The 206,377-nt window shown below is 41.1% G+C and overlaps 4 protein-coding genes across 7 annotated transcripts; 2 read left to right on the forward strand and 2 right to left on the reverse strand.

The window, feature by feature from the left end:
* Positions 1–18,434: 18,434 nt before the first annotated feature.
* On the reverse strand, positions 18,435–27,718 carry PNN (pinin, desmosome associated protein). Its single transcript, XM_084791377.1, has 9 exons — positions 27,540–27,718; positions 26,794–26,865; positions 26,170–26,238; positions 25,768–25,840; positions 25,573–25,667; positions 25,366–25,441; positions 21,945–22,100; positions 21,730–21,868; positions 18,435–20,857 (listed from the first exon to the last, which is right to left on the reverse strand). Exons 1-9 carry the CDS (start codon positions 27,650–27,652, stop codon positions 19,470–19,472), a joined length of 2,181 nt encoding a protein of 726 aa, XP_084647503.1. The 5' UTR covers positions 27,653–27,718; the 3' UTR covers positions 18,435–19,469.
* Positions 27,719–35,673: 7,955 nt separating this feature from the next.
* Positions 35,674–48,696, forward strand: TRAPPC6B (trafficking protein particle complex subunit 6B). The gene is made up of 6 exons (XM_084792717.1): positions 35,674–35,991; positions 40,168–40,235; positions 41,507–41,624; positions 43,200–43,283; positions 47,380–47,473; positions 48,126–48,696. The coding sequence occupies exons 1-6, from the start codon at positions 35,911–35,913 to the stop codon at positions 48,155–48,157; spliced, it is 477 nt and encodes a 158-aa protein (XP_084648843.1). The 5' UTR covers positions 35,674–35,910; the 3' UTR covers positions 48,158–48,696.
* A 13,306-nt stretch (positions 48,697–62,002) lies between these two features.
* GEMIN2 (gem nuclear organelle associated protein 2) lies at positions 62,003–78,620 on the reverse strand. The gene is made up of 10 exons (XM_084792734.1): positions 78,361–78,620; positions 77,917–78,001; positions 75,357–75,446; positions 75,074–75,133; positions 71,152–71,265; positions 69,432–69,476; positions 68,070–68,138; positions 65,611–65,721; positions 63,673–63,731; positions 62,003–62,484 (listed from the first exon to the last, which is right to left on the reverse strand). Exons 1-10 carry the CDS (start codon positions 78,495–78,497, stop codon positions 62,445–62,447), a joined length of 810 nt encoding a protein of 269 aa, XP_084648860.1. The 5' UTR covers positions 78,498–78,620; the 3' UTR covers positions 62,003–62,444.
* A 1,404-nt stretch (positions 78,621–80,024) lies between these two features.
* Positions 80,025–137,060, forward strand: SEC23A (SEC23 homolog A, COPII coat complex component). 4 transcript variants are annotated; one of them, XM_084792731.1, is made up of 20 exons: positions 80,025–80,216; positions 84,027–84,272; positions 86,631–86,688; positions 87,194–87,280; positions 90,479–90,715; positions 96,749–96,828; positions 97,750–97,894; positions 100,619–100,777; positions 101,717–101,832; positions 103,569–103,692; positions 106,218–106,298; positions 107,089–107,178; positions 109,672–109,778; positions 114,882–115,035; positions 118,646–118,723; positions 120,278–120,439; positions 123,195–123,281; positions 124,686–124,841; positions 126,842–126,907; positions 135,723–137,060. In XM_084792731.1, exons 2-20 carry the CDS (start codon positions 84,052–84,054, stop codon positions 135,810–135,812), a joined length of 2,298 nt encoding a protein of 765 aa, XP_084648857.1. In that variant the 5' UTR covers positions 80,025–80,216; positions 84,027–84,051; the 3' UTR covers positions 135,813–137,060. The 4 variants fall into 4 exon arrangements, with proteins under 4 accessions (XP_084648857.1, XP_084648858.1, XP_084648856.1 ...); XM_084792732.1 differs by having other exon boundaries at positions 84,031–84,272; XM_084792730.1 differs by having other exon boundaries at positions 80,025–80,208.
* Positions 137,061–206,377: the final 69,317 nt, after the last annotated feature.

The raw sequence follows: 206,377 nt of genomic DNA on the forward strand, positions 1-206,377 counted from the left end.
CAATATTGGGAAACTTTGTTTAAAGGACTAGATCTGAAGGTCCACTGGTCCCAAAGCAGCACACTCCACTCCTAGTGTCAGACAAAAATAAGAAATATCCATCACTCAGGCAAGCTAAAGTAAAGGATCTTTGCTTTCAAAGTTCTAAAAGAACAGAAGTACGTTGCCTGCTGGTTTATTTATCAGTGGAAAGTCTGTGCTCTCCAAGATAAGATTTATTCCCAAAAGAATCTGATGGACCTGGGCAGCAGTGGCAGACACCTTTAATCTCAGCACTCAGAAGGCAGAGGCAGAAGGATTACTGTGAGTTCAAGGCCAGCCTGGTCCACAAAGGGAGTCCAAGACAGTCAAAGCTACACAGAGAAAATCTGCCCACACACACATCACACACCACACACACATATATACACACACAGTGTAGTTTCTTGAATTCCTTCATGAGTCTGCAATATTATTGTTGGTGGAAAAAAAAGATCTTTTTTTTTTTTTTGGTTTTTTGAGACAGGGTTTCTCTGTGTAGCCTTGATTGACACTCACTTTGTAGACCAGGCTGGCCTCGAACTCACAGCGATCCACTTGCCTCTGCCTTCCTAGTACTGGGATTAAAGGCATGCGCCACCACTGTCCGGCATGTGTTGATGAAATTTAAATAAAACCCAGCTCTTTGGGGCCAGGTGTGGTCGCACAAGACTGTAATCTCAGCACTCTGGGGAGGCAAGATCTCTGTGAATTCCAACTCCACTTGTACAGAGAAAGTTCCAGATCATCAGGGGGAGACTCTGTCAGAGAGAGAGTGTGTTAACTCTCCATCTTCAAGAAGTTGTCTGCACAATTTATTTTATCAAGCTCAATATTAGAAGCTTAAGAGGTGGCTCATCAGCACTTGGGAGGCAGAGGCAGGTGGATCGCTGTGAGTTCAAGGTCAGCCTGGTCTACAAAGAGAGTCCAAGACAGCCAAGGCAACACAGAGAAAACCCTGTCTCAAAAAAACAAAAACAAAACAAGAGGTGGCTCATCTGTAAAGAGCATTTACTGCTCTTCCAGAGGACCCAAGTTGAGTTCCAGTATCTACAGGGACCCATCACTTTGGCTTCGGAGAGCACCTACCCCTCATGTGAACAAATCTACACATAGACACATAATTAAAAATAACAAAATAGCTGGGCATGGTGGCTCACACCTTTAGTCCCAGGACTTGGGAGGTAGATGGGTCTCTGTGCGTTCAAGGCCAGTTTGGTCTACAAAGTGAGTCCAGGACAGCCAGTACTGTTACACAGAGAAAGCCTGTCTCAAACAAACACAAAAGAAGAAGAAGGAGGAGGAGGAGAGCATACTCATGAATGTGTGGTGGTTCCAGGACAGCGAGGGCTATGCAGAGGAACCTTGTCTCCAAAAAAGGCCGAAACAAAAATAAATCAATGAAATAAAAATAAAATCTTAAAAATTAAAAACCAGGACTGGAGAGATGGCTCAGAGGTTAAGAGCACTGACTGTTTCCCAGAGGTCCTAAGTTCAATTCCCACCAACCATATGGTGGCTCAGAACCATCTATAATGAGTTCTGGTGCATATATGTGGGTAGAATACTGTATAAGTAATAAATGATCTTTTTAAAAAACAATAATAAATGATGAACACTTCAAAATTTTGTTTAAGTATCATTGCTGCTTATATTCAATGCTAAAGACCTCATAGATTAAATTCAGAATTAATGCTATTCTAAATTAGCATAAAATGGGTAGGTAAGATGGCTCAGTGAGTGAGATGCTTGTCCTGCAAATCTGATGAGCTGAGTTTAATACCCTGAGCCCATGTGTAGGTGAAAGAAAAGAACTGACTCCACAAAGTTTGACTTCAACACATGTGCTATGACATGTGTATACACTATGCACACACATCATGAAAGTACATGTGCAGACTTGTATGACCACCAGGCCCTAACAATCAGAGTTGATCCCCAGGTCCCACAAGGGAGAAGGAAAGAATCAACTCTGGTAAATTGTCTCTGACCTATTGCACTCACACATACACACACAATAGATAGATAGGTAGGTAGGTAGATGGATGGATACATAGATACATGGATGGATAGATAGATAGATAGATAGATAGATAGATAGATAGATAGATAAAAGTCAGATAGATACATGGCTCAGGGGTTAAACTCTAAAGACCTGAATTCAATCCCTGGAACTCACATAGAGTTCAAGCTGTCCTCCGACTTCCATATGCACTCCTTAGCTCCAGGGTATGCACACACACACACACACACACACACACACACACACACACACGAAATGAAGGCAACTAGTAAAATTTAATTTTAATATTCCAAGTAAAGCTGGGTAGTGGTGACACACGCCTTTAGTCCCAGCGCACTGGGGAAGCAGAGGCAGGCCAGTTTGAGGCCAGCCTGGTCTACAGAGAGAGTTCCAGGATGGCCAGAGCCACACAGAGAAACTGTCTCAAACAAATAAACAAACATAAAATTTAAAACCTAAGTAAAACAAGAGCAGTAAGAGCCCAGCAAAGTTTAGATTTGTCTATTGATGTAAGCAGAGGAACACTTGAGAGAGAGAAGGGTCTCCTCACCACGGACACCCACTCTTGCCTCTTACGGCACTTGGTGATCTCATTTTCTGTTCAGATCATGATTTTTAAAAAGCAGAAAAAGGTGAACTGATGTTGATTACTGATATCCAACAGAGCATAAAGAAGACTGCTATAAATAACAGCGACATCAACTTAGACATTACCTAACCCTTGACACAGTGTGTGAATCAAATGTACCTGCATTCACTCACAAAGCCGACATGAAGGAAGATGCCATGGTTACAGAGCGCAGCCACTGAAAGTAAGAGAAGTTGCTGTACAAAACTGACAACTGAATCATCAGCCACACGTCACATCCCACGGCTAAAGTCTCAACTCGCCTGTAATCCCAGCCCTTGTGAGGCAGAGGCAGGTGGATCTCTGTGAGTTCGAGGCCAGCTTGGTCTACAAAGGGAGTCTAGGACAGCCAGGATTGTTACACAGAGAAACCGGGTCTCGAAAACAAAACAAACAAGAACGTAGGAGCATGCTCACAAGCGTCTGGTTTTTATTGTGTGGTTGTTTTATTGCCAATCCTTGCCTCATTTCTTAACATCTCAAATATCCTAAAGGGAAAACATTTCCTTGAACTACCTGCCTGTCACTCTGGCAACTTATAAGTTCAGTCAGAAGCTCCTCAGGATTATCAGAACTGAATAAACCAGTAGGGTTTTACCAAGAACAGAGCTTCTGTATAAAGTCTCCATGGTAGATAGGCTCGTGGAAAGAGAGAAAGTCTTGAACATCCAAGAGTTAAGCTGGTGTGGAAGACTTGGAGAGCGCTGCGATCCTTTGGTCCAGGTAGGACGGTCTGCAGCTTCCCCAAGTCAGCTGACAGCCTCCAGGAGGCTAAGTCAAGGTCGGCCTTCCCTGTGGTGAGTTGGTGAGTGGGTCGCCTTACACAAGATTAATCCTCCTGGCTGTTCTAGTGCACCTAGGGAATAAAGGCCAGTGGCACTCTTCACCAGTGCTTCCTGGTGACTCAGCCACTGCAGTTTGACTTCTGTGCTTTTCTGCTTTCTTCCCCTTTCCTTTTAAGGACTCGAATGCCTTAAGCCCTAAATTCCATCTCCTTTCAGAAGACACAACTCCGGAAGCAATGAGACACAGACAAAAAACAAAAAACAAACAAACAAAAAAAGACCACAGTAAACATACATGTTTTACTGTATGTGCTGGTGACTCTATGACTTCCTTGTGTGTGTGTGTGGCGTTGCTGAAGTCCACAGTGTAATTCTACTCACCTTTTTATGCTTCCTGGCTATCAATAGGAGTTTTACCAGGAAATGAATGGATATCCAGATCTAAGGGCTGGTACATGGTAATGACAGGTCACAAAGGTATGGATAGGGCGAAAGGGAAGCGACAGGAATGCAACATCCTCAGGCAGGAAGGAACTGCGGCTTGCTTGGGGAGAGCTACCCAAAAGGAGCTTGAAGCCTTCGGGAAAGGAGCTCAGGCAGGAGAGCCTCTGGCTTCACTGCCTTCTGCTGTCCTGACAGTGGTTCCTGTTGACCAAAGCCAGCAGATGCACGTGAAGAAGGGAAGCCTTTGAGGCGACTGGAGATGTCTGCGTTCTGGAGGAGCAAAGCGCAATGACAGACTGAAGCATGGATTAGGATGAAACGCAAGCACGTCATGATTCCTTCACTACGTACTGTCCAGACCCAACACAGCCTTGAATTGAATTGAATTGTAGCTAGTTTTTTGTTTTGTTGTTGTTGTTTGTGTGGGTTTTTTTTTTCTTTCTTTGAGACAGGGTTTCTCTGTGGGTATGCATGTGGGTGTGGTGTGGGTATGCACAAATTTGTGTACGAGTGAGTGTGTGTGTGTGTGTGTGTGTGTGTGTGTGTGTGTGTGTTTTGAGGCAATCGCTCACTACTGGGAGTAGGACTACTGATTAGCCTCGGCTGGCTGTCCATTAAATCCATGGATCTTCTTGTCTCTGAGTCTCCAGCACTAGGGTTGCAAGCACATGCTGCCATCCAGGCTTTTTTTTCTTTTCTTAACCATTGGCATCAGAGCTAGTGCTCACACTTATACAGCAAGTGCTTTACTGACTGAGCTACGTCAGCGTCAGCTATTCACAGCTTCTGTATGAAAAAGAAAATAAAAGAAGTCATCCCTTAGTATTTATATCCCAGATTACATATTTTTAGTTTGTAAAATTTACTAGTTTATGTGTATGGGTGTTTTGCAAGCATGCGGGGGCGGCGTACATGCAAGCAACTTGTATGCGTCTGGTGCCCATTGAGGCTAGATCAGGATGTCAGATCCCCTGGAACTGAAGGTACGAACAGTTGAAAGTTGTCGTGAAGGTGCTGGAAATTAAACCTAGATCCACTGGAAGAGCAACACTGCTCTTTTCTACTGAATCATCTCTCCAGGCCTTAAATCTTATTTATTTACATATTGATGTATTTATTTATTATGTGTTTTGTTTGCCTGCATTGTATGTCTGTAAAACACCTGTGTGCCTGGTGCCCTTGGAGACCAAAAGAGGCCATCAGATTCCCTGGAACTCTCCAGGGGAGGTAGGAATGAGTTGCCATACCTGGTGTCACTATTAGCATCTACTGCCCCTCGCATGGCAGGGGCAGGGGCAGATGCCTGACACCCACTGGCCGACTAGCGGGGGGGTGGGGGGGCAGAGGGGGGCGGAGATGCAGGCCCAGCAAGTGCTTTCCCAGGGGTCAGCACTCACAACTTCACAGACAGTTCTGCCATTGCTACCTGACCACTGGGCATCCCCCCCAGAATAAATAGCGTCTCAGACAGTCATGGTGGAGCGAGAAGTCAAGCCAACTTTACTTGTGAATTAGGGATTTATAAACCTTGGCCAGAGAGGGTGAATGCATCTGATTCGCTAAGGCTCATCAGGGTGCCAGGACACGTCATCTACATACAGTGATACGGTGCCTCAGTAACACAGAGCCTTTATCACAAGAAGACAGAACTTAATTATCCGGCACTGAGGTATAACTAAAGACCATTTGTTGGAGGCTAAGGTGTCAGCATGGGGTTGGGGTATTTCCTGGAATTCCCTGTGCTTGTTATCAGGAAAGGTCAGGCCTGTATTTTCCTTTAGGACTATAGACACCCCTTACAAACTCTGGATTCATCAGATCAGCTGAGGTCAGGGCCCCGATGAGGAAGGGAGTTCATTCTTCATAGCCAAAGTGTGGCTCCAGCTATCCGGAGAAGGTCAGACTTCTACCTTAACCAATAGAGTCCTACACTAGGGCCAAGCCACACCACAACTAGAAACAGGTTTTTTCCAGTAAACAAAACCATCCCCGGGTTCACAGTGTGATCAAATATCCTGTAACACACTCTACCAACTGAGCTACAAGCAGGAATATGATTTCTAAAAGTTTATCATATGGGGGCTAGAGCAATGGCTCAGCAGTTTAGCACTAGCAGAGGACCTGGGTTTCACTCTTAGCACCCACATGCAGTTCACAACTGTTTGTAACTCCAGGTCTGAGGGTCTAATAACCTCTTCTGGCCTCTGTGGGGGGCCAGGAACTCACTTGGTACACATATGTACGTGCAGCCAGACACTTATATACATAAAGTAACACAGACACTTGAGAATCAGAAGTTCAAGGTCAAGGGGGCTACATGAGACCCTAACTCAAACAAATGCTTTAAGTGTTTTTTAATTTAATATTTTTATTTTATGTGCATTGGTGTGAGGTATGATGGTGTTGGGTCCCCTGGAACTAAGTTACAGACAGTTTTGGGCTGCCATGTGAGTGCTGGGAACTGAGCCACGTCCCGTGGAAAAGCAAACCAGTGCTCTTAACCACTAAGCCATCTCTCCAGCCTGCTTTAAGTGTCTTAAATTTTTATTTTGAAATAATTTTATATTATGTCCAAAATTTCAAATATATTTTCGGTATACTTCATCTATCCTCCCCTAATGGTAGTCTTTTATAACCATTGTATAGTTATCAGAGATAAAGCTAAATCTATATTATAACGTATTACCTAAACTACATACTGTATTATTAATTACTAAATTTAAAAAATAATGTCCCTTTTTTTGTTCAAGAATTGAACTTGCCTGTAATTCCAAAACTTGGGATGCTGAGGCAGGAGAATCATGAGTTCTAAGCTAGCCAAGGATACATGGTGAAACTCACAGAGATGCACCTGCCTCTGCCTCCAGAGTGCTGGGATTAAAGGTGTGTGCCATTGCACCCAGTGTCCTCCTGGAGGATTTTCAAGGAACTCACCAGCAGATTCTCCAATGGTAAGAAATCCAGATCATTAGCTTCTTGATATTTACCTATTTGCTCTCCACTGTACGAACAATGGCCTGCTCTCTTTTCTGCAATATCTAATGGCATCTTTACAAAATGACTTCGGTCAGCACCTTACTTCTCCACCCTGGCTGAATGGTTATGCTGGACAAATGAAATATATTTGGGGCTGGAGAGATGGCTCAGCGGTTAAGAGAACTGACTGCTCTTCCAAAGGACCTAGGTTCAACTCCCAGCACCCACATGGCAGTTCACAACTGTCTGTAACTCAAAGATCTGACACCCTCACACAGACATACATGCAGGCACAACATCAATGCACATAAAATAAAAATAAATAAAAATTTTAAAAAATGAGACATATTTGAATTTCCTTATCACAACTTACATTCCTCCTTGAACTCCTCTGCTGTCTTAGTTGATGTGTAGACAGTAAAATTAATTTGTTGTGGTGTAAGTATGTGGTTCCATGAATTTTGATGAATAGATAGCTGTATATCCACTGTATATAGCCTGTATATACCACTATTCCACACACACACACCAGTCCCAAGTTAAGTTAAAACTAAGATCTAAAAAAAAAGAACACAAATTTTTTTTTTGTTTTGTTTGTTTCTCTATGTAGCTTTGGCTGACCTGGACTCACTTTGTAGACAAGGCTGGCCTCGAACTCACAATGATCCTCCTGCCTCTGCCTCTCTGAGTGCTGGGATCAAAGGCGTGCACCACCATGCATAGATTATAGTAAATTCTTTTTTTTTTTTTTTTTTTTTTTTTTTGGTTTTTCAAGACAGGGGTTCTCTGTGTATCCTTGGCTGTCCTGGATTCCCTTTATAGACCAGGCTGGCCTCGAACTCACAGCGATCCGCCTACCTCTGCCTCCTGAGTGCTGGGATTAAAGGCGTGCGCCACCACTGCCAGGCTATAGTAAATTCTTAACTTTGCCTAATCTGTTCACAAGGTATGCAAATCCTTTAGCAGAATTGAAAGATACTTAAAACAAGCTCATTGAAAGCAAAATGAGTATGTCTTGGTCTCTTAATCTTTGCAAGATTAAACCGCAATAAAAATTACCTTTGAACTAGTTCAAAGTTGATAATGCTCCAGCAGATATCCTTTGACACTTTTTAAAAAGGTGAATCCCATAAGTCTGACACAGCGAACAAAACGGACTATGAACTAAAAGTCATTTGTTAGACTCAAAATGTTTAATCAAAATACATTTACAAACCTAATTGCTTAAATGTGTCATTTCTTCAAAAATAACTTTCATAACCCACTCTACTCCCAAAGCACTACCAGACAGTGTACCTGCTTTTCTGTCCTAGCCCTTCAGCTAGCTTGTCTCCTAAGGAAGCAGTGGCAGGAAGTGGCAGTGGGAAGAGGAAGCAGCTAGGTACATGCCAGGTACCTGTGTTTCCTACTTCCGGGAAGTATGAAGCAGGAGTTTTGGTTGAGGTGCAGAATAGCAAGACTTCAACCTCTTAAAAAGAGATACAATAGAAGGAGACTCCAGCGTCTTTGGGAACAGAAGGTACTGGAATTAATGATCCAGTAGAGGGGGCCCTTACTCAAATACCCAAGCCTGTATCTACAAGGTAACACTAGCCAGCTGTGTTACTACATACAAGCCTAGTTTTTGGTTTTTAAGATTTATTTCCATTATTTTTCAGTGTGTGTGTGTGTGTGTGTGTGTGTGTGTGTGTGTGTGTGTGTGTAGGGTGGGGCTGGGGAAGTATGAGCACATGAACGCATGTACCTACAGAGGCCAGAGGAACTGCATCCTACTAAAGCTGGAGTTCAAGGTGGTTGTGAGCTGCCTGAGAACCGAACTCGGCTTTTCTTCCAGAACACTACTTCCTCTTAACCCTGAGCCATCTCTCCAGCACCATACAAGCCTACATATTAAAAAACAAATAAACAAAACAAACAAACCACCTGGATGTGGGGCATATGCCCCCAGCTACTCATCTCAGCTAGGAGGATGAGGCAGGAGAAAGCAAGTTCCAGCCCAACTTGAGATACACAGCAAGACACCATCTTGAAAATCAAAGCCAAACAGGGCTGGAGAGATAGCTCAGTAGTTAAGAGCACTGACTGTTCTTCCAAAGGACCTGGGTTCAGTTCCCAGCACCCACATTGCAGCTCACAACTGTCTGTAATTCCAAGATCCAACACCAGCTATTTATGCAGACAAAACACCAAAGTACATAAAGAAAACCAGAACAAAGCAAAACAGCTGCAGTTAGCCAGGCGTGGGGGTGCATACTTGCAGTCCCAGCATGTTAGGTGGAGGCAAAAAGACCAGGGGATCAAGGCCATCCTCCGCAACATAATGAGTTCAAGGAAAGTTTAGGTTACAGAGCTGTTGCAAATTAAAAATGAAAACTAAAGATACACAAATAAAATGTAAAAAGCTTCATTAATAAAATTAGCCTTGGTCTGGGGCTGGAGAGATGGCTCAGTGGTTAAGAGCACTGCCTGCTCTTCCAAAGGACCCAAGTTCAATTCCCAGCACCCACATGGCAACTCAAAACTGTCTGTAACTTCAAGATTTGACATCCTCACATAAACGCACATAAATTAAAATTAAATAAAAATGTTTTTAAAAAATTAGCCTTGGTCTATAATTAAAATCTTGTAATTAGGACTGGAGAGATGGCTCAGAGGTTAAGAACACTGACTGTTCTTCCAGAGATCTTGAGTTCAAATCCTAGCAACCACATGGTGGCTTACAACCATCTATAATGTGATCTAACGCCCTCTTCTGGCCTACAAGTGAACATGCAGGCAGTACACTGTATACTTAATAAATTAATTAATTAATCAGTTAAAATCTTGTAATTACAGACTAAATTAAAATTACAGGAGAATTTAAAATTATATTCCCATAAAATTATAGGAAAATTGCACTGTGTTGATTATTTTCTGTTGCTATAATAAAACACCATGATTAAGACAATTTACAAAAGAGTTTATTTTGTCTTACAGCAGCAGATAGAAAGAGTCCATCATGGTGGGAAGGCATGACAGCACATGGCAGGCAGGGCGCCAGGAACAGGAAATTGAGAGAGAGAAAACTGGAACTAGTCGAGGTTTCTTATTCTCACACCCAGCCTCCAGTGCCATACTTCCTCTAACAAGGCCATGTGATTGGGTTCTGCAGTGTCTGTGGCAAAAGGGCATGCATTCTCAGACTGCAATAGAGAGACGGGCTTCACTCAGGTGAAGATGGAATGAGCCGGAAAATGAGAAGCCAGAAGATTAAAGCAGACTGCTGAGTTAGTTTGAGGCCAAGCAGAGCCAGGACGAGAGAGAAGCCAGATTAAATAAGTCAGCTGGGTGAAGAGTTTGAGCCAGAACATCTGTGTGGAATCAGCCAGCCCGGAGCTCAGAAAGAAGAAGAAAGGGTGAGCTTGGTAAGCAGTAAGTCTCAGAGTCAGAAAACGTTTTAGGCCTAGGTTAGATTGTATGGAGGCTAGAAGCTTCCAAGACTAGGGCTAGGTTAGCAGAAGAAGGCAGTAACCCTCCCAGACAACAATTGAGACAGGTGAATAAAAGTTACTTTTACAGAGGCAGACAGATGTCTGAGTCCCAGGAAATCCAGGGCTACACAGAGGAACCCTGTCTTGAAAAACAAACAAAACAAAACTACATTACATAAAATAAATAAATGAACATTACAGTGTAATCTTGTTCAAATTGGTTGCCACTCTGAATAAAAGGTCATAATCCTAGATAAAGTCTAGAACACCCTGTTCCACACTGTCCACTCAGGGCTGACTCAGATGCTGTCACTCTTAGTGGAGTTAAAGGCTGAGAGATTCTTAGGAAAGCTGAAGAGTTCAAAAGGTTAAATGACCAAAGAGGAAATTATCTTGCAACTCTACCCTAAAAAAACAAGTCAAAAAGAACTAAAGGCAACATGCTTGACATCTAGAAAAAGTAATTTTGCATTTGCTCCAGGACATAGAATTATCAAAGCATAAAGTTTTAACTTTGCTGGCAAGATGACCCCATGGATAAAAAGAGCAAGCCTAATGACCTGAGTTGAATCCCCAGGGTCAGATGCTTAAAAGAAGAGGACCAATTCCCAAAACTTGTCCTCAGACCTTCACACATGCTCTGTAACACACATGCTCAATAAATAAAAGTTTAAAAATAAGGTAGAGAATGATATAGGGAGACACCCAAAGTCAACCTCTTACCCTCATACATGTGCATACGTCACATACAAATGTACATGTGCATGTGTGCACACACACACACATTAAAATCTGTCCTCAGCTACATAGTGAGTTTGAGGCCAGCCTGGGATTCTCAAAAAGAAAAACTGAAGTGGGACCGTGTCTGCATGTATGTATTTGCACTTCATGCATGACTACTGTCACCGAGGGCAGAAGAAGGCATCAGATCCCCTGGAACTAGAGTTTTACAGGTAGTTTTTGAACCCTCCCTCCCCCATCAGTATGAGAACAGAATCCAAGGTCCTCTGCAAGAGCAGCAAGCACTCCTAACCACTCGGCTTTCTCTCCAGCCCCCAAAATTGTTTTCTTATTTATACTAGACTGATGGATATGAAGTGCGCACAAACCAGGTAACCTTTGGCTAAACCATCTAGAATCTGAGGCATCCAGGTTTCTAGACCCATGACAGAATAGGCTTGGGAACTACACTTAAAGATCATGCCTATGGAGGCTGGAGAGATGCCTCAGAAGTTAAGAGCACTGTTTGTTCTTCCAGAGGTTCTGAGTTCAATTCCCAGCAACCACATGGTGGCTCACAACCATCTATAATGAGATCTAATGCCCCCTTCTGGCAGAGCACTCATATATGTAAAATAATTAAATTACAAAAAAAAGATCTTGCCTATGGACCTCTGTGAGTTTGAGTCCAGTCTGTTTACATAGCAAGTTTCAGGACAGTCAGGCTACATAGAGATCCTCTGTCAACAAAACAAAATAAACAAAAAGACCATACCTTGAAGTGGTTTGTTTGACTCCTGGAGTTGAAAGGCCGAGACCAGAGTAACCACTGTTGTAGTTCCAGTCAAAAAGTTAGACAGACTTATTCAAGTCAGCTTAACATTATCAATGGTCCAACCACAAAAGGCAATTTTCTTGTCTTTCTGGAGAATGTCCTTATGGCTAGGAAAAAGCTGCAAAAGACTACTACTCTGGGGACAAAAGGAAAACAGAAAGAAGCTTCCTAATCTCTGGAAAGACCTTTACATTGTGTCTACATATAAGTAAATAAATTAAGCATGCAATGAAAGTGGAAAAACTTTTTTTTTTTTTGAGACAGGGTTTCTCTGTGTAGCCCTGGCTGTCCTGGACTCATTTTGTAGATCAGTCTGGCTTCGAACTCACAGTGATCTGCCTGCCTCTGCCTCCCAAGTGCTGGGAATAAAGGTGTGTGCCACCACGTCTGGCTCAAAAGTAGAAAACGTTTATCCATAAGATCAAACACATGCAAACTCTCTGGGGAACTCAATAACACTGCACAACCCGAATAAAGAAAATCTTCAAAGATTTCACGAGGACTATAGGTGACAGGATAAATGAATAACAGAATCTCTTTCTGTTTCAATTGGTGTAAAATTCTAAAGATGTTAATTATTGCTAATCAAATTTTAAAAGTTTTTTAAAAATTAAAGTTGCTTGAACAACTAAAATTAACAGTGGGGAGATGATGGCACATGCTTTTGGGAGGCAGAATCAGGTGTATCTCTGAATTCAAGGGCAGCTGGCCTATAGAGTGAGTTCAAGGACAATCAGGATGACACAGAGAAATCCTGTCTGGAAAAACAAAAATTAATAAATTTAATATACATCTTTTGGGTTCTTGGCAAATTATTCTAAAGTTTGCATTAAAACTAAATATAAGGGGGGTGGGGTGGAGAAATGACTCAGTGGCTAAGAACACTGTCTGCACTTCCAGAGGTCCTGAGTTCAATTCCCAGAAACCACATGGTGGCTCACAACCACCTGTAACATGATCTGATGCCCTCTTCTGGCCTGCAGTGTGCATGCAGGTAGAGCACTGTATGCATAAAATAAACAAATCTTTAAAAAAAAACTAAATATAAGGGATGGAGAAGTGGCCTAGCAGTTAAGAATGCATACTGCTTTCACAGAGGATGGGAGTTCAATCTCAGTACTCACGTTAGGTGACTAATTATCAACTATAACTTCCAGTTGCATAGGGATCTGACACCTCTGGTCTCCTTGGGTGTTTTCATTCACGTGTACTTAAGCACATTCAAACACATAATTAAAAATAAAGCTAAACATGTTGGACTAAGGGTTTAGCTTAGTTGTGGAAGGCTTGCTTAATATGCAGAGCACTATACACATGCGTGCACACACACACACACACTAAAAGAAATCCACATCTCTAGCTATCTGGTCTTTAAGAAGTGTGTGTGTGTGTGTGTGTGTGTGTGTGTGTGTGTGTGTGTGTGTGTGTGTATAACATGTATGTGTGACTCATGTGTGAGTGTAGGTGTCCCTGTGCCATGTGTGGAAGTCAGAGGACAAGTTTTAGGCATCAGTTCTCTCCTTGAACGTTGTTGAGGGGTTCTCTTGCTGTTTCCACTGAGATGCCCTCAGCCTTTCTGGTGATTCTTCTGTCTCCTCGTCTAATTCAATGTAGGAGCACAGGGATATAGCTGCACACCATAGCCTCTGGTATGTTTCCCTCACATGAGGACATGAGTTCAGGAGGTTTTAGGTTGACAGCCTAATTCAGGTTGTCAGGTAAGTGTGGCAATTGCTTTCATCCACTGAGTGGTTTTGGCAGCCCAACTAATTGATTTTTAACAAAAACACTAAGCTCTCACATTGGGGGAAAAAGGTTTTCAATACCACTGTGAATGGTGGATATCTATATATGGAGTAATGAAATTAGACCCTACCTCTTACCTTATAGGAAAATGAACTCAAGCTGGGCATGGTGGTCCATGCTTTTAATCTAGTATTCTGGAGGCAGAGCTAGGCTAAGCTCTGTGAATTCAAAGCCAGCCTAGTCAACATGAGTTTCACACTAGCCTGGAACTCACAGTGAGGTATTATCCTCAATACACACACACACACCAAAACAACAACAAAATCAAACAAAACTCTTGCCGGGCATGGTGGTGCATGCCTGTAGTACCAGCATCTGAGAGGCAGAGGCAGGAGGATCATTGTGAGTCCAAGGCCAGCCCTCTACAAAGTGAGTCCAGGACAGCCAAGATAACAGAGAAACCCTGTCTCAAAAAACTTTTTTAAAAAAGTTCTCTAGGGTTCTACATAGCATAGTAGAGCAACTGTGGTTGACAACTAATTGTGTATTTCAAATGGTAGTAGAAAAGAGCTTGAATGTTCCCTACATAAATAAATAATAAATATTTACGATAGTTGATGTACTAACCACCCTGAACTGCACTTCTGACCCTTCTGCCTCTAATTCTGTGTTTTGGCATTACAAACGTGTACAATCATGGCCAGTTCTACATAGTATGGGGCTCAAACCCAGTGTTTATACACACTAGGCAAGCCCTCTACCAACAGAGTGACATCCCCAAGCTCTACATAAAAATAAAGGTTTATTTTTTTAAATGATATGTAAATATGTGTACAGACATGTGCACATCAGTGCAGGTGCACACAAAGCCCAGCGTTAGGGGCAGTTGTAAACCGTGGTGTTGACATGTATACTGGGAATCAAACTTGATTCTCTGGAAGAGCAGTATACACTCTTAACTGTATAGCCATCGCTCCAGGCCCCTGTAAGATCTTTTTAATGGGTCTCTTCTACACCTCAAAAACTAAAGTTAACAAACCCCAGTCTTGGAAGGATATGAGGAGAAATCAATTTCCTTTACATTTGGTAGGAATATATATTTGTGTAAGTTTCCAATTTGCCTCAATTGTCTCTAGATTCATCAAATTTAGGTATATTTTGAAAAAGATATTTTATACTAGACTATGATATATACAATGGTATTACTTATAACCAAACAATTGCAAACAAGCTAGTCTGACCCCTACTCTGATCTACCCAATGGACAGCACTTCCTGTCTACTCAGAAAATTAATTTTATTCCTTCTCAAGTCTCTGTTGGGATTGAAGACTAGATAGTTTAGTTATACAATTAAGCTTAGTTGTTTAAGGGTTAAGATGTTTTTAGGCCTAGTTAGATGTTTTAAGTTGATAATGACGAGATATGATTGAGATAGGTTTACATTCAGAATTTTAGAGGGACCTGGGTGTTAAGCCACGTTTCTACCTCCCCATGATGGCCGCACCTAGCTAAAAGGCACACTGAAAAGTATGGCCTCTGTATGGACTGCATTTGCCCACCTAGAGCTTAGGGCTGTCTACTAACAGGAAAGGGGTTTCAAAGTCTCTTATTTTCCATCACAGTCCAGTGTAAAACTCCAGCCATCAAAGGTAACAGATGTATGGGCTGGGGGCTGGAGTTCACTGGGATTGATCCCAGGCATTGTGAAAGGAAGAGGGAGGAGGGAGAGGAGGGCCATTCTTATGCTTATGTGCTTGGCATAGTGGATGTCGGAAAGATAGTGTCACGCTATTTTTCTTAAAAATGTATGTTGAATATGCACATTGTGTATGCTTTAAATTATAAATAATAAAACATCTAATAAAAGCAAATAGACAAAAAATTAAAATATCAGGCTAGAGAAGTGGCTCAGAGTTTAAGAGCACTGGTTGCTCTTCCAGAGGTCGAGTTCAATTCCCAGCAACCACATGGTAGCTCATAACCATCTATAATGACACTGTGTATGTACTAAATAAATCTTTTATTTATTTATCTTTTAAAAAGCTAGAATATCCAGAAATTAGAGCTTTAAAAAATTCTTTTAGGCTGGGTGTGGTAGCATATACCTTTTATCCTAGTACTTGGGAGGCAGAGATAAGCATATCTCTGTAAGTTCTAAGCCAACCAGAGTTAAATGGTAAGGTTTTTATTGAAGGTTTATTTATTTTATGTATGAGTACAGTGCCTTTATGCATACCAGAAGAGGGCATCAGATAATATTACAGATGGTTGTGAGCCAGCATGTGGTTGCTGGGAGTTGAACTCAGGATCTCCAAAAGAGCAGTCAGTGCTCTTAACCACTAAGCCATCTCTCCAGCCCTCCCCCCCCCCACCCCTTTTTCCCCAAGATACGGTTTCTCTGTGTTGCTTAGGCTGTCCTAGATTCGCTGTGTAGACCAGGCTCATCTTGAACTCATAAAGATATGCCTACCTCTGCCTCCCAGGTGCTAGGATTAAGGGCATACACCACCACGCCAGATTTAAGATACTTGTTTTTAATCCCAGCACTTGGGAGGCAGAGGCAGGTGGATCGCTGTAAGTTCAAAGCCAGCCTGGTCTACAAAACAAGTCCAAAGCAAGGACAGCCAAGGCTACACAGAGAAACCCTGTCTCAAAAAACCAAAAAATAAAACAAAACAAAAATAATCAAAACCCAAGGGGGGTGTGGTGGCACACACCTGTAATCCCAGCACTCTGGGAGGCAGAGGCAGGCTGTGAATTTGAGGCCATCCTGGTCTACAAAGCAAGTCCAAGACAGCCAAGGCTACACAGAGAAACCCTGCCTCAAAAAACCAACCCAACAAACACACACACACACAAAAAAACCCAAAAGCCAAAACCAAGCCAGGCGGAAGTGGCACACGCCTTTACTCCAAGTACTGGGGCACGCAGATCTGAGTTGAGGCAAGCCTGGTCTACAGAGTGAGCTGTAGGACAGTCTTGAAACACTGTCTTGAAAAAACAAACAAAACCAACAAACAGGGCTGAGCTTGGTGGTGCACACCTTTAATCCCAGCACTCGGGAGGCAGTGGCAGGCAACTCAACGTGAGTTCAAGGCCAGCCTGGTCTACACAGTGAGTCCACGACAGCCAAGGCTACAGAGAACCGTGTCTTAAAAAAAAAATCCAAAAAACAAACCAAAAATGAACAAATAAAAAACCCAAACCAAAACAACAAAAACTATAAAGGCAGAGTGGCACAGGTCTGTAGTCCCTCTACTCGGGTGATGGACACAGAAGGATTAGGACTTCCAGGTTACTCTCGACTCCACACTGAATCCCAAAGTCAGATTGGGTTGTGTAAGAACCTGTCTTGAGGCAACCCCAGCCTCTTATAAAGAAAAAAAGTGTAGTTTCAAATTTTCATAAGAATAAAGTGTAACTGTGAAGAATCTTTGGCTAAGTCTGATACTTTTGGTTGACAAAGACAAGCTAAGGAAATAAGGAACGTGACCTTAAGACATTCTAAAATCGTAGATTTTTAGACTTCCAAAAACTTTTGTGTTTGACGCCTCACAGTGGTGGAGGCACAGGAAGATGGATCACTGAGTTTGAGGCCAGCCTGGTCTACACAGCCGGTTCCAGGACAGCCAGGACTACACCGAGAAACTGTCTCCAAAAGTAAAACAAATTTGTGTTTTGAGTGTGTGGACACAGGTGTCTTTTCTTAAGAGATCCGCCTGCCTCTGCCTCCCAAGTGCTGGGATTAAAGGTGCGCACCACCACCGATGCCTGTACACAAGGTGTTTTGGGGAAGACCAGAAGAGGATGTCAGATACCTTAGAGGTAGAGTACAGTGATAAATTGCCTGGCATGGGTGCTGGAAAATTAACTCGGCTTCTTTGGAAAAGCCATCTTTCTAGCCGCTAAAGTGATGGATCTCAGTATACTCAAAATATAGATGAGGAAATGCAATTGATTCTGGGTTGGGTGGACAGGGAAATAAGGAACTTACAAGGAGGCTTTAGTTATTTAATTTTCTAGGTCACCTGACCTACAGAGAATAAAGTGATGACCCGATCATCACATGCTTTGCACTTTGTAACACAAGGGCAGCTTTGAACATACTACAGGGATATTAGCCCATGAGGACAGTGAAAGCAAGTAAGCTTGGTGTGTGGCTCACTGTGAAGGACTGCTCTAGGAGACTCTTAAGTTCTGGTCCTCTCACTCCAGGGGATCCATGGCTTCTGGCTTCCGTGGGCCCTGAACCTACACAAACATACTCTAAAATGTCATTGAGTACTCACTCCTTCCTTGAATGCCCCCCAATGCCCATTCTCAACTTCCCCTAATAAATCTGAGTGCTTTAAAGCAGGGGAGGGGCAGGCTATTTCTTTCTCCTCAGCCATCTTAAATCTAGTTATTCCTTCACCAATCTGTTCCTTTGCAAAGCACAAAGCCGTAACATTTTGCCAAGAGTACAGATTGTTGGTTAAGCCTGTCTTGGTATGAACAGGCTTATGGCTATAGGTGGTTCTGTAGTTTGACATTTGTTTGACCCAAGAGAAGGATTTTAAAAGAGGATTCTTTTCACATTTACTTTAACACATGGGTTGTATAGACACAAACTAAATGAAGATGTTTGTTCATTTTTCACTCAAACCATTTACTTGTAGATGTCATAGTGAATATTTAAAATCAAGCTAAAGCTACAATATTAAAATATAAACTCAACGCAAAACATTGCCATTTAAATGGTCTCATATGCACCAAGAATGTTAATACAAGTACTACTCTTAAACAGTCACAAGTCTAAGCCACATTTATTTGCACATATATAGTAATGGGCAACAGATACTGCAAGTCCATACAAATTTAAGAACAACAAAGTTAATAATCACTTGGTACACTTGTGTGTTATATTGTTTACATATTCAAGTTTAGATGAACTTCCTTCATTGTGTAAACTTTCATACAATACTTCCTTAAACGAAAATTCTTTAAAACACAGATTGGCAAGTTTCAGTTATAGCCAACAGAAAAGACCAGACCACAAATTCAAAAACCAAGTTTAGAAGATACTTTTACCCCCCACCACCCAGGAGGTGATAACTATAACAGATTATTCACTATGTTGTTATCACACAAGCAGCTGTGAGGACAAGAGAACGATGTTCTATAATCATCAAATGACAACCAAATCATACTGTTTAAGTTATCTACCAACTGAACTGGCTTAAATGAAAAACAGGAAAATGCTTAGACTAAGAACTGTATGTTAGGAATTAAATGTTTTTAAAGCTATAAAAAAAACCTGGTAACTCAAAACAACTGTTTTTAGGCAAATCAAAGTGATGAAACCTTCAAAAACATCCTAATCATGTTCAGTATCTTGTGACAAAAACTGAAAATGATATAAAGATATTTATTATACAAGTGCCAACAAGGACATCCCAAAAAAATGAAAGATGCACATTTATTTCTACAAAAGCAATGTATGATACAGAACATAAAGGAACAATTTAAAGATTTACCTATTAAAATATACAGCTTCTGACTAAAGAGTAATAGGGTATTTAAAAAAGATGACAAAGGATGTTAATCTTTTTTATTATTATTATTTTTACATATTTTGGAACCTCACATAATTTTGATAAATAACTCTTACAAAATTATGCAAAAAGTACAAGAATGTCTGGTAAACAAACAGTCTGTATTTTCCAAAAAGAATTTTTACAACATGCAATTCTTAAGGCAGCATCCTCCTTACAAGGTAATCCTTTTACTCATCAAGAAATCTTCTGCTGCAAAGAATAGGCTAAGGAAGCCTGGTTTCTTCCATTAACGCCTTTTGTCTTTCCTGTCTGATTTTCGGTCTCTTTCACTTCTTGAAGATCTCTTGCCTGATCGACTACTCTCTGATATAGACCTTTTTCTGTCAGATCGGGAATTCTTATCCTTTGATCCTTTTGCATCTCTACTACTACCACCTTTTGAAGATTTGTGACTTCTTTCTAGTCCTGAAGTGTCCCTTCGCTTCCGGTCCATGCTCCTTCTGTGCTTTCTATCTCGGTTATGTCCTCGGCCCCTACTCCGACTCCTACTCTCACTGCTACTGCTAGTGCTGCTGCTGCTGTCTCTGCTGCTGCTCCCACTTGTGCTGGAGCTGCTGCTGGAACTGCTTCGACTACTACTACTGCCACTGCTGGTGCTGCTCCCGCTGCTGCTACTGGTAGAGCTGCTACTGGAACTACTGCTGCTGCTGCTGCGACTTCTACTCTTGCTTGTCTTATTTCTTGCTCGACCTCTGCTTCTGCTCCTAGTCTTATTTTTGCTTTTGCTTTCTGAATGTACTGTCAAGACTGGCTCTACAGGCACCTCAGGGAGTTTTATAGACTCTACAGGAAAATCCTTCTGCTCAGGTAGTAGATTCCCTTGCTCCTGAACAACCTGAGGTGGAGGCTGCGAAACAGCTAATGGCAATGTCTCAGGCTGAGAGAGAGGCTGGGACTGGAGTACAGGTTGGGGCTGCGAGTGGGACTGAGAATGGGGCTGGCCCTGGGGCAGGGCCTGAGGTGGGGGCTGAGGCTGAGACATAGGCTCAGGTTGGGGCTCAGGTTCTTTATCTTCTTTTTCCTCCTTTTCCTCAGACTCCTTTTCCACTTCCAGAGAATTAATATTCTCTTTTCCAGGAGAAAGAGATTTACACTCTTTATCTGGCTCAACATCAAATTCCATCTCTGGCTCCAGTTCTTTGCTAGTTTCATTTTCTGAAGGTTCTATACTTTCAACTTGATTAGTTTCCATTACTTCCTGCTCAGCAATAACATTTTTGACACTTTCAACCATCTCTAACACATCCATAACTTCTTCTGGCTGACTATCCTGTTGCTTCTCACTTTCTCTTACCTCAGTTTCCTCCTCCATCTTAGCCTCCATTTCCTGCTTTTGTTCCTCCTCCTCCTGCTCTTTCTCTGCATCACTATGAACTACACCTGCTTCTTTCTCCTCTTCCTCTCCTGCCTCCTCTATTTCTACGTCATTGTGCTGATTACCTGTCTCCTCCAACTCTTCCTCTCGCTGAGCCACCTTACCCTCTTCTTGTTCCGCCTTCTGTTCTTCATTACGCACCACTTGATGTTCTTTTTCCTTCATTGATTGTCTTCTAGGCCTAGCCTCCATTTTATTTATTTGTTCTGCAAATTCGATGCGTCTACCTTCAAATAAAGCTAAACAATAAAAATTTACATGTAAAAAACTTACAACAGTTAAGAGAATTCAAAATATCAATTTTATACCAGGACAAAAATTGTCACTGTCACTAATCATCTTTTTGTACCTCTAGGCTGTTTTTTTTTTTTGGAGGGGGGGCGGCTGTGCAAGGAGGTAGTATTGGGAACTGAACAGAGGGTCTTAATGCAAATATCCATAGGTCACCTACATAACAAGGAATTATAATCATATAAACCGGGACATCTACAGGGACACCTTTGCCACTGAACTTTATGCTAGATGAAGGTTAGCAAAAAATCTCTTTGAAGCAGAACCACTGTTATAGTTAACTTTTCTGTTCCTAGGAACAACAAAATGCCCAATCACCAGCCTACCAGTGTCTAGCCCTTCATGTGAACTTAAGTTTATTCTGCCTTATTTCTTTAGCGCTCATCTGTGTCTACTAAGATTATAAAACACAAAGTAATCTTACAGTATTTATACATATAATGATCACCTATGAGTTTCAGGTTAAACTCAATTCTGCAGAAAATGCTCCTGGACCTTGACGCTATTATCAATTTCAGAATATCATTAACAACAGCAACAACCCAAGAATGGAATATTAATTTTTCTTCTAGGGGCCTGGAGAGATGGCTCAATAGTTAGGAGCACTGACTGCTCTTGAAGAGGTTCTGAGTTTGAGTCCCAGCAATCACATGGTGGCTCACAACCATCTATACTGGGATTTGATGTCCTCTACTGGCATGCAGGCATACATGCAGATAGAGCACTCATACATAAAACAAATAAATAAATCTTTTAGAAAATAATTTCTAAAAAAATGGGTAATATAAATGTGCCACTTTACCAGGACTTCTATACTTACCATTCATTTTTCTCTGGGACTCTTCTATTAGCTTTTGGGTAGCTGGACACATTCTTCCAGGAATATAGAACAAATGGGGCTTTGTCTTGGTTCTTATATACTTAATTATCTTGGCATTATGCTCATTCCATTCTTCTTGCTAAGGAAATGGTAAAAAGATCAGTGTTCTGTAAACAAGAAGGATTATCTAATTGAGGATTTACAACACTGCTTACCAGCTGTGCAAGCTCAACCTTCTGCTCCAGAAGCCGCAGTTCTGTCTGTTTAGCACGTCTCTCTTCGAAGAGTTCTCTTCTCTCGTTTTCAACCTGCTTTCTCTCTTCTTCAGCCTGAACTTCAAGTTTTTGTTCAATTTCTTGGCGTCTCTTTTGCTAAAAATAAGCAGTCTGCTTTAGTATGTAAGCGAAAGATAACAAAAGTTTATTTAGTTTTAATTCAATTATAGTAAAAGCACATATCTTGATTACCTGAAAGTTAAATTTTCCTAAGCAAATTTACTTATACACTTTTAACTGTGTCACTTTCGGGTATTAGGAATTTGAACTTTGTATTTAGGTAGGATTGACTGCATTTTAAAGTTACTAGCCATAGCATTCCACTGCATCATAAAAATTTACTTAGAACTCAACCTAAGTCTGCTAGATGGTTCCCTGGATAAATGCACTTGCTGAGCTCCAGGAATCCTCTGTCTCCTACTACCAGCACTGGGAATACAAGTGCTCACCACTACTTCTCTAGTTTCATGGGTTCTAGGGATCTCTCATGTTTGCATGGTAGGCATTTGACCAAAAGTGGTATATGAGGATCTTCTGTGAAAGAAATAGCTTGTGTACTGTATCCATCAATAATGAATCTGGTGGCATATAGCTTAGGCAGGAAATGGGAGGTAGAACACCCAGCAGGCAGGATTCTGGGATAGAGCCAGACGTGGGGAAATTTAGCTGGCAAGCTGTGAAGAGGACAAACGCACAGTAAATGAGCCCAGGTAACCAGCCACGTGGCAGAATTTAAATTAGTAAAAAGTAGTTATTTTAAGTTATGAGCTAATAAGAGAAGAAACCAGCTATATGGCCTAGGTATTTGTAAAATAATATTTAATGAATCTCATGAATCATTATTCTTGGAGGTTGGGGAAGGGAAGAAAAAAACTCCTTCAACAATCTTAATCTTTCCAAATAACAAGATGTGATGGAAGTTCAGTATTTTTTTAAAAAATAGACTCTCATGTGGCTCAGTCTGGTCTCCGACTATGTAGACCAAGTAGGCTCCATCAGCCTCTAGCTCCTAAACACTATTGATGAGCAACAACTAGCTTTTCAGAGTCTTGCTAGGTAGTCCAGGTTAGCCTCAGGTACAACACTCCTGAAATTAAATACATTCACTACCACATCCTATAAAAGTCCTAATTTAAGAAGTAATTAGTTGTATTTTCCTGTCTGTATTAAACCCTTTCTTCAAATATGAGATACACATTAGAGGTAGCTCAGTAGTTTGGAGTACATACTGCTCTATCATGAGACCAGAATTTAAATCTAATAAACATGTCAGCCCAAGTTATCAAATGCGTGTCCATGTTTCCTTCTCTGGATATGTAATAAGACTCAATTACAACCCTTAACATCTGTATCTCTAGTATGTGAGTAGGAGGCAGGAAGACCAATTGCTCAAGGTCATCTCAGCTACAAATAGTAGTCAAGTCCAGGCTGGCTTACATGGGACCCTAATGAAAAACAAAACAAAAACAGAACCAAATCCTTAAATTAGTTGCAAAACCCCAACCCTGTTGTTTGAAGGAAAATCTGAGACCCAGAGCCAATAAGCAGGCTTAACGGGTAAAGGTGAATACCAACAAATACCAATAACTTGAGTTCGATCCCCAAATTCATTTTGGAGGTAGACTCAACTCCCAAAAGCTGTTTTTTGACCTCACTAAATAGACATGTCCCTACCACATAAGTAAATGTAAATATAAAAAGATAGCCGCAAAACTTAATACCTAAGTAATTAGGATTTGCCTAAGACTACAAAATGAGACTGTTATAGCATAGTCCAGAACCCATGTTCTCAATATTTACAGATTCAGGCTCTTTATAACAATACAAAGAACATCAAAATGATTTTTTAAAGCCAGATAAAAACGATTTCTGAAGGTTTTAAGTGTTTCCTTAGATTTTACTTTGTATTACTGTGGTCTTTAAAGAAAATTTCTTCTTTTTTAGGGGTAATAGTGGGAGGGGCAGGGCTGTACTGGGAATTGAACATCGGGCCTTAAGCATTCCAAGCATGGACTCTATCAACTGAACAACTCTTCCCCAGACAAGAACTTTTTCCCCAAGATATTTAAAGATTTATTTATTCTTATTTTATGTGTGTTAGTATTTTGCCCGCATGCACAGATATGTGTACCAAGTGCATGCCTGGTGTGATAGATCCCTACAACTAAAATTACAGACAGCTGTGTAAAATTAGAGCTGCCATATGGGTGCTGGAATTGAACCAGTGTCCTCTAGAGGAGCAGGCCATGTTCTTAACCACTGAGCCATCTCTCTAGCCTGAGACAAGAATTTTTGAGACCGATTCCTATCATGAATATATATTTTTAAATTTATTTATTACATATACAGTGTTTCACCTGCATGTATGCCCACACTCCAGAAGTGGGCACCAGATTTCAGTATAAATGGTTATGAGCCACCATGTGGTTGCTGGGAATTGAACTCAGGACCTTTGGAAGAGGAGCCAGTGCTCGTAACCTCTGAGCCATCTCTCCAGCCCCTTACTATAAATCTTTAAAGAGCCTTTAAACTGGAAAAGGTGTTACAGACCCATAATTTCAGCATATCACTGATATCTATGCATTAAGAGTTCAAGACCAGGGGCAGGTGAAATAGATTAGTAGATATAACTGAATTTCAATCCTCTCGGGCCACATTCAAGTTTCTCTCTTATCTCTATAAAACAACATGGAACACATGTGCCTACATACATACATTATGTAGCTTGGGCTACGTAAGACAATGTCTTAAAAAAAAAAGAACCCCACAGTTTAGAGAGATGGCTCAGTGGTTTAAAAAACACCAAATGTTCTTCGAGAGGACCTGTGTTTGATTCCCAGCACTAACAGAGCAGCTCACAGCTCAGTGACTCTAGCCTCAGGGGACTCTAACACACTCTTTTGGCCGCCACAGCACTGTACACAGAGGGAACAGACATACATATGGGCAACACACACATAAATTAAAGGGAAAAAACTATGAAAAAGCCAGGTTCGGTAGCCCACATCTTGAATCCAGCACACAGGAAGCAGAGGCAGGCAGATCTCTAGAGTCTGAGGCTAGCCTGGTTTACACAGTAAAACTCCCATCTCAAAAACTCAAAGGTGGCTGGGCAGCGGAGGCACAGGCCTTTAATCCCAGCACTTGCAAGGCGGAGGCAAGAGAATGAAGAGCTCAAGGCCGCCTTGCCTACATGGTGAGCACCAGCTCATTCAGAGCATCGCCAAAGCCCTCATCAGAGAGCCAAGGAGAACCTCACACGCTTTTTTTTGTTTGTTTGTTTTAAAGAAACAGTCCCCTTTTTGGTAATAATTATATGAGGCAGAAATAAATGAATAAATAAATAAAATTGTACAAATACCCGTTCAGTAGCAACAGTAGATTCTTGTTTAAATTTTTGAAGGGTGCCCATCAACAAGCCAAATATTCGTCGGTTCCTAAGAAAGAGAAATAGGAAATCAACATTTACATGACCTACATCAAGCTCAATATTTTCTAAGAGATCCTATAAGCATTTGACTCTGCAACTTATCTTAATACTCTATCATCTGACAGGTAGTGCAGATACCTTTGCTTTCCCTTTTCATCCATGTTTTGATCCTGGATAAGGTCTCTACGCGTGCGCTCCTTGGAGGTAGCTACAACTGAAGATTGCAGTGCTGGCTGGAAGAGAAGTGGGTATCATGACTTCCTGCGCTTGGGTAACACGCTCTTCAAAACACACTCAGAATTGTGCTTATCCTCTAGTATTTAATTTCCGTACCTTTTTAACATCATCGTCTTCTGGATCACTTTCCTGGCGTGATTCTCTTCTTGTCCGACGCTCTCCACCCAGCCTGTCACCAGAAAAATAACTTAAATGATCACTGCAGAATCAAAGGCAAACAAGTATCCTAGGACGAATCTCGACATGCCACATTCTGAGTTTACCATTTCTCATCAGTGAAAACTAAAACCAAACTCTGCTTTCTTATCACACCCAAACATTTCGCAGTGTTTTTCAAAGTACAAAACAGAAAGTGTTATTACTTCTTCCAATCTTACTGATTTTTTAAAAAGATGCTGGCTAGCCCAGTTGAAATAAATCTTAATATGAGACAGATACCTGTAGTGTCCCAGAAAACAAGGCACACACTGATGCTTCAGAAAGCCTTTGAACACATACCTACTGACTGCCCCTTCCAGGTCTCTCTGTTTGGCTGGGGGTCCTCCTCCACTATCTGAGAATCCACGCCTGCAGTTGAAAAACATCCAATATAGGCTTGAGAAACATTAGATAAGTTGGTATTTCCAGGTGGTGAAAGAATTTGGTTGATTTCATTAAAAACAAAACAAAAAACTTCCAGGCCAGGCAGTGGTGGTACATGCCTTTAATCCCAGCACTTGGGAGGCAGAGGCAGGCGGACCACCGTGAGTTTGAGGCCAGCCTGGTCCACAAAGTGAGTCCAGGACAGCCAAGGCTACACAGAGAAACTCTGTCTTGAAAAATCAACCAACCAAACAAACAAACAAACCAAATTCCAATTAAGCAAGCACCCACAGGAAAAAGTTGCCTCCTTCCCTTACTGGGAACAACACCCCCATCAGTTATATTCTCAGGCCTTTACAGTACTTAAAAACACAATTAAGTGTATATGAAATTGTTCTAATCAAAATTCTCCAAACTCTACTTCTGCAATACATTTATTAGAAACATAGAAGATCATTTAACGATCATGTTTGGTTCAAAATGACAACTCTTTCAAGTTTACAAATTTTAGCGTTAGTTAACATCTAATAAAGATCTTACCTTAGCAATAAACTACCACGTCCTCTACCTCCACCAGGACCAGAAAGGGCCAGCAATCTGGCTTGGATGGGCCTATAAAAGATTCATAATCAGTGCAAAAGTCCTATGTAGACATATGCAAGGCCATCATCATGTACTTCCACAAGTGTGGTGGTAATACCCTAAGGAATAACGACCACAAATAAGTCTCAATTGATGGTTTCAGAGCCACTTTTTTGAAACGAGAAGTTACATTACTCTTCCTTGCTTGCCCAAGACCAGTATTACGGGTATACAGGAAATATTATTTATCTCGAGACCGCTACAGATTAATAGGGCTGGATCAGCTCCTATCTACCAACCCCAAGGGAGGGAGGGGACACCTAGGCCAGCAGGGAAAGAGGCGACCACTCATTTCGCCCTCGGGTCTCCGTGCTGGCCTAGGTGCGGGGCCCCCTGGGGTGGAAAGGGGCTTTTGTAGCGCAGTTCCGGGCCCGCAGCGCCAAGGGCGGGAAGCCGTGGTCTCGGCCTTCCCACCGGCGCGGAAACCATGCCGCGCAGTTAGCTTCGCTCTCCTTCCGCAAGCACTCGCGCCCAGAGCCCGAGGGCGCAGGCATGGCGTCTCCCGCCTAACCGATAAGCGGGTTCCGCCGCCACTTGGGGAAAAAGGCCCCTTGACCCCATCCATCCAGCCCACAACCGGCTGGCTGCCCTCTCGCTCCGACCCGAGCGCCTCGCAAACCTCACGGCTTCCGTCCCACTCTTACCTCACATCATTCGGGTCCCGCCCGGTGAGCTTGCGGATATTCTCATCCACGTTCTTGAGGCTCTCTTTGGCCTTTTCTAGCTGCTCTTGCAAAGTTCTCACGGCGACCGCCATCTTCTCTCTGCAGCAGGCTTCTCCGCTGCTCTCCAGGCCGCGAGTGCCCCGCCGCGCACGCCGCTGGACGCGAAAAGACTGACAGCCGGCCCCAGCCAATCACCGCAGGCTTTAGTTTAGCCCCGCCCCCTCAACCACTCAGGGACCGGAAGGGGATGAATCTTGCGCCTCCGTGACTCCGGGCCAATGAGAAGCCGGCAGGTCACTAGCCCCTCCCCCTCGCCACCTGCGGTGGCTGCGTTCCGACGCTTGCGCAGAGCGGAGTGGGATTAAGTCGGTGTGGTAGACCTAAACCCGCGGGCCTGTAAAGGGAGCCGCTTAAACTTGCTGTGTCGCTCACTTCCTAGTTTGTTTTTTTTTTAAACACAAACATCCGCGGTTCCCTCTTTCCTTCCTCGAGGGATTTAATTAGGGAAGGGCATTGCAATTTATGGTTGTTGCGCATGCCCAGAGTGCAGGGAGGCATAGGCTGCCTTCCGTAAAGCAAAGAGCCAGCACGAGTCTTTATCCTAACAGCTAATAATTGTTGTGGACACTGAGAATCGCTTTGCATGCCTTAGTCGTTAAAAACCGGAAACTTGAGCGGAGCATGGTGGCGCATGCCTTTCCCCCCTCCCCCCAGACAGGGTCTCTGTGTTAGCCTTGACTGGCCTGGACTTGCTGTGTAGACCAGGCTGGCCTCGAACTCATAGTGATCCCCTGCCTCTGCCTCCCGAGTGCTGGGATTAAAGGCATGCACCACCACGCCCAGCTTTTGGGCCATCTTAGTCTTATAAGCCATTTTTAAAAAATGAAGTAGAGTTGAACTTTAATAAAGATATTTTAATACAAAATTTAAGCACCGGGATTAAAGCCGGGCGTGGTGGCATATGCCTTTAATCCCAGCACTCTGGAGGCAGGGGCATGCAGATCACTGTGAGTTCCAGGCCCCTGGTATACAAAGTAAGTCCAGGACAGCCAAGGTTACACACACAAATTCTATCTCGAAAAACAAACAAACCTAGAAATTTGGATAAGATGGATTATTAATGAAAAGGAAATTGAGGCTGCTTGACTCTGAGCAAAGCTGTCTCATCACCTGGCCTAGAGCCTTCTGGTTTAATAGTGAGTCTGGGGAACTGGACAATATTTTGCTGTGTGTGTTTTACAGATTCCACTTTGCCATCTATGCACTGCCAATATAGGAACTGTTTTTGTTCTTGAAATACAGGTACATGTGGTAGTTTAGAAAAAGTTACACAGACACAGAGGTCAAATCCTTAGAGGATTGCTCCCTGAAAGGGAATGAGTTTTAGTTTTGTTTTTAGTAACAGTGATTTGGTGTTAACCTGTACGTTATTTGTGTGGAGGCTCATAACTGGATAGGGGAGGAAGAATTTCGCTAACTTATCAAATAGGAAATGTTACAACACCTGTCATCTAGAAAATGACTATCAAGACAGCAAGAGCTACACAGAGACAGAAACCATGTCTCAAACAAAACCAAAAATAAATAAATAAATAAGGAAGGAAGGAACGAAGGAAAGAAAAGAAAAGAAAAAAAAAAGCCAAGCAGTGATACTTGCCTTTAATCTTAGCATTTGGGAGGCATAGGCAGGCGGATCTCTATGAGTTTGAGACCAGCCTGGACTACAGAGAGTTCCAGGACAGCCAGACCTACACAGTGAAACCCTGTCTCAAAATATTCCCTCCCTCCAAAGAAACAACGAAGAGAAGAAAGATCTTTTAAGGAGCTTGAGGGGAAAGTGTGAATATATTGATAGAAGTAAATTATATAGCATATTAGCAGGAAGTGCTTTGGAAAACAAAGATTAGGTAAGAGGTAATAAAGTCTGAAAAGTATTTAATTGTAAGCATGGTTTCACTGAGTTATTTGTTTATATAACTGAAGCCTGGATCATTTAAGTTTTATTATTCTTCTGTGTGTATGGGTATTTTGCCCTTATGTATGTCTTTGCACTACATACACGCACGATGCCCTCAGGGACCAGAAGTGAGAGCTGGAACTGGAGTTACCGGTGAGATAAGCTGTTGCAGGATATTTGATCTTATTGTGAACCCCAGTTGTGTGAACTGTAAAAACCTGTTTCTAATTATGGTATGGCTGTCTTTGATCTTAGACCTTTCTGTTTACTGTAAACAAGTACTAGTAGTGTGGCTCACTACTTTAAAGCACGTACCTTTAATCTAAGAGCTTTCTGTAGACAGGATTGAATAAAGTTAACCCTAGGTCAAGAGACAGAGCAAGCAACCAGACTGACAGAAAGTGAACATGGGAAAATTAAGACCTTTAGGAAGGGCTATTTCTTTCTGGGACTTGAGTGGAGTAGGAAGGAGATGTGAGCTGTGAAGAAATGGCTTTTTCCTTCTAGGACATCTGCTGACTGAGTGTGTGTGTGTGTGTGTGTGTGTGTGTGTGTGTGTGTGTTGTGTAATATGTGACCTAAGGGGTAATAGTGTAATATAAGAACCTGTGTTTGAGCCAGGCTTGGTGGTGCACACCTTTAATCCCAGCACTCAGGAGGCAGAGGCAGGCTGATTGCTGTGAGTTCGAGGCCAGCCTGGTCTACAAAATGAGTCCAGGACAGTCAAGGATGCACAGAGACCCTGTCTCAAAAAAGAAAAGAAAAGAAAAGAAAAAATTCCCAATTCCCTTTAATCCCAGCACTTGGGAGGCAGAGGCAGCTGGATCTCTGTGAGTTCGAGGCCAGCCTGGTCTACAAAGTGAGTTCAGGACAGCCAAAGCTACACAGAGAAACCCTGTCTCAAAAAACAAAAACAAAACAAACAAACAACAAAAAAAAAGAACTTGTGTTTACCAAAGGCCAGCTATCAGGCAAAATTATTTTGTTTGCAAAATGCAGACAACAAAACATTGTGGCTAGTAAATTCATTATTCTATAATTTATTTAACTTTTAAAAATATTTATTCATTTGTAATTTACTTTCAGTGTATATATATAAACACATGAGGAGGTCAGAGAACAATTTTCCAAAGTCAGTTTTCTTCTTCACCATATGGAATCTGGAGATGGAACTGAGGTTGTCAGTCTTGGTGGCAGGTGCCTTGCCTTTCCCTCAGTCATCTAATCAGCCAAATAAACATTGTGGGAAAATACAAAATGTGTCCATGTTTCTAGCATACTGTGCTTGTTCATTTAATGATCTTACTAGAACCCTACTTAGTGTTAGGCCTGGTGGAGCACTCCTATAATACCAGCACTTGAGGGTTTGAGAAATGGCTCTTTTTGTTTGTCTTTTTTTTTTTTTTTTTTTTTTTTTTTTTTTTGGAGACAGGATCTCTATCTGTAGCCTTGGCTGTCCTAGACTCCCTTTGTAAACCAGGCTGGCCTCAAACTCACAGTGATCCACCTGCCTCTGCCTCCCAAGTGCTGGGATTACAAACAGACACATCCTACCAAGATCACCTTTGGTTGCTGTTCTTGGAAAGGACGCACTTCCTGGTTCCCAGCAACCAAGTTAGGTGATTCACAGCTATCTGTAACTCCAGCTTTAAGGGGCCCTACACCTTGTGGTGGCCTTGCTAACATTTACACTTATGTGCATATGTGTGTGCTTATGCATACACACGTACACACTCCGCACAAAATTAGTAATAAAATAAATTTATGGCATTGGAGAAATAGCCCAATGATTAAAAGTATTGGCTGAACACACGTTGGGGCATGCCTGTAATCCCAGCACTCTGGGAGGCAGAGGCAGGAAGATCTCTGTGAATTTGAGGCCAGCCTGGTCTACAAACTGAGTCCAAGACAGGCAAGGCTACACAGAGACACTCAATCTAAAAAAAAAAAAGTATTTGTTGTTCTTCCAGAGGACCTGGGTGGGATTCCTAGCACCCACATGGCAGCTCACAACCATCAGTAGCTCCACTTCTAAGGAATCTGATAACCTCTTCTGATTTCCATGGGCACGAGACAAACAAATGGTGCATGCAGGTAAAACACCCACGCACATAAAATAAATAATTAAAAAGTATTTTTTTAAAGCTTAGGAAAATCCCTCAGGCTGCTCTGGATGAGAGTGGAGCTATGCCTTGCATCTGGCCCCTTCACTGCTAAAGGTCTCTACTTTTGCTTCCCAAGGTCTGTGATCACAGGCCTATAGCATCATGTGTGGCTTTCAGGTGAAACTTGTAAGTTTGATTTATATGATGAATGACATAAATGAATTTAGATATTAGGAGTGACTTATTAGAAAAGCAAGCAAACCTATGTAGTGGTAAGTTATTTTTATAAAATGGTGTTTGTTTCTTTAGCGTATTCCTTTACCTGGCTATCACAAAATAATTGAGATTCTTTTAGATTTGTTTATAAGGCCTTACAACACAATCAGAGCAGTTTAAGTCTATTCTTAACCCTCTATGTTATTTTGTCTTACTCCCAGCAAACATCTCAGCGATACTTGTGCTGTGTAGCTTTCCTCGGCTCTAGCTCCTTCTTCCTCACCTTCCTCCTTCCCCCTTCAATCCCCTATTTCCCTAACTTTTCTCCCCTGGCTGGCAGGAAGTCCAGCCCTGTTCTCTCCCCTGCTTGTGGATTGGCTGTCAGCTACTTTATTGACATTTTAGGGGGACAACTGGGGAGCAGAGTTTACACAATATTTAGACAGAAGATCAAAAGTGAAGCCACAAAATAACCTTATTCCTATAGTGCAGTTGTTGGAAGTAACAATGATCCTCAGAGAGATGTGCTTAGACAGATTTCAGGGGAAAAAACCTCTTTTTTGTTTTTGTTTTTCTTTTTGTTTTTTAAGACAGGGTCTCTCTGTGTAGCCTTGACTGTCCTGGACTCACTTTTTAGACCAGGCTGGCCTCAAACTCTCAGCAATCTGCCTGCCTCTGCCTCCTTAGTGCTGGGATTAAAGGTGTACCTGGCCTATATTACAACTCTTAACCATAGCAAAATTATAGTTCTACAGTAGCAACAAAAACAACTTCATGGTTGGAGGTCACCACAGCATGAGGAACTACATTAAAGGGTTGCTGTAGAGGGGAAGGGTCTCTGAGCTTAGCAGGTTAGTGATAGTACTAAATAGGGTGTAAAGTCATGACTCAGATTGCCTAGGGCTGGGCATCAGCTAGCTAGTCCTACTGTGCAGCTCTTCTGGGGGACTTCTACAAGCTTACTAGACAGAAGATAAGGTAAGGCTGACCCCTCTACTGAGGCAGCATCGGTGATCCAACGTTAGTGACACATGTCAAGAACATCTGAAGGAAAGGGTTATTTTGGCTCACTGCTGGAGAGCACCATCCATCACGGGAGGGAAGGCATGTTGGCAGGATCCTACGATGCCTGGTCACATTGCGGCCACACTCAGGAAGCAGAGAGAAAGTAATGCTCAGCTCACCTTTTCTCTTCTATTCAATTTAGAACCTCAGCCCTTACAGTGGTGTAACCCCCATTTAGAGTAGATCTCCCCCCACCTCAATTCCCCCAACCAAGAGACCCACAGAAAAATCCAGAGGTTTGTGCCCTAAGCAGTACTAGAAGCTGTCTAGTATGGACCAGTCATCTGAAATTCCTGTGAAAGGATGTAATATCAGGTTGTTGCAACCAATTTGAGAAAACTAACATTAATAGGCGATACAATGCAATAAGTGGAAGAAAAACCTATTTCATAAGTTACCAAGAAAGCAGCTAAAACCACTCGGCTGGCAGAGAAGTGTCGCTCGTCGTTCTAGGGAACCCAGTGTGGAAGAAACGCCTGAAGCCAGGAGGACGACACTAATTTAAGCTGGCTAAAGGGCCTGCGCCTCCAAAACAAAAACGAGAGGCAGAGGCAGAGGCAGATGGATCGCTGTGAGTTCGAGGCCAGCCTGGTCTACAAAGAAGTACAGGACAGTCAGGGCTACACAGAGAAACCCGTCTCGAAAAACCAAAAACCAACCATCCACCCAAACAAACAAAAACAAAACCGAGACTAATCAGTCTTAGCGACACCAACATATGTGCTTAGCATGCAGGAGGCTACACCCCCACACAGAGATCAATGTCAGGTGCAGTGGTGTACCTCTGTAATTCTACAGTTAAGGAGAAGGAGGCAGGAAGACCAGGAACTCAGGACCAGCCATGGCAACATGTGACCCTGTATCAAGCAAAACCAAGTAAATTTCTTTTGTTTTATTTTCTTAGACGGAGTTTCTCTGTGTATCCATGGCTGGCCTGAAACTCTTTTTGTAGACCAGGCTAGCCTCGAACTCATAGAGATCTGCCTGGCTCTGCTGGGATTAAAGATGTGTGCCACCACTCCTGGCTGTAAAAAATTTAAGAATCTTAAAAAGTTTAATATGATTAAGCATGCATTTTTTTACCTGTAAGAATTGTTCTAGCATAGATCCTTAGGAATGTCATTTCAGTGACCCCTATAAAATCTTTTGCACTGCCCCTCCCCCCTTGCTTTTTTGAGACAGGGTTTTTCTATGTAGCCATGGCTGTCATGGAACTAGTTCCATTGACCAGGCTGACCTGGAACTCAGAGATCTAGCTACCTCTGCCTCCCATGTGGCAGCACCACCTGGTGTCTTTAGCACTATTAGACCTTTGATTACATTTTCCCATTTAAGTGTATTTTTGTGGAGTTTTGTTCTTACAACACCCCTACTTGTCCCTTGAATCCAACTCGCAAACCTCTTCTAAGCTAAGATGGCTTTTAGGGTGTTTTTGTTTTTGTTTTTGTTTTTATTATTCTACATTTAATTCACTGTATCTAATATCCGCAGTCTGAGGAGAGTTTAGAAGGAGGTTTGCTGGTGCAAGCCTTTAACTCCAGCACTTACAGGCTGGAGGAGCCCAAAGTTTGAGATTAGATTGAGTTACATAGAGACACTCTTCTGGTACCCCAAATTCATTTATTCTTCTTGCTTGGTAGAGAAGGTCTCACATCCCAAAACACTCAAATGTGTCGTAAACCATGAAGCTGGGCTTGACAGCTCCTGTTCCTCTTGCCTCTATCTCCAGAGTGTTAAGATTACAGGTGTGTCATTACACCCAGTAATCATTTATGCTTTTTCTTTTCTTTCTTTCTTTTTTCGTTTCCTTTTTTTTTTTTTTTAATTTGTTTTGTTTTTGTTTTTTGAGACAGGGGTTCTCTGTGTACCCTTGGCTGTCCTGGACTCTCTTTGTAGGCCAGACTGACCTCGAACTCACAGTGATCCACCTGCTGGGAGTGATCTCGAGTGGGGCTGGGGTGGGGGGCGGAATAAAGGCCTGCGCCCCCACGCCCGGCTGTACTTTTTCATGTTAAAGAAAAAAGATTACTTAAGAAATATTTTAGCAGTGTGTGTGTGTGTGTGTGTGTGTGTGTGTGTGTGTGCGCGCGCGCCGCGTGCTCAAGGACACAGGTGACTATAGCATAAAGGTCCTCCTTGGAGCAGGAGCCATAGGCAATCCTGAGGTACACAATGTGGGTGCTGGGAATCAAATTTGAGTTCTTAACCACTGAGCCACCTCCCCAGCCCCTAAATTTTTATAATTAGCACTGATATGGCAGAAGCAGATTCCCTCCCTCCCCCCAGCTTTACAATACTGCCTTAATGTTTTTGTTTTTGTTTTTGTTTTTTTTTCGAGACAGGGTTCTCTCTGTGTAGCCCAGGAACTCGCTCTGTTGACAAGGCTGGCTTCGAACTCAAGGATCCGTCTGCCTCTGTTCCCAGTTCCCAGGGGCTGGGACTAAAGGCGTGTGTCACCACCTCCCGGCAAAAAAAGAAAAAGAAAAAAAAAATTGACAAGAAGTCTCCTGTAGTTTGTGCTGGTCTCCAACTCACGTCAATCCTCCTCCCTCAGCCCCCGGTGTGCTAGGATTACAGGCATGAATCAGCACGCCCGACTTCCACAGCAGACCCTTGGGTCTTTACCGTCCAGTCCTTTGCCCTTAGACTCTGCCTCATCCTAGAGCAAAAAGCCTTTCTCCGATCTATGCACTGGGACCTGCAGGCTGCAGCTCCGTTAAGCACCAGCCCATCAAGTCCGGCAAACACCGGAAGTTGCGCTTCCCAAAGCGGAAGTTGCTCACGCCCTATGCCCGGCAATACAATCTTGGTGGGGTGTGGAGCTGTCATAGGGTCTCGTGGATCCAGTGGCGGCGGCCCTTGGGGAGGGGCGCGGTCCACAGCGGCCTTAGCACCCGGGTAGGCCGCTGCGCACGGGGTGCGGCGCGGGCCACCGGCGCGGGCTAACGGGAGCCGCGAGTCCCGCACTAATTGGAAGCCGGCTCGGCGCTGGAGGGATCGGCGGGAAATGGCGGACGAGGCGTTGTTTTTGCTTCTCCATAACGAGATGGTGTCCGGAGTATACAAGTCCGCCGAGCAAGGGGAAGTGGTGAGTGTGGCCACGCACCCTGAGGTCCTGCGGTGACAATTGCTCTTGTTCCTTTCTGGCCCCAGGGCCATTGACGCCCCGTAGGTTAGAGCGAACTGGTCCACCTCGAGTCACCCCAAAGTATATAATCTATGTGTCAGCTGTCCCCTCCGAGATTTAATCTTACATTCATTTCTGCTTTGTGGTCTCTTCGGTGTGTTCGTGTCCGTATGTTCCTTTGAGCGCATGCCACCGAATTTTATAATTGACCTTACTAAGATTTAACTCAGAGACGAACTGCAGAGCTGATTTTGTCATTCCTGCTTAATTTTCCTGCTGCTCCCAGCACTTCTAGAGGCCCACAACGGACTGTCCTAGCGAGACTCCTCTCCCACTTTTCTCGTCTCTTGGTTCAGGATACCACTCCATACAAGTCCAGGGCCAAAGCCTGATGAGCTTTGGAGTTAAAGCATATAAAACGGCAAGATTTTTAAGCAATAATTATGAAGCGGCTTGATTACTTTAAAAAAAAATTCTTTTTCCGAGACGGGGTTTCTCTGTGTGTATTCCAGGTTGCCCTGGAATTCGCTTTGTAGACCAGGCTGGCCTCGAACTTACAGAGATCTGCCTGCCTCTGCCTCCCCAGTGTTGGGATTAAAGGCGGTTACCACCACCACTCGACTATTTAAAGTATTTAGTATTCATTATGTCAGCTGGTTTTAGGAGTTTGATGTTAATAATGAATGACACAGTGGCCCCATCCTTCTGGAGGCTACATCAAATGTGGAAGTTCTTACTCCCTCGTGATGCTTTTAGAAAAAAACATTTAATAAGCATTCCTAGCAGGGCTGGATCCTTTAGGTAAACAAGATTAAACCCTTCCCTCACACACTTAAGGAATAGCATTTAATGACTAAAGTGTTGGGAGGTAATAAGGCATATAATCAGAGTTTTGTCGATATTTAGAAATGAGACAGTCTGAAGTCCTGGTCAACTCAGATTCCCCCCACCCCCACCCTTTTTGTTTTGTTTTGTTTGTTTTTTGAGACAGGGTTTCTCTGTGTAGCCTTGACTGTCCTGGACTCGCTTTGTAGACCAGGTTGCCCTCGAACTCACAGCAATCCACCTGCCTCTGCCACTCGAATGCTGGGATTAAAGGTGTGCACCACCATGCCTCCCCCCCCCCCTTTTTTTTTTTAAAGACAGGGTCTCACTCTTTAGCCCTGGTTTGCCTGGAATGCAACATGTTGACAGGCTAGACAGGAACACACAGAGATCCAAGAGGTCTGCCTCCCAGGTGCTGAGAGTAAAGGTGTGCCTGGCCGGAGCCTCTTCTCTAATCCTATTAACAAAGAGGGCTAGAAGTTAGGGAAGGAGAGCATCCTACTTAAAGTCATGGAATTATGAAAGAATGCTAACTTTGATTTTGATATAGGGTCTTACTGTGTAGCTCTGTCTGGCCTGGAACTTGCTATGTAGACCAGTCTGGTTTAATCTGGTTCAAACTCACAACAGAGGTTTGCCTCTGCCTCCCATCTTTCTCAGCCAAAGACTTAAAATGAGGGAATAGTGTGGTCTATTCTCCTGTTAGGAAGATAGCTCAGTACCTGGGCTAGGCAGACATTGTTGTAGAGAGAAGATGTATTATTGCAGGAGATGAGCCAGGTCTGAATGAAGACAGGGACAGTGAGAGCAGAGAAAGTATGTAAAAGGTAGGGATGTAGGCTCTGTTGGGAGGTTGAAGTGGTCCCCTGTAGATTAAGCATGTGGGTTGGATGGTGGTGCTGCTAATGAGAAAGGGGATAAAGAGAAGAGATATGGAGGCTATTGAGTCATATACAAGCAGGTTCAATTTTAAGAAAAGGTGCTGTCAGATTGAAAACTATAAGAAAGATGGGCATGACACATTTCAAAATACCATTAGGAAGAAGATTGAAAATGAGGCTCCCCCCACCCCCTCTTTTGAGACAGGGTCTTACTCGCAGCTCTGGCTAACCTGCAGCTTCAATGTAGACCAGGGTAGCCTCGAACTCTGCCTCCCAAAGGCTGGGATTAAAAGTCTGTGACATCACACCTGGCCATCAAAAGTTTTAAATTTGCTTTGTGTGTGTGAGTGTTTTACCTGCATGTATATCTGTACAACCCATGCGTGCCTAATGCTCACAGAGACCCGATGAGGGCTTCTTATTCCCGGGAACTGGAGGTATAGACACTTGTGAGCTGCCGGGTGGGTGCTGGGAGCTGGACTCAGGTCCTCTGGAAAAGCAGTCAGTGCTCGGAATTGTCTAGCATCTCCGGGGCCTGCTCTAATTCTGTTTCTCCTTAGGCCCATCTACAATAAATTCCCCCCATCAGGATTACAAAAATGTTCTCTATATTATCATCAGTGTTTGTTATTTGCCTGAAGCTGGCCTTACATTTAATCTCCCCCAACTCAAAACAATAGTAATGCATTACTTTATCTTTTATCATGAAGTCTCACTCTTTTTCTTAATCTTCCCACCTTTTGTTCACTCTCTGTGGGTTACCCTAAAATAATACAAACATAGCTGATCTACTCACAACAGATCCTTATAAATATTTTTAAAGATACCCAAAAGTTTTGAATTGTTTACCTGCCACAGTGTATTTATAATTGGGAGGAAACTGAACATAGAGTTGAGGTCACTATGTAATCCTGGCTGGCTTGAACTCCTTATATAGGCCAGGCTGGCCTTGAATTCTCAGAGATCTGCCTGCCTTGGGACTGCTGGGATTGAAGGCATGCACCACCATGCAATTTGGGATTAAAAATAATAATAAAGTTACTTTCTGAGGTGGCTTTTCCACTCCAGTGGTCTCTGTGACTTGGAAGTTTGATGTTCCCGGGCCAGAGGGTGCCACAGGTGATGGTGCAGCCATCTTCTTCACTTTCATCTTCAGACACCTGCAAAGTAGAGCCCAGATTCAGCCTTGGCTGTGTGAGCGAGTCAATGTGCAGATGGAGTGCTGCTGTCGCCTTTGATGAGCGCAGAGACTTCCAGAGTGAGGAAAGCAGCGGGGTCTGATGATACTAAGAGGAGATAGTGTCACTCGGCCACAAAGTGTTTTCAACAGACATGGTCAAGGAGTCCAGTGGTTGAGAACGGGATACTTTAAGTGACCTTTGTGGGTTCTTCTCTTTCCCACTCTTTGTACACCCTGGCCCCCATCCCTGTTACAGCCCTATCATTAGATAGGAGTGAAAGAAGGGGGTGGGGGGGTACGGGTGGTGGTGGTGGTGGTGGTGGTGGTAGAAATCACTGAATCTATTTTTTTTTCTTCTTATTTCTTCTTTGAGCATGACTACTAACAAACTACCACCAACTTCCCTGAAAGACCAAAACCCAGCAACCCTGCCTCTTGGGGCCCTAGCATGTATGTACCCTCTGAGAAGTTCCCAGAATTTCAGAAACTATGCAGCTGGGAAAACCAAGCCTCTGCTAGAGCACAAGGCAAATCATAGCCAGCTGCTGCAGACAGTCTAAAGCAGCCCCGCAGCCCCACATGTGGGATTAAAATGAAAGCACACTCGTATAATTCTGTGTTTTTTAAAGAAACCAAATTTTCAGCATTCTCACCGCAGGGTAGTGTCTTTTAAAGGCTATTGGGAGCACAGTCTAAAACACTTGCATGTACTGTTTTGGTGAGCTTGTTTTTCTTATTTAAAAAAAAAAAAAGTTACACCTAAATAAACCTTTCCTTTAAATTTTTTTTATTTTATTTTGCGTGTATGGATATTGTCTGTATGAAGTGATTTTATTTCTGGTCCCTGAGCAGGCCAGAAAGATGAGGTATGCCACTGTGTGCATGTGAGGTGAGAGGAGAGTCAGTTCTCTACTGTGTCCTGTGGGCTCCAGGAATCAGCTCAGGTTTTAGTCTTGGTCTTTTTTTGCAAGTGGTATACAGAAAAGGTACTGATTTTTAAAGTGTATTTATTTAGTTGTGTGCTTGAGTGTGCATGTCATAGTGCACACGTACGGTTGGAGAACAACCTCCTGAGTCATTTCTCTCCTCCCAGCATGGGTCCTGTGGATTACGTCATCAGGCTTGGTAGCAAGTACCTTTACCTGCTGTGCCATCTTGCTGGCCTCTGATATATATTTTACTGTTTTAAAGTACAGATATCTTATAATTCTAAGAGTATTCAAAACCATTTTTTGTTATATTTTTTAATAGGAAAATGGACGGTGTATTACTAAGCTGGAAAACATGGGGTTTCGAGTGGGACAAGGATTGATAGAAAGGTGAGCAGTGTGGATTTGAAAATGTTCTTCAGGTAGGTTCTGACCACAGAGGGTTCATTGCAAACCTTTCACAAACCTGGAGAGAGTTGAGTTTGATTTCCATTTTTTTTTCCCAGCCTAATTTCCAATTTTTATTTCTTTTCTGTTCTAGTTGATAGATTGAAAATTACTTTTAAGGGGCTGCTGGTATGTCAGTAGTAGAGCATTGCTTAGCTTCATGAGGCCCTGGGTTCCATCCCAGAACAAAAAAATCTCATTAGACCTGAAGCTCGTTTAATTCTGTTATTTGAGTCTTAGTGTTTTTGTTTATGGACATGGCCTTGCTCTGTAACCCAGACTGGCTGCAGATGTATCTCTTCCTCCTGTCAGCCCTCTGAGTACGGGGATTATAACCATTCTCGACTGTGCCCCATTTCAAGTGTTGTGTTTTTATAAGTGAGGAAGACCTATTTTACATAAATGATTTTTTCCTATGCAAACATGAATATATTCAGATACCTAATTTACATTCTCATGGCATTTTCTGCTTGTGGCTTAGTAGGTTTTAAAAATCTGAATGGAATTTTATTTAAATTGGCCTTAAAGTCTCTTTATGGATCGCTTTTTTTATTGGCGTTTTAAGACCGGGTTTCTCTGTATAGCCCTGGCTGTCCTGGAACACATTCTATAAACCAGGCTGGCCTCCAACTCAAGAGACCTGCCTGCCTCTGTTCCCTGAGTGCTGGGTTTAAAGGCATGCGCCACCCGCTCCTGGCTGCATTACTTCTTTTTTGTATCCTTTCTGAATATCTAAATAGTTGAATTTAGATTAGATTAGATTTTATATAATAATATTCCAATCCTGTTTACTTTTTTTGTTTTATTTGTTTTGAGTCTCATACTGTAGTCCAACCTGGAACTCATGTAGCCCAAGTTGGCCTCAAACCTGTGGACATCTTGCCTCAGTGTTCAACGTGTTTGGATTATAGGCACAAACCATGCTTAGCTGGGTTGTTTTTGTTTTGTTGTTGTTGTTATTCAATTGTAACTGGAAGGATGGCTAGTGTCTGATAGGCTCTTGAACTCCATAATTATATAACAGAATGTAAATACACTGAGTTGAGATTTACTTTGCTTGGTGTTTATCACTGTATGACTATCAATAAATTTTTAGTGCTAGTAACATTTAGAGAGTAGTTAATAATTTGCTCCTCTTGGAAGAGTAAGAAACATAGTTCCCCTTTGTTTTCTTTAGACAAATATGTTGTATTACTTCTAGTTGGTCTTCTTAGGTTTACGAAAGATACTGCAAGATTCAAGGACGAATTAGACATCATGAAGTTCATATGTAAAGACTTTTGGACTACAGTATTCAAGAAACAAATTGACAATCTAAGGACAAATCATCAGGTATGTAGATAAATCTTTTTGTTGTTGTTGTTTCTAAGACCTAGTTTTTTAAAAGTCACTTAGTGTGAATGTCCTTTGTGCCAGTGACACTTACCGATTCCTGTGTGTGATTAGTGAATACAGAGGCTTGCGTGGTAGAGAACAGCTTTTGGGAGTTGCTTCTCCTACCACAGCTCAGATTGTGAGGCTGGTGCACAGTGCTTTTACATCTGAGCTAGCCTTGTTGGCTCTTCATTGATTTATTTAAATTAAGTTATTTTGAGGATTCATTTTTATGTATATACCTGCATACATAAAAACACATTGTGCATTCAGTGGCCAGAACAGGCTGTTAAATCCTTGCATCTGGGGTTACAAAAGGTTGTGAGCCTCAGTATACATGCTAGGCAGTGAGCCCAGCAAGGGCAGCAACTGGCCTTATTAGCTAAGCCATCTCTCTCTCCAGCCCCCTAGAACCTATTTGTTTTTTATAAACTTCATGGCTTTTTAAATGTTATTGATAAGTCAATCTTTTTCTCTGGTATGGTAAAGTGTAAGCGAATAAGGAGAAAGCAACAGTTATTAGTAACTATAGTTGTTTCTCTCTGCTAATTATACAAAGCTGTGTTAGAATTTAAAATGAAGCATATGGGGGCTAGAAAGATGGCTCAGTGGTGAAGTGCATGTGTTGGTCTTCTAGAGGACATGAGTTTGGATCCCAGCACCAACCACAGGTGTCTTACAGCCTCCTGGAACTGCAACTCCAGGACTCAATGTGTCTGGCTTCTTAGGGAATCCATGTGCATGTACACACACATACATGTAAACACAAAATTAAAAATAAACTAACCTTCAGGCATTGGACAAAGAGACAAGTCACTTGTAGTGGTGTTCTTATAGCCAGATACTATTCGAGGGACTTTCTGCATTCAAGTTGGCAGGAAGGTCATTCATGGCAGGGATTCAGTGAAAAGTGCTAGGAAAGAGATGAGTCTGTGGGTTAGGCCTGAGTAACTCACTGACTACAAGTTTGTGCCGTGACTGGGCCTATGAATAGAGGTGACAAAGCAGGATCCTTTTTAGCACTGCTGAAGGGTTCCTGGGCACAGCGCTTCATTCCACTGAACCGAAAAGTTAAGATGGGTCTTCTTTTCTAAACCGTATTTCCCAATAAAACTCTCAGAACTGGGGGGACAATCTTTAGAATGTCGCATATGTCCGGCACTCACAATTGCCCAGAATTCCAGCTCCAGGGAATTTGACCCCTTGTCTCATCTCAGTGAGCAGCTACACTGATGTGCACATTCCCATGTAGAGACCCACAGACACAATTTTTAAAAAGTAAATCTTAAAAAAGAATTTGCTTGAGTGTGCAGTGGTTGGCTTGTGTTCTGTTATTCATCTGCCCACTCATCCATTCATCCATCCATTCATCCATTCAGACAGACAGACAGACAGCGAGACAGGGCTGTAACCCAGGCTGCTGACTTGGTGATGGAATCATAGACATGGGAAACTACCCCTGCCTAGGGGAAGGTAATCCTAAGGACTACAGAATGCGCTGACTTTGACACTGTTTTTGTATTTTGGAAACAGGGCATATATGTACTTCAGGACAACAAATTTCGGCTACTCACTCAGCTGTCTGCAGGAAAACAGTATTTAGAACATGCATCAAAGGTATTCAGTGGGATTTGGTTTTGTACTGGAAAACAAATAGAATGATAGGGGAAACTAAAGTCAGTCACAACAGGTTCAAATTACACACAGTAATTTCAGCAACTCACTGAGAAGCCTATACTTTGTTTTGTTTTGTTTTGGTTTGGTTTTTCGAGACAGGGTTTCTCTGTGTAGCCCTTCGCTGTCCTGGACTCACTCTGTAGACCAGGCTGGCCTCCAACTCACAGGGATCCACCTGTCTCTGCCTCCCAAGTGCTGGGATTAAAGGCGTGCGCTACCACCGCCCGGCCATGCCCATGTTCTTAAGTAATCCTCTTTTCTTTTTAAATTTCTCTTTAGATCTCTTTCTTTTTTTTTTTCCCTAGTCTTTTTGTTATATTATTTTGTATATACAAGTATTGTGCTTCCTTACACGTTGTGCATCATATGTGTGCCTGCTGTGTGAGGGAGGGTGTTTCCATGTGGGTGCTGAGAATCTAATTCAGGTCCTTTGCAAGAATAACAACTGCGCTGGGCATGGTGGCACACTCCTTTAGTCTCAGCACTCAGGAGGCAGAGGCAGGTGGATCTCTGTGAGTTCGAGGCCAGCCTGGTCTACAAAGTGAGTCCAGGTCAGCGAAGGCTACACAAAGAGACCCTGTCTCAAAAAAAAAAAAAAAAAAAAAAAGAATAACAACTGCACTTAACCATTTAGCCGACTCTTCAGCCACTGCTTTTTCAGTAACCCTCATGTTAAAAACCCAATTAAAAATGCTTTTTATTACGCTGTTTCATTAAGTAGTAAACTCATTTACAGTTTTTGTTTAAGCTGTTTTCTATACAACAGGAGGCATGTTGTCTATCAGCTCTGTGTACCTGAGTAGGGGGGCAGAGACCAGTTAGAGAAAGACTACTTCTAAGTTCCAGTAAGTGTAGACGTACTACAGGCTCTTTAACATGATGTGCTTATCTCAGTAAAGACACTCAGACACACAGGCACAGCTTTGCAGAACAGTTATCTCACAGTGTATCAGCTCCTTTGGTAGCCTAAAATGCTTAAGAAATATAATCGTCATTTGTTTTAAGAGTTTGTTTTACAGTAAATATATCTTTGTTTCTAGGCTTTGTATGGGTTTTACCTTTAATCTCACAAAGTCATCAATGAATAAACAGATGGACTAAAGAAAACAAATAGAGCCGGGCATGGTGCCTCCCAGGACTTGGGAGGCAGAGGCAGGCAGGTTGCTGTGAGTTCAAGGCCAGCCTAGTCTACAAAGCGAGTCCAGGACAGCTGAGGCTTCACAGAGAAACCTTATCTCAACACCTGCCCCCTCCCCCCCAAAAAAAGGGGGCGGTTCTTTTGGAGGGGAAGCAGGGTCTTACTATGTAGCCCGGCTAGTCTGAATTTGCTGTGTGCACCAGGCCTGGAACTTAAAGAGATCTTTTGTCTCTCCCTCCTGAGTGCTAGAATTAAAGGCCTGTGTCACCAGGCCTGGCAGAATAGCTAATTTTAATAGAAGTGTTCCTTCTAAATCATTAAAATATCTGGGCAAGTATAATTTGCTGTTCATCTGTAAATACTGTAAATACTTGTTCATACCTCAATTTCTTATTGATTTTTAAGAAATTACCATACAAAGTAATAGGTTTCATGATTCGCTTTTCATGTACACTTTGGTCTCGTTGGTGCTCCTCCTGCACTGCCTTTCCCTACTTGTCTGCTGTGCCCCGTGTACTGACCTCCTACTCCTTCTTGTTTTGTTTGTTTGTTTCTTGTTGGTTTCTCTGTGTTACCCTAGCAGTCCTAGAACTTGCTTTATAGACCAGGCTGGCCTCAAACTCACAGCAATCCACCAGCCTCTGGCTCCTGAATTAAAGGTGTGTGCCACCACATGCCTGGCTAATAGCCTACCCTCTGCCTTTATGTCACATGCATTATATTGCCCTCTTTCCCTGCCATATCTGAAATTTCTTGGAAATACAGTGTAGTTATGATGTTTTTATGGTTAAAATACATTTCATTATTTTTCTTTTTTGTTTGTTTGCTTTTATTGTTGTTGGTTTTGTTTTATTTTGTTTTGTTTGAGATAGTGTTTCTCTGTGTAGCTGGATTCTAACTCATAGTGAGCCATCTGCCTCTGCTTCCCTGAGCGCTGGGATTAAAGGCATGCACTGCCAAACTGGCTTATTCTTTTTCTTTTTCTTTCTTTCTTTTTTTTTCCTCCAAGACATGGTCTCTCTGTGTTAGCCTTAGCTGTCCTGGACTCACTTTGTAGACCAGACTGGCCTTCCAACTCACAGCGATCTATCTGCCTCTGCCTCTGCCTCTGCCTTCCAAGTGCTGGGATTAAAGGCATGCGTCACCACGCCCAGCTATTTTTCTTTTTATTAATCACATTCTGCTATTTTTAGTTCTCACTTAACTTTTGGGCATCTTAGTTTCTTCAGTTTTGAAGAATAAGTTAAAGATTTTTGCTAGGGGATAGACATGATGGCTCATACCTTTAATCCCAGCACTAGGGAGGCAGAGGCAGGTGGATTGCTATGAGTTCAAGGCCAGCCTGGCCTACAAAGTGAGTCCAGGACAGCCAGGGCTAGACAGAGAAACCCTGTCTTGAAACATTAAAAAAAAAAAAGATTTTTGCTAGGGGACTGGATTGAGTGCTCAGCAGTTAAGAGCATTTACCATATAGTCCAGGCTAATTTCCAGCTTGTAGTGATTTTCTTGCTTGAGTCTCTCAAGTGCTAGGATTACAGGCAAGCACCACCTTCTTAGCTGGGCTGTAAGTCTTAAACAAGGTGAGATGTTTGGCTGTAGGAAGCTGGCTATGGCAGCACATGCTTGGAATCCCAGTGCCTGGGAGACATGTATAGGAGGACGTAGTAAGTTTGAGGCCTGCCTGAGCTACAGGAGACCCTGTCTCAAAAGGTGAAAAAGGAAGCAGAGGGATCTTTGATTAGTCAGCAGCATCGATAGGAGGACTGAAAAACTAGGCAAGAAATTCAGGAGTCCAAGGTGACTAGAAAAAGAACTAGTTAAGTGTTATACTCCAAAGGTTGGGTTATATCCCTGTGCACAGCGTAGAGAAGAGTTATAAGCCATCTCTGTTGTTTCTTGAACTAAACTAACCTATTTCTCTGCATTTTTTTATTACACTAGATTTAGAGTCTTCTTCTGGTCAGGCTTAAGTCATTTGTTCATGTGCTTTCCTTATAATTAGGTTTAACTCTAACAGTTCCTTCACAAGACCTGTGCTATTCCTTTCTTTTTAATAGAGGTTCTGTGCTGTGGGGACTCCTTATATGTTGCTTAGGTTGCTCTCCAGTTCTTGCCTCAAGAACTGATCCTCCTGCCCTAGCCTGAGTAGTTGATAGTACAGGGGTGAACCACATTACCTTTTCCCATAGTGCCCCTACTGTTTTTTGGTTTATTTTTGTTTTTGTTTTTTCTTCTCAGTTTTTAAAAAAAGAGATTTATTTATTTATTTATTTATTTATTTATTTATTTATTTATTATGTATATAGTACTGTGCCTGCACGCCGGAAGGCACCAGATCTCATTATAGGTGGTTGTGAGCCACCATGTGGGTGCTGGGAAATGAACGCAGGACCTTTGGAAGGACAGCCAGTGCTCTTAACCTCTGAGCCATCTCTCCAGTCCTTCTCAGTTTTTTGAGACAGGGTTTTTTTGTGAAGCCTTTGTTGTCCTGGTCTTACTTTATAGACCAGGTTGGTCTTGAACTCACAGTGATCCACCTGCTTCTGCCTCCTGAGTTCTGGGATTAAAGGTGTGCACCACCACACACCCGGCTCTCCTTTTTGTTTTTTGAGACAGGGTTTCACTATCTCTGGCTGCTTAAAACTCACTATGGAGACCAGTCTGGCCCTGAACTCACAGAGACCCTCCTGCCTCCCGAGTGCTGGGATTACAGGCGAGCTTCACAGCTCCTGTTTTGTTTCCCTTGCCTTTTCTTCCTGCTCTCCTTGCCATCCTCTTTTTCACTTTTCCTTTTAAATACAGCAATGATTTATTGAAACCATAGCTCAAATCAACTCCATTTTTATCAGTAAATTTATTGTTTTAGTAAATTCTTACAATTTTTTTTTTCCTTTTTAGTATCTAGCGTTTACATGTGGCTTAATCAGAGGTGGCTTGTCAAATTTGGGAATAAAAAGCATTGTAACAGCTGAAGTATCTTCAATGCCTGCCTGTAAGTTTAACTTATTTATCTTACATATATTTTAAGTCATTTTCCAGGTCTTTTTTCTTTTAAACTTAGAGGTAACTAAAAATGTTGAAACTTTCACTTCAGGTTCATTTATTTCATATTTATTTTGGTAATATGTATTATCTTTTCATTCAGGCTCCTAATCAAGAATAAAGTTTAGTTGAATTTCACTGTATTACTTTTCTGTCCACTGATAAATTAGTAATGAAATACTCAGAATCACCAGGCACGGTGACTCACTCCTTCAATCCAGCACTCAGGAAGCAGAGGCAGCCCATATCTGTGAGTTCAAAGCTTACCTGGTCTGTCTACATAGTGAGCTTCAAGCCAAAGCTACATAATGAGGCCTTGTCTCATAACAGAGAGAGAGAGAGAGAGTGAAAGAGGGAGAGGGAGAGAGGAGAGAGAGAGAAAGGAGACAGAGACAGAGAGACAGACCCAGGATATAGGAAAGTCACCTCTTCATCAACCAGATAATTATGCAATGGAACAGCCTTTATTGAATATCTGAAGGACTGCAAAGACCTTTGACATAGCAAGTTCCTTGAGGGAAACCAGCTCTTGACTGGAGATGAGAATGTTGTTCTCCTGATGCTGGAGAACCAAAGGCTGACTGTTCTGTTGTCTTGTTCAGGCAAATTTCAGGTGATGATACAGAAGCTGTAGAGTGCAGTGAAACCCAGAGAGAGTGCTCCTGCATGGAGCACTGCAAGGCCTGATTTCACCTCATCGCTGGATGTCTGTGCCAGAGCAAAGATGTCATCTCACCAGAGTCACATAGACCAAGTGAAAGCAGATAAATGTCCTTCTACCACAACATAAGCTAACTGAACTGTTCAAAGTGATTTCAGTGAACCATGTGATTTCAAACACCAAGATGCAAGGCTCTGTATTTTAAACATCTTTATTTCCTTAGTGTGATTGAACCATAGATTGAGAAGTGAAACTCAGGGTGTGTTGAATTGCTGTATAAAAAAATGTGCATCAGTCAGAATAGTTTGTGTTCAAATGCCCAAAATTTGTTAAAGTATAAATCTGTTTTAGTTATTTAAAAAAAAAACAAAACACCACTATGCTAAATTAAGCTTAATTTTTATTGTATTGCTTATAATTTATTTTCTAGAGAATTTGTATGCTTATATAAGGATTTCATTTATACATTGTATATATGTGTATATATAAATACATGTTACTGTCTAAATTGCTTGAAAGTTTAATTTTATTTTAATAGATTTTAGTCCTTGAAACCTCTGTTGATTTAATCAAAGTGAAATATAGATTAGGTTAAATGTGAATTGGTAACTCTAGCACCAAAGAATATTAGGTGGGCTGGGAAGTAATTTTTTTTTCCAAGACAGGGTTTCTCTGTGTAACCTTGGCTGTCCTGGACTCACTTTGTAGAGCAGGCTGGCCTTGAACTCACAGTGATCTGCCTGCCTCTACCTCCTGAGTGCTGGGATTAAAGGCGTGCGCCACCATACCCGGGTTTGTACTTCATTTTTTTTTGAGAACTGTTTGCTCATTTCTTTTTCATTGTGTGTTTTAATTGTAGCCAAAAGGAAACTCCTCTTTTAGTAGAAACGTGTAAGTTAAGTTAGTCAAGAGAAAATAAGGAAAATTGAATATCCTTTTTCTTGAACTTATGGCAAACTTAAAAGGTTTACATATAAAAATAAAATACTACAGAAAATATAAGATTATTTTTATGATCTTTAGGTAAAGGCTTTTCCAAAACAGAAGTAGACAAATGGTAAAGAAAAGTAGCAAACAAGCTAAACATCTATATTGGTTAGGTTTCCATTGCTGTGATAAAAATTAAGAGCAAGAACAGCTTGGGCAGGAAAGGGTTTATCTGGCTTAAATATCTCCAGCTGTGGTCCACTGAGGGAAGTCAAGTCAGGGCCCTGAAGGCAGGAGCTAACAGAAGCCACAGAGGAGTGATGTTGACTGCCTTGCTTCTCATGGCTTGCTTAGCCTGCTTTCTTACACATCCCAGAATCCCCTGCCTGAGGGTTGCACACAGTGGGTTGGACCCACTCACATTAGTCATTAATCAAGAAAACACCCCACAGACTTCCTTACAAACCAATCTTAAAGAGGCATTTTCTCAGCTGAAGTTCACTCTTCCTACATGACTCTAGCTACATCTCTTCTACAAATGCTAGGAAAATGATACCTAAATGCAAAGGAGTGAAATTAGATTGTTACATTAATACTGTACATAGCAGTCACCTAAGATGCACCAAAGACTTAAACATAAAAACTGAAAAACTGGTCTTACAATGTGGTTCACTTGATAGGACACTTCCCTAGTATTCATGAAGCTCTAAATTCTGTCAGCAGGAATGTATAAATGCCATGGTGGCTGTGTACACACAATCCCAGCACTCAGGACATGGAGGCAGAGGAATTAGAAATTCGGGATCATACCCAGCTATATAAGAGTTCCCGGGCTGGAGAGATGGCTCAGAGGTTAAGAGCACTGCCTGTTCTTCCAAAGGTCCTGAGTTCAAGTCCCAGCAACCACATGGTGGCTTATAACTATCTATAATGAGATCTGGTGCCCTCTTCTGGCCTGCAGGCAGAATATAGTATACATAATAAATAAGTAAATCTTTAAAAAAAAAAAAAAGTTCCTTAGCCTGGTGGTGGTGGTGGTGGTGGTGGTGGTGGTGGTGGTGCTGGTAGTGGTTGGTTAGCCTTTAATCCCAGAACTCTGGGCTCTGGAGGCAGAAGCAGGCAGATCTCTGTGCGTTTGAGGCCAGCTTGGTCTACAGAGTGAGTTCCAGGACAGCCAGGGCCACACAAAGAAACCCTGTCTCGAAAAGGAAAAAAAAAAAAGAGAGAAAAGAAAAGAAGAAGAAGAAGAAGAAGAAGAAGAAGAAGAAGAAGAAGAAGAAGAAGAAGAAGAAGAAGAAGAAGAAGAAGAAGAAAAGGTCCCATTAAGCTTGGGCTACATTTTTCAAACAAAGCAACAAAATTACCCTAAAAATTCCTGGAAAAGAATAAGAAAAGCATAAAATTGGTCATGGCGATAATTCTTGGCTATCACATTCTAAGCACAGGCACAGGAGTAAAAGATAAACAGAGCTACATCACCCTGGAGAAGCTGCATGGCCAGGGCCTTGGAGATAAGTAGGTACGCAGCTGAATAGATGGAAAGAAAATATTGCTAATATCTAAAGATACATAAAGAGCTTCTACTACTGGCCACTGGTAAGTTGCTCTGTGTCCATGTGTGTGGGAACAACCCTAACTCAACTCAGTGGGTAATTTAAAAAGACATATAAGTAAGCGGGTGGTGTTGAGAAGGGTCCTGAAGAGCGGCAGAGGAGGAGAAGAGAGGAACGTGGGATGAATATGATCAAAATAAATGATATATACTCATCAAAAGTTTTCTTTTTCTTAAAAAGAGCTCCTGTAGGACTGGAGAGATGTGGTTAAGAACACTGGCTACTCTTCCAGAGGCCCTGGGTTCAACTCTCAGCACCCCCATGGCAGTTCACACCTGCCTGTAACTCCAGTTCCAAGGGATCTGACGACCTCACACAGACACCAGTGCAGCAAAACACCAATGTACATTAAAACAAAAAAACAAAAAAAACCAAAATTGGAAAGAAAAGCTTCTACAACTCAGTAGCAGAAACTAGCCTGATTGAAAATGACTGTGACTATATAACATTTCTCCAAAGAAGGAGCACAGGCCGGGCATGGTGGTGCACACCTTTAATCCCAGCACTCAAGAGGCAGAGGCAGGTGGATCTCTGTGAGTTTGAGGCCAGCCTGGTCTACAGAGCAAATCCAGGACAGCTGAGACCACAGAGAAATCTGTCTCAAAATAAATAAATAAATAAGAAAAAAAAAGTACAAATGCTCAGCATTGCATAAGAAAATGCAAACAAAACCATAAAATATTACTTTACATTGCTTAGGATGGCAATATGGTTTGATTGATCCATGTGTGAGTGAGTGTGTGAGTGTGTGTGTGTGTGTGTGTGTGTGTGTGTGTGTGTGTGTGTGAAACAAATGTTGCTGACAATGTAAACATACTAGTTTCCTTGATCCCTTGTGTACTGTTAGCATGTAATTTAGTATAACCAGCTGCTATGGAAAATAAAAAGGGAAAAATTACAAGCATTATTGTTTTTATTTTTTACAAGCATTATTTTCATTTTCACTAAGCAGCTGGCATAGGTCGTCCTTTTGCTGTACTCACTCAGATGCATATTTTGAATAGATGAGTTTGTTTGGTTTTGGTTTTTTGGGTTAGGGTTTCTCTTTGTAGCCCAGGCTGTCCTGGAACTTTGTAGCCCAGGCTGTCCTGGAACTCCTCTCTTTGTAGACCGGGCTGGCCTCAAACTCAGAGATTTGGCTGCCTCTGCCTCCTGAATGCTGGGATTAAAAGCGTGCGCCACCATACCTGGCACCCAAGAAGTTTTTGGTGGTGGCAGAAAATGGGGTTCAGTTATCTGCAGAGTGTTAACAGCCCAGTGCAGGCCTCAGAGACTTTGACCCTGTGTTAAAGATCTTACACACACACACACACACACACACACACACACACACACACACACACACACACACACACACGTGATCCTAGGTACTATGAAGTAATATCTCACGATTTTGTTTGCATTTTCCTATGTAATGTTGAGTAGTCCAGTGGTGAGCATGTTTTCCTGTTCATTTGGTCATTTATATTCCTAATGTCTATGCAGCCCCAGCTGTTTTCAGTCCGGCTATTTTCTGCTATGGAGTTGTGAGAGGTGGGCTTCCTCAGTCCTTGGCTGCTGCTGGCGTCACAGCTTACAGGTAGGCCTAGGTAACGGCAGTCCTAGCCCTTCCTTAAGAGCTGCGAGTGTGAAGTCTCTTGTGCGGGCCTAGAAGTCAAGACTCCTTAGCCTGTGAATTATATATATGTTAGCATGTGTGGCCCCGGTTCTCACACCATGACCTTAATTATTCCAATTCTGGTGATCAAGGCCTGCGGTTTCTCTCTTCTGGCTCTCTCTACTCCTTTTTTAGACTCACCTCTTCACTTGACAAAAGCACTTTAAGAGAGGAAGGGTTTGTTTGGCTTATAACCCAGGGTCTCACGCCTGGGAAGTCAAGGAGGCAGGGGCTTGAAGCAGGTGTATCCACAGTCAGGAAGCAGAGAGCTGAACACACTCCATCTCAGAGAGCCTAGAATCCGCAAGTGGGCATGAGTCCTGTCCACTGTTGAATCTTTCTACATCAGTCAAACCATCACAGACCTCACAGACTAACTTTAATCTGGTTAGTTTTCCACAGTGTGCTGGGCGGCCTTTCTCAGGGAAGACTCCAGATCTTATTAAATTGGCAATCAATGCTCTCCATGACTCCCTCAGTCGGCTGTGTTTTTTTTTTTCTTTTTCTTTTTGAGACAGAGTCTCACATAGCCCAAGCTGACCTCAGACTTACTGTGTAGTTGATGTAGTTGGGGAGCCTTCAATTTCTGACCATCCTACCCCCAAAGGCTGGGCTTAAAAGCATGGACCACCAAGCCCAGTTTTACATGATGTTGGATTAAACCCTTCGCTCATGTTAGCCAAAGATTCTGCCAACTGAGCTACACCCCCAATTCCTGCTTCTTTCCTTCTTAGGGAGGTCTACTCAGCCTGCACTACAGAAAATAGGTCAGAAGTGACAACTCAAGAAAAACGTTTTCTTGATCACAATAGTGCAAGTACTAGAGGAGGCAGGCAGGAGTCTCCAGTTGATGTACTAAGTGAGCCAGCCCAACCTATCTAGCCGGAGAAAGGTGTGTTTGGACCAGTCATAGCCATGGAAGCTGTGTTGGGCTCATTTACTGCCTTGTGTCTTTCATACTAATTCATGGCCATGGGGGGCTGTGTTTGTACCAATTAAAGCCTTGCATTTTTAAGCATCAGTGACAGTAGTCTTTTGCTAGACCACTGGGAAAGTGCTTCCTCTCTCGCCTAGGTTATGTAGACAACTAAAAGTCACGGAGACTTGTGCAGTGGAAAAGTCTCATGTAAATTGTTTCACTGAGGCTTTGCTTTTAGGAGCAGGGGCAATCACCTATAATTGTAGTGTAGTATGTTTTTGAAAATAATTTTGTTTTGTTTTGTTTTTGTTATTTTTCCCAAACAGGGTTTCTCTGTGTTGCCCTGGCTGTCCTAGACTCACTTTGTAAACTAGGCTGGTCTCGAACTCACAGAGATCAGCCTGCCTCTGCCTCCCGAGTGCTGGTACTTTACATTTCTTTCTTTCTTTTTTTTTTTTAAGATTTGTTTATTATTTACACAGTATTTTGCCCACACATGTGCCTGCCCACAACAAGAAGGCACCAAATCTCATTACAGGTGGTTGTGAGCTACCATGTGGTTTCTGGGAATTGAACTCAGGACCTTTGGAAGAGCAGACGGTGCTCTTAACCTCTAAGCCATCTCTTCAGCCACCTACTTTACATTTCTTAAGGCACCTGAGGAAGCAGGACCGGCTACATGGGTGGTCTGACAGTCCTTTGCTCAGGACACCTGGAGTGGTAAGGTAGAATCTAATAGACCTTGAACATTCCCAGTTCTTGTAATGAGGTTTAGGCTATTACTCAGAACACTGACACTAGCCTTGGCCCTGAGTTTAATTCTTAAAACTATAGAAACTCCATACTTTGCACCCATTGCAGGTGTGAAAGGTGGATCACCTTGGTATTTCCCTTGAGTATAATGCAGTCCTTCTGTATGCAAGTTCACTTAGTAGGTGCATTTGCAATGGTTCAGGACTTCATTGACATCCTGCTAGCCATCTCTGGACACTGGAGTATTTTACAATAACTCCCCTGCTGCTAGGATAAATGGCATTTATCCAAAACAATGGAAATTAAGGTCTTCCCCAAAGTGATCACTGCCATGTTCGCTACATTTGTCACAATAGCCAAGAGCCATAGGAATGAGGGCATAAGGAAAATACAGCATATGGGTACGAAATACTAATCAGCCTCTAAGAAAGGAAATCCTGGGATGTGGATATAGCAGGGTTGGTAGAGTGTTTGCATAGTATGCATTAGGGTCAGGTTTGACCCCAGAACCACATAAACTGGACATGAAGGTGCATATCATTCCAGCGCTTGGGAGGTAGAGGCAGGAGGATCAACAGTTCAAGTCTGTCCACCTGTACGTAGCAGAGACTAACTGTAGTTGATGTGGGATTTGAAACCAGCCTGTTCTGTTTGTACACACACACACACACACACACACACACACACACACACACACACACACACACGGTTGTACTTCAGCTTGGATGAACTTTGCAAATGTATGCTAAATAAATAAGACAGTCACTATTTCTATTAAGATCCCAGCCACATCGCTAGTGAAGTTGCTTGTTTGTTTTGCTGTTGCTGTTTTGTGGTTTTTTTTGTTTTTGTTTTTTGCTTTGTTTTTGAGACAGGGGTTCTCTGCCAGGCTGAACTCATGGAGATCCACCTGCCTCTGTCTCCAGGCACTGGGATTACAGGCGAGCGCCGCCCCTGCCTGGCTGACAATGAAGGTTAATCATCAAAATCTCCAGTCAACGTGACAACCTGACACATTACTTTAAATAATAAAATTTGACAAATTTTAGGGTGATTATCCTAAAGTCTCATTTTCATCTGATAATATAAAATGTACTTAATCCATTTCTACAAAATGCCCAAAATTTTAGTGGTGTCATAATTGTTCCAAAGGTCAAAGCTAATCTTCTGAGATTCAAGGCAATCTCTTATGAACCTCTATAAAACACTAGTTACATTAAAGAGGCCTAGGTAAATAAGTCTAGCTGACTTTATGACAGGCTTCAGTTTCTAATTAGCTTGGAGCAGGCCTGAGCCTCTATTCTTCAGAAATTACTGGGAATACTAGAGGTAATGGGCAGCCAATGGTCCTAGCCACCTAGCCTGAGGAAGATAAGGTTTCTCAAGGTTAGTTTACTGCTGGTCTAGAAACCTCTTATCTTATGATTAACTCATGACTGACCACTGACTAAATAAAGTTGCCCACATCTTTCCAGTCTGCCAACGCTTTTTCAGTTTGAATGCTCCAATCATATTAAAGGTAGCCAACCCCTCCCTTAGAAGTTCCCTGAATGCCTTTAAAAAGAGCTTGCAAGCTCACCTTGGGACCACCATTTTGTCTAATCCCAGCATGCTATACTTCTGCAGAAATAAAGGCCCCCTGCTTTTGCGTACGGCTTCAGACTCTTGATGGTCTTTGAGGATCAAGTGAACTGGGCATAACAACATGTGTAACATAGCACAATGTAAATATTCCTATTCCAAAAGGGAAGGATAGTGACAAAAACCAGGAGAAATGAGACCAAAGCAAGACCAGAATCCAGCAGGGCAAACATCACATCCTCTACCTCCATGTTAAGTGCCTGGGGAACCATGGATGCTCCAAAGAGCTTGGATAGCCTTGCTTCTCCAGCTCTGATACCTGCAACATATTCTAACTTCTTCCAGGCTGGCTCCACTCCATCCCTGCAGCCTTCCTCAGTTGATGTCCTATGGTCCTGGCATCTCTAGCATCCTTTAGTCTCCACTGCTACTTAGTCCTCACTTTCATGTGCTGGAGGATGGTCCTGTCACACATTGCTTAGCCTCAGCCTGGAACCTTATAAGTAGCTATTGTTACACGCCTGTAATCCTAGCATTCAGGAGGTGGAGGCAAAGCAGGAAGATCGTTAATCTGCCTGGAATACATAATTAGAATCTGCTTCAAAAACAACAAACCCTAAAACAATCCAGGCATGGAGGCACATGCCTGGATCCCAGCACTCAGGAGGACCAGAAGTTGAAAGTCATTCTCAGCTGCATAAGTTTGAGGCCAGCCTGTGATACACATGAGATACTGTCTCAAAAGATTAAAAACAAAACATAATAAATGCGGGTTTTGAAGCTCGGTGTGGTGTCGCATGCCTTTAATCCCAGCATTCAGGATGCAGAAGTGTGAAGATGCTAAAAGTTTGAGGCTAATATTGGCTACATATCTTGCTGGCTAGATTCATGTCATCCTGACACAAACTATACTCACCAGAAAGGAGGAAACCTCAATAGGGAAAATGTCACCTAAGAATGGGCTGTAAACAGAGAAGCCTGTAACACATTTACTTAATTAGTGATCATGGGTGGGACACCCCTGAACTGGTGGCTCTGGGTTCTGTAAGAAAGGGCTCTGAGCAAGCCATTAAGCAGCACTCCTCCATGGCCTCTGTATCAGCTTCTGCCTGAGGTTTCTGCTCTGTTTGAGCTTCTCCTCTGATTTCCTTTGATGATGAACTGTGATGTGATATGGAAGCATAAGTTAATTAATCCTTTCCTCCTCAAGTTGCTTTTGGTCATGGTGTTTCACCAAAGCAATGGTAGCCTTAACTAAGATAGAAATTGGTACCAGGAGTGGGGTATTGCGGTGACAGTCCTGACAATGACATATTTGGGAGGGTTGTGTGTCACGACCCCTCCAGTGGAGTCTGTGTGACAAATGTTACTGCACAGCCCAAGGCGATGACCCCTGCCCAGGGAGAGCCTTCTGGAATGGGTCTGATGTTCCTGCCAGGAGTAATTGATTGCAGCCTTTTTTACTCATTGTGTTGGAATATTTGTCTTTGTTTTTTCTCCTAACCTACTCTCATATCAGAACTTTTCAAACATAACTATGTTGCTATGAAATGCCCTAATTTGGGACTGTAGCCAAGGGCCATTCAGGCCTGGAGTTTACCACCAAGTTCTGCTCCACTTGTTAAAGGAAACATGGCTAAGAATTAATCATCAGTTAATCATTTATATTATGACAGACAATAAAGTGTTTAAAAAAGCTCCAGATAGTGATGCTCAGATTTAAAAAAAAAAAAAACCTAAGAAAAAACTGTCTCGACACACGGATGTTTGGCATAATGAGAGAACATTGACCTTTGATAAGGAGGACTCATGCATACTGATACCAAGCTAATGACTTAAGAATGGTGACTTAAGATTGATGATAACATTATTATTTTACATCCTGTATTTTGAACTGTGTATGCCTGATTGCTTCACTGACTTCCTTGAATGAAAAAAATGTAACCACAAAAACGTTCATTTCAAAAAATATGTATAAAAATCTAGCCTGCTTGCCTACAAAATACACTCAAATCAAACTCCCTGTGTTTGACTCTGTCTGTCACTCACCTATCTTTGTCCACCAACACTTAAGAGAACTCCCGTTCCCAGGGACCTATACCTGACTGAGACACTCTGTGACAGTTGTGGAAGGACTTTGGAACTCTGGGGATAGAATTGAAAACTCAATGCTTGGCGAACTGTTTTGTAAGTGCTTGGAAGATAAGCATTTTGAGATAAATTTAAATGATGGAGACCTTGCTTATGAAGTTCCAGAAGGAACTGTGTAACCTTGGCTGTCCTAGACTCACTTTATAGACCAGGCTGGCCTTGAACTCACAGCGATCTACTTGCCTCTGCCTCCCGAGTGCTGAGATTAAAGGCTTGTGCCACTACGCCCGACTTCTAAAGTGAAACCTTTCGCTTTGCTGGAATACTTGATGCTGGTTAGCTAGAGCTGAGAAATTAGCAGTGATTAGGAAGAGACCAGCATTAGTGAAGTGAAACTGGAAAGTGTTTCATCAGTGAGCACACAGAAGCTATGTTCCTGAGGTGGCCAACATTGTACCTCACACTGGCAGCCAAATTTGGTAGTATAAGATCACCCAGATCACCTAGGTGATACTGTTTTTTCTTTTTTAAAGATTTCTTTATTAATTTTGTGTATCTGCATGTACACCTGCATGCCAGAAGAGGGCATCAGATCACACCATAGATGGTTGTGAGCTACCATGTGGTTGCTGGGAATTGAACTCAGGACCTCTGGAAGAGCAGACAGTGCTCTTAACCACTGAGCTGTCTCTCCAACCCATGATATTGATTTTGGATACAAGAAAGGAAAGGTTGTGGCTTAACAGTGATGCGTTTGTGTGTCAAGTTGACAAGAGAATAGTTGTACTGGCTAAAGGCACAGAGGGAAATCCTTTCTTCAAAAGCCAAAACATCACACACACACACACACACATTGGAAAAAATCATGTTTGATAGAAAGTTTCATGAAAATGCTTGAGGAAGGGACATATCATAAGGATTAGTGAATATCTGCAGTCATAAGGACATATACGCTGTGCTTGAACTCAGCAGTCCATTCTTCTTTTTTTTATTTTATTTTATCTTTTTACAAAGCTAAGCTAAGAAAGTAAGGATATAAAAAGTATGTACAAGGGTATTCACTAGCTGCTTAAGTATTTGGTGGCAGTTGATTAAATGATTATACAAAGAAACTGCAGATTTTTAAAAAGAAGATGAAATGGATTGAATGAATACATGTAAATTGGTATTGTAACAATGCAGGGCTGGAGAGATGGCTTATGGTGTATCTTAGTTTTTCCTATTGTGACAAAACAACATAACCATAGCAATTTATAAAAGAGAGCATTCGCCGGACGTGGTGGTGCACGCCTTTAATCTCAGCACTCGGGAGGTAGAGGCAGGAGGATCGCTCTGAGTTCGAGGCCAGCCTGGTCTACAAAGTGAGTCTAGGATAGCCAAGGCTACACAGAGAAACCCTGTCTCAACAATAACAACAACAACAAAAAAAAAAAAAAAAAAAAAGAAAGAAAGAAAAGAAAAAAAAGAAAGCATTCTATTGGTGTTATGCTTTCCGAGAGTTAGAGTTCGTGACGGTGGAGTTAAGGCATAGTAACAGGTGGCTGAAGCAGCCACTGACTGCTTACATCTCATGAGCAGGAGGTGAGAACAAACTGAGAATGCCTTTGAAACCTCAATGCCTGCCCCCAGGCAGTGACAGCTTTCCTCCAACAAGGCCACACCCCTAGCCCTTCTCAAACAGTCCCACTAACTGGGGACCAAGTACTCAATCATAGGAGCTCTTGGAGGCTACTCTTACTCATACCATAACAGCTTAACTCACTTCACCAAGCCTTGGGATCTAATCCTTGGCACTTACATGGTGGAGAGAATCAACTTCCATAAGTTGTTCTCTGACCTCCATACATATGTATAGACAGACAAGACACACACACACACACACACACACACACACACACACACACGTGTAACAAGTGTTACAGAATACTGCAGTATATAAGTATACATATGAATATTTAATATATCAATGCTCTAGGTATGAAAGTTACAATTAAATTGTAGAGTGTTCTCCAAAGCACTTAACACTTAGTCTTTCTATTTCCTGAGTGTCTCAGTCAGTGTTCTGTTGCTGCGATGACACACTATGATCACGGCACCATATAAAGGTAAGCATTTAATTGGGGCTGGCTTACAGTTTCTTACTAAAGACGTTTGGTACATTCTCATCAGGGCGGGAAGGAGCATTAACGCATGCGGGCACACACGGTGCTAGAGAGGGAGCTCAGAGTTCTACATCTGAATTCACAGGCAGCAGGGAGAGAGGAACCTCAAAGCCCACCCCTAGTGACACACATCCCCAGCAAGGCCACACTCACTCCATCACGTCCTGATGCTTCTCCCTAAGCATTCCTATGGCCTTTTTTTTTCTTTTGGTTTTTTGTGAGTTTCCCTGTCTAGCCTTGGCTGTCCTGGATACGCTTTGTAGAGCAGGCTGGCCTCAAACTCAGAGATACACCTGCCTCTGCCTCCCCAAGTGCTGGGATTACAGGCATGCACCACTAACCACAAACCACTACAGTGGGTTATTAATCACCTTGACAATAAATGCATTTCTGTTTTTCTGGGAAGCTGGGAGATAGGTGAAGGGTGGGGACAGTTCAAGAGTCCAGAGGAAACCAACTGTGTTACTGTACAAAGGCCTTGTGTTGAAAATATCCTTAAAAACATAAATAAATGGTCATTCACTTCTGTTCATAATCCTCTAGCTAAACTAGGTATGGTGGCTCCAAATTAAATCATTATAGAAATGGTTTCTCAATGCTGTTCACAATCTGTGGGACCATAATGGCCCAGAGTTACAGAGGAAAGGTTGAGGAAGCTTCAGCCGCCGCCTCCCCCCGCTCCATATCTCAAAACATGAAGACAGCAGGAGTTGGCTACCTCTTCCATCCCAACCTGGTGCCACAAAGCTGGCTCCTCCTCCATCAAGAATTTATTACCATTACAGTTATCAGGCTTTACTGTTTGACTTTATAAGGTGTTCCCTGGCTGGGGGCTGTGGCACACGCCTGTAATCCTAGCACTCTGGGAGACAGAGGCAGGTGGATCACTGCGAATTTGAGGCTATCCTGGTCTACAAAGTGAGTCCAGGATAACCAAGGCTACACAGAGAAACCCTGTCTCCAAAAACCAAACCAACCCAATGAAAGTGCTTCCTCCTCATCTCCTTAGCATTTGAATATGCAGATGAAGCACCACCCAACACCAGTAAGTCAAACCACAGCCACACAAATCTCACCCCAAAGACCCTGGCCACCTCCCCAAGGGCATTAATACCTTTCCCCTACCACCCACAATAAATCAAACTAGTTCTCCAAAGCTGTGTTCTTTACCTGCGCACTCACCTGCCCGCAGCTAAGCTTCCTCCTTCCTGTCCAGCTCAGGGAATGAGGCCTGCCTACCCTGAATCATCTGGCTACACTAGGTATGGTAGCTCACAGACTATTACAGTATTTGGGAAACTGAGGCATGGATTCACGAGTTTGAGGCTAGCTTGGGCTACAGAGGGAGTTCCAGGCCAGGCCAGGGAGTAACATTTTATCTTAGCAACAATAAATCCTTTACTTGGCTAGTAGAGATGGAACTGCATTAAGGTAATATTCTTACACTTCTTAGCCACAGCATAAGCAAAACTGCTTTTTAAATGTTTTCCACTCAGGGATTTTACTGTGAGTAGCATATATGACTTTATGTTCAGCTACTGGCTGTGGACATTGAAAGAAACAAAAGCACATAGTAACTGGCATTTCATCTATACTGTTTCATCAGATCTCAGCACATCCTCCTCTCCCAAACAAATCAGCAAAACAATGTGAGGCTTTAAGGCCACTTGTGGTACATGTTCTTGTTTTTAGATGTTCATTTAAAGATTGGCTTATTTTTAATGTATAGAGGTGTTTTGCCTTTATGTACACAACCTGCAGGCCAGCAGAGGGTGTCAGATGCTCTGGAACTGATGTCTTAGATGGTTGTCAGTTGTTATGCAGGTGCTGGGAACTGAACCCAAATCCTCTGCAACAGCAGGACGTGCTCTTAACTGCTACTCCATCTCTAGTCCCTTGTTTTTTTGAGGTAGAGTCTTATTATGTATCCCATACTGGCCTAGAACCATCGAATGCTTGGATTACATGTGTATACCATCATGTACAGCTTATAAGGACATCACTGAAAATTATTTGCTAGAAGTTTTGATAGTAATTAAACTAAAACTAATGAGTTTAAACACGAACATCTGATTAGTTTTGTTGAGTATGAACAGATCTGCCATTTCATCTGTATGAATTGCAACTCTAAGGAAATCCACATTTTTTATTTTGTTCAAGAGTCAAATGAAATTTGAGTAGCCAAAATACATTTCAACAAAAATATGTATGTAAACAAACAATGAAACAGCACCAGGGACCTATATAAAACTTCATCAGTTTTTATGCAAGCTGCTTAAGTAATAAGTCACACTTGATCTGTTTTCAATGCACACAACTGAAGAAAAGTTTTCCAACTGTTCATCAGATACTATTGGGCTTTTCTGCAGATATTTCAGACACTCAAACCAATCAAGTCTATATTTTAAATATCAACGTGAGCTGCAGATTAAGATGAAGCCCTTCAGATGATGCTGAAGAAGTAAGAGATGCTCTCTGTCCTCAGGTTGGCATTACGCTTCCTCAGACTTAGGCTGCCTTCACAGAACTATCTCCCATGCCCAGGACATAAGCTCTATCAAGATGGCTCATCAGCTAAATCCCGCTGGTCAAAATACCTAGAAAAAAGGGAATTGGGAATTCAGTGTATGCATACAAATCAGGTACATCACTGCCTGTAGCAGGAAGAGAGCACAACTCAATAAAGACAATAAAGTGCAGCACATCTACCCATGCGAAACCACCCACTCAATTAAAAAAGGGGGGGGGGCACTGAGTTCTTCAGTAAAGCTGCCTAGGTTTGGACCTTATCTCTATCATACACTACCCCTGTGATATTAAAAAAGTAGGAGTTACTTTCTGCCACAGTTTATCTTATCTTTAAACTGATGGTATAGGCTTAAAAGAGCTCTGATTATGATATACCAAGAAAGCTGCTTGGTATAAAGTACCTAGTAAAATTAAAATTAAGTACAATAAACAACATAGTTATTATAGATCAGTATGTGTGTTATTTTCTTTGGGTATCTTTTTAAAAATATATTTTATTAATTTATTCATATTACATCTCAGTTGTTAGTCTATCCCTTGTATCCCATTCCTCCCTCCCTATTTTCCCCTTACTCCCCTCCCCTATGACTGTTCCTGAGGGGGACTTCCTCCCCCTGAATATGCTCATAGGGTATCAAGTCTCTTCTTGGTAACCTGCTATCCTTCTTCTGAGTGCCACCAGGCCTCCTTATCCAGGGGACGTGGTCAAATATGGGGCACCAGAGTTCGTGTGAAAGTCAGTCCCCAGTCTCTACTCAACAGTGGAGAATGTCCTGTCCATTGGCTAGATCTGGGTAGGGGTTTGAAGTTTACTGCACGTATTGTCCTTGGCTGGTACCATAGTTTGAGCAGGATCCCTCAAAAGGTATCTTGTTTGGGGGCAGGAAGAATGACTTCAGGGTATTTAGTTAAGCATATTATGCAGCTTTAGAAAGGCACTAGCAAAAACAAGACAATCAAGCAAACAAACAAAACCAAACCCCCAATAACAAATCACTGATCAATGAATAAAACCATGTCCACGAAGAGGCCTAAAATAAAAGCAGCCTTTTGTTTAGGTTTAGAATATAGTTTCAAATAAACTCAGGTGGGATCCTGACACAAAGAATGGTGATACAGCTCAGCTGGTAGACCCTTTGCATGGCATGTACAAACACTAGATAAAAATATACAGCTACTGAGGATAAACAAAGCATTAAACATGGTCTACCTTCTACTCATAACAAACAAGCAGGAAGTCAGGTTTCCTAATTTACCTGCTAACTAAGCAGATGAGCAAATTTAAAGCAGGAACTCTTTCATCGTCTTTACTGCCCTGAAAAACAGAAAAAGAGCAGTCTTTTCCTCTACACGGTTTTCATAGTAAATTTCCTTTTAAGATGAAAAATGTGAAACTTTTATCAGATGACAGTCATCATCACATCGGAACAGCCCACCAAGATGCTGGTGTTTTGACTCATGTCTTAGATACCAGAGACTGAGGGACAGAGGCAGGTGGATCTCTGTAAGTTTGAGCCTTATCCCCAAAATGAGCAGACACACACACAAAAAAACCCTCAGGTATTCCCTGAAAACACTGGACATTTACTTATTTAAGTAGGAGACAAGGTTTCACTTTTTACTCTGGTGGCCTTTAGCTCCCTATGTAGACTGGACTGACCTAACAGAGATCTGCCTGCTTGGCCTCCTGCGTGCTGGGGTGAAAGGCATGTGCCACCACACCTGGTCTTTTCTTTATAAAATTAAAATATAAATACTTTATTTTCCATGTTCCTGAATGTCTTCCTTCCAATCCTTTCCATGTCATCCAATCTAGCCCTCTCTCAAATTCATGTCCTCTTTTTCTTTAATTGTTGTTTTACACCCCTGCTCCCACTGCCCCCAAATATATAATCTCCTTAGTTCATATACTGTTACTTGTATGCACATGATTTCAGGGCTGACCACTTGGTGTTGGGTAACCAATTTGGGGGACTCTTGCTACCAGCATTTATTAGTTACTTATAAGAGGCCCCTAGTTTTATTCTGAGGCAAGGTTTCAAACAGCCCAGCCGGGCCTCAAAATTCCTATGCAGTCCCCAGGCTGTCCTTGATGCTCCTGCCTCTGCCTCCCCAGTGCTGACAGACTTGGGCTCCCACACTTGAAATATGCTGTGTTTAGAACCCCGGGCTTCGTGCATGCCAGGTGAGTACTGTAATCAGCAGGCTTCAGCCCTAGTTACGAGCTGTTATTTGTAAGTTACATTTCTATTTAGTAGTATGTGTGTTACTTCACAAGGGATCAAATTCAGGTCATCAGCCCAAGATCATTATTTAAAGATGCTGTTCAGAAGGACTGATAATTTTTGCTGTTTACAAGGGTTTTAGTTTTATGGGTTCTACAACACAAGGCCATATAAAGTGAGTGTGACACTTCCCCTCTTGAACTTCAGGCAGGGACTGCTCTTGACATACCCCCACTAGGTGATCCTCCCTACTACTCTATGCTGTGGTTGGAAGGTAGAACAGACGGGTAGGGCCTTTGAGCTTGGACTTTGTGCTCCCCAAACTGAACTAAAATCAGTGTCTTTGCAGGCTGGGCAGAGGGCTTGCCCAGCCCACCGAGGTCCTGATCCAGCCAACTCCCTCATGCTTATGAACAGCAGCGCCAGGGAGTCTGTGGCAGCACCACAGACTAAGACAAAGATGGACGACATAAGCATCAGAACTAATGACTGGGATCTAGTCATGTTACATCTTGTCTGGAACGTCAGTTTACTAGAGGGGAAAAATTTCATTGATCTACACCTCCCCCCATTTTATTATTATTATTTTTTGAGATAGGGACTTACTATGTAGCTGTGGCTAGCCTTACAGAGATGCCTCTGCCTTCAAATTGCTGGAATTAAAGGCGCATGCCACATGCTTGGCCTCCCTCCACCTTCTTTAGAGAGTGTCTGTTATACAGCCCAGGCTGGACTTGAACTGTAATACTCTCTTTTCTACCTCGTAAGAGCTGGGATTATAGTCATTTGTCATCATTTCTGGTTTTATGTTATTTAATGTACTATACTTGAGACTTTTTTGTTTCTGTGGCTTCTTTAATCCCAACTAATAACACATTCCGCATTTTTCTAATTTCACATATCACTGGAAGCTTCTTTCCATCATCTATAGAGTAGAGTTAGAATCTGAAATAGTACAGTGTAACTCACCACCAGGAGCCTCACTTCAGAGCATCTTCTGGCAAGCTGTCGAATTAGTGAGTGAGCCTCAGGTAATAAAGGCTTTTCAAGACAAGCCAACAAAGCATAAAACCATCTTCCCTAAGTAAAAATTTAAGAAGTAATAAGTAGACAAATAATGACACACCCATTTAACTTACTTTTCTAAATGCCCAGAGCTGTCACCTGCTTACATGTTATGAACAAATCAAGGGATGCTGGAGGGGCAAATGCTAGTTCTTCTTTCTCCTCACCACAGACCTAGGCTACCAGATACTTCAAAATAGTTCCTGATTCCCAGCGAACTCATTTCTTTTTTTGGTTCTTCGAGACAGGCTTTCTCTGTGTAACAGCCCTGGCTGTCCTGGACTTGCTTTGTAGACCAGGCTGGCCTTGAACTCACAGAGATCCTCCTGCCTCTGTCCTGAGTGCTGGGATTAAAGGTGTGCGCTACCATGCCCTGGCTTGTGAACTCATTTCTGATATTTGCACTACAGTTGAGCCCCACTCCCTACCCCTCTGTTTTGAGACAAGGTCTCACTGTGTAGCCCTTGCTGGCCTGGAACTCACAGAAATCTACTTGTTTCTTCCTCATGAATGGCAAGACTAAGGGGGTGTACAGCATGCCTTGTCCTAAGGTTCTCAATTGTATGCAAAGGTCTTTTTTTTTTAGGGGCAAGGCAAAATTATGTTTCTCTGGCTGGCCTCCAGCTCAGAGATGTTTGTCTCTGGTTCTAGAGTACTGTGAGTAAAGGTCTATCAAGGGCATAAACAAAACTCTTAACTGCTAGGTTTGATGGGCCTATAGTGCTAGGCACTTGGGAGGTTGAGACAGGAGGATTAAGTTCAAGGCCAACCTGACCAACGTTATGAGACTGTCTCAAAATGAACAGTACAATGAGGGTTGAGGGTACAGCTCACTGTAAAGCACTTGCCTAGCATGTAGAAGGCTGAGGCCCAATCCTCAGTACTTAAAACAAAATCTTAAGATGTATATAAAACTGGTGTTCTTCATAGACAACAAAATAGCAGTCGGGCTTTCTCCACCCAACGCTCACGACATTGGCAGTTGTGCTTCACTGCTCCCATCTCACAGCCAGGCAGCCTGGGAACCAGGACCCTAACGCTGTGAGCCCAAATGAAAATCCCTTGCCTTAGGGGGAAAAAAAAGCCACACTGCTTTGGGGACTCATGTAGCTATATTCTTGAAATGATATTTTGATAATAAACAAAGGTAATAACAGTTTACATAGAAAAAACATTGAGAACATTAAGGAAATAGAAAAAAAAATCTTTAGTCTTGTCATCCAGATAAAATTTTAGATTTTTGAAATGTCTGATATTCAGGCTATTATAATACATAGAATGATTAAAACTATGTGAAAGACGGGTCTGATCCTAGAAATTAGTAGTAGTGATTTTAATGTATATTATCTCATCAAAGATATATTGTTACAAATTGTTTTTTATTGAGATAGGGCCTTCTCTGTAGTCCAGGCTGGCCTTGAACTCTGGTGATCTGCCTGCCTCTGCCTACCCAATAAATAGTAAGATATAGGTATGTGCTACTACGCCTAACTGAAGATTTAAAAGAGTGACTTGGAGAAGATCACACCCAGGTTCCTGGTGTGCCTTAATTTTCTTTAGAGTTTTCCCCTCTTAATCCCTGCTTTTTAATTTGTTGTTGTTGTTTTTCAAGACAGGGTTTCTCTGTGTAGTCTTGGCTGCCTTGGACTCACTTTGTAGACCAGGCTGGCCTCGAACTCACAGTGATCTGCCTGCCTCTGCCTCCGAGTGCTGGGATTAAAGGCATGCATCATCACACCCGGCTTTAATCTCTGTGCTTAAACTTTGTATTAAAATATCTTTATTAAAGTCCAACTCTACTTCATTAAAAAAAAAAAAAGGCTTATAAGATGAAAAAGGCCCAAGTGTAGATCTAGTGTTAACGTATTGAGTTCTACCTTTGAAGGACTGTGTGATTGTAAAGTCTACTAACCCCACTTGTGTTTTAACTTTATTACCTGCAGAATGGGGCTGGCAGCTCACAAACTCTTAAAGAGCTAATGAAGAATTGTATAAAATGGCCTTAGAATAATGCATGCAATGTAGTGCTTTCTACTATTGTTCAAAATTTGTTTTGACTTTTGAGACAAGGCCTTATTCCGTAGCCTAGGATGACCTACATGTCACTACGTAGCTAATGCTGCTCCCCAACTCTTAAATTGGCCTCCCAAGTACTGCAATTTATAGGTAGGTGCCACTGTACTCCCAATCTCTATGACTTCGCAATAAGGAAAATATAATGATTTATCTTCTGGTATAAGGTATTTATAAACAAGATCTGGATATAGGCATACACATATATAAGTATAAAAAGTGCAGTCACACTTCAGTATAAGTAAACATAGCTTTGCCTGTATAAAGAAAAGAAAAAGATGCAATACTACCAATTCTGGAGTAAAATCTCTTTCTCCAAACCAATTACTCAGATATTCCAAGACACTAGTAACTGTTGCCTAAAAAGAGAGAGAGAGAGAGAGAGGGAAGAAACAGTGACATCAGAGATAAAAGACTAACAAGTTCAACATGAGTTCTACTAATTGTGGTTAGAAGCAGCTCTGAGGGCTAAAATGACTGTGCTTAATGAGTAATTTCATTAGATGGCTCACACCTAGCAACTGGCTTTTTGTTTTGTTTCTTTTTTTTGGTTTTTGTAGACAGGGTATCTCTGTGTAGCCTTGGCTATTCTGGACTCACTTTGTAGACCAGGCTGGCCTCCAACTCACAACGATCCGCCTGCCTCTGCCTCCGTTTCTGGACACAGGGTTTCACTCTGTAGCTCTGGCCAGCCTGGATTCACAATGTGGAATAGGCTGGCCTTGAACTTGTGGCCATCCTCCTGCCTCTGCCCTGAGTTCTACCTCTCATAAGCATGAGATCATATGCCTGGCTAGAAAGTCTTTTAAGAGCAATATTTTTATACTCTCAAGTATCAACTTAGGCTTTAAACCTCAGGCTTAAAAACTAGTTTGTAACTAATGAAAAATTTCAAATATTCCCACAAAAAGAACCTTCAGTTTACTTACCAACTCAAAGTAAGTTGAAAACCAAATCTAAAGAGAAACAAACTTAGCTAGAAAAGAATGTTTTAAAGCTATACAGATGAAATTATCAGTACTTGAGAATATTACTTAAACATTAACTGGGTACTATAATGGACTAGCTATAATGACCAGCTTCTTTCCTTCCTGAGTCAGCCTCTCTCTACAGATCCCTGCTGTCCTGAAGCTTGATACGTAGAGCAGGATGACTCCAAACTCGCAGAGACCCACTTGCCTCTGCTGCTTGAGTGCTGGAATTAAAGACATGTGCTGCCTGGCTTCATTTGCTTGACAATAAAAAGTCTCTATTCCTAAAAGACCAAAGAATGAAATCCCATTTGTTTTTCCCTTTTGGTCCAAATTATTTCAATCTTCATGGACTATGCTGAGGCGGGCCCTTTACAATTAGTGTCTTGCCTTAAGTATTACATTTTGGACGCACTTATTATTTATAACTGAAATGAACGCAATGAGTATGTTAGCACCATGTCAGGAACACAAGCTCCACCTGTCATCGGTCCTTCTACTTGATGACATTGCTCAGCTTAAAACACAGTCATTAACATTAGTTTCCCACACGGAGAAGTAATCATATTCACTGTAGGGCCTAGGACAAGGCCCTGCATACTGGACATACTGAGTAAATAGATTCAAACCCTTTCATATACACTGCAAGCAAAAGACTATGTATTATATGATGACATTTACCTGATTCATTCTGCTTACAATACTAAGCAAGGGAGGGAAACCAATCTGAAAGGAAAGAAGAGAGACTGAGAGTGACTGGATGATAACACAAGTACGGCTTGTTGTTGTCATTTACCTCTGCTACTTCAAACTGGTACATTTCTTGCTCAACAAGAGGAAATTCCAAGGGCTGGGGTCTAACTCTGTGATAGAGCACTTGGTGAGCACAGAGTGAAAGACACTGGACTTAAATCTCAGGACTGTAGGGGAAAGGAAAAACAAACAAACACACGAGAAAAGAAAAAGTGGCTGGAGAGATGGCTCAGTGGTTAAGAGCATTGGCTGCTCTTCCAGAGGTCCTGAGTTCAATTCCCAGCAACCACATGGTAGCACACACCCATCTATAATGGGACATGATGACCTCGTCTGCATGTATGTATACATGCAGATAAAAGGACTCATGTACATAAAATAAATAAACTTAAAAAAAATTCCTGGGAGCTGAAGAGATGGCTCAGCAGATAAGAGTATTGACTGTTCTTCCAGAGGTCCTGAGCTCAATTTCCAGCTACCTCATGGTGGCTCACAATCATCTATACTGGAATTTGATGCCCTCTTCTGGCATGCTGGTACATAAAAATAAATAAATAGAAAAGAAAAAAAATCCTAATTGGTCCAGGTACGCTGGTATACACCTTTACTTCCCACTCAGGAGACAGAGGCAGGAGGATCTCTGTGGGTTTGAGGACATTCTGGCTCCAGGCCAGCCAGGGATACACAGCGAGTTCCCCCATCCCCCATCTGGAAAAAAACAATAAGCCAACAAAACACAAAACAAAATCAAGAGTTTTCTAATTATTGTTGCCCTTTGTTTCTTACTGTTTTCAACTTAGTATTTAATCTATACCCAACCATTAAAAACAAACAAAACCACCAAAACCCCAGCAACTCTTGAGCCGGTCACATCTATACTCTAGGGTGTGTATTGTATTTCTGAGTGCTTCTTTCTCCACCAGCCTTTGTGCTTTGAATTCATATTAAACTATCTGTGTTAATCCCCAACTCTGCTTCACAAAAACCCAAATCAAGTCAAACAAAACACAGCAAGCCCTGAACCCTAGGTAGACAGGACAACATGTACTCGCAGTCCTAGCTACACAAATGATTCAGGCATGAAGAAGGCGATGTCAAGGCCAGCCTCGGCAATCAGGCCCTGTCCCAAAATAAAACAAACAAAAACTCAATAATAGAATATCTTTTAACTCATAAAATTATTATATAACTAACACACACAAGAGAAACGAGCCTAGTAAATTATTTTAGAAATTGGACTGACACTTTCTAAGTTTAAACAGCCCACGAACTAAGAGAGAGGCTGGTAAGTAACCATTTTCTACATACAATCAGACAGTAGTAATCTTTGCCAGCCACATACTGTCTTAGGTCATACGGGAGGGTTTGTTTTTTCTTTTTATTTTCCTTTTTTCTTTTTTTTGAGACAGGTTTTTCTGCTTAGACCAGACTGTTTTAAAACTCAGAGATCTACCTGCCCCCACCTCCCAAGAGCTGGGATTCAACTTTGTTTTTAACAACCAATGAAAAAAGAGCAAGTGACTCTTAGATAAGAGGTGTAAAAAAACAAGTCTGAAGAATTTGTTCTGAATGTAGTGGAAGCTGTGAAGGATAAACCGAATATACTAATCAATGTGACACTTCTGCATTTATCTCTATCATTACCTACTTGTACATAATCAATCCCAGGACTTTCATTTGCAGATGGTCCAATAGTCCCTTCAGTGCACAGCCTTTCACCCAGACAAAATTTTTTCCAGCCTTCTTCATCTTCAGATTTTGGCTGAAAGAAAGAAAATTAACTCATTTCTATTTATTTATGCTTAAAGATGTCACTGAAAGGTACTTCAAATCCAAGAAGTAAACAAGTACAAATTTTGGCTTTTGCCCCCCTTTTCTTTCTTTTTGTTTTTTGAGACAGGGTTTCTCTTATAGTCCTGGACTTGCTTTGTATATTAGGCTGGCCTCAACTCAGAGATCTGCCTGCCTCTGCCTCCCTGAGTGCTAAGATTAAAGGAGTGTTGCCACCTAACCCGGCTTTGGATTATTTTCTTTAAAAAAAAGTGAAGGTTCCCTATATCCTGCCTACCTCAACACAAAGACATGGTAGTTAAGAACATAATTGTGAAGCCAGGCAGTGGTGGCGCGCACGCCTTTAATCCCAGCACTCGGGAGGCAGAGGCAGGCGGATCGCTGTGAGTTCAAGGCCAGCCTGGCCTACAAAGTTAGTCCAGGACAGGCAAGGCTACACAGAGAAACCCTGTCTCGAAAAACCAAAAAAAAAAAAAAAAAAAAAAAAAAAAAAAGAACATAATTGTGTATGCACTCCAAATTCCTACACTGGGGCCCTAACTGCCAGAACTGTAGGCTGTGACTGCCTTTGGAGACATGACCTCTAAAACTGTAAGAGTGGACCCTAATCAAACTTGATGGCCTGTTTTCCAAAATCAGAAACCATTTCCATTATTCAGCTGCATGTGTACACATCCGAGAACAAGCTGAGGCAGTCGGCTCTCTCCTTCCACTACATGGGACATGAAGGTCAAACTCAGGTCACCAGGCTTGCAGGCAATGACCTGTGAAGCAGGAAGTATGTTCCCTGCATGACATGGTTATCCTATCAAGAAATCCCAATAAGCCCCTTTTTAGTATTTTTAGATACTGAAAATGTACTTATATTCTAAAAATAGAAACAATCTAGAAGAATCCTTAAAAGCCTGTAGAGGGTACACAATTATAGAGGAATGTTAATTCAGAACAAGACTGTTCGGGCAAGAGATCACATCCAAAGTCCTTTTAGGTATGTGTGATCCACCTGGGATACAATCACCCAGGAGAGAGGCAAACAGATCTGAGTTCAAGGACAGCCCACGATAGAGCAAGTATCAATAAAGAAAAGCATAGGTCCAGGCGTGATGATACGTGCCTTTAATCCTAAACAAAGGTAAAGTTAGTTTGTGGAAGCATCCATGTTTGAAAGTGATGTCTAATTGAGTATCAGAAAAAGGTGACAAATTAGAGAAGATATGACAGACTAGGATACGCCCAACTCTTACAAATAGAGAGGAACGGGAAGCTACTTAAGAGGCAGTTTATACCAGGACAGGAATAGAGAGATGGGTTGCAGAGAGAGAACTCAGGTGAGACTGGAACGAGCCAGAAACGGAGAGGAAGTGAGAAGATTAGAGCAGACTGCTGAGTTAGTCTGAGGCCAAGCAGAGCAGACAGACTAAATAAATCAGCTGGGAGAAGAGTTTGAGCCAGAACAGCTGTGTTGAACCATGCAGTCCAGAGCTCAGAAAGAACAAGTAAGGGTGACCTTATTAAGCAGGTCTCAGAGACTGAAAGCATTCTAGGCCTTGGTTAGATTGTACGAAGGCTAGAGGCTTTCAGGACTATGCCTAGGTTAGCAGAAGGAGGCAGTAAACCTCCCAGACAACAACTGAGCCAAGAGAATAAAAGTTGCTTTTATACATAATCACCTTTTGTCAACCTAAATGAAAAACATAGAGAGATGCCCACATGGCTACATTCAAAGCTTTCAATACCAACATTCAGGAGGTAGAGGCTTGAGAATTTCAAATTTAAGGCTAGGATGAGCTACATAGTATATCTTGTTTTAAGAAACCAAGGGCCAAGCTGGGCGTGGTGGTGCATGCCTATAATCCCAGCACTTGGGAGGCAGAGGCAGGTGGATTACTGTCCAGCCTGGTCTACAAAGTGAGTCCAGGACAGCCAAAGCCACACAGAGAAACCCTGTCTCAAAAAACCAAAAGTAACCAAGGGCCACCAGGTGTGGTGAAGAACACCTTTAATCCTTTAATCTCAGCACTTGGGAGCCAGAGGCAGGTGGATATCTTGTGAATTCGAGGCTAGCCAGGGATTATTACACAAAAAACCCAAAACCAAGCTAAACCAAAAGTCTCAAGGACCAGGGGTAAGAACTACATAGCATGTGAGGCCCTGAGCCCAGTCTCTAGCACTGCACGGACAACCAAACCAAACCAAACCAAACCACTTCACAGAGATTACACAAAATACATACACTCTAGGAAACTATAAGAGTACTTAAAGACACTGACCAGAGCAAACATTTTGAAAAGGTCAGTCTGGGGTGAACAGATAGCAGCTGGGCAGATGTCCTTGTAGAAGTATTTTTCTTGGGTGGGGTCTCTATGTGCCTGTGTTTAATCCCAGAACTAGGGAAGCAGAGGCAGCTGAATTTCTGAATTTAAGGCCAGCATGGTCTATAGAACAAGTTCCAGGTTAGCCAGGGCTACACAGAGGAAAAAAAAAAAAAGCTATCAGCGCCCCCTGCGCCCCCTGCGGCACTTCTGTGGCTTTGCTTGTCTTTTGGAGACAAGATTAACCTATAGCCTAGACTAGCCTTTTTTTTTTTTTAAAGATTTATTTATTATTATGTATACAGCGTTCTATCTGCATGCACACCTGCAGGCCAGAAGAGAGCGTCAGATCACATTAGAGCTGGTTGTGAATCACCATGTGGTTGCTGAGGATTGAACTCATGACCTCTAGAAGAGCAGTCAGTGCTCTTAACAGTTGAGCCATCTCTCCAGCCCCTAGGCTGACCTTTAATTTACCATGTGGCTCATGCTGGCCTCAAATTCATGATCCTCCTTCCTGCTTCAGCCTCCCTAGGATTAGAGGAGAGTCCACTACTCCTGACTTAGAAGTGCTGCTGTGTAAGGTGGTAGTGGTCTTACTGTAAGATTGAAGTTTAACAATCTTTTATGGCAATTATTAGGCAACAATCCATGGCACCAGCCAAGGACAATACGTGCAATAAACTTCAAACCTCTATCCTGATCTAGCCAACGGACAGGACATTCTCCACAGTTGAGTGGAGAGTGGGGTCTGACTTTCACACGAACTCTGGTGCTCTATATTTGACCACGTCCCCTGGAGGGGGAGACCTGGTGGCGCTCAGAGGAAGGATAGCAGGCTACCAAGAAGAGACTTGATACCCTATGAGCATATACAGGGGGAGGAAGTCCCCCTCAGGAACAGTCATAGGGGAGGGGAGTAAGGGGAAAGTGGGAGGGAGGAACGGGAGGAAACAAGGGATGAGCTAACAACTGAGATGTAATATGAATAAATTAATAAAATATGAAAAAAAGAACAGTCCTAACTTCTCATCCTCACTTAATTATTTTGTTAAAATTGATACAACATTAATACTCTATTTTGATCCTGACAACTTTCACATACCCTAAATCTCTCAAGAAAAGGTGAACTAAAACAGTCACAGGCCAGGCTTGGTGGAGCATGCCTTTAATCCCAGCACTCCAGAGGTAGTAGCAGGCAGATCCCTGTGTCTGAGGCTAGCCTGGTTTGCATAATGAGTTTCATAGCAGCTGCACTACTATAGCGATACCCTAAAAACAAAACCAAACAAAACCCCAAGAGGACATAAACTGGTTCAGGCTACTACTTATAACAACTGATATACTTACATGAAGGATGTATATGAAGGAAAATAAAAATAATATGAACTAAGCAATTAATTCTTTAAAGACTAGAATATGGATTATTTTGCACAGGTGTATACAATGTACAAGAAACTCACATACCATTGTCACATTACTATCCAACTGCTGTGATTTCCAGTGATTTCTATGCTTGTTCACACTCTAAAGGAAGAAAAATTAATAATTGTCAGATGAAAAGTTAAAGATATGATTTTATACAAAATTGTAAACATGCCCACATTTAGAAAATACATACTAATATGTCTAATGAGTAGAATAATTTGGTAACTGATTCATAAATATTTGTGTATTTATAATTTTTCCAATTAGTCGAAGAACAGAAATACATCTGAAGGACGTTAACTTGATTAAAAGGGACACTTGCCTGCCGGACAGTTGAAAAATGTGCCACTTGTTGCTGCTGCCACTGAAGTGTTGGGGAATAACCTTCTGGGGCAGGCTGGCATCCTGAAAGCTGGAAATCAGTTCACAAATGTTAGTCAGTGTTAATGTTGTGACTAGAATCTTATGCCTCTGCAGAATAAGAGTAAATCCAAGATGAGGAGTAAATACATTTCAGGGAATAAGATTACATACATACATATATGTACCCTTTGTTAGAGCAGAAAGGCAGGCAGTTCTCTTTACAATCTATGAACTAGTTAATAAAAGAAACCCTTTGTCATTTTAGTAAGGAAAGTATGGACTTAACAGTCATGGGTGAAGCTTTCTATGAAATCTAAATGCTACGAACCTGAAGGATACCTTTCCCCCCTCCCTTTCAGACAAGGTGTCTCTGTTTAGCCTTGGCTGTCTGGAACCTAATCAGTAAAGCAGGCTGGCATCAAACTCAAGAGATATAGCTGCTGCTGCTTCCCCAGTGCTGGCTGAGATTAAAGGTGTGTGCCACCACCACCCGGCTGAAAGATATAACTTAATTTTCTTTTTCTTTTCTTTTTAAAAAATGATTTATTTATTATTTATAAAGTATTCAGCCTGTATGTGAGGCAGAAGGCCAGAAGAAGCACCAGATCACATTATAGATGGTTGTGAGCCACCATGTGGTTGCTGGGAATTGAACTCAGGTCCTCTGCAAGAGCAGCCAGTGCTCTTAGCCTCTGAGCCATCTCTGCAGCGCAATTTCATTTCTCTATAATAGTGAAGAGAAACAAAAAAGAGATATACCCTAAATAGAGACTTTTGGGACAGTCAAAATGTACCCAATAACTTAAAGGCACTTGATTTGAAATGGTTTATTTGTTTTATTTTACCTTTTGGGGGTGGGGGTGGGGATCGGCATGGTGATGGCATTGTAACCCCAGGGTTCTCAAACAATGTGGTCAAATACTCTACATGCCTAGCCTTACTTTTATTTTCCAAAACAGCCACAGTTAACAAATGATCAGTACTGCCTTCTAATAAAACTCAGTGAGGTAGATTTAAAAACAAACAAAAAACAATGAAACTATGTGCCACCAAGTAAAAACTTGTGAAGTCATATAAAACCGTATAGTGCCTCAATTAAAGTGTCTGAATTATAAGCGTTAAAGGAATTACTTCAAACATAAAAATATTATTAAGGGCTCCCCTCGGCAGCACATATACTAAAATTGGAACGATACAGAGAAGATCAGCATGGTCCCTGCGCAAGGATGGCACACAAATTTGTGAAGTGTTCTATACTTTTATTTGAATAATACATATTCTTAACGCACTCAAAAAATATTATTAAAAACCTTCAAAAACTAAACAAAAACCTGACCTCAGGTTAAATCCGACTTTCCTTGGGAGATTCCCGCGGCCCCTTCTCTTTTCTGAGATAGGGTTCCCTGGTGTGGCCTTGGCTGTCTTAGAAATCACTATGTAGACTTTGCAAGCCTTGAACTTGAATCTGCCAGCCTCTGCTTCACTGGTGTTGATATTAAAGCCATGTACTACCACAACTGGATAACTGAAAAGTTTTGTTCATTTTATGTGTACAAGTGTTTTGTCTGCATGTCTGTCTATGCATCATGTGCATGCCTGGTACCTGAGGAAGTGAAAAGAGGGCATCAGATCCACTGGAACTAGAGATGGGTATGAGCCGCTGTGTGGGTGCTGGGCACTGAACTTAAATACTCTGAAGGAACAGCTAGTGCCGAGCCATCTCTCCAGCTCTGTTGTTTTTATTTATTGGCTGATGATGTGATTATTTGCTTATCTTTTGTGTCCTTCAGGAGACTAATACTATACAAGCACAGTGAGCTTTCTCTCTCTCCTTTTTGAGTCTTATATATTCCAGGCTAGCCTGGAGCCTTTTTGGTAGTTGAGAATGACCTGGATTTCCCGACCATTGTCTCTACCTCTAAGCACTAGGATTAAAAGAGCACTTACCAACATGTCTGGTCTGTAGGGACCTTTTCTCTAGAACCCTCTGTTGTATTTTTTTGTGCCCAGCACAACCTAACTGCTTAATAAAAAGTGTGCCGGATAAGCAAATAAATGAAGACCAGAGTGTACCCAGAAAGGATGGAGAAGTGCTAAGGCATTTGTGTTTCCATCCTGAGAAGATGAAATCAGGTCAAATTGAGGAAGTGCACCATGTACCAGTTTGATATTAACTCTGAAGGTATAGCTAGAAAAATTTTCTTTAGGTACTTATAAAAGTCAGCATTAATAAGGAACTGAAGTACTTTTTTTTTTTGCCGGGGGGGGGGGGGGGGAGGGTATCTTTTAAATGACACACACACATTTTTGAGAGGGTCTTGTTGCAGGTTCGCCTGATACTCACTGTTTCCAGGCTGGCCTCCAAATCAAAATGCTCCTGAGTTAGCCTCCAACTGGTTACTGTATACACCATAACTGATATTCTTGTTATGAGAGGGAAAGCTTTACTCGTTTGTGTGTGTGTGTGTGTGTGTGTGTGTGTGTGGTTAGAACAGTCCCAGTTGGTTAGTAAAACTCACAGAAACATTCACACTTTGCTTCCTTTTCAACTTCTTTGGGTCAATTTGGGCTACCACAACATCTGGACACTGCGCCGCTTCGATCCTACAAGTAAACAATACATGTATGACATTTATTTTTGCGCTTTGCCCGCGTGTTGTACAGTAGACGCACTTTACTTCATTATAAAATGGGAAACAAAATTCGGACTCCCAATTAAAGAACTAAACGCCTGATTATCTGGATGAATAACAAGACATTTAAGAGCACACGTCTTGACATGCAACCCAACTCAAAGACACTTGCCAACGGTACGGTGTAATGAAATAAAGGGATCTTAAACTTCCCGGATCCCCCGATAGGAACCCAAACTCTAGCACACAGGGGGGTCAGGCGCGGCATCGGGGCTCTACCCAGGGGCACCCCAGACAAGCAGACCACTCGCACAGGCCAAAGCCACTCACTGCACCCTCCTCAGGTATTCCTGAGGCGTCCTGGGGGGAACCGAGGGGTCGAACCCTTCCGTCAGGTCACAGGGCTCCACAGGTAACAACCGTGGCATCAACTCTTCTACCGCAGACTCGGCGGGAACCCACGCCATGGTGTAAAACCCCGCCAATCCCTACGAGCGCCGGCGTCCCCGGAAGGCACGGCGCAGGCGCCTAAGCGACCTCCGGCGGCGCGCACTGGCCACGGGCTTTAAGGGGGCGGAGCCGCACCGCAGCAAACCTGCTGGTTGCATCAAGCTTATGGCTCCGGTGGTGGAATGAAGAGCGCGAGTGTAATTCCTGGCAGAAATGGTTCCTAAAGCGTTTCTAGTCCTTTTATTTTTATTACCTAACTCCATTTAATCTTCTAAAGCTTGGATAGAGGGCAGGGACTGAGGGTGAACTTTATAATCTTTAAGAATGTTTTCTAAATTAATGAACAATATTGCTCTAATGACCGTTTTTAGAGTCCTAAAGTCTTCAACCACTGGCAAATACATTCATCTAAATCTTACAACACTCTGAAGAGGGTGGTCTCTTTCGGGTTTCGCGCGGAAGAAAAATGACAGAGTGGATGGATGGAGAAATTATTATTTTAACCTTTCCGGATAGCATTATAGTATGTAGTTGAGGCTATTCTGGAACTCTTTTGGTTGCTCAAGTTGCCCTCAAATCCTCCGGCTTGAGCTTCTGAGTATTGGGATTATAGTGTAAATCAAATATCACACCTGGATAATTTCTAGGTTTTTGAGCGGTTTCTTCTGTAGCCCATAAGGGTCTAGGTTGGCAATGTAACTTAAGCTGGCTGCCTTTTTTTTTTTTTTTAACGTTGACTATTGGGATTGCAGGCAGGAGCCGCCACCACCAACCTAGCGAGATACTTAAAAGATTTAAAATTACTATTTTGCGTTCGCTTGTGTTTGGTTGCGTGCTTGTCATAGCAGGTGCGGAGGAGGTCAGAGTACGGCTTCTGGGAGTCGGTTCTCTCCTTCCGCAAGCTAGTTTACCGTCTGAGCCTTTTCCTCGGCTCTTGACACAGTGACGAAAACTCAAAATGAGAAGAACCCGAGTATCTATTGCTAGTGGAGACTTCAAATTTTGTTGGCCAGTGCTTTGTTGACTTTCTTCACTTGAACACACGGATAAAGTCTGTCAGGAAAAAAAAAACCTTCAAAAGCTTTTTACATCTACTAGAAAACAGAAAACAGATCATTCAAACAAAACGGTAGACGCAGAAGCTCCATCTGGTGGTTAACATAAATTTTTTTTCTTCTGGTTGCTAACAATGTCCCGGTCGGGTATTTTAGCCTTAATCCGAAGCCTTAACTCCTGACCCCCGTCGCTTCGCAGCAGTCCCAGTCTTCCATGTCCCTTCTTTTTTATTATCCCGGTTAAATCCCTCTCGCCACCCGCCCGCCCGTTGCCTCCTGCTCTTCCCGCCCCTTCCGGAATTGCCTCCGCCCTCTGCCTCTGCCTGGGGCGGGACTTCTCCCTCGCTCGACCCACCCTCTTCTTTATTACTCCCGTTTCATTCCTTTCGCCACTCACCACGCCCATTAACTCCTGCGCGGCCCGCCCCTTCCGGGGCTGTCCCCGCCTTCTGACGCCTGCTCGCCCCGCCCCTCCGGTGTTCGCACCTCCTCTCCTCCTCCCCTTTGACGTGGCAGAGGCGGCACCAGCCATGTTGTCCAGGCCGAGGCCCTCCCGGAGGCCGGGGGCGGGGCGGGGCCGCCCCTGATTGCGGTGCCACGGCTGCTCCAGGGCTGCAGAGGGAGATTGACTTTGCAAGGCGGAGGCTGCGTCCGGCGTGGAGCTCCCAGGAAGGTACTGGGGTAAGGGCTGGTGTCTCGGCCGCCTTCTGAGCTCCACCACCCGGGTGCGAAGCTGGCGCTGGGAGGCGGGCAGCGGGCCCAGCGTCTTAGGACGGTGTTGGCTCTGTCCTCGCTGTGCCCTAGCCTGATCGTCGTGGCGCGCCGGAGGCTGTGGCCCAGCGCCGGTGTCGCCGGGAGCGCCCTCATCTCCAGCCCTCCTGGATTAGGTGGAAGGGTGGGAGCGGGGTGGAGAACGGAGCTCTGAGCCTCTGGCCCTGCACCCACCCCTACCTACCGAATGACACGCGTTCCCATCCCTGCCCAGGGCCCCGGTGCCCTGGGGCCCTTGGGTCGGTTTCTTGACTGCTCAGGAGTGCCCTAGACTTTGAGCCCGGGTGACTGCATCACCCGTAATTTGGCCTTGGGCCTTATAAAGGTTAAGATGAAAAATACCTTGGGCCCTGATTACTAATGATTAGTTTTCAGGACCGAGCAATAGCGTGCACTCTGGCATTCATTCTGTCCGTACACCTTTATTTACTGTTTGTGGGAAAGGAAGGTAACTAAGAGTAGGAAATCCATAGGTAGACTGAGTGGAGATGTTTAATTCATCTTCACACCTAAACTTCTGTCAGGTTTTAACACAATCCCAGCCCAAGCCACGATTAAAGAAATTTACATATAAATGAATATTAAATCATCCTTCTTTCTAGTATCGTCAAAATTCCATCGTTTTCAGTTGTTTTATAGACTTATAGTATCATTGCCTGAAATTTCTCATGTAACTGATGTGAAAATTGAAGGCCAGAGAAGTTTATTGCCCAAGAGCATAACATTTGTTTCTCAGTCCATTTCATTGAAACATTTAAAACTGGGGCTGGGAAGATGGCTCAGAAGTTAAGAGCGCTGATTGCTCTTCGAGATGAATGCACACACAAACACACTCACGTGCGCACACACAGAGTGGATTACTACTGGCTTACAACCATTTTTAACACACATATAGTGGCTCATTACTGGCTTATAACCATCTATGACACACACACACACACACACACACACACACGCAGAGGCTCTCTACTGGCTTAAAATCATCTGTAACTCCATCTCTAGTGGGTCCATGCCCCCCTCTTCTGGCTTCCATAGCACTGCACACATGTTGTGTATGGACATGCATTCAGGCAAAACAACTATATACAAAAATGAAATAAAAATATATATAAAAGAAAATTTACAACTGAAGAGTAGAGAGGTACAATGGTAACAAATAAGTAAGGAACTTAAATTTATTTAGAGTTTGTATATTTTTCAAGTAGGAATGCATAAGCAGTTTAAAATTGGGATAGAGTAAAGTAGTTCGTAGGGAAAGCCTTTCAAGATAGTGTGGGAAAATATTTGCTGTGCTACATTAAAGTGACAGGATGCTTTGATTTTATCAGGAGAAAGTATTTAAATAGTTCCCACAGCTACAAATTATGGAAAACAGTGGCTATTTCTTTAGAATGGCCTTGTATCTTAACGTCACTTTTTAATAAGATGGGTTTCTTAAATCTGCATTCTAACAATATTCCAGGATATGTGCGTGCGTGTGTCTGTCTGTCTGTCTGTCTGTCTGTGTGTCACTGTGGCTGGCCTGGAACTGACACGAGATCCACCTGCCTCTGCTTCCGAGTACTAGGATTAAAGGTGTGCGCCAACATGCCTGTCTGGTTTTATATTCTAGGCTAATGTTAATATTAGGTAATAGGGTGCTTGCCAAATAATGTCATTACATTAAGCTTGTGAAAGGACTTTTGAGCTGGGGTTTGTGATTTTATTTGAGCTGTTAGTACTTTTGAAAGTGAGATAAGGAAGTGTGGTACATGACCATGTAGCTGGACAAAGCAAGACCAGGTGCAGCTTGCTTCAAAAGATTGCTGCAATGTGGGAATGCTAAGAGACACAGTGGATCTCAGTGGATCTCAGTGAGTGAATATGGTTTAGAGCAGAGAGGTTGAGAGAAAAAAACTGAGGAAGAGGGAAATTGTCCTCAAATGTCACTCAGGTGCCACTTCGTATGTCCTAATAAAATACAAGGATGTGGAATAGAATCCAGTTCACAGGCTGCGGAGTTGCTCAGCCACTAAGAGCACTGGCTGCTCTTCCAGAGCACTAGGGTTTTCCCAGCACCCACGTGGCAGTTCATAACAGTCTGTAACTCCAGTTCCAGGGAATCTGATACCCTCACACAGGCAAAACATGCAAGCAAAACAACCGATACACATAAAATAAGGTAAATAAATCATTTAAAGAGGGATTCTAGATATAACATGCTTAAAAAAAAAACAGTGTCTAGTCCACAACCTAAACCTGACTTGCTTATGTGTGTCTTTTAATCTTTCTCATTGAGTGAGAATGAAGGCAGCAGTTCTCAGGATCTCCTTACACTTGTAAACATTATTGAGGATCCAAAGAAAAACATGTTTATTTTATATTCCTAAAAGAAAAAAAAAAAGATAGTTTATGAAGTCTGCATTCAAACAGAGGAGGGAGAGGGGAAGCAAAAGATGTTTTATGATTATCTTATGACCTCTGCTCCCTTTCTCCTCTCACGTTATTTTTAGTTTTGTTCCTTTGAGACAGGGTTTCTGTCAACCTGTAACCCAGGTAATAGCAATCCTCCTGTCTCTGCCCCCCCTAGTGCTGGGCTTATAAGCATTTACCACCATGCCTTTCTCTGCTAGTTATAACAGATGGGCTTGTTACTTCTCTTCCCAAGGGCAGAGCTTAGCAAACAGCCCAGCAACACATGGAAAGCCATTCAAGCCGTCAGTGTGGGATGGCTCACTGAGTTAATCCTAGATACGACAGTATCTACAACTCTACCTAGCTTGGTCTTACATGCATCTTTACTGACTAGAAACTCGGTTTCTCAGTTTTGGCAGAAATCCCAGATCAGGATGCTATATTGGGTGTCTGGTGAAGGGCTGCTTGATGGTGCACATGTGGCACTCTGTCGTTTATTCTCAAACGGCAGAAAAGACAGCAGGGTTTTTCGAGTCTTTTTAAAATAAGGCCACAAATCCTGTTCATTTAAAATCAGGTTCTTTTCATACCATCTTTCTTAGCAATTTTAATATCAACTTATAGGTCCCTGATTTTCTTTTTTTCCCCCTTCGAGACAGGGTTTCTCTGTGTAGCCTTGGCTGTCCTGGACTCACTTTGTAGACCAGGCTGGCCTCAAACTCACAGCCATCCTCCTGCCTCTGCCTCCTGAGTGCTGGGAAAGGTGTGCACTACCACTGCCTGGCTTGATTTTCTATTTTTTAAAACTTAATTGAAAAATACTTTGTGTTATGTGTGTGGGTGTTTTGTGAGTGGATGTCTGTGCACCACTTGTGTGCCTGTTACCCTCAGGTGTGCACCACTTGTGTGCCTGTTGCCCTCAGGTGTGCACCACTTATGTGCCTGTTGCCCTCAGGTGTGCACCACTTGTGTGCCTGTTGCCCTCAGGTGTGCACCACTTGTGTGCCTGTTGCCCTCAGGTGTGCACCACTTGTGTGCCTGTTGCCCTCAGGTGTGCACCACTTGTGTGCCTGTTGCCCTCAGGTGTGCACCACTTGTGTGCCTGTTGCCCTCAGGTGTGCACCACTTGTGTGCCTGTTGCCCTCAGGTGTCAGAGCATGCCAGATCCTGGAGTGATACAGTGTGGGTGTAAGCTGCCATGTAGGCACTAGGAACTGAACCCAACAGCCAGCCTCTATCTACTGAGCCAAAGGTGGGAAAACATACATACTTTGAATTTCTTCTGAGGCTTTTGGATTTTTAAATATCGTTTCATTTATGTTTCAGACAGAAATAAGAATCAAGCTCTACAATGACAACCTATTTGGAGTTTATCCAACAAAATGAAGAACGGGATGGGGTCCGCTTCAGCTGGAATGTTTGGCCATCTAGTCGGCTGGAAGCTACAAGAATGGTTGTCCCAGTGGCAGCCCTGTTTACGCCTCTGAAGGAGAGACCTGACTTACCGCCCATTCAGTATGAGCCTGTCCTGTGCAGCAGGACGACCTGCCGCGCAGTTTTGAATCCTTTATGGTAACTAAAATGCATGGAAAAAACTTACCTGGTATACCGTTCCGAACTGGAATTTGTGCTGGAGGTCTAGCCCTACTGATAGAGTGCTTACCCACCACACACAGGGCCCCCGGGTCCAGCCCCCAGCTTCACATAAGCCAGCGCACACCTGTGATCTCAGCACTCAGAAAGTGGAGGCAGGGGACTCAGAAGTTCACGATTATCTGCAGCGACATAGCCAGTTCAAAGTCAACTTGGGCTACATGAGATCATCTCAACAAAAAGAAAAGGAAAATAAATAGTTTCTTGTTTATTTATATAAGAATTCCATTTTCTTTCTTTCTTTCTTTCTTTTTTTTTTAATCTGTTTAGAGTTTAGGCAAAGAAATCCAAAGAACTTAAATTTTAGTACTCTAGTACAGTGAACTGGTAATATGAAGAGACCAGATATAAATGTCATTGTAAAAACTAGTATATCTATTGAAGGGTACTGACCAATGGTATTGGCTATGTATGAACGTACCTTATAACTTGGAAAAGTCCTAGTTGAGTTGGTGTAATATTCAAAGGTGCATATATATCTATGTTTACATATACATACACACATATACATACACACACATACATACATATATATATATATTTTAAAATTTATTTATTTATTGTATATGAGTGCTTTATCTGCAGAAGAGGGTGTCAGATCATATTATATAGATGGTTGTGAGCCACCATGTGGTTGCTGGGAATTGAACTCAGGACCTTTGGAAGAGCAGGCGGTGCTCTTAACCACTGAGCCATCTCTCCAGCCCTACATATATATATTTTTTGAGACACAGTTTCTCTGTGTAGCCCTTGGCTGGCATGGAACTCACTCTGTAGACCTAGCTGGCCTCAAACTCAGAGATTCACCTGCCTTTGCCTTCCGAGTGCTGGGATTAACGGTGTGTGCCACCACTGCTCAGTCAAAAGGTGCTATGAATTCTTTTTTTCTCCCTGAGACATGTTTCTCTGTGTAGTGTTGGCTGTCGTAGATGTGCTTTGTAGACCAGGCTGGCCTTGAATTTATAGCAGTCCTCTTGCCTCTGCCTCCGTGGGTGCTGGGATTAAAGGTATGTGCCACCACGCCCAGCTGGCGCTATTATTTCTAAGGGAAAATCTCAGAAAACAAAACTTGTCTTTTTTCTACCTCTTCTCCAGTCTAATCTGCTAGCAGATGTAGTCAGTTCTACGCCCAGAGCATTATGGATTCTTTGTCTTTTACTTGGTGCTTGCTAGTGCCTAGCTTAGTCTGTCTTTCTGATAGATGTAACACCTACCATCTTTTCTCATTCTGAGCCTGGAGCATAGCAACTTTACTTCCAGCCAGGAACTTTGCTAATGTTGTTCCTTCTCCATGCATCCCTCTGCCTCCAGTTGTCACTGGCGGCTTCTCCTTCAGGCTGCTCTTTCAGTTTTGCAGGCTCTCCTTTGTTTTTATTTGACATTATCTTTGTTGTTGAGATTCATGTTTTTTGAAGCAATCTCTCTGTGTATCCCTGGCTGGCCTGGAACGTGCTGTGTGGACAGACTAGCTTTGAATTTGCTGAAGTTCCCCTGCTTCGGTCTCTTAAGTATTGGGATTGCAAATGTGTACCACTGCACCTAGCCAAGATGGCTCTGCTCTAAAGGAGCTGTTCCAAACACATCCTCTAGAAATCTCTCTTTGTTTTCTTTATCTATTTAATTAAAAAAAAAAGTTGTATGTGTGCGTTGATGTGTGGTGCTATGTGTGTAGAGGTTAGAGAACAAGCTTGGGAGTTGGCTGTCTCATATTGATCCTAGGTTGGTAGGCTTTCTTGGAAAGCACTTTGACCCAGTAAGCCATCTTGCTGGGCCTTTAATCTTTATTATTGCCACTTAAATAGTATTTGCAGCTGGGTGTGGTAGTAAAGACCTGTAATTCTAAGGATGTGAGGGGCTGTTTGCCTACACATTTTAGCAAGATCTTGTACCCCTCAAAAACCCAACCCATTCTCAGGGTACAATTTAGTTAGTGGTAAATGTTTGCCTCGTGTATGAGGCTCTGGGTTCAACCCCTCATGCCCCCAATAAAACCCAAATCACTTTGATCATCAATTTTAATCCATCCATGCTTTTGAGTGAAATTAGTTTTATTTGGGCTGTAGAGATGGCTCAGAGGTTAAGAGCACTGTCTGTTCTTCCAAAGGTCCTCAGTTCAATTCCCAGCACCCACATGGTGGCTCACAATCATCTATATACTGTATACACTATATACATAATAAATAAATATTTAAAAAAAGAAATTAATTTTATTTAAATTAAGACCGTTGTAAAATTGAACTGAAACATTTCCTAACTAACTGTCTTTTCTTATAACAGTCAAGTGGATTATCGAGCAAAACTCTGGGCTTGCAACTTTTGTTACCAAAGGAATCAGGTAAGAACCACGCTTACAGATGTTAATGTAGTAGTGCTTGTCATACAGGGAAATGCTTACTGAAAAAAGGATAGAATAATTATATCAAAACATTTTTCTTTTCATTACATTTGTTGGTTGCATGTGATGGGTGTGCACATGCTGTGGTGAGCATATGGAAGCCAGGGGCACCGTGAGGGATTTGCTTCTCTCCTTAGAATCTATGGGCCACAGGGATCCTCCGCAGGTAGTCAGGGTTGGAAGCAAGTGCCCTTATCCACTGAGTCATCTCACCAGCCTGAAGAGAGACTAGACTGGTCTACATAGTGAGTTCCAGGATAGCCACGGCTGCACAGAAAGACCGTGTCTCAAAACCCAAAAACCAAAACTAAACCAAACCAGCTTCCTCACCCCCACCCCCTACCAGTCAGAAAATTTAAATGATAAGGAAATAATTTTGAGTTTAAGACTGTATTTCTGTTTCTGGCAAATAATTTGGTAATGTATTTTGTTTTTCTGTTTGTAGTTTCCACCTACGTATGCTGGGATATCTGAATTGAACCAGCCGGCCGAGCTTTTACCCCAGTTTTCAAGCATTGAATATGTAGTTCTGGTAAGAGCGGAAGAGTAGGTATTTAAGAAAGCTATAAGTAGGGCTTTTGTCACACTAATTATGGAAGTTAAGATGACTTTAAGGGCATGACTGCAAATTGAACTGAGCATTTCAAAGCTAAGAACTAAGTCAACTTGATGAAGGTAATTTCTGACTGGAATTATTTGATGACTGGTCAGATCCTGGGTAGGATGGTGTGACGTGATCGGTAAGCAAAAGAGTACAAGCTTTGTTTTATAATTGGGAGTTCTCTTGTCATATACTTAGTCAGTAAAGTGCTAAAGTCGGCTGATGTGTCCCTGAATTTATGAACGAACATGTTGTTGCATTAGGAAAATAATTTATCTTCCTTGTGTGAACAGCTTTACATAGGTACTTTTAGATTTAATTGTGGAGAGTGAGCATGTTAGGTTGTGGGAGGAGAGGAGCAGGAGAGCAAGGTCACCTTGGTCTGTAAGTTCAAGGCTCACCTGGGCCTTATGAGACTTTGTTTCAAAACAACAAACATTTAAGAAATGTAGAAATTTTATTTTATTTATTTATTTTATTAATTTTTTATTAATTTATTCTTGTTACATCTCAATGGTTATCCCATCCCTTGTATCCTCCCATTCTTCCCTCCCTCCCACTTTCCCCTTACTTCCCTCCCCTATGACTGTTCCTGAGGGGGATTACCTCCCCCTCTATATGCTCATAGGGTATCAAGTCTCTTTTTGGTAACCTGCTGTCCTTCCTCTGAGTGCCACCAGGTCTTCCCCTCCAGGGGACATGGTCAAATATGAGGCACCAGAGTTCGTGTGAAAGTCATACCCCACTCTCCACTCAATTTTAAAAATATGAATATATATTTGAGACAGTGTCTGTCTCTGAAGCCTTGCAGTTTCCTGTGTAGAGCAGGCTGCCTCTGCCTGTCTCCTGAGTGCTGGGATTAAAGGTGTGTGCCATAATGCCTGGCCAATATAAAATAACTGAGTGTGGTATAGGTGCAGAATTATGATTCACTTGAATCAGTCACTACATTTGTCAAACCTGCTAGTTTTTGATTTTCAGAAAAGTCTTCCCAGTCTTAGATAATTATTTTATAAACATCTCATTATTATTTTTTAGTTAAAAAATTATTTAACTATAACTGTGCTAGGCTGGCTCAGTGGTTAAGAGTACTTGCTGCTTTTGCAGAGGACCTGGGTTCAGTTTCCAGTGCTTGTGTCATCTTGTTCAAAACTGTCTGTATTTGCAGCTGTATTCGGATGCTCTTTCTGGACTTGAGGGCATTTGCATTTATACTTACACACACACACACACACACACACACACACACACACACATGCATACATAGTTAAAAGTGGAAAAACCCAAACAAACCAAAGAATAAAAAAAAAATTACTATACCTACAGAAATAGTCTTGTTAATAGAATGCTAATTAACTTTTTTATACAGTTTTGACCCAAAACTCAGTACATGGTTTATGATTTTAAAAAATATATTATCTTGATTACTTTTTATCTAGTACTCCACTTTGTTATTAAACCAGGCATATCTTGAAATTATCATTCTAAGTGATCCCACCCTGAGTAACGGAGACTAAAGGCATACCCATACTTGGCCTGAAACTTTGTAATTGCTAAATATTATTTGAAAAGTACTTAAAAACAGTAATAACATTATTATTGTTGTTGTTGTGAGACTCATGTGTGTCAGGCTGGCCTCAAGTTTCCTATGTAGATGAAAATGACCTTTAACCCTTCTTGGTCTTCCTGCCTCTGTCTCCCCAGTGCTGGGGTCACAGGTGTGCGTTAGCACACTCAGTTTGAAAAGTAATAAAGAAATTAAACCACATGTAACTAAATGGAAAATCAAAGTCTATTCTTTCTCTCTTTCTCTCTGTGTGTGCATGCGTGTGTGCGTGCATATGTTTCGAGACAGGATCTTGCTGGATAGCCCTGGCTGGCCTGGAACTTACAGAGATCTGCCTGACTCTGACCTCTCAAGTGCTAGGATTTAAGGTGTGTGTTATCACACCAAGCTAAATATATACACATAAATGCATGCACATATATATATATTTATATTTATACATATGTATGTATATATTGTGGTTTTTGAGGCAGGGTCTTGCTGTGAATCCATGCTGGCCTTGGAATTTATGTTGATCTTCCTGATTGCCTTTCGAGTTTTGGCATCAAAAGTGTGCATTACCATGCCCAGCTATATATGTGTTTCTAATTTTAATTTTCCTTCACAATTTTTACCCCCGAGACAGGGTTTCTCTGTGAAGCTTTGGCTGTGCTGGATTTGTTTTGTACACTAGGCTGGCCTTGGACTCACAGTGATCCACCTGTTTCTACCTCCCAGAGTGCTGGGAATACAGGCGTGCACCACCATGCCTGGCTCTCCTTCACAACATTTTAAATTTAAATGTTATTATATGTGGGCTGGAAAGATGGCTCAGTGGTTAAGGGCACTGACTTCTCCAGAGGTCATGAGTTCAATTCCCAGCAACCACATGGTGCCTCACAACCATCCACAATAAGATCTGGTGCCCTCTTCTGGCATGCAGGTGTATGTGCAGGCATAATACTCTATCCATAATAAATAAGTAAATATTTTTTTAAAAATGTTATTGTGTGTGTGTGTGTGTGTGTGTGTGTGTGTGTGTGTGTATGTGAGTGTTTGGATACCATAGTGTGTGTTTGCAATTTTCAGAAGTGTGGGTCCTGGGGATGAGCTCAGGTCAGCAGGCTTGTGCCACAGTGCTTTTATTGCTGAGATGCCTCGTAAGCCCTTTAAACTTAAATTTTCACTCAGTGCTGTGTGTTGGATCTCTTTCCAGGATCACACATGTAACATGTTTCATTTCTATATGGCTTTATTAGAATTCCATTGTATGGTCTGGAGAGATGGCTCAGAGGTTAAGTGCACTGAAGTGCTGTTCTTCCAGAGGTCCTGAGTTCAATTCCCAGCAACCACATAGTGGCGCATAACCATCTATAATGAGATCTGGTGCCCTCTTCTAGTGGGCTGGCACACATGCAGGAAACACATTGTATGCATAATAAATCTTTAAAAAATTTTATTGTATATACACATTGATATCTCAGTTTGCATTTTTAATTAGTTCCTGATTGAGTGTCTTGAATATTGTGCTAAAATGTTATTATCTTTTTAAATGCTTTCCTTTCTGCATTTTCTTTTTAAAGCGTGGCCCCCAGATGCCTTTGATCTTTCTCTATGTGGTTGACACTTGCATAGAAGATGAAGATTTACAAGCTCTGAAGGAATCCATGCAGATGTCACTGAGTCTTTTGCCACCTACAGCTTTGGTTGGACTGATTACTTTTGGGAGAATGGTGCAGGTCCATGAGCTTGGATGTGAAGGCATTTCAAAAAGTTATGTATTCAGAGGAACAAAAGATCTGTCTGCCAAACAGCTGCAGGTGAGGAAGAACAGGAGTGTTCTGTACTATATATATTAGTACTTTCTAGATGCATGTATTTTTTAAAAAAATGTGATGAATCAATTTTATTATAATTGCATTATGGCAAGGCTCTAACTTTAGTGTTGTCATCAGTTTTGTTTCTTGTACAATTTATCTGTCGTACAAATTGAAGACTTTCTACTTTTCATAGTGTTCCTTGGATATCTCTCCATGACCACACATATAACCTGTTTCATTCCTGTGGTGGCTTTATTAGAGTTTCCTTCTATGTACTTACTTGGTTTCACTGTGTACATTGTTTAGATAGTGACTGTGTGTGCAGGTGCATGTGGAGGCCTTAGGACAACCTGAGGCATTGTTATTCATTAGGTACCCTCTAGTTTTTTCTTTTGTTTATTTTTTGAAACAGATTCTCTTATTGGCCTGGAGCCTGATGTTTAGGCTAGGCTGGACGCTTCAAGCCTCAGGCATCCACCCACCAGCCTCTACCACTCGAGTAGTGGATTAGAGGTTTGCACTACTACACCAAGATTTTGTTTGTTTGTTTGTTTGTTTTTGAGACAGGGTTTCTCTTGTAGTCCTGGCTGTCTTGACTCACTTTGTAGACCAAACTGGCCTCAAACTCACAGAGATCTGCCTGCCTCTGCCTCTCCAGTGCTGGCATTAAAGGGATGTGCCACCACATCCAGCCTACACCCAGACTTAAAAAAACATTTTAATTTATTATAATTTATTCAGATTAAATTAGGAATGTTATCCCCCTTGCTTGTATCTTCCTGTTCCCAGCCTCTTTCCCTCTTCTGCCCTAGTCCCCTCCCCTAGACCTCTGACAGAAGAGGACCTCCTCCCCCACCATATAACCACAGTCTATCAGGTCTCATCCAGATAGCCTGCTTCCTCTTCCTCTGTGTGCTGCCAGGCCTCCCCATGAAGGGGAAGTGGTCAAATCCAAGGCACCAGAGTTCATGTCAGAGACGGTCTCTGCTCTCCCACAACCATGGAGAATGTGCTGTCCATTGGCTAGATCTGAACAGGGTGTCTAGGTGTACTGCATGCATTCTCTTTGGTTGGTGCATCAGGTTGTGCAGAGTCCTCTGGGTCCAGATCCACCAGCCTTGATGGTCTCCTTGTGGGGCTCCTGAACTCTCTGGGTCCTTCTATCCCCCCATTCTTCTATACCACACTCAATGCTCCACCCAGAGTCCAGCAGTGAGTCCCAGCATCTGTCCTGATCCCCCGCTGGGTAGAGTCTCTCAGAGGACATCTATGTTGGGCTAATATCCACTTATAAGTGAGAGTATATGCCATGCGTGTCTTTCAGGGTCTGGGTTACCTCACTCAGGATGATCATTTCTAGTTCTATCCATTTGCCTGCAAATTTCAATATTTCCTTGTTTCTAGTAGCTGAGTAGTATTCCATGGTGTAAATGTACCTCCCTACATTCGACAAAAGGCTAATATCCAAAATATATAAAGAACTCAAGAAATTAAACACCACCAAACCAAATAATTCATTTGAAAAATGGGGTACAGATCTAAACAAAGAATTCTCAACAGAAGAATATTGAATGGCTGAGAAACACTTAATGCTCAACATCCTTAGTCATCAGGAGAAGGCAAATCAAAACGACTCTGAGATTCCATCTTACACTCATCAGAGGGGCTAAGATAAAAAACTCAAGTGATAGCACATGCTGGTGAGGATGTGGAGAAAGGGGAATACTTTCTGGTTGGAGTGCAAACTTGTACAACCACTTCAGAAGTCCATCTGGCACTTTCTCAGAAAATTGGGAATAAGGCTAACTCAAGACCCAGCTATTCCACTCCTTGGCATATACCCTAAAGGTGCTCTACCATACAACAAGGACATTTGCTCAACTATGTTCATAGCAGCTTTATTTGTAATAGCCAGAATCTGGAAATAACCCAGATGCCCCTCAACAGAAGAATGGGTAAAGAAACTGTGGTACATTTACACCCAGACTTTTTTAATGCATTGTGGAATTGAACCCAGTTCTTGATGCTTTTGAGGCAAACACTCTACTGACTACAGCCCAAGACTATCTACTTTTAATTGTATCTTTAAAATGTGAGGTGACAGGCTGGTGGTGGTGGTGCACGCCTTTAATCCCAGAACTTGGGAGGCAGAGGCAGGTGAATCACTGTGAGTTCGAGGCCAGGCTGGTCTATAAAGTGAGTCCAGGACAGCCAAGGCTACACAGAGAAACCCTGTCTCGAAAAACCAGCAAAACAAAACAGAACAAAACAAAACAAAAAAATTTGAAGTGACAAGCTGGGCATGGTGGTGTACACCTATAATCTCAGCACTTGGAGATGCAGAGGCAGGTGGATCTCTGTGAGTTCAAGGCCAGCCTGGTCTAGAAAACAAGTCCAGGACTGCCAGGGCTACACACAGAAACCTTGTCTCGAAAAGAAACAAAAAAAAAAAATTTTTTTTTCCTGAAATGACTGAAGGTATTTTGCTGGTCTGTATCTCAGCCTGCTGTGTGCAGGGCACAGGTTTGTGTCACCATGCTTGCCTCTGAAGTTTGTACTTTTTATTTACTTATTTTTTGAAGTTTGTACTTTTTATGGGCTTGTCAAAGATAAGGAAAGAGACAGTTTGGGAATTTGCTAAAGATACCTTGAGAAACGATTGAGTGTATATGCATAGAAGGGAAGGAGACTAAAGAGGATGAGTGAAAGCAAGAGATGAGTAAAGTGATGCCTCAGAAGACGTGGTGGGATTCTGTTTGGAGGGCAGGAGGCAGAGACTCTGGAAAGGAAGCTTGTTTGTTTTCATGAAGCAGGAGATGTAGGTACAGGTTGAATATTCCTTATCCAAAATACTTAGAAACAGAAGTGTTGGGGGTTTTGGAAGTTTTGGAACTCCTTGTAGACCAGGTTTGTCTTCAGTTCATAGAGATTCATCTGCTTCTGCCTCATGAGTGTTAGGTTTGATACGTGTATGGGAAGATGGTACACATTCTGAGAAATGTGTCATTAGGCAGTTGCATCATGCTGCGAACACAGAGTATGTGTATCAACTAAGAGGCTATGGCATGAGAGATGATGTAATCTTAGGGTCCACCACTGTGTGGCCCATTAGTGACTGAGATGCCATCATTATGTGTCATGGCACTGTACATAAAGAGATATTTTGGGAGTGACACCCAAGTATAAGCTAAAATAATTTATGTTTAATGTATATATGCTTATAGACATAAGCCGAATGTAGCTTCATGGGATGTGTTTAGTACAGCTGTGCTTTGACTGTACTGTGTCATGTGAAGTCATGTGAAGGATTTTCCATGTGGCATTCTGATGATACTTAGGAACTTGGAGGTTTTCTAACATTTCAGGGTTTGAAGTTTTGGATTAAGCATATATCTTGTGATGTCAGGATGGTCATGAGAATAAGCATGCCTTTAAATGTTTGCTTAAAAACACATTTGTTTATTTTGTATGTGCATGTGTGAAGGTCAGAGGCCAATTTGCAAATGTCTGTCTTCTTCCATCATGTGGGTCCTGGGGATTGAACTCATGTTTTCATGCTTTGTAGCAAGAACCTTTTCCCACTGTGCCATCTCCCTGGCCCTAAATAATTTGCTTTCCTTAATAGTAAATTATAATTTTTTTTTTTTTTTTTTGGTTTTTTGAGACAGGGTTTCTCTGTGTAGCCTTGGCTGTCCTGGACTCACTTTGTAGACCAGGCTGGCCTCGAACTCGTAAATTATAATTTTTTTAGTGTGGTTTAATTCTCAATGTTGGAGGACCTTTCACTTAAGTTATATAATGCAAATGTGGTGTTAAGAACAGGCAAATGACAGCCAAGGAAAAAATAGGCAGTAAAAACCTTGAACCCCTACCCGGACTAGCCGATGGACATTCTCCACTGTTGAGTGGAGAAGAAGATCTAACTCTCACACAAACTCTGGTGCCCCATATTTGATCATGTCCCTTGGATGGAGATGCCTGGTGGCACTCAGAGGAAAGATAATAGGTCACCAAGGAGAGACTTGATACCGTATGAGCATATTCAGGGGGAGGAGATCCCCCTCAGACACAGACATAGGGGAGGGGAGTAGGGGGGGGAAGTGGGAGGAAGGGAGGGATGGGAGGATACATGGGATGGGCTAACAACTGAGATGTAATATGTATAAATTAATAAAAATGTATTAAAAAAAAAAAAAAAAAAAAAAAAAAAAAAAAAAGAACAGGCAAATGATTGTCAATACAAGAAAATGTTCTTTTCATAAAACATTTTTGTCTTCTTTCTGTGTGCAGCTGGCTAAAAAGAATCTGGCCTTTCTGCACAAATAGTCTGCGAATCCAGTTTTAAACTCTTCTAGTTGGTTAATCGAGGATTTTTCTTTATGATCATATTCAATATAGTATAAACCCTTAGAAGGTTTTGTAGTAAAGTCTGGATTAAAATCCTATGTTATTTACCAGTTATGTATCCTCGGACAAATTTTATTATTGTCTTTGTGTTTTTTCTTCCACCTTTAAAAAAATTACATTTAAAAATTTTTTGTCTGTCTGTCTGTCCAACTACTGTGTGTACGTGCCACGATGCACAAGTTGAGATCAAAGGACAGCTTGTGGGACTTGGTTCTCTCTTCCATGTGGCATCCAGGTCCTGGGAATTGAACTTAGGTTGTCATATTTGACAGCAAGCACCTTTACCTGCCTAGTCATCTCTTTCCCCTTTTTGAAATAGTATCTTTTTATATATCCCAGACTGGCTTTAAACCTTTAATTCTCCTGTCTCAGCCTCCTGAGTAGTCCATGCACCAATATGCTTAGTAATTTTCATTATTACCTTTTGTGGGAATAGTGTTTCTAAAGAGTTTAGCTCAGGAATTGGTGCATAGTGAGAAGTTGTTGCCTCTGATGACAGTACAGGAATGCTGCAGGACCAGGTCAGTCAGATATGTAGACTTCCTGGTTGTTAAATACTTTTGCTATCATACTTTGTGACTAAGCGTTTCTAGATTAAGAGAATTGGAGTAAAGAAACATTTTTATGTCTAGAGGAGGATTATGTACATGAATGAAACTAAAAACAAAACTGGTAGTTTGGTAAGGCGTTTAGTTTGAAAATCATGAATTACTTTATATTTCCAATGTGATTCTATGCATTGTTCTTTTGTTTTTGTTGTTATTATTATTATTATTTATTATTATTTTTTTGTTTTTCGAGACAGGGTTTTACTGTGTAGCCTTGGCTGTCCTGGACTCACTTTGTAGACCAGGCTGGCCACAAACTCACAGCAGTCCTCCTGCCTCTGCCTTCCAAGTGCTGGTATTCAAGGCGTGGGCCACCACACCCAGCTATGCATGGTTTTAAAAAAAAAAAGATTTTTTATTTAAAAAAGTGTGTGTGTGTCCGTGAGTGTTCGTGTGTGTATGAGCACAGGTGTCTGCAGAGGTAGAAGAGAGCATTGCATTCCCTAGAACTGGGGTTGTAAGTGGTTGGGTGGCGACACAGGTGCTGGATTAAACCCTGTTCTTCTGCAAAAGCTGCAGGGCTCTTAACTGCTGAGCCATCTCTGGTCCTGTGTGTGCTTCTTTGTTATGCTGCACTTACAAGGTTATGCTACTTTGTTATATAACTTATGGTTTTACACTACTTTATTAGATAACTTTATTTCTTTCTTCTGGATTTTAACTACCATGAGAGCAGAAAATATTTTTTAAACCACTATATTCTTTCTGCAAAGTAGGTATTTAAGATAACAGTTGCTGAAAGTGATGAATGCATTTAAGCTAAGAAGAAAGACATTTCAGTTGATTGTTAGCCTGTTTTGACTGCATTCAGTAAGTTAACATCCTTCTCACTCCATCGTACCTAGTACTCTGCTCTCTTCTGGCGAATTGCTACTGAGGGAGTCCAGTCTCCACAGCTAGATTGTTTGCCTTCTGGGGAAAGAGACCTTAAGCTTATTTTGTATTTCTAATTTGTAGCACTGTCATCATTAAGAAGTTGATAAATATTGTAGAAGTAAATGACATCATCTCTTTACAGGAAATGCTGGGACTTGCTAAAGTACCTGTTACTCAAGCCACACGTGGTCCTCAGGTACAGCAGCCACCTCCTTCCAATAGGTAATTAATGTAGCAAACAAATTCTATAATTTAAGCAGGCACTTGAAAGAGATCATGCCCTCTTCTTGATCAAAGGCATTAGGCGATACTGTAATATTTAGTGTTGTTAGGGATATAAGTAGGTCACAGTAGTATATGGTTCTTAAAACCAAGCTATAGCTTTTTGAGGCAGTTTCTTTTTTTCTGAAATGATTCACCTTTTATTATGATGTTAGGAGTTTAGTTTTGATATGTTTTCATTTCTAAGTTCATAAAATCTTTATGTGGTTTGAGGGCAACTATGCAAAAATCAGGCTTCAAAAGCTTTCAACTTCGTCTTTACTGGTAGCTTTTTCTTTAACCTTTTAGCCAGAGGTGCTATTATTAAAATTAAGTTGACTGATGTATTTTTATAATATTAGAACTTTAAAATAAATTGATAGCTGGTAACAGCGCAGCAATATTATTGAGAGTGATAAACAGACTGTAACATGGGGCCTAATAATAGCAACCCCCTTTTTTCTGGGGACGTAGTCTTATGTAGCCAGGCTGGACTTAGACTCAGTATACAGCTGGTGATGACTTGGGCCTCTTGCTCCTCCTTTTTAGCGCTGGGATTACAGGCATGTGCCACCATGCCTGACTCATTCCTGTCTCCTTCCTCCTCTTGTCGCCTCTCTTCTCCGTGCCCCCATAGAGCATATTTGTGTGTGTGTTGCTGGGGATCCAGCCTAGGGTCTCATACCTGCTAGCTTAGACCTCTACTGACTGAGCTACATCGCCAGTAGCCGTCTGTTTTCAGACGCACTCAGTGCATTCTGCTGCAAATAGAAAACTGTGAGCTGTTGGTTTGCTGTGTATCAGATATTTCTCTCTCTCTTTTTTTTTAACTTTTAAAATATCACAGTTGTAAATGGCTTTTTGCTTACTGTTGTTTTGCAGATTCTTACAGCCAGTACAGAAAATAGACATGAATCTCACAGATCTTCTGGGAGAACTTCAGCGAGACCCATGGCCTGTACCACAAGGAAAGAGACCCTTGCGCTCCTCAGGAGTCGCACTCTCTATAGCTGTAGGACTACTTGAGGTAGTAATGATGACTATTTAATTTTGAAATGTAAGAGTCTGGGTGTTTGTGTGCGGAATAGGAAAGATGTGAGCAAATCACCATGGTGATGGTTGCTGTGAGTGTTCTTTTATCTTTCTGTCTTCCTTTCTTTTTATCTTTTTCTGTCTCCAAACCCCTTGAACACTCATTCCACCCCTTCCTTCTGCCTTGCCCAGACTTTGGCATTTTTTATTAACCAATCAACTTTAAGTGGGTTTACCCAACAGAGACAGGTATACGTGAGAATATGCTCATCTGGGCAGCACCCAGATCTTTTTTTGTTTGTTTGTTTTTTTGTTCATTTTTTATTTAATTTATTCATATTACATCTCAATTGTTATCCCCTCCCTTGTATCCTCCCATTCCTCCCTCCCTCCCACTTTCTCCCTACTCCCCTCCCCTATGACTGTGACTGAGGGGACCTCCTCCCCCTGTGTATGCTCATAGGGTATCAAGTCTTCTTGGTAGCACCCAAATCCTGAAGGCTAGTAATTAGCACCAGACCAAACCCCACCACTGACTAGACTTCTAGACCTTACATACCCTCATGTTTCTCATAATTTCCTTTTTTGTTCCTGTTTCTGGACTTGTTTCCTCAGTTGAATGTTTTTTCCTCTAACTCACTTCTCAGACATGTTTTTTTCAGCCTCTCCATTCTTTTAAAGTTTTTTTTTTTAATTATTTGAATCCCAGGTATTTGGATTGTTCCTGTGTTTACTGTGATACCAACCATAACACGCTCGTCTATATTTCTCAGCCCACAGTTACCATGCCAACGCCCTCTGGGAGCTGACATGGTTTCTGTTTCTGAATGCTGTCTTTCCCCTTTGCTGCTATTTGTATGGTTTGACTCCAAATACAGAGGTACATACATAGACAAACACATGTATCATATATTAATACACACATGTACATGGATTTGTAATTTTAAGGTTTTCCTTTAAATTTTGTTTTCATTCCAGTGCAGTGCAGTCCAGTCCAGTCTGACTGAATTCCTCAGCATTTTTTGTGTGCCAATATCACTCTTTTTTTTTTTTTAAAGATTTATTATTATATATACAGTGTTCTGCCTTCTTGGAAACACCTGCACTCTAGAAGAGGGCACCAGATCTCATTATAGATGGTTGTGAGCCACCATGTGGTTGCTGGGAATTGAACTCAGGACCTCTGGAAGAGCAGTCAGTTCTCTTAACCTCTGAGCCATCTCTCCAGCCTGTAATAGCACTCCTTTTTTCGTTTCCATTTTATTTACTTATTTGAAGTTGTGTGTGGTACTGGGGTTTACCCTGGGCCTTGAGATTGCTGGAAAAGTGCTTCCCTTTGAACTTTGCTTATAGCTTTGTTTCCCTCTTTTTAAAGTGATACCCTTTTCCTATTTCACAGGCATCATGTGATGAATGGAAAGTAGATTGGAGTACTCAACCCATCAGCTTCAACTAGAAATAAAAATAATGCTTATTATGTTTTATACTTATTTTATTTTTAAAATATTTTTTATTTTTATATATACATTTATATTATTACACATATGTACAATAAATTACAGCAAGAAGAACCAGAAACAATTGGGAAATATATTAATATTCCATTCATAGTGTTTTGGCTATTTGTATTTGGCAGCCTTGAAGAAAACATCTTTCCTATCTTGATTTGTCTAAAATTCTGAATATAAATCAATATCTATCATATCTTTTCATTATCAACTTAGCCCCTAAACAACTAAGCTTAATTGTAAAACTAAACTATCTGGTCTTCAACCCCATCAGAGACTTGAGAAGGAATAAAATTAATTACCTGAGTATACAGGGAGTACAGGTTAGAAGTTTCTCAAATGAGAAGATGACAGAGACAGTTTGCTGACTGAGCACTTTCTATAACATTGGAGCATCATCTTCAGCCTTCTGGCCCAATATATCTACCTGACAGACATATTTGTGAGGGAGGAACTGTTGAGGACTTGTTTACATAGTAAAGATGGCCATCTTACCAAAAGCAATCTACAGATTCAATGCAATTCCCATCAAAATACCTACACAATTCTTTACCAACCCTGAGAGATCAATTCTCAACTTCATATGGAGAAACAAAAAAACCAGATTAGCTAAAACAATCTTAAAACAATAAAAGATCTTCTGGAGGAGTCTCCATCCCGGATCTCAAGCTGTACTGCTTATTTTATTCTTAAACACAGCATTCTCATAGCCAAGGCTGTGCTCAAACTTGCCATGAAGCCAAAGTTGACTCTGAACTTCTGCCACTTCCCAAGTGCTGGGATTACAGGCATGAAGAACAGGTCTGGTTTTATGTGGTCCTGAGGCTCCAACCTAGGGCTCTGTGAATACGAGGCAAGCATTCTAGCAACTGTGATGCTCCCCATTTCCCTGCCATATTAAAAAATTTAAATACAGAAAACTAGGATAAAACTCAGACGACTTTTCTGTTACCTGCTCTTCCACTATAAAGCAGGAAATGTAACCTTGGTTATGGAGTGTAAGTTTAGAGATTGCTCTAAAGCTAAGAATGCAGTACTGCTTAGAATTTAAAAAGAAATCTGCCCAAATGTCTTGTTTTTAGCATTTAATTCCTTCTTATCAAGTACATGTTGCTTTCTAGGAACAGCACATTAAAATGCAATATCAGAAATGTGCATACCGGCTTCTCGTTATCCTTTACACCTTTGAATGAGTTCCCTTTCTCCAATAGTGTACTTTCCCCAACACTGGTGCTCGCATCATGATGTTCATTGGTGGCCCTGCTACCCAGGGGCCTGGCATGGTGGTTGGAGATGAGTTAAAGACGCCTATAAGATCCTGGCACGACATTGAAAAGGACAATGCCAAGTATGTTAAAAAGGGAACTAAGGTAAGTTTTTAAGTTCATGTTTTCTTGTCAGTTGTTATCTTTTTTTGTGTGTTTTCAAGACAGGGTTTCTCTGTGTAGCCCTGGCTATCTATCCTGGACTAGCATTGTAGACCAGGCTGGCCTTGAACTGGGATTAAAGGTGTGCACTACCACTGCCCGCTATGAATTGTTTTCTATTTGCGTAGCTTCACATTTTTGGGGAGTGTTTTGCAAAAGTATCTGATGGTAATTCTTGAATTTTAGTATTGTTTTTGCTTCTTGGTGCCCTTGCTGTTATGAATATTTTTTTAGCTCAGGATTTTAGTTTAATTTTGCTGTACTGGTAGTTTTTGGTAGTCATTGTTAATATTTTTAGGAGTAATTCATGTCATAATTTTTGACACTGAGTGCTTTTTGTCTACTAATTAGTTTCTTTTTGAGCTTGGAAATTTTATTTTATTGTTAAAGCTGCAAAAAATTATTTTTATCTTTGGTTTTATTTTATTTTTTCTATTCAGATGTGTTTGTTACTTGACTGTGGATTTAGCTAGGAGAAAGAGTTCTGTTTTGTTCCCTTATGTTTGTATTGAAGAAGAGAATGTTTTGTATACAACTAGTTTTACTTCACTTAGGGACAGGTCTTAAAGTAGTGGCTTTTAAATCAAAGAATGTTACAGTATCAGACTTTATTTATTTATTTACCTATTTAATTTATAGACAATCTTTCTTTATAGTGCAAGCCATTGTCCTCCTGCTGGGACTCTAGATGCTGGTCATGTCTGATGGAAGTCAGATTTCTAGTAGTCATTTTTTCAGTTTTATAACACTATCGGAAATTAAATGAGACCAGCTCATATGTAAATTTGATGAATGTTTTTTTACATTTTTTGATTTGTTAATGGTAAAAAGATTTATAGGATGGTTAGGTTATATATTTGATTTAATTGAAATCTTTTGTAGCATTTTGAAGCGTTGGCTAATCGAGCTGCTACAACTGGCCATGTTATTGATATCTACGCATGTGCATTAGACCAGACAGGACTGCTGGAGATGAAGTGCTGCCCTAACCTCACTGGGTATGTATGTGCATGTCTAACAATGACTGCTTCCAAATACGAGGCAACACCGACAGCTTAGACGTAAAACTCTGTCTTACAGCTTTACGGTAACATTTGCTGACAGCTTTGCTGTGTCTTCTTTGGAGAGCTTGTTACATTTTTTTTTTTCTAAAAAGCAGGATTATAAAGGCACAAGTTATTTTGAAAAAGTTTATTTGAAAAAGTGATTTAATTTATAACTATTGAGATGTAATATGAATGAATTAATAAAAAAATTAAAAAAAGAAAAAGTTACTTAATTGTTTTAGTAGTGTATTGAGATAGCATACCATGAAATTTATCCATTTAAAATATGTGATAAGGTCTTAATATGTTCACAAGTTATATGACCATTATTGTGATTGAATTTAGAACGGTTGCCTGACCGTGGAGACACTCTGCCTGTTCCCTGCCAATCTCCATCCCTCTCTCTCTTCACACCCCATCCCCCTGCCCAGCATTACTACTTGCCACCTCTGGATGTTTCAAATAAGTGGAGAAATAGTTTTGCCATTGATTTCTTTTAAAAAATGTCTATATGTATGAATGATTTGCCTACATGCATGTACTGCTTACATGCACTATGCGCATGCCTGGTATCCAAGGAGGTTAGAGCAGCGAGTTGGATCCTCTGGAACTGGAAATACAGATGTCTTTGAGCCACTTTGTGGGTGCATGGAACTGAACTGGGGTCCTCTGCAAAAGAAACAAATGCTCTTGACCATTGAGCCATCTTTCCAGCCCCCATGGACTTCTTTTATTCAGCTTGCTTTTAAGTTTATGTACATTTAGGATGTTGTGTGAGTATTTCTTTCTTTCCTTTTTTTTCTTTTTCTTATTTTGGTTTTTTGAGACAGGGTTTCTCTGTGTGTAGCCTTGGCTGTCCTATACTCACTTTGTAGACCAGGCTGGCCTCGAACTCACAGTGAGAGTATTTCTTTTAATTGCTGAATAAAAGTGAAGTAGAGGTTCAGCTTCATTCACTAGATATATACTATGGCAACGTAAACAACTAGGAGCTCAGTAGGGAGGGTAGAATAGCAGGTAAAGGCCGTGGTCAGTTGTGCCAAACATTGCAGATACAAAATAATGCAGGGTAGAGATTAAGCAATTCAGCATTGCAAAAGTCATTGAAAACCTTACTACAAACAATGAAAGGTGACCTAGAGTGAGTTAGAAAGACAACAGAAAGCGAGACTTGGAAGCAGCTGATATGGGCAAGAGCTTCTTAGATCTTAACTTGTGCAAATAACTTGGGTTTCTTGTTAGGACCACCCTTTGAGAAGTAGTACAGACAACTGTGGCAGGTACTTACTTTGGAAAGGAGCAGTCTGTAATGGATTATCAAGTATATTGTAGCATGAATAAACTTAGAGGATGTGTATGAAAGGAGAAAATGTGGGCTGGGTAGACAGCTCAGTGGGTAACGGCTCTGATGGCATGCCCCGAGTTGGAAGTGTGGCCCACACGGTGGAAGGAGATAACTGATATCTGAAGGTTGTGCTTACACCTCCATATGAACAGTGTGCCGTGTGCACACACACACACTAAGTGAATATATATACTAAAATTATTAACAGAAATAACATTAAGAACATTTGATTTGTGGAATGTCTTTACTATTTGTTCATAGTCTAAGTAATTTATTTTTTTCTAGTAACACACTAGCCCAATTAATTGTGCTGCATATGTTGTGTTTGCCTTTTTCTGTGCAGAGGGTACATGGTGATGGGTGATTCTTTCAACACTTCCTTATTCAAGCAAACTTTTCAAAGAGTCTTCACCAAAGATGTACATGGACAGTTTAAAATGGGCTTTGGTGGCACATTAGAAATAAAGGTAAGAATCCAGATGTGACATGTGTGATATGTTTATCAAGTGAGTACCTTAGCCAAATTTAGATGTGATTTAAAAATTATGCTTATTTTGGAACCTTGAGTTAGAGATTTTGTTTTCTAGAAAGAGGTGTTGTCATTAAATGTACATGAGTCTAAGATTAAAGGCATGCATCAGCATGCCCATCATATGTTAGATTTATATAATGGTGGAAATTATCTAAACTGAGAGGAAATTATTTTTTAGTTTTGTGGTTAGTGTTGGTTTTACAATTACATCATAAATTTCAAATTTTGACTCAAAGTACTTTGAAGACTTTGTGCGAATTACATGTATATTTTAAAACCATTGATTGTGAATTTTTATTAAAGATTTCTTTCTGACATTATATTGAATGCTTACTGTGTAGCCAGCATGATGGTAGGAAATTGTAGAGATGTGAATAGATCTCTAAGGTCTTGTTACAGGGAAACTTTGCTTTGAGAGAGAGATTAAACTAATGTATATGGTTGAGTGAAGTACCAGTAGAAAACAAAGATAAGCCGGGCAGTGATGGCGCACGACTTTAATCCCAGCACTCGGAGGCAGATCTTTGTGAGTTCGAGGCCAGCCTGTTCTACAAAGAGAGTCTAGGACAGCCAAGGTTGTTACACAGAGAAACCCTGTCTCGAAAAACCAAAAAAGAAAAGAAAACAGTGCTGTAGTAACGGTAAAAGGGAATGGAGAGCTGGCATGGTGGCTCACGCTTTTAATCCCAGTGCTCAGGTGGCAGGGGAGGGTGGTTCTCTGAGTTCTGGGCCCGCTTGGTCTACAAGGTGAGTTCCAGGACAGCCAGGGCTACACAGAGAAATCCTGTCTTGAAACAAAACAAAACAAAACAAAACAAAAAAAAAAAAAAAAAAGAAAAAAGAAAAAAAAAAAAGAGAGAGAAAAGTGAGTATATCCAGGACCCCTTTTATGCCACAGGAGTGCTGCTTATAGTTTTTTTCCCCCCAGAAAGATGAAAGGAAAGTGATTTTTATTCAGGAGCCCAGTGTGAGGAGAGTAGGGAGGTGAGCAGCGATATGAAATGCTTGAGAAAGAGGCCTCTGAGAGTGGATGGCTTGTGTTGAAATAAAAGAATCATAGTATTAATTATGTGAGATGCTTATAGATTGGAGATACATATATTTGTCATTTGTAGGTTAAGGAAGAACCACATTTCACTGTAATCTGGCTGGCTTGGAACTTGCTATGTATGCCAGGTTGGCCTCAAATTCATAGAGATTGCACCTGACTCTGCCTCCTAATAGTAGAATTCATGGCATATGCCACAATGTCTAGCAAAGTAGCTTTTTTATTTTTTATTTTTAGTGCTGTGAACGGAACCTAAGGGCCTTTTCAGTGCTAAGTTTGTGCTCTGTCACTGAACTACCAACCACCCTTTTCTAATTTTCTACTTGCAAGACAATATGATAGCTTAAATTTGAGCTTAAATAGCTCCTAACTGCCTGAAATTTTAGTTTACAGTCATCTGATGCCCTGTTCATACCTCCATGGGCACTAGGTATGTATTTGGTGTATAGGTTATATATGCAGGCAAAACATTCCCCCACATAAAAAAAATAACGTAAAAGAGAGAGAGATCAGTCTTGAAGACAGAATTCTGTGGAGAAACAATAGATTAAGATTAGGGTTTTGATATATGCAGTTTTTGAATTTGGGCATGGCGTGACTTTGAAATCAGGGTCAGATTCTCAAACAGAGATCTATGCCTGGTGGAAATAGGAGATGAGAGTTAAGAAAGGGCTTAGTGGTTAATTTTTTTTAATGTTAGCATATTTTTTCTTTTTTAAAGAATTATTTATTTATTTCATGTATTTTGAGTGCTCTATTTGCATGTATACCTGCATGCCAGAAGAGGGCATCAGATCACATGAATGGTTGTGAGCCACCATGTGCTTGCTGGGAATTGAACTCGATCTCTGGAAGAGCAGACAACGCTCTTAACTGCTGAGCCAACCTCAATCTTAGCATATTTTCATTGCCTTGTTTTTGAGACAGGATTTTTCTATGTAGCCCTGGCTGTCCTGGAACTTGCTATGTAGACTAGTCTGGCCTCAACCTTACATAGATATGCTTGCTTTTGGCTCAAGATGCTGGAACTAAAGGTGTCTTCCACTACACCTGGCTCTTAATGGACTTTTGAATTTTAAATATGGATGAACGTCTTATATTTTAAAACACTTAGCTAATTTAACACTTTAAACACTGAATTTAGCTAAAATTTTTATTATATTTGTGTGTGTGTGTGTGTGTGTGTGTGTGTGTGTGTGTGTGTGCGCGCGCGCATTATGTATGTACTATAATGCTCATATGGAGGTCTGAGGACAACTTAGAGGAGTAAGTTCTTTCCTCCTCCCATATAGTTCCTGGGACTCAAACTCAGGTGGTCAAGCTTGGTGGCAAATACCTCTGTCCACTCAGCCATCTTGTCAGCTCTGATTTTATCTTTGAGGGAAACAAATGTATCATGTTCTTATTTGCAGACCTCAAGGGAAATAAAGATTTCAGGAGCTATTGGACCCTGTGTGTCTCTTAACTCTAAAGGACCTTGCGTGTCTGAAAATGTAAGTAATGTTTATTTTAAAATATATAGTTAATTTATAGGTTAGCACAAAGACAGAGCCGTCACCGAAGCCTCTGAGTTTTCTGTTAAGTTGTGGTTGACTTCCCATCGGTACACTTCCATATGTACTTGTTCTTTTCACATACACTGTCACCAATGCTCTATTTTATCCCGTGCTTTTAAAATCATAAATTATCATGATTTGGAAATTGTTAGGTTTCTGAAAGTCAAAATTAATTCCAAGTGGATTTTGTCACCAGAATTAGCAACAGAACAACCAAGTCAAAGAGACTGAAGTTTCAACTCCTTTCTTTTCTCTGCCTGTGAGAGACTATAATGTGTTCCAGAATTACAGTCAGGCAAAATTACAGCTTCCAGAAACGACAAAGCTACAGAATCAATTTATATGCCATTTATAGAGTAAAGACCTGTGTCTAAATTTTCTCTCATTTGGAATGCATATAGTTCTGATGTGGAGGGCTTATTCATATATGCATGTATATAGGGTCCCTTACACAGATAGGAGAGTTGGGTGGAAAGGCAATGCTACTGGTTGATCCTTCACTAAATAATGCTTCAAAGGACTTGTATCCTTTAGGTTGACTTAGCAAACCTTTTGATAATCTTAATGTCTTACCACGTGTTAAAAATTTTTTAAGCTTTTAACATTTATTGAATACATTTGAAAGCTGTGTATTTTTTCTTACTGGAGGCTTATCTCTGTTTTTCTTCTTATACATTAATAAATAATGTTCTTTAGTTTTCAAGCACCCTGTTTTTTATTTCTCCAGGAGATTGGAACAGGTGGCACTTGTCAGTGGAAGATATGCGGACTCAGCCCCACTACAACCTTAGCCATATATTTTGAAGTTGTTAATCAGGTATGACTGTCTACATTTAAAACAAGATGTTTTTGTTTTTGTTTCTGTATTTTGAAACAGGGTATATATAGATCTGGTTGTCTGGAACTCACTATGTAGATGAGGCTGGCCTTGAACTCACAGAGATCTGCATGTCTCTGCCTCCCAAATGCTAGGATTAAAGGTGTGCACCACCATGCCTGGCTGACTGTTTGCATTTTAATACTGGAAGGTATACAAATACTTAGACACTGAGTCTCTGGAATGAATTGCAGGATTTATTTTCTCGTTCTGTGAGCCATGTCTGTCCATTGGTTATTTTGATGGGTTGGCAGTGAATCTATAGATTGCGTTGGATAGTGTGGACATTTTAACAATACTGATTTTTTTCCTCTCCATGAACAAAGATATCTTTCCATTTGTTTATATCTTTGTTTAATTTCTTTCATCTTTGTTTGGAATTTTCATAGTTTTTTTATTTTTTATTTTTTATTTTGCTTTGCTTTGTTTTGTTTGTTGCCATTTATATAGTAAAGACCTGTGTTTAAATTTTCTCTCATTTGGAATGCATATAGTTCTGATGTGGAGGGCCTATTCATATATGCATGTATATAGGGTCCCTTACACAGATAGGAGAGTTGGGTGGAAAAGTAATGCTACTGGTTGATCCTTCATTGTGAACGGGATTGTGCCCCCACTCCTTTTCTTTGTCAGCAGTCTTTGAACCCAAGTCTTTACTCTTGTTAGGTAGATGTTACACCACTGAGCTATACATGCCTAGCCCTTGATTTCCATTTCAGAGAATTTGGTGTAGGTGTTAACAGTGTTATTGTTTTTCTTTTTCTTTTTTAACTAGACAGAGTCTTACGGTAGCTAGGCTGCCTTGAGTTCCTGTGCAGGTGGTGATGGCTCTGAACCTCGCAAATGCTAGGTTACAGGTGTGTGCCATCATGCCTGTTTTTTTTTTTTTTTTAAATAATTATTTTAAAATTATGTGTATTTTGGAGCTAAAGTTAACAGGTGGTTGTAAGCCATCTAGTGTGGGTTCTGGGAGTTAAACTTGAGTCCTCTGAAAGAGCAGTATTCAGTTTTAAGTGTTGTCTTCTCTCCAGCTCCTCCCTCCCTGACTTTAAACATAAGTTTAGTGGTTGAGTGTGTAGTGATTTCTATATGAGAGAGAGGCGTTGCTGTTTTGCAGTAACAATTTGACTTCCTCTGTTTCATTTTGATGCTTCTTTTCCTTTCTCTTTTTTCTTTAGTTCAGGGTTTCTCTGTGTAGCCCTGGCTGTCCTGGAACTCTCTTTGTAGTCCAGGCTGGCCTTGAGTTTACAGAGACCCACCTGCCTCTGTCTTCTGAATGCTGGGATTAAAGGCTACCATGCCTTTAATTTACCATGCCTGGCCTGCTTCTTTTTCTCTTGCCTGAATTTGTGGCTACAACTTTTGGTAGTGCAATATTTAGTGAAAATGGTTAAAATGGGAATTCTTATTTGGTTCTAGATGTTAAAAGTTTTCAGTTTTTCCCACTTGGTGTGATGCATACCTTTGTTAGATTGAGGTAGATTCCTTCTATTCCTAATACATTTAGCATTCTTATCAATAAGGAGTGCTGAATTTATCAAATGCCTTTTCTGTATTTAGGTGACATCATATGCCTTTTGTTTTCATTTTAGTGTTTTGGTATTATCTTATCATTTATTTGCATCATTTGCACATGTTGAGTCAACCCATAGGAAGAATCCCAAAATGAAAAGATTAATATTAGCTCTTTGTTATCACTCTACTTGGCAGTGTGAACCTGGGAGAGCAGGGGCCTAAAATGGAGGCAATAACCAACTTTATTCAGAACATCAGATAGTTTAGTCTGAGGTTAAGAAGAGTCACCCAAGCAAAGTGTCAGTCACAAGGACAAGCTGCTTATAGCAAAACATGTTTCTCCATAGAGGCATATAAATAATAGCCAGCTGTAATGAATAATCTAAAGTGAATTCACTCCTATCTGCTTACCTGGGAGGGGCACGAACATACATTCTAAGAATAATTCATGTGGTAGGGGAACAGATTACAGCGCTCTTGTTTACTTGGAGTTTTCTCATAAGGTTTCAGAAATTTCCTGACACAGCTTTGTTCATAGACTGTGTTCTGATGGTTCTTTAAATATTTACTGGGCTCTGTAGTGAAGGCATCTGACACTGGTCTTTTCTTTATTTTATTTTCTTATTTGTTTTCTGTGTATGAATGTTTTGCCTGCATGTGTGCATGTGCACCACACGTGTGCCTGGTGCCTGCAGAGGTCAGAAGAGAGCATTAGATGGTTGAAGGTTGTGAGCTACCGTGTGGGTGCTGGAAACTGAACCTGAGTCCTCTGGAAGAGCAGCCAGTGCTCTTAACTGCTAAGCCATCTCTCCATCCCCTGGATTTTCCCTTGCTTAGTGCTAGAGAATATGTAATTTTTGATACTGTGACATTACCATAGTAGATTTTCCTTAGTTCTTCCTTCTTTGTTTTATGCAGCATAATGCTCCAATTCCTCAAGGAGGACGAGGTGCAGTCCAGTTTGTGACCCAGTATCAGCACTCAAGTGGGCAGAGACGCATCCGAGTGACCACAATTGCTAGGAAGTAAGTGGTTTTTTTTTTTATTAGAGATGTAGTTTGTATATCAAATCTATTTTAGGTCATACTTTCAAGCTGGGTTTCTGTTTTGAGTAACATGACTAGAAAATAAACATTTGTTATTAAGGGCATTTCTTTCAAACTTAGCTTATTTTATAGGATAGTCAGTAATAAGTATAATAGCTGTTTTTAAAAAGTACTCCTAAGGGTTGGGGAGATAACCCAGTGGTAAAATGCTTGCCTTGCAAGCATGGCGCTGAGATTGATCCCCAGAACTCATGGGGGCTGAAAGCTGGATGTGGAATCACGTGTAATCCCAGCTGGGGGGGGGGGAGGGTGGAGACAGAAGACTCCTGCGTTCACTCTCTAGCTAGCCTAGCCTATTTGGTGAACTCCAGACCAGTGAGAAATCCTGTCACAAAACCCATGGTGCCTGGCATCTGAAAAAGACACCTGAGGTTGTTTCTGGCCTCCATATTCATATGTGCAAATGTGTAATGATGAATGCACATAAAAGTACTCCTGAGTCACACACTTAAAAATGTATTTATTATGACCAGGTAAGAGGGCACATACTTGTAGTCCCAGCACTTGGGAGGTGGGGTAGGAAGATCAGGCAATCTAGATCATTCTCAGGGAGTTTGAGGTCAGCCTGGCATATATAAAACTGTCTCAAGAAAACAAACAAAAGGCTGGAGGGATGGATCAGTGGGTAAGAGCATTTTGCTGTTACAGAAGACCTGAATTCAGCTTCCAGCACCCATGTAGCTAACAATTGTCTATAACTCTGGCCTCAGAGAATCTATTGCCCTTTTCTGACCTCTTCAGGCACCCACCCACATGTATATTACACAGACATATTCACATATGCACTGCTGAATAAAAATTAATAACAACAACCAAAATAAATAAATAAACAGTTTTATTTACCTTATCCCCATTGGGAGACTCAAACATCATATTTAGTAGTCACTAGTATATACACATATGTATGTATACATACACTTTTACACATGTATACGCATATATTAAATATGTGATATACACTTAATAACAGTGCTATGATTAATGACATTTCTTTTCAGTCCATAACTATAATTTTCCATGTGTTATTAATGCTTTAATTCATTTATCATATCATCATGCAGCTTCTGCTTTGTGGACTGGGTGCTGTTAGGGGCTTGGTCCACTGTGATGATGTGCTGTAGATTATTCTGCAAACTGTGTTGAAGGGCCAGTTGTGGTTTTTCTTCCAATCCTTTTGAGTGAATGCTGAGTTGCTATGAAAACAAAAATTTTAAGAGGCCACTTAAAGCACAAGTTCTTATTTTTAAAAATAACTTATTTTTAGTTTATGTACATTGGTATTTTGACTGCATGTATGTCTGTGTTAGAGTGTTGGATCCTCTGGAACAGGAGTTACATACAGTTGTGAGCTGCCATGTGGGTGCTGGGAATTAGACCTTGGTCCTCTCGAAGAACAGCCAGTACTCTTAACCACTGAGCCATTTCTCCAGCCCCAAGTTCTTATTATTTATTACTTTTATTTTATCTTATTATTTTTTATTATATTTGTCAGACATAAAATTATCCAGCATACACAGAAATACACATGAGGTTACTTGTTAACATTGTTCCATTATTGAACTATTTTATTTTCAGGAGAATGATACTTTTGTAGTTCAACTTAAAGCAGCTAACTTGCATACTTCTCTAAGGTGGAAAGTCCTGATTTAAACAGCTTTATTATTCTTGGAGTTTATTTTAGAAATTAAAATTTAAATATTAAGCTATAAACACTATTAGAAATACTAAATGTTAAAATTAAAATAACTTCTACAGTTAGTGCCCTCCTTTGCCATTTTTTTTCTGTTTCTTAACTAATATTTCAGTAGACTGAGATAATTTATTCTCATATACTATTTGAGAAACAGTTTTAAATTATTGAATGAAAGAAAATTAAAAGTAGAGGAAGGGGCTTGTCTTAGTCAGTATTCTATTGCTGTGACAAAACACCATGACAACGGCAACTCTTGTAAAGGAAGACATTTAATTGGAACTGACTTAGAGTTTCAGAGTCTTAGTCCACTGTCAGCATGGCAGGGCGTAGGCAGCCATGCTGGGAACATGGCAGCAAGTAGGCAGCCATGCTGCTGGAAAAGTAGCTGAGCGTTCTACATCCAGATCCACAGGCAACAGGAAGTGAAAGCCACTGGGATTCTCTTGGGCTTTTGAAATCCGAGAGCCCACCCCAGTGACATACTTTTCCCAACAAAGCCCCATCTCCTTCACCAAGGCCACACTTCCTAATCCCTCTCTAGTAGTGAACCTCCCTGATGACCAAGCATTCAGATGTATGAGCCCATGGGGGTCCTACTTATTCATACCACCACAGGGCTGGAGTCATGACCAGCATTTAAGAGCTCCTGCTACTTTTGCAGAGAGCTAGTGTTTGGTTACTAGTACTCAGGTTGGATGGCTCACAGCCACATGGAACGCCAGCTCCAGGGAACCTAACACCTGGTTCTGGCCACTGTAGACCTCTGTACTCATGTATGCATACATAATACATATATACATACATACAAACATGCGCACAAATAAAATAAAAATTTTAAATGCAGAAAATTAAATATATCACTATAAAATAAATTACATGTAAAGTAACATGTAATGTATAGACTAGGGGATAGGTCAGTGGATACAATCCTTGCCCATGTATGAGTTTGAGCACCAGAACCCATGTAAAAATGCTAGCAGTGGTCCTGTATTTGTAATCCCAGGATGGGGGAAGCACAGACAGGAGTATCCCTATGGCTTGCTAGCTAGACAGTCTAGCCTAGTTTGTGAACAAACAGATACTGTCTCAAAGAAGATGCATGGGTTCCTGAGGATGGTATCTGGGGCTGTCTTCTGGCCTCCATGGGCATGTACTCCATCCACATGGTCATGCACAGGCATATAACTCACACACAAGAAGTACACATCTTGCTTAGGGTGAGAGTATTTGCAAGTAGGATCAGCAGAAGTATTAAAACAAAAACAAAAATTATATCTTTAAAACATTGCAAATAAAAACAAATACTGGTTGTACCCAGAAAAAGTTTTACTGGATTAAGTTTATAAAACATGTGACCTTACTTGGGAAGCAGAAGCATGTGGATCTGTTTCTGTGAGTTCTAGGCCAGCTAGGTCTACACAGTTCTCTATTATTCATAATAATAATCACTCTCCCCAGACTGAAACTCTCATTTTAACTCTTTTTTTTAAAAACGTTTTCCCCTGTATGTACATATGTGTGTGTCATGGGTACACTCATCCATGTGTAGTTATGTGGAAGCTTGAGATCAGCATCAAGTTTCATTTTCTCTCACCATCATCGTCCTTAAGACAGAAAGTCTCTTACTGAACCTGGAGCTCACTCTTCGCTCTAAGGCTGGTGGCCATCAGGCTGCTGTCATCTGTCTGCCTGTCTGCGTTCCCAGCTGTTCCCAGCTCTAGGTTACAGGCACGCCACTGCAACATTGCTTTTTACATGGGTGCTGGGCACTGGGACTCAGCTCCTTCTTTTTCTTCTTCCTTCCCTTTCTTTCTTTCTTTCTTTCTTTCTTTCTTTCTTTCTTTCTTTCTTTCTTTCTTTCTTTCTTTCTTTCTTTCTTTCTTGTTTTAAAGGCAAGGTTTCTCTGGCCTTGAATGCAGATCTGTCTGCCTCTGTATTCTGAGTGCTGGGATTAAAGGCCTGTACCACCACTGCCTGGGCCTGGTGGGACTCAGATTCTTATGATTACATAGAAACACTTTATCCACTGAGCTGTAGCCAGTTCATTAGCATATGCTCTTTGTTTCCATAACTATGACCTAACATAGACTTTGGCCATGTCCTTCTTCCTGTTTCCTTTCTTGTCCTCCCTTTCCCCACCCCATTCACGTCTGTGATAGCTCTGCTTTCACTGTGTCATTCCTCACTCCTCTAAATTCCATGTATGGAAGGAAATATGATGCTTGTCTTTATGGGATTGACTTATGTTGGTTATCATGATAGCTCTCCAGTTCAATCTATTTCCTGATCTAAGATCACACTTTCTCTCCCTCCTTTTTTCCCATTTCCTATGTAGCTCAGGCTGGTCTGGAATTTGCATGATTCTCCCTCTTCGAGGTTTTTTTTTTCCTCTATGTGGCTCTGACTTTACTGGAATTCACTATGTAAGATAAGTTAAAGATTAATGGCATAAGCCGGGTGTGGTGGCACACTCCTTTAATCCCAGCACTTGAGAAGCAGAGGCAGGCACATAAGCTGGCTTTGTCCTGGGCTTGTAGACCTTCACCAGAATACTCAGCATGGCATTTTCTTTGTCCGTCCATTCATTAATGGATGCTTAAGTTGATTATGTAACTTGAGTATTGAGAACACATAATAACCATAGATGTGTAGTTATATCTCCTCAAAAGCTGGCTTTGACTCTTTGAGAGTGGTATAGGTAGATCTATGTTACTGCTCGTGAGTATAGCTTTTTTTATTTATCTGTAGTGTGTGTGTATTTGTGAACTCCTGAATTCTTGGGAATGATGTCACCATAAAGATTTCTCTATTATACACACATTCACATTTTGTTTCTATATCATTTACACTTTCTATTTTATTAAATAGAATTATTAAATGTGTTATCTCTGTGTGCACATGTGGAGGTCACTGTATGCACATGGAGGGCTGAGGACAACTCTGAGGAGTCTGTTTTCTCCTGCCACATTGTGGGATCTGGTACTTGAACTCATGTTATAGGTCATTGTGTTAGTGTGTCTACCTGCTGAGCCATCCCGTTGACCTATACACTATTATTTTTACTCATAAAGATCTTGTTTTCTTAAAGAATGTTTGGAGATTTTCCTTTGGAGTTATTTTAGAAAATATTTGGTTTGGTTTTGATTTTAGGGAAATCAATGTAATAAACAGCTATTTTGTGATATTTTACTAATGCTAGTTAATCTGTGTTGTATTAGACTTTTGAACTACTGAGATGTGTTGTGCATTCTCTAAGTATAGCTCTGTGTGGTAGCCAACTGTGGTATTATGTAATTCAGCTGTATTTCTGTGCTTTCTTATTTCTTTAGCTGGGCAGATGCTCAAACTCAAATCCAAAACATTGCTGCATCTTTTGACCAGGAGGCAGCTGCCATTCTCATGGCCCGGCTGGCAATCTACAGAGCAGAAACAGAGGAAGGGCCAGATGTGCTTAGATGGTTGGACAGACAACTCATTCGACTGGTAAGAAGCAGACGTTGTGTACCTTGTTAGCTGTGGCTTGTAGTAAATATCCTTTAAAGAACTTACAGCAGGTGGGAAGAGCTCTATGAGGAACTCATTCCGAGTTCCAAGCTAGCGATAAATAGCAGCATTCCACTCACTTCCAGTAAATTAGATGCCCCTTTCCTTGAAAGTGAGTGGCAAATATGCAACCTAATATTTTGGCTAGTATGAAGTTAGTGTGGAAATTAATTTTATATTATAATTCTAGGAGTTTTGCTTTTGTTTTGAGACAGGGTCTCTAGGTAGCGTTGGCTGGTCTGGAACTTGATATTACTGCTTTGTGTGTCTGTATGTTTAGTTTTCACTCTGGCACTTATTTTCTGTTTCAATTTCAGTGGAGTGTAACAGTGTAGCCTAAGCTGGCCTTATATGTATTCTCAAATCCTAAGATTATAGTCAGTCTTAGTTCTTTTTAAAAAAATTCTTCTTATTTATAGACACTTGCTTATTCATTTCAGTTTTCCTTTGTATTTATTTTTCACCTACACCATGATGGAATGGTTTTCTTTCTTCCTTTTTGATATTTAGTTTTTAAAAAATTTTCTTTTTAAAAAAATGTTTATTTTTATTATGTATACAGTACTCCAGCTGCATGTATACCTGCAGGCCGGAAGAGGACATCAGATCACATTATAGATGGCTGTGAGACACCAAGTGGTTGCTGGGAATTGAATCCAGGACCTCTGGAGGAGCAGTCAGTGCTCTTAACCTTTGAGCTGTCTCTCTAGCCCTAAAAATTTTCTTTTGATTGATTTCACTGCATAAAAACTCCTGTGGAAAGGGCTTTGTTTTTCTTTCAATTTCAGTGTTAGAGAGTAAGTTACCAATGATTCATCATTCATTTCAACATTTTCTGTCATCTTTCTTTGATGAGAGACAATTGCTATCACATCAGGAGAACATCAGATGCCCTGTAGATGGAGTTACAGAGTGTTGCGAGCCACCATGTAGGTGCCAGGAATTGGACTCTGGGTCCTGTGGAACAGCAGCCAGTGCTCTTAACCACTGAGCCATCTCTCCAGCCCCTACTCTTAAACAGTTTGTAACATTTTATTTTTACTTTGTAAACTCTGTCTTGTACTTTTCATTCACTCTTCAATTTAAATACCTTGTTGAGAACTCTCTATTAAGCTACCAAATGCTAGAGAGGTGTCTCTAACTTATCTGTCAGGAGTCGTCAGTAAACTAACTTGTTTATTTAGAGTTAGCTACTTTTGTAGTACTGTCTAGATTTCTCCCTTTTTAGAGCACCCCCTTTCTCCCAACACCTCTTTGTAAAGAAAGCAGAGTTGTGATATTAAATGTTTCTATTTTTTTTCTCCCTGAGACAGGGTTTCTCTGTTATTTTGGCTGTCTTGGACTCACTTTGTAGACCATGTTGGCCACGAGCTCACAGCGATCTGCCTGCCTCTGCCTCTAGAGTGCTGGGATTAAATGCGTGCACCACCGCGCCTGGCTAAATCTGTGTTTTAAAATGAGCTTTAACCTCATTATAGGCCACCACTGATGGACACTGTCAATACAAATGCTGGATAAATATTTGCGTATCTTACCCGAGCTACCTTAAAACAATAGAATAATCTTTTTGTAGCCAAAAAGTTTTCTTGATATCACTATCAATAGAAGATTGATATACAATCCTGAACTTCTGACCCAGATAAAGAAATTATTTTCAGTTTATTGGACAGACCTCTTAGTATCATGTGGCATGTGGTAAATGCTTTGACTCAATGCTCTATTTTATTTTATTTTATTTTGTTTTGTTTTTTGGTTTTTTTGAGACAGGGTTTCTCTGTGTAGCCTTGGCTGTTCTGGACTTACTTTGTAGACCAGGCTGGCCTCGAGCTCACAGAGATCTGCCTGCTTCTGCCTCCCTGAAGTGCTGGGATTACAGGCGTGTGCCACCACGTGCATTTCAGTGCTCTATTTTAAATGGGACTTTCTGAAAACCTTTCTTGTGTTGGTGATCATACTGAAGGCCTTATTCAGGTAGCATGCTGACTCTAGCACTGTGCTCTAAAATAGGAATATTTCTGTTTCCTAGGTTGCATTTTTGTCCTAGATTTTACTAACTGTAATTTTACATGTTGGTGTAAAATTCTGGGATATTGTCAACCATGTGAGCTTTCCTTTTGTGGATAATAAGTTGTGCTATGAAATAGCTTGCTTCCTGAGCCTTTCATAAAAAATGACAGTCTTAATAGTGCTCTATTGTTTAGAGGTTCTAACGCTCAAGTGTGCAGTGACTGTGAGTTGAGGTAAAGTGCTTGTTCCATCTTGCTGGAGCCTTTGCAGTCATAGCCTGTCACATATGACACTAAAATTTTATAGTATGTTTAGGCTATCAACATGCATAAAACCCCCTGAGCATCTTCTATTGAAAAAAGAAAGATGTTTTTCTTTGTCCTTTGCTGCACAAAAGATTCATGATTTTTTTTAGAGTTCTTAGCAGGGTTAGACTTCTCTTCTATCTCACATATCAACTTCACAAACTGCTCTAGTTGTCTGATATATTTTTAAAAAGAGAAACACTAATAAAATTCATAAGGGCCTGGTGAATAATGAAATGAGACAATTGCAGTAGGCACAACATTACAGTTTCCTCACCATGTATAGCCAGCTGTTAGCCACACACTGAACAGCTCACAACATGCACACAGCAGCTGAGCCAGAGGACAGGTTATTGGTGGAGTCACATTAAGAGGCGACTAGTGGAGGCAATTTGGGAGAAAAGCTGATACAATCAAAACACTATTCTACTTTTTGTAAAACATCTGTTGCCTGTTTTTTGGGCCTTAGTATGATTTCCAAAACTGAGAATTGCATTATATAAATATTAGTCACATTTCCTTCATTACAACACGGGGTTTATTTTGGATCATTGTTTTACTAGAGTTTTTGGTTTATGATCCTTGGCTTGTTGCTTTAGGCCTGTGGTGATGCTGCAGTGAGAAAGAGAGGCTGATTCTACAGTTTTTTTTTTTTCAAGGCATGCCCCAGGGATCAAAATACCATTGGTGATTTGAGCTGGTGACCAAGCCTCCAACACATGGGTCTGTGGGGCAGAGACTTTTTGTTTAACAAAGTGAGGATGATGGCTAAGGTTCTGGACCGTTGTAGTAAGAGCTCGTAATTGTGCAAGGCAGCTGGATGCTTCTTGCCATGTTCTTAGACATGGCTTGCTTCTCTGTTGTTTGTGCACATGACTGCATCTTATTCTAGTTTCTGCTTCTGTAAATCTTTTTCTTTGCTAGGCATTTTGCTTTGTTTTTGTTTTTGTTTTGGCATTTTCAGTATAGCAAACTTTGTGCCAGCAGCTTATTTTTATAGCTGCTATGGTGTGTTGATGGTGCATCTTTCTGTCCTTGGGTAGATACTGCAGTATCTTTTCAAATAATTAAAAAAATTTTTTTATTGTAATCACTCTTGCTAAGTCAATTCACAGTATTTCAACTTTACCTTATGTTGAAACTCTGTCTCCTAAAAAGTAGCAACTTTTTATAAATAAATTATTTATGGGCAGAATTATTATAACAGAAACAAATTGATAATGTTTTATTTTATTTAGTGTCAGAAATTTGGAGAGTATCACAAAGATGATCCAAATTCCTTCCGATTTTCAGAAACATTTTCCCTTTATCCACAGGTAAGTAGGTCAAAGAACATGTTCTTTTCTCTTTTTGCCAACAGCCCTGAGTTTCATCTTTTTTGTTGTTTGTCTTTTGGGTTTTCTTTCCTTTGGTTTTTAAAGGTAGGGTCTCTCTATATAGCCTTGGCTGTCCTGGACTGCTTTGTAGACCAGCCTGCCCTCGAACTCAGTGATCTGCCTGCCTCTGCCTCCCGAGTGCTAGGACGGATTAAAGGTATGCACCATGACGCCTGGGTTGTTGTTTGTCTTTTAATAATTACATATGAACATATTTTATTGGATTATTCTCTTAGGTAAATTTTGGGATAACTCAGAAGTGAATTTTATGCTTGTGGTCAATGAAAAAATATATTATCCCTGTATGGGCCTTACAAATAGTTATTATTTATGGTGCTTGAAGACTTAACTGTGGGTGCAAGCAAGGCTAACCCCCAATAGCTTGCCATCTGAGGTAAGAGACTCTAATTACAATGATAATAAACTGCATGAAGCATTTTTCCCAATGAGATAATGGCATGTTATCATCACCTTCGGACAATTTTATGCCCTACTAGGTAAGATATGTGAGCTTAACTTGCCTCACAGCACCTTTACCATCTGTGTTTGTCTGTCAGTCTGCTGTTTTTCTTTTTTGTTTTGTTTTTCTCCAGTCTTTGAGACAGGGTCTTGTTATGAGGCCAGGATTAGTTTTGAACTTGTCATTCTCTTGTCTTAGTCTTCCCAAGTGTGGGGATTATTCACTTGTACCTTCAGTACTTCAGTGAAATTCGTTTTTGCCTCTAAAAGCTTTGTCCTGAAACTTCAATTTCTTTCTCCTTTTTAATTTTTTTCTATTTTAATTTTTTTAAATATAGGGTGTCTCTGTGAAACAGAGCCCTGGCTGTTCTGAAACTCACTCTGTTGACCATGCTGGCCTCAAACTCACAGAGATCCCCCTGCCTCTGCCTCTTGAGAGCTGGTTTAAAGGTGTGCGGCATCACTGCCTGGCCCGTTGGCCCATTTTTGTTTTTTTTTTGAGCCGAGGTCTGAAGCCTCCCTGTGCAGCTTGTTATTGGAGCAGCCAGGCTTCACGCTTGCCTGGCAAGCTTGCGTAACTGCAGAGCAGCCTCACCAGCCCAGACGGAGCTCATGAAAACATGATAGACTTTCTTGCGATATAAAAATACTTTAGAATATTCTCTTAAAGAATGACTACTTATTTATTTTTTTATTTTATATGTCTGTGTGTATGCCTGTATAATTTTATGTGCACCATGTGTGTGCAAGTGCCTACAGAAGCTAGGGCTTCTGATATCCTGAAATTAAGTTACAGGGAGTTGTGAACCCCACGGCAGGTTCTGGTAACTGAAAACCCCTTAACTCTGGGTCCATAAGTAAATTCACTTAACTGCTGAGTCGTCTCTGTAGTCCTACTTTAGTGTACTATTAACAGAACCTATGTTTTCATGTTGCTAGCGTGACAGAATAATGTCAGCAAATGTTTTGGTGTTAGAGAACTGCTCTTGCCATACTAAAATCAGTAAAAGCTATCTCACCTGTTTTATCTTGTAGTTTATGTTTCATTTAAGAAGATCTCCCTTCTTGCAAGTTTTTAACAACAGTCCTGATGAGAGTTCATATTATCGTCACCATTTCATGCGTCAGGATCTGACTCAGTCTCTCATCATGATTCAGCCCATTCTGTATGCCTATTCTTTCAGCGGGCCCCCGGAGGTAAGCGGGCAAGGAAGAAGAGCTGATTGCCTGGTTACTGTGATGTGTGGCATTGAGAGAGTGAAAGCAACTGTTGTTTTGAAACAGTTGGAATTTGTTAAATTACTCTCTCAAATACTCATTTTAAAACGCTTATGCATTCCCTACGAAGTAGGTGGTGTGGTAGGTTATATCATTAAATAATACAAAACCATTAGAATGATACAGAAATTCATAGAAGATACTCTTGGATGATTGTGTTTCGTGTTTGCTTGATAAAGCTACCAAGGTTTATGTTTTGTCTTTGTCTTTAGCAGGGCTTGGAAATGATCATGGTTCTGGGGGAGATGGCTAACTTATAGCTCAGTCTGTCAGTCTGTCAAAATTAAGTCTCTTGTTTTTACATATCTCATTTTCCTTTGGTTCTTTGAAAACAGAGATACAATTGATAAAGCCACCCTCTGGGCTATTTTAGAAAACTTTTTCACACACTTTGACCTGTTATCAAATAAAGTTGTCCATTTTACCATTTAAAACTATATAATGGCTGTATTTGGAAATAGTACTTTTTAACTGGATGTTTATGAGAGAGAGAGAGAGAGCTATTGATCAGTTTTACTTCAGGTCTTTTAAAATAGTAGATGAAATGATGCTGCCGTTTGATACTTTTGGTTGTTGTTGTCTTTTTGAGATGAGATTTCTCTGTGTAGCCCTGGCTGTCTTGGAACTCACTGTGTAGATCAGGCTGGCCTCAGACTCACAGAGATGCTCCTGTTCCTGCCTCCTGAGTACTAGGATTAAAAGCATTTGCCACCATGCCTGGCCTGCTACTATATTCTTTTTAGGAAGTAATTTCTTGGACGTTTAGCTCCTTTGATCTGGAAAGTAAATTTTATAATAGCTTTGTGACTTCTGAGTAGCATCTATAAGTTGTAGACACCTGAGAATTGTAGACTAGCTTAGAAAAGAACGGGAGTCCTTCATTTTGAGCCCCTGTCTTTGTCCGATCCCAGCCATGCTGTAGCTGCATCTGCCTAAGGCTTTGCTTTTAGAGTTCTCATTCTCTCCATTTTTTCCTCCTATTTGTGCCATTCTCATCAACATAGTAACTTTTAATAGTGCTCATCTTTAAAAGAAAATCATTAAAAACACTGTTTCCTTTATTTTCTCTGATTATCACTTAATTTCTCTGTTTCCTGACACAATTGAACTCAAACTTATTTGTTGTCCATACTTAAGTTTTTAAAAAATTTGAAGTTTTTGTGTGCCTGCATTTATTTCTGTGCACCATGTGCATGCTTGGTGTCTGGTGTCTGAGAGGCTAGAAGAGGGTTCTAGATCCCCTGGAAATAGAGTTAGACACAGTCACCATGTAGCTGCTGTGCCATTTCTTCAGCCCCATACTTGAAAAAATATTTTTATTTTTATATATTGTGTATGTATGTGTGTCAGTATATGCACATGCATGTGGCTGGTCATGGAGGATGGGGAGGCTGTTTTGTCGCCTGTAGCCAGAATTACCTGGAGTTGTGAGCTGCTTGGTGTGAATTCTGGGTACTGAACTCGCCTCTGGAGGAACAGCGAGTACTGTTAACCACTGCGAGTCTCTCTCCACCATTGTCTATACGTTTGACCTCACAGTCTCTTCTCAACTTATATGAGGCAGTTTTTTTCCTTGACATTATGTTATAATATACTTATCAACATCACCCATGTTGGACAGCATCCTTCAGCAAACTCTCAACAACATTTCTCTGGAGAAGGCTTTTCCCTTCAAAACCTTTTGCTCTGGGGTTCTGGTACCTATTATTCCTTCCCAGTTTTCTTTCTGCCCACAAAGAACTTTTTAGTCTCATTTTCCTAGTTTCCTCTTTTAGACTTCTAAATCTTAGGTCCTTAAAAAAAGATTAACAAATTAGTCTTTTGTTTGTTTGTTTGTTTTGGGTTTTCGAGACAGGGTTTCTCTATGATAGCTTTGGCTGTCCTGGACTTACTTTGTAGATCAGGCTGGTCTCGAACTCACATTTGTTTGTTTGAGAAAGGATCTTACTCTGTAGCCCAGGCTGGTCTGAAACTCAATGAATTTCCTGCCTCAGCCTCCCAAGTGCTGAGATTAAGGCGTAAGCCTCTCCTTTGGCAAGTGCTCAGGCTTGGCTTTCCTTCTCTTCAGTTTTTCTAAATGATGGAGCTAACCCTATAGCTTTGGTTGTCATCTTCGTGCATGTGTTACTCAAATTGATAATCAATTTAAGGAGCTTCATTTCATATTCAGAGCTGTTTTCTCAAATACCTCAAATTTCTTATATCCCAGGCCTTTTATTTATCTCTCCCTCAGTATGACTGTCATCAGGCTTAGGAGCCATCTTTGATTTCTCCTTCAATCTTTAAAACTTTTTTTTGAGATAGTCTCTGTAGATAGCCTTGGCTGTCCTGGAATGTGCTGTGTAGCCCAGGCTGGCCTGGAACTCACAGACTCACCTGCGTCTGCCTCCCCAGTGCTGGGATAACAGTTGTGTACTGTCATGCCTGGTACATTGACTTTTTAAAATTACGTCAGTGTTACAGAGTCCTTAGAAAATTAAAATACATTGAGAGTTTGCAATGTGAGGAAATATTTTGTAAATTTAAAATTTAAGAAATAAGATGAAGGGGAGTAGGAGCTACAAAAGCATGCTTTGTTAGGTAATGCTATAATATATAATACTCCTAGCAAATTTAAAACAAAAATTTAAAAAATGTAGATGATAACCATATCCCTATTATTGCTTCATTTCAGCCAGTTCTTCTAGATAGCAGCAGCATTCTTGCAGACCGCATTCTTCTCATGGACACATTTTTCCAGATTTTGATATATCACGGTGAGGTAAGATGATAGATTTAAATCTATGTATGTGAAATATTTTCATTCTGGGTAAAAAGTTTTCCCTGTATAATAGGTGGCTCATATTTAGTCTATGAAAAGTTTTGATTTATATTTTTATAAAATGTAGTTTTAGTACAATTTTTATAAAATATATTTTATAAAATACTTGATTGTCTAATCCAAAAACTAAAAATTCAACATACTTCAAAATCCAAACATTTTTGAGTACTAAAATATTACAAATAGAAAATCCTATTTTTCATGTTCAAAGTTATTAAGTTTTTGAATAAAATTGCTTTTGTTTGTTTGTTTATTTATTTATTTTTTAAAGATTTGTTTATTTTGGTATGCACTGTTTTGCCTACATTATATGTACACTTGCATGCCAGAAGAGGGCACCAGATCTCTTTATAGATGGTTGTGAGCCACCATGTGATTGCTGGGAATTGAACTCAGGACCTTTGGAAGTGCAGCCAATGTGTTTAACCTCTGAGCCATGTTCTTTTGTTTTAGTTTTTGAAGTCATACTTTGTAGCCCTGGTTGGTCTGGGACTTGGCAAGTTGGCCAGGCTGGCCTCAGGCTTGTGTGATCCTCTTGCCTCAGCTTCTTCAGTGCTGTGATCACAGGCATGGCCATCTCACTCAGCCTGTCTTTCCTTTCTTTAAACTTGTTTTTACATTGGACTTCTTCCTTTCTCCTTCCTTCCTTCCCTCATTCATTCTTTAATCGATTGGGGCTTACTTGTAGTATACATTGGCTTTTAAGTCACCCCACCTCAGCTTTCTGAGCAGCTGAGATTACAGACGCATTTAATGCACCTAGTTTTGTTTTTTCTTATTTATTTATTTATTTATTTTGTTTTTTTGAGACAGGGTTTCTCTGTGTAGCCTTGGCTGTCCTGGACTTGCTTTGTAGATCCACCTGCCTCTGCCTCCCGAGTGCTGGGATTAAAGGCGTGCGCCATCATGCCTGGCTTGTTTTTACTTTTAAATTGGAGAAAAAATATGCTTATTTTGCATTTAATAATATATTTTTTTACTTATATTTTCTCTATGGAAAAAAATACTTGTTATTTTAAAAGTTGAGTAAGTGGGAGTATTTTCTTATTTTGTCTTTTCTGAAGATAATGTCATTTGAAGAAAAGTCTACTCAAGAATTTTAGATCACGCCGGGTGTGGTGGCGCACGCCTTTAATCCCAGCACTCTGGAGGCAGAGGCAGGCGGATCGCTGTGAGTTTGAGGCTAGCCTGGTCTACAAAGCCAGTCCAGGACAGCCAAGGCTACACAGAGAAACCCTGTCTCAAAAAACAAAAAACAAAAAAACAAAACAAACAAACAAAAAAAAAGAATTTTAGATCACAAAGAAATTTAACATAAATTCCTTGAATTCTTTTTAAAATTAGACTATAGCACAGTGGCGGAAGTCTGGATACCAAGACATGCCAGAATATGAAAACTTCCGGCACCTTCTGCAAGCCCCAGTAGATGATGCGCAAGAGATTCTTCATTCCAGATTTCCAATGCCGAGATACATTGACACTGAGCACGGTGGCAGCCAGGTGAGGAGCATCCCTGTGCTGTGTGTGGGGCTACAGTGAGGCCCCTGCTTGTGTCTGATTGTAACACGGGCAGTTTGCCACCAAAGCCAAGGGCAAGGGCAGGAGGCAGGAGGGGAAGGCAGTGGTACTTGCTTTTGGCACTGCTTTGAGAACAAAGCATACAGCTATTGCCTAGTTGCCTAAACAGCCAATCTTCTCTAGTTCTGTTTCCATCATAGCTCCTGTAACCTCCATGATGCCGCCTGCCCAGACAGTGTGCCAGCTCTAGGTTAGCAAAAATATAAGAACGGCTTGGAAAATAATTTAGTGTGCTTTTCTTAAAGCTGTTTACTGATAAGGCCTATGAATATGAAGTTTTTAAAACTTGTTTCAGTTTTGTAGAAAGTAACTTGTCAGGTTAAAGAAAACATTATAGAATTAAAAAGAGCTTTATGGTTGTTAGAACTCATAGGAGTGACTAGATCTGTGTATGCACATACATGGTCAGGTTAGAGTTGCTTAGCACACATTCTTGCACTAGTCAGAGCTATAACAGTTTTCTATGTGTTGCTACATATTTTTCTTACTCCATAAATAAAGCTGGGTGTAGTTTGTTTACTGTTGTGTTCCTAGTGTGTAGACAGTGGCAATTTATTAGTTTTATTGTATTTATAATAAGAGCTATCATGTATTGAGATTTTGTAAGCATTTTCTGTGCCTCTTTCATTTGAGCTGCATGCTAATTCTATTATTGTTCTTTACTTTTTATGTAATAGAATTAAGACTTAAGTTATTTGTGTCAAGGAAGCACATTAAATGATGGAAATAGGGTTTATTTTCTTTTTCTTTTCTTGTTCTTGTTCTTCTTTTAAGAAATAGTATCTTACTGTGTAGCTGAGGCTGACCTTGAACATTCCTTCTGCCTCAGCCTCCTGCATACTGAGATTACATTTGTAAGCCTGCTGACCTAACTGGGGGTTAGTGATTGAATTCTGGCCTTCTTATTCTAGGACTAGTGCAGAAAAAGATTTTTGTATGATTCTAAATTTCAAAAGATCAGATTACTTATGTTCTTCTAGAATGAATTAATTTTTTTGATGAATTCACTCATCAATTTTTAAAAAAAAATTATTTATTTATTTTATGTATATGAGTATACTATCTTCATGCACACCAGAAGAGTGCATCAGATCTCATTATAGATGATTGTGAGACACCATGTGGTTGCTGGGAGTTGAACTCAGGACCTCTGGAAGAGGTCTTAATCTCAGTGCTCTTAACCTCTGAGCCATCTCTCCAGCCCTGTCAGTATCTTAATGTGTATAATTATTTTCCTTATTTAATTGCTTACTGATTGATTGATTGATTGATTAGCTGTAGTAGAGGATGGATAAAATGTTGCCTAAGTCATCACCTGTGGCTTAAGAAGTTTGAGGTTTATTAAAGTAAAATAATGTAGATTTTCATTTTGTTTTGTATCATTTTGTGAGGCTTTAGACTTCTGTTGTTTCAGACTAGTTAGTAAAAACTATTTTCATACTCATTTTAAAGTAAGTTTTATGTTTATAATTTTAAAAATTTGTAAACGTTTTTATTTCACGTGTTTGAGTATTTTGCCTGCATTTATGTCTGTATACCACATTCATACTGTGCTGAAAAAAGTCAGGAGAGGGAGTGTGAGCCACCATGTGTGCTGGAATCCAACCCAGATACCCTGCAAGAGCAGCTGGAGCCATCTGTCTAGTCCTGTACACACAACTTTCATATGCTGAGTTTGGGATTCAGTGGTTTTTTTATGAACGTTATAAATATGTAATGTTGAAAGAGTACATTACTTATACTATGGCATTTTAAAATATAATCTTTGTAAGTGTTACATTTTAACTAGTTTACCAATGTATTCACTTAAGTTGGTATTAGATAGTATATTGTATGTAGCCTATCTTGCTAAGTCTTTTTTTGATCAGTACGATTATTTATCTCTACATTTATTTATTTACTTATTTGTTTTTGCTTTTAAGGCACGTTTCCTCCTTTCGAAAGTCAACCCTTCACAGACTCATAATAACATGTATGCCTGGGGGCAGGTAAGTGTGAATAGCAGTATTGGAAATCATTTCTCTTTTTGTTCTTAGTTAAGTAAAAGCTACATTTTTCCTGTATATTTAATGATGGTTTCTGTGGGAAAGTATAAGGGAAGAGTAGAAAATATAATTAGTAATTGGCACTACCTTGGAAAACAAAAACATGATTCTGTCACATAGAATCTCTTCAGATTCCCAGTTTAGCATTAATACACTTGAGGCAAGGAGCAATAAAGTGTATGAGCTAGGCATAGGATGATTCAAGTGTAATGTCAGGCTGTAAGCCATAAAAGGTCACAGGAGTCCAGGAGAGCCCAGGGATTACAGTTAAGGAGAGGCAAGAAGCTGGAAGTTACTATCACTATATTCAAATTGGTTTAAGTCCTACCTCTTGATGGTTGTAAGTTGTCAACATTTATGGAATATTCAGTCTGCATGGCCTCTGTGCTGGCACTTCAGGGTGTGATGTCAGTCTCCCACACCTTTAGAGAACTTATGGTCTAATGCTATAGATAAGCTACACCAGTGATGTACAAGACAGAATATGCCGAGGGTGACTGCAGAGAGCTGTAACGGATTGGAGGGGTGGAAAAGGAAGTGGTGCATGGTGGGACAGGAGAGAGTGTATGAGGAGGAAGAAGCTCAGTGAAAAGACTGCTCAGCTTAAGGAAGGCTTTTATTTCTGTAGGTGAAGATGGCACGAGCAGGGAATTCCAGGTAGAAAGTACAAGCTGAGATGACAGGGTGTACAAAGAGATGAGCTGTAGGACTGAAAACTGGAATGCCTGGGTAAAGACTGAGCAGTTGTCTTTACTTGGGGGTTGCTGAATGCTGTTGGACAGAGGAGCAAATTTGAATCTTAGACATGTGCAGGTTCAAGCTCTGTTAACTGAGGTAAGGCAAGTGAAGGGAGTGAAGGCAAGATGACATAGAGAATAGAGTCAGGAGGTACTTCAAAAGTAGACTTTATGGACTTTAGTGGAAGTTGCAGGAAATGACTTTACGCCAGGTCAGGCCAGCAGCGTGCACAGATGAATCCTGACTGCGTCCTGCATTAGATGGGATAGCTATAACGAACATGAGTGGGGTGTCTTGTGAAATTTGGGCATAGACAGTCAGATAGCTAGTACAATACCTTGAGTGCGAGTTTAGTGTTGGGGTTATGTGGAGTTTGCCATTAATTTTAGAAGATACACATACTGGCAAAATGTCTTGGCATCTTCACACTTGCAGAAATGATTCAGCAGAAAGAAGAAAAAGGAAAAAGAAGAAACATAAAGCTAGCATGGCTCAGTGTTAGCCAGTGAATTTGTGTGCCATGTGTGGCTGCTTATTGCGTTTCCTTCCCAACTATTTTAAAAATAATTGATTGAGGAGCAAGATAAGTTGGGGGTTTGAGCCAAGCCAACATCGCCCAGAGAACTTTTGCCAATAAGTGGAAAAATGGAAGGAAAGTACTACTTTGATATTGATGTTGTAGAGTGGTGCCCATTGATTAGCTTTGGGCATGGGATGGGAAGATCAATAAGCAATAACTGTTCAGAGAAGAACTCAGGGCCGTAGCCTGTGCCTGGTGCTAAGAGCCTCTCACTGCAGCAACTGCTCTAGTGAGCCCTCTCCGGTAAGCCCTACCAAACACAGTCTCCCTTCCTTCCGAAACTTTAAAAATCACACGAGCACATCTCTTTGGTCTTTCATCTTCGGCACATCTTTATAGAACAGTGCTAAAACTTGCCCATGGCTTCTTTGGGTGGCTGCATCCATTCTATGGCTTCAGATGTCACCTTTAGTTTGGCTTCAAAGTGAGCTATAGACTTGAACTTCCTGTAGACATTTCACAGACAGAACTAGTCTCTTCATTTCCAAGACTCAAAGCTCGTCATTTACAACTTCTCCTTCCCATTTCTGATTACTCACATCTGTTTTGTCTATTTCATTTACCATTCCCTCTCCACCATGCCATTGACCAAAGCCAGGCCCTCTTGCTACTGTCACAGACTGTTGGAATTCCTTGCTAACTGATCTCAAGACTTCAGCTATCCCCATTTCCAGACTCAGATTAGTCTTCTAACTTAGTGGCCTGAATGTCAGCTCCAAAATCAACATGCTTGGCTAAATTACATATAGTATCAATTATTCTCCGTGTTGTTACTGAGGGTCCTTACTGCTCTATTCAAATATCTCTTTTGTGGTTAGCTAGCATTTGGACCGTTTAGCTAAATTAGGTTTCTCATTCTGCTTTGACCACACTGAACATGTTTCCCTCTCTGTGGTTTTGTTTCATTCACTTTGGGAACACCCTTATCACCCTACAAAGCTGCTGCCATTCCACTGAATCCGTGAAATGGCTGTGTGACAGGATTGTTGTATTATCCTTGAGTATGGTAGATCTATGGAGGTGGTGTGCAATTAGGGAGGTTTTTATTGTTGTTTTAGGCTTTCTGATATAGACATATCAAATCCAAGGTTGAAAAGTCATGAAAGATGGGGAGATATTTATAGTAAGGAAAGGCGCTTCATCTTAGGAATGTGGAAAAGACATGGCTGTATATGACAGAACTCATGACTAAGCGTGCAATACACCATCGGTACCATCCTTCACCCTTGTCCGTTTTGCTGGGGAACAAGAAACCAAGTGTAACGCTAAGAAATGTAGTTTTAGATGCAGAATATACCACCAACCTGCCATTCTACCATTCTTAGTTTTGAGAACTGAGTTTTGGTTTTAGTTTTGGATCCCAAAGGAAGGGAAACGTAGATATAGTTAAGCAAAACAAACAACCCAACAACAACAACAACAAAACAAAATAAAACTAAGAGGTTAGGAAAATAACATCAATAACTAGTTCAAAGAAGTAAGTAATAACTAGCATGGAGAAAGGGAGGTGAAAAGAGACTTTAAAATAATAGTACTTTGGGGCTGGAGAAATGGCTAAGCCAGTAAGAAATGGCTAAGCCTAGACCTCTTGTGGAGGACTAGGGTGTGAGTCCCAGCAACCTACATGGCTTCACAGTCATTTGTACTTCTAGTTCCAAGGGATTTAATGCCCCCTCTTCTAGACTCTGTGGTCACTTCATGCATGTAGTGCACATATATACATGCACATACATTCATACACATAAAATAAAAATATACTTATAGAAATAGTATTTGTAATGGATTGAATATCAAGAGCCCTTAAGGGCCTCTTGGAGCAGTCTGACAACCTGAGTTCAATCTCCAGATTCTGCCAAATGGCAGTAGAGAGCCAACTCACAAGAGTTGTGCTCTGTGGCCCTCACTCCCACCTGTGTGTCACACACTCCCCGGCCCCAACTTTCCTCCTTCTGCTTCTTCTTGTTTTTTGTTTTTTTGTTTTTTTGTTTTTTTTTTTGAGATAGGGGTTCTCTGTCTAGCCCTGGCTGTCCTGGACTCTTGTAGACCAGGCTGGCCTTGAACTCACAGAGATCCACTTGCCTCTGCCTCCCTGAGTGCTGGGATTAAAAGCATGTGCCACCACACCTGTATTCTTTTTTTCTTTTCATTTCCTTTTCTTTTTTTTCTTGTCTTTTTTTTTTTAAGTAAATCTTACTTTGTGGCCCAGCTAGGACTTGAAATTATGATAATTTTCCTTCATCCTCCTGAGTGCTGGGACTACAATTATGTGCTGCCACACCTGCCCCTATAGTCTTTCTTGACATGTGAATTTTTTTTTTAAAGCATTTATTTAATGTGGGTTTGCACCACTGTGCAAAGTGAATGTGAAGTCAGAGGACAGCTTGCCAGAGTTGATTCTCTCCTTCTAGGTATGGGTCCCAGGAATGGAATTTAGCCTTGGGGAAAATACCTTTACCCACTCTGGTGGTTTGAAGAGGAATAGCCCCATAGACTCATGTGTTTGAATGTTTGACTCATAAGGAATGACACTATTAGGAGCTATGGCCTTATTGGAGTAGGTGTGGACTTGTTGGAGGAAGTGTGGCACTGTGGAGGTGTCTTTGAGGTCTCATATATGCTCAAGTCAGACTTGTGTGATACAGTCTCCTCCTGCCTGCAGATCAAGATGTAAAACTCTCAGCTCCTCTAGCACCATGTCTGGATTAAGGATATGAGAAATGTTTTGGATGGTGTCTATGCTTCTGAAAAAAGGGAAAGACTGATGAATAATCAAATTACAGAAACAAGGTTCTGGCTTATAAGGCAAACCTGTGGGAAGAAAAAAAACTTATAATGATGACTTGTAATAATGAAAAAAAGGAACAACACATGTACACATGCATGCACCCACATACAAACACACACAAGCATACTCACACAAGTACTCACAGAAGCACAATTCCTGTGGTAAGTATTATCCATGGAATGGCCTGAAGAGGGCATCACTGCAGCACTTTTATGCAGTGCTTTATATCCTAAGTGGTGTAAAGCTTGAGCCTAGCTGTCTAATTCTGGGTGTATTTTGTTTTAGTTTTTCAATTTTATTTATTATTATTGGAATGTATGCAATGTATGTATGTGTATGTGCACACATGCCACAGTACACATTTAGAGGTCAGAGGACAACATTGAAGTTAGCTCTCTAGTTTCACCTTTATGTTTATGCAAGGGATTGAACTCAGGTCTCCAGGCTTGCATGGCAAACATCTTTATCTGCTGAGCTCCTGGATATATTTTATTTTTGTTTCTTTTATTGAAAATAGATTTTTTTTTCTCACATAATATATCCTGTTTGTGTTTTCCCTCCCTCTGCTCCTCCCAGTTCCTTCCCATGTCCCTTCCCATCTAGGGTCATTCCTTTTCTGTCTCTCATTAGAAGAAAACAAACAGGCTTCTGTTGTTTTTAAACAAAATCCCAAACATTCAGTTTTGCCAATACAGACTCAGCAGCCTGACGCTGGGGTGAAAACCTGCTCAGAGAAGCAGAGAAAGCACCCAGCTGACTTTCCTACTCAGCCAACATCCCAGAAGGAAAAGCCCTTTCTCCTCCATACATAGCAGATATAGGTCTGGGATTGGATGTGTTGAGGTGGAAACTAAGTAAAATGGAAAAAAAAAAAGTCTAGTTACAGGAAAGACTACAAGCAAGAGGCACTAGGTTGTTGTTGGTGTTATCTGTGCTCGCCTGAATAAATGATGAGTGTAGAATGAGAAAAAATATTTGAATGTTCACAATAATGATACCCAAACCTGTAATAGTGAAACGTGCTTGATACTCACCCCGCTTTATGCTACCTACGTCCTCCTTGCAGTACTGGTGGGTGCAGAAACAGACACAGAGTTGGTGGTCTCTGAGGGACACAGTAAAATTTCATTGCCAATTGATTGGCTTATCAAAGAGTTTTCTGAGTGTAGCTTTTATTAAAATTGATATTAGAGATTTTCCTTCACTCCTGTTAATTACTTAAAACCTACAAAAATTAATTAAAATGACTAGAAAATTTGATAAGCATATGCTATTTAAAAATAACATAAGCTGGGCACTGTATGTACACCTTTAATTCCAGCACTTAAGAGGCAGAAGTAGGAAAATCTCTGTGAGTTGGAGACCAGCCTGATGTATATGGAGAGAAGTAGAGCCAGACAGAGAGGGAGGAAGGGAAAAGAAGGAAAGATGAAAGGAAGTGAAAAAGGAAAGGAAAAAGAGGGAAAGGAAGGAAGAAAAGATAGGAGTTTGCTTCCTTCTAGCTAGCATTTCTGTTAAAAATGCCAGAGCGAAGGGAGTCTAGAGAATAAGCTATTGTAACAAAAAGAGATGATGATGATGGTGATGGTGATTTTGTGTGTGTGTGTGTGTGTGTGTGTGTGTGTGTGTGTGTGTGTGTGAGAGAGAGAGAGAGAGAGAGAGAGAGAGAGAGAGAGAGAGAGAGAGAGAGTGAGTGTACAACAGGAGGATGATGAGGGAAGAAGAGGGTGTTGGATCCCCTGGAACTGGCACTGGACTTGTGTGATTGTCCCCTGCCATGTGGGTGCTGAAAACCAAACCTGATCTTCTGCTACAGCAACAAGTTCCCTTGATTGCTGACCTGTCTGTGCAAATCCCAGCTGTTTTCTTATCTTTTGTTTCTCTTTCTTTCTTCTTTTCTTTTTCTGTTTTTAGATTTTTTTTTTCAAGACAGGGTTTCTGTGTAGCCTTGGCTGTCCTGGCTGTACTTTGTAGACCAGATTAGCCTTGAACTCACAGAGATCCACCTGCTTCTGCCTCCTTGAGTGCTGGGATTACAGACATGCTCTACTATGCTTGGCTACTGTTTTTCTTTTTAATTATTATAAGTTGTTTAAGTTAGCATACATGGTGATAGGTTTCTTTATGGTGCCTTCTTAGTTTTTATTTTTTTAATTTAATCTTACTTATATCCTTTTTTGAAGACAGAGTCTGCATAACTCTGGCTGTCTCAGAATTTTCTATATAGACCACACTGCCTTTGAACTCACAGAGATTGACATACCTTTGCCTCTTGAGAACTGGAATTAAAGATATGTGCCACTACACCTGGCAGGATTTGAGTTTTAATTACCTATATAGGCTCGTGTCTGTATGTATCTGTGCAGTGCTTGTGAAGGCCAGAAGGTGGCAACAGATTCACTGGGGTGAGGTTGCAGGCAATTGTGTGCTACCTGGTAAGGGTCCTTCCTGGTGTCTAACTCCGGTCCTCTGCAAAAGTTGTAAGCTGCCTGAACAGTTGGTGCCATCCCTCCAGCCTTCATTATACTTTATTCTAATTTGTCTCCCTGTTCTTCTGCCTTTTTCAGTCTCTCATGTCCCATTCCCTTTTATTGCCCTAAGTACCTTGTAGAAAAATATTATTAATATTTATATTGATTAATATGATTACTAATATAGCAGTTATTATTTAACATGCTATTATAAAAATAAAAGACTCAGACATCTGTCAGATTTTTAATAACCCTAAAGCACTGTGACTGGGCAGATAGATCTTTTTTGTGAATATTTCTTTTTTATTTTTTAATAATATTTTTTATATGTACATTTATATTATTATACATAAGATTAAAATAAACTACATATAGCAAGAACTATGAAACAATCAAGAATTATATTAATATTACATCCATAATATTTTGGCTTTTTGTATTTGGCAACCTTGAAGAAACATTTTCCTATCTTGGTGAGTCTAAAATTCAGAATGTCAATCAATATCTATCATATCTCATTTCCGTTAATTTAAAACATCTATCTACACCTAAAAACATCTTAACGCCTAAACAACTAAGCTTAATTGTGAAACTAAACTAAGTAAACAGAAAGTGCAAGTTAGCAGCTTCTAAAGTGAAAAAATAACAGTTTGCTGCTTGAACAGTCACCCAACACTCTCTATAACGTTGGAGCATCATCTTCAGCCGTCTGGCCCAGTACATCTGACAAACTTATTTGTGAGGCAGGAAATACTGAGGACTTGCTTACCCTGTCTTTAGGCAGAATTCTGTCATGGTGGAAACAAGGACATTTTCACTGGGCAGATCTTAACCCCCTAAGCTACTTTGTTGTCTTCCAGCCGCACATCCCATCCAAAATCCCCACAAATACTTGCACATGTTTCCGTTTGGGCTGCTTTTCTCCATCGTGGCAGACCTCAGAGCATGCTCTTCCTGGCCATATGCTTCTAGTCCACGCTAACCCATGATGACCGCTCCTCCTCCTTCCTTCCTCCCACCTCTCCTCCTGGTCCTTCTGCGACATCCTCAGAAGCCCACATCCTAGCTCCACTATCTCTCTTTTGCCAAGCCCAGGTGTAGGCTCTTTATTTGCCAATCAAGGACAATTTGGGACGCAAACTTTACACCACACCAATTTGTATAGGTGAGGATGTGCTTGGAAGGAACTTGGGAACAAACAATTAATTAACCTTTGAATATGTAGAAGCCCCAGATCAAGCCCAGCAGTGCCCCCTTCTGTTTTTATGTCAGACGTATCCCATTGCAGTACTCTCATTCATTGAAATTACTTCTTCCTCTCTCATAGTCTCCTTCCTAGACTTACCTCACACATTTTTATGTATGTGTGAACCAGTGAAGACGTACATACATTGTCTTTGAAAATGGAAATACATACACACACATTCTCTCAAGTCTAGATTCAGCCTATAAGAGAAAATGTGTTCCTTTTTTTTTTTTGAGTCTGGCTTACTATTTTTCTTAGTAATGATTCCAAGTTCCATCCATTTTCCTGTAAGTTCCATGATTTCTTTGTATCTGAGTAGTGTTCCACTGAGCATGTGTTCCACATTTTCCGTATCTGTTCATAAGCTCATAGAAATCTTGGCTAGTTTGTAGTCTAGCTATTGGGAATACTTAGCAACGAATGTGAGTGTGCTCGCATCTCTGTGGCAGGACTTAGACCCTTAGGTAAGTGCTCAAAAGTGGGACAGCTGGGTCATGGCAGCTGTGGTTTTACTTTGTTGTTTGTATGACTTTCTAATATTTTCATTGTTGCACACCTAAGCGGAAATATTAAACAGTGGTTTTGAAGAGCATCTATAGTGATTTCCATGGTGGCTACACAAGTTTCCATCAGCAGTGATGCCACCTCCTTTCCTGCATCCTCACCAGGTCAGGCCACTCTTGGTCTTTGTGGGTACTTGCCCCATCCTGGGATAGTTGGTTTATTTTCCAGCAGAAGATTAATGTTTTGGGAGTAGCCCCTGTACCGCAGACAGGCCTGTTAATCCTAGGGATTTGCATGAGCTTTCCTCTCAGCAAGCAGGGTCCGTATAGTAGCCATCACTCTGCTTAACATGGTTTCCTTGTCTGTTTTAGAGACCTGCATGCACGTTTTCACTACCACCTGTGTTCTAATCACGACTCCTTCTCTTCCTGCAGGAGTCCGGAGCACCCATTCTCACAGACGACGTCAGTTTACAAGTGTTTATGGATCATTTGAAGAAACTTGCTGTGTCAAGTGCTGCTTGACATGCCAGATGTGTCAGACGCTCAAGGAGGATTACTACTTCAGTTTCTTTTGCTTTTTTCATTTATCTGTAGAAACAGCAGAGATCTTTCTCAAACCTTTTTGTGTCAGCATGGTTTGAGGTGACATATGGAAAAATGTTGATGATTATAGATTAAGCTGAAATATAATGAGAGCAACAAGAACAAGTTTGTTTTGTTTGGTACAGTATTATAATTGGTTTTATAAATTCAGTCTGTATGATTTAATTATGATTAAAGAGTTAGAATGGTTTGCTTTGTATTGCAGATCCCACTTACTTGTATACTGCAGACAGATCCGAAGTGGCACTGGGAATCCTCACTGACCTTTTAGGGAGTATTTAATAAGAGCCAGAAAGAACAAATCAGTCTTGTTGATATATGAATAGTTTGCTTTTTTAGTTAAGTAATTTTTCTGTTTTTTAGCATATATGTATACCCTATTCTATACTTTGTTAAAATGGATTTGTTTTATTTAGGAATTATTTGACTTTATAGTAGTAATTTTTATGAAGGTAATTTAATGTTTTTGGTTATTTGCAAAAATTATTTAGTGCTAAAAGTTTTGAGTGAGGTAACAACCCTACAGCTGACATTAAATGTGAAATTCCCACACAGTACCCAACTCATGTTACTAATTAGAGTAATTTTTTAAAGGAAGCTAGAAAAATAAGACATTCATAGTGATTAAAGGAATTATTTGCAGTAAAAAGACTGTTAAAACTATTAACCATATTTTGTTTTTGTCAGATCATTTTATTGTTGCCCTTAGGTAAAATTTCCATTGCATTCTTCAGTATTTTAACACTACTTTAGGAGTTTCCATTTCACTTTTTGTTTCTGTTTCCTTGTGAAATGTATTATTTTGTGGTTCTTACTGAAACAGTATTATGCAATGTTTAATTATGTCATATGGAAATAGTTCTATTTGATTTATTGATTAGTATCATTCACTTTACCTTTTAAAGTTTACTTGTAGAAAAGTTTACATTGTTAAAGCAGATAAATTTGACAATGAAATTTATGTATCAAGTGCTGCAGATGCAAGGTGGTGCTCTGATAGTTTCTAGTCAGGACAGTGGTGACTGTATACTTGCATGAACACAATCAGACGATGGCAAAACAGACAATTGTAATTGTTATACTCAATTTAAATAAATTGCTTTGTTTGTTTTATTTGAATTGAACTGTGCTAGGCCAAAATGCCAATAAAATATACTTTTCTCTGTTTTCTTAGTTATTTTAAAATCTAGTAAAGCCTGGGTAGCTTAAAACAAAATTACAGCTCTTTAGTTTTATTCATTTATTTATTTTGAGTCAAGGCCTCACTGTTTAACTCTGGCTGTCCTGGAACTCACTATGTGGACCAAGCTGGCCTCAAACCCAGAGATCCACCTGCCTCTGTATCCCTAATGCTGGGATTAAAGACATGCACCACTATGCTGGGCCTAAATATTTAATTGATTGATACACAATTGTACAAATTTATGAGTACAATGTGGTAATGTATAGTAATGATCAGATTATCTTAATTGGCATTTTCATTTCTTCTAAACAGTATCTCTTTGTGTTTGAAGCTTTCAGACTTTTAAAATTCTTATGAAAATATGCAATAAATTGTTGTAAACTGTCATCACTCAGCGGTGGTAAAGAACACTGGAGCTTTGTTCAGTTATATTTTGGTACCTGTTGTATGACCTTCCTCTCTATCCTTTCTTCCTGGTCTTCAATGACTACTATGCTATTTTAATATGAAAGCAAGTGTGTGTGTGTGTGTGTGTGTGATACACATGTGATACATATGTGAATTCTGGTGCATGAGTGCCATGGTGCACCTATAGGAGTCTGAGAATGACTTGCAAGTCAGTTTTCACCTTGTACTTTGAGGCAGTCTCTCTAGTTTCTGCCATGCGCCTACTCCAGGTAGTTGGCTGTAGCACCCTTTTAAAATCTATTTCATTTGGGTTTCTTAATGCCTCTATCTCCCTTCCTCCCCCAACCCCCAGGTAGGAGAGAAAGAAGGCTAGAAGCCACAGGGCATGTGGGTCTCCTTAGAACTTAGTTCAGGCTAGTTAGGGGCATCAGGTTCTTTGGGGCAGTGCCAATCTCAGCCATCAGAATATTCAGCAGCCTTCTTTCTTCTCCAACCTTCTCCTCCAAGTCTTTCTTTCTCTGTCTCTATATTTCTGTGTCTCTGTCTCCTGTTCTGTTTCTTTGTCTCTGTCTCTCTCTCTCTCTGAGTGTCCCTGGAAGCATCCTTCTTTCTCTGGGCTCTGGTATTTTATACCCTCTCTGAGTCCTCAGAATTCCACTAACTGCAGCTGGCAAAGATCACACCCCTCTTTGAGCTGCACGAAGCAGTTATCAGCTGTAGGCAAACTAAAACATCTCCAAGGGGCATATGGCAGAAGAGGGAAGGAGGGTGGGAATGGAAAGATAAGAGGGAAGGGATAACAATCGGGATGTAATATAAATAAATTATAATAAAGAAAATATTCAAAAAAGCATCTCCCTATCCCACACTTGGGATTAAAACAAAAACTTGTTTACATAACATAACTGAGGTTTTAAAAAAATTGTTTATGCAGCAAGTTTATTTCTGCAGAGGAGGTGTCTTATGTTTACATCCAGGAAGAAGCAGAAAGGAACTCCTGCCTGTCCCCCCTCCCAAGTCAGAACTGAGTCCCTGAGTCCTCAGCAGCAGTATGTTGTGTTTCAACCATCTTTACTGGAGACCAAAGATGATGGGGTCATGGTGAGTAAAACTAGTCACCAGTTGTTGAAAGTTACCCAAGTGTCAAAGGTGTCCATGACAGATTTTCAGGGCCAGGAGACCTGCTGTTTGAAGGTTAAGGGCTGATTGTAGGTGAGCAAGAGATGCTTGGTACTTGGGCAGCTGGTGTGACATCCTTTGCTACCTGCTGCTTGCCTGAAAGGAACCAGCATTTTGACAGCACCCCCTTAGGGATAAGTTCTCCAAACAGGCTGCACAGATAACCCCTGCATGGCCCGAGCCCCTGCACCTCTCCAACGTCCTGAAAATGTTACCGTGCACCCACTTCACCTTGCCTTTAGCCCTAAGCTCTCGAAGTTCCATGATCAGACTGGTCGGTCATGCGATGGCAGAAAACTACTTGGATGTCAGGCTGAGAAGGTGCCTCCAAACAGTGGACAGTTTCTGGTGGGCTCCGTAGATCTAAGACTTGAGTCTAGAAATTAGCGAGATTTTAAAGAAACCTACATGGGCCTTCAAGGCATCACTTGCCCTGGGGTTCCTGGAGCAACCACCACCTCCTTACATAACTGAGTTTTTAAAAAAACCCAAACTTCTACTACAGTTGGCCTTTGAGTCTCCAGGTGATTTTTCTGTCTCCACTTGGCATCTCGGTAGGGATGCTGTGGTTGCAGATATGTGCTACTGCATCCAGCTTTTTACTTCGGTTGTGGAGATTGAATGCAACTTGTTGGCCTTTGCATCAAGAGCTTTTATTCACTGAGACATCCTGATGGCCAAGAATGCTGTTTCTGAAACACAAGTTAGACTATGCAATTTCCCTTTGCACCTACAAGGTCCAAACATTTCAGCTGAGTCACCTTATATAATGTACATTATACCCCATCCCTTACCCTTGGAAATGGTGCAAAAGACACAGTTGAAAAACTAGTGTGGAGTTGAGTGTCACATATGTATGTGTATATATATATATATATATATATATATATATATATATATATATATATATACACACACATACATACATACATACATACACACCCTTTAATTAGAGATAGTTATACATAGGTACACAGTGTGATTTAGTATGTGCATGTAACATGCAATTGTCAGGGTTATCAGCATTTCTCATCTCATTTATTAACTTTTGAGCTCCCATCGTTTAGTTATTACAAAATAATTCATAGATGGTTATTTTAAACCATAGTTGCCTAGAATCTAGAACTTTCATCCATAATGTTTGCAACAAGTAACTTCCTGTAATCATTGTTCTCTTCCATTTTAGATTAACTTTACATTTTTTTGTTTGCTTGTTTTTTGAGACAGGGTTTTTCTATGTAGCCCTGGCTGTCCTGAAACTTGCTCTGTAGACTAGGCTAGTCTTTAGCTCAGAGATTTGTGATACTCTGCTCCCCAAATGCTGGGGTTAAAGGCATGTTCTACCACACCCATCTAACTCTAAGTTTTCACATATGAAAGAGCATGTATTTTTTCTATTTGGTTTGTTTAACATAATCTCCAGTTCTACACATTTTTTTTTGCCACAAATATCAAGATTTCAAACTTCTTATGGTTCAACAGAACTCTGTATATGCATATGTGTGTATGTTGGTTGTTGGTTTTTTGAGACAGGTTTCTCTGTAGCCTTGGCTGTCCTGGACTCACTTTGTAGAGCAGGCTGGCCTTGAACTCAGAGACCCACCTGCCTCTGCCTCTGCCTCCCAAGTGCTGGGATTACAGGTGTGAGCCACTGTGTCCTGGCACAGCAATGAGAAAAGAAGCTAATGTAAACATATGCAAAAAGGGAAGGATAACAAAGGTAGACCCAAACCTGGAAATACACCTTTCCAAACCAGAAGAGGAAAATAGGGATTAATGTGATTTTTAAAAAAAATCAAAATGAAGAAAGAATAACAAAGGAAAAGTGTGGCAAATAAAAATAAACAAAAACCCAAAAGCAGACTTTAGTGTGTTTTTTGAAAATGCAAAAGGTAACTTTGGGTCTGCCACAGTGGTGAGTATAGTATTATAGCTGCTCTTTGCTTAGTTTCGTGCCAATATCATCTTCTACAGATTTTACTCTGGCCTTGTTCACTGTTGAAGAACACCTTTGTCAATTTCAAAGGTTTTTAACTCCTCTAGTCTAATACAAATTAAGCAAGACACCATGTTGCTGAGTGCCGTTGGGCAGCTTATGAGTAGGATTCCAGTACTGCATACTCAAGTGAGCACTGGTCAGGATTTTACAATCTTTAGGTCTCTTTAACAAAACCAACACATTCCTAAGGGCGATGACTGTCCTATGAAGCCACCTGGCACTTTCTAATATTGTCTACTATGGAACGTAGAGCAGCCAGTTGAGCTGTTGGCTAGTTTGAAAAACTGTTTTGAATCAGTCTGTCAGAGACCCACTGCTCATAGGACTGGCCAACCCTTTCCTAACCAACACAATACTAAAATTATTGCTAGTTGTTGAAGGAGATGATAGAAAAATAAAAATTTAAAGACAGGAAGAATGAGTTGAATTTTAAAAATTAGATGATTAAAACAGGAACAAAAGATAACAAAAACTGCTCTTGTCAAGATGGTCAGTATGGCCTGTTTTTAATCTGTTATTTGCTCTCTGTAAACGTGTCATGACCAAGGCAGAATGATATGAGATGTTTGGAAGTAAACAAACAAAAGGCAACATCTGCTCAACTGAAAGCAAGCTGTTATGGTTGTACTGGTGATACAAAGTGACATAAAACATTATATAGGATGAAGCAATCACTATCCAACTGTTAATGTATGATGTTAGGGGAAAATAGGAAAATCAAAGAAAGCATAGTAAGTCATAATGTAAAAAGGAAACATGAGAGCCGGGCCTGATGGTCTGTGTGTGCTGGGAACTGAACCTATGCCCTCTGCAAGAGCAGTGAATATTCCTACCTGCTGAGCCATCTCCCCAGCCCCACAATTGTTCTCTGAAATGTGTTCAGCTGCCCTTTAGGGCCACATCGATACACTGCTCCTGTGTGTGTGTTTAACCTGTTTTGGGAAACACATGTTGTAAGATAAATTGTCATAGAGGTTAGAACCAAATTTGGGGCTGGAGAGATGGGTCAGTGGTTAAGAACACTGGCTGTTCTTCCAGAGATCCTGAGTTCGGTTCCCAGCAACCACATGGTGGCTCACAACCATCTGTAATGGAATCCGAGTTTCTCTTATGGTGTGCATGAAAAACAGAGCACTCGTATGCATAAAATAAACACATCTTTAAAAAGAATAACAAATCTGGAGATTAATTATGAATAAAAATTACCTATGGGTAAAAATGTCACTCTAAAATGACACATCAACTAAGAACCTCCAAAAGGGAGGGAATCACATTTCACTTGGCTTAGAGCCCTTTCTTCAAGGCAATTTAAAACTAGCTTAATCTCCAGAGATTTATAAATTAATCTTCATGAAATACTGATAGGTTAAATGTTTGGAAACATTTGTGAAGAGGTGAAAATTCAACAGACACAAGACCCAACTCACTGCTGCTTCTGATTGAACGTGCACAGGAACTGTGTGTGTGTGTGTGTGTGTGTGTGTGTGTGTGTGTGTGTGTGTGTGTGTGTGTGGTGTGCTCTCACGTGCTCGCTTGTGCTGATAAAATAATGTCATTTGTGCTGTTGGAGAGTTTTCAAATTTAGGAGCACCAAGGAGGTATCAGTGACGACCCTGAGGGGGTCTAATGTGGTGTGGCTGTGTCAGGACTGTCACGGGAAGACAGACAGTGGGGTAAAATGCATTTTGGAATCCTTAGACTCAGATTTGGGGACCACATACATGGAACTGATAGCTTCAGTTATGGAACTAGATGAGACGGCCCTTCTTTAATTATTTATTAGGAACTAACAAGGTGTGTGGGGAGCAAAGTGTCAGACGCAGTCTTCCTCCTTTAGGCACGGATTATGGTGTCACACATGGTCTCTTATGATGTTTAATTCTAAAACTATTTTTAATGAGAACATTAAGCCTACTGATTTATCAAATATGTATTATTCGGCAAGGAAGTATTTCTATTAAAAAAGCTATCAAGTTGCTGAAATATTAATGGTAGTACTATATCATTTAACTGAAGAGAATGTTTTCATTGAATCCTGGGTTATAATACCTAGAATTATGTTCTGTATTTTAATAGGGCTGTGGAGAGAATAAGATCCTGAGTAATACATTGGGAAATGGCTCAATTAATAGTTGTTCTTAATTGAGAAAGAGCTCATTTTATAGGGACATGTAGAAGAATGCCAATGCACAGTATGAAATGCTCCTACTTAGGTATGCTTAGGATTGGCTAGTTAACTGTTACATGGTGCGTAGACATGACTGTACCTGGAACTGAAAGATAAACTTCTCTGTGAACTCACCAGAGCCTTTTGCTTTACGTTCTCCATGCAGCACTCTTCTCATTTAAAAGGGGCCATTTCAATTACGCTTAGCTACTGAGTGCCACGCAAATGCCTGACATGCTCACTGTAAAGGACTCTGGGATTAGTTCCCGTTTGGAGTCTATAGTCCAGCATGGCTTCTGGGAGCTACTGTTTTATTACGGTGGGTTCTTTGGCAAGAAAGGCAAGCACAGTTACAGTGCTTACTCAGTTTCTATGGTGACAGCTACACCTGCTTCTCCATTGGAACCCTTTGGATCTCCATCTCTATCATTAGTTGTCTGCAACACTGAAGAATCTTCCTTAATCTGTGGAAGGAGACCAAGTACGGGACTGGAAAATCTTCACCCTTCTGCAAGCTCTTCCACAAAGTAGCAGCTTTGGGGAGTGACGCACTCCCTCCCTCCTTCCCTCCCTCTCTCCCTTCTTTCCTTCCTTTCTTCTTTTCCTTCCTTTGCTCCTTCCTTTCTTCCTTCCCTTTCTTTTTTTTTTCTTTTATTTAATTAATTTATTCAGATTACAACTCAGTTGTTATCCCATCACTTGTGTCCTCCCGGTTCCTCCCTCTCTCTCCCTCCCTCCCACTTTCACTCTACAGGGTCTCATTATATAGCCTTGGCTGGTTTGGAGCTCACCATGTGGACCAGGCTGGCTTCGAATGTATAAAGCTTCTGCCTCCCAAGTGCTGGGACTGAATGAGGTGTGCCACCATGGCCAAGCTGATGCATTTCTTATCGTTAAATTTAATAAACTGGTGACTGTCAAATAGGGGTATGTTAAAAAATACATATATAATAAAACTTGTTAATAAATAATTATCTATCCAGAGTAAAATATCCTAATCCTCAGCAGAGAAATGACACCCGTCAGTGACTGTGTTCACTTCCTCTCATTTGCTGCTCCGCTGAGCTAAGCAAACAGTATCAGTCTCGTCTTTAAGCCGACAGATATGATCCAGTTTTCTATATCACCCAATCCTTAGACTGGCTGCTGATCTATGAAATGGTTTGGTGGTGTGGGAGAGTTTTCATCTGAGGATACTGGTGGCTACTGAGCAGTTAGTTATATTGTAGGAAGCATGAATAGGAAAATCCAGGCGGCCCCAGGCATGCTGCAGCGAGAGGAAAGGCGGGCAGTCAGAGGAGAAACACCATCTAGAAGCAGCGACCTGGTGGTGGGACATTGAGGTGAAGTCCACCAGTGGCAGCTGCAGCAAAGTGGTTCCCAGACTGTGCTACATCTTGAAGCTGTGGCCTCCTCCTACCATTGCTCCTAAGTGTGCTCAGCTGTTGAAATAACTACTCATTATTTGAGATAAACTTACCCATGGAACAGAGGTCCTGGTGACTAATGACTTATCCTCTGGCCTGACTGCACTGGAGTGAATAGAAATTCAGTATTCCCCAACAAAGTCACAAATGAAATATCATGGCAATACTGGGACAGAGTTCCAGGAGATGCCATCCTGTATCTCATCTGTCTGCGTAGAAAAGATACATTTCACCCAGTTGTGGTGTCTTATTTAATGATATCCAGCAGAATTAATATTTACAATTCTGAATACAGCAGGAATTTAAAGTTTTAAAAGTTACTTTTCTTTACTTATTTGTTTGCACATCTAGGTGTAGAGCTCAGAGGACAACTTGAGGAGTCAGTTCTTTCCTTCTACCATGTGGGTTGCAGGGACCCAGGAGCTTAGGTCACCAACCAGGCTTGTGGCAAGCACCTTTACCGCTGCGTCATCTCCCTTTCAACAACAGGCCTTCGTCAGTGGTGGAAAACACAGGTGCAGGTAATTATGGAACGTGAACTTTTTTTTGAGACAGGGTCTCACTGTGTATCCTTGATTGGCCTGCAACTTGCTGTATACTAAGCTTGACTTGAATTTAAAGAGATCCGCCTGCCTCTGCCTTCTGAGTGCTGGGGTTGAAGGCGAACACCACCATACCTGACCCTGAAAGGTGTGTGTGGTAGACTGAGACTTTAACCCAGGTCTTTATTCATGCTAAGCACACACTACCACTGAACTATATACTACCAGGTCCTATCAAAACAATCTACTTTGTTTTTGTCTCCAACTGCCCCTATAAGATTGCTTAGTATGGGAGTGTCTCACCTACAATCATGCTGTGAAGGATTTCAGGCTGGTGATTTTTGCATCACTTCAAAATCACTCAGTTACAAATCTCCCCAGGTAACAATGGCTTCACCTCATCCTGTGCTGGGTTAAGAAATCATTTCATAGCCAGGCATGGTGGCACACGCTTTAATTGAGCACTCAGAGAGTCAGAGGCAGGTAGATCACTGTGAGTTGGAGGCCAGCCTTGTCCACAGTGAGTCCAGGACAGCCAAGGTTACACAGAGAAATTCTATCTCTGACTTGCCCCCCACCTCGCCAAACAAAACAAAACAAAACAAAACAAAAAAGAAAAAAAAAGAAAAAAAATTTATCCATGTTTCCATGTGATAGTTTAGTTCACACCTCATATAGGATATATTATCTTGACGTGAGTTCAAGCCATTTGCTATATATTTATGCACCAAAAGAATATAAATAATATGCAGAAAATTCTCATCATTCTGAATCCTAAGGAGTTCTTAAAACAGCTTGTCTTGGGAGTGGCTCTATTCTGTACATTCTTTATTTAGCTCATGGAAATTTTTATTGAGACACATCCACTCAACCCTTGCCCCATAATGATTTCTTTTGAACCTATGACTTTTTAAGACTATTTTTATTCTTAGACACAGATTTTGCTTGCAAACTGCATACCCTGAAATCTTATGAGCTGATTTTTTCTAAAGATAGACACATAATAAGTGTGTGTGTGTGTGTGTGTGTGTGTGTGTGTGTGTGTGTGTGTGTATTTCCTCATTCAGATGTACAATGGCAAGAATTGAGTATCAACCAATTCTAATGAAAATCTGAGCTTTGGCCGTGATAAGAGCACTTGTCACATGAGTACAAGGACCCAGGTTAATTCTGGCTTTCAGCGCTCAGGAGGCAGAGACAGGGAATCCATTGAACAAGCTAGTTAGACCAGGAGGATTGGCAGCCTACACGTTCAGCAGGAGCTGCTGCCTCCTTATACAAGGTGGACAGTGCCCAACTAAGACACCTGTTGTCAAGCTTGAGCCTCCACACGCAGGGAGACCTGAACACACATGTGCAGACCCACATGTGCAAAAATGCACACAAGACACATGTAACAAATAAATAGAAAACCTGTGTTTGTCTCCGAGCTGCTGGGTAAGAGCCCCCGTCTGCTCCTAGTGAAAATGACGACGAGGTTAAACATCCCGTGACCTGTCATGTTTTGAGGGTTTCTGCCCACTGGCTTTGTTTGGTGGTGGGGTACCATTTGTAGACCGGGGCTGTGGGAAAGAAAGCTATTTAGTGAGGAGAGTCCCTCCTTGCTTGGGGTTTACATTATCATATGACACTGTTCTGCCTTGCACAACACCAGTAAATGTCAGCCCAGAGATGCTACCATTCAGTCACCTTCTGTGCAGTGTATGTAGGTGACGCGAGTGCTGATAAACCAGAGGTGACGTGACTTACAGAGCAGTGCCCTGTGCTAAAAATATCAGTTGCTGATGATTCGAGAAAGTTAGAAATAGCAATAACCTACCAGCCATGTATCTGCAGGGAGAGAGGTATGCAGTCTTTAATCATTTGTCCTCCCCAAAACTCTCTGGGAAGAAAATCATGATCTCATTTCAAATAATCAGTGGAAGATTTTTTTTCCCCCTTGTGCGCTAGGTGACTAGGTGACAAAATTAAAGTTTTTGTCCTATATTTCCAAATCTTGTGATTTCACAAAATTAGTGATGCAGGTTTATTTCCAGCCAAGTATTCTTCACTGCTCGATTTTCGAGGGGTCGGGGAGCAAGCTCATCAAGAGATGCAGACTGTTCCGTGCTTTTTGTTTTCTTGGGAGCTGCATCAGTATAATTCTCTGCGTCGTGTCATCCACCGACTTGGAGAATTGCTCCCGTAGCTCTTTTTTCTTTCAAACAAATTTTTCTTATGTATTTAAAATACTTTGCTTTAATGCTAGGGTGACCCCCTCTCCCAGGTCTCTGGCAAATCCCAGAGATGCCCTCCACCTCTGATTTCCGTTCTCTCAGCAGGCCCTCTCTCTCCCACTCTTGCTCCCATAGCTTTTGGGCGGAATAAACATTTAAATTCACAATCGCTTTTTATGAATAATTCAGCAGACTGGAGATGCAATTGCTAAATAAATGAAATAAGAAAAGATACACTGAAAACAAACCGGAAAACACTTCAGAATTCTATGTCCTTTAACCGGCAAAGGCAGCTTGGCTGCACTAGCACTTTTGGCCCACCAGGCGGCAGTAGCTACCACACAACAGGAAATTCTGGACTCCTTTCTGTACTTTAAATTTTGCATTTTTTTTCTAATTTTTTTTGGTGGTTTTCCCCCAACCAACATTCATGTTTTGCTAATCTTTGAAAGCTATTATCATTTTCCATCTGAAATAATTGGACCCTAAAAGTAAAATACAGTTTGCTGAATGAGTACGTAATGGGAAAACACTTTAGTTCCCCATCGTAAGTGAAAAGCTTTCAAAGTCTGTGTTCCCAAAGGAAAATGGTAAGTACATGAAACCTTTAATTTTCTCTGTGACTCAATTTATTTAAAAGTGGCGATTGTGAGCCCACAGCAAATGGATGCCTGTGTGGCGGTGAAGGTCGTGTCGTCTTTGCATCTCCAGATGTGACCGTAAGTTTGACCTACAGTCTCATATAATGTTTAACATGTTGGCTACATTTCTACTTTCTTTACGACCTGAATATAGACAAGGTATGAGGGTACACCTAATTCAGCAACAGTCAGCCACAGGAAGGACTTCATGCCAGAGACTCACATTTAGTGGGCGATTTTTAAATTTTTATTTTTAAATAAAGTTTATTAATTTATTCATATTACATCTCAATTGTTATCCCATCCCTTGTATCCTCCCATTCCTCCTTCCCTCCTGCTTTCCCCTTACTCCCCTCCCCTATGTCTGTGACTGAGGGGGCCCTCCTCCCCCTGTATATGCTCATAGAGTATCAAGTCTCTTCTTGGTAGCCTGTTATCCTTCCTCTGAGTGCCACCAGGCCTCCCCATCCATGGGGATGTTTTTTATAGTTCAAAGCTCCTCCTGGTCAGTTCCCAGGCTCGCGACAGTCACTTAGCATGCGGGTGGAGGGCTTCTGGGCAGGTATGCAGCTTTGGTAAATGTTGGGAAGAGTGAGAAGCTCCGCTCTGTCTAATCAGCAGTTTCTGAGTATTGGCTGGATCCAGTTTGGATAACAGTTTATATAGAAAAATTTAAAAAGGATTTGGTGTTCCCCTCGCTCCTCTAGGAGTCCTGTCTAGTTAGAAGGTGCTCTCCTCAGTCTCCAGGACCCCTGCTACTAGTCTCACCCCCATGTCCTCCCAGAAGCCTATGCTGTCGTAGGTCTCCAGTTTGCCACAGAGATGTCCCCGCCCATGGTTTCTCTTCTCTCTGCAGGCCCTCTGTTCTCCCGCCCCTGCTCTCCTCCTGCCTATAAGGATAAAGATATCCCGCAGGGATAAAGATAGAGCAGAGATTGAGGCGATGTCCAGCCAATGCCTGGCTCCACCTTAGCACCCCAACCCCAATCCCCACCATGGGAGAGAGCCAACAATACTCTGCTGTGCTTGCAGACGGGAGCCTAACATGGCTGTCCTCTGAAAGGCTCCACTCAGCAGTGGATCAAGACAGATGCTGAGACTCACAGCCAAACTTTGGGTGAAGCATAGGGAATCTGGTGGAAAAGTGGGGGATGGGGGAGAAGGATAGAAGGACCGGGAGGGGACAGGATCTCCAGAGGAAGACCAACAGAGCCAACTAACCAGGGCCCAGAGGGGCTTGCTGAGATTGAAGCACCAATCGAGGACCATGCAAGGACTGCACCTAGGCCCCCTCCACAGATGTAGTTGAAGGGCAGCTTGGGCTATGTGTGGGTCTGTTAGTAAGGCAGCAGGGGGCTGTCTCTGACAGGGACTCTGTTGCCAGCTTTTTAATCACTTCCCCCTGGTGGGGCTGCCTTGCCAGGCCACAGGGGAAGAGAATGTGCTCAGTCGTCATATGACTTGATGTGCTGGGGTGCATTGGTGGAGGGGGAGTCCACTTTTCTGAGGAGTAGGAGAGGGGAGAGAGGGGGAAGAAGGAGGGAAGGTGGGGCCTGGAGGGGAGGAGGGAGAGGGCTACGATCAGGATGTGAAGTGAATAAAATAGATAAATAAATAAGTAACATTAAGAAACAAAAATAAAAAGGACTTATTTCATTAATTATATGCATGTGTGTGCATTATATATCTATGTATTTATACCTGAGTACCAGTCCCCACAGAGGCTGGCAGCATCAGATCCACCAGAGTTCGCATCACAGGCAATTGTGAGCCATCCTATGCGCTGTAATATTAGACCACTGCCTGGCCTGTAATAAATGCCCTGTAAATGCTATCTGTCCTTACGGTCACAGGAAGCCTTGTTCTGAGTGTTTATTGTGTGTGAGTTACACCACATCGTCACCTGCCTTTTAAAGAGAAGGAAATAAAGGCTTAAGAATCTTAAGAACAGTTTCATGACTGGTAAACAGCAATGTCCACGGATTACACCGTGGACAAGAGATTCACACAGATGCACCACAGAGGGCAAACTGATAATGCCTTTAGCAGTGACTGACAACAAGAGCACTCACCACGCACAGAGAGCGTGTGCTCTGTGTGCTAAGGACTGCCTAGAGATAGGCACCATAGACCTGGGCTGTCAACAGGGTGTTTGCCTGGGAACACAAGCCCTTCCCCTCCCTTTCCCCTGACAGTAACCAAAATTTCTCCTGCTTGTGTTGGTCTGCACTGGCATTGGGTCCTCTGGAGCTTCTGCCCAGAAGGCACTTGTCCTTGGTCTCTGGCTGGCTGCCTTTGCCTGACTGTCACCCTATATTCTAGGGTCTTTCTCTTAATGACATCGCACGGGGCATCAGTACAGATGTCCTGGTGACCAGGTCCCCTGTGTCCTTTAGCTAGCTGTGGGCCTTCATAACTTTCCTGATACATCCCCTCTGGGTACTATCTGTATGCTGCGTTTCAATTTTCTGGTAGCGTCTGCATTTTCTCTGTTATGTCTAGAGGGTGCAATCTATCCACAGGCAATTGGAGCCTCGGGCTCTTACAATCTTTTCTCCCTTTGTTCTGTGATTTTTCTGGGGCTTTGGGTGTAGGGGTTGAACTGTCGATGTAACAGTTGGAGTTGGACATCCCACCAGTTTTGATCAGTTGTGGCTCTCTGCAACAGTCTCTATATGTTGCAAAAAGAAGCTTCTTTGATGTGGTACCCTTGACAGGTACCCTTATGTGGACATCTTGATAGATATTTAGGAAACAGAAATTATGTAGTTTAGGAAACTGGCAGAAGTGTGTTCTCTTGAGCCTAGGTCTTCTCCAGCTGTGGGTTGCTGGCTAGGTCTACAGTAACAAGTATGAATTCCTTCCTGTCGAGTGGGCCTTAAGTCAAACTAGACAGCAGTTGGTTACCCCCAGGATAAAAGTACTGCCTTTTTTTTTAAATTTTTTTTTTTTTACCATTGACTCACTCATCCTTAGAAACATTTGTTGTTTTTACATTTGTTTAGTTTGTGTGCCTCTGTGTATAGGTGTATACACATGTAGAGATCAGGTGACAGCTTTTGGGGGTTGGTGCTTTCCTTATGTCATGCAGGTTTCAGGGTTCAAACTCAGGTGACACTTAGGTCACCAGGTTTGGTGGCAAATGCCTTTCCTTACTGAGCTGTCTTGCTGGCCCTGCCTTCTCAGTGAGGTTTCCTGACCTCCATCTTTTCATAGCTCCCCACATAGAATCAATATTATGACCTATTTGTCTCCCATTGTGTCTGTCTTTCCTGTGAAAATACACACTGTTTCTATTAAGAACAACCATGCTTACTCCTAACCCTTGAAGTATTAGACCTCTGTGTAGCCTTGGCTTCCCTGGACCAGCTTTGTAAACCAGGCTGGCCTCTTAATTCACAGAAATCCGCCTGCCTCTGCCTCCCCCAGTGCTGGGATTACAGGCCCTTTGCCACCAGCCTGGCTGATGATTAAATTTTTGAATGAGTGGAGTTAATAAATTAAAAGTGAATAGTGCTATAGGTATTGCTTTGGGAAAGATGACAGCCATACCTTTTCATGAAGCCCCGTGAGCAGGCACAAACAGGACTCCCAGGTCCTGAGTGGACATGAAAGCACAGCCCTAGAACTAACACAGTGATCCAAGTTAGTTTGTGGAGTTCCTGCTGGTTTCCAGCTTTTAGTGTGTTTGGGGATAAAAAGCCAGGAAGCCCTTCATTCTGTTCTCCCCTGACCCTGGTGGACAGAGTTGCCACAGTGAAATACAAGAGAAGTCATAGAGAACCACCTGCTCCCACATGGTGCCTCCTAGGCAGACACCTTTTGCACTTTATTTGCTGCTTTTGGAGAGAAACTTTGAAATTTTTTAATCTCTTGTCTTACCTCTCCTCAGATCTGAAGCAGTTTTCTGGGGGACAAGGTTTGTGCATTCAACTATACCCAGGCGGTGGTAGCTCGAGTTTTGTAGAGTAATTGGGAAGATGTGTATGATAATATGTATTTTATATATTATATACATATGTATATGCATGTATATATTATAAAACATATTATATACACATATGTATATTTGTAAAAATCTTCAAATGTTTCAATGTTTATTTATTTATTTACTTATTTGTTTTATTTGAGATAAAGGGTTTCTAGTAGATTGCCCTAAACCCATGGCATATAGGCAACATTAATTGTATTCAGTGGATTATTTAAAAAAGAAGACACGAAGTTGAAGTATGTGAGGGAAGCCAGACGAGGTGGAGGAAGCGGTGAGGGTGGGCATGTCCTGAAAATGTTGTATGTGTGCATGAAATTATTTAAAAATTGGTTTCTTCAGAAAGCTATCCTTTGGGGATTATTTATCAGCTTTAATATTTCTGGCTTTTTTTTTACTGCCCTTCTTTCATTAGTTTCTCCCTCATGTTTACCCTTACCCTTGCTCTGTTGCTTGTTTTTACAGGTGCTCAGTTAGTTAATTTTGAAACTTTATGGCTACTGTTTAGAGTGTGGATTTTTCTTTCAGTGCCTCATTGATAACATACTCTTTTATAAGTCATACTTTCATTTTGTTATCTCTAAATCATTTCTAATGCTAGTTTTATTTCTTTCTAAAATAAATGGCTAGGAGATTTTGAGAGATAATGCTTTGTTTGAAGGGTGCATCATGTGATTTGTGCCTGGTAATTACCATTAGATTGGCCTTATTAGGCATTTGTTTTTTTAAGCAGCATTGTCATGGCTTATATTTTGCATACTTGATTTGTCAAAATGGAGGTGGTGCCAGTCTCTTCCTGCTGCTGGCTTCCTGGAAATGTATGCTGACACTTGAAAACACTTCTAGTATGTATCTGAGAGCAACTCTGGCCAGCACTTACATTTATGACTATTAATATCATTCCGAGGAACACGTTACCAATACTGTACAGTGATCCTGCTTGCTCATGTAATTTCTCAGCATTACATGTCCTTCATTTGATGCTTGTAATTCCACTTCTTTGTCCCCGTCCTTCTTATATTTTCCTTTTGGTTTCCTTTTCTCTTATTCATGTCACTTTGTATTCTATGGCTTTCTTTAGAACAGCAGTTTTGCATTCAGTCTGAAGCCCTTTGACTTTTGCATGGTTAGTCTCTCTTGTTTCATGTTTTGTTTTCATATTTCTTTACATTTCCATTGTTTTGAAATACAGATCTTATTTTCTTTTGCTTTCATCTTTATTTAGTGTCTCTCTCTCTCTCTCTCTCTCTCACACACACAAACGTCATTATACTTTGTTGTCATTATACTTTGTTACCATATGTCTCCTTCTCTCTATGTTTTAGTTTTCCAGAGCATCCTTCACTTATATTTCTGTAATTGTTGAGATGTAAAAGGGACATCATTGATTACCTTACTTGAGAGGATTGGTTTACTTTCCAATCTCTAATTTCTCACTGTTTTTTTCCCCCACCCAATTTTTGTTAACATAGTCTGGGTTTTAAGACACAGCTCAATGTAAAAAAAAAAAAAAAAAAAAAAAAAAAAAGGAAAATATAGCCATAACATTTGATATTGCTTTGTTAAACTGCTTTCTTCATATTAAGCTTGTCTTATCACTCAGTTATTTGTGGCCAGTTTGGTCTCACACACATAATTTACATTTATATTTATTTATTCATTTAGGCACACCGACACAGGCTTCATAGCACATGTGGAGGTCAACTTTCAGAATTCAATTTTATCCTTCTACTATGTGGATTTTGGGGATAAAGAGATTGAATTCAAGGCTGGGTATGGTGGTACATGCCTTTAATCTCAGCACTATAGAGGCAGAGGCAGGTGGATCCCCGTGAGTTCAAGACCAACCTGGTCTACAAAAGGAGTCCAGGACAGCCAAGGATACACAGAGAAACCCTGTCTCTAAAAAACTAAGAGGAGAGAGAGAGAGAGAGAGAGAGAGAGAGAGAGAGAGAGAGAGAGAGAGAGATATCTCATCAGGCTTGGTGTCAAATGCTCTTGACCAATAAACCATCTCAATGGTCCCTTGTTACATTTTTTTTCCGTAGACACTTTTATACAAATATAGAAGGAGCTCTTTTGGGGGGTTTTAACTTGATTTGGATGTTATAACATCTTCAGTTAGTAAAGAGAGAAACCTGAAGGCAAGTGTGTATCTTAAAATATGTTTAAAGTAAATTTACTAAGCTACAGTAGTATGTTGCTTAGTGATGGAGCAGTGTTCTATAAAATACATTGTTATGTGACTCTGTAGTTGCAGAAACGTTGAATTTTAATCCAGCAACATGGATTAAATCTAGCAACTCTGGTTGGAATACAAACATACCTTTAATCTCAGTACAGAGAGGCAAGCAGATCTCTGAGTTCAAGGACAGCCTGATATAGAGCAAGTTTTTTTTTAAAAAAATAGTTTTATACTTTATTTTCCATGGAGCTAGTTTACATCTACAATTCTGGCCTGATCTGTGCTGACTCCAGGGTGCAGGGTTTCAGGTCTGGGGTCCACATGTCCAGTGAAACCCTACTCACACCATACCTAGTGGGCAATCACCCACCTACCACCTGCCCACCACATAGAGCAAGTTTTAGGTAAAGAAAAGCTTAGGTCCAGGCATTGTGATATATGACTTTAACCCCCCACTCAGGAGACAGACATGTGCAGATATCTTGAGTTTTAGTCAGTGCTGTTCAGGCAGTTCAATTGAGTCAGAGAATTGAGAGGCAGTGCAGTGGAGTGGAGTTTGTGGCAGTTCAGTTTGTGGAATTCAGAGGTAGTTTTTACTGGGAGAGTTTTACAGAGACAGGTTGGAGAGAGAACAACTAGACGCAGGTGAAGACAGAATGAGCAGAGAATGAGGAGGAACCAGAAGATTAGAGCAGATTGCTAGAGTTAGTTTGAGGCCAAGCAAAGCAATTCAGTGAGAAACTGAGAAAAACCAGATTGAATCAGTCAGCTTGGAGAGGAGTTTGAGGCAGAACAGCTGAGTTGAAGCAGCCAGCCAGAGTTCAGGAAGAGCTAGAAAGGGTGAGCTCATTCAGCAGTAAGTCTCAGAGGCTGAAACAGTCTAGGCACAGATTTGATTGTACAGAGGCTAAAAGCTTCCAGGACTAGACCTAGGTTGGCAGATGGAAGCAGTAAGCCTCCAAGATGACAATTAAATCAATCTAATAACAGTTCCTTTAGAAACAAACCTAGATCGTGTAGCTTGCTGTGCATCAAGGCTCAATAGTATATACCAGTGTTTCTGTGGTATGATGTTGACTGAAATATCCTTATATGTTATATATATGACTTACAATAGCTGGAAACATTATAGTCAAGATACATTAGCATTTGTTCAAAGATCAAAACCTAAGTTTTTTTGTCATTCTCTAGAGTAATGTTTGCAGTTTTAGGATGATTACTGTGATTTTAAGAACCCATGCTTTCAGATATTACATTGTTAAACAAATAGCATTGGAAAGCGTGGTCGATGACATCTAGTGAATTGAAGATGTCAAGACAGACAATCCACATAATTAAAAGCCATACCATTGATGGCAAACCATCAGTGTAATATATGCTCCAAGAAGCAAACACTAACAGTTGTCCTAAATTAGGTATACTTTTAAATGGACTGGCATAGTGTTTTTCAAACTTGGCTGTGCATCAGAATTAATTGAGGATTTGATGAAAAGGGTACATATTTGTACTCACACCCAGAATTATTGGGCCAGTTGGATAAGTCAGGATGGGACATTGCATTCTGTCAGTTAGTCTATCTTTCTTTTTAAAAGAGAGTATCTTATGGAGCCCAAGTTAGCAAACACTGTGTAGCTGAGGACAATCTGGAACTTAATCTTCAACTTTCTTTCTCCACTTTCCAAGTCTGGAATTCCAGGTGTGTACAATCATTGCTTGGCTTGGACATGCATTGAAAAGCAGTGCCATCGGACTGGGGGCATACGCTGTGTGGTGAGGCTGGAGCAGGTGGTCCCACACAAGGTCTGTGAGGCTAGGCATTGCCAGCACAAAGATTTGTTTTAAGAACAAATTTTTAATATTTAAATTAAAAAATTATGTGCATTGGTGTTTTACCTACACTGCATGTATGTCTGGGTAAGGACGTCAGCTCTTGGAGTTACAGTCAGTTGTCAGCTGCCATGTAGGTTCTGGGAATTGAACCTGGGTCCTCTGGAAGAGCATTCAGTGTTATTAACCACTGAGCAATCTCTCCAGCCCCTTAAAAACAAATTTCTAAACCCTAACAGTATTTGACCTTTATCAGGTCAATGTACTTGTTGGGGCTTTTTTTTTTTTTCATTGTACACTAAACTCCAAATTTAGTGGCTTAAAGAAAAAAAAAGCTTTACTTTCTTAGAGTTTTTCAGTATGGACACAGCTGCATACTTGTGTAGACTCACCAGTGGCCACTGCTGTCACTCGGTTTTTGGGTGATCTAGAGATTCGATTACATTTGGACACTAGGATAGTTGGGGGTCCTGGGCAGTACTTCAATAGGCTCAAATGCAGACGTCCCAGATCGTCCCAAACCTGAAACTCCCACAGTATCATCTCTACTGCACTCTGTGACAGAAGCTGGTCCTATAGCAGAGTGACAAGTACATGGGACAAAAGCACAGTGTGCAGGTCCTGGGAGCCCTGGTTCACCGGGGCCATTGATAGCCTTCCACAGATACTCATAAAGGGGAGGGAGTACAGGGAGTGAAATTGATGTCTAATCGGTACACCCTAGTTGGAGATAATGAGACTAGGCAGGGACAGTTGAGACACAGTTCAGGCTGTGGGCTTTACTTAAGTGCCAAAGCACAGCTAAGAGAAGACTGCTGTAGGCACTGCACCGCCGAGGGAAGGTCAAGGATGTTGGTGAATGTTGTGTGACACTCTTTCCTAGAAGATGTGAACAAGCATCCACTCACCTCAGATAGGGAACCAGCGACAGAGCAAAGCAGGGATACTTCCAAAGTCCAACTTGGTGAACCACTGGATTCTGTTGGGGTTACTTAAAGGAGCAGATACGCCTCAAAGACAACTTCATCACCAAAAGCCCTGCCCAGTGTGAGTGATGGCTCAGGAAAGCTGGGACCTGAAGCTCATGGTACAACTTGCAGCCAGTCTGACAATTTGAAGAGCCCCCCTCCCCTTCCAGGCAGTTTGGCTGGTCTCTGTCTCTTCCAGGCAGTTTAGCTTGTTTGGGAACATCTTTTGGAAGTCCTTACTGCTCATATATTCTTGGGAAGGAGAAACCTAGTGAATCTGTTCAGTTTCAGGAACTTTCTAAAGCAACTGAGTTGCTTAGTTCCTGAGTTTCAGCAAACTTCCCTGTAAGATGTGATGTTTTACTCTTATTTACAGTATCAGGCATCTTAAGGAGCCTCCCTCTAAGATGGGATGGTTTATCTCAGAGGAGAATTAATACCTGGTGGGGAATGAGCTCAGCTCTTGTGAGTCTGTTAGATGCAGCTAAGAGGGAGGCAGTTCACTGCGGCCTCCAAGGTCACCCACTCTGTGATAGTTCATGCCCCACACCCCTGATGACTGATGTTCCCTCTGGAATAGCTGTGTTTCAGAGTTTTTCTAGGCCACCACCATTCCTCAGATGGTTTCTGATTATTAGGCAAAGGTTAGGGCTGCAGGGAAAGAAATGTACAAGGCAAATGCAAGGAAGAAAAAGCTTGGCAAAGTCAAGACAACAACAACAAAAAAGATGCTGTCTGATGGTTCAGGCTTGTCTACTGTAAGGGGACACATCTTCATATACTCTGCAGGAATGGTGCCCCCCCTTTTTCTGGGGTCTCTAAGTGCTAGTTATAAGTCACTTTGGGGAAGCTCAAATGAGAAGGGAGCTGCAGAGAGGAAAACAGAGTCCAGAAATGGTGGAAGGGGAGAGTCTGATGGTGGGGATGCAAGCTCTGGGCACATCTGCCCCTTCACACCTTTTGCATCCTGTTGTATGAACAAAGCAGCCCACTTGCTATATTTCTTGTCAATGAAAGACGAAGCAATGTGAGCTGAAGTGCCAGCGTGATGTGGCAGGCGTGGGTGGAGATTCGGCCCAGATGAAGAACTTTAGCAAATATTTGGGATTATGGATGGGAGGTAGCTTGATAGAAATTATTAGAAACAGATGGCATGGGATTGGGACAGGCATGGGATACCTGCCCCACTATGGGAAGTAGTTTAGAGGATTGATATCTGCCTTGCCCCAGATTAACTAAGGCTTTTTAAAAGTATAACAAGTGTCTGTGTCTTGACTGATTGCTAGCCGGGCATACTGGTAATACAGATAAGTTAAAAACAACAAGCATGGACAGCGTGCTCAGGAATGTGCAGAACAGCAAGACAGGGGAGCTGAGGGAACCAAGGAGGTTGAGGCTTGAAGAGGTTATCGTCTCTGGCTTCCAAGGATGGAGGGAGAAAATAAGGAGGGCATAGAGGGGACTGAGGCTGAGGCCCAGGTGGGATAAGAAGATTCTCTCATTTTACTAAATGAAAGTTTAATGAGATGTGAGCAAGGGAAGGGTAGCTGTAAAAATGTTAAATTGTGTCTATTTATTTACTTATTTGTGTGCACATGCCTGCATGTCACATGCCATAGCCCATGTGGGGAGTCAGATGGCAGCTTGTGGGAGTTCCTTTTCATTATCCATCATGTGGATCCTGAGGGTTAAACTGAGGTCATTAGGTTGGGAGTCGAGTGCCTTTACCCACTGACCCATCTTGCAGTCCCAAGAAGGGCAGCTTAAAGCAATCTCTAAAGCACAGTGAAGTCTTGCAAAAGTAGAAGTTAGCTAGACTTCTGCTTATCATAAATCTTCATGTCTGTAAACAATTCCCTTTCTTAGAGAACTCGGAATGTATCCCTTAGAATAGTATTTTTATTTATTTATTTATTCGTTTATTCTGTATTGGGCATGAAACCCAGAACTTTGCACATGCTACGCAAACACTCTGTCACTGATTTACAATTCTCCGCCCTAGAACAGTATTTGAAAAGAGAAATGAGGTGCAAAAAGCAGAAGGACAGCAGTTATCAATTATTCTAAACAGCACTTTGGATGACAACAAAAGGGAAACAACAACAACAACAAGCTTTGCTGTATCTGGCTAAACGGAGTACTTCTGGTTTTAGTCAACTCAGTCATCACAGACAATAAATATCAGCTCTGGCTCTTAGCATTTGCAAGGGGAATTTGACCTTTACATTTTAAAGGAAATGAGAAACAAAGAGATTACATAATTAAAAATCTGTTTCTGTCTCTTAAAAGCAATTCAATTTAGGTCAGGAGCCAAGCATCTCCCTTTCCCGCTAATTGTTTTACCTTGGCTCCTGGAACCCTGCTCTCGTTCCTCCCGTGAATAGCTCATTAGTGTTGGGCCAATGTTCCCATTGGGTGCACCATGTTAAACGGTGGAAACAATAAAGGAAGCATTATGATCCAAGACATGTTAATACTGAATCCAAAATAGAATAATGAACAAGACTGTGCGCCTCCCACATGCCTGTTAGCAGCAAACTGAACCAGTGATGACTCATCTTCTATTTGACCTTCTTGCTTAACTACCAAACAGAAGGGTAAGATGAAAGTGCTCACCGTGAGGCTCTGGGGCTGTGAGCCTGTCCCCTTCCATCTGACCCAGGTTACCTTTAGCATTTTTAGAAAGCCCAAGTAGAAGCTTATATAAAACTAGGCATGTGGACATTTAAATATCACCAGTGAAAATCGAGACAGAAAGCAAGGAATTCACAATCACAAATACAGGGAATTTTGGAGAAATATGACAAAAAATAAATTAGTGAGAAGCAAGAACAGAAAGGACTAATGAAAACCTTTAGCTTTAGGCTAAGAAATGGATTTACAAATTTCAGTGATCAAAAATATAGAGAGGCTTATTATGAGGGTATTTTTGAGGTTGGCATGGATTTGCTTTTGTGGTTTAGCACTGACAAGTGGATTTGTGCCATAGCAAAAGCTTCCAAATGGCTGGCAGCGTGAGGAGACAGTCTGGAGAACGGGCGGATATCCTTGTCAGTTATTCATCAGACACTGGATCAATAGCCACATATATAAAGAACTAAAAAATTAGATGCCAAAAGAGCAGATACTCTAATGAACAAATGGGCAATTGAACTTTTCAAATACATGGAAAAAAAATTCTACATCTTTAGCAAATCAAAACAACCTTGAGATTACATTACTCTTTGCTTAGAATGGCTGTCATGAGGAAAACAAACACCAACAAATGTTGGCAAGGATACTGGAAAAAGAAATCCTTTCATACTGTTGGTAGAATTGTGAGCTGGTGACACCACATGGAAATCAACATGGAGGTTTCTTAAACTAAATACAGACCTACTGTATGAGCCAGCCTTACCAGTTCTGTCTATTTTCCCAAAGGAATCTTTTAAAATTTTTATTTATTTATTTATTAATTCATTCATATTACATCTCAATGGTTATCCCCTCCCTCGTATCCTCCCATTCGTCCCTCCCTCCTATTTTCCCCTTACTCCCCTCCCCTATGACTGTGACTGAGGGGGACCTCCTCCCCCTTTATATGCTCATAGGGTATCAAGTCTCTTCTTGGTAGCCTGCTATCCTTACTCTGAGTGCCACTGGGCCTCCCCATCCAGGGGATGTGGTCAAATATGGGGCACCAGAGTCCCGAAGGAATCTTATGAAGTGTATTACAGAGGCAGCTGTATATCCATATTAACTGCAGCATTGCTCCTAATAGCCAGTTATGCAATGGCCTTGGATGTCCATCAGCAGATGCACGGTTAAAGAAAATATGTATATACACAGCAGAATTTTATTCAGCTATAAAGAACAGAATTACATTATTTTCAGGGAAGTATGTGGAGCTGGAGATCATCGTGTTAAGAAAGACAAGCCAGGTCCAGAAAGACAGCTCATGCTTTCTCTCAGATGCGGATCTAGATTAAAAAAAATATGTGAGAGGCTGGAAAGATGGCTTAGGTCTTAAGAGCACTTGCTGTTTTTGCAAAGGACCAGGGTTTAGTTCCCAGCACCCACATGGAGGCTCACAACCACCTGTAACCCCAGAGCCAGGGGATCAGATGGCATCGTCTCACCTTCAGCACCAGGCATGCACATGGGACACATGCAGGCAAAACACTCATACAGATAAAATAAATAAATCTTAAAAAAAAAACCCCACGGAAGCAGAACGAGGTTGTTAAGGGTGTAGAAGAAAATAAGGGGGTACAGAATGATTTTATATTCTCTATATTTTCACTTCCCCTCCAAGTTAATAATACATATTAGAATAATATTCCATTATTATTATTATTATTATTATTATTATTATTATTATTATTATTATGTGTGTGTGAGGTATATGTGAGTGGTGCATGTGTCTACATGTGTGCAGAGGTGCACACCCATACATGCATGCAGGGAGCAGAAAAAGACATCAGGATTCCTGTTCTATCACATTCTACCTTTTTCTCTTGAGACAGGGACATTCACTGAACCTGGGCCAGGCTGGCAGTCAGTAAACTCCAGTGACTGATCCTCCTGTCTTTGACCCCACAACTCTGAGGTTACAGGCACATGTAACCTCTTGTGGATTTTCATGAGTCCCAGAGGATTTGAACTCAGGTCCTTATGCTCACACTACAAGTGCTCTTATCCAGTGAACATCACCGCACCACTCCCCACCGCCCCAGCCCAAGTCTAATTTCAGAGCTCTATGTGGAGTCCAGGGAGTTTTGCCTTCGTCACAATATCTTGGCATACTATTATATAATATATAATACTGGAATATTATAATAACTGCTAAAAGAACATAGGAAATGCTGAGTAATTACCTGGTAACAAGCTTTAGCCACAGCTGCTCAGTTTTTTTTTCTGACTACTTTTTTTTAACCCTTTGTACTAGTAAAGTTGTATTCTTTGTAGGAAAAATTAAGAAATATTAGAAGCGAACAGGGAAATGGACCTATAAATATTTAGTTCACAACAGTGCTCAGCTCTTGATGTCTAGTCGTGATTTTTCCTTTGTTGTTTCTGCTTCTTTGTTGCTTTTTCCCTTTCTATGTTTACATAATACCCACATTTCAGCTATGGTTCTGAGATCTGCTTTTTTAACTTAACCAATTTCCATGTCGGTAGCTATGGGTGTATACCACAAACACCTCCCTTCCCTCTCTCTCTCTTCCTCCTTTCTGTCTTCTTTTCACTGATCTCCTAATCTCAACCACCCTCCTGCCTTCACCAGACACGTAATTTTTTCTTGTTAGATAAGAGATGATGGGACTGGGCCAGATGCAAGGAAGCGTTAAGCCGTCAGTAAAGAGGAACCCTCCGTGAGGCTATGAGGGCAGAGTGAAGGCCTGGCTTTACACATCCTCAAGCTGATGCAGAATTTGGCTTCTTATAGCACTTTAATGAAAATTCACTGGTAAAAGAATGATGCAGTCACAGATTAAATATTTGTCCTCTTAAGGGTTTTTGTTTTTTCTTAAACTCAGAATCTTGCATATTACTAGGTAAGGATGTCACTAAGTTATACTACAGCCCTTTTAATGTTTTTTACTTTGAGACAAGGTCTCATTCAGTTACCCAGGCTGGCTAAAACTCATTCTGAAGCCCAAGCAGGCCTTGAACTTGTGATCCTTCTGCCTCATCCCCTTGACTAGCTGGGATTACAGGCCTGTGCCATCAAGCCTGAATATAAGGTGCTTATTTCTTAGAGGAAAGTCATCAGTGTTCTTGCCCATGGCCAGACATTGCATGTTATAATATTGTCCATCTAGACAACATGTGGCATAATAGTGTCATGACTACTGTCGTTGGGGTAACCTACAATTTTTTGATTGGAGTCGGGACCTCTCTACAAAGGGAACTGGTACTGTAAACCTGATCAAAATTCCATCACCAGGGTTATCATTACCTCTATGGGAAAACCTACTACTGTTTTGTTTTGCTAAGTGGATGTGGTAAACTACTTTCTAAATATTTATTTTTTATTGATGCTGCTTTCAGCCTTTATCATAAGCATCTTTTAGCAGTGGGCAGTGGTTAGAACAGAGACTCATAACTGCCAAAATGAAAATAATTCATTGTGTGTGCTCAGCCTTTAATGGACCATCTGCATCACCTCCCTCCCAGAGGGCTTAGATACAGACCGAGTGTGAGAGCTTGAGGGTGTGGAGGAGAGCTATGAATCGGTTTCTTTTGGAAATGGCATGGCCACTGCACACCTGAAGCTGTGGAGTTTCCTACTTTTACTATTAATTGCCTTCTTATGCCCTTATCTACCATAGAAAAAAAGTGGACAGAGTTGAACCTAGAAAAGCAATTAGCTTTATATCCTCACTCATGACTCACGTATCCTCTGCTTGCATTCCATCACTGATCGTCTTGGTCTCCGTTCTGAGTGTTATTCTACACCACACCTACAGGTGTTTGCACACATACATGTTTATGTTATAAGCTACAGTCTTCATGAGGGAGAACATTTTTTTCTTTCTGAGTTTGAGTGAACTCCCTTAATATTATATACTCTAATGTCTCAACGTTCCTGCAAATGCTATGATTTCAGTTTTCTTTCGTGATGAATATATTCCATTTCCTATATGTACCAATTTTCATTATTTGTTCACTTACCTGATGACCATCTAGTTGATTTCATTTCCTTGCTAAACAGACTTGCATGCAAATGTCTCTGTGGTGGGGTGTAATTTTTTGCTCAACCACTAAACTGATTTCCGTAATTGCTGGATTGATTACTTTGCACTCCCACCAGCATGAATAAGGTTTCTGCTTCCTCCACATCCTGTCCAACATTTGTTGTCAGATTTTTTTTTTATGACAGTCATTCTATCTGGAGTAAATTGGTGTCCCAAAGTAGTTTTAATTTGCAATTACCTGATGATTAGGGATGTTGAGTGCATTTAAAAAATAGTATTGGCCATTTCTTTTGAAAAGTATCTGTTGAAAATTAGCCAAATTGTTGATTGGCAGTTTTATTCCCTTTGCATTGAATTTCTGAGTTTGTTAGATTTATAAGTTCTGAAATGTCTAAAATGTTGCTGGCAATGATTTTCTCCCATCCTGTGCGCTGTCTGTGTGTTCTCCTGGTGTTTTTCTTTGCTGTGCAGAAACTTTGATTCCGTGTAGTCCCATCTGTTGATCCTTGGGGCTGGCTCCTGTGCTATTGAAGTTCTTTCTATTCAGAAGCTTTTGCTGACCCCAATGTCTTGAGGTCTGTGTTATTTGGTTTTGTCTAGGAGTTTCAGTACTTCATGTTTTAAATTGAGGGCTTTGATGTATCTTGAATTCATTTTTGCACAAAGTAAAAGATATGAATCTAATTTCACTTTTCTGCAGGTGGGTATCCAAGTTTGGCCAGGACCATTTATTGAATAGATTATCTTTCTACCCCTGCATTTTGGTCAAAAATTAGATGAGCGCCTTAGTTAGGTTTCTGTTGTCGTGACAGAGCACCGTGACCAAAAGCAACGTGGGTAAGAATGGGCTCATTTCAGCTTCGTTTCCCATCAAGTCCATCACTGCAGGAAATTTATAGGCCAGGAACCTGGAGGCAGGAGCTGATGCAGAGGCCATGGAGGGGTGCTGTTTCCTGGCTTGCTCCCTATCACTTGCTCAGCCTGCTTCCCTATAGAAGCACCAGCCCAGGGGTGGTAATGGCTACAGTGAGCTGGACTTACCGCATCAACCATCAATCATGAAAGTGTACCTACCACAGGCTTGCTCAGAGGCCAGTCTGGTGGGGATGTTTTCTCAGCTGAAGTTCCCTCTTCCCAGATGATTCTTATTTGTGTCAAGCTGACATAAAACTAGCCAGCACAATGGCCATCGCCCTGCTGGTGTATTGCCAGTTCCTCTTTTCTGCTCCATCTGTCTAGTTGTCTGCTCTATGCCCATACTAGGCTGTTTTTTTTTTTAAATCATCATATCCCCATAGTTTAGCTTACATGTGGGTATTGTGATACCTCCAGCTATGCTATTACTCTCTAGGATTGCTTTGGTTATTCATGGTCTTTCCCGGTTCCAGGACCAAAATAGGATGTTGTAAATTAAACAAAATCAGGGCCACTTACCTGAGTCTGATGGAAAAGAACAGGGTGAGAGCAGCTATAATTATATTATGTGTTCATTTGCATCTCATCTCCCAGGCAGTTGGTGCAGGATAGGAAAAAAACAATTAGAGTTTCATAATGTGGTAATCACGTACTTCAGGAGGACAACACATATGTATGTGGCTGTCAAATGAAATTCACAGGCACCGTCTCTGCTTCAGTTTCTGCAAGTTTTGAATGTTCTTATGGCAAGTGGACACAGGCTTTTAGAGAAGAATCCTTCTTTCCTTTCTTCCTTCCTTCCTTCCCCACTGTTTATTTCATCATCCTTCCTTCCTTCCTTCCTTCCTTCCTTCCTTCCCTCCTTCCTTCCTTCCTTCTTTCTCTCTCCCCCTTTCATTCCACTGAACATAGCGCTAGGAAAGAACTCAGTTTCATGCATTCTAGAGAAGTCCTGTACCACTGAGCTACACCCATGGACATACTTCTTAACCCCTCTGCACTTCGGCCTCCTCGTTTGGAAGATGGCTAACACTCCACGCCCCAGGATTCTTTTAGTGAAGTTAACAGGAGCTTAGGAGCGATCTCAGGTCCTTCTCCTTCCCATATGGCTTGCCCCATTAGTTATGTCTCTGCTGCCCTTGCACCTGTTGTCACTCCTCCTTAGTCACTTCCCCGTTGTTCCTCACAAGCTCCCAGTAACTTCCCTCTGAACCAAGAGGGAGGTGAAGGCAGAAATCCCTGTAATGACTTCATTTTATACACTGCACGCACCCACATTCGGACTTCCTGTGCTTTCTCAAATTAGCACAATCCATAAATCCACTCTCGTCTGAGTCACTTACCTGGGCCTTTCTCTCAGATTATCTACTCACGGTCTCAGGATGCTATATTTACTTTGTGAAAACACCCTCCCTTCCCTCAGAGCACCTAATGCTGCCTAATGGAGATTTACAGAACAAAGCTGACCTTGAGGCCCAGGAGGACAATGAGAAGCGGTCAGCTGTCTTCTGCGGGCTTCATGAACAACGACAGTCCCTGCTGAGTGTGCTTCATGGAGCTGAAACTGGGGGTTAAAATACCAGACTGCGTACTGCGGCCACACTGTTGATGCCCCTTCCTATTGTCCACGCTGGCTGAATAGAGGATTACTTTTTTTTTTGTTTTTTGTTTTTGTGGTCCCACCACACTAAAGACACCCTTGAAATAGATTATTATTCTTCATATTATTCTTTGAATTTGAAGTAAACACTGTGACTTCTTTATGGGTTGAGGAGAAAAAAAAAGTCAGGAATTGCAGTCCTTGCTTAGGTTTTTGTTTTGTTTTGTTTTGCCATTTGTAGTGCCCTTTGCTTTTCTCACCTTCTATTGTAATTAACAATAAAAGTCTTAGAACAAAAATCTGCAAGAACTGTGGGGAACCAGTGGTTAAGTCCTAACCAGAAGGGGGAGGGGTGGGGAGGGGGGGAATGGAGGGGCGTGCACCTGTGTCACTAGTGTACACAGTACCACAGCAGAGTGGTTTTTGTTTCTTTGTCTTGCTCTTTTTTGTTTTTGTTTTTGGGGCTGAGAATTGAACTGAGGGACTTATACATGATAGCAAACTGATCTACATCACCATCGCTTTACCTTCTTTTTGTTGTTGTTGTTGTTTTTCTGTGTGTTTGTTTTACTTTGTTTTGTTTTGTTTTGTTTCGTTTGAGACCGGGTCTCTTTGTGTAGCCCTGGTTGTTCTGAAACTCTGTAGACCAGGCTGGCCTCGAACTCACAGAGATCCGCCTGCCTCTGCCTCCTGAGTGCTGGAATTACAGACCACCGCCTGGCTATTCTTTTGCCTTTTAGTTTTACTTCAAGGGAATAATTTTGAGGTAGTTTTGTATTTAGTTTCTATTTTCAGCTTTAATATGAGACATTGAACTTATGCCATTTTGTGAGCTAATGTGAGTCATTTCAAATGGGGGTGTGATGAAATTTGTTTAAAGTTAAGACATTATATTTAAGTAATCATATTAATGTATTACTAGCAAACATGCATATTTATATGTAATAATGTCATGAGTCAGGTTCACATTATATCTGGAGTAAAGCCCCCAGGGACATACCAACCTTTTAAAAACTATAATTTTTATAGTTTCCTCTTTCTGCTTCCTGACTGATGATGCTATGTGCAGGGCTACCTTCAAGCTCCTGCTGTCCTTACTTCCCCAACGCAAAGGACTGTAACCTAGAATTCTTTTGATTTTTCTCTACAGGAGGCATGGTTTGCAACTGGAGCCTGACCAGATCCCAAAGAGATCTGGTTCCAGAAAGCCCCACTGTTTATTTCGTCAATAGCCACTGGAGGGCCCCAGACACCATTCTGAATCGTTAGAGCAGCTCAAGACCCACGCTCTACAGTTGTCCAGCAAGTCCACTAATGGGGTAAAATCACTTCCGGTTTATTACTTCAGTTTGATACCGCTCCACAAAGCCGGTTTCCAGCACACCGGAAACATCATCACGAGACCCTGGAAGACCCTCAGCTAGAAAATCTCTGCAAGTTTCCATGGCTAACCTTTGAGAGTCCACAGTTTTCTGGGTCAGAGACACTGGTGATTTCCTTAAACAGAGAGGAAAGGACGCTTCCAGAAGGCCTGTGGTTACTGCTCAGTCTCCAGAACTGTGGGGTAACTGTCAGTGCATGCACTTCAAAGATCACCTTAAGCATACGTGGCCCCTGATATTCACACCCCCGGGGTCATCTGTGAAAAATCTCATTTCCCAGGCAAGAGGGAAATAAGTCCTCCAGGCTGCATCCCTGCCCCTAGAACGTCCAACAGCCCAGAGCCAGGCCTGTTGTGGTTAAGGACACCCCTGAGGAGAAGTATGGGGTGAAATACGGAAACAAAGAAGGCACCTGTTCGGCTACCTTAAGGAGAGAGGGAAGCTGACAGGAGCTTGTGAAGATACGACTGAGTTTCTCAGACAAGTTCATCTCAACCACTTCCGATCATCGTAGTATTTCTAAAATCAATTTTTTTTTTGGTTCAGACACGTATATTGAAGGAATAAATTAGAACTACCACAAATAGGAAAAAGACTTATGTAGACGCCAAAAGTCCTAAGGGAATTCATTCTAGATCTGCTATTTAAGACATCTTGTATCAGAAAGAGTTAAGTTTAGTGTTATGAAATGTCACTATTTTTCTTGCGTTAACTGTTTAAACCTCCAAATTATCTTGTATTTATAATGTTTGTAAATAAATGGTTGCCTCCCCCAATACATAATTTCAGTAATTATGTATCATGATGACTGTAAATGTAAATGCTCCAGTCAACCCAAATCTAGTGCTTAGAGATGTTTTCATTTTGTTTCAAGATGGATTAGTTCAGTAAACATTCCAAAGAATTATGATATATAAAAGGCATATTTTCATTCTGTTGCAAAACCATCAAAAGGCCAGAACATGCATCTTAGTGAAAAAATGTATTAACATGGGCATTTTAGTCAGAAGATATTAGAGGAGAAATTTCAAAATGAAATAAAGTCTAATTTATCTTAAAGGTCATAGCAATATCATTGTTCTTTTAAAAAATTTGTAGATATTGTGTGTGTGTGTGTTTTGCTTGTGCACTATGTGAGTGCCTGGTATCTACAGAGGTCAGAAGAGGGCATCAGATCTCCTGGAACTGGAGTTACAGACAATTGTAAGTCACCATGTGGGTACTGGGTACCAAACCCAGGTCCTCTGCAAGAGCAGCAGCTGCTCTTGACCATGAAGCCCTCGATCCAGCCCGGTATGACTGCTCTTAACGCTATTTGCATTGTGCTTATCCTACCCTTATACTACCAACCCACTAATGAATGTATGCAAAAATGTCTTTTCCATGAGAAAATCCAGGGCACTGACAACCACTTACCTAATCACAGCATAACAGGAAGTTGTCACTTTTTATCTTGAACATTAACAAAGGGTTCATTTTTAATGATTAGCAATTTGGGCTGAATTATAAACTACTACTAACATAACATATACTTACATGATGGAATGGGTTAGGACTAATTAAAGGTGAGTCCCAGCCGCTGTACACTGCTGAGAGGCTGGAGGCCACAATGCTTCTGATTGACATAAGGATGGATGCTTTCCCTTCACTTACCAGGAAACTGAGACAGAGGGGAAGACATCCTATTGGGACTCTAGATGAGAGAAGCATGGGAGAATGGCAAAGTAGAAGGATCCAGAGGGTCCTAGAAGCCTACAAGTAGAACATTATGATAGGCAGATTTGGGCACAGGGGTCCCGCTCAAACTAAGGCACCAGCCAAGGACAATACAGGCGGTAAACCTTAAACCCCTACCCAGATCTAACCAATGGACAGAACACTCTCCACAGTAGAGTGGAGAGTGGGATATTACTTTCTCACATACTCTGGTGCCTCACCTTTGACCATGTCCCCTGGAGGGGGAGACCTGGTGGCACTCAGAGGAAGGACAGCAGGTTACCAAGAAGAGACTTGATACCCTATGATCATATAGAGGGGGAGGTAATCCCCCTCAGGAACAGTCATAGGGGAGGGGAATAAGGGGAAAATGGGAGGGAGGGAGGAATGGGAGGATACAAGGGATGGGATAACCATTGAGATGTAACAAGAATAAATTAATAAAGGAGAAAAAAACACTAAAAAAAAAAAAAAAGGATGGATGCTTTCCTTTGCCCAGAATATTCACCCCCTCTTTGTTCAGCTCTCCCTTGATTTTCTACACTGTCTGACATCTTACAGGACAATCTGTCCACTGAGCACATTCAATAGAGAAGAAGGTTCCAAATTAGCCTCAGGACATTCACAGCGAAACAAATGATGGTATGTGTCTCGTGAATATCTGCACCAACTGTATCCATACAGGAGGAGGTTGTCCAGAGCCTGGCGGGAGGAGCTGGCATTGCCTACTTGCGTTGTCGAGGCAAAGGGCAATGGTATCCGATAACATTCAGGTATATGGTAGGAAAACAACCTAGTAGAGTCAGGGAGATGCTAGGAATATGCCAGGAGACCCTCTCTGCCTTCCTTCTCCTACCCTTCAGCACACAGGATCTCCATGGTGGTGCTTGGGTGGCATCTCTCCACCTACTGGGGGATAACCTAAATGATTTTCTAAATTTTCTTTCTTTTTCCTGGGGCCAATCAAAGCAAGTGTTGATGGAGAACCTGTTATGGGCTAAATATAGTTCTATGTACTTGGGACACATCAGAGCTCTGCCCTCATGGCCTGTGCCATCCACCATTTATTACCACTTCACTGATGCATTGTTGCTACACCCCTCTGCACCTGACACCAGCTGCCCAGTGGGTGAGGTCAGGATCAGAGTGGACACTCAGCCTGGTATACTACAGGTGCCGAATGGGACTCCTGCTCCAACCCACCATCCGGGCAGCAGAAAGGGCTGGACATGGACTTTTAGTAATAAAGTGTAATGGGGAGAAGAGAGAAAGAGTGGAGCTGCACTGGCTGGTGGGCTACACAGAGTGTTATTGCTGTTGAGGCTGCTTGGTTGAGTCAGCCTTGTTGGCTAGGTCCTTGGCCTCCTCTGCAGCTGCCAGTGGGCACCCTTTCCTTTGTCTTTGCCCTCTTTTGTTGTCTCAACAAGCTTATCGTAAAGAGCCTCACATTTTAGCTTTGCCAAGATGTACTCAAAACTCTTCATTGTCTTGGTCACATTGCTTTTGAAATGGGCAGACCGAATTCCTGGACAGCTCTGGAGATGCCAAGTAAGCTGGGGACCAAGGCTTCCTGTGCGTTTCGGTCCAGCAACTGTTGTTAGAGTCCACACAGCAAACACATCATCCCTCCACCGTCAGCTAGGTGTGTCTGATGTTTCCCATGAATGTGGTTATGTGATTCTGTGGCTCCCCAATAAAGTATTCCAGGGTGAACACCAAAGAGCAGGAAACAGTTCCTCTGTCCAATGTACCATCCTATTGGGCTTGGTCAGGAGTCTATGGGACAGAAGATTCCAGTCAAGGCTCACCTCCTGGGGCACTGTGTGCTCAGTTAAGCTATGTTTGCTACAGGGATTCAGGTGCTATTGCTACATGGCAGTGAACACTTGGTCCCAGTAACTTAGAGCACATTCTGGCTCATGAAATACTTCACCATCACTGTGGCCTGGGCAGGCCTACTGGACAACATCAGGGTGCAGAGCCAGGGGTGGACAAGGCTCTCGGTGCAGCCTCTGCTGGGCTAGACCCAAGTTGTTACCATAGCCATAAGGACTATAGGCCTGTGCCTTGTAAATTCTCTTAATCAAATATTATTTATTCTGTAGTATAGGTAGTTATTTAATAATAATAATTAGAAAAAAGTGGAAATCGTCAGTGTATAAGTTACTCTTCTGTTGCTGTGGTAAAATATCATGACTGACCAGAACAACTTATGAAAGAACTTAATTTGGTTTACAGTTCCAGAAGAATAAGACTCCATCATTGTGGGTAGAGATATCAGCAGGTGGCAGAAAGTTGTGGCATCCCATCCTCAATGATGAACCACAAGGGAAGCAGAGACAGAGAGAACTGAAAGTGAGAAGTTTGACACAGTTAACGCCCACTCCTAGTGATGTGCTTCCTTCAGTAAGGCTATTCCATGCCCACACACAGCGCCACCCACTGGGGATCTAGTGTTCAAATGCCTGAGCCTATGGGGGGCATTTCTCATCCAAAGCACCACATTCGGAATGAAAATGGAGTTGCGGGGCCAACCCGAACTTAAAAATGTTAACGAAGCAACAAGGTTATGAAGGGAGGGTTCCTATGCACAGCTGCTTATCGGAAAACCCTGCCAGAACCACACAAGCTTGCACCAAGGCCACCACGAGCTCACACAAAGAGCACTTCTACAAAATATAGGCTCAGCAAGCTCAACCTTAGACTGGAGTTACTCTTAGTACAAATCACCATGGTAAAGATTATGGTTTTAAAACAGCTAATGTAATCCTCTTCCTTGTTGTCATTAAAATTCTCCCTTGCCTCAACCTGTTTGGACACACCCACAATTTACTATGGAACTGGTCGTCACATTGTACTTGTGTTGTTCACATACAAACATCATTGTTTGTGTGTGTCTCTGTGTGTGTGTGTGTGTGTGTGTGTGTGTGTGTGTGTGTGTGTGTCTGTATGTGCATGTACACATGTCTGGAGGCAAGAAGATGACCTCAGGTGTCATTCCTCAGGCACTGGCACATTTATTTATTTTATTTATTTTTGACACAGAGTCTCTCACTCGCCTGGAGTTTGCCAAGTAGGCTAGGCTGTCTGCACAGCAGGCTCCAGGGACCCCTAGTTTCTGGTGCTGGGATTACAAGTGCTCATAACTGTGCCTCGGGCCCTCATGCTTGCAAGGCAAGCATTGGCAAACGAGCCGTCTCTCCAGCTGTGCCATCACTCTTCACCGAACCTTTCCCTGCTTGTTTCTAACTTACATTAGGATTAATGTTTTATTTAAAAATGACCAGGACCTAGCCTTTTATTTGTGGCACATGTTGTTTGTAATTATATCTGTAGAAGTCACTTGGTTGTTACTAAAGTGAATATCTGTAATCTTGGAGAAAAGTTCCTTAGTGAAGATTCTAATATTAAACCCAAAAACTTGAAAACAGAAACGAGGCAATCTTTAGGATAGGATTGAGGCCTAATGTCTTCATGAGTTAGATAAAACATGCATTCTTTCTTCTCCTTACCTAGGGCATTGCTGAAGAGATGTCAAAGATTTTTATTCTCAGGTGCTAAGTTCTTTTTATTTTTCTTTTGAGGTAGGATATCACTCTGTAGCTCACAATTGACATCAAACTCATGGCAATCCTCCTGTTTCAGTCTCCTGGATGCTGGAAATATATGTGTGAGCTACCACATCTGGTTTGGTTTTATTTTATAGATTCTATTTCTGGTGTGCAATTTATAGCTGCAAATACTCCCCCCCCCAAAAAAAATTTTTTTAAAGCAATATTTTTTTAATTGAAAATAGATTTTTTCCATACAACAAATTATGATCATGGTTTCCCTTATGTCAATTTCTCCCAGATTTTGGAGAGATGGCTCAGAGACTGAGAGCTCTGACTTTTCTTCCAGAGGACTCACGTTAGATCCCAGCACCCACAGGAGCTCACTAATCATCTGTAACTACAGTCCCAGGAGATACGTCACCCTCTTCTGGCTTCTGAGGGTACTGCAGGCACAAGGTGCATAGTCACACATGCAGGTAAAACACTCATACACATAAAAAAGAAACATTTAAAACATTGACATTTATTTTATAAGGTAAAGAAATGAAAAATAAGCCCCAAATGCTTATATCAATTTTTCATTAAATAGCCTGCTGTAAAACAAGCTATGACAGTGCCAAGTCCATTCTTGGGGAGAAGGCCCTTGACTAAATTAGGAAGCCTGTGAAGTGTGGGACTCAGTTCCCTTGCTTCTGAAATAAAGCTTTTGGATTCAGGGGAGACCATTAAGTATCTTTTAGTTTAAAACACCATGAAGCTATGGGTGAAAATCGAAGATGTCTCCATTTTCTTGGACTATGCCTTTGAGGCACTTCCTTCACCTACTAGACTTCTCATTTCTCCCCACCAGATTATTTCATTAAGGCTAGGTTGATCTCCAATTGCACTGGGTACTTGGGCATTACTTGTTCAGTTTCTCTTGGGTAGTCTGAGTAGGCTCAGTTGTTTGGCAGAACAAAGGCTTATGCTGTCTTATTTGATTTTATTTATGTTTGTGGTGCTGGGAGTCAAACTGAGAGCCTCGTGTGTGTGTGTGTGTGTGTGTGTGTGTGTGTGTGTGTGTGTGTGTGTGTGTGACTCAAGTACTCTGTCACTGAGCTAACCTTGTTCTTGGTGCATCATTTTCAAAGGCATTTCCCTCTTTATGTTTAAGTTAATTTCTTTAGTTAGTATTCTAAATAAGAGGTTCCGTGAATACATTTCCTGAATGTAACACATTGTATTTTGCTCAAATTTGTAGCAATTCTTACTCTTGTAGCGTGAGTGGTTGACTTCCTTTTCATTTGACCATTGGTATCATTGGACGCATACACAGTGTCTTTTGAATAAACACGGTTACTTATTCTTTTCTTGATGTATATTGATTTGTCCAGAAGATGCTAGTGTTTGTTGTATAACTTGAATGCTGAGAGGAAAAACCCATGGATGTTAACATTTCTGAAACTCATTGATCTCAGCTTGTCAGTCTCATTTGTGATGATACAAAGATGCTCTGGGAAGAATGCAGATTCAGACTGATGATTGAAGCTGAAGGCAGCATTAGACAGGGAAGTCTCAACTTCATATCACTACATTACCCTCAGTAGCAGCCACACGCAGACAGGAATGCCCACTAGATACCCCTGCCAACAAACTTATGAGCTCATCTGAATTAATCTTTGCAAAATCTCATGGGCCATCAATACTTGGACACTATGCCAAGCAATCCACAAGAGGACATATGGCTTTATTATAATTAGAAGAGACAGTTGGAACACCACTTATCTTACAAGATGATAAAGAACCATCCATTCACTCTGCTGTGGTTGAAACTCTTAAACAGAGAATGAATAAAATGTTCTATATTAGAACTCTCCATCATGTTTAAGCATGGCTTAAATAGCTCAAAATTAAAGTCATAAACACATCATTGATTACTCAAAGGAGAAAAAAAAAAGTGGACAGGCCCCCTGCAGCTGCAAAACAGACTATGATAGTGCCAAGCCTGTGCTAGAGGAGGAGGCCACTGACTAAACTAGGAAGCCCATGTCTGCAGAGCAAGAATCTAGAGTCTTCTTAGTGTATCATCCCTGATGCCTCAGATTCAACGAAAAGCTCTGGGTTGGGAGGGCTGGGGAGGCCACACACACCTGTATTTCTAGCACCTGGAATCATAGATGGAAGGTCTTAGTTTTGAGGCTGGCCTCTGATACATACTGAGACCCTCCCTGTAACAAACAACAAGAAATCCCTCTGAATAAATAATGGCATCAAATTATTGACCATAAAGATACAAGAAAGTTGACCCAGCTGGGGCGGTGGCACATGCCTTTAATCCCAGCACTCAGGGAGGCAGAAAGATGTGGATCTCTGTGCCTGCCTGGTCTACAGAAAGAGTCCAGGACAGCCAGGGCTACACAGAGAAGCCCTGTCTTGAAAAGCAAAACAAAACAAAACAAAAAACAAAAAAATCAAACCAAGCCAAACCAAACCAAATAACCCCCACACCCAAAAAACCCCCAAAAGACAAAAAACCAACTAACACACACACACACACACACACACACACACACACACACACACACACACACACACACAAAAATACATGAAACAAAAGAATAGGATAATGGTATACTTTATTTCCGAATTTAGGATGTTGGTGATCTGTGGGGCAGGTCTGGAGCATGGATATGGGTATGAAACCAGAGAGGCATGCCTAATTTGAGACTGTCCCAGAGCACAGAGAACTTTCTGTAACATGGGACAGGAAGATGGAAAGCAAAGGATAAGCAAGGCTGAGGTAGCCTCACTAGAGCTCCGTGCTCAACAGCGTGGGATGGAGGAAATAAGGGAGAGTTCCAGAGCCCATAAAAGCCCCATAACAGTGCTCACTGGCATACCACAGACAGCCTAGGTCTCATGTAAGAAGATTCATATACCGCCAAGACCAGACCAGAGCAGAGGCTCACATGAGCACACGAAGTATCAGACACAAGAGCATGGCTCCAAGATGAGGGGAGATGAGCTACTCGTGATTACAGATAACCATCTTGGACCATTAACCTTCCTTAGCTCTCAGAGATGTCATGGAATCCCCGGGGGGTGGGGGGGTATTATGTCATCTTCTGAGGAGAAGGGAAGGAAAAAGGCAATCAAAAGCCCTTGAATTGATGGAGTTTATTCAACTAAGAGTTCTAAATCAAAACTGACTGGATTAACGTTAAGTAGTGAGACTGAGAGATTGAAAGCACTTCTCATAATTGAACATTAAAGTGTTTAAAGGAAGGTAAACAAAACATATTTGTTCAGTTTAACAAATCATCTGGCTTAAGAGAGGGGCATGCTGGTTTCAGATTCCCCCATTCATCAGTCACTCCCTTTCCACCCCCTTCCTCCTTGTAGTAACCATCTTTTTGTTATTTTCTTTCTAATTTGTACCTCAAAGATATTATTTTGTCATTACTTTTTGATCGCCTGCTGTTAGAGTAATCATGCCAATGAGTCTTGCGATGGCCCACACACTCTCTCTCTCACACGCAGTTTTCTAACATCAAGCCCTAGAGATGGCTTTGCTAGGTTATGGGTTATACGACTCTTGGCCTTCACGAAGTAAAGGCATTGTCTTTCAAGTGTTCCTACCCATTTTCAGACCTGGCAGTAGTGTGTGACTGAATCCATTGTTCCGCATCCTTGGCAACTCATCCTTTTTGTGTGTGTTTGTCAGACATTAATTTTCTTGCCAACCCTTCTCAGAGTATTTTTTTTCCAGTTTTGATTTTTCAGGTGCTGATTTACCTTTCCATTTGGTGAGAAAATAACAGACATGCTCCAAGTCCCATCACTGCTCCTGCACGCCTCTGGACTCTGCTTTGTCTATTATTGTAGAGGAACTGTTTGTACTCTTAGCTGAGGCCAGCCATCTCCCTTGGGTGGATTCCATCTTGTAATAGCGATCAAGGGCATTGTTCCACTGACTCTCTCTCTTTGATTCTGCATTACCATTGTCCTCTCTACTGGGTCATGTTCACTGGCTTCCAGGCAAAACACAGCAATACTAATAAACACCAGTTACTGGGACTACTAACAAGGGCTCCATTCCCTAGTGTTTCTTTACACCAGAACTTTCTGAGTTCTCATCTACTTACTTCCAATTTGCCTCCCATTTTCTCTTAGTGCTCAGCTCAGTGTTTGTCATTATTTCGTTAGAATCACTCTACTTAGAGTTCCCAGTGATTGCTGTATTACTTAATACTCATCTACGATCTGAATTTGACCGTATCCTCTAATTTATATCTATGATATATTCTGAATTCCCCATGGCTAGCCATCTTTTCTTGGTTACCTTTGCTGGCTATTCCTTATCAAGCTGACCACACAACAGTGGGCACTGCAGACCTCAGGCTTTGGTGCTCTTCTTGTTCCTTCTCCATTGATGAGCTCATCTAGTCTCATGACTCTAAATAGTGTAACGAAGCTGGCAACATGCCAACTGACCTTCTGGAACTGTTCAAGGATGTCCAGATTTGTTTATTCAACTGCTTATTTGACAAATTACTTGGCTGTCTAATAAATCCCTTAATATACCTGCAACCAAACAATTTCTTAAGAGTTTCCATGACATTTATCTTAATGCAAATTGGACAAAGGACTTATCGTCCTGTCTATGTGAGGTGCACAACTTTGGTCAGACATGTGTGCACTAACATGTACACCTTCTTTCTCTTCCTCTTCAAAGAGTAATACCCACCCTTGTGTTTCAGTGAGCAGCCTCTCCATCCTTCCTGTTCCTCCCAGATGTTTTGGAATCACTCTTGACTTCCCTAATCTTTCCAATTACATCCAATTAACCACCAACTTTTGACTGATGTGTTAGGTTAAATAAGAGGAGCAACACAAAAACAGAAAGACTAAGCAACATATAATAGATATTCGAGGGGCTCCTTGGCCTTGGCATTTTTTTCATGATCTGTGTTTAGAAAGTGTCTTAGTCACTGTTCTATTGCTGTGCAGAGACACCACGACCAAGGCAACTCTTACAGGAGAAAGCACTTAATTGGGGCTTGCTTATAGTCCCAGAGTTTCAGTCCATTATCATTGTGGTGGGAAATATGGCAGTGTGCAGGCAGGTGCTGGAGCAGTAGCTGAGATCTACATGCTGATCTGTAGATAGACAGAGGGGGCGGGGCAGGCTTGGGCTTTTGAAACCTCAAAGGCCATCCTTAGTGACACACTTCCTCCAGCAAGTCCACACCTCTTAATCCATCTCAAGTAGTGCCACTCCCCAAGGACCAAGCATTCAAATATATGAGCCTATGGAGGCCATTTCTAGTCAAATCACCACAGAGAGGAAATGCTTGTTTTCCTTTCTACTTTTCTTTTTTTTAAGTATAGTTTATTAATTTATTCATATTACATCTCAATTGTTATCCCATCCCTCGTATCCTCCCATTCCTCTCTCCCTCCATTTTCCCCTTACTCACTTCCCCTATGACTGTGACACGTGGGACCTCTCCCCCCTGTATATGCTCATAAGGTATCAAGTCTCTTCTTGGTAGCCTGCTATCCTTCCTCTGTGTGCTATGAGGCCTCCCCATCCAGGGGATATGGTCAAATATGGGGCACCAGAGTTCATGTGAAAGTAAGACCCCACTCTCTACTCAGCTGTGAAGAATGTCCTGTCCATTGGCTAGATCTGGGTAGGGGTTTAAAGTTTACTGTATGTATTGTCCTTGGCTGGTGTCATAGTTTGAGCAGGACCCCTGGGCCCAGATCTGCCAGTCATAATGATCTACTTATAGGTTCTAGGACCCTCTGAGTCCTTCCATTTCCCCATTCTCCCTTGATTCTCTCACCTAGAGTCCCAATAGGAAGTCTTCCCCTCTGTCCCACTTTCGTGGTAAGCAAAGACTTTCTTGGGACATGCCCCTTGGGCTAGTGTTCAGATACAAGTGAGTATATACCATTTGACTCTTTCTGCTTCTGGGTTAACTCACTCATTATGATCATTTCTAGTTCAATCCATTTGTCCACAAATTTTGGGAATTCCTTGTTTTTTTTGTTTTTATTTTTTAAATTTTTATTAATTTATTCTTATTACATCTCAATGGTTATCCCATCCCTTGTATCCTCCCATTCTTCCCTCCCTCCCATTTTCCCCTTATTCCCCTCCCCTATGACTGTGTCTGAGAGGGACTTCCTCTCCCTTTATATGCTCATAGGGTATCAAGTCTCTTCTTGGTAGCCTGCTATCCTTCCTCTGAGTGCCACCAGGTCTCCCCCTCCAGGGGACATGGTCAAATATGAGGCACCAGAGTACATGTGAAAGTCATACCCCACTCTCCACTCAACTGTGGAGAATGTCCTGTCCATTGGCTAGATCTGGGTAGGGGTTTGAAGTTTACGGCTTGTATTGTCCTTGGCTGGTGCCATAGCTTGAGCGGGACCCCTGGACCCAAATCTGCCTATCATAATGTTCTTCTTGTAGGTTTCTAGGACCCTCTGGATCCTTCTACTTTGCTACTCTCCCACGCTTCTCTCATCTAGAGTCCCAATAGGATGTCCTCCCCTCTGTCCCACTTTCCTGGTAAGTGAAGACTTTCATGGGACATGCCCCTTGGGCTAGTATGCAGATATAAGTGAGTATATACCATTTGACTCTTTCTGCTTCTGGGTTAACTCACTCATTATGATCATTTCTAGCTCAATCCATTTGTCTACAAATTTCAGGAATTCCTTGTTTTTAATAGCTGAGTAGTATTCCATAGTGTAAATGTCCCACAGTTTCTTTATCCATTCTTCTACTGAGGGACACTTAGGCTGTTTCCATGATCTGGCTATTATGAATAAGGCTGCTATGAACATGGTTGAGCAAATTTTCTTGTTGTGTGCTGGAGCATCTTCTGGGTATATTCCAAGGAGTGGAATAGCTGGGTCTTGAGGAAGCCCTATTCCCATTTTTCTTTCTTTTTATTTTTTATTTTTTATTTTAACACATTTACTTTCCTGACAGATGTAACATAGCAAGATTCTTGCAAGGATAGAGTCTTACCTCTACTTCTTTTTTTTTTTTTTTTTTTGCATATGATAATATCTTTTTTTTTTTTTTACACATCCCATTTTTCTGAGATAGCACCAGATAGATGTCCAAAGTGGCTGTACTAGTTTGCATTCCCACCAGCAATGAAGGAGTGTTCCTCTCTCTCCACATCCTCACCAGCATGTGGTTGTCGCTTGAATTTTTGATCTTAGCCATTCTGATGGGTTTAAGATGGAATCTCAGTGTCGTTTTGATTTGCATTTCCCTGATGACTAAGGAGGTTGAGCATTTCTTTAAGTGTTTCTCAGCCATTTGATATTTCTCTGTTGAGAATTCTCTGTTTAGTTCCAAGCCCCATTTCTCAATTGGGTTATTTGGTTTGGTGGTGTTTAGTTTCTTGATTTCTTTATATATTTTAGATGTTAGACCTTTGTCAGATGTAGTGTTGGTGAAGATCTTTTCCCAGTCTGTAGGCTGTCACTTTGTTCTGTTGACAGTGTCTCCTGCCTTACAGAAGCTTCTCAGCCTCATGAGGTCCCATTTATTAATTGCTGACCTTAAGGCTTGGGCTGTTGGTGTTCTGTTCAGGAAATTGTCTCCTGTGCCAATGTGTTCCAGGCTCTTCCTCACTTTTTCTTCTAACTGACTTAGTGTCTCTGGTTTTATATTGAGGTCTTTGATCCACTTGGATTTGAGTTTTGTGCATGGTGACAAATATGGGTCCAATTGCACTTTTTCACATGTAGATATCCAGTTAGACCAGCACCATTTGTTGAAGATGCTATCTTTTTTCCATTGAGTAGATTTGTCAAAAATCAAGTGACCGTATGTGTGTGGATTCATATCTGGGTCTTCGGTTCAATTCCACTGATTACCCAGCCTATTGCTGTGCCAGTACCATGCTGTTTTAATTACTGTTGCTTTATAGTACATCTTGAGATCAGGTATGGAGATTCCTCCGGTGGATCTTTTATTGTACAAGATTCTTTTAGCTATTCTGGGTTTTCTGTTTTTCAAAATGAAGTTGAGAATTGAACTTTCAATGTCTTTAAAAAATTGTGTAGGTATTTTGATAGGGATTGCATTGAATTTGTAAATTGCTTTTGGCAAGATGGCCATTTTTACTATGTTAATTCTCCCAATCCACGAGCAAGGAAGATCATTCCATCTTCTGATGTCATCTTCAATTTCTTTCTTTAGAGTTTTGAAATTTTTTTCAAACAAGTCCTTCACTTGCTTGGTTAGAGTAACTCCTAGATATTTTATATTGCTTGTGGCTAACGTGAAGGGTGTAGTTTTCCTAATTTCTTCCTCTGCATGATTGTCATTGTATATAGGAAGGCTACTGACTTTTTTGAGTTAATTTTGTATCCCACCAACTTGCTGAAGGTGTTTATCAGCTGTAGGAGTTCTCTGGTGGAATTTTGGTACATAGTCACTTATGTACACTATCATATCATCTGCAAATAGTGATAATTTGGCTTCATCCTTTCCTACTTGGGTCCCCTTGATTTCCTTTTGTTGTCTTATTGCTATGGCTAGAACTTCCAGTATTATATTGAAGAGATATGGAGAGAGTGGGCAGCCTTGTCTTGTTCCCGATTTTAGTGAATTTTCCTTAAGTATCTCACCATTTAATTTGATTTTGGCTATTGGCTTGCTGTATATAGCCTTTATTATGTTTAGGTATGTGCCTTGTATCCCTGATCTCTCCAAAACTTTTAACATGAATGGGCGTTGGATTTTATCAAAAGCTTTCTCTGCATCTAAGGAGATGATCATGCGGTTTTTAATTTTCAATTTGTTTATATGGTGGATTACATTGGTGGATTTCTGTATATTAAACCCTCCCTCCATGCCTGGAATGAAGTCTACCTGGTCATGGTGAATGATATCTTTGATGTGTTCTTTTATTCATTTTGCAAGTATTTTATTGAGTATTTTTGCATCAATGTTCATAAGAGAAATTGGTCTGAAATTCTCTTTCTTTTTTGGGTCTTTGTGAAGTTTAGGTATCAATGTGACTATGCCTCGTAGGATGAATTTGGTAATGTTCCATCCACTCCTTTCTACTTTTCACAGTTCATTTTTAGACTTCAGCAAAACTATCGCTAACTCTGTTGAAAATTCTATAGTGTTGTCTTAGTAAATTATTCTTCTTAGTACTTTTCATTCTGTGGGATAGTATGACCTTCAGCCATACAGATAAAAATGGCAATGTTGATGCTGACTGATATCAAACAGTTTTTATGAGATTAAATTGAGTTAGTGCTTTAAGAGATTATAATGGTGCCTGGCACATGCTACATTAAAAAAAAAAGTGACTCTATTGATAATGTGACTGCCTTCCTGGGTCACTAAGGTTATCTGATTAGTTTTTGAGTACCCAGTATGTACCATTGTGTTAAAAACCTAGTAGAAGTTCAATAAATGTTTATTAAATAAATGAGTATATAGGATATAGATGTGGTTAGGTAGTCACAGATATATGTTAGAAACACATACTTTGGGAAAACTGCTAGGTTTGTGAGATTTAGTAGCCAGTCTCTGCCTCATTTCTTACTGGTTGAATGACCTTGGGCAAGCCACTTAATTTTTTGGACTCTAGTTTATCTGAAATTAGATATAATAGAATTTCTGGGTGATATTGTAAGGATCACTGAAGACGATGTGCATGAAGATTCTTGATAATCTGTAGCTCATGAGGCAAATTAAGGTTATTTGATATTAGCATTTGTGATTCAAGGCTTATTTATTGCAGTTCTAAAGCAATGAGGCTTACCATAAGTTGTATAAGAATATGAATTTTGTCATTTTTATACTTACCTCTTCTATACCTCTGTATCTCTTTACTCTGTGTGGAAAGGTGATGCACAGCATACACTTCTGCACAAGGAGGCTGAGGGAACATTTACACACTCTGCTCCCTGAAGGGTTCTATTTTGGCCTGCCTGAGTCATCATGTTTGCAGGCTGTTGCTCTTTGCAGCACAGCCTCTTAGTTTTCTTCTGCCTTAGAAAATTAGTTTGTAAAAGATAATGCAGGCTACATGCAATCAAACACAATTTGGAAAACAGTTGGTAGAATTAAGATTTAAAAACCCTGTTGTTAGTCCGTTAGTAAATAACTGTTTACAGAGTAAGTTGGGAGATGATTATAAACCCACACTAGTGCCCTCCCACCCCCGACTATTTCTTGGGGTTGGGGAGGAGAGAATTTGTAATCAAGCTGATTGTGTGGATGGTCAGCTTGGGATCTTATTCATATAGAACCCACACCTGCCACATTCCTCACCAGTGTAGGCTAGTCTGCATAAACTTTTTTTTTTTTTAAGTAAATCACAGCTCTTAAGTCTAGGGATATCACTGAATTGAAAGAGGCTGTTTAATCAAAATCTGTCCTTGCTGGTGGGGCATTGTTTCACCCATTTGTTAAAGATTTTTTTCTCAAGCAATGTTTCACCCCGTTTGTTAAGGGGTTCTTCTGCGTCCTCCCATAAAGAAGTTTTGTATCACCCTGTAATCCATTTAAACTTTGCTGATTTGAAATGTAATAAGGCCAGCTTCTGTGTTGTTGTATTGATTATGTTTCAGGTTCTAGGTATTGGTGATCTGTTCCATCATTAGGTGTTCAGCAACATTGATGAAATTGTTCAAGAGCTCATGAGTCACTAGTGGCCATGGCAGACCTCACAATCTTACTGTAGTTTATACATAATTGGTTTGGTCTTCAGGATATAACCTGAACCTGAGCACCTTGCAACTCTATTAGCTGTTTTATTGCTTTCAAATTTACTTCAAGATTAGCTGTGCTCTGACAGTCTCAAGAACCTTTCAGTGCTGCAGAACAGCTAATGTGAGTCACTCGTTTCTGCATTTTTCTCAGTAAGTGTTATATAGAATGGTTGGTGCCAATTCTACATAAGAAAATGCTACCTAATATGACTGAATGTGCAATTTTACATTAAAAAAATTGAGATTATATCATCATGTACTCTAAATAACTTGGACTAGTGACTGGAGAAGGCAATATTGTACCCAATTTCTCTTATAGGGGCAAATGACTTCTTAGTTTGTGTGTGTGTGTGTGTGTGTGTGTGTGTGTGTGTGTGTGTGTGTTATTTTTCCTGGGAAAGGGCAGACCATTTGTCTGATTGTGAAATAAAAAAGTCAAGAAATCCAGGAGAAAAAAAAAACTTAGTTGGGTGTTCTAACCTTATCTCAAGACAAGCATAATCCCACTGGATAGAGTCTTCTGAAAGTCTTCACCAGAGGTGTTGATTTAAGCTAATTAAAAGAATGATTTTGTATTAAATTATGTGTATGTGAGTGAAGGTGCCCCTGGAAGCAGGAAGTGGGCACCATATTCCCTGGAACTGGAAGTATTTATGAGCCATCTAACTTGAATGCTGAGACCAAACTTGGGTCTTAGCCTCTGAACCATCTCTCTAGCCAGATTAAGATGAATTTTAGAGAATGAATGCGAATTACCCATGTCTGGGAGGTGGACGATGACAAAACAGGGAAGAGTGGATAGAAAGAGACAGAATGGGCAGAGTCAGTTTTGTTTGAGGGTATTGGATTTAGTAAGGTGGGTACAAAAGGAGATTATATGGGCTAGTCGGATTAGGCTATGGCTTACAACAAGGCAAAAATGATTGTTTTTTATTGTGTCATTGTTGCTGTTGTCATTGTTATCAACATGATCATCACATCATTCTCCTTTATCTTGTCCTCACTCCCATTCTCACTGATATCTTCATCCTGGCATGTGGTATCTTGGCTCAATAAAGAAAGTATTAGAAAGAGAAAGGCCACATCTACAGAATTAGGGGCTGATTTGATATAGGGCAGCTTTTATTCCTATGGGTGGGTATACTCGGACTTTGTATAGAACTGACACTTTCCTCTTTCTTCACATCCTTGCCAGCAGGTGCTGTCACTTGAGTTTTTGCCACACTACAGTACCCAGACATAAAGGAGCTAAATAACAAAGAGAGCCCTAGGGAGAATGCTTAATTACATTCAGAAGGGCTGGAAGTAGTTCTACCTCAAAACCCAGCTATTCCACTCCTGGGCACATACCTGAAATATGCTCCACCATACAACAAGGACATTTGCTCAACTATGTTCATAGCAGCCCTATTAATAATAGCCAGGATCTGGAAACAACCTAGATGTCCATCAACAGAAGAATAGATCAAGAAACTGTGGTACATTTACTCAATGGGATACAATTAAATCAGCTATTAAAAACAAGGAAATCTTGAAAATTTCAGGCAAATGGATGGAACTAGAAAAGATCATACTGAGTGAGGTAACTCAGACACGCATGGTATATACTCACTTGTAATGACATTTTAAATTCAGATACAGCTTGTAGTTTAAAAATTTCCTGTATTGGGGATTGAATCTAGGACCTCATTAGTAGCAGGCAAGTACTCTACCACTGAGCTATTTCCCCAGCCCCAAAGCATACAAAACATCAATTATTTATTAGACAGTTGGCCTTTGATTTTCTTAAGGTGCTGGGGATTCAAACAAGTGCCTTGGACTAGCAAGGCAAGCACACTACTGCGGAGCTATGTCCTCATCCCTTAGTGTATTATGTGCTTTGACCATGTTGCCTGCTTGTTACTGGTGGTCTGGGCCATGTGTTCCTAGGTTGTGGTCTCTAATTCAAGAATGAAATAAAAGCCCATACAGATTGTCAAGTAGTGAGGAAAATTTAATCAAAGAAAAGTAAGAATATAGATTAGAGAGGAATACACTTGAGATTGACTGGCTACATGAATGAGAGTGCTCAAGGGTCTCAGGTTACTGGCTGGAATAGAGACCGGGCTGTCCTACTTGGGGGTAAGCACCTTCATCTACTGAGCAGTCTTGCCAGGTCCCACCCCTTACACCATTCTTGTGCTGATGTGAGATGGTTCAATGTCCACACGACGCGATGAAGTGAACGAGGAAGCATTGATGATGTAGCATTGGAGCCTTTAACCCTCATACAAGTATTGTAATACCAGCCAGTCTGACTAATGACTATGTCCCTGGGCATGTTGGGCCATAGAAGAACATGGTCGAGGAAGGATGGAGCAGGACAATGTGAGATTTCATTATCATGCATTTCCTGTAATTTTCATTATATGTATGTATATATATATATAAATTTTTTTTTGGACAGTGGTTGTTGCAGGTAAGCAAAATCAAAAACAGAACTGGGGACAAGTGGGAAGTGCTGTGGTTACAGAACCTTGCTTGGAGTTGCTGATAGCAGTGAAAGACATCACAAGCAAAGCACTGGAGATGGAGTGATGGTGGTGTGAACCAGTGCTCAGTAAAAGTAGCTGTTGTTACTGTTATTTCCTTATTGTCTGAGTTTTCTGTTACTATTGTGATAAAAGACCATAACCAAAAGCAACTTGGGGAAGAAAGGCTTATTTGGCTTACATATATCCTGAGATATAGTCCACTGAGGGAAGTCAAGACAGGGACTCAGACTGGGAGGAAACCTGGAGCAGAAACTGATGCAGATGCCATTGAGGAGTGTTGCTTATTTGCTTGCTCCCCATGGCTTGTTCAGCCTGCTCTCTTATAGAACTCAGGACCACCAGCCTAAGGGTAGCCCCACTCATATGGACTGGGCCCACAGACTGCTCTTATGGAGGTAGTTTCTCAAATGAGGTTCCCTAAGGTGACTCTAGCGGTTTCAAATTAACATAAAACTACCACGACACTTATCATTCACGAGAAGTGCCCAGCGTGTAGCAACATTAGTTTTAATATTATTACTATCATTATTATTGTTATCTATACTGATCACTTTTATAAAGTGGATGAAATAGACTCAGGGGTACAGGGTTGTGCATTAGCCTTTTAAAATATTTAAATGACAATGAATTTATTCACATGTATCTACTAGATAACCTAAAAATGCAAATGTATTTGCATCTTTATTTTTAGTTTACATTTTCTAGAATCAACAGAAACTGTCTCTGAGACAGGTGAGTCCACTTATCTCTGCAACTGTGTGCTGTATTTGGCAGCTAGCATCTACAGGTTCTTGGGTGAGACAGAGCTTTTATCAGCGTCAGGTTTGCACCATGGTGCTTTGGCTTTGGGATTCTTACTTGCTGAGACCTGCTTGCTTCCTCCTACCCATGGATTGTGTAAGTGGATCACTGCTTCTCTCTCTCTGTTGTTGACAGATTGCTGGCTTTTGTATGCTCAACTTCCATCTCCCCTTGTTTTAAAGTGTAATTACACCCTCCTTGTCTTGCTACTCTGAGGGATGGCTCTTTGTCTTAAGCTTGGATGGCTTCCTAGCTTCATATTAGCATTGGACTCCTCACTCTAAACATGTTCTTGGTCTCTCACACCGTCACAACTCACCTTGCTCACATGATCAGATCATTTCCTGAAAAATGTCTGTGGTAGATATGTACCTGTCAGGGCAAGTTGTTCTTTGCAATGTGAGGATTCTGAGGAGGATTCTAGGTGTTGCTCCCTCCTGTGAATCATGAGAAGCGAGGATTGTGCAATCATGAGGGAAAAGTGGATTTGAGTCTCTGTCCTCAAGAGTGTCCTCACATCATGGTGGTGGGAAGAAGAACAACTCGGAGTGACCTGGCTGATCTGTACACATTCATCCTAAATAGTGGACGTTAATTATTGTGTTTCCTTTAACCGCAGACTGGGTAGCTTCCTGTTAGTTTCAACTTCCTGAGAGAGTAAGTTTAGCCGGTGTCACAGCTGAGAGTCCTTGATGACATGTTGACAGGTATTAGAAATGACGGGATTGGAGAGCTGACAGGTGACTCATGCATATGCATGTCTCCTGTGATTACACCCAGGAACCTATCTGGGGTTATTTATGGTAGCATTGTCATGGCGATCAATGAGCAGTAAACAAGGCTCTCAAAGCTGTGGGAGGGTTTTATACCTGCCACCACCAACTACTTCCTCCACATTGAAAAGAAAAATTTCATGATAAGCTTGCTAAACAAAATATTGTATATATTTTCTTCAAAAGATATACTTTAAAAGAATGAGAATGTATGAAAGTCAGATGAAATGAAATAAGATTGGGTTAGGGGTTGAGTAGGGACCAGAGTCCCAGGCCTTACTCATTGGCTGTACGTCCTTAGCCAGGCCATTCATTTTGAATCTATGCCCTCAATAATCCTAATACTATTGTAAGGAAAAAGTGAAGTAATAAAGAGGAAAGAAATAAGAGAGGTTCTGCATCCGATTGTGTTTATTTTGGGAGCCAGAACCCTTACTTAATTGTTCAGGGGTCTCTGTGAAATGACGGTTTGCGGAAGGTCCTTTGCTTGGGTTGCAGGAAGATGATAAAGTAGTCGATGAGAATGATTGAATCAATGCTGTTAATGAGCTTCTGTACACTCTACCTTTGCCAATAACAACACATACAACACACAGGGGACAGTGATCTGGTGAAACTGTAGCTTCTTACATGGGGCCTCTGACAAGAACAACACATCAGTGTGTTTGAGTAGGAATTCACAGATACGAAGTTTATAGCTCTGCTATGGATGCTTCTTTGCTGGGCCACAGGTTTAGATGGAGGCTCCTTAACCTACTACAGGGCTCAGCATTGGGATGTTCCAAGCTGTAGTACTGACTTAACTTCCAAGATTTGCCACTACCAGGAATGGATTCAGAAAAGAAAACCAGTGAACCAACCACCCACCACCAAAACAACAACAAAAAAATGCAAACAAACCTTCCTTTGGTGTTGCCTGAATTTCTTTCTGCCACCTTCCTTGCTTTGGATTGTATTATCTATTAGAAGCATGACTGAATAAGCAGGCTACCATGATGAGACTTGATAGCCTATGACCATATGGTGGGGGACGATGTCCCTTTTGATCACAGACTTAGGGGAGGGGAACAGGGTGAAAGTAGGAGGGAGGGAGGAACGGGAGGATACAAGTGAGGGGGAAAAAATTGAGCTGTAATCTGAATAAATTAATTAAAAAAAGAGAAACAACCCAAAATGTAAAGTTTTACCAGGAACTTCAAGCAACGGTTATTTAAATGCCTTAAAGATGTAGTTCCCAAGACTTCTGTATCAGTTCTGTGTTCCTTCTCCCAAATATAGTCAGCCTATATGGTTGTTCCAGAAAACTATGAAGAAAAGAAGAAGAAGAAGAAGAAGAAGAAGAAGAAGAAGAAGAAGAAGAAGCATGCCTGCACATGTTTTCACTCAATGCTATCTCTATAGAGTCTGTCATGAAATAGAGTGGATTCATGAATGAAATGTTAAGTCCAAGTGCAGGTGACCAACAAATACATGTGGAGATTTGAACGATAAATGCACCACATAGGGTCAGACCTCTGAACACGTGGCCCCAAGCTGGTGGTTTTATTTGGGTGAGACTATGGAACTTTTATGAGTTGCAGTCCTGGTGGAGGAAGTACTTCTAGGCGTGGGTGGGCTTTGAGGGCTTGTAGCCTTGCCCCACTTCCAGTTTGCCCTCTCTGCTACATATGTGTGGATGATAATTGTAACAGGACCTCAGAAGTTAGCACAACTGACTCCATGATGGAAGTAGCATTCAGGCTGTAAAACTCAGCACGTAAACAGCACCACTTGCCAAAACTAAAACAAGGGAAAAATCCATCAACTCCATAGTTTTGGGAAAGTCTCAAAATGTGCTAACTTCGCTTTATGTCTTCTGTAGCTCTGCTTCTGGCTAACTGTTCTTGTTAACTGAGGTGTACCAACCCAGCGTGTGGTTTTTGTGCTTAGAGGCTCATCCTGAAAAAGGCTCAGGGCTACACTGAGATCCTGAGCACACAGTGTAGTTGTCAGCTGGCTAATAAAGTCTTTGTGTTGGCTTAACCTGTGCCCGAGGAGTCTGATTGGCCAGCTGTGCAACTGTCTGCTGTGGTGCTTCCTTTGCTGTTAAGAATTCTGCCTCCGAAACTTGCTTTTGGTCATGATACTTGATTAAAGAAAAAAAAAAAAAAAAAAAAAAAAAAAAAAAAAAAGAAAGAAAGAAAAAAGAAAATCTAATACAATGTAACAATTAAAGCACTACATCACTACCAAGCACTAACTTTCAATTAGCTATTAATTAATTAAATCACCTATAGGCTTATGATTTTTTACTGGGAAGAGGGAGTGAAATATGGATAACTTGGACTCAAATCTTAGTTCTGATTTAACATCTGACGGTCATTTGGCAGTTTGTTTAGCTCTTTGTAAGCCTGGAATTCTTTCTTTCTTCAACATTTATTTATTTTATGTGTATGACTATTGTCCCTGCTTGCATACACACACACACACACATACACACACACACACACACATGCATACATACACACATAATATATACATATATGTCCTGGGATACATATGCCGTGGATACCCTGGAGCTGAGTTATAGACAGTTGTAAGCTGCCATGTGGGTACTGGGAATTGAACCTGTGTCCTCTAGAGGAACAAGCAGTGCTCCTAATTGCTGAGTCATTTCTCCAGGCCCCAGCCTGGACTTCTTAGCTTTCAAAAAAAAAGTTTCAAATAATATTTGCACAAACATAAGCTTCTTTATGTAGTGATTTCTCAATCAACGTTAGCCACCATTTTTATATTATATTACAAATAGGTAAAAGGCTTTGTAGTCTATGAAAGAAAAACATATCAAGTGGCAAGTTGTGGCTATGAAAATTGATATAATCTTTCTGGAGGAAAACATTGGCAGTGTTAATCAAAAACATTAACATGTACATATGCTTTGATCAAGTTTTTCTACATTTAGGAATTACTATAATAAAATAATCAGGGGTTTTAATTAATATGCATGAAGAGAATTTATGCTGACAGTTCCTTATAATTATACAAAGTAAAAATGAATATTCAGAATAGGTAATCAGTTACATCAATTTTGTGGATTTTTAGCTAGGCTTCTATTTTTGAAAACACCATATAGACATTTATATTTTGCTCTGTTGTTGCTGATTTTTATTTTTTTGAAACAGGGTCTCACTTTGTAGCCTGGACTGATTTAACTCATGGCAATCTTCCTGCCTCTCCCTGATGCATGTTGGGATCACACTTGTCCAGAATGTATATGTTTTATTTTATTTTATTATGTGTTAGTGGTTTGCTTGGATATATGTCTGTGTACCGCATGTATGTGTAGTGTCCGCAGAAGTCAGAAGAAGGCATTGGGTTCCTTGGAACTGGAGTTGTAGATTGTTATGAGCCATCATGTGGGTACTGGGAATCACACCTGCGTCTTCTGCAAGAAAAATAAGTGATTTTTTATGGCTGGGCCATCTCTCCAGCACCCTGTATATTTTTGAATGGAAAAGTACCCGTTAAATGTCAAATGGAGAAACAGAACATGAGCCATTAGAAACAGTATGTACCATCAGACAACTAATGTTCCTTGTAAACTGAACACGTCTCAACAAGACTCTTGACTTCCTTTAATGTCCTCTTTGTCTAGTGTCTCCATTGCTGCAAATGACACTAGTTAGGTTATATACCTCAACCGCATGGTACTTGTACTACTGCATTATGCATTTGCTGATTGCCTACCGCTATTTGCAAACTGGCTGTTGTCTTTGTCCTGTTCACCACGGTGTTGCTAGTACTTATAACAACGACTAACAAATATTAGATAAACTACAAATATTTGCTGATTAATGGTATGAGTGATCTCTTGAAACACCTTAACTAGAAAAGAACATGCAGAAACACTATCAGTAATTAATGTTTGAAAGCAAAATTATGGTGCCATTTTGGAGATTTCTTTTGTTTTTGCTTTTGCTTTTCTAATTTTCTCTCTGTTGCAGTGGTTTTTCCTCCTAGCCCTAAGGTCTCCTTATGAGACTCTAAGTATATATTTACAAATTCTTAGGCTGTATAGCTAGGCTCTTCTCTGACTAGCTCATAACTTAAAATGACCCAGTTATATTACTCCACATTCTGCCACATGGCTGGTTACCTCTGCTCAGGTACCATGCATCTTGCCAGATGAATCTTCTGAGCCTGGCTCTATCCCAGAATCCTTTCTGCCTGCCTCATGTCTCACCTATTTCCTGTCTCAGTTATAGACCATTAGCTTTTTATTGACAAGTGATAGCTCCATACAGACACAAAAGGTTGAGGGCACTGATTAAGAATCGTATAAATCCCCAAATTTTAAACTCATTGCATTTTTAAAAAGCTCGGTCCACAGTGTTGTCTTTAGTGGTCAGTAAGAAGAGGAAAGAATGAATGCTGTAAAAGGGGAGTGTTGCTAACACTTTGGAAGGAGAACAGCTAATCATAAAAATTGACAGAAAAAAGAAATTTTTTAAAAAGACAAGTCTTTGCTATGTAGTCTGGCTGGCTTTTCAAGTGTTGAGATTTCAGGGATAGGCACCAAGTGTGTCAAGAGAATTGTCAGGGTTAGCTACAGTTCTAGAGAAATGACTCCTATGGTGCTAATGTGTTGTGCTTGGAGGAATCTTGTCTCTTAAAGACTGTGAGAAAACAAATTATAAGTTCAATTATAAGCAACTTCAGTTTCACTTTCCTCTACTAAAGCTGCATTTATTGGGCCGATGAGATGACTCCGTGGATAAAGGTGCTTACTCCCCCAAGCCCAGTGACCTGAGTGTGAGCTCCCCGGATCCATATGGTGGGAGGAGAAAACCAACTCCCACAGGATGTCTTCTGACCTTGACAGGAGTGCACGTGCCCTACACCTCACACAAATATATGCACAAATACATTTTAAAAATTGCACTTATTTTCATCTTAAAACACATTATTTTTTTATTGCTTGAGAAGGATTATTGATGTAGTTTTTTATGGGATTGAACATTTTATTGTGCTGAATGCAGCCAAATTTACACAGTGAGGATCTTCTGTACAGCCCACAGGATATATTATATATATCTAAATTCCTTATCCAAGGGAAATCTCCTCCCTCCATTGTCTGTTTTTATGATGCTGTATACTGTGTTACAGTTCCTGATGGACTAACAAAGTATGATTTCATTCCTGACTTTGTTCGGGCTACATGTACTTTTCTGTGCTTGGGAAGTGTTACTAAAAAAACTCTTAAAAGATGAAAGGAAGGAGAGGAAAGAAGAATTTATAGGAAAGGATGAAAAACAATGTTCTGCTTAGAATTCATCATCACATGGTATATCTGTAGTTCTAAATAGGACATTGTATCCACAGTGCGTGTTTGTTAAAACCAATGGATAATGCTCCATGCTTTGCTGTAATAAAAATTATAATTCAAGGGCTGGAAAGATGGCTCAGTGGTTAAGAACACTTGCTGCTTTTCTAGAGGACCTGGGTTCAATTCCCAGCTTTCACATATTGTCTTATAACCTTCTGTAACTCCAACTCCAGGGAATATGGTACCCTCTTCTGGCCTCCCCTGTTTTTGCAGTAGCCATTTGTGGCACCCATGCTGACTTCTGGAAATATGCTGAGAAATAAAAGTAAACATGTAGAGGATATCAATCAGGAGAGGAAAAAAAATAAAAATGAGCATATATTTATCAGCCAGCTATTATGTGACAGACATTCTAAATCAGTAGAAAGAGCGCACGAGGGCAATGCGGTGGAAGGTCCTTGGCATGTTCCAGGAAGTAAAAGTAGGCCAGCACAGTCAATGGATTTGGGGGCGCAAGGCAGAATCGGAAATGAGGCTGTGGCAGCAGTGGAGATGGATGGAGTGAGTGAGTAGATGTCAAATCTGAGTGAGATGACACTCAGCTGTCAGGAGTGACAGGACAGTGGGTACCAGCAAAAGATTAAGGTTTTTAATATTACTGATATCTCAAAATATAGTTAAATTTTTTGAGGGGAAAAAAAACCTATCTTGTCCACTTATCCTATACAGCAAAGAAAAGACTCCATCTTTGTTATTCACCACAAATGCTCTCAGCTTTATGGCCGTTCAGGTGCACACGTGCTGGATTTTATAGTTTGTGATGTTTGTTTTGACATTGTCCTTATCAACCAAGGACAAGTTGGCTTTCAAATCTCTGCTGTATGCTCTCCTCTCCCATCCTTAAGGCTAGTAAGCATAGATCCGAGAATCTGTTAATGCATTTGGTACTGCCATCTTTTAGCTGGGGATTAAAAAAAAACCCTGTTGTATTGTCACTAGTTCCTCCAGAATTATATTTTGATTATAGTCACCCAAACTCTCCTGATGGGGAATATTTTTTAAAACAGGAAGTTAGTTCTACTACATTCAGGCACTACCTTTAAAGAGATTATTTGCCAGGACACAAGAGGGAAAGACCTTGGATTCCAGTGTGAATTGTTCTTTTTTCTCCGAAGCTCTCATCCTTTAATTTTTTATTGGCAAGTGGGATAAGCAAGCAGATATCCTTAATACAGTCCAGAGACACAGCTTTAAGCAGATTTAAAGGAAGAGATTGTATTAACTTTGGCTTTGCTGTTTTGCTTCATTTACAGTTCTCTGTTAGTTTTGAAATCTCCTCTGGACATGACTTTATAGAAGACAAAGAAAGAGTTGTTCTTGGGAACAAGCTGGAGAGTTTTCAGCCAGTCAGTGTCAATGTGGATGACGCTGGATTCTTTTAGCAACATTTTGTCTTTCATCAAATCTCCATCTCTGTGATCTGCAATGGTAGTCATTAAATAATCTGATGGGAAAATGGCCGTAGCTGGAGATGAGGCCAAAGAGGGATGGGTCTTGACAGATTGGAACTAACTTCAGAAAGAGGAGAAAATTGATTTTGGGTTGTGTCAAGTGAAGTTGGAAGTAGGAGGTGGAATTTTCATCCCATGGGTATATTAGTTTTCATATATCATTAAATCCCTTGAGAAAAATGGCCATTGCTACAGAAATGCTTGTCTCATCAGATTTAGCTAATGCCGTATTTACTGCAGAGTTTTATTTTTCTGGGTTAATGTGGTATATGAATCTATCTATAATCTTCATCTATCTATCTATCTATCTATCTATCTATCTATCTATCTATCTATCTATCATCTATCTAATCTATCATCTATCATCTATATATGTATTATCTCTCTATCATCTATCTATCTACTTTTGTATCTATTATTTTTTGGTGTGTGTGTTTAAGCCATTATGTTAGTAAAAAAAAAAGTACTCAAGTTGTGAAACATTCAGAGCAAACACTGGAACAGTGGCTCCCAACCTTCCTAGTAATGCAACCCTCATACAGCCCTTCATGTCATGGTGACCCCCAACCTTAAAGTTATTTCTATTGTTACTTCATAACTGTGATTATGGTACTATTATGAATCAGTGTAAATATCTGTGTTTCCTGATGGTCCTAGGTGACCCCTGTAGAAGAGTCATTTGACCCCCACAGGGGTAGCAACTCACAGCTTGAGAACCGCTGCCTGGGAGAAAGGTGAATATTGTTCCAGGTTGATTGCTGCAGGAATGTGGACACAAGACTGGCTATTGTGAGATTAATGGAAAAAAACCCACTATGGCCCACCTGACTTGACAATTATTCTCCCATAATGGAGAGAAACAGAAGTCAAAAACCAGCAAGGACTACTTAAAGGGACCCATTGGAAATGATGAAGTAGAAGAACTTATAAATAGAACCATAAAGGTTAGCTTTACAAAAAACGAGTCTCAGTTGCCATTTAGCCCTGCCTTTCATTTTCACTGGAATTACAGATCTGTATAACAGTCCATTTAGTTCAGAATCTGCGCAGGATCACCTTTTTAAGGGCTTTAATTGGGTAGTTCACAGTGTCCTAAAAATCAGAGAAGGTCCTGATTTAATTTCTCATGCTCTTTGCCACACATTCATCCATTTTTAACTTGCATTATTACTCATTCAAACTAACTGCAAGGAGCCTCCAAGTCTAGCCGACATACTCTCCCTTGCTGTGTCTCCTGAGCTGGAGCCCCGGGAAGTCCCTCTTGAGTTGGTCTTTGCTTCTCCTAACTTTGCTCTAGCCTTCACTTGGCTGCCAAGGTATGGCATTCTCCTGCCATGCTGGCTGGCTAGTTATTCTAAGGATTGTCTGTTGGATACCCTCTATAATGGTGAACAGAGTCTGAAATATCTATTCTGAATGTGGGTCACATTGTTCAACAGGCTGAAGACCTGTTGAATGACAACAATAATGACAACAACAGCAACAGCATCAACAATGACAACCACCACAACAACACCACCAACAACCACCAATGACAGCAACAGCAACACCAGCAATGGCAGTATCAGTAACATTAACAACAACATCAACATCACGACAACAATAGCAATGAAGCCCTTGCAAGTTTTATTTTGCCTCAGTGGCACAGTTTAATGTTATCTGGTGTCATTGGTCCTCATTTCTTATTTCTTACAGCTCCTTTCTATGTAATTTGATTCCTTGATCTTTTCACTTCTCATGACACTATATAACATGTGTTTATTTACACGCTCAAATAGATATCAATAACCACTCTCCCTTAAATTCTGGAACTAGTCTAAGAACTATTTCCATTTAAGTCTCAAATAAGCACTTTGTAATTTGCTTGGCCAAAATGTAACTCCTGATTTTATTCTACAACCTTCTCTTAGGCTTCTTTCCTTTAGAAATCAACACAATTGCATAGTTGCCCAACCAGAATTTTCACCCTTATTCATTTTAATCTTTATAATGTTTAATTTTATGCATCAGATTTGCTGGGACACAGGGAATGCCTATAACAGTGTTTCCAGATGTGATTGCCTTCAGTGCTTTCAGCTTGGTAAACAAAGTTAAGCAGATTGTACTTTCCAATATGGTGGGCACATTCTAGCCTCTTGAGAAAGAGACACCCCTGCCTTGTCTTTCCACTCCCCTCTCTCTCCTTCCTTCCCTACCTCTCCTCTTCCTCTTTCTGTTTCTTTGATTTCTTGACCTGGGGTACTAACAATTACCATCACAAAATCACAAACAATGTGCTCACTAGTATAAAATCACAAACAATGTGCTCACTAGTATAAAATCACAAACAATGTGCTGGCCAGAAAACCACTTCTATAGCCAGAGCCTAATTCTGCCCTGAGACAGTTTATAACTGCTGAGAGCATACAAGTTCTATGGAAAGGGAGTGTGGTCTCTCTAATTACTTTTTACGAATGTAAACAGGTTTAGTTAAAGAAGTTTAAGACAGAAAATGTGCTGGATAAGGAAAGAGTTTGGTCTGTGGGGCTCTGGAAGATTCTTTTCCGTTGACTCATCTGTGACTTTCAAACAGCTAATTAGTTATTTCAGTCTTCAATTCATTCAGTCTTGGTTGAATATAAAAATGTCACTCCTGAGGTTATAGATGGAGGAATATTTTTGCTTCCCTAGAGTAAATATGGGTCATAATATTAAATATAATTGACATGATATGATAAAGTATTTAAACTTCTTAGAAAAAAAAGTCCCATTATATATCCAATTTGTTTCTTCTCCTTCGTTCTGCCTAAAGAAAAACAGACATAGCTTCAACCAAATATGTCATTTTAATCTATGTCCTTCCCATAGGAAATGCATAATGAGTGTATTGATAAATTACTATGCAAGCTGAGAAGCCACATGCTAGCTTGCTGCAGGATTCAATTAAGACAGAGCAACATTATTTTGAATAATCAAATGTTGCTTTGAATAAGTAATTCAAATAAACAATGCAATTAGTAAGAAGTGATGGTTGTGGAGTAGAGCGGGGGGGGGATCTTTATAAATATATATAATTCTACTATGTATTGATTAGTATTGTGTGTATGCAGGAAGTATGCCACGGTGCACGCGCTACAGGATGGACGTGAAGTTTAGAGCACACAGTCTGTAGAGTTGGTTCTCTCCTTCTGTCTTCTTGTGAGTTTTAAAGATCAAATTGAGATCATCAGGCTTGTTCTACAAGGTGTTTTCACTCACCGAACCACCTTGCTGGTCCTCTTATATACAGTTTAAACATCACTTAATGTCGATGTCCCACGAAAGCCTTCACTTACCAGGAAACTGAGACAGAGGGGAGGACATTCTAGAGGGACTCTAGATGAGAGAAGCATGGGAGAATGGCAAAGTAGAAGGACCCAGAGGGTCCTAGAAGCCTACAAGTAGAACATTATGATAGGCAGATTTGGGCTCAGGGGTCCCGCTAAAACTAAGGCACCAGCCAAGGACAATACAGGCGGTAAACCTTAAACCCCTACCCAGATCTAGACAATGGACAGAACATTCTCCACAGTAGAGTGGAGAGTGGGATATTACTTTCTCACATACTCTGGTGCCTCACCTTTGACCATGTCCCCTGGAGGGGAGACCTGGTGGCACTCAGAGGAAGGACAGCAGGTTACCAAGAAGAGACTTGATACCCAATGAACATATACAGGGGGAGGTAATCCCCCTCAGGAACAGTCATAGGGGAGGGGAATAAGGGGAAAATGGGAGGGAGGGAAGAATGGGAAGATACAAGGGATGGGATAACCATTGAGATGTAACAAGAATAAATTAATAAAGTAAAAAAATTATTATAATGTAAAAAAAATAGGTAGCTGGTGGGGACATAAGTGAATATGCTGGAATTACAATAACTTCTGAATACCAGTGAGGAAGTCCTTTCAGTTCTCAGTGGTTGCACAGCATTCTTCAGTGATACAGATGCAACATGATTTAAGGTTGGCAAGATGGCTCTATGGGCAAAGGCATTCAGTAACAAGTCTGATTGCCTGAGACTGAGTTTTGGGAACAGAACAGGAAGGAGAGAACTGACTTTCTGAAACTGTATGCACATGCTCTGTCCTCAATAAATAAACAAACATAACATTTTAAAAAATCATGTTTTTATAGTGCCATGCTTACTATTACAACAAAAGACCATTTTTGTTTAGCAGACATGTCTAAATAAATAAATAAACAAATAAAACACTGGGCTGTTTTATTCTATAGCACATCAAACAACTAGATAAAAAACAAGCCAGGAAATGTTTTATGTGGCCAGCTAAGGACTCAGAATACAAGTTTGTTTCTAATCTTTTGAATGTTTTCATTGTCTAGATGATGTAGTTCCCATTTTAATTATTTTTCTGATTATCTATGAATTGTCATGCCTTAAATTAATTCTGGGATAACCTTAGCTCAACTTCTATGCAAAATACAGATTTTATTATTGTTTGGATGAGGGAGGTACTAAGGGAATTAATAGTCACTCTAAACCAAAGAAAAAGGAAACTAAAAGGGAAAAGCAAAACCAATCTCCAATTGATTATAGCTGAGATCCTGGAACATCGGTGCTTCTAGTCTTTTTGACATGGCCTTAGGAAATGTCTCTCTCTGTAGAATCTGAACTCACATGGTTCTGCTTTAAGGGTCTTCTGAATTGCCTTGCCAGTTACTTCATTTAGTTGTTTCACATTTGAGAAATATCTGAAAACCTTACAAACTGCTGAGGATGGTCTGGTGCTGTGGTAGCTAACTCCTGTCCTTCCGTGGCTTTGAGCAGTGTGTGTGTGGGGGGGGAGAGATGTTTAATTTTGGGACGTCAGTGGGAACCTTGACTGCATCACTCTTTCAATGAAGGCTGAAACAACTTTCCACATTCAGGAATGTAAATGAGTAATTCAACTGATTGTTTAAGACAGTTTTTTGTTTTGTTTTTTGAGGAAGTTGTCTAGTTACATTGCTCAGATTATATGGAAGAATTCTTGTCAGATGTGTGTGTGTGTGTGTGTGTGTGTGTGTTTAACAAAATAATTTACAATTATTTGTGTGAGCCCTGAGATGGTGGCTTGTTTCTTTGAGTTGTTTGTTAAGGAAGCTCCCATTTAAAATTATGGCCCGTATCTAGTAAAGCATGTGAAACCTGTGGACTTCGTGTTGGGAGGTAATTGTGTGCTTGGCCTTTTCTTCTCCCCTGTACTGATTGCCCTAGTTTTCTGCTTGGCTTTGGTAGTGCTGGAGGTAGATACGGAAGTCTCACGCACTGAGCCAAGCATTCTACCACAGACCCAAACACTCAGACTGTTTATCTTATGTCTTCATTATAGTTCTGATGCTTATATAAACCAGCATTCTTCTGAGAAATAAAACGAAATTATTTTGTCTCTCTGACTCTTTGCATCTTACGGCTCATATAGTCACCTAAAGTTCCAGGGACTGGAACTGGCTGGGGGCCAGGATGGAGCTAATGCTGTGGGTGGGTCTACCAGCAGCATTTCCTCTTCTCTGGGAAAGCTCAGTCTTTTCTATTAAAGCCTTGAGCTGATTGGCTGAAGCTCACTGATATTTCTGCTTTCCTCAGGGTCTACTGTTTTATGGGAATGGAGTGATGGCTCCATATGTGCATATAGTGTGCTTTGATTAAGTCCACCATTGTTTTATCCTCTCCAGGCCCTCTTATGTACTCCCCACCATTTTCCCCAACCACATGTGCTCTTTTACCACCAAATCCACTTGGTGCTACCTCTGTGTACACAGGGCCTTCCCTGGAGCGGGACAGTCTATAAGGGTAGCATCCCTAAAGAAACCTTTCTCTCCCCCAAGTAGCCATCAAGTGGGGCTGCGTGAACCCCTCCCACACCTATGCTGGGATTTGATCTGGCTCTCCAGCTCTTGCACAGGTGGTCACAGCTGCTGTGACTTCATGTGTGCTGAAGCCCAGATGTGTCCAGAGAACACTGTTTTAGAGTCGTCCTCCACTCCCTCTGATGCCCACAACCATTCTGCCTTCCTTTTTGTGATGATTCCAGAGCCTTGGGAGGTGTGGGTGTGATGTAAATGTTCCAGCTCAGCATTTCACACTCCCTCTGTCCTAGACTAGGAATTCTAACACCTAGCCTAAATTGTTGCAGCTGATATAAAAAAAGGGCTCCTCCTATTTTGTTATTAGTAGAAAGAGTAAACTTTTAAGCAGGGGCAGGAAGTGTGTATGTTGGCTAAGAGCCTATCCACTAGGCTAAGACGCTGAGGCCACCATGGCAAGGTTTGTAGTATAAGTGTGGCTTCTGGAGTCTTGGGTAGGGGGTCATTCTTGGAAGAGGCTATGTGTGAGGACGGAAAAGAGATAGAGGAGGAAGAGACATTAAGATAGAGTGTTTCTTAGTGGGCATATGCTTGAGTTCAGAAGCTACTACAATCACTTTGTCTATAATGGCTTTTTCTTATAATTAGTGGCTCAAACTATTATTACTACTATAATAGTAAAATAAAAAATAAAGAAATGATTCCTAATAGAAGGTAAGGGTATTCTTGAAAGGTCCATCAGTCAATATCCTCACTGTACTTTTGTTAGAACTATTAAAAATGTATACATCTGGGGCTGGAGGGATGGCGCAGGGGTTAAGAGCACTGGCTCAACTTTCAGAGGATGGCGTTCAGTTCTGATCACCTACATGGCAGCTTACAACTGTCCGTGATTTCAGGTTCAGGGAATCTGGTGCCCTTTTCTGGCCTCTGTGGGCACCAGGCATAGATGTACATACACACAGGTAAAACACTCATACACATGAAATAAAATCTAAAAATCTGCAAAGCCCCTAAAAGAAACCTTTAAAAAACCTTGAATATAATTCTTGTAAGAATAAAAGATAAGAATTACATATTATGGAATACAGTGCTCTATTTTGACAGTATTGGTTCCCACTCCATTATCATTTACTAGAGGCTAACGGGAACTCATTTTGGTGGGTCACCTTCAGATATTTTCTTTAAGTATATAGTGGCCTTTACTAGTAAAGCATCTGTGCTATATAAAATAGTGTTAATCAGAATGTTTTTAACTACAAATGAGAGAAACATTGATTCAGCCCAGCTTAGTTCAGGAAGGCATTTATTAGCTTGGAACAGAAAGTCCGCGCTGTGACCAGGGCTGGATCAGATGCTTTATTTCCCTTCCTTCTTCCTACATGGATTGGCTGTTCTTTAGATGTCTTTCCCCATCGTGGAGCGATGGATCCCAGTTCTTGTGGGTCTTATGTTCCTTTGTTTCACATTAAATGCTGAGGGAGGAGCTCTCTCAACCAAGGGATCATTTGGTGGGACAAGGTTAAGTTTTTGTTGATCTGAGTCAAGAGCAATTGTGAAGCATTGTCACACATGGTGAACTTTAAGCTTGGGTTCTGAGCCATTCCCCAAGGAGGGAGCTGGATTTTCATTATCACTTGAGGTTCATCAGCCCATGGAGTTGAAACACAGTCAGTCTTCACTAAGTCACATGGCCTGAGTGGGAAAAAAAATAAATGCACATTGTGACCAAAGACAGGAAAATTTATGCAGACAACTGGGCTGGCTAGTTTTTGTCACCTTGACACAAGCGGGAGACACCTGGGGAGAGGGAACATCAACTGAGAAAATGTACGAGAAAGATGTTACAGATTTTGAAACCTCTTTCTTGCCTTTTGCTGCTGACTACCAGCCTTTGTCACGCTCACAACTTACTCTGTCACTTTCCTGAGTCTGGTAGGATAGCGCATTCATTCCTAGGTCATAATTTTGGCATTTGAGGCAGGATCTCATGTAGTTCAGGCTGGTCTTGAACTTATTATATGCCTGAGGCTGGTTTTGAACTCCTAATCCTCCTGACCCTACCACACCCATGCTGGGATTATAGTTGTACAACATCACACCTGACTTTAAATGACAGTGGGTTTTGTTTAGATGAACCCAGACCTCCAAATTTTATTAGTGGTATGTAACTAAATGTGGATAATTTTATATTATACAACTTGAGCCACCTTCAGGAGACAAAACGCCAGCAAGATTCTGGGTCCTTAGCTTGTTACCCCTTAAAGAAGGATGTGAGTTTTTAATCTGTCTCATCTTTCTGCCCTCTCAACAGCTCTGCCATAAAACAACATAAAGGTCACAAGGCCAGAATGTTTATAGATTACAAGTCCCTATAACTATGCCAGGCTAAAGCTAGTTGGGTTCTATGTGGCTGTGCAAATAACAAACAATTCAAGGGGGAATTATTACCAAGGAAAAAAATCTTCATCCTATAAAATATAATCAGCTCAGATGCCAGATAAAAGCTCTGAACAAAATCACAACATTTACTCTTGTGTTGTAAGATTGACCTAAAAATCACATATTCTGGAGGTCATACAGCTGAGCAATACATTATTAGTTTCCCATTAGCTTACTGAAGATAATACCTATGGCATGTGGGTTGAATTTGAAGGCTGCATTTGCTAAAACCATTGACTCTTTGCTGCAGCCCATTGCTATCTGATGGATGACTAAATTGAACTAAAAGGCTTGCAATTTTGTCTTTATATTGTGTCTGTCCCTTCCACAATTTCCATCTTTGAGTCAGACTTTACTTGACCATGCATGGGGACATGTGTATTATCTGAGAAATGATTTACTCAGGATTATAATGCACCATGAACTTGGCCTATTGCATGTGGGAGTGGATATGCATTCTAGCCCACACTTGCTCTTTCTCTGCAGCTCAAGCACCTATAGCCTCTTGGCCTTATAAGGCTCAGGCTGAGCCAGGAGTCTGGAGTGTGTTTCTGCAGGATGACGCATAACTTAGCAGTTCCTGGTTAAGTTGAGGCCCGCTGAGCACAAAGAACTCATGTGCATGAACATCTTTTGGAACTACAGCTGTGACTAATGTGGGGTTCTCAAATGTTAGAAAAGAAACACCTGCTGTTCCTTTGTTACTTGATTGGACTGTTCACCTCTGGTCAGCATCGGCTCCTTTGGCTCAGGCCAGCTGGCTCAAGAGGACCTCCTAGCAGAGGAACCTTGCCTGTCTTGTCTGTAATAGGCAGACTCCTCTCGTTTCTTCTCTTTTCATTCCGTGAGATCCCCCTCCTTCCCATGTGGAGCTCAGACACTAGTACATTGTTGGCTCATGGACCAAAGCTGAAAGCCCTCCAGGTCGCAGGTGGTTCACAGTGGTATCTAAGGTGATAATTGACAGTCATAGGCACAGAGACAAGATAGAGACTAGTTTTATTCTAGAACCATCTTTCTTTTATTTGCATCATTCTGCTCGGAGTTAGAGGGGCACATAGTGATTCTTACATCAAAGTCTCTTTTGATGGTGTGTTTTGGAAGTAGGTAGATGACTGAGTCAGAAGTGGCCTGGACTTATTTGAAAATGGGGCGGGGTTGTTGATGATATAGAAGACACTTGTAGAGTCCCCACGGGTTGGGGACCTGTGGAGCTGTGAACAGCCTTAGCCTTGGGGGATGCTAGAGAGGCCAACTCCTCAGTGGGAGCCAGGAGAAGAAGGCAGAGTTCAAGCAGATTATTTTTGCACATAGAGTCTCCATAGGATCTCAGCACATCGGGAGTTGGGGATGTAGGAAGAGAGAGATGTTAGTCTGTCCTCTGTCTGTTTTCTGGTCCTCACTTTTACCTCTCTGTAGTGGATGTGAAGGCCACCATGAGGGTCACCTACAGTTGTCCCTGCTATTCATGATTTGTTTTTGAAACGATTGTCTTTCAACAAGTAAATGTTTTGAGAATGACCTCATCTCTAAGAAAAAAAAGACAAAGGACGCCTGGCTCCTGCCTTGCTTTGTTACCACTTTCCCTCTGGACCCTGGCTGCTCACATAGAGGAAAGGTTGCATGACTTGGCCATCTCCTTCCTGAATTGCTGCCAATCCTTGGTGCAGTTATAGCTTTGCCGAGAGCTCCCAGGGTACCTCTTGCTCTGTAAGTCCTAAAATCACTTAGTGATGCTTATCAACAGCTAATATTAATGGATAGTGATGAAAACCACAGATAGCCTCCCAGAACTGACAGCAGAAAATCAATCTTCTCTCTCTCTCTCTCTCTCTCTCTCTCTCTCTCTCTCTCTCTCTCTCTCTCTCTCTCTCTCCCCCCCCCCCAGGGAATGTGAAAGATCATACTTTACATGACTTTCTATATTATTACTATTAAATTTTTGAGACAGAGTGTCATGTAGAGCAAGATGGCCTCAGACATGTTTTATAGTTGAGAATGACCTTGATTTCTGATGCTCCTGCTTTCTCTCAATGCAGGGGATTATAGACATATACTAGCATGTCTGGTTTTGAGATCAAACATATGATTTTGTGCATTCTAGGCAAGTATTCTACCAACTGAGCTACATTCCAAGACCTCTATATTATTTTAAGTGCTGAACTACCATTCCCACCTATTTTAATATATTTTTTAAAAAGATTTATTTATTTTGTGTATATGAGTATCCTCTCTCCATGAATGCCTGCAGGCCAGAAGAGGAAATCAGATCCAATTATAGATGATTGTAAGCTACCATGTGGTTACTGGGAATTGAAGTCAGGACCTCTGGAAGAGCAGCCAGTGCTCTTAACCACTGACCCATATCTCCAGGCCTCACTTATTATTTAAAAAAAAAGTATAGAATATAATTGGGTAAACTCTAACAAAGAAAATGTATTAGAAACACATAAAATATTTTCAAATTTAAATTTATGTTTATAAATATTTTAGGTGATCATATTATTACTAAATTGGCCATAGAGAATATAACAAGCTTGTGTGGAGGGTTAGTCATGTGATTAAGTTATTATTACCTTTAATAAGAAGGTGAACTCTATCATCATCACAGTATACAAAGTGGGCTTCAAGACCATTCCACAGGGAGATCAGAGAAGGAAGGAATGGCTTTTATGTTTCCTGTGAACACAGTAAATACTTAGAACAATTTTGGTTGGGTTTTGAGTTTTAGTTGGACTTAGGAAATTTTGACCAAACAGATTTGATCACCAAGACTTAGATTGTAGGACCTAGAGGCCTGGGTCAATGGATAAGGAAGCTTGCTACTCAAGTATGAGGGTTTGAGTTCAGATCTCAGCACCCACAGAAGAATCTGGGTGTGGTTGTACAGGTGGCTATGACCTCAGTGCTATGAAGGTGGAGACAAGAGGATTGTTGGAGTTTGGTTGCTGTTTGCCTAGTGCTAGGTTCAATGAGACTCCCTGCCTCATAGGCATAAGGTGGAGAATGATAAAGCAGGGCCTCTGGTCTGCATGTACCACAAAACAAAACAAAAGCCAAGATTCAGGCTTCAGAGTTGGGGACGAGAGCTTAGTCTTCTAACTGTTTCCAGATAAATATGAGAACCTGAGTTCAGTTCCCACACTCATGCAAATGGCGCTGATCTAACTGGAGGTGTGCATACAGAAGAATGCAAATAGATCCATATCTATCACCCTGCACAAACTTGAGTACATGAATCAAAGACCTTAACATAAAACCAGATACACTAAATCTAATAGAAGAGAAAATGGGGAAAAGCCTTCAACTCATTGGCACAGGAGACAACTTCCTGAACAGAACACTGACAGCTCAGGCTCTATGATCAACGATTAATAAATGGGACCACTTAAAACTGAAAATCTTCTGTAAGGCAAGCACACTGTCAATAGAATAAAACAGCAGCCTACCAATTGGGCAAAGCTCTTCACCAACTGTACATCCTACAGTAAACACCAACAAAGTAAATAACCCAATTAAAAATGGGAGTACAGAGGTAAACAGAGAATTCTCAACAGAGGAATATTGGATGACTGAGAAACACTTAAAGAAGTGTTCAAAGTCCTTAGTCATCAGGGACATGCAAATCAAAATGACTCTGAAATTCCATGTTTCACCCTCAGAATGGCTAAGATCAAAATCTCAAGTGACAGCACATGCTGGTAAGGATGTGGAGCAAGGAGGAACACTTCTCCTTTGCTGGTGGGAGTGCAAAGTTGTATAAACACTTTGGAAATCAATCTGGTGCTTTCTCAGAAAACTGGGAATAGCTCTACCTCAAGACCCAGCTATACCACTCCTGGACATATACCCAAGAGAGGCTCTGCCATACAACAAGGACGTTTACTCAACTATATTCATAGCAGCCTATTTGTAACAGCCAGAACCCAGAAACAATCTAGATGTCCCTCAACCAAAGAATGGGTACAG

Source organism: Acomys minous, assembly GCF_964271855.1.
Source record: "Acomys minous genome assembly, chromosome: 8".
Lineage (NCBI taxonomy): Eukaryota > Metazoa > Chordata > Mammalia > Rodentia > Muridae > Acomys > Acomys minous.

Bases quoted from the DNA above. Each gene is read 5' to 3' on its own strand.
- PNN (XM_084791377.1), bottom strand. From the start codon at position 27,652: ATGGCGGTCGCCGTGAGAACTTTGCAAGAGCAGCTAGAAAAGGCCAAA. The intron at 26,239-26,793 runs GTAAGATCTTTA...TTTCAACTGCAG, and splicing joins CGTGGTAGTTTATTGCTAAG to GCGTGGATTCTCAGATAGTG. The intron at 21,869-21,944 runs GTAAGCAGTGTT...CCATTTCCTTAG, and splicing joins AGGTTGAGCTTGCACAGCTG to CAAGAAGAATGGAATGAGCA.
- TRAPPC6B (XM_084792717.1), top strand. From the start codon at position 35,911: ATGGCGGACGAGGCGTTGTTTTTGCTTCTCCATAACGAGATGGTGTCC. The intron at 35,992-40,167 runs GTGAGTGTGGCC...ATTTTTTAATAG, and splicing joins CCGCCGAGCAAGGGGAAGTG to GAAAATGGACGGTGTATTAC. The intron at 43,284-47,379 runs GTATTCAGTGGG...TTTCCTTTTTAG, and splicing joins ATTTAGAACATGCATCAAAG to TATCTAGCGTTTACATGTGG.
- GEMIN2 (XM_084792734.1), bottom strand. From the start codon at position 78,497: ATGGCGTGGGTTCCCGCCGAGTCTGCGGTAGAAGAGTTGATGCCACGG. The intron at 75,134-75,356 runs GCAAGTGTCCCT...TTCTTCCTTTAG, and splicing joins ATTTTTCAACTGTCCGGCAG to AGTGTGAACAAGCATAGAAA. The intron at 69,477-71,151 runs GTAGGTAATGAT...CTTTCCTTTCAG, and splicing joins CTGGGATTGATTATGTACAA to ATTGGTTTCCCTCCCTTGCT.
- SEC23A (XM_084792731.1), top strand. From the start codon at position 84,052: ATGACAACCTATTTGGAGTTTATCCAACAAAATGAAGAACGGGATGGG. The intron at 101,833-103,568 runs GTATGTATGTGC...TTTTCTGTGCAG, and splicing joins TGCTGCCCTAACCTCACTGG to AGGGTACATGGTGATGGGTG. The intron at 107,179-109,671 runs GTATGACTGTCT...TGTTTTATGCAG, and splicing joins ATTTTGAAGTTGTTAATCAG to CATAATGCTCCAATTCCTCA.